Source organism: Spermophilus citellus (genome assembly GCF_964194105.1).
Source record: "Spermophilus citellus genome assembly, chromosome: 5".
Lineage (NCBI taxonomy): Eukaryota > Metazoa > Chordata > Mammalia > Rodentia > Sciuridae > Spermophilus > Spermophilus citellus.
In genome coordinates, this window is record NC_138186.1 from 145,655,732 (window position 1) to 145,944,089 (window position 288,358).

The 288,358-nt window shown below is 38.4% G+C and overlaps 2 protein-coding genes across 5 annotated transcripts in view; both read right to left on the bottom strand.

Annotated features, from left to right (window-relative positions):
- Positions 1-9,393: 9,393 nt before the first annotated feature.
- On the bottom strand, positions 9,394-173,568 carry MAP7 (microtubule associated protein 7). Of its 2 annotated transcripts, none has more exons than XM_081294620.1 (18): positions 173,469-173,568; positions 71,182-71,280; positions 64,002-64,079; positions 50,197-50,360; positions 49,018-49,135; positions 44,920-45,030; positions 38,940-39,053; positions 34,042-34,166; positions 28,616-28,731; positions 28,028-28,308; positions 26,689-26,905; positions 25,596-25,758; positions 25,276-25,377; positions 24,671-24,721; positions 24,491-24,548; positions 21,194-21,296; positions 17,327-17,550; positions 9,394-10,825 (listed from the first exon to the last, which is right to left on the bottom strand). In XM_081294620.1, exons 1-18 carry the CDS (start codon positions 173,533-173,535, stop codon positions 10,815-10,817), a joined length of 2,202 nt encoding a protein of 733 aa, XP_081150746.1. In that variant the 5' UTR covers positions 173,536-173,568; the 3' UTR covers positions 9,394-10,814. The 2 variants fall into 2 exon arrangements, with proteins under 2 accessions (XP_081150746.1, XP_081150745.1); XM_081294619.1 differs by having other exon boundaries at positions 26,689-26,935.
- Positions 173,569-179,618: 6,050 nt separating this feature from the next.
- MAP3K5 (mitogen-activated protein kinase kinase kinase 5) overlaps positions 179,619-288,358 on the bottom strand; it is a 204,624-nt gene continuing 95,884 nt past the window's right edge. For 2 of the 3 annotated variants that reach the window (XM_081293967.1, XM_081293969.1), the window contains exons 8-30: positions 277,859-277,971; positions 269,532-269,691; positions 267,261-267,414; positions 261,610-261,717; positions 253,279-253,328; positions 250,852-250,947; positions 247,139-247,220; positions 235,219-235,352; positions 228,152-228,279; positions 227,603-227,739; positions 226,499-226,604; positions 219,964-220,121; positions 217,531-217,708; positions 216,678-216,698; positions 208,488-208,668; positions 208,224-208,392; positions 203,098-203,283; positions 199,626-199,731; positions 189,962-190,205; positions 183,080-183,192; positions 181,999-182,111; positions 180,453-180,529; positions 179,619-179,827 (exon numbers count right to left, since the gene is read on the bottom strand). In XM_081293967.1, coding sequence (XP_081150093.1) covers positions 179,767-179,827; positions 180,453-180,529; positions 181,999-182,111; positions 183,080-183,192; positions 189,962-190,205; positions 199,626-199,731; positions 203,098-203,283; positions 208,224-208,392; positions 208,488-208,668; positions 216,678-216,698; positions 217,531-217,708; positions 219,964-220,121; positions 226,499-226,604; positions 227,603-227,739; positions 228,152-228,279; positions 235,219-235,352; positions 247,139-247,220; positions 250,852-250,947; positions 253,279-253,328; positions 261,610-261,717; positions 267,261-267,414; positions 269,532-269,691; positions 277,859-277,971 — 2,875 coding nt within the window. In that variant the 3' untranslated portion in view covers positions 179,619-179,766. The remainder of the gene's footprint in view (positions 179,828-180,452; positions 180,530-181,998; positions 182,112-183,079; positions 183,193-189,961; positions 190,206-199,625; positions 199,732-203,097; positions 203,284-208,223; positions 208,393-208,487; positions 208,669-216,677; positions 216,699-217,530; positions 217,709-219,963; positions 220,122-226,498; positions 226,605-227,602; positions 227,740-228,151; positions 228,280-235,218; positions 235,353-247,138; positions 247,221-250,851; positions 250,948-253,278; positions 253,329-261,609; positions 261,718-267,260; positions 267,415-269,531; positions 269,692-277,858; positions 277,972-288,358) is intronic. The other variant, XM_081293968.1, reaches the window with a different exon arrangement.

A 288,358-nucleotide genomic window follows, 5' to 3' on the forward strand; every position in this document is an offset into this window, starting at 1 on the left:
CCCTTTTACTTAAGAGACATAATTGTTTGTCCTTTTATGTTACAGTAAGTCTTCAGAAACAGAGCTTATGTCAACCAAGGTTGCTCAGATGGGAAAAATGCTTATAGATGACAGGGTGCAAGAACGCACATCACAGGGCCCAGAATCTGAGTATGACTCATGGGAGAAATATCTAAATGGCTGACAATCAATGAAAGGTGACTCAAGCTTGTCAGTTGGGAAACTGGAAAAGAATGGCAAAATGTGATTTGATTTGCTCCATGGACAAGAGATTAATAAAAAAAAAATTTTTAAATGCCAATACCAAGGGAACCCTGGCTGCAGAGAAGCAGCTACATTCAGAGATGTCTGGTGGCTTTGCAACTCAACAGGCCTTACTATATATATTTAAATATTACATGTGCATATCCCTTTGCTCAGTATTCTCTTTTCTGGGAGTCTGCCTTCAGCAGGAGACTAGTTTATGCTATGGGCTGGATGGTGACATCTCCCCAAAACTCACATGTTATAGTTCTGGATACCCAGTGCCTCAGACTGTGACTCTCTTGACTATATGGTTCTTAAGGTCATAATTAATGTTAATCCATTTTATTGGTATGAGGTCTAATCCAATTAATTTTTCTGCTTCGGAAGGAGAAGCAATTAAGACACAGAGTAACACAGGAAAATGTCATGAAAACAGAGAGACAGAAGATGGTATTCCACATGCCAAAGAGTGGGCCTCAAAGGAAATTATTCCAGCAAGCCCCTGGATATATAACCTCTGGAATCAGGACAAATAAATTTCTGTCCTTAAACCCCCATTTGTGGTATTATTCTATAAGAGCCCAATAAAACTGAAGCAACCTGTGAGGACACACGTACGTTGGCCCTGCAGATTGCCGGAATGAAGGTTCAATTGAATCACATCACCTTCCACCAGCACTGAAAGGCTGAACTGTGGCAGAAAATGACATTTTTTTTAAAAAAATATTTTTAGTTGTAGAGGTTTGCAATACCTTTATTTATTTTATTGGGGGGGGCAGTTACCAGGGATTGAATTTGGGGGCACTCAACCACTGAGCCACATCCCCAGTCCTATTTTGTATTTTATTTAGAGACAGGATCTCACTGAGTTGCTTAGCACCTCACTTTTGCCGAGGCTGGCTTTGAACTGTGATTCTTTATTTATTGATTTAAAAATAAATACCCAGGTAACTTTATTTATAAAATAAATAAATAAAATACCCAGGTACTTTATTTATTTTTATGTGGTGCTGAGATTCGAACACAGTGCCTCACACATGCTAAGCAAGTGTTCTTTCACTGAGCTACAACCCCAGCCCAAGAAATGGTATTTCTTACTGCAATATTATGAAGGTATGTGAAAATACAGCACATTACCTTTTGGGGTTATAATGATTTGTTTTGTCATATGGCACAGTTACAAGAAACATGTAGAAGAGTCTACCTTTCTTGTCTGTGTAACTTTCGTTACTTTGTGTAAATACTTTCCCAGTAAGGATGTTAGTATTTAATTCTTGTATAGGACTAAAAGTACACTGGAGTTGACTGGTACATGAGCTACCTGGGGCAGGTAGCTAAAACAAAAACAATAATAACAGTGAAGAAATATTCACTGATCAATATAAGTTAAAAACAATACAAAAGTGTATTTTCTGTTATTTCTACAAGTATGCAATCTAGAGCTTTTTACCTATAAGGTTGCCAGAGGGAGAAATATAGTGTAGATTCCTGTAGGAATGGAAATGTGGGTCATTCAAGAGAAAAAGTGATAGGACGGAGTGAAGGGGAGTTCCCAAAGTTATGTATCTGTGCTGGCCCTAACCTGATCATCTCGAGTTCCTGCCAGAGGAGACCTTCTCTATAAAGGTCATCTAACCTCAGACCAGAATATCATTATTGGTCATGTGGTACATTTACTCTTTCCCCAATGAGACATAGTTAATAAATAGCTTTCTGACGATCTGTATGGAACTCTGCAAAGAGATTATCAGATATTTGGGACTGTATTTAACACTGACTCTCCTGACTAACTCCATTAGGGACATTCTCAATGAAAATATTTATCCCCAGATCAGGTATACATGAATATGTACATAGACTTTCCTCCAGTTGTGACCCCAGATTACAGAATGAGGTCATTGGATAAATATTTAAGTAGAAAAACTATTATCCATTACTTAAATATCTATCCTAACAGCCATGTTTGGTGGTACAAACATGACAGTCCTGCCACAATTTCAACATGGAATAACCTCTTTCTGTCATTGCAGATTCTCTGTTTTTTTTTTTCCCACCCCATGCCCCATTTGTGAGTGCACTCATACATGCATGTGCACACACACTCAAAAGAGGAAAGGCAAAGAACTGGTCCCAGATGAAGGCTGATCACAGATGATCACAGATGAAGTCTTGCTTGGATTTTTCTCCTCTGACCTACATTCTTTTACCTGATAAGTGGCCATAAAGGTCTGGTATAGGGCTAAGTCAACACTTAAAATTCTTCCATTCTGGACCTTTTTTGTAGCTACAAACTTAGAAGGTTTAGACACATAAAGAAAATATCTTGCTCTCCTGAGCATCTCCCTTCATGTGAACTGGACCAGAGACTGTCTCTAAAATGTGTGTTCCAGTTCACCATGATATTTTAGTTCTGTTGGGTTCTAATGCCAATAAATAGATGTCCTTTCTTAAAATTTTAATTACCTGAGCCTCTTCCTTTATTAAGACCTCCACAAAATGCCCTTTGGGTTGCTGACGTTTTATCTCCTTAACTATGCAAAATTACGCAAACTGAAATGACCCTTTAGTCCCTTGGGAAGTCATCAGTGCAGCCAGGGACCTTGATTTAAAGAGAGAGATTTGGATTCAGAATTACTATTACTGTAGCCCTTGAGAAGTCACTGTGTCTTTCAGATTTTCCCAACACACACAATGAGTTTCACATTGGGGAAGTCATCAAGCATACAATCAGAGGAAATCCATATAATTCACATTTGGTGTCAAGCATAGAAAATGCAGAACTTGGAAGGGTGAGAATTACAATAAGTGGTGAGAGGCATCATGAAATAAGCACTAAAAGTCCTGTGTTTCAGCAGTATGATCTGGGAAAGTCATTTCTCTGGGACTAATTTTTCATTCTTGACCAGCAAGCTGCTGTTTAAAACAAAATGGACTCCATATATTATCATCCTATGACAATAAACCTTGCAATGTTAAGCCTTTATATTTAGAATTAGATGGATGTGTCCCATCTCAGCCTGAGTGTTGCACAGCCCATACAATGGATCACAACACTAAGCAATTTGTGACTCTCTTCTCTATAATATCATACATTAAAATTGAAGAAATGCTTCTTCTGTATCTGAAAATATAGTTCACTCCAACAAAGTTTCATAGGCTAGGTAGCTCATGGACAACATAAATTTATTTTTAACACTTCTGGATCATGGAAGAGGTCCAGCAACATTTCTGTTTCTAGAGGCTCACATTGCTCTGAAGGAACTCTATGGAATTAAATCTCCCCCCCCCCCCACATAAAATCAGAGTTCAGTGTGTTCTCAATAGAGAAACAAAGTTAACAATTTATGAACCAGAAGCCATCCAGGTAAAGCACCCCAATTTGTATGGGAAGAAACTAAAGCTCTCTCTCCTCTTGTCCTTTTTTTACACAAGGGCATGTAGACTAATCTTGGTTAGATTGTTAATAGAAAACACTACCCCTGTCTTCCCTAGAATCCTGGAAATCTTTTATATCCTCCTGTATTTTTCCTTGTCCTCTGGGCATATGAATAAAACAAAACATGTCACAGCCCTGTGGCTGACTTATCTCCAGCCTAAGAATTTTTAAAAATATTTTTAGTTGTACATGGACACAATACCTTTATTTTGTTTATTTAGTTTTATGTGGTGCTGGGGATCGAACCCAAGGCCTCACACATGCTAGGCAAGCACTCTATCACTGAGCTACAGCCCCAGACCCCTACGAATTTTTATAATACTTATTTCCTTAACAACTTCTGTTTCTCTGCCCCAACTTTATGGTCCCAAACTGAGAAGTCACTGTGTGTGTGTTTGTCTGTGTGTGTGCGCACATGCGCATGTATGTTTTTGTGCTCATATGTGGATACAAAGAGGAAAATGACCCAGGTGAAGAGAGAATGGGAAGTGTTCCCAGGATGACAGTGCTATCTTTTCAAATCAAGCATTATGGAAGGGGAAAGATTCCTACTGCACTCTGCTCAACTACTGAGGTCTGGAGAAGTCCCTTTCTATATCTGGACCTGAGTTTCCTGATAATACAACGAGGAGTTGGATTTAAGCTAGCCTATAAGTATACTCAAAGAGTACATGGATTTGGGCTTCATATATACATGTAGGGGCTTTTAAGTTTTAATGTAGTGTTAGGGATGAGAAAAGGTTTAGGGGCAGGGCTAGGGTTACGGTTAGGGAATGAACATGTATCATTGTATATATGGGAAAAAATGAAATTATATCAGAAAACCTATATAAATATTTATGTTGTCATAGCGAATAGGTTTCAATTTAGCTTTTTTAGATAATATGGTTCAAAACTGGGCTTTGGATACATACATGAAAGTATAGTAATATATGATGTATTTGATGAGTATATAAATATACCTCTCAAATATCTATAAATATCCATATAAATATACATATATATGTAGAGGCTTTTATATTTTGATGTAATGTCAGGGATGGGAGTAGGTTTAGGGGTAGAGCTATGGTAAGGGATAGAAGACAAACTTATAAATATCTTTGAATACGAAAATGAAAATATATGTGAAATTATGAAGGAAAACATAAAAAATATTTTTTCATGAATGGATATATTTCTATCTAGCTCTTACTGACATTTTTGTTTAAAACTGGCCATAGATTTATACATGAAAAATTTTAATACACATGATATTATAGGTGAATATATAAATGTACCTTGCAAAATTATGAATATTCATATAGATGTACATGATTAGACATGTAGGGGCTTTTTTGTTTTGATGATAAATTAGGTATCAAAGTAGGTTTAGGGGTAGAACTAGAGTTAGGATTAGTGAACAAACATGTATAAATGTATATTTGAAGAAAAAAATGAAAATGTCCATGAAATTATATAGGAAAACCTGTAAAAATGTGTGCATTTTCAAAATTGGAGAGGTTTTGGGCTAGCTTTATTCTGACAGTTTGAATTAAAATGAGGCCATGGATTCATACATGAAAATATATTAATATATGAAACTACAGGTGAGTATCTAAAGGTACTTGGCAAAATATGTATGAATATTCATGTAAATGTACATGATTATACACGTAGGGGATTCTAATTTTTTATATAGTGTTAGGAGTAGGTTTAGGGTAGGCCTAGGGTTAGGGAACAAACATGTATAACTATATTAGAATATAAAAATGAAAATATGTAGTAAAATCTGCATAAATGTATATAATCAAAAAATGGATAGGTTCTAATCTACCTCTCATTGACATTTGGTTTAAAACTGGGTTATGTATTCATACTGAAAATATTTTAATATATATGAGAATATAGGTCAGTATATGAGTATACCTGGGTAAATATCTATGAATATTCATATATATGTGCAAGATTACATATGTTGGGGCTTTTAGGTTTCATAGTGCTTTTAGTGTTATTGATAGGAGTAGGTTTGGGGTTAGAGTGAGGGATAGGGTTAGGGAAAATATATGTATAACAGTATAATTGAATAAAAAAATGAAAATATATGTGAAATGATATAGGAAAACTGATAAAAATGTATATATATAAAATTATGTCAGAATGCCTATATAAATGTTATGTTTTCTCAACTGGATAGGTTTCAGTCTAGCTTTGTATAGAGAATTTGGTTTAAAACTGGACCATGCATTGATACATCAAAATATATTAATATATGATATTACAGGTGAGTGTATATATGTACCTGGCAATATATCTATGAATATTCATATAAATTTACATGATTTCCATTGATGGGCTTTTGCATTTTGATGTAGTGTTAAGATAGGGGTAGTTTTAATAATAGCCTAGGTTTATGGTTAGAAAAAACAATTAGAACTGTATATTTTAATTAAAAAATGAAAGTATACTTGAAATTATCTAGCAAACCCTATATAAACGTATATGTCTTCACAATGGTTAGGTTTCAACTAGCTTTGTTCTGACCTTTAGGTTGAAAACTCTGACCTTGGTTCATACATGAAAATATATTCATATATATATTATAGGTGAGTAGAAGAAGGTACCTGGCAAAATAACTATGAATATTAATATAAATTAACAGGATTATACTTGTAGGGGCTTTTAGGTTTTGATGTAGTGTAAGCACTAGAGTAGGTTTATGATTAGGGTTAGGGAATGAAAAGGTATAACTGTATATTTGAATTAAAAAATACGTGAACATAGGTAGGAAAAAAATAAAAATGTTTAAGTTTTCACAAGTGGATAAATTTTGATCTGACTCCTGCTGATACTTTGAATTAAAACTGGGCCATGAATTCATAGTGTATTCATGAATTCGTTAATGTATTCAAAATACATTAATATTATATAATATAGGTGAGAATATAAATGTACTTGGCTAAATATCCATGAATATTAATATAAATGTGATATACATGATATACATGTAGAGGGTTTTAAGTTTTTAGGTAGTGTTAAAGATGGCAGAAGAAGGTTTAGAGGTAGGGCTAGGTAGGGTTAGGGTTAGGGAAAGAACAATTATAACTGTATAGTTGAATTGAAAAATGGACATACATGTGAAATTATGTAGAAAAACCTATATAAATATAAATGTTTTCATAAGTGGATTGGTTTTGTTCTAGCTCATGATGCTTTAGTTTTAAAACTGGACCATGAATTCAGACACGAAAATATATTAATATATATCATACTATAGGTGAGTATGTAAATGAACCTGGCAAAATATCTGTGAATATTTATATAAATGTATGTGACTATACATATAGGTGCTTTTATATTTTGATGTAATGTTAGAGATAGGAGTAGATTTAAGAATAATACTAGACTTCAGGTTAGGACATTAACATCTATAACTGTATCTTTGAATTACAAAATGAAAATATATGTAAAATTATGTATAAATGTGTATGTTTTCACAAGTGGATTGGTTTTGTTCTAGCTCCATGCTGCTTTAGTTTTAAAATTGAGCCATAAATTAATTTATGAAAATATATTAATATATGATATAAATGTACCTGATAAAATATCTATGAATATTCATATAAATGTACAAGATTATATATGTAGGGGTTTTTATGTTTTGATGTACTGTTAGGGATGGGAGTAGGTTTAGGTGTAGGGCAAAGGTTAGGGTTAAGAAAAGAACATGTTTAACTAATTACTTGAATAATAAAAATACACATGAAATTATGTAGAAAAACTTACATAAATATTTTCATAAGTGAATACATTTCCTTCTGGCATCGTTGATTATTTTGTTTTAAAACTTGGCCATGGATTCATACATGAAAATATATAATATTATAGTTGAGTTTATAAAATGTACCAGCAAAATAATCTATGAATATTCATATAAATGTACATGATTATACATATAGTGGCTTTAACATTTCATGTAGTGTTAGGGGTGGGAGTAGGACTAGGGTTAGTGTACAAATATCTACAACTATATAATTGAATAAAAAAATGAAAATATACATGAACTTATGTGGAAAACCTATACATATGTACGTTTTCACAAATGGAAAGCTTTCCTTCTAGGTCTGTGCTGCTTTAGCTTTAAAACTGGGCCTTGGATTCATAATGAAAATATATTTATATTAATGATATTATAGGTGATTATGTAAATATACCTGTCAAAATATCTCTGAATATTTATGTAAACGTATATGATTATACATGCAAGATGTTTTGGTTTTCATGTAGTGTTATGGGTGGGAGTACGTTTATGGGTAAGGCTAGTTTGGGGTTAGGAACGAACATGTGTAACTATATTTGAATAAAAAAATGAAAATATGTTGGAAAACCTATATAAATTATGTTGAAAAACCTATATAAAGGTCTATGTTTTCACAAATGGATAGCCTTTGTTGTAGCTTTGTTCTGACATTTTGCTTTAAAACTGGACTGTGGATTTATACATGAAAATATATTAACGTATATGATTTCTTAAGTGAGAATATACATGTACCTGGCAAAATTAGATCTAGAAATATTTATATAGGTTTATAAGATTATATGTTTAAGGGCTTTTGTGTTTTTATGTAGTCTTAGAGGTAGGGGTAGGTTTAGGAGTAGGGTTAGGGTTAAGGAATGAACATATGTAACAATATATTTAAATAAAAAATTAGAATATATGCAAAATTATGTAGAAAAAAACTGTGAATATATGTTTTCACAATAAAAATGCAAAGGATAGGTGAACTTATTGGTGACTATTAAAATTTAATTTGTTATCTTTTAAAACACTTTCAGTAAAAACTCTGTGACGTAGTTGTCCATATGTCCAATATTGCTGTTGCTTCTTTACTGTAAATCTTTCAGTCAAGGCACTGGTGGGATTACTCATGAGCAGAGAAGGAACTTCCCCAACCTTCCCAGAGGCCCTGCTTGCTGATAAATATTTATTCATGTGAAGGAGTTCTGTTTAGATTTGCTTTTATTTCAGGTAGTTGTGTTATGCAAGAGGAAACATAGACTTCCTGTAATAGCTGGAGTCTACCTACCATATAAACCAGTAATGGGTGAATGTCTTAATTGGCCTCGACAGTCCTGAAAAGGAAACTGAAAACCATTCAATTCTTATCCCATGGTTATAATCATATTTGAACATGGCCCTTAATCTAGTGGCCTACTGGAGAATTCCTTAAGGTCAGCAGGTGAACAGATTGCTAAGTGTTAAAAAGCAAGCAATTCAGCTATTGTGAAGATCAAACTCATTCTCTGGCTCTGTTGCTTTTAACAAAGTATAGTTCAGAAATTTATCACTTAAAAGACTTGATTACTCAGAAGGCATTCAGTGTGCTAATGACTACACAAGTTTAGAAATATAAATGAAAAAAGAAAACTTAGCTAAAAATGACTACTGCTCTAAACTGTAATTATTCTGAATACCTAACTATATGAAGCTAGAAAAACGTTATTAAGGTTAAATGAAATTGAAAACTCAGAGCATGTGCCTCTGTATACAAGCAAGGCTCCAAGTTTAATCCCCAGTACTAAAAAAATAAGATTAAATAAAAAAAAATAAAGTAGGCCACGTGGTTATAACATGAGAACCCTAATAGTAAACTATGTCAAACACCTCACTAGTATTTTATGGTAGGCCAATACAAACAAATAAAACAACTTTGTTGAACAGATTTTTTTTTTAATATAGTAACTATGTATACATGGACAACTGGAACGGGGAAAATCCCCAAATTAATATTTTAACAAATTACAAGCTATTGCTAAAAATCATATGCTTGGATTTAAAAGAAATCATCCAACAGATAACAGTCTCTTAAACAGATTAACTGATCTTTCCTATAAAACCAGCACATTGTAGTGGTATAAATTTATCTTAACACTCCACATTTAAAAAAAAAGTGTTTCTTCTCCTTCTACATTTAGTTATTAGTTGTCTGTTACAAGGGAAAATAACATTGAATTTATATCGGCAAACAAAGGTGCAAGTTTGCACAGCGAGGCTCAGCAGCAAAAGTCAACGACAATGAAGAGTGGAAAGCTGATGGAAGTGGTGCAGAACGAGGACCTCCACCGAGGTTCCTGTCCTGTGTGCCACGCACAGTCAACATGCCATCATTTTTTCATTGCTCTGAAACGAGCAAAACCAAATTCTTTTTTTTATTTAAAGACATATTAAATCTTTATTTCCCCCCGCTCTCCCCCACATAATTTGTGATCAGGTAAGGCAAAGATAAGTCCCCCCATCATCGGGGACAGCAGCAACATACAAACTTCAGAAAGAGCCCTGAATCATCAGTAACATTCTCTCACGGTGACATCAGAAGGAGTGCATCTAAGAAAGAAAATCTGCAATGTTTTCACATTGTTCTAATTTATTTGATTTATCTGGAAAACTTTATAAATACATTATTTAAGAGGAAAGTAAATATTTTCTTGCTCTGAAAAAATAATGTTTTTCACATTCTAAAACTTGTTAGGGTGCTTCTGTAAAAGGAGTTGTGAGAAGAATATGACAGCTGGGTTTGCAGAATGTCCATGTACAAGTTGCATTTATAAGAACCTGGTAATCTGCCTATAATTTGCCTCTACAAATAGAGCTCTTTGAAACATTTAAACAAACAGGTTTAATTTAAACTCCTTTCCTACTCACTCTACTTGTAGAGCAAAGGGCTACTTATTTTTCAAGTATTACATTGTAAAAGATAATTTTTTTTTGCCAATTTTATATGTTATTCTTTTAAGACCAAAATATCTATGTGAAAAATCATGCCTAATCATCCCATGTCTTTTACTGTCAAATGCTCTTGTCTTTTAGAGAATGCAGAAAAATATTGATTTGCTAATAAGAAGGAGCATACCGGGAAAAGCCACTTTAAAGTACTGAAGGATACGGAGCATTTCTTTCTTCCTATTGGCGAAAATTATTAGAAAAGCTATCCAGTCTGTTGTCTTTAGCTGGTTTTAATAAAGTCTTTTTCAAAATGATGGTCACGAAATCTTTAGAAAACTCGAGGAGGGGGATGCTCCTTCATGGCGTGAAAGGAATCCCATTAATTGTAGAAATTCTTACTAAATTTCTGCTTTGGTTCTTCAGAAGAAATGCTCATATAACTTCTATATGGAGAGAGAGAAAAAAAGAACAGATTCATAGCATTCGTCTAAAACATTAAAGAATACTATAGCAATGTCTTACATTTCTAAAGTTTTACCCTGCAATTAAATGCATTGTCTTATATAAGAACAGGCAAATACATTAGGACCACAGCCTTGTATTTAAATGAAATAGAAAAAACATACATCCTTTTCTTTAGTTCAACTTAGGCTATGTCATTTACATTTCTAAACTGCATATATTGATTGCACTTTTCTAGAAGGGATTTAAACTTTTTTTTTTTTTGGTCTTATATTCTTAGTACTTGATGCTTTAGGGCTCCAGACTTAAGTTGGAGGCTAAATAAATGTTGATAGTCATGATAAATAATCAGGAACATTTTATTAATCAAGATCATGGATACTGTGCTGTCTCCCCCAGAGAAGGAAGGTATGGAAAGATGAGAACAGTGAGAATGGATTTATTGATAACTCAAAAGGTGAGTCAAGGCCTAGCAAGTAAAGCAGAAAACATATGGAAATTCTGTCCTTCCCTACGAATATGTGACATGCCAAAGGAGGAAGCTGCATGGGGTTTGTTTCTACCATCACAACATTAATCAGACTGTTCCTTGAAACTTTGGAACCTGAAAGACTAGGGAGAGACTTTACAAACTCCTTTCAGAGCCTCTTAGAAGGTGGAGTCCAATGAAATTCTCTCCCCAAGGTCAGCATGCTGGAGGAGAAAAGGAGATGAGCTTCATGGGAACTGAACACTGGTCTTTGCACCTTATTAAAATTTTTTGTTACAAAGATTTTTTTTTCCTACTGGGGAATTAATTTAGGGGCACTCTACCACTAAACTTCATCCAGCCCTTTTTATTCAAATTTGAGAGAGGATTTGGCTAAGTTGCTCAGACCTCAAACCTGTAATCCTCCTGCCTCAGCCTCCTGAGCCTCTGGGATTACAGCCATGTGCTTCCACGCCAGGCTCCCAGAAGGAATCTAAAAGGCAAGCAATTTGATAAAAAATAAGTCTATACTGACCGACTCCATTAAAATATTCTATATTTTTGCTGGCACAATGGTGCATGCCTATAATTCTAAAGACTCTGGAGGCTGAGATGGAGGATTCCAAGACCAGCCTCAGCAACTGAATGAGACCTTGTTTCAAAGTCAAAGGGGCTAGGAATGTGACTCAGTGGTTAATTGCCCTTTGGGTTCAATGCCCAGTACAAAAAAATCTGCATTTTTAGCCAGTTCTATTCATAATAGTATAAAGAGATGCTGGTCAGCATGTGAAAGTGATCAGGGAAAAGAAGTCAACAAAATTCAGACAGGTTTGAAAAGAGAGGGAGGGGGATCATCCCACTAATTCCTGATACTGATGGGATTGTCTGGCTGTACTACAATGATCACTATTTGATGTTAACTCATTTTTTTTAATCCTATAAAACTATTTTTCTTTTGAATTAGTGGATATTGCCAGGCATGGTGGAGCACTTCTGTAGTCCCAGTGATTCAGAAGGCTGAGGCAGGAGGATTTTAAAATCAAGGCAGGCCTCAGCAATTTAATGAGAACTCATCTGAAAATAAATAAAAAGGGCTGGAGATGTGGCTCAGTGGTGATATGCCCCTGGGTTTAATCCTCAGTACAAAAACAGAACAAAACAAAACAAAAACCACCATAAATTAGTGCACATTAATTACACAAGATAATAGGTTTCCTTGTGGCATATTCATACATGCATATAACACATTTTGATCCCTTCCACCTGAGTCCAGCTATTGTTCTTTTTGTACAAAGACTCAGGTCAAGTGTGAATCCTAGGAATAGTGTATAAAGTGCATTTTAAGCAGTTTCAACAGCAACTACAGGGATGGAAGTTCCTTGGGCTCAATGTGATCTTAGTTTGGAATACTTTTCTTATTACCTAAGTCGTAATTGTCCATCACACTATTTTTAGAGACATTGATGTATGATCCAGGTTGCCAAACCCAAATAAGAAAAATGGAAAAGACATACACAGACTGAAATTGGGAAAAATCATACCATTCACATGGACTGAGGAAGCAAGCAGGGGTTTCCGTACTCAAATAAAATAAAGTAGACTTCAAGCCAAAGTTAATCAAAAGGGATAAATATGGACATTACATACTGCTCAAGGGAACCATACACCAACAAGACATAACAATCATAAATATATGTGCCCCAAACAATGGCGCAGCTATGTTCATCAAATAAACTCTTCTCAAGTTCAAGAGTCAAACTGACCACAACACAATAACTTTGGGTGACTTTAACACACCTCTTTCACCACTGGATAGATCTTCCAAACAAAAGTTGAATAAAGAAACTATAGAACTCAATAACACAATCAATAACTTAGACTTAACTGACATATACAGAATATTTCAACCTTCTCTAAATAGACCATATACTATGCCACAAAGCAACTCTTAGCAAATATAAAAAAGTAGAGATACTATCATGCATTTTATCAGATCATAATGAAATGAAATTGGAAATCAATGACAAAATAAAAAATAAAAATTTCTCCATCACCTGGAGACTAAACAATATGCTACTGAATGAACAATGAGTCACAGAAAACATCAAGGAGGATATTAAAAAATTCTTAGAGGTAAATGAGAACATAGACACAACATATCGAAATCTCTGGGACACTATGAAAGCAGTAATAAGAGGAAAATTCATTGCATGGAGTTCATTCCTTAAAAGAAGAAAAAGTCAACAAATAAATGGCCTAACACTACATCTCAAAGCCCTAGAAAAAGAACAGGGGCTGGGGATGTGGCTCAAGCGGTAGCGCGCTTGCCTGGCGTGCGTGCGACCCGGGTTCGATCCTCAGCACCACATACCAACAAAGATGTTGTGTCTGCCGAGAACTAAAAAATAAAAAAATTCTCTCTCTCTCTCTCTCCCCTCTCTCTTTAAAAAAAAGAAGAACAAATCAGCAGCAAAAGCAGCAAAACAAAAAGTTGGTTCTTTGAAAAAATAAATAAAATTGATAGAACCTTAGCCATGCTAATGAAGAGAAGGAGAGAGAGAACTCAAATTACCAGTATATGTGATGAAAAAGGTAATATCACAACAGACACTACAGAAATACAGAGGATAATTAGAAATTATTTTGAAATCTATACTCTAATAAAATAGAAGACATTGAAGGCATCAACAAATTTCTTAAGTCATATGATTCGCCCAGATTGAGTCAGGAAGTTATACACAATTTAAACAGACCAATATCAAGTGAGGAAATAGAAGAAGCCATCAAAAGCTTACCAACCAAGAAAAGCCCAGGACTGGATGGATATACAGCTGAGTTCTATAAGACCTTTAAAGAAGAACTAATACTAATACTCTTCAATTTATTTTAGGAAATAGAAAAAGAGGCAGTAATTCCAAACTCATTCTATGAGGCCAATATCACCCTGATCTCAAAAACCAAAGAAACATCAAAAAAAGAAAACTTCAGACCATAGATGCACAAATTCTCAATAAAATTCTGGAAAATCATATACAAAAACATATCAAAAGGATTGTGCACCATGATCAAGTGGGATTCATCCCAGGGATGCAAGGTTGGTTCAATATATGGAAATCAATAAATGTAATTCATCACGTCAATAGATTTAAAGATAAGAATCATATGATCATCTCAATAAGATGCAGAAAAAACATTTGACAAAATATAGCACCCCTTTATGTTCAAACACTAGAAAAACTAGGGATAACAGGAATATATTTCAACATTGTAAAGGCTATCTATGCTAATCACCAGGCCAACATCATTCTTAATGGAGAAAATTTGAAGGCATTCCCTCTAAAAACTGGAACAAGACAGGGATACCCTCTTTCACCACTTCTATTCAATATAGTTCTTGAAACACTGGCCAGAGTAATTATACAGATGAAAGAAATCAAAGGGATACAGATAGAAAAAAAAAAACACAAATTGGCACTATTTGCTGATGATATGATTCTATACCTAGAAGACTCTAAAAGTTCCACCAGAAAACTTCTAGAACTAGTAAATGAATTCAGCAAAATAGCAGGATATAAAATCAATACCTATAAATCAAAGGCATTTCTGTATATTAGTGACAAATTCTCTTAAAGGGAAATGAGGAAAACTACCCCACTCACAATAACCTCAAAAAAAAAAAAAATAAGATACTTGGGAATCAATATAATGAAAGAGGTGAAAGATCTATACAATGAAAACTACAGAACTCTAAAGAGAGAAATCAAAGAAGACCTTAGAAGATGGAAAGATCTACCTTGCTCTTGGATAGGCAGAATTAATATTATCAAAATGACCATACTACCAAAAGCACTATACAGATACAGAAATCATTGATTGTAATTCATCATATCAATAGACTTAAAGATAATACAATTTTGATCAAATTGGCATTCCTTATAGAAATAGAAAAAGCAATTATGAAATTCATCTGGAAAAATAAGAGACCCAGAACAGCTAAAGCAATCCTAAGCAGGAAGAGTGAAGCAGGTGGCATCATTATACCAGACCTAAAACTATACTACAGAGCAATAGTAACAAAAACAGCATGGTATTGGCACCAAAATACACTGGTAGACCAATGGTACAGAATAGAGGATACAGAGACTAACCCACAAAATTACAATTATCTTTTATTAGACAAACGTGCCAAAAACATGCACTGGAGAAAAGAGCATCTTCAACAAATGGTTCTGGAACAGGGGAAATCCATATGGAACAAAATGAAATTAAACCCCTCTCTCTCACCATGCACCAACTTAACTCAAAATGGATCAAGGACCTAGTAATTAGACCAGCGACTCTGCAACTAATAGAAGAAAAAGTAGGCCTTAATCTTCATCATGTGGGATGAAGACTTCTATAGCGTAAGAATTAAAACCAAGAATCAATAAATGGGATGGAATCTTCTCAGCAAAAGAAACAATCTGTGAGGTGAACAGAGAGCTCACATCTGGGAGCAAATTTTTACTCCTCACACATAAGATAGAGCAGTAATCTCTAGGATACATAAAGAACTCAAAAAGGTAAGCACCAAAAAAACCAAATAACCCAATCAACAAATGGACCAAGGACCTGAACAGACACTTCTCAGAAGAGGATATACAATCAATCAACAAGTATATAAAAAAATGCTCATCATCTCTAATAATCAAAGAAATTCAAATCAAAACTAAGATATCATCTCACTCCAGTCAGAATGGCAGCTATTATGAACACAAACAACAAAAAGTGTTGGAGAGGATGCGGGAAAAAGGTATACTCATAAACTGGTGCAGCCAATATGGAAAGCAGTTTGGAGATTCCTTGGAAATCTGGGAATGGAACCACCATTTGACCCAGCTATCCCTCTCCTCAGACTATACCTAAAGGACTTAGAAACAGCATACTACAGGGACACAGCCACATCAATGTTTATAGCAGCACAGTTCACAATAACTAAACTGTAGAGCCAACCTAGATGCCCTTCAGTGGATGAATGGATTAAAAAATGTGGCATATATACACAATGGAATATTACTCAGAAATAAAAGAAAATAAAATCATGGCATTTTCAGGTAAATGGATGGCATTGGAGAAGAAAATGCTAAGTGAAGTTAGCCAATCTCCCCAAAACAAATGCTGAATGTTTTCTCTGACATGAGGAGGCTGACTCATAGTGGGATAGGGAGGGGGAGGAGCATGGGAGGAATAGATAAATTCTAGATAGGGAAGAGGGGTGGGAGGGAAAGAGACGGGGCAGGGGATTAGCAAGGATGGTGGAATGTGATGGACGTCATTATCCAAAGCACATGTATGAAGGCTCAAATTGGGTGTCCACATACCCAATAGGAAAAATTGTGGTATATATGTGTAATAAGAATTGAATGCAAAAAAACCAAAGTACATGTATAAAAGCATGAATTGGCATGAACATACTCTATATACAAAGATAAGAAAAATTGTACTCTATATGTATAATAAGAATTGTAATGCATTCTGGTGTTGTATATTTAAAAAAATAAAATCAATAAAACTAAAAAAAGAAAAAGAAAAAAAGAAAAAAAGAAGAAAAATGGCAAGAGAATATAAGGGCAGTTTTCAAGTATCTGGAGACCTGAGAGAAAAGAAAAAAAAAAAAAACCCAACCTTTTCTCCAGAGGGCAGAACTAGGCTGTATGGCCTATAGGTCACGGGAAGCAGCCTTGTCTGAACAGACAGCTTGCTCTGATAGTGCGTGTTGCTGCCACTGAGCTGCGCTGTGATAAGGGGCTGGCCGAGGGACACCTGCTAGGTGCCACAGACTGGGTGGGAGGACCAGCGGAGCCCTGGAAGTGGCCCAGTTCAGCTCAAAACTCAACTTCTATGGTCCACACACAGTCTTTTCCATTGTGGCTAATGCTGTCCCTTAAAGAACAAAGTGTGAGACAGTGGCAGTTCATCCCTTCCTGGGTATACATTTCTGATGATTACAGACAGGAGTTGGCGGGAAGCTTACCTGCAGTCTGCTGTGTTTGAACACCATCTACCTGAGGCAGTGACCCAAGTGTCCCTTCATCATCAAAGGCCAAAATTGGATTCAAAGGAATTTCTGGGCTCTCACTGTTGGTGACATCTAATCTGGATGGTTTAGATCCAATGGGTAAGTTTATAATTTCTTCAAAATTTTCATTTTGAACAGATACTCCATTTTCATTTGGTTGTTTTTCCAAATTGGGAGTACTAGGGAATTTGAAAAGTCAAAATTCAAATGAGTTAGCATTAAAATTAGAAAATGCACATTGAAAACAAAGATTATTTTATACATATAATATTTTGATTTTACAACTATATAATAAAAAAAAACCAGATTGATGCCCATATCATTACTAATAAAATTGGTGAATAACGACATATTTGTATTTTAAATTATTTTTAGAAATCTAGGCTGGGAGTGTAACTTGTGGTAGAGCACTTCTCTAGCATGCAGGAGGACTTGATTTGATCCCTGGCCCTATACAACAAGCAATCCTGTTTTGTTATAAAATTTATCAAATAGGATGTTTTATCAATTAGAATGAACTATCATCAACAGAAATAGATCATCATCATCATCATCATCATCAGTTCTGAGTGGTCAACAATTCTGCTGAAGGCTGTTCATATTTACTTGCTCATATAGAGTAGCACCCATTCGGACCTTCACTTCAAAGATGAGAGGGTCCGAATGCCAAGAGGATGGGTCAATGATCTGCACAAAGTCATGCAACTGTGATCTTTCAGGCTGTTAACAAGTCAGAATAGCCACTGCCAGCCCCAGCCCCAGCCCCAGCCAGCCCCAGACCCAGCTGACTCATCAACTCCTATGCCCACCGATTCTTTCTTGTTATCAGTCAGAGGAATAACTGCTTTGAGTGACCAGCAATTAAATGTTCAGGGGACACTGTGCTCAGCAGAAACTATAAATTAAAACTGGATTTTATACTTTATAAATTTCATATTTTACATGTTAAGATCTACATATTTTATAAACTCCTCAATTCTATGGGAGAATGCTGTACCATCTCAAACATAGCTCTAGAGTAAGAACTTGTCTGCTCAAGGTCATATATTCATATTTCACACGTATATATTTCATCCTTTATAAATTTCATATTTTACATGTAAAGATCTACATATTTTACAAACTTATTTTGTGAAATTAATATATATTACATATTTATTTGTAACTACACCTATATACTTCATTGATATGTATTCATATATGACTTTATTCCTTTAAAAGCCAACCAGAATTCTGTCAATACTCTCCCTCTTCAGTTTTGTTAGTGGGAGCCTATCAAAGGGGAAAGGAGATGGGCAAGGAGAATGGCTTTGGGACTTGAAAAGAAAATGTGGCCCAAAGCCTGAGAGCCAAGAAGTCCCAGGGGCCAGAGGTCTCACTCAGGGGTGCAGTTGGGAGATGTTTCCAGGGTAGATTTCACCGTAACAAGGGGTCTTGGTCCTAGCTGCCAATAAACTAACATTAGGAGGACACTAGGATGTTAGGAAAAGTAATACTTCAGCCAGGTGCGGCGGCTCATGCCTGTAATTCTAGCAATTCGGGAAGCTGAGGCAGGAGGACCCTGAGTTCAAAGCCAGCCTTAGCAAAAGTGAGGCACCAAGCAACTCAATGAGAACCTTGTCTCTAAATAAAATACAAAATAGGTCTGGGGATGTGGCTTAGTGGTCAAACCCTGAGTTCAACCTCCAGTACCAAAAAAAAAAAAAAAAAAAAAAAAAGTAACAGTTCTCCCAGCCTGAGCTAGAAACATTCATTCTGAGGCATGGATTTTTCCAATGAAAACAAACCCTGTCTCCATGCTTGGACATCTGTCACGTTGGATTTTTCAGAGTATCACCCACATCAGGTTCAGGTTGTAGGATATTTAGTCAAGATGCGGATTAATCACAGGATCATAGGATATTTTGCTAAAGGAAATTCGTTGACTCTGGCAAGTGATTTCAAGGCTGATTTGAAACTGTGATTGAAAGGGAATATTAGCGGATATGCTTTATTTGTACTTTAAAGTCTTTAAGAGGGTTTTGCTATTTTTTTTTTTTATACTGGGGATTGAACCCAGGGCAATTTAAGCTGAGCTACAAACCCAGAATTTTGAAATAGGGTCTAAGTTGCTGAGGCTGGCTTTGTACTTGTGATCCTCCTGTCTCAGCCCTCGAATTGCTAGGATTACAAGTGTATAGAACAAGTTCCCAGCTTTAATAGGATTTTTGATATAACTATCTAAAAATTTGAGTCCCTACAGAATCAAAGAGAATGCTTATTCAGTTTTTTTTTAATTTTTTGGGTTTTATTTTTGAGACTGGGTCTTATGTGTTGCCCAGGCTAAACTGGAATTCCTATACTCAAGTGATCCTCCTGCCTCAGCCTTCCATGGAACAATAGGAGCCTGGCCAGATGACTTTTTAGTTGTTGTTAATTATATTATAAAAAATTATATAGTATGTATTTTTTAGATTAAGAAAACAATTTGAGAACCTTCAGTTCTCCATTGGTGGCAAACACTGGTATTACAAATGGAAATGTGCATAAAAGTTCAAAAACTCATAAACAAGTAGATTCCAAAATTTTCAAATTTACTTTTTAAAAGTCATTGAGATAGATTTTCACCATGTTGCTGAAGCTGTCCTTGAACTTGCTATTTCTGCTTCAGTCTCCCAGGTAGATGGGATAATAGGTGAGATTCCAAAAATTTTAGTCAGAATTAAAAGTTTTGAATATCATTTAAAATATTTCTATTAGTTCTCTATGATTGGATATTATGGTTTGGATATGCGGTGACCCTCCAAAACTCCTGAGTTAAAATACAGGAGTATTCAGAGGTGAAATGATCAGATTATGAGAGTTATAACATAATCAGTTAATCCAAGTTTGAATGGATTGACTTGGTGGTAACCACAGGCAGGTGGGGTGTGGAAGAGGTGTGTCATTGAGGATGCCCTGGAAAGGAGCATCTTCCCTGTGGCCTCTTTCCCCTCTCACCCCTCACCCTTGCTTCTGTTTTCCTGACCCTGCCATGAGCTGAGAAGCTTTCCTCTGATGAGCCCTTCCACCATGATGTGCTTGCTGCCTCGTCTTGGGCCCTAAGCAATGGAGCCAAGCTATCTGTGGACTGAGACCTCTAAAACCATGAAGCTCAAATAAACTTTTCCTTCTATGTTGTTCTTGTTGGATATTTTGGTCACAGTGACGAAAAGCTGACTAACACACTAGATTTTTAGGTGCAGGGTATGATTACTTTTATTTTTCATTTTGAAACTGCTCTTATGAGCAGGTACAGTGAACTGTACCTACTTGTGCCACCTCATCAATACTCAATATATGTTGGTATAAATGCAAGAGAAAAGTAATTTTTCTTCAATCCAACCCTTCTCCTGATTCTTGTTAGTAACTGTTTAATTCATCAATAAGAAGCTCTGCTACTAATATTATAAGAAATACTGACCTCTAAATTACTTCTATTATGGACCTAACTTGTGACTCATTAGAATATTATATCTGTCTAAAATACAATTGTCATACACTTGAAGAATGTGAATATGGTCCAGATCAGGTTAACTGTATACAAAGAAAACAAATTATTTCCTGTAATTTTCTATAATAATCACTAAAACCTCACTATTAAGACTCAAGAAACAAGATTTTGCCCTATCTCAGAGTTCAGAGTTACAAGCCCAACCAAAAATGAATGAGCCCAAATTAAAAGAAATTTTAGTGTTAAAACCTTGAAATTATACTGGACCCAGGAAATTCTGGTGGGGTAAGAACAGTAGTGCTTTGCTTTAATATGCTGCAATGAAAAAGGCCCCAAGTTGTTTAACTCACCTCTGCAAGGTCACCTCTAACTGATGTGAAGTGACCAAATGTGGGCTGGCTGCAGATTCTCCATTTCCTGGAGAGTTTGTCATACTTGGAAGTACAGATACCTCTGTAGGTAGCAAAGGAGATAAAGGATTACTAACAATCTAAAAATCAAACCCAGTCCTCCCAAGCCAGTCTACTTGGATTTATGTCCTGACCCTGCAATTTACCAGCTGTGGAAGTTTGAGTAAGTCACTTGAACTCTCTGTGCCTCAGTTTCCTCATAGATATAGTACCTAACTCATAGGCTACTGTGAGAATTAAATTTATTAATACTTGCAAAGTACTTATAATGGTGCTTAACACACTGTAAGGGCTGAAATAAATGTTACTATTATTTTTGTTTGCACCAAGTTGGCTCTGAAGAAAAAGTCTATATTGAAACCACAGCACCTGATGAAGATAGCAGTATGGTGACTTGATGGGGCTGACAGGGAACATCTTTACTGAAGGACACAGAGCAAATCACCATGGAAATATCATAAGTACCACTTGTACAAACTCAGCTCTAGTCACACTTAGAATGATGGGGATTTCATAAATGGAAGCTCTGGTGAACTGTACCTACTTGTGCCACCTCATCAATACTCAATGTTGGGGTCCAGCTTTATATGCCTGACTTGAAAATCTGGGACAGGGTTACTTAGTCTTATATACATTCTCACAGGTCAGAGTTTCAGAGAAATCTATAGCAGTTTATGTTTCAGCTTGATGTGAAAGAGTAACTAAAATGATTCCAAGAGAGTTATTTCACAACCTGCTACAAACTCAGTAAACTGTGAGAGGAACAAGGAGTCTGATAACTAAAGCATAGAAGTGACTGATAATTTTAAAAATGCCAAGATTTGTAAAGCTGATGACAGGAGCCTCTGAGAGACTTCTGGTAGTCTGTGAACCCACTTGCCTATCCTAGAATTCTCTTTGTAGCACTAACACCACCTTTCAGCCCCAAGTCACATGTCAGACAGAGATATGGAAATACTTAATCCGCAAGCCTATTTTTAGCAGTTCTAACTCAAATCCAATTTATGTGAGTATTGATAAACATAGTACGTCATCGACAGGTTTCACCTCTCCTCTTGCCTTAATTCAGTCCTGGATCGAGTACAAAGAATATTGAAGGAACTGATGGAGCATCAGGAAGGTGGAAAATGAAAACAAAACCAAGGAACCTGGCCAGGTACCAACTATAGCATCAGCCCCTTAAATGATCCTGAATGTTGTCATGTGCAGACTAAATGGATCACTCTGAAGACTCCCTGGTTGCTATGCTTGCTCATAGCCTGGATCTATTGTAACCTGCGTGGAGACAGTATGCTAACATGCAATGGGGTTAATATGCAACCACTCGAACTGTTCTCCAAACAAATATAATCAGTGCACCTACAAAAGAGCATGAAAACCCCACTACAAAACAATAATGACACACAAAAACTGGAAGAGCTTCTCCAGAACTAAAACCAAACACCAGTAATAGTTTACATTTGAAAACCCTTAGAGTTTACAGGGAATGTTCTTTCCCATACATCGTCTCATTTGATCTGTAATTCAGCCCTCTGAGGTACTTCTAGTCCTTTCTAATTTTTGAACAGAAAAAGAAACTGAAGTACACCTCTAGTCCTTTCTTTTCATATAAACTTGGTAGATGAGAAAACAGGCAGACTGAGCCACAAGCTATCCACCAAGCATCTTTTTGGACAATCATGAAAAACCACCTGGAGCAGAATTGGGAGCTGGTGACCTGGGCCCAAGCTGGTCTGAGTGGGGCCTGTCACTGGAGCTTAGCATCTACAGGAACAGAAACTGCCTATCTTGCTCATACTGAATCTCAGCACCCACAACAGGTCCTGACACACAGAAGGGCTCCAAAAATGCTTGTTGCCTCTAAGGGAAGGCCCTTTGTCTCATAAGAATAATGTGGTGGTGAAACAAGGAAGCATGTGAAAGATGTGTGCCACACAAGGCTGACTAGATCACAGCATTAAAACTAAGGCTGAGCTCATCTTCATCTAATCCATGTCTGGTTGAAAATCACCAAGAAATCAGTAAATCCAAAAATTATAGTGTGTGTGTGTGTGTACATATATATTTTATATATATATATATATATATATATATATATATATATATATATATATATATATAAAACTTCCAAAGAACTTTCAATTAATTTAAAATTTTTACCTCATTCTGAAGTTAGAATTAAAAGAAATAACATTTAAATCCTTTCTCTGAGAACTGACATAAATATAACTTGTCAAAATGTGTAAATTTAAAGCCCTTGCTGGGGATGGAGCTCCGTGGTAGAGTGCTTGCCTAATATGCTCAAGGCCCTGGGTTCAACCCCCAACACTGTGAAGGACAAACAAAAAACAAAACAAAAAACCCTTAAAAGGAAATGTTAGAGAGACTTTTACATAAGGGGAAAAATGTATGAACTAGAGAACAGATAGACACCTAAGCTTATGTAAGTCTACTGAGTATCTCCCTCCAATTTCCCATCAACAACCCAGGAGCTGGGTGCCATGGCATACACCTGTAATCTCAGCAGCTCAGGAGGCTGAGGCAGGAGGATCTTGAGTTCAAAGCCAGACTCAGCAACTTAGTGAGGCCTGCAACTCAGTGAGACCTAAATAAAATCTCTAAATAAAATATAAAAAAGGGCTCAGGATATGGCTCAGTTGTTAAGTGCCCCTGGGTTCAATCCCCAGTACAAAAAAAAAAAAAAAAAAAAAGCCTTTGCCATGTGTGGTGGTGCACACCTGTAATTCCAGCGACCAAGGAGGCTGAAGCAGGATTGAATATTCAAGGCCAGCCTCTACAATTTAGTGAGACCCTGTCTCAAAATATAATAATAATAATAGTAGTAGTAGCAGTAGTAATGAAAAGGTCTATGGATGTAGCTCAGTGGTAAAGTTTCCCTGGGTTCAATCCTCAGTACCAAAAAAAGGAAAGAAAAAGCTATTGAGACAATTTCTTAGCTTTTTAATTACTGTTTCTTTCAGGTGGTCTTTGTAAGGGTGTAGAAGCTTTCCTTCTTTGAAAGTGTTATATCTAAGTTTCAGATTACATGTGAAAACTTTTTAAAGACATTTCTCAAAGTTTTGAAAAGCCGTTAGCCAGGAGCATGGTCTAATAAGACATAACAATATAAATTTAAATGCATGTGCAGAGTTAAGAAGCTTTTGTATATTTATGATTTAATAAAATAATTCTAAATTTTTCCCCCTTCAGCTGATTTGAATTCAATCATAGAAATACCTGTTCCTCCAGTGAGAACTCCCTTGGCTATGTCACCATTTGTCTGATCAATGGTTTTCTACCAAAAAAGAAAAATTAAAAAAAAAAAGATTTTTAAGAATTAAAGTTACAATTAAAGGTTAAAAAAAAGAAAAAGAAAAAGAGCCATCACGAATGATGAGAAAGTAGCCATCTCAATACCTTATCTGTAGCTTCTGTCCTCCTGGTTCTTTTCATAATCTCTTCAAGTCGCTGCAAGAAAGAACAATGAGAAAGAGGATAAGATGTAGAACACAAGCCAAGCCAGCCTGGTGCACTGCAGTAATCAAACAGCAGCATATAAAAACATGTCTGTCGCCTGTCATTTGGGGAAAATAATAATTCATACTGCTTTTTTCTTAATTGGGAGTCATGCAGAAAGATTGTACTGCAGTGGTACCTGCCTGTAATCCCAGCCACTACTACGGAGGCTGATGTAGGAGGATCCTAAACTCCAGGCCAGTCTGGGCTACTTTGCCAGATCCTGCCTCAAAAAAAAAAAAAAAAAAAAAAAGAAAAAAGAAAAAGAAAAAAAATAATAATAGATGTAGCAAATAAGCTGGACTGGCTTAACTACTAGAAGTGGAAATTAACTGCTTTGGAGGAGAACTCAAACTTTGAGAGTGGCTTCTTTGTGGAGATTATTAGCACTGAGGGCTATTTATCTGGAAGGGGTAAAGACAGCAGCCAGTCTCCTGGAGGTTAGCGGCCTTCCCATCCAGGCGAGGCTCAGAGGCTCCGTCCCAGCTTGGGCCTGACACTGCTACCTTCTTCCTTTCCAGGCGCTCCTGCTCCTCTCTCTGGAAGTGCTTCTCTCGTTCCTGCCGGACCCTCTCAGCTTCTTCGCGCATCCGAGCTTCTTCTTCTTTCTGAAGACACAAGGTGGGTGTGTGCTTCTTACAGAGGGGCCAGCACCTCGTCCCAGGGGGCCCCCCCGGATGCAGAAGCAGGTGGAGACCATGCAGAAATCAGAACCCACACCAGCAACGCGCGACCTTTCTAACAGTGACCCGTGCCCACTGTGCTCTCATGGGGGGAATCACCCCCGCCCCGGGCAGGTGGCCGCGAGGGCGGCGCCCGGGCGCACCTGTTTCTGGGCGCGCTCCATCTCCTCGCGCTCGCGCTCCTCTGCTTGCCGCCGCAGGTGCTCTTCCTTCTCCCGGGCCTGCTCCGCTTCCAGACGACGCCACTCCTCTTCTCGGCGAGTTCGCTCCTCAGCCACCCTTTGAGCCAATTCCTCTCTCTTCTGTCTGGGAAAAGGCAAAGCAAAGACACATGAGGAGTCGTCCTTGAAGGGAGGCCGCCCCCGCCCTCCCCAAGTGTGGGCATTGCAAGGACAGTTTGTTCAAAGAGCTCCCCAAAACTTCAACTGGATACAGTCAACACGTTACAGGACAAAATTGAAGACAGCCTTTGTCCTTCCTCTTCCCTTCCCAGCGTCTTTGTTGCCCGTGATCAACAGCAGCAAACTGCAACCATGAGTATTTTAAGGAGAGCTCTCTTTTTCCAAAGATTTACAATTTAACAATCTTTAACGGCTTAGACTTTATAAATTCAAATTGTGTGACTTTTTAGTAACAAATATGAATCTACTCTCCTCATTTATAAATTAAAATAAACCAAACAAACATAATGTTCTGTACTGGAACTGAAGAGGGAAGCTCCTGATGGGATCAAGGGCTGGGCACCTCCAAGATGGTAGCCTGAGGTCCAGCCTCAGAGTGCCGTTCTGTTTGTGTGAGGAACAATTATATTGGCATCAGCCTTATTAGACCCAGAAGGTGAACAGTTAAGCAATCTGCCCTTAGCATACTATCTGGCAGGCAATCATGCAACATTTAAATATTTTACCCAGCCACAATCTGGAAGAAAACATGAACCCTTACTAAAGCAGCTTTAAAATGATAATTACAAAGATACTGAGGAAATATAGAGATTGGACATGTGTTAAGTGAAAAAGCAGACTGTACCGTTGTACCCTTATTGTGACTACAATTATGTAAATGTGTGTATATGTATATACAATTTCCAGACTGTGCAGAGACCACCTAAAAAGAACCACCCCAAATGTACACATTCAGCTTTGGCACTTAACTACCACTTCCTCCCTCTCAGAGGGAGGACTTAATGCAAGGCCTAACTGTGGTACCGCTGACATCACTTCACTATTACTGCTTTACCTTTCTATTTCTTCCTTCTCTCGCCTCTCCCTCTCCTCCTTCTCTCTCTGCTCTCGGGCCAGCCGCCTCTTCTCAGCCAGCAGCCTAGTGGCCTCCTCTGGGTCAGTGGTGCCTGCAGAAATCTTAGGAGCAGCACTAGCAGTCACAGTGAATGATGGGGCTGGGGCCGGGGCTGGGACTGGAGCTGTATCAGAGGCTGGGGCCGCGCCTGGAGCAGCTGTACAAACAGGTTCAAGGAGAAAACCAACTGGAAACAAAACCCAAAGAACAAAACAAAAACTAGCATTCCCCACACCCCAGACCTAGAATTCATCATTATCAGAGAAAAGGGAATGTTTGTTACTATGTGTTCTCACAATTTCACTGTATTCTCTGTAACAAGCAACAGATAACCAAAAAAAAAAAAAAAAAAAAGGACCCGCTGCATGTGTAAATGAGACATTCAAAGCTCAAGCTTGTCACCAAGTCTTACTTTTACAGCAGTTAAATGAGCTAACAGTACCTATCAAATATGTACTGAGTAGAGAAACTCATGTTAGATTTCTGTGGGAAGTTATACCCTGAGCAAAACCCAGATGAGCTCTTTTGTTTGTCCTTTGTTTAAAAAATTCCTACTCTCTGGTGACTATTCATTACTACAGCACCCTGCCACAGGTCGAGGCTCAGGCTGGAAGCATGACAACACCAAATGAAGAGGCTGCTTTTAGACAAAAGTCCAGCTAGTGCCGTCTCCAGGTGGAGGTGTGAAGAGGCCTCGCCTTGTCTGGCAGGCACGGCGTGCAGCTCACACGGCCTGCTTCTGCTGCAGTCCTGGCTCCAATGTGCGAGATGAAGCAGAATTCTGTGATGTAAGGCCGCACTCTGCATTTTGGAAAATCCTGGAGGTGCTGGTTTAAATGTATATCAATAGATTATTTGAAAATTCTCCCTTGAAAAGGTAGAGACTTGCAAGTGCACTAGTGGGCCTCTGTAATCCCACTTCTGGAGGCTGAGGCAGGAGGATTGCAAATTCAAGGCTAGCCTCAAAATTAAAGTGAAACCCTATCTCAAAATTAAAAAATCATGCAGGGCTGGGGACATAGCTTAGTTGTAAAGTGCTTGTATAGCCTCTATGAAGCCCTGGGTTTCAAATGCCAGTCCCCCTGCAAAAAATGAAATAGAGAAGAAAAAAAAAAGAAAATCATACTTAGGAAGAGGTTCTGAAATAAGCCTCAGAGTAAAAATTCAAAGTCTCCGGTAAGAATAAAAAAAGAAAAGTTACATAAAATGAAGCTGAAGAAAAAGAGCAAGCAGAGAGAACGGCCGACCAAGGTCCTTGCCCAGGTCAGTTCCTTCTCACCAGGGTCAGCTTCTGGTTCAACAGGGGTCCCGTCTTCAACTGCGGCCTCGTCTACCTTCACTAAAGGTGTCCTGCCTTTCAGCAAGGGCTCGCTGGCAGCACTCTCAGGTTCCTTCTCGGGCTCTTTTTTTTCAGGTTCCACTCTGACTTCCCTCTTGACTGGGCGGATGTTGCCAGGGGACGGGGGCCGAGCCTGGGTGGGAGCAGCTTTGACTGAGCCAGGAGGCAAGGATGCTGGTCGGGGTGTGCCGGGCAAATGCGGAAGGGACTTGGATGGGAGCCTGGGCAGCACACAATGGGAAGAGAGGAACACATCAGAACAGGCTTCCCAGAACCCAGGACAACAATTTGTGGAAAAGTAATGCAGACATTTAGCTATGTGTGTTTGTCTTTTATGTGGTAAATGCAGAAATGAAGTCCTTTAGAAACCAAGTCCAATGTGTCATGTTCCTTTTTTCTTTGCTTTGAGAAAGACTATCATTCTCTAATTCAGAGCCACGCAGTGTGAGAAGAATGGTTCTCTATGAATCAGAAGCTATTCATTCTCCCACACAGAACATCCCTGCCAGCCTTGAGCACCTCACTTACCAAAGTCGGGAGCATGCTGGTGACCTTGCCTTGGGATTAGATGGAGACAGAGCCCTTCGGATGCCAGATGTAAGATGGAAGGGTACATTTTCTCTTTCTCTCTCTCTTTTCTGGCCCTAAGTTCAGAGAAACTCAGTGATTAGATTTCTCAGTGAGTCAGACAACCACTTTCACAGTATTCAACAGTGGAGCTACAAACCATGTAACATTTTCTTAGAAATTCTTAAGCTATATCACCTATATCCATTCCAGCCTTAACACAAAGCCTTTGTTAATCTGAACAGTATATCTGAATTAATATAGGTAACACTAATAAGGTGGGTCTGGATGTGAGATTGAGATTTTACTTATTTAAGAAAGAAACAAGAGCAAAAACATCTAGACTTTCAGAAAGCACTTTGACTTTTCATCTAAACTTACCTGGAACAAAATTTATCATAATATGGTTTACTTCCCACAAACGTTGAAATAAAGGTCACTTCTATTTTTATGCTTTCAGTTAAAGCACATCTTTTCTTTTTTACTTCTTTAGCAGCACTTTTTTTTTTCCACCACAGAGAATACCATAGCTTATTTATTTATTTTTTATTACTAGGGATTGAACCCAGGGTTGCTCTACCACTGAGTATGTTCCCACCTCTTTTTCTTTCTTATTTTGACATTGGGTCTTACTAAGTTGCCCAAGCCTAGAATTTCTGGTCCTTCTTCCTCACTCTTGTGAGGTGCTAGGATCACAGGCATGCAGTAGCAGGCCCAGCAGCCTAGTCATTAAAAAAAAAAAAATACATACCTGCTATTTCAACATTAATTCACTTTTCCTCTTGTATTAATGTTATAGGAAAAAGTCCTTCCTCATCTAATGTCCTCTTATTCTCCAAGGAAAGTCAGGTCCAAGATGAGGAATTTTAGGTATTTGTATTCTTTATCGGGGGAGGAATCTGAGATCCGAGGGTGGGCTAAAACATCAGCCTTCCCCTGACTGTCATGGAGCAGTTCAGTCAGGCAGATGGCACATTTCCAGAGTTGAAATGGTCAAACAGAAGCCCAGAAGTGTTCTGAGATTCTAAAATTCACCAAGACCTGCCCCCACTGCCCATTGCAAAACAGAAAGCTTCCAACTATCTAAAACTTTCTACCATGTTCTGAGATGGAAATGAAGACCAGCTGGGGGATCCTGGGACCTGGGTGAAATGGCTGTCAGGAAAGCAAACTGCCAAGGACACAAAGGAAGGGACAGAATGTTATCTAGTCTAAGGACAGAAAAGCTGGCAGTGTGCTTCTCTCACTGGCTTAAGCATCAGTTCTTCCTGCTCTTCTTTATGCTTCTCATAGCTTTTCTTCATCTTCGTGAGCAGCATCCTGACTGACTGGGCTACGGATGGGAGGGGGGTGTGGGGGTGGAGGAGTGTCAGTAATACTGTCTTCCAGGAAATCTACGTAGAAAAAAAATGCACAGGGCAGGAAAGAGCTCTGCAGGTGTGTGTTAACTTGGTGCCACTCCAGTTGCATGCCTACCCTCTGCCCCATCTCTGATCCCAAAGGGCAGGAGGAGGGACCTCGCACAGCAGAGCGGTCATTGATGGCAAAAGCTGCAGCCACCATATGGGACCCTTCTGGCTGATGCATGGGTGGCATTTATGCCTTGGGTAAATCAGTCCCTAGGATGAAAGGCCCAAGTTTCTTCCAAGGGAAGCTGGGGTTAAGTACCAGGTATAGTCTCTTTTTTTTTTTCCTCAAAATATTTTAATTTGGCTGAAATCATATCAAGGAGAGCTCTGAGTAGTCAGGTAAGTTGTGATGTGGAGAGTCTGGAGATGACCTTTCTCATCGGGGCTTTGATGAAAAAGGGACCAGGGATGAACCTACATAAAAGAGACTATCTGAGGATAGTCTTGTTTTCATCAAAGTGCCACTGAGCCTAGTACATTTTTCTCTCCCAAAAGAAACTAATCACCCTGAATCACCCAGAGCTGGGAGAACAGGGGAAGAGTGATTTAGAAAACCACCCACACTTCAGATAATACCCATCCAAGCAGGTAGTTTTTATTTTTACTTTTTTTTATCCTCTTAGTTGTTTCATTGCTCTACATACAGCCACCTTTCTGGGCGTCACACACATAAAGGCACTCCTGATTCTCATCCGGATGTGAGTTAATGCCCAGCAGTCTACACAATCATCTTGCCTGCAACACTTTCCACAATGCTGAGGGGAACACACACAGAAAGCTGTCCCTACCAATTGACTGGACAGCTTACTCACAGGAGAGACTTGACAATCTTGAAAAAGGACAAAAAAACTGGAGGTCTTACTCTTCCTGATTTAAAAATACTACAAAGCTATAGTAATCAAACCAGTTATAAAGGTAGGCATATAGATCCATGGAATAAAAAGCCCAGAAATAAACACTTGTAAAGCTGGTTAAATCTCAAGACTACCCGATGAGGAGAGAATGCTCTCCTTGATAAATGGTGCTGGGAAAATTGGATATCCACGTGAAAAAGAAATCTGACCCTTCCCTTACACAATATACAAACATGAACTCAAAACGGACTAAAGACCTAAATGTGAAACTTAAAACTATAAAACTTCTGTGAGAAATCATAGGTGAACACTTCATGTCATTCAAATGATACTGATTTGCTGGATAACACCAAAAGTACAGACAATAATGCAAAACCAGACAAACAGAACATTCAATTTAAAATGTTCTATGCATCAATCAAAGGATACAATAGTAAAAAAGCAACCTATAAAATAGGAGAAAATATTTACAAATCCTATCTAAGAAGAGGTTAATGATATATAAATAACTGCTAAAATTCAACAACCAGTAATCTGAATAAAAAATGGGCAGGGGTTGGGGATTTAGTTCAGTGGAAGAAAACTTCTTTAACATATAAGGCCCTGGGTTTGATCCCCAGTATCCCCCCACCCCAAAGGCTTAAAGATTTTAATAAACATTTCTCCAAATATGATGTACAAATAGCCAACATGCCTATGAAGAGATGTGCAATGACACTGATCACTAGAGATGCAAATCAAAACCACAATGAGTTATCACCTCACATCCATGAGGAGAGCTGTCACACAAAAACAAAAGAGTAAGTTGTTAAGGATGCCAAGAAACTGCAACCCTTGTGTGCTACCAGCAGGAATGTCAAACAGTGCAGCTACTATGCGAAACAGCATGGTGGTTTCCAAAAGACTAAAATATGGTTATCATATGATTCCGTGATCCCACTTCTGGTATGTATGCAAAACTCCAAGAGAGATGTGCACATCAAAGATCAAAGCAGCACTATTGGTAATAACTAAGAGGTGAAATCAACCCACATGTCCATCAATGGATGAATGGATAACAAAATGTAAGGACATATTATTCAGCCTTAAGAAGGAGGGAAATCTGTCATGAGCTACAAGGATGAACCTTGAGGACATTATGCTAAGTAAAATAAGCTAGTTGCAAAAATTCAAATACATCATGATTCCCCTTATGAGGTACTTACAATAATCACATTCAGAGAAAAAGGAAACAGAAGGATAGTTGCCAGGGATAGGGGAAGAAGGGAAAATGGGACGTTCAATATGCATAATGGGTCCGGATGCACAGGATTTAAATAGTTCTGGAAATTAGTTGCACTATACTGTGAATATACTTGACACCATCTTAAAAATGATTATGTTAAGTGGGGTTTTTAACCATAATTAAACATTCTGTAAAAATTAAAAATACAGCCTGTCAGTGTCATTGCCACTTTTCAAGGGCTCAAGGTGGTAGTCACCACCCAATTCCACAGTTTGGCTCCACCAGTCATTTTCTGGCAACACATATTTGTCTAAATATTTGGTTGTAAGGAGGTGAAAAGAAGGTTCATTACATAGAGGAAGGCATTAAAAAGAAAAACCCACCAAAGCTCTGGATCAGGCTATGATGAACCACCTCATTCATTTTGGTAGCCAAGGCTCAACCTTCCACCTCCCCTCAAAGATGGTTAATTTCAGTTTTTACCTATAACCAGATACTTTTCCTTTGGTAAATGCCCTTTTCCCCTGTCTGATAAGCATCCAAAGCTGTCGCTTTGATATTGCTTTTTATCCACAGCCAGGATCTCTGTGTACCAAAACGCTAATAAACTAAAACTCCACAAACATCAAAGGTAGTTTCACCTTTGACTCTAAGGGCTTCCAGTCTGACTTCATCATGAATTAACACTGATGCCTGAAGGGGCTTGAAAGAAAATTGCCACCAGAAAAGCCATCAAGGCTCTTACAACCCTCAAATTACCCTCTGAGCAAAATCCTTTTAAGTATCCATCAGCTTTATTCATCTGAATTGCTCTGGAAGTTGAGATTATAAATAAATTCTTCCAGCCATTCATTACAAGGATCGTACTATGATCACAGGACAGAGGCAATGAGAGCTGGTGGATTAGTGTCTAGTGACACTAAAGTACAATCTAGTGCCTTGTATACTAAAGTACAGTATCTTAAGGCCATAGACCAATGATCTTTGAGTGGTATCAAATAAGTACAGTTTAAAACAAAGATGAAGAAAGACTCCTGAAGACATAAATTACCTCAGTGCTGTTTATAGCATGATGAAAATTACATTAGCTTAGTCACTTTGCCAGTAATAACAAGCACAAATTATATTCCTCACTTGCAAAATCTGAGTTTATAGTACAGGCCAACAGCCTTGCAAGAATTGGTTACTTAGCAAATAAGTAGTGTTTTCAAAATATTCTTCACTGTATTTAAAGATGTGGGCATTGACAGGGGTTAGTTAAGCAGGATAAAAATTCCTTATCTCAATGCTTACTGAACCACACTTGGAGTTCTGTAGGTTTCTGGGTGTGACTAGGATTAAAGGGGCAGCAGTTCAGGCCCATTTTCCTTGCAAAGGCCATTTGGTTTGCCTACTTTAAAAAATGAAGGAATTCTGGCATTACATTTGTTTACTTTTTGGTTTGAGGGATTGAAACCAGGGGCTTTACCCCAGTACTTTTTAGTTTTTATTTTGAGACAAGGTCTTGCTAAGTTCCTGAGAGTCTCCCTAAGTTGCCAAGGCTGGCCTCAAATTTGAGATCCTCTTGCCTCAGGTGTGTGCCACCATGCCTGGCCATTGCACTTATTTGTAGAGAGTCCCCAGCAGGATAGGTCAGGCACTTATATGCTTGAACAAAGATCCATTTTCATCTTCATGTTCAAATTTTAGGGAAAGCAATATTTCAAGTGGGAAAGAAGTGGGGCCATGTGGGGAGAAGGGTGTGTGCAGTACCAACTGCCAGCCAGATTTGTGATGAATGGGATGCTGAGTGTCATGGCCACCCTGTCTTATAACCATACCACACCTTGGGCAGTATCCACTCTGCACAGAAAAGAACTGGCTCCCAGACTCGCCAGTCCACTCCCAACTGCTACTCACCAATGTGCCATGAATGGTCCTCCTGCGCGCAGAGCCCTCGGGTGGTGTTACAAAGAGTTTTGGTCGGTCCACCGGATTTCTAGAGTGTGCAGCTTTGTAGGGCATGATGATGGGGCTGCAAGATGCTGAACGAGGACAAATGGGGATAACTAGGGTGCAGGTGATTGGTTTTACACACAAGAGTGCCAGAAGAACAGGTGAAGAAAGCCAAAAGCAGGTTCAGGAAAAGGAGCCAAGCAGAGACAGAGAGAAAAGTAGGAAGAAGATGTTATTACCTAAAGGTGCCCTCGAACCATCACACTCAACTCTCCTTACTTCCTGTGAGTTTATTATGGCCCCCAAAGAAAGGCATGTCCAAGTGAAAAATCTGAACTGTATTTCTAGCTATGTGCCTATTTAAATGCTGGTTAAAGATGTAGATATAATCTAGTTGTTATAGAGAGCCAAGATCTGACATTCCTTTGAACAAATGGTTCTGGTAAAATGTTGCATTAATGATACGAGGTGATTTTTATATGACTAGCTTGCAATCAGATTTTTTCTAATCATCCTTAAGACGGAAAAAAAAAAGATAGAAAGAGAAGAAGCATGCAATCAGGCAAGCAAGATAAACTACAACTATTTCATGGGTCAAGTTCAACAGCAGGGGGAAAGAATCTGAATTTTAAGCATGTTAAATGACCAAGTCTTACCAGGTGCTAAGACTTGTTATAGGAATAAGTAATCATTTCCAGAAAAGAATTCTGTAAATGTATTAACTATTTAAAGGCAAACCAACACATGCTTCTGGGTTTTTCCAAAAGCAAAGGCATTCAATATTTCATAGGCAGCAGCAGCAGCAGAACTTATGGGAAGATGGGCTGTAACTACTTAAAATGGCGAAAAGAACATAAATATATTAAGATGGCCAAAAATAACATTGAGTCATGAGTAGCTTTTACATTTTTTTACTCAAGATAGAAAGTTTTTTGAAAATCTACATAGTTTCTGACCATTCACCTTCAAAGGAACACTGTCATTCATCAAGTTATTCTGAGAAATAATGATTTAAAGAAATTTATGTAACACCACATACATATCAAAAGTGGGGGCACTAAAGTTCAAGGTCCATTTTCAGATCTCATTCAGAAATGCTGCTTTCCAGAAAAAAAAATGCATTTGGACCAGGTTATAAAATTACTTTACCTAACTCTAGCCTGATAGTAGCAACCCTTTATAAAAAAGACTAGCATGAGGCTGGGGAGGTGGCTCAGTGGTAGAGCACTTGCCTAGCACACATGAAGCCCTGGGTTCAAACTTGGCATGAGAGAAGGGGAGAGGTGGGAAGGGGGAGAGGGGAAGAGATGGGGAGGGAGTGAGTGGGGAGAGAGAGATGGAGAGGTGCTGACTGAGATTACTGTGTCAGGCCAACCAAATGTTAACTGTATTAGTAAGTTAAACACTCAAAAGTACACCCACCACAGTGGTGCACACCTACCATCCCAGCTGCTGAGGAGGCTGAGGCAGGAGGATTGAAAGCTAAAGGTCATTGGGCCATTTAGTGTGAGGCTGTCTTGAAATAAAATAACCTGAGTTCAATCCCCAAAACAAACAACAAAAGCAAAATAGCCCAAAGTTCAAAAGGCAAATCTGAGGTACTTACTTTCTCTCTCCATATATATATATATATATATATATTTTTTTTTTTTTTTTTTTTCATGAGAGAGAGAGTGTATGGTATTGGAGATTGAACATAGGAGCTCTCTACCACTGAGGTACATTCTAGGCCTTTTTAATACCTGTCTAAGTGGCCCAGGCTGGCCTGAAGGTCATGATCCTCCTGCCTCAGCCTCTTAGGTCACTGGGATTACCATGCCCAATTATGTGCTACCATGCCCAGTTAAAATGATTAATTTTAGAATTAGAGTTTAAAAATGTTTGTTATTTTGATTTAATCTAGAGTCAGAAAGTTGATCAGATTGCCTCCCCACTGGCAGTATTGGGATCAGATCCAGGACCTCATGCTTGCTAGGCAAGCACTCTACCACTAAGCTACATCCACAGCCTTAGACTGCATCTTTATTAATGTGTTCTTTTATTTAATGCCTTGTAGTATCTTCTAGTTATCAGTGAATTGTAATAGACTAGAAACTGTACTCTCTTTTTTCATCATCTGAAAAAAGAATTCTATTTCTTCAGGATAAACTAAAATGTTTTGCATTCCCTTGGTTCTTAAAGGAATATGTGCATATCACATGGGAAACAACACAAAACTTTACTTATGACCTTAATTTACTGTGAAGGATGGATTTGTGTTGTGAGGAAGGGGAGGAAAACCTCTTATCATTTTGTGCTTTTTTTTTTCTTTATTTAAATCACAGGGGAAACTGTATGGAAATAATTTTTCTTTTTTTGCAGTATGGGGTGTTGAATCCAAGGGTGTTCTACCACTGAGCTACATCACACAGCCCCTCCTCTTTTTTCTGTTTTGAACAGGGTCTCATTAAGTTGCTAAGGCTGGTAATAAGTGTGTATTAATTTAACCCATTCAAGATCTTCTATATGAAATAGTGGGTGCCAAGCAATGATAATATAGTTCAAGTGATTGGAGAGCAGCACAGAGAACAGAAAATTTGCATAATATAATATTAACACGGAAGGCCTACTGTATCTTCTAACCATTTTACATGTACCAGTTTATTTAATTCTGAGTTCACTAATTAGTCACATATATTTTAAATGTTCTCCACCGTCCCCCACCCAAACACACAGACACTCATGGAGAAGTCAACCTACAGTAATGGCTGCAAAGGAGAGGCTTGAGACCTGGATTTTAATTCTCAATGGCTCTATTCCCTGTTTAGAGAGTCTGCAATAACCAAACACCCTAGAGGTAAGAACAGCGGTTTTCATCTACTAGTGTAACCCCTATTATGGATGTAGCTCATCCTTTTGCCAAAGGCAATTGAGAATAAGAGGAAGTTAAGAGACAAACTAAGATGGAAAGGCAGAAAAGAATAACCAACAAGATACATGGAAAAATAAGCGTAACAAAAAAAGTGTCTTTGAAAAGACAACTGGAAGACATATGTACATATAATTACATATAATTACAAATGGAAATTTTTGTAAAAATCAAGAGTTTTGATTCATTAAACATAAGCCACATCAATGCAAAAAGTGACAAAGATCTAGGGAATAGACTAACAAAACAGGTAACTCAGTAAGGCTATGCGCTATTACACACTTTAAAAAAAAAGTATTTTTTGTTGAAAAGGAAAACAGAACAGCAGCAAAGTAAAGAGCCAATCTGCAGATAGAAAGCACCCTGACTGAGAGTAACAATGAAGAACAAGGTGGGAAGACAGGCTGGTGAGTAAATTGGGTGGAAAATGAAGAGATGGTGTTGGAAGACTAGAGGAAGAGTTAAAGAATTGGCAAAAGTTAGTGATGACAGAAACAGCAAAGATAATTTTCTAGCTTTGAGGCAGTCTTTAAGCAGAGCATGGCATACAATGTGGAGGTTCGGATGCATGATGGATGGTCATAAACTACGGAGATCCCGTGAAGCAGGATAGAGAAGCAGTCTGACATGTTCTTCAACATGAAGAAAAGCTTTCATGACTTGTGAATCATAGGTATATACTATCTTGAGATCTACTATACTTTTCCTTCCAAAAAGTCTTAAATGTAGAATGACAGCTCCAAAAAAATTTATTTTACAGAAAAAGAACAACAACAACAACAAAAAAACCCACCGTGGTCCAGCTGGTTGATTGCATAGCCGGACACAAAACACCATATGGTTTTGAAGAGGGAGAGGTGAGCACATTTAAGATCTAGTCCACCCACTTTCTAAGCGGCTCTGATAAAAGTCTTTTATTGCAAGTACACTTGCTTTCCATGGGAGTTGGGAATGTCCACACCTGCTCCCTAGACTGACTCCAGGGGTGCTATGAGAAGCAGAGTCGATGCTCATTAGCTCATTGGGCACTGTAGATGAAAGACCCCATAAAGCACCAAGGATTATTACTGGTAAAGTTAGTTAATGCACATGAGTAGGCTGCAGAGATAAAGAATTTTTAAAGGTAATTTTTGAAAGAGGGTATACAATTTCCTGAGTGTCAAAGATGAGGGCTAGATGGGTTACACAGATGCACCAACTATACCCAAAGAGATTTGGGAAAAATCTAAATCAACTCACCATGGGAGTAGTGATACCAAAAGCCTAATGTAGAATTTTCTTACCAACTACATGGAAGCTGTATACTAATTTCTCATTAAGCGATTGAGCCAACTGGCTCATTCAGCATGTTTTATATTTAAAAAAGTAGAGAATTATAATAGCCTGTAGTAGGTATATTCTACATATTTTCAATGAATATGACTCCACAATTATATTCTATACATGCTAATTATCCTTCTCCACAACTCTTTAGAGTTTGTAAGGGTTCTGTTCCTAGATTACACACAAGAGACTGGCAGGAAGGATAAGCAGTAACCACAGCCACATTACAAAACTCTGTGCTTAAATAACAGGTCTGTGCTTTGATTTTATTCCTGAGTCCACATATTGGTATTAAATATTAAATCATGTCTATCTCTGATCACATGCTGAGATACAGGGGTAGAAAGAATGGTAGGTAAGGGATACTTTTATTCTGGTAGCCTGAAGAGCAGAGCAAGCTGAAGCCGTTTGATCAGAGGGGCTTCCTCTGTCTGCCTGGTGACTGGTGTCCACATAAGATGCTAAGGTGGACAGTAAGAGGAAACAATGCCAGGGGCATGAAACCAACCTAACTAACAATTCCACCGGAGCAGAGGGAAGCACACATCAGGAAAAATAGAGGTAAGCAGTGCGATAGGCTCTGCAAGGAGGACTTTACCTCACCAGGAGAGTTCCACCTGGACGGCTTTACCTGTGTCTCCAGACAAGGCTGCTGTGCTTTTACTTCTGGCCAGGAACGAGTGTGTGGGCGTCAGGAGTCTGTTAACAACGCTGCTTTCCCAGGGGCTGAGTTGCAGGCGGCGAGCTAAACGTCACCACATAAGTAAGATGTTAGAAACATTCTTTCCAGGGTCAAGGGGGCGCACCACATCATACCTATCAGCTCCATAGGCCTGGTCTTTGTGAGACACCAGGCTCTCCAGGGAGGACAGCTGGCCATAAGTCAGAGAAACAGAAACAATTTCCAAGAGTAGCAGCTGCTCCACAAAGCTGTTCCACTAAGGTTAATTTTACAGTAGCCTCTTAAGAAGTTTAGTTGCAGATTTTGCCAATCACTCTCCTTTAGTAGTCAATAGGTCTCAAAACAGAAATATCATCCAACTACATTTGTTTTGACATGTATGAACAATTCCAGGGAAGACCTATCAGATGGACATCTGGATGGGCAATGGACTGATGGTACACACCTCAGCCACAGGGCTTCCTAAGTACCTTGAATAATAAATCCCAACAGAGCTGTTGGCAGGAATGAAAAACCAGATTTATACAAAATATAGAGAACATTCCCGTTAGACTATGCTAGATCTCCATGAATCACTATGTGAGCAATTGGAGGATGGGGTTAGATAAAATAAAATGAAGACTCATGCAAATTTCTGCATGGGACTCCTTCTGACCTTTCCATTCAGCAAGCCAGGTTTTTTCACATCCCTGTTTGGCAACAATATAAAAATCTTGGCTGAGGATTAAGGCTAAGGCTGAAGCAAGATAAAATGAAACAGAAAAGCCAAAATTCAACATAAGCATAATCTTGACAATTAGTAGTGGGTGCCTGAAGAATCTTCGAAAACAAAGTTAAAATAATGCAACAATATATGGCTTCACATTATACTGGGGCCCAGCAAGGCCATGGTTAGGAAATGCATTCTAATTATAAGTTATTTACTTTGCTTTTATGTTAGCTTCCAATGATAGCACATGAAAATATAGAAGGTATTTTCCAAAAATACTAGTAAAGAAGTTTGCAAACTTCTACAAATACCATTACATTCTAATCTATTTTAGAATGCACCCTTAAGTCACTTGAAAGTCTTTGCCTGACAAGGTCACTTCTATTCATAAACCTCAGATGTAAGACTCCTTTGCCTTTGGAGCAGGTGTTTGGAAGGGCACTTAAATTCTAGGAAATCATTTTTAGATAACAAAGCCACATACTGCTAAGTACTGTTACTTTAAAATATTTGCTTCTATTTGGAAGGAAGAATCAACTTCCAGTCAGTTCCCTAATTACCTGATTTTATTTTAAAAAGAATGACTATTTTGATGAAAGCTCTAGTGAATTTAAGAATTAGTGAATTATTCATTGGATTTTCTGGTTTTTTTTAGAAGTCTTTTTGGTAAAATTAATTATTATCTGGCATTAAGACGTTAATGAAAACGATCTGCTATAGAAATTGCAATCGTTAAAGTTAGTAGAAAGCACCATGGGGAAGTACTATCATCAACTAGTAGGGTAGTGAGAGTGTATGTAACAACAAAATAGGATAATGCAACCTAAAATTAGAACACACTCTCAGAATAAAAGCAATGGAAGAAAAGGGATTAGGATTAACTAAAAATCTTCGACAGAAGTATATGTTCAATGGATGGGAAAGGAAAGAAAGATGAACACTTCCTTTTCTTAGAAAAACTATTGAATGCCTGTAGCTTAAAACTGCAGAGATGAAGGATCATGGAAAAGATGTCTTTTTCTCTTTTCTCTATTAAGAAGTTCAACTACTCTACTTCTTTGAGTCTCTAGCTTCAATGACAGAATTTGCTTCAAATTAAGATCATTATGAGCCCACTTTAACTTTGATATAAAGCAAATCTTAACACTTTGAATAAAAGATGGTGCTAGAGGAATCAGGCTTCAACACGTACCACACTCACACCTACTGCCTTCCAGAGGAGAGATAACCTTGTAGTAGGTGCTCACAAAGGACAGTTAGTTCATTGTTCTTTTCCACCTACAGAGTCCTGATTTTAAGATTAAAAAGCTGAAGAGGCATTGACACTCATGGAACTCTATGGTATTGGCCCTATTTAAACACTTAAATTTTGATATATATATTTATTTTATATATTAGGAGGAAAACTAAATGTTATATGAAGTCTTTTATATTTTAAATATTAGCAATCAATTTTAATTAAAGCAAGAAAAAGCACTGCTCAGGTTAAAGATAACAATGTTCTGGGCAGAATGTGTCCTCTGATGTTTATTCTAGGGGGAAAGTATATTGACTAATTTTAAGCAAAGAGTAGGCAATTTCATTCTTATTCTGTTCAAACTTTCCATTGTTCTTTTTTGAACTGGTTAAGTGGGTAGCTTAAAAGTGATATATAGAGGCTGGGGGTGTGGCTCAGTGGCAGAGTGCCTGCCTAGCTTGGGTGAGGCATTGGGTTTGATCTTCAGCACCACATAAAAAATAAATAAACAAAAATAAAGGCATTGTGTCCACCTACAACAACAACAACAAAATTAAATAAAAAAATCAAAAAAGTGACATACACTGGCTTTGGGGGTTTGTTTTGTACTGGGATTGAACCCAAGGGTGCTTTACCATCTTGCTACATCCTCATTTTTGTTTTTTGATGCAGGGTCTTGCTAAATTTCTGAGGCTGTCCCTGAACTTGCGATTCTCCTATCTCAGCCTCCTGAGTGGCTGGGATTACAGCTGTGCCCCACCATGACTGGCTCCAGGTGATATGTACTTTTAATGGAAATATATCAACATTCTGTAGCAATTATAGAAATCTTTAATAATCAGTTTTCCTTAAAGCCAGGTAGTCTTCTCAGTCCATGTAACGCTATATTCAGATAATCAAAGTATTTCAAAAATCTATAGGACATAGGTACAGACCTGTGACTGGCCTCCACTAGCTTTGGAGTGCCTGTGAAAATACATTTGGGGAAATGTCTATTTATTAAATGATATGACAATGTTTCAATATATTTAATAACCAATAGAACTGTTAGGATGCTTTTCAGTTGACAATCAGTCTTGATGGCTTCAGATCCTCATTTTAAATCAGTTTTAAGACTGAGAAGCATATAACCTCTTGACATATTTGTCTACAAAGGTTTCTAATTTATTAATTCAGTATGTGTGTGTTTGGGTGTGTGTGTGTGTGTGTGTGTGTGTGTGTGTGTGTGTGTGTGTATATATATATATATTCTTTCTTCCTTCTTTCCTTCCTTCCTTCCTTCCTTCCTTTCTTTTTATGGTATGCGGGAATTGAACTCAGTAGCATTTTACCACTGAGCTACATCCCAGCCTTTTATTTTGAGGCAGGGTCTTACTAAGTTGCTGAGGCTGCCCTTGAACTTGTAGTCCTCCTGCCTCAGCCTCCTGAGTCATTGGGACTATAGGCATGTGTCACTGTGCCCAGCAATAAGCATACTTTTTAATGAGATGATAAGGCATAACTTCAAAAAAAGGGTAACAGATAAGAAATATTTATAAATTAGAGAAATTCAAACTCAAAATAACTTCTATTCTTACTGAAAACCCTAAGCCTCTCACTGTCCAAATGTGGGTTTTGTCTAACTTAAACAAAACAAAAAATTTTCTATACCCTAGAGAGTCCTTCTGGGCATCTCTGATCAGGTAGGCCAGGAACTCATTTAAAGTTGTTTTTTTTTTTTTTTTTTTTGAAAAGCAGGCAGAGAAGCAAAACTCTCAAATTCAGTGCTCTCCCTCCGCTTCTCCTAACACAGCTTAGTGTTCAGCTTTCTTGTCCTGCACCAGGATTCAAGGAGCAGTTTCCTGGCCCCAGATGTAAACTGGTTATTGAACGTTCCTTTACCCTGGTGTCTTAATTCCAATTCTTTTTTTCTTTGTACTGGGGATTGAACCCGAAACACTTTGCCGCTGAGCTACATCCCCAGCTCTTTTTAGTTTTAATTTTGAGACAGGGGCTTACTAGATAATTTCTAACATATCTAAACAAAAAAAGCACAGAAGTAACCTCAGGAAGGACACCCAGGAAGGGGGAGAACTGCAGACACAGCATAGCAGCTGCACAGTAAGGAGCTGGGGACTTCATTCTAATCACTCTTCTACAGTAATTAGCCTGTGGGACATTAAGTCAGGCTCTCAACCCCTGAGAGAATATTACCCCAACTGCTACAGATGATCTAGGTAATATGACTTCTAAGATATTATCTTAAGACTATCCAATTAGTTACTATCATACAGAATCCATAAGATATCATCTTATTTCTAATCAAGAAAGATAATTCAATATTGTTATTCCACAGAGATGTGGACAGGACACTGACCAGTTTACTACCTGTCTCAATCCTCACCTTAATTTTGCAAGTAAGTCAGGCTTAAGATAAAAGTACTATAAAATCCTGATTGTGGGACTGGGGATGTGACTCAGTGATTAAGCACTCCTGGGTTCAATCCCTGGCACCAAAAAAGTATGAAGTTAAACAGCTCATAATGTGACCCATTCCAAAGATGAATAGACAAGTATAAGAATAGCATTCAGTGTTCTATTTTACATTACATTAAGGGAGCAAGTTTGAAAATAAAGGATATTTGTGAAAGACATTTTATTTATTTAGTTAGTTAGTTAGTTGGTTAGCAGTACTGGGGACTGAACCCAGGGGCTTTTTACCACTGAACTACATCCTCAGTCCTTTCTATTTTTTATTTTGAGATAGGATGTTGCCAAGTTGCTGATGCTGGCCTTGCTCTCCTGCCTCAGCTTCCCAAATTACTGGGATTACAGGCATGTGCCACCATGCCCATCTAAGAAAATTTAATTAACACTTTAACACAAAAGGCCTCTAATTTGACTGTATGTCTAATATTGGTTTATACAAATTGTTGTTTTTTTTTAAAGGAAAGGTTTTGGTTAGAAAGGAAAGAATAGGAAGTTGTTCCAACATTTATCACTTTATGAGATTAATTATGAAATAACATCAACACTCATAATATTGTACATTACAATAATACCATAACAACTTTTATACAATACAAAATATATGAATACACATACACACATACAGAACATGCACACATTACATTTTTTAAAGATTATAAACACTGAAACTTTCCCAGTTTCTTCATAAAGTACTTGAGGTAACCATAATTTGTAATTTTTAACAATTATGTGCTTTTATACTGCACAGTAATTCTTTGGTTTTATTTAAAATCATTTTAGCCACGTAAAACAAGTAGCTTATCTTAAAAGCTTATTGTTCCTTCCATGATATATGAAAAATAAAACTTTTACTTTATAAATAATTCAACATTCATGTACTGTAAATCCATAGGATAAATAAAACTTAAAACCAAGATATGAACTGAAGGATTATATGATTACTGAACTTTTCAGGAGGCTGTAATGATGATGATATTGTTGAATTTGGGTCAAAGCCCCAGGAGTAAATGAATGAGTACCAAAAACCAATCACACACATAAGAAAGGCATGCTTGGTTAAGTGGGAAATAAATAGCAAAATGAAATCTACCAACGTGAATCATTTAAAGTTTCCTTTGGAAAGTCAGAGCCTGGAATTCCCAAGGTACAGATGAAAAGCCATAGACAATATGATTGAAGTAAAAGAAATGTTCATAACAAAGACCATTTGCATTTTGGTGGATAAGTGGGTGATTTCTGGAGCTGTAAACTCATCTACTAAAAAGTTGAGAGCAGCACCGATTTCATCACTGCTAAATGCAATCATTCAGCCACGTTCTAAAATGAGAAAGTTCTTGTCGCAAGGAAAATTCTGTTCAGCCGTTTATTGCTTTTTTACTCTGAAGTTTTTTTCTTCCTATTTAAGAAACGTAGGGAAAGCAACTTCAGATGCTTATTTTCATCTGTAAACATCCAGAAAAAAAAAGCATTAAGTAAATAACATAACACTTTTTTTGTGTTCCTTTTGACTGTACCTCTATCTGGAGAATTTAGTAAAGTTGCAGATGAGGAGGAGAGCCGCTTGCTAATGACGGGATCAACATGTTTCGAAAGATTCATGGTGGAAACTGACCGCCTGTCTGGATCTAAAACAAATGGAGATAATGCTAATTGACAGCCAGCATGCAGGATTGCAATTTTCCTAGCTCACTGAAGGAAGGAGAAACTAGCATTGGATGCTTTCAGCTCTATCTCTAGATCTTTCATAATAGCACAGTTTTCTAAGTGGACAAGCTAAAGGTAACTTAAAGGCTAGAAATAAAATTCATTTTTTTTTTTCTTACAGAATAAATATTCAGTGCACCAGTTTGAAACTCAAGGATACTGTTATAACAAGTGAATGAAGACAAAAGGAGGGCCAATAAAGGGCTATGAAAATAACAGACTATGAAGCAAAGAGAGGACCATAAAGTGAATGGCTTCATCATTTCTGAAGGTAGGAACGATAGGGTGGTGATGGTGCTGGTAAAATATACTGCAAACACTAGGAAAAAAACGCAGCAGATTCTGTTTAGCTGTTGATGCTTTTTTAAAGAAAAAACAGCCAGGCCTTTCAGTTCATTAAAGAAGAATGGTTTTAAGAACAAGAAAGACAAAGAAATGCTCTTGGTGTGGAAAGGATGGCCATACATCCTTTCTTTCATAAAAGTCTACGAATAACCACACTTTAGTGCCCCATGAGCTTAGTGTGGCCTACAAATGGATAATCAGGGCAAAAACTTGCCCAACAAAATCAACAGCAATGTAATTAAAATAAGAATTCTTTGTAAGCTGATGAGTATTATTGTTCATCCTGGAAATAACTTAAAAATAATTCTTACAGTTCAAGTCAAAAGGGAAGTAGCCACATAAAAGACAAAAATCAGCTCTGTTAAACTGCTGCTGGTACAGTGGAACCAAGTTGTAATCATGCTTGTCAGCACAAGTTATATTCCCCAAATAATATTACCTATAATAAAAGTCTAAAAATCTCATCATAAATGTGTCCAGGAGGAAAGTGGATGTTCTGATCTAAAATAATATAAGTTAAAGAAGTTTTGTTGTGTTTTATTTTCTATTGTTGGAAACTAAAACAAAAGCAAAGACATTCCTTGTGGGAGACCCTTCAAAACTCAGTTCCCATTGGTCTAATGAACTGCAGCAGTAAACACTGTGCAAAAAAATTCCCCCAAGGAATAAGTTTTTGACTTTTATGGATGATGTACTGGTGATAAGCAAGTCTTCCATTAGCATCACATATTTCTTTTCTTGGTAAAGGAAATTGAACCTAGAGGTGTTCTACGACTGAGCCACATCCTTAACCCTTTATTAATTCTGAGACAGGGTCTAAGTTGCATAGACCTTGCTAAGTTGCTGAGGCTGGCCTGGAACTTGTGATCCTCCTGCCTCAATCTCCTGAGCTGCTGGGATTATAGGCATGTGCCACCACACCTGGCTATGGATTTCTATTTTCAACTATGATTTACTCATATGGTTGAAATGATTTTATTAAAAAAAAAAAAAGACATCACACATCATTTCCGTGTCTTACATTTACACTTAACTATAAATGTAAGTGAGGTTCTTGGGGTTGTGCCAACGATGACAACATTTAGGGAAAACATTAAAAGGAACATCCTCATGATGGGCACAAGGAAGGAGAATGAAAGTCACTTCCAGGTGATTCGATAGCAACATATTTTCTGGTACTGCTCTTTATACGATAAGCTTCAGTTGGAGGGAAATTATGTCATATGCATGCCTATCTTCAGGCAGATTCTCTATAGCGCATTAAAAAATTCACTTCTGTTTCAGAGTAAAAGGAAAAAATTAGCTAGACTAGGTCTTCCTATCCCTCCAAAATGCTGTGAGTGGTAAAACATCTAATGGTTAAAATTACTGAACTATGCCATGAATGTATTTTCTGACTTGATATGTAAGACAACTTTTATTAATTTCTTTTTCTCACTGAACAAAACAAAAAATTCACAAAAGGATTTATAATGAATCAGTTTTCAAAAGTATAAAATTTTTAGACTGGTGCTAATAGATGTGCTAGCAGTTGTATAAGACACTAATTTTCATGCAGACAGGCTCTAGGATCTGTCTGTTGGTCAGTAAATATCGAAGAGGCATCCTGCCTCAGGCATTGCCGTAAAAGTGAAGTGTATTTGGAATGAGACCCAGCTGTTGCTCTCCAGATCAAGCTCTAGTCTCTAAGAACTTCAGCAAATTCCAATTATTTTTAGACAAACGTCTGTGTTCAAACAGAGCAGTAATTTGCTCTAATTCACAGCTCTTATAAAAATAGATTTTATCTAACAGTTCACAAATGCAGCACCAGTTTATTTTGTTCTGAGTGGCAGAAAAAAAGGTTATATTTTAACTTCTGAGTGTGGAAGCAAGAATTAAGGCTAAGAAGCTTTATTTTACCTCAAAAATGTTGGACAATCTATTAACAGGGTGGATTTCTGTCAAACATGTGTAAAGCATGAAGCCAAGTTAAAAAACAAATAAGATTCTAAAAAATATGCCATGACAATTTTTTTCTGCATGGAATATATATGCAAAACTCTCCCTAGAATGAAACATCACATGTAAATTATCTCTATGGTCACAAATTTGATATGTGCTCCACCAAATACCACAGGTTGGTGAAGAACAAAGGGGGAGAAGTGCTTTTGAATTTGTTTCACTGTTATGGGACAGTAAAATATGGTGATGTTCATCAAAGGATTACAGAAGATACACAGAACATTTGGAATGAAACAGAAGAGAACAAACAAATAAAACTTCATAGTTACTTAGATAAAACTGCAAGTGGTTACAGCAGTAAGGAAAGAGGGTGTGGAGAGCTAAACTGGATGTACTTTGGTCCCAGATAATTTTTTGGCTAAATTCAATTTTTTTTTCTTTTTTTAAAATTTTGGATGGTGCTGGGAATTTAATCCAGGACTTCGAGCATGCTAGTCAAGCCCACTACCACTGAGCTATATCTCCAGCCTTGAAAAAAACATTTTTAAAAGATTTTATCCAAAATGGTCATTTGAGGAGAAAGCAAACATGCCACATGTAATTATTTCAACACCTTTAAGTCACCTGAGTCATATTACCACACTTAAGAAATGCTGTGCCAATCCCAGATGAGATCTATGCAGGAGGACAGCAAGCATGCATTATGACTACATAGTGATGGCTCAGCTATCAATGGACCGGCCCTAGGGCTGCGGTGCCAGCTACAGTCAGGCAGTTAGCAATCACAGGGATGTTTGTACCAGATTTTCTAGTACCACCCAAAGCTGTGAAGTGGTGGTCCAGGCCTGCTAAATCGAGAAAGGTGAATGATGACTCAACAAAACCACCTGGGGACAGAACGTTAAGACATGATTTTCAAAGTAAAATAAATAAATAAATAAATAAATAAATAAATAGACACAAATGAACAAGAACTGAAATACTATGTAAAATTCAAGGTGTGTTGAATTTACAGTACAAGCATAAAGCCTTTCACTAAGTCTAATTTCGGTATGATCTCATGTTCATTGAAGGAAGAAATAGCTTAGACATCTACTACTATTTCTAGCTTTTCTTAAACAGCTGCATACTTTCTGTCAAAGAATTAGTGTGGTGTACACTTTAGGGTCAGAATGCACAAACTCAGTGTCAATTTTGATCTGTATTACTATGATTCTTCTAGAGAAAAAGATAAAATGGGTTAACTTACTCCATAAAAAATATGGTTTAACTTACTCCATAAAAGATATGGGTTAACTTGCTCCATAATCCTTCTAACACGTATGCAAATAAATGACTAAAACAGAGTCAAGACTAGTTAGTTTTAGTAACGTTGAACAGATTCTTCTTTAAGGAATTTTGTAACACATGAGAAAAGTAGTTCATGTTAAGGGACAAGACCTTATCTTCTTACCTCCATCACCCTCTTATCCTCAAAGAGAGGAAGATTTAATGACAGTTTAATGATTTCAGAAGGATTTTTTGTTTTGCAAACAGATTTAGAAAAAAGAAGCATATGCACTTTTACCATCCAGAGAAAGAACAAAAAGGATGCTTTAAAGTGGCCTCTGGGTGTTTACCTGCACTGTGGATGCCAGAGCTCCCTTGGAGGGAGCCTCCCCACGACCACCTGTTAGGCTTCTGCCTTGGCTTTTGGCTCCTTTCCATTGTACGTCGCACAACTGCTTCATGGCGTTCCTGAAATGGAACAGAGGAGCCAGCGGTTAGATTCAACCAGATTGTTTGAAATTTTTACAACTTAAGCAGAGTGGAGTGAGGGGTACTACCTAACCCTCCATGCCACCACTCCTAAGCTACTTGCTGATGTCTACACCTTGCCTGAAGGTAGGAATATCATAAAGCCCTTGGTATACAGCAGGAACTCAAATATCCTTGCTTCTGGGTGTGATGCTGTTCTCTACACACTCAGTCCTGGCAGTGTATGTCTGGGCTTTAAATGGATGCTTAAAAGATACACTACCACTTTTTTTTTCCCCCAGTGCAAGAGATCAAACCTAGGGCCTTGAACATGTTGAATAAGCACTGTATGACTGCGCTTTATCCCCAGCCCCCTATGTTATCTCATTTTAAATTTTTGTACTAAACTGAACCCAGGGCCACTTTACTACTGAGCTACATCCCCGGCCCTTTAAAAAATCTTGTTTTGAGACAATTTCTCCTTAATTTGCCCAGGCAGGCCTTGAACTTGTGATCCTCCTGTCTTAGCTTCCCCAGTATCTGGAATTATAGGTGTACACCACGGTGCCTGGCTGGTACCATATTTTAAAAAAGGAGTTCCGAATCTAAGGATGTACATAATCCTGAGTCCACAAATCAGTGAGCTATATAATCTGTGCGACTTCACCATTCTGAATCTCAATTTCCATTTGTGCAAAAACAGATATTAAGGTAAGGTTAAGTAATGAGACGTCTATATGAAGATGGTTATAAATGGTTAGGCCCTACTGAAACCCAATTATTTGGAGTATTCTTAACACTTCAGGACAGATGAGATGAACTGAACATTAATAAATCAGAGGTGGAGACCAGAGAAACGGGGCTTTTCAAGTTCCCATGGCAATAATAACCGCCCATTCTCCACCTGCTTCCCACACCCCACCCTTCCCAGCACCTTGGCCACAGGTACCGCTGATTACTCGGAAACCACTGCATCCCAGCACCTGACTGCAAAGCTCCACAGAAGTGCATGGCATCTTGCAAACAGGAACCTCCCATGTCCTTCCTGGAGGGGCGCTCACCTTGTCCTCCTCCAGCCTCTGCCTCCGCTTCTCCTCCACCGCAGCCCTCCTGCGCTCCTCCTTCAGCCGCTGCTCCTCCAGCTTCTTCTTCCGCTCTTCCAAGTGCTTTTCATAGTGCTGTCTGGCTCGCTCTTCTTTTTCTAACCAGATGATTTCTCGTGCGGCTACATGGGGCAAAACGGAGATCCAACACAGGCAGGTTTAAACTGCGAATTGTAAGGCTGAGTGGTCTACATTTAACAAACATGGGTCTGTGGTCTTGCACTGACCAAGTCTAGCCTTTGCTTTCCTCAGATTCCCAAGAAGAGCACACTACAAGTGCCCTTAGTTTTCAGGATAATTTAATATGCCAACAAGGAGGTCAGAGAAGATGCATTGAATTCAACCCTGTGGGAACCCACATGCTCTGGGTTTAATCTTTAAATTGACAGAATGCCCTCAAAATCAATAGTACAATCTGTCCCTTTTTTAAAAATGTGATATCCTCTAGTCTAGGACTACATTCCTTTCAACATAGCTTTGGTATTCTGGAAGAATTAAAAGGATGTGGGAGAAAATACTTAAATAAAAAGGATATATTAAGTGCCTCAAAGGTTTATCACACTGTCAGCAGTGCCACCTGAGGCACCAGGTAGGCAGCTGACCTGGTGTCTGAGGAGCTCATGATATACTTAGATAACACCTAAGCCTATCGACAGCCAGGTGAAAAGTACTATTCAAAAAACACTGTTCAGGTATGGAGTGGCAGCACAACCCTGTAATCCCTGCCACTTTGGAGGCTGAGGCAGGAGGATCACAAGTTCAAGGTGAGCCTCAGCAACACAAGCAAGACCCTGTCTTACAATCAAACAAATGAAAAGGCTTGGGATGGTAGCTTAGTGGCATAGCACTTGCCTAGCTTGCTCAAGGCCTTGGGTTTCATTCCAGATACCTCGAACAAAACAAAAACGCTGTTCAACAATGGGGCCATGCATGGTGACACATGCCTGTAATCCCAGTGAGTTGGAAGGCTGAGGCAGGAGGATCACAGATTCAAGGTCAACCTCAGAAATTTAGTGAGACCCTGGCTCAAAATAAAATATAAATAAAAAGGGCTGGGGATAGAGCTCAGCAGTAAAAGCATCCCTGGAGTAAATCCCTGGAAGGAAGGAAGGCAGGAAGAAGAAAGAAAGGAAGGAAGAAAGGAAGGAAGGAAGGAAGAGTGTAGGCAAAAGTGTCCATACAAAATTTAGAGCATAAATCTTATGGCATATAAATAAAAAATGTTGCTTTTTAAAAGACAAAATAGAAATTCAGAATATTTCTGATAGCACATTTCTGATAGCATTAACTCCTTCCAAAGTTAATCATTTGAGGACACAAATCTACTAAAAAAGATCTGAAGTAACTTCAGCAGAAAGAAAAGGCAACAAATCTGAGGTGAATTGTCCTTCTAACATTCTGCTGGTACATGGGGAGAGCTGGGACTGGCACATGAGAGGCCTGGTTTTCCAAACAGCCAAGTGATGGACAGATGTGTCCATTTAGATTTCAGTCTTCTCTTGCTTTGGATGAGGTAACTCATCTTCTAAGTTCCTCCCAATTTATTTTGTGTGTTGGGGGGCAGTTACTGGGGATTGAATTCAGGGGTACTCAACCACTGAGCCACATCCCCAGCCCTATTTTTGTATTTTATTTAGAGACAGGGTCTCACTGAGTTGCTTAGCACCTTGCTTCTGCTGAGGCTGGCTTTGAACTAGTGATCCTCCTGCCTCAGCCTTCCAAGCCACTGGTATTACAGGTTTGTGCCTCCTCGCCTGGCTGTTCCTCCCAATTTTAAAGTCCATTGTTCTGAAGAAATTCCCAGGCTCAAGTTTAAAATTTACTTCAAGAAAAAAACATAGTTAAGTGTTGAGTGCAATATTTACTAAATGCCTGAATAAACAAAAGACACTGAGAACACACCTTAAAAGTTGACCGACAAGGAACATAATTCTGAGACTTCCTCTAGATGCACTTACTTTGATCACACATACTCATGCACAAAATACCTTCTGGATTTTCTACATGGGATTACCTTAACAGCAGGCTTTTAATGATGCTACACATTTAAATTCATGTAAAATGGTAGATGTGCAGTAATAGATCTTGTTAAAGCTTAAACGGTACAGAATAGTAAAAGATAAAACGATTGTCTTCCTCCCACCCCAGACTCTCTTATATTCCATTTCCATCTTTTGAGAAATGTACCCCACACATATTGAACCACAGTATACCTACTATCTGCTCTTGCTGTCTTCACTTAACAGCTCTTAGAGATCTTTTTTCGTAGCAACACATGAAAACACGAATCTAACAATACCTTTTAATGGCTACATACTGTTTCACTGTTTGTGCACCTAATTTTATATAAACGGTTAACTGTTGATTGATAGTAAAATGCTAAAAACAATTTATAATCTAATTCAAATTTTGAATGACACATTATCCTAAATCTCTGTGTAAATATGTGGGTGTGTCCATGAACAAGTAGAACTCCTGAGTCAGAGGGAATATACAGTAAAAATTTTGATAGATATAGGGCTGGGATAGAGCACTAGCCTAGCTAAGTTGCTCAGTTGCTGAGGTAGTCCTTGAATTTGCAATTCTCTAGATTTAGCATCCCAAGTCAATAAGGATTATGAATGTGCGTCACCATGCCTGTCTCAGAGTATAAATCTTTTTTTTTATGCTTATGGTGGGAATATAAATTGGTATGACCTCCACAGAGACAGAATGGTAATAATTATCATAGTTTTATTTTGTGCAGTGCTGGGGGTTGAATCCTCATACATGCTAGGCAAGCACTCTACCACTGAGCTACTTTCCCAGCCAGTATGGTCACAGGTAAGTTACTTAACCTCCCTGGGATCAGTTCTGTCAGGGTAAGTTATGGATAAAAACAGGACCTTCCTCAGATTCACTGTGAGGATTAATAGAATAATTACACTTAAAGTATTAGAATAGTTCTCTACTTACTAGTCATTTAGTGAATTTTAACATAACTATCATCATTATAATCATTATTTTGACTCAGAAAATTAAAGATAGTTTTTAAGGCTGTACTATAAAATCACAACAGAACTAGACATCATTATAGCAATAACTGGTTTTCCCCCAAATAATCTTTCAAGGAAGAATATTTCCATAGACAAACTTTTGTTCCACTCTGTTTTCTATCAGGAAGTGAAGATCCTATTAACACTTTCTTTAAACAATTATCTGTATGTAAATAGTCATACAGAGAATAGGCAAACAATATTGAAATAGCAAATAGCACTTTCTTGTTATTTCCGAGCATGCTGGTAAGTGCTAGGATGAGTTGTTAAAGTATAGATTATGTGATCTTTTAAAATGAAGGCTAACACATAAAAGGTTTCAATATTTTAATAAGAATTGAAAGTTAATTTATTCTATGAGTTGTAGTACTTTAAAATATTCTCTATAGATGATAGATTGTTCTAAAGTTGTGTTTTTTCTTGCACATACCTTTTTTTTTTTTTTTTTTTTGGTGGTACTTGCAATGTTCTACTATTAAGCTACACTCCCAGCTCCTCCCTCCCCTTTTTTTGAGACAGGCTCTTGTTAAATTGCTGAGGTCACTTTGAACTTGTGATGCTCCTGCCTCAACCTCAAAAAGTACTGGGATTACTGAAGAACACCACTAGCCCAGCAAGTTTGTATGTTTTCTCACTAAGAAATGAGAATTCCAGCTGGATGGTAGGGGTGGAAGTTTAAAAAAAAAAAAAAGCCAGAAGAAATAAAACCAAGACTAGCAAGACTGAGTTTTTTGATTGGACTAAAACCAAAAGTACCCAGCTATGCTGTTGAAAAGAAACGAAGCTAAGACCTGGGGAGGCAGCTCAATGGTAGAGCTCTTGCCTAGTATCCAGAGGCCCTGATTTGATCCCCAGTACTGGAGGGAAGGGGGAAAAAAACCAAGGTGTCAAATAAAGCATAAAAATAAAGATGGCACAAATAGCTATTAGACAAACAAAAATATAATAAATGTTAATATATTACTACCAGACAAAATGGAATTGAAATGCAAATGAGGAAAAAGATATAAAGAAATTAAATAATGGTCCAAAAGAATCAGAGTTGGGATTTTAATTCAGCTCCAATTCCAAAGCTTATACTCGGTTACTACGCAATACTGCTTCTATATTTATTTCTGCTTGTCTCCAATTTCCACCTGAATATTCAGTTAGATCCATCGCATAACCTTTAGTCATTATCTGCACATTCCTCCCTACCCCAAATTGGCAAATGAGGTGTGTTCTGGTAATAGATTTCACAGACAAAATAGCCTATGAAATTAGAAATGCCAAGGTCTTCCTCCCCTCCTCCCTCATGGATGCTCCACCCTAACTCAACACAAACAACAAAACTATCTTGTTATATCAGAACAATCTTTCACATGCAGTACAACCTCTCCAGGCTTCTTGCTATGACTTCAAGCTCCCATTCTCTTCTTGCTTCTGATGTCTAACCCTTACCTCTTCAAATCTATCATATTCACTATTTCCAGAGACAGCTTCCCCCAAAACAAACCAGGACAGCTTGTTAGTTTCCCTGCCCAACTCTTTGGTTTGGCTTTAAAATCACTCTGAACCTTGACACGGGCTACCTCTGTCCAGAATACTTCCTTCCACCCGTAAACTTTATGGTCCTCCAAATCCTTGGTCAAACACCAGTTTCTCTGAACAGCTGAAGTGCTCCAACTGAACTGCTCTGTTCAGTTTTCCATCACTGTCCTTACATGGCAGAAGGTAACACCCTGTGTTTAACCACTGGAGCTCTTCCCCACATTCACAATGTCTAGTTAAGCAGACAGTTAAAGTACATTTCAATAAATGAACTAAAGAGTTAAAGGACTCAAGGGCTTCCAAGCAAGGTGACTTCTATTGGCTTTAGTGATAATTCAAAGCCTTCTCAATTTGTCATTTAAATTGTTCTTTCATTCAACTCGCATTTGGATATTACACGAGGAAGAACTGTCTGGTAGGAAGCGCGACCTTGCTGGGTGTGGAAGGTACACACTGTAGTCCCAGCAGGAAGATGGCAAGTTTGAGGCCTGACTCAGCAACTTAGTGAGGCTGTCTCAAAGAATAAAAAGGGCTGCAGATGTAGCTCAGTGGAAAAGGACTCCTGAGTTCAATTCCCAGTCCCACAAGAGGGAAAAAAAGTTAGGAGGAAAGGAAAGGAGGAAGGAAGGGAGCAAAGGAGGGAGGAAGGGAGGGGAAGGAAAAGGACGCATGACCTTGTAGGATACCTATGCGACCATCCTCTGCCCTTACTGGCCTTCCTACTTTGCTGGCCTCCATGAGACTGAAGTGCTAGGACAGCAGTTCTCCTTGATACCTGGGCTGAATGACTATTGAGATAAGGAAGCAAAACAAAGAGATCAAAGTTTCCAGGATCCAAATACCTCTTAAGTGGGAGGAATATGGACATTAGCACATAAAATCTTTTTATTTTTGCCCTAAAAGGCAAGGTACACTTGGAAGAGAAAGGCCTTCCAGGCATTCTCATCCTCAGGACCAGGCTTAACAGAGTTTCACCTCCGATCAAGCAAGGAGTTTTGCTGGACACACCAACGGCTGTCACTGGAACTCTTCTGCTACAGCCTCAAGCTAATCCATTCACCCTCCTCATAGGAGGTGGTGGTTCCCTTCATCTGGCTGTCTCGCTGAGCCCCTCCCAGGAGGCAAGAACATCCCTCCACCTGCCACTCCTGGGATCTAAAACAGAAGGCTTCCCGGTTCCATGTTTCTGAGTCAGGGCCAGGGAATCCTGTGACCTGCCATCCTCATCTCTGTCACCATCATCATGTTATCAGCTCTGACTGCATGCCGACACCAAGTGATTCACAGGTTTGTCTTTACGACCACTCCGTGAGCAGACACTGCTATTAAACTTACATCATGATGAGAAGTCTGAGAAACAGAGAAGTGAAGTAACCTGCCCGCTGTCTCACAACAAGTAAAGTGGTGGAGCTGGAATTCAAACCCCGCACTGCCTGACTCAAGAAGCAAACAATGAGCCATTGTGCTAAGGGGCCTGGGCTGGCATCTCCTGACCACTAACCTCCTCCTCCATCCCAGGAGAAGTCAGCCATCCACATGTGAAGGTTCTGATCTTCCAAGATCACTCAGCCTCTCTTAATATCTGCTTATACTATCCCTCGCTTTTCAGGTTTTAAAAACTTTTTATTTTTACCCTAAAAGGCAAGGTACATTTGGAAGAAAAAAATAATGGCTAAGTCACATGATTCATTTTACGTTATGGCCTCATTTTCTGCTTACCCAATCCACTGAACAACAAGCTATTCTTTCCGGGCCCCAGCCTGACTCATGATACAGCTGCTCTGGTATGTGCTAATGTCCATATTCCTCCCACTTAAGGGGTATTTGGATCCTTAAGTTGTCTGTTACCTGCAGTCTAGCCTTGTGAGGTTTTGTACACAAATTCAGTAAGTGCCAACTATAGAAGGTTTAGATGCCAAGACTGACCATGGTCGTGCCAAAGTTTATCCATTTAACATTTGGATGAGAAAGACTGCTTCCTTGATGCCCGTATATTTTTGTCTTCAGTTTCTAAAGAGGAAAATCCCTTCTCAAAATAATGTGAAGCATGCAATCAGGGGGAGTTTCAGGCACAACTCTATTCTTTTATAGGTGTGTATTGCTGGGGATGGAACCCAGGGCTTGGTGCATGCCAGACAAGCACTCTAGCACTGAGCTGTACCCCAAGTCAGGTAAAAACCCAGTCAGGACTACATACAGTATTATTTATTATTTGTTCATTAACACCAACTTGCCTATCAGCATTGTTGAGATGAATATTCTAAACCAGACTGAAATGATGGTTTATCTCTTGGCCATACTTATTAATAGCACTGTCCCGAGTTGACATAAAATTGAGATTAGGGAGAAAAAACATTACAAACAAAGCAACCATAGTGTAAAAACTATCACTGGATGGACAAAGAAAATTGAGATTAGGGAGAAAAAACATTACAAACAAAGCAACCATAGTGTAAAAACTATCACTGGATGGACAAAGGAAGTCTGAAGAAATTTCCTAGGAAAAAACACCTTGACTTTAATCTAATTGAAGTTTGTTCAAGGTTAAGATCCTTCTTACAGTTATCTTATTTGTTCAAAAATACTACAGTATGATAGATCTTGTATACAGGTTTGCACTTGGCTATGAAAGCCAAAATATAAATTAAAGATTCATAAGCTCAATTTTCTTCAAGAACTATATTAATCAATCATTTATTCTGTGATTATTTTTCATGATTTTATAGAATACAGAAAATCCCCAAAAGCCCTAGTTGGGAATACAAGTCTAGTCACATAAAGACTTTGGTTTCAGAGGACTAGGGATATAGCTCCATTATAAAACACTCGCTGAGTCCTTGAGTTTGATTCCCAGCACTGAAAAAAACCGGGGAAAAAATTTCAGTCTCAGAAAAAGACAAAATAATTAAATATTTACTGAGTGCCAAAAGTGTGTCAAGGCACTTAAACACAAATTAAACATAATATTTCAAACACACTGAAAAGGAAGGGACTCTGTGGATGGGAGATGAGGGAGGCAATGGAGGCTGCAGCAACACCCAGGTGACAGGCTGGTGGCTGGGGTGCAGCGCTAGCAGCGCTGGTTGTGGCAGGGGTTATATTCTGGATCTATTTTAAGGACAGTTGATGATAGATTAGTTATGGGATGCATAAGAAATAAATTTCAGCTAAAATGTTATGCAATCTATGTTATTATCTTCCTCCCTCATTTAGAATATGATTTCCAGGAGGTTAAGAAATTTATCTTCTTCACTTAATATCCCCAGCATCCAGGCTCAATACTACCCACATGTTAGGTACTAGTTGAAGGTGCAGATGAATTTAAAATAACACAAAGCAACTTCAGAAGGTGGGGGTTAGTCATGCTTTAAGCTAGCTATAGTAAAACACAACATTCTGCTGCATAAATGCTACACACTCTGATTCCTGTAACGGTTTCTGAAGAGAAATTAGCAAAAGGATCTATTACTCCTAATGGACTTGAAGGCAACCGGAAATAAATGCTGTTTAAGTTTCTCAAAAATGTTGTCAGAAGCCACTTCAACACTCAGGTTTTGCCCTCTTTCTGAGTCAAATGAGAATCCACAGGCAGCTGCCCATCTCCCTTCTAGAGGATAAGAGTTGCCCTTCCTCCGAAGTGAATAGGATGCAGTTCCAATCCTGAGCCTTCTGAAAGTCCACCGTTCATGCTAAAGCAGAAAGATCTCTCCCTACTCGACAGCATCATGGCTTATTGAGGAATTTTCAGGTGGATCTTGATCCTATATATACTAAAAACATGCTTAAATAGCTAATGTGGTAGAAAGAAGAAAGGGTCTATCAACTACTCTATCTTCCTTAAGCTAAATCAGATTGTATTTTAAATTTAAAGGGCAATCTAATAAATACTTTATATTAGGACCTATGGCAGGCCCACACAACAAAAAGTATAAATACAAGCTGGGCACAGTGGCACTTTCCTGAAATCCCAGGTACTCAGGAGGCTAAGGCAGGAGAGATCTCAAGTTTGAGGTTAGTCTTGCTAAATTTAGCAAAACCCTGTCTCAAAAATAAGAAGTGAAAAGGGTTGGTGATGTGGCTCAGTGATAGAGTGTGCTTGGGGTTCAATTCCCAGTACCACACACAAAAATACAATCTCTGTACTAATTTTCTACTAAAGGTGATAATGCATACTGAAGTGTTTAAGACATTACCTGGCCCGTAGGTAGTACTCAAACATTATTATTATTTCATCAAATTCTGTAGAGTAAGGAAAGTCAGAACATATTTATTACATGTGCTTTATACTTAGCACTGTGCTATATACAGGGGTACAGAGAATTAGAAACCATGGAAAGACTTTTTTCTTTTTTAATGTGGTGCTCAGGATCAAATCCAGTGCCTTACCACAGAGCTATACCCATAGTCCTTTTTTAATTTTCCTCCCTTCCTTCCTTCTTTCTTTTACTCACTCTCTCTCTCTTACTGGGTATTTAACCCAGGCATGCTCTACCACTGTGCTACACACTCAGCCCATTTTTAACTTTGAGACAGGGTCTGTTGCCCAGGCTGTTCTTGAACTTGCCATCTTCCTGACTTAGCCTCTCAAGTATGTAGGGTTGTAGGGGTGCACCACTTTGTGTGGCCCATGGTTGTACCCTTTATAAGCTTAAAACATGTATAACCAGGAAGTTGCATAAAATTTAAATCTAAAAAAAGTGAGTAAAGTGTAAAATAAAAAATAGAATGTGCATGAAAATACAATAGTTATGTAAGATAGAGCATTTAGCAAAAAACTGATAGGATTTTCTAAAGGGGGTAGATGATGAAGTTTTCCTGGGAAGGCTTTGAAAAGAAGGACTAGCACTAACTACAGCTGGAGGAATAAAGAAACTGTAGGGCAATTTCAGTGACTAAGAAATAAATTGATTAAGGCCAGGACTAGGATGATGGCACCGGTAGTAAATATACAAGCATGGATATAAAATTTGTTCTGAAGACAGAAGCACCTATACTTGTGACTTAAAGAATGTGGGGATAGAGTATATGTCAACTTGTACACACATACTGGGATAAGGTAGATGAAGCCCTAGTTATAAGATGAGGCTGAGTCCAAACTGACAACTGGTTGTTACAAGTGGCCCAATAAGCCAGAATGGAGTCTAGTCAGTGGGCAGTCGTGGTCCAGCCATGAAAGAGAGAATGTTTCAGTTTATAAAAGACCCAATAGCAGTCAGAAAGAACCCAGTGCCTCTAGCAGCAACAATATTTAAAAAATGGCTAAAAAAAGAAATACTCTGCCACCAAGCTACATCCTTAGCACCTCACCCCCTCCCATCTATTTAAAAAATTTTTGAGACAAGGTATTGCTCAGTTGTCCAGGCTGGCCTTGAATTTGTAATTCTCCTGCCTCAGATTCCCAAATCACCACGAAATAATTTCTTGAAACCAGAAAAGAACTAGTGCAAATGATTAGGACACAGATATTATCATGACAATTCAGTTTGAGAGTGCGAGATAAATGCACAATTAAGTTGTACAGAAGTTGAGATTCAGGCAATAGGGCACCAGCTGCTGCCTTATGAGTAGCTGGGAATGTGGAACCCACAACATCAAAAAGGGAGAGTTGAACCAATCAGAACAAATGATACCCTCACCACTCCTAGGAAATATAAAACTAAAGCTTAGAGGAGAGAAAGCCAAAGAGAAACAGCACTCAAGATCGGGCAGTTTGAAAGAATGGCCTGAACAGAATTAGATGGTGTGATTGAGGAGACCACTTATAAAGCTTTTAAGGCAGAAAAATAAAGCTTTCAGAGGACATATGCCTAAACAACGGAGAGGACAGTCTCAGACATGAAGAATTATACATGATTTTATGTGAAAAATTAAAGGATAATGTAGAAAGAGCAGGCCATGTGCTTTAATCCTACCATAAAAAGCATTAAAGCATGATTCAGATCTACCCACAGAAAATCACCAATAGAGTTTTCCTGCGTGCAAATAGGCCACCAGGAACAAGACACCAGACCTTCACTCCCCCTCCACTACTTTGCTTTTTAAAATATGTGAACCCCAAACCTTAATGATTTCAATATTAATTTCAACCTATATCCAACAGTAAAAATCAGTCTAACTGGTCATTCATTTTTAACTCTGCTTCTCAAAATTTATGGACTCCTCTCCACCAGCCCCTTTTGTTTTTTTTTACTTGAAGAGTTTCAGTTGGAAAGCTCAATAACAGCTGATAGTATGAACTAGTTTTTGTTTTCAAAATAAGCACACTCCATATATTTTTTATTCAGCAATAGGTTTTTTTTTTCCTTTTTGGTACTGGGAATTGAACCCAGGGGCGCTTTACCATTGAGTCACATCCCCAGCTCTTCTTGAGACAGGGTCTCATTAAATTGCTGAGAGTCCTTCTAAATTGCTGAGACTGGCCTCTAACTTGGGATTCTCTTGACTCATTCTCCTAAATAGCTGGGATTATAGGCATGCACCACCACACCCTACATTTTTCTTTCTTTTTTAAATATTCCAGTGCTGTCACAGCTTCTGGAAAGCACAATTTTAGTTTCTGAGTAGTCAGGTGTACCTTGTGATATTTGTTTAGTATTATAGTTTTTTTTAGAAACAATTCTCATGTTCTCTTAAGGCACAGCTTAGATTAGGTGCTGGATTTCTCATGACACCTATACAAATATACAAATTTTGCATATGTTTATTCACATATTTATGAAGATTGATGGAAGCCTCACAAGACTTGGCAATTATAATAGATCAAACTAAAAACAGTAGGTAAAAGGCACTGCTTTAAAATTCAAAAAGAAAATGAAAATAATGCAAAGAAAAATAAAAATTAGAACTGACATATTAAAATGATGACTCTAGTAACAAAAAAAGAGATGAAGTCAGAATTAATAAAAATATGATATTTAATGTGGCAGGACTAGGAATAAGGAGATGTATATTATATACTGAGTCACATAATGAGAAAAGTTGTGATAATAAAATCATATAATTATCTGAAAGTTACTTTGATCCATATAATAATCTGAAGAACAAACTGGGTTTCTTAGTGAATGCCTTTTTTCCACCTGCTTTTTTCCCACTCTGTTCTATAATCCCTGCCCATCTGTCCCTCTGGTTGACTCCATGCTGGGAGCTCAGTGGGACCAGACACAAGGCAGGCTGGGTTAGGCACTTCTATGGACTCCCAATACCCTTGTGCACACCTGCTGTCAGCACACAGATCACATACTATACCTACTGCTGGCTTCTCTAGCCTCACTAGTAGACTCCCTTTACCCATCTTTTCATCACAATGTCTGGACAATGAAGTTTTTGAACATATAAATTAATGAGTCATGTTTGGTATTATTGCTATGAATTGAAATATGGTGCTACAACTTCAAAATTCTTGCCACTCGGCATACAAAGCTAGGTACTTTTAGGGAGAATTTGCAGACTCAGAGGTAAAGGTCTCTCTTTTTTTTTTTGTAGTGCTAAGGATTCAACCCAGGGCCTTAAGCATGCTAGGCAAGTGCTCTACCACTGAATTATAACCCCAGCTCTCAGAACTGAGAGTCTTACACCTTTACAGCATGAGAAGTGAAATTATTTTTGTTTGACCGGCATATTCCTGTTTTCCACAGAAAACTACTAATGCTTGGCTTAGAATATTAAAGAAACCACGATGAAAAGATCTGAGTTAAATATGTAAAAGCTAACTCATAGTGGGATTTAAACCATAAAGGAGTGGCCTCCTGACACTATGGAATGCTTTCCTTCTAGGAATGCTGTACCTCTGAGGCAACACAGGTGATGGAAAGGGACAAAAGTGCTAACTGGGATGGATCTGAAACAGTGCAAACAATTAACCACCCCAGCATAGTATTCAGTTTCTTATGCTTGGTCATCAGGAGCTTCTTCTGGCTTCCACAGCTCTGCCTTCTCCCCTGCTCCCTCACTTCTGGCCATCATCCTACCAATCTTTCTTACTGGGGAACAATGGACATGGTGCCCAGGAGAAAGGAAGCCATGGCCCGGCTGCTTCCCCGGAACCTGCCTGCCTGCCTGTCTGCTGGAAACCCATTAGGGACAGGGAACATTAGGCCTGGGAGGAAACACCAGCCTCAGAAAAACAGTAGAGCCTTTTCATTTCCACCAACTTATTGAAATCTGTGTCTAAAAAATTCGGCAACAGAAGAGATGGCCTCACCTGGCCATTACAGCAAGGGAGAGGAGTAGGCCTGTGTGGAAAGCTGCGAGCCGTGCCAACAGACTTGAAAACCAGCGCCCACACAATTCTAAAAGTCTAGGTTCTCAAAAAGGAATGATAAAGGGATGAGACATCGGGGCTGGTCTCCTCTGTGTAACAGTAGGAATGTTACCTCTCTTAGGCTGCAGGACTTCAAAAAAGTTATGGGCCATACTCTGGAAAGATTTTGGCAACCTTAGTGAGTCTTTGTTTTAAATGCCTACACATTCTGGACACACTGACCTGGCATTTTATCTTTTCAAGGTACATAAACAGAGTATCCTGTTCCAGCAACCGTATAAATGGACATCAAGTGAAGGGGAGCTGGTGCCAGCTTCCTTGCCCAAGGTTCTAGAGAGAGTGACTGTTCTGCCCCAGTGTTCAGGTCTCCATTTTCTGGTAAGCTAGTCCTGATTCAGTTTGCCAGGAGACTGCAGTCAAATATCAGAGCCACTGAGCCCAATTCACAAGGGCCTCTGGTAATAGGAGAAAATCCCTCTCATGCTTCTGTCTATAAATTCAACAGCAGCATTGCTTTAACATGGAAGCCACTAAGTGCCCCAGCAGTGCATAGTCTCAAACTTGTCAGAAAACAGAACCAACTGTTTACTGTCCTTGTTTATTCTCAGCTTTAAAATGTAAGTAACACCATCACCCCTCTCCTAAGTGCACGCCCTGTGGGGCCCCATGATACACTGTGATTACAATGTACTAAGAAATGAATGAGCTCCCTAATTCCGGGGCTGGAGCCTGCTGTTATTTAACACTACCCTGTGTTTTTATCACATGCTAAACTCAGCTTCACAATTTTCATAAAGGTGTGCAAGACAGCATGGTTGTTACAGCGACTTCCATTTGCCCAGTGTCAAGTGTCCCTTGTCCTGGAGAAGAAAGTGTGACATGTCAATAAGAGTGTCCCTCAATGACGACATGAGGCTGGGGATGGGGGCCTGGGGTACCTAGCTGCTTTTCCCGTTCCTCGCGTCGCTCCCGGGCCAGCCGCTGCCGGTCATCAACCCGTAGCACAAGTGGAAGGTCTGAAAGTAAGACAAAAAATATATATATGAGAGAAAGAATGGTTTTTTTAAAAAATATATATTAAAATATTCTTTGGTCTCATTAATGTGATGAATGAAATATCACTTTATGTTTTAGAACAGTCAGTACATGTGTCCTTAGTTACAGTGATACCTTGAATATTATAACTCTTCTGAGAATTCCAAAGCATTTTTCTTCTATTTAAAAGCATTATGTAGGAGTGGGGGTATGGCTCAGTGGCAGGGCACCTGCTTAGCACGCACAAGGTCCTGGGTTTGATACTCAGCAACACCAAAATATAAAATAAAAACAATGTAAGGTCATAATTTATTTGTGGCTTTTTTGCTATCTCATCAAAAAATATAAATGATGTTTTGTGTTTCTATGAAACTTCTATTATTTTTATGCTTTCAATATCAAAAAATTTGTTTCTTAATAACAAACAGGATCCAAACTGAGTTGATACTGAGCAGGTGTTTACTAGTTAGAAGTGACTAGAATCAGCCTGACAGGAACTCAGTTTCTATTCTGTCACTTGGTATATAAATACAGTCACACTACTTACCCTCCTCAAGCTATGACATAGTTTTTATTTATTACCTGTAAAAATGAGGACAAAAACAGAACCAATCTCACATCATCATAAAGATAGTGAGCATCGGTATAATGCTTATCAGCATGTAACGCCCAGGAAATCAACTTATTCATTCAGCTCACATGAAATATTTACTAAGTTCCAGACACTGTTCTGTATACTGAGAAATATAGCAGCCAACATAAAGATGAAAACCTCAGTCCTCATGGGCTTTACCATCCTACTCAGGAAAAATCTAATAAACAAGATAAATAAAAAATAATAACTAGAATGAAAAAGACATAGAATGTCAGATTGAGTTAAATGCTAAGGCGACAACAAAGCAATAAAGAGCATTATGAAGAGGATGCTTAAATTTTTAGATGAGGTCTAAGGAAGGTCTTGATGTGATGATAATTTTTTTGGGTGTATATACTTGGTGGAAATGAGGGAGTCGGCTGTGCAGATATTCCACAAAAACCCTGCAAAAGCCCTGAGGTCACAAGTGCCTCATGTGATCAAGAAACAGGGAGATGTGAATGACTCAAGCAGAGTGAGATCAACAGGCTCTGGGCCTGGAGACACAGGGCCAAGTCACTGGACTCACTGGGCACAGTGAGGATTTTGGATTATACAGAGATGCCCTGTGTGTCTGCGCATGTGTGTCCCCATTTGTCCAGCAGAGGGCTACCTTTACAGGCTCATATAGAAACAAATAATAACAATAATCACACTAAAAATCAGGTTGTTCTATCTACTAAATTGATATCATACTTTTAGGGTCTCATGTTCAAAACAGGAAGCTGCCTCACACATAGGAGTGCTTCATTAACAAATTTAAAAGCCTTGCACCCAAAAGCCTCTGACTTCATAGAATTTGTAAATTTAAAGGAAAGAAAAACTGTATAAAAGCCCATCAGGAGCCTGCATAAACCAGGCAGTGGAACTCATGAGAAGGCAGGTGATGACCATGTTACACTTTGCTTTTGGTTTTAGGTATGCCTGTTTTGGTCTGTTTCTATTGAGATGGGGTCTTACTATGTTGCCCAGGCTAGTCTGGAACTCCTGGGCTCAAGTGAAACTCTGGAGTAACTGGGCCTTCAGGTGTGCACCACCAGGCTCAGTTTTAGGTTAACCTTTCTGTAGGAAAATAGGGCCCTGCCTCCAAAGGGTTTAATTGTGAAACAGGAAAGTGGTCATGTGGTCCCTTCTCAGGCAATTTGTTAAGGGTCAGTCAAGGGCTTTTTGGGGTATTTTTTGGTGGTGTTGGGAATTGAACCCAGGTCCTTGCCCATGCCAGGCAAGTGTTCTAATGCTGACCTATATCCCCAACCATTTATAAAACATTTTGAGACAGGGTCTCACTATGTTACGCAGGCTGGCCTTGAATTTGTGACCTTTCTATCTCAGCCTTCTAGGTACAGGCATGCACCACCATACTAGGTTATTGGGTTTTGGAGAAAGCAAAATGATATTTTGAAGAAAGAAAGAACTTGAAGATAAAGTTAGAAAGACAAATTTTAACTTGTCACCTAAAATATTCACTAACTAATATGAGGTTTACTTCTAAAACTCAACAGAAAAGTTGAAAATCAACTTTGTTTATAAAAATCATAAGCACATTGAAGTTTGTAATAGTTTACTTTTTAAATTGCACTGACAAATTCTGTCAATAGACAACAAATCAATAAAGAATGTGCCATTTCTAACTTTCTTTTAAGTACATGCTAAATATTATACAAAATTTTGTAAAGAATTAATAACAACATATGGTTCATAATCCCAGTTACTCAGGAGGTTGAGGCTGGAGGAACACAAGTTCAAGGCCAACTTCAGCAACTTAGTGAGGCCCTAAGTAACTCAGCAAGACTCTGTCTCAAAAAATACAAAGGAGCCTGCACAGTGGCACACTCCTGTAATCCCAGTAGCTTGGGAAGCTGAGATAGGAGTTCAAGGCCAGCCTCAGCAACTACAAGGTGCTAAGCAACTCAGAGAGACCCTGTCTCTAAATAAAATACAAAATAGGGCTGAGGATGTGGCTCAGTGGTTGAGTGCCCCTGAGTTTAATCCTAGTTCAATACCAACTCCCCCCCCCCCAAAAAAAAATACAAAGGCCTGGAGATGTAGCTGTGGCATACTGTGCCTTGGCTCAATCCTCAGTATCAAAAAATAAGAACTAATTAAGAAAAACATGCAAGTCCTCACCTACCCACACCAATACTGAGAGCCATAACAAGACCTGGGTCTCCTGCAGTAATGAGGCAGCTCCTGATTATGCAATGTAATGCTTCCCATTTAAGTGCCTTTGAAATGTATAATCAGTGATTAAGTAAGCACCTCTGGTTTTAATCCCTGGTCCAAAAGTACAACCAGCTTGTAACCCCAGAAATTTAGGAGGCTGAAGTAGGATTGCAAGTTCAACTGGCTAAACCCTGTCCCCAATAAAAAAGGCTGGGAATATCATTAACACCTGTGACAGATACAAATGGGAGGTGGAGGCAGGCAGAGGCTGGTCTCTTGTTCACTGCTGCATTCCCAATGCCTAGACCTGTGCCTGGCAAAAAGAAGAAACTCAATAAGCATTTATTGAGTGAATGACCGAATGACCACAGCCAGCCTTCACGGAGGATATTAAGCTTCCATTAACCTGGACTGATGAGGCAATGCAACTACAAAAAGACTTTTGAAACTCTAAACATTAGAGATTAAAATTTCAGTTTTAATAACTAAAAACTGACAAAAGTTGTCCTTAAAGATAGGTTTTCAAAAAGGAAAAATTACAATTGAAGAATTTCAAGTAAATAGTAAACTTTCTATAATACATTGCCTTTTTTCTTGTTTCCATTCCCACATCATTTTCCCTGAAAATGAAATCAAGGTACACAAAATAATTTACCATTATGTATATTCCACATGGAATCTCAATCGTTAGCATAAAATTAAGTTACTGATTCTCAGAAGAAAGAAGGGCTTAAAAGAAACAGGATTTTGGGCTGGGAACATAGCTCAGTTGGTAGAGTGCTTGCCTCTTATGCACAAGGCCCTGGGTTCAATCCCCAGCACCATAAAAATAAGTATATAAGTGAATAAATAAAATAAAGGTTTGCTGTCCATCTACAACTACAAAAGAATTTTTAAAAAAGAAAAAGAAACAGGATTTGGGTATAAGTAAAGTTGCAGTTGCAGTCTCCTCCTGTCTTTGATGATATGCAGAAACCCTGACTGTTCTGTACAAACCTAAAGTAAGGTCACTCTACTGAAGACTTACTCCCAAGTTCAGGGAAACCAGTTCATGCTGGCAGTCCTTTTCAGGATTCACTAGACCCTGACTCAGAACTGATGACTACTGTTTATATGATAAATAACTTGTTAGTGTTGCACATTTTACAAAGCACCTTCACATATATGTTATCATTTTATTAGTCCCAACAATCCTGTGACTTAGGTCTCACATCTATTTATTTAGTGAGGCCCTAAGTAACTCAGCAAGACCCTGTCTCAAAAAATACAAAGGAGCCCACACAGTGGCACACTCCTGTAATCCCAGTAGCTCGGGAAGCTGAGTCAGGAGTTCAAGGCCAGCCTCAGCAACTACAAGGTGCTAAGCAACTCAGAGAGATCCTGTCTCTAAATAAAATACAAAATAGGGCTGAGGCTATGACTCAAATGAGAGAGAGAAAACAGAGATGACTAGTGATATGGCTTAAACCAGACCCTAACTCAGTCCTACGCCTTCTACGCTGCACCACAGCTACAGTCCTGAGAAGGGCGTGACCGGGTAGTCACAGCAGGACTGGGAGATCCCAAGCACACCTTCCCCTGTGAAGGAAGCTATTTACAAATAAGGGAGAATGAAGTTTAAGTGGCTCTTTTAGAGACCTAAGGTAGAGGGATAGGGATTAAAAGAAACTTTTAATGAATCTGAATTTTATCTTTTCTCAGGTGTATAAAAAATGTAATTTTCTCTTCTAATTAGAGAAAATTGATAATTTGGAGGCAGCTGATGGAGTATGAAGAACCATCCCTACTTCAGGACTAGCAGAAATGGACAGATTTATACTCCTCAGACTGTCTCTTCCAGTCTGGGTTCAAGTACTCAGGACTAAGCGAAGCTGGGAGTAATAGTTCTTCCTGGATAACATGAGACAGCCTGTGCTCATACTTATAAAATGCCATGCAGGACTTCCATGACGTGTTTCAAATGGAACACATTCACAGTTTAAATGTGGATAGATGCTTTCTACATCAGAGATGCTCTAGAAGAGAGATCAACAGTAGAGGAATGGGTTCCAAGTATCAGTTAAAGGAGGGAAAGAAATTTAGCTGAAATTTACTGGGTTAAGAAAGAAATCATTTAGTTAGGATGTTTAAATCTAGTAGTTAGCGCAATATTCAAAATCTCCCAAAATATTATACTTTTTTTTTCATTTAAAAAATGCCCTAGAGAATGAAAACCAAAAAAAACTGATTTATTTATCTATCTTCCTATGTATTTGCAGTGCACACTCAAGGCTTTTTGCTTACTAGCTAAACACTCTACTACTGAGCTACATATCCAGTCCTTTTTATTTTTATTTTGAGATAGGGTTACAATAAGTTGCCCAGGCTTGCCTTGAACTTGTGATCTTCCTGTCTCAGCTCCCAAGTAACTGGGATTACAGGTGTGTGCCATTGTGCTTGACAACAAACTTCGATACTCTGACCTTTGTCCTTGCTAGTCTCTGTGCACACCTCTCATCACACTGGCAGTTCACATACTGGTTTACTCCCCCAGACTGTCAACTAGAGGGTAGGGATTGTGCCTTTTAACAAAATAACCCTGGTAAACTCATGATGTCAACACTAGATGAATAAATGAGTTAGCAGGATACATAGGTACTGACTACACAGTAAAGAATGGCAGAAGTTAGAAGCAGTGGTGGATGGGGAGAACCTGAGAGCTACAATTTAGCTGTGTTCAATTCTCATTGTTAAATAATGAGGTTTTTGTGCTAAAGAACTTCTTCTAGTAGGATTCTCACCTGGGTATAAGGAATAAAATCGGCTAGAATAAGTTCTACAGGGCCATGTTGTTTGTGCATACAGTACCTCTCAGACTCCCAGGCACAGAAGAATCTGCTCAGTAAAAATGAAATAGCCGCCAGGGGTTAAGTGAGTAGATGGATTAATAAGTGAATGAATGAGAGCCAAGCTGACTAAAGGGGGAAATCTCAGCCTGTGAATCAGAACTCTGCTGACAATGCACATCCTTTCCTGCTAATAACTGCTCAAGCAACCCTTGCAACAACAATTGTTACTGTCTTTCTTATAAATGACAGGCCAGCTGTCATTTATAATAGTAAATTCTAATTTACTATTCTTGGGTGATTTACTGATTTAGGTCTGGTTGTACACACGTGTAATTCTACCTATTCAGGAGTCTAAAGCCAGCCTGGGCAACTGAGAAAGGTCTTGTCTCAAAACAAAGAAAAGAAAAAAGGCTGGGGACTAGTTCAGTGGTAGAGTGCCCCTAGTTCCAATGCTGCCCTTCCCAAAAGCAAACAAACAAACAAAAAGACAAGCCTGGTTTATCTATTCTGTTCAAGATGATTTCCTCATTGGAGGGGGTAAAAAAAAAAATCCCAAAGTACAAAAGAGAATGTTTTCTGTGAGACTAGACCTAATTATAAATATCTTTATTCTAATTTACTATTCTTGGGTGATTTATTGTTCTTTGGCCTTGAATATAGCATAAAGTAGGATTCCAAAAACTTCAAGTGATCTTCAGTTTGCTGTACCGTCCTGTAATATCTGAGTGCCATACTGTATGTTCATCCCTACTAAGAATCTGCCATAAGCTGCTCTGTCTATTCAACTGTATTTGTTTACAGACTGCTTCTTTGTATCACCGAGTGGAACAGATCATGAATCACAGGCTATTAAAAATGAAATTACCATGTAGGTGTGCAAGCTTTGTAGGGAACAAAAACATAATTCTATGTGAGCTTTACTACATGTGAAGATTTCTTTAAGTGGTTCTTTTTTTTTTTTTAAGTCACAAAAGAGATATGCAATAATGCTGGGGGAAAAATTGTGTTGTATACACCATTTCAAACAGAACAGTGAAATTATTACCTCTTAACACTACTTGGCAGTAAACAAATGCATCCACATACATCATTTCAATGACTTGTCAAAATGATTTTGTGAGGAAAGCAGGCCGTGAAGCTGAATCTCCATTTTAAAGAGAGAAAACCTTTATATCCTGGTAACTCATTTATTCATTTAGTGTTGGCTTCATGAGTTTACTAGGGTTATTTTGTTAAAAGGCACAATGCCCACCCTCTAGCTGACAACGGGGGAGTAAACCAGCAAATAATCTGTGAGAGGCCCTCAGATTTCAACTCACAAATCCCCATGAGTGTGTTTGGGTGGCAGGACTGGAAACCAGCTCTCTTAAACTCTAGTTTAGTTTATAATTCCTCAGCATGCCTCTAAGACTTTTGAAATAACCTACATTTTCTCAAAGTAAATGCAATGCGTCGTACCTGGTTTATTTCCTGAGTGAATGCTATTTTGTCCTGAAGCTGTAGAGGAGGGGCGGTTGGGAGCATTCTTCTTATCTTGCGCTTTACTGCCATCAGGAGCTATAAAAGGAGACAAGAGAGACAAGATATATTTAGTTTCTTGAAATTTATTCAGAAATATTTACCCAGTCAACACTTTTGTATCAGGTAAGAGAATAGACTCAGGAAATGAAAAAAATGAAGCACTTACAACTCCCACCCTCACGTAGGGAAGGATATGTCCAAAAGTCAATGATCTCAGCTCATGTGTCACTTAGGGGTTCCACAAAGAGCTCTTATTCTGGCTGTCCAATTCACACATCAAGCAGCCATGAGGAAGCACCACTGGACACTAAGGTCTTTGATCTCAGGTCTTATAAAGTCCATACATTAGAGTTTTAAAATTCCAACCAGTAGAGATAATTTAATAGGATTTTGGAAAAGTTTCCAATCAAGTACAACAACAAGGATTATTATTATTTATGTATTTATTTGTGGTGCTGGGGATTGAACCCAGGGCCTTGGGCATGCTGCTAGGCAAGCCCTCTACTACTGAGCTACACCCCCAGCTCAACAAGATTATTTAAAAGGGGAAGTTTAAAGTTGTCCCCACGTGTATCATTTAATATACTTTCAAAGGATGCTTGCTTCTGCCTCAAAAATCATGTCAACACCAAGCCCTTGATTTTTCCTGCCTCCACAAACTGCTCCAAGTGCAGCATCCCCCTCAACTAAGGCTTCTTCATTCTTCCACCTGATCAGGCTCAAAGCCTTGGGGTCATCTTTGGTTTATCTTTTTACTTCCTACATTCAATCCACTAGTAGATTCTTTAAACTCTACCTTAAAAAGCATCTGACCACCCACCTTTTGCATCATCTCTTCTCAAATGTCTGCAGTATTCTTTTTGGGTGCCGGGGAAGTCAGGGAGCTGGTACTAGGGATTGAACCCAGGGTTATTTTACCAGTGAGCTGCATCCCTAGCCCTTTTTATTTTATTTTATTTTTTTTTTTTTGAGGGAAGGTCTCTCTAAATTGCTAGGACTGGCCTTGAATTTGCAATCCTCCTGCCTCAGCCTCCTGAGTTGCTAAGGCATGCACCACCTGGCACAGATGCAATATCCTCTTATCAGGTGTATCTGATCCTGCCCTGAACCCCTTCAGTTAAAGATCCCATTTAAAATATGCCATGCTGTTCCTTTGCTCCAAACTCTCCAATATCTCCCAGAATAAAATCCAAGGTCTCTACCTGGCATGAAAGGTACTGTATGGCTTGACCTTTACCTTTAATCACTTTTCCTATTACTCTGCTAGACTTGAATTTGCAGTCTATCTCAAGACTTAGCACATACCCCAAAGGCTCTTCTTCCAGGTAACAACACAAATCTCTCCTTCACTTTCTTTGCATCTCTGCTCAATTGGGATAATAGAGTTCTATTTAAAAACGGCACCCCATCACCCATCTCTCCTCACCTGTAGCCCTTTCCCACTGACATATTACATATTTCTGACTTCCTCACTCAGCTAACAGCAGCACTGGATATATTACCTGGAAAACTAGGATCCAAATTTTTGAAGTTGAAAGTGTATCATAATAATTATGTTTCAGAAAGACTAATGATAAAAATGGATCCCAAGATGTACTTTAAAAATCTACAGGTGAACTATAGAGACCCACTCTTTGCCCTCTAAACAAAGTAAATACTGAATTTTTATGGCTGTATTTCTATTACATATAGTATTTATGGCATGGAAAACCACAGACTAAATCGTATCTTACAAAACTGTTCTAACTGCCAGTTTCAAACAACTTCTTTGTTTCAAATAACAGCTTTCACCACAATGTTGATTACTGGCTTAAGTTTCATATGCTTGAGCTCTTTTACCTTATTTGCAGGGATGAGTAGGTAAAGATTCAGTAGAGAACAGGCAGACAGCAAATCAAAACTTCAACCACAAAAGGCCTCAGCCAGTGGTTTCTAATATGACTTTGCCATGCGTAAGGAAATTTTGCCTGGCAATTTACCCCAGGGAAAGGATCACTCACACTAGTGCTGAGGGAAGGGGACAAACAAGACAAGTATGAGTGGACACTGACCCAGGAGGGGAAGCAGAAGGCCGGACTGCTCTGAAATTCCTTAATGTACGCCCTCAGCCCACTCGCCAAAATCATTTGGTGAGCAGTCACCACGGAGAGGTCTGGAAGCAATGATCGGTTTGTCTTGACCTTCAGTCTCAACTTTAGAAGCACCCCAAAAGACCAAAACAGTATGGTGGAAACCTAGTTGCTTACTGGGATACAGCAAGTTCTCCTCTTATTTTATTTATTCGTTTTTAGTACTAGGGATTAAACTCAGGGGCACTTAACCCACTGAGCGAAATCCCCAGCCTTTTAAAAATATTTTATTTAGAGATAGGCTCTCACTAAGTTGTTTAGGACTTGCTAAATTGCTGAAGCTGGCTTTGAACTCTCAAACCTCCTGCCTCAGCCTCCAGAGAGCCACTAGGATTACAGGCGTGTGCCACTATGTCCAATCTTCCCTTATTTTAAAAGCTAATCTTTCAAACATTCATAAAGAAGTAAAAACTTAAACAGAAGGTAGAGTGCCACAGGGATTTGGAGGGAGTAGATTCTAATTTTGTTTTATCACCACTACCAGTTCACAGAAAGTAAAGCCTTAATTACCCAAGCTGTTCAGAAATATTCTATGTATTATTCTTAGGAAACTTAAAGATAATAGGCACCACTGGTTTAGAATACAGTTAAAATGTTTTCATGTCTGTCATGCCTGGATGAGTTAGACATTATTTCATCTTTATCTGGTGAATGGACTCTCTAGTTCCCCAAGTCCTGACAATAAACATCAACACTAACTGAATATCATACAACAATTGGACCATGAAGGACATGAGCAAGACCCCAAAACATGTTCCATATGAGTCACTTTTCTGAATAAGCCATGATAAAAAGCTTTCCTTTGACTGTAATTTGCTTTATTATGCTGCAATTCATGTCAAAAAGTAATTTAATTAAACTGGAGGCTTGGTTACTTGAATCTGTCTATCTCTGACTTTCATTGCATGAACTCTAGTTGTGCATAGAGATCTACCTGCATTCTTCATTACCATCTGGAAGTCGGGAATTCATTTCTATCCAGGAGACCCTTGGAGTCACACTCATCACAAAACAAATTTAAAATCCATCTGAAAAAATGTCTATGTTCATGTAAAACTGACATGTTAAATGTAGTAAAATACAAAAAAGTTTTAAAGATTCTCAACTTGTTTAGCTCAAGATTACATAGTACTAGTTTCTAATCATTCAGTTGGACACTGTGTCATGGTAAGAGCCCAAGACACAGGGAAACCTGGGTTCAGATCTTGCACCCTGGTTCTTACTTGATGAGTGACCAGAAAGTCTCTTCCCCCAACTTCCATGCTCTTCCAGAGTCCTGGGCATTCCACGCTCAATCGGTGCCCGTTGGCTGTTAATAAGGCTCTGTCCCTTGTGAACTGTGAATCCTCAGTACGTCACTAAATAAAGTAAGTCTTAATTTCCCTATCTGTAAAAGGGGAAACCAGTTTTTGAGTTCTGGAAATGAAATGAGATAATGTACAGAAGGGCAGCGCACCGTCTGGCCTACAGCAAGGTTCAGTAAAGCATAGAGAGTATCTTTGGCTCTTCCCTACTCCCTACACACGTAGGAAACTGGGTTTCTATTTCATCAGAGCTTTGTGGGAAAGCAAATCTAGGGTAACTTGGGGAGCAAGTGACCAACGTAGGATGAAGGTCTGGATGAGGCACTGGTTTCAGCTCAGCTACCACAAGAGGAGGAATGACTGTATCCCCTGGGGCCTCAGGTATGATTATTTTAGGGCTTGCCCTGGCTCAGGAAGGGGTAATAAGCACTCTTTCTGCAGTTTGGAGAGAAGATTGTTTTCTACGATGCAATGTCCTTTACTAAAAGTAAAACAAAAATGAGCCTTAAAGAAAAGGAAAAACCCTCAAACATGATGACAGGAAAATAAAATCTCCACAGAGTAATTTTTAAAGACAAAGTACAAAAAACTTCACTACTGAAGAACACAATGAATACAGGAATTTATTCGTTTTCAGATTCCCAAAATTAAAAAATTTGGAAATCTTAGGTAATTAGCAGATAGGACTAGCAGACAGCTATATCTATCACGTTTAGATTTAAAAACACTACTTCATGTAATTTGGGTGACTTTCCAATATTATTTAAATCTCTTCTTTCATTTAAAAAAAAAAAAGAAAACTATTTGAGCCGCATACTATTGTGTTCAGTAAGTCTTTGCTAGCCTTATGAAATCTTTATTGATCTTCCTCCTCGCTTGAAAGCTTTATTCCATTAGTGACACATCTGAGGTTGTGGGAATAAAGACAAGAGGAAGGATCCAGACGGGCGCCCTTGTGGTCTGGGACTCTGTCTCTCTGATGCACTCTATTAAAAAAAAAAAAAAAAAAAAACAAAAAAAAAACAGAGAGGCAGCAGGCACTGGGAGCGTCGTCTAGTAAGACTGCTGCATAGCTCCAGTAAATGCCTCTCCTTCCACATCCTCTACAATTTATTACATTCCTTACAATATCTTCCCAAAGATCCTGGAGTTCTCAGGATCTTTATCTTTTATTCCTACTTTTGAACATGTGATCCTATTGAAGAGTCTTCTCTGAACTGCTTCCAATCACTGAGCCAACAAATGATCTATGCCTTTAGTAAAATACCTGCTCTGAGACGTGACTACAGCATAGGACCATCCTGAGCTTATGCTTTACTGACAAGTAAACTTGACACCCATAAGGATAATGTATTTCAGTTACTATTTTTAATAAAACATGAAATGTAGACTGGGAAGCAACAAAAGTTTAGAACTGAATTCCCATATCTGTCTGAGCATTTCTCTGTTGCTCCTTGATTTGGATTTTGTGGACTTAATAGCTTTGTGAAGGCAGCTTTGGGAAGGTAACCTAGAACACTGGATCAGAGGTTGAACCGCATGAAATCACTTTTAGTAGTTAAAAAAAGGTTAAATATTAGCAATTTTGTATATTTAATTTAATAATTTCAGTTTGTACAGAAAAGGTTAACACAACAGGCCTGACATTGCCATCTTTACATTTATATATTCATATATATTCACTTCTTGTATTTATTCACTCAATGTTATTTGAATAAATATCCAATGTTATTTGTGAAATTTGTGCTAGAATAATAAGCAAACAGGTAATTTCATAACTCTTAATGAGTTTTGCTTTATTCCACACAATTGAAAGCTGCTTCTTAGCTAAATTTCTTATAATCAGGCATTGTAGCACATGCCTGTAATCCCAATGACCTGTGTGGCTGAGGCAGGAGAATGATAACTTTGAGGGCAGCCTAGGCCACTTAGTGAGAACTTGTCTCAAAATAAAAAGAACTGGGAGTGTAGCTCAGTTGGTAAAGGGCCCTTGGTTTAGTACCCTCCCCACATAGTCATTATTATCTTTATCATTATTATTTTTATTTTGGTAGGGGATTAAATCCGGGGGCCCTTTATTACTAAGCTACATCTCCAGCCTTTTAAAAATTTTTTTTCATTTTGAGATAGGATCTCGTTAAACTGCCAAGGCTGGCCTAGAATTTGTGATCCTCCTGCTTCAGCCTCTGTGGTCCCTGGGGTTACAGGCGATAGCTTCTCATAACTATTTATAAACTTGTGTAGGCATAATCAGAGCTTATGGGAGTTAGCATCAGACAAACCAGGATTTTATTTCCCATGTTTCCTCAGTTTTCCTCCTGCTCGCATTTATTCTGACCCTACTCAACAGGACACCACTGTTTGGTACTAGAAATTCTACTATAGGCTAGGTAGCAGTATCCGAAATGCTTGGGACCAGAAGCAATTCAGATTTTGGATAGTTTCAGGTTTGGGAACATGTGCATATACATAACAATATTTAGGGATGGTCCTTAAGTCTAAACATAAAATTCATTTGTTTCATATATACAACTTATACATCTAGCCTTGAAGTAATTTTATTTGATATTTTCAGTGTGCCTGCAATTTACACCCTACCACATGAGATCAGGTTTGGAATTTTCTACTTATTTCATTTATGTCAATGCTTAAAAAGTTTAGGATTTTGGAGCATTATGGATTTTTAGACTAAGGATGCCAAACCTGTATTGAATGAATAATGTATCTATCTCCTTCTCTTACATCTGTTCCTTTGTCCTGTAATTCTAGGTAACACTGTGTTTTGGAGCTTGATTCACCTGGTGATCTCTCTTCTCTTTGAATGGTTACCTCCTATCATGAGGCAAAGTACTATCTCTGGGTCAGTCACTTTTAAGTCTGTGTTTATACATATGTTTTTCCAACATAGGTCCAACCTAACCTCTAGGGAATATATGCTGGTGTATCTCTGTTATGGTTTAAAACTCTTTCAAAATCTGAACTGTCTCTACAACATCAGCCAACCCCTGATGCTGGTCTCTTTGCTGCTATCAATGGAACTATCTTTTTTTTCCAACAGACATTTCCAATAACCCACCACAAGCCAGCTACTGGGCTGTGTGCACTGAAAACACAGGAACACAGCATTCACTTTCAAGACGGAGAAGTTAATGTAAAAGCAACAGCCCACCAATCAATTTTTGAAAAATCAGTAAGTCAGTGTGGTTTAATAACCAAATAAATGCTGCCCATAGTGCTTTAGGGACTCTGAGGTGGGAAAAGGTGTGTTGGGGGCACTTTACCTAGTGATAGGAAGCATCACTGTGTAAAGATTTTGAAGACTGGAGAGAATCTGGAAAAGTAAAGAGGAAAGTGGAAAACTCTCTGTGCTGGGGCATGTGTGAGCAAAATTACCAAGGCCAAAAAATATAAGAGGTAATTAGGGAACTAGTCAGAATAGCAGGTTTAGGAAGAAAGGTAGTTGAAAATATGATGAAAGAAGCAGGCTAAGGTCAATGCTTCCCAAAATTGCAAGACTTTGGGATTTATCATGAGGCACTGCATAGCACTGATCAGTTGTCACATGGAAGGAACTTCCAGTTGTGAACTGCTTTAGCTTCAGTGGATTCTGCATAAGTGAACCTAGAAGGCTAACAAGCCTGGCAATGCATTTAAAAAGGTTATCATCTACTGGGCAGCACAGTAGGCCTGTAATCCAACTACTTAGGATGCTGGAGCAGGAGGAGGATAAGTTCCAAGCCAGCCTGGGCAACTGAGGAGGACTCTGTCTCAAAATAAAAATAGAAAGGACTGGGGATGTGGCTCAATGGTAAAGTACCCAGGGTTCAAACCCCAGTACCAAAAAGGAAGGGAGGAAGAGGGAGGAGGGAGGAGGAGGAAGAGGAGGAGGAAGAGGAGGAGGAAGAGGAGGAGGAAGAGGAGGAAAAAGATGAGAAGGAGTGGAAGGAAGAAAATGAGAGGAGGAGACATATCCACTCCATGTCCAAAAAGAGAAAATATTTCATGTTGTTCTAGGATGGTTTTAACATTGTGCAAGGCTCAAAGTTAAATGGCTATATTTACAACTACAAAATATAGAAAGGTCTGCTCAATATCACTGTCCAAATGCAGAGAATATTGCCTGCATTGTGTGGCGAGAAACAGGTAGACAACACAGCCCTGCCGACAGCATCTGAAAGGCCATGAGGAGGCACTTCAGCGGGAAAGGGTTGTAAGCCCAACCTTTGCTGAAGCAATTAATTAAAACTGTTTTGATGATTTGTCCAAGAAACATCCAATTTAGCTGAATATGAGGAAAAGCACATTTCAGAAAAGCACATGTTCTATACATTTTGTGGGAACTGTGGAAAATCACCTACTAAGCCTGTATACTACTGAAAGCAGCTTCTGGATTCACACTACAAACTCCTTCAGACACATTTAGCTAATAGGAATAAACATTACACATTTAAAATTCAATCAAAAAAGGCTTTCATCTAATAAATAAAGGAAAACCTTTCAGCCAGATGGCCACCCATAGAAATGCCGTATTTTCCACCTGTGTTGGTATAAAGCAGATTAAAAGGCAGCCTTTTCATCTCCATTAGATGGCTTCCTCTCCCAGGGCTCATCGTGAGTCACAACTAACTACTATACAAATTATCACTGCCCCACAGCAGGAGAAATGTTTATGACTGAGCCAAGTACAGGGCAAAGTACAAAAAGGGGTGGAAAGTCTAACCATATTAAAGTTTTCCAGTTGTCCTGAGAAATTCCAAATCACAGATTCTAGTTACCCCTCTAAATTTCAACAGCTGAATGCAGAGTGTGTAAAATTAGATCCAATTCAATTAAATGCAATGTGTAATTAGAAGAAACCATTAAAGTAACTTGGAAAAATAATTAAAACTCAATTATACTTTGCTTCTTAATTAAAGTAACCAAATGAAAGAGGTTGTCTTTAACAGGATAACAACTTATTTCAAGAAAACTAAAATGGCCAATGACTGCCTCACTCCCTCAACTACTGGGGATTGAATCCAGGAGCATTCTGCGTCTTAGCTACATCTCCACTCCCACACTTCTGTTTGAAACAGGGTCCTACTAAGTTGCTGAGGCCGGCCTTGAATTTGCCATCCTCCTGCCTCAAGTTTTTTGGGTCATTGTGATTACAGGCAGCAATATGACTGTATTTTACAAAATTATTAGCACTGGCCACAACATAGAAGAGCTTCCATACTTATGTGTAAAACAAAGTGACCAAAGTAGAAATTTCCAGTTCAAAGACACAATTCTAAATAGTGGATTCAGTTTACGATAACCACTTTACAAAGAAATGTGGATGTTATTTTAATCATAAGATCATTAATTGGCTAAGTTTAATCAGTGAAATAAATACACATATGCTCTGCTACAAAATATCAGTAATAAATCCTCTTCTATAGAAAATAGTAAAATATCTTAAATTTCTTATGTACACTTTGCATAATTCAGTAAGAATTAGTGGTACACGGGGATGTGGCCCAGCAGTAGAGTGCTTGCTTAGCATAGACAAAGTTCTGGGTTCGATCCCCAGCACCACCAAAAAATTAAAATAAAAATAGAAGGAAAAACAAAACCTGCAAAACATTCTTGAAAAAATTAGTGGTAAATACTGAAAGGTGAAGTTCATTCCAATTCATTTCAGGTAGCCACTGAACATTTAACTTAAAGGCTTAAAATTATGGGCCAACCATAGTGTCCTATACCACAGTCATTTCTACATTTGTGACCTTATTCTTTTTCTTCCTCATATGGATCACCAGCCTCTATATGTCTTCAACCATTTGCATATGATCTTATTTTCTTTTTTAGAGTGGTTTTAGGTTCACAGCCCAATTGGCCAGAAAGCACAGAAAGTGCATATACCTGGCATGCCTCCATACCCTTAGCCTTCCTGGCTATCATTTGTTAAAACTAATGAACTTATACATCATTATCAATCAAAGTCCTTAGAAGTTTTCACTAGGGTTCATTCTTGGTGGTCTATTTTGCATTAGTTTTTACAAATACATAATGACATGTATCTATTATTATAGTAATATTCAAATCCCATCCACCTACTATTTAGCTCAAGTCTCTCATGACATCTTTTCTAGCTATTCCTATCCTGTCACATTGCCTTCTGACTTTTACTACACTCCAGTCTGCTCCGTATTTGACTTTATTTCCTCATATACTTTTCAGCACCGTATCTCTAAAAGTTCTAAATACTGATAGGTCTCATGCAAGGCAAGACGCCCCCCCCCCAAAAAAAAAGAGTTCTAGAGAAAAAAAAATTGGGGAAATGCTTGATGCCATATTTTTTCCTAGAAATTCTCCCTGCAAGTCTATACAGGGAAGATTCTGTGTCACTGCATGATGATTAACCAATAAACCCCAACGCTCTGATGCTTCCTTTCTGACAGAAACCTGTTTGGTCATGGGACATAGTTCTGACCAACAAATAGAAAATGGAGGTTGGTAGGTGGGGTTTGTGGAACTGCTGACTCAGGTGGCATGAACCTGATGGTTCTTCCCTCTTCTTTTCTTCCTGCCCTGAACAAGGATGTGATACTACTTAAGGGGGAGGATCCATCTGGTAACCAGAAGGTTATCATGAAGCCAAAGGAAAAACAGAGAGGCCTGGTCCTGACACCTTTATCCTGCTGGACAAGTACCAGCCAATTGTTCACTTCTGTCTTGCCTACAGTTAATATAAAAGAAAACTTTTATTTAAATTGTTGTTTGGGGGACTTTGTATCCACAGTTAGGAATAATCCTGGATTGATTCAGAGTTCCCACTGACTACAGAATGAAGTCCAAGCACCTTGGCCTTCCAAATGTCTTCTAAAACGTGGCCCCAGTGCACCCATTTAGCTTTAGCTTTCTCTACTCCCCGGTAAAGAATTCTTTCCTCTCGGTCACTCATCACCAGTTGGGAAAGTAGGCTCCCACCATGCTTGGGAGGTGGTGACATTCAGAAAAATTGGAGCAGGTGGGACAATGTGTGAGGGACTGGGCTAGTACAGGCTATGGAGGAACACATATGAACTAGAAGGCAAAAACAAAGCATGCAAAACTAGGTGCTGGCTTGATAAAAACATTTCCCATGCTGAGTCTTGGACTACAGCCCTTTGTTCAAGGTCTTCACAAGCAGGCTTGAAATACTGTGGGGTTCTCTACATATTCGGCACCTCCTTCATCTGGTTTATCAAGACCCCTTCAGTCTTTATGGTAAAGAAAGAATTAAAACACAAGAATTATGATGAGCAGAGGACATAGGTCCAGAAACACAAAACTATTACATGTAGGAGAAAAACCCAGAATGGAGATAAACTTTTCTCTTTTTCTTTCTTTTTTTTGGCATGGGGTGGGGAGGTACTGGGGATTGAACCCAGAGGGGGGCTCTAACACTGAGTTACATCCCCATACCTTTTTGTTTTTTATTGAAAAAGGGCATAGGTGAGTTGCTAAGGCTGTCCTCAAACTTGCAATCCTCCTGCCTCAGTCTCCCAAGTCACTGGGACTTCAGAAGTTTATTTTATTAATTTTTTTTTAAAGAGCCAGGTGTGTGGCGCATATCTGTAATCCCAGTGACTTGGGAGGCTGAGGAAGGAGGATCCCAAGTTTGAGGACAGTCTGGGCAACTTAGTGAGACTCTCATAAAGTAAAATGAAATAAAATAAAATTTAAAAACCCTCAAATTATAAAGAATATTTTAAATAAAATTAAAAATTAAAAATAAATTAATATAAATAAAATAAAATAAAATAACTGGTTAGTTAGGGATGTAGCTCAGTGGTTCAGTACTTGCCTAGCATATGTGAGGTCCTGATTCAATCCCCAGGACTAAAACAAAACTTTTATTTTAAAAACCCAGCAAGGAATAGAAACTTATACACTCTTTTCGTAGGGAAGAAGGAGAGTGGGGAGGTAGGTGACTTAGGGAGAGTAAATGATCTCGAGGAAAGATGGTCCTCAGGCAGAACTGGTGACCATCTGTGACAGAATTTGTCCAGTAGTCTCATCAAAAGACTGCTGGTCTCCTGCACTGTGATAACCTTGTGGTTGATCTTCCCTAGGTGAAGAAACTCTCTGCAGGCCACCAGGACAGCTGAGTTCCTTTGGGAGGATCTGACCCCAGGTAGATGAGGGAAGTTCGGAGAAAGCTGTCCCCCAGGTGTCTGCTCTCAGTTTAAGTCATTAGTAAACCATGACATTAAACCAGTGACATGTTTTAGGGTAGCATTTCCTGAACTCTTCACCATCAAACCAGATTTTATGCCATCCTACTACAGTTTTGATAAATGTCCTTAGTAAGGCCTTGTGCTAAGGCCCTGTGACTCAGCCTGTAGTGTTGGTGGGAGGTACTGGAACCTCTGTGAGGTGGGACCTAGTAAGACAGAGTTAGGTCACTGAGGGCATGTCCTTCAAGGGGATATTAGGATTCTGGTCCCTTTGTCTTGTTTTTTCACTTCCTGGCTGCCATGAGGTGAGCAGTTTCGTCTGCCAGATCCCAAAGCAATTGGGTCAACTGACCAGAGGGTGAAACCTCATAAAGTATTAGCCAAAATAAACCTTTTCTCTTAGGCATTTTGTCACAGTAACAGAATGTTGAATAACACACATTCATTCTACCTTCAGTTCTATGCTTTGTTGCAAAAACCTAATATAGTATTTTTATTATAGGAATTGATATAAAGCAGGAAATACCGATGAAATAAAATAATTATAGAAATAGTTCAATACTTCTCTCTTTAGATTAATGAAGTTTTCATAATTGTTGAATTTTTCATAATTGCTTCCTTAGCATGTCTAATAGTTTTTGCATTTTTAAAAATTATTATTATTTTACCATTAAGTTTTTGCTATTCCAGCATATAGGTGGCTAGCCTTCCTTCCACACCTTTGCATTATGATTACCTTTAAAATGTCAGGAAAGCCATTAGTTCCTTAAGCTGAAGACCTGTGCATATAACTTCAGAAAGTGTTATAGTCCCCAGGGACTGATTGGCTGGTGATAGTTAAGAACTGTCAATGCAAAAGATACTTTGAGTGGTTCTAAGTTTCAAACTATAACCTTACTAATTTCTTGCCATAAATTTATGAATCAAACAAAGTTTTTTTAAAAAGTGAAACTTAAAATAGTTCTTATAGAACAATCTGTCAAAGCACTTCTATTTAAAGCAATGTTTCTCATTTGAAGCTTTTTAAGAAAATCACCCATGTAGGCTTTAATGCAGTGATGTCTAGGATCCACTGGGACCTGATGATCTGAAATCCCCAAGGATGGTTAGCTGTGTAATTTTAACTGGTTCCCTAGAGGATTCTGATGTACAAAAGAATTAGAACCACAGAATTTAAATCAGGATTCATCTCCCATGTGAGTAAGTGATTTTTTACTGCTTGGTGCAAAAATAAATAAATAAATAACAACAACAACAACAAAAAACAAGCTGTGTATCCTGGCTTAAGAGCAATGAGTGGGCATCAGCCTTGCCCAAGACCAGCAGCCTCTAAACTAGAGTACACATGCTCCTACATGTACCCAAAGGCTTTCCTCAAAAGGATTTCAACCTTTTGGTACTCTGGACTTCTCTGGCAATCAGGGAAAGCCAGGTTGGATTCCTTCTCAGGATACTTTTAGATGCATGAATCAAAACAGCATTTCACAGAAAATATAACTATACTTAAATTGTACTTAAAATGTAAACAAGATATTAAAACGTTTATATTAAATGATAAATTTTTGGGGTATGTTTAATAACTGCTACGATTTCAAAGTAGTGATCAGTTTAGCCCCCCTTGGGATAGGCGAAACAACTGCAGTGCAATAAAAGACACTTGACATCTGCTGGTGCAAACACTACCAGAGCTTCACTGCTCACATTTGTAATTAAAGGAATTGCTCAATTTGCAGGGGGAAGTTAGTGGGAAAAAGATATAATTTTTTCTACATTCAAATTAACAAACCCTAAATTAAGAACTTCTAAGGGAGGCTGTGCAGGGAGGGTTTTTAGGCAGTCCATTTCAGATTCTTTTCAGAACAAAAAACCTTCTACATTTCACTTTACATCTCTTTTCCTCCTTTCAAAAAATAAAGGCACATCTCTCACACATTCTGAATATTACCTGGTTTGTATAAAAACCTCTGAAGTGCCACCAAAGCAAGGGAAGAGGATGCACTTGAGAGGCAGTAGACAGTGCAGGAGCAAGACCTTGTATGCAACTGACCAAGTCCTGCTTTGCCTATCACACTGCATCATTGTCACAGGGTATAGTAATGCACTTATTCTGAATTTAAAAAAAAAAAAAAAAAAACAACTAAAGCCAAACTGTTTGTATTCTTAAATTGTAAGAATTGATTAGGATTTTACATTTTCCCCCAAAATGAATGGTTTAAATTTAGAGCTTCAAAGTTTCGGTGAAGGTACTTAAAAGCATGCACACACCATGCTATTTTCTGAAATTATACCCTTTGAAACTATTTTAAATAAATAACGTTGGATTTCACTTTCTTATTCTGTATTGGAGTACATGGTTTTTACTTTTTTCTAATTTTTTTATTTTGATAAAATACACATAAAATGGTTAAATGATAAATATGTTATGCACACAGTTCAGTCTAGAGGTATTAAATATATTTACAGTGTTCTGCAACCTTCATCTCCTTATATCTCCATAACTTTTCATCTTGTAAAAAACTGAAGGTCTATACCCATTAAGTAATAATGGCCCATTCCCTCACCCTAGAACCCTGCAATCACCATTCTACTTTCTATCCCTATGATTCTGACTTCTCTAAGTGTTAGTCAGCTTCTCTTAACTACAACAAAATACCCGAGATAATTAACTCATAGGGGAAGAGGATTTTTTGTCTAATGACTCTAGAATTTCTAGTCCAGGATCAGGAGGGCTCAGTGTCATGGTTGCAGACAGAGCAAAATTGCTTACATCTTGAGCTAGAAAGCAAGAAGAAGGAAAACTGGGGGTCCCATAGTCCCCTTCAGGGGCTTGCCCCAGTGACCTAAGGACCTCCCACTAGATCCCATCTGCTAAAGATTCTACCATTTCCCAGTTCTACCATCTCCCTTGGTACCCTAGGGACCAAGCCTTCAGCAATGTGGACCTTGAAGAACACTGCTTAGTTCAAATGACTAAGCATCTCACATAAGTGGCATTATATAGCATTTGTTTTTGCTTGTGAATGGATTATTTCATTTTGCATAATGTGCTCATAGTTCATCCATGTTGTAGCATGTCAGAATTTCCTTCCCTTTTAAGACTGAACAATAGTAAATTGTATGTATGTAGTTTTACAAATTCCCTCTAAGGATATGAAAGCAAAAAATAATATGAAAGCCCAACATTTCTATGAGCTTCTTTCATCAGACACACCTGCAGTATTTGTTAAAAATGTAGGTTCCTATGTCCCACCTTAGACCAATAGAATGTGACTCTTTAAGTGTGTGGGGCCTGGGAATTTTTATTTTTAAGCAAGTAGCACAGTTGAATCTCATATACACCAAAGTTTAGAACCACTGCACTATCTGCTACTTTAGGCCCTACTATTTTGTGGGAAAACTATCCAAAAATCAGTAGGACAGAGTTTTGAATCACTTTTTTTTTTTTTGAACTGAATTTATCCTTTGACCGACCCTTTATACAGCCATTTACACACTCAACACAGGCTGTGGATGCTTGTTCAGAATTTGTGTGATAACTGACTAGAATCGATGTCAATAGAAGCTATCTGTTTATGAATCACTTAATTTTCAGTATAATGATTTCTTTAACACGTTTCTTAAAATTCAGTAGCATTTTTCTAAACAAGCCCATCCCAGAACAGAAAAGCAAGTATTCTCTCTTAAAAGAAACCATGGCCCCTACTGCACAATCTCATAACATATTTAAACAACAGCCCTGCTACCTAATACTGCCAGACAGTAGGACTAAATCTCAAGGCATTTGGCATTTTGTAAGCACCTTACTAAGATTTTTTTTTTAATTCCAAGGCTAAAATTTTATTAATCTTACTACAGCTTCAATATGGAGCATTTCATGCATAAGAGTTCAGCAAATGGCTCATTTTAAAATCATTCGTGAGGAAGAAGTGTGGCCCTGCTCCTCTGTGGTAGTGAGGTATGCAGACTTGGGCTCGCCCGCCCTCCCTCCCTTCCTTCCTTCCTCTCCCCCCTCCCTCAGCCCCACCCCCCTCTCTTTCTTTTTTTTCTTTTAAATGAAGAGATAGAGTTCTGCTATGTTGCCCAGGCTGGTCTCAAAGGATCCTCAAGCTTCAGCCGCCTATCTCATCCAGCTTTCAATCCCGTTTTGGTGTTTTAATACTCATTTCTACACTGAATAACACTCAAGGATGAAAAACTACACACACACACACCCCTACTTTTCTGGGTATAAACATCTTCTCCCTTACATAATAAGCAATCTGTTAAGTTGTATATTTTACTTCTATGCAGAGTGACTGGACTGCATTGTGTGTGAAACTGGGGGCCATTCTGATCACTTTGTCATGATGTAACAGCAAGAATCTTGACCAAGGTTTCATCTAAACCATGAGATTCTCTCCCATAATATATGTGGCTGTCTCCTCTGGCGGATGCTGAGGTCATCATTTGAACAGTACATAGAAATCGCTTTCACAGTTAGTACTGGGAGTAATTGTATTTCTTCCAATTAACTGATTTTTTTCTTTTCAGCGAAGCAAGCTGGACATCTGGTAAGGTTCCCCATTTGCAACGACAATTTGAACAACTTTGAAACAGACTGTGGTCCACCCACAGGATGCACCTTTGGAAGGACCTCACTTCCTGTACCATTTTATCTTCCAGCTTTCTTTTATCTTTTTTAAATTTTTCAAATGCTTTTATATACATTATTACATTGCCCTTTACGAGCTCCTCTAAATATTTTTAGAAGAATAACAAATATTTTTTAATTTAAAACTAAAGATTTATGATCCTTTTCTTAGAGATTCTCTTCCTTTTATCCAATGAAGTAGATGCAGGGTAAAAACAATGGTTTAGTATTATTTGAATTAGATTTATGCTTTAAGATGAAACAATAAACTGTAATACTGAAGGCAAAATTGAAATCTTCCAATACTGACCAAATAGGTGTCATGTTTTTGAAAAAAAAATTCCTAAGTAATTGGTGCTTCAAGAAAATCTAAAGACCTGGGCGTGGTGGCACACGCCTGTAATCCCAATGACTTAGGAAGCTGAGGCAAGAGGATCACAGGTTTGAGGGCAGCCATGGCAATTTAGTGAGAGTCCCTGGAGGGCAGGCATTGGCCAAGGGACTACAACAATGGGATCAGAAAACAAACAAACAAAAAAATGAACCTGAATAGATAGTACTACTTAAAAATCTGTGTGGCTTCTGTTAAGTATTTTGTCCTTTATACCAAAAGAAAATTTGAAAAATGGTATAATTAAAACAACATACAATTCCATTTTATTTCCCAGGAGATTTCTTTAATTCACTTTTTAAAATAATAATTTCCCCTTAGATAATTAGATTTTTTTAACATTATAATTCCCTCCATGGAATACTTTTTATCTGATTATAATATTAAGAATCCTTCAGAATAAAATGAGTAGACTAAATATTAAATTATTAAGAGATAATTTGGAGGAAACAATCACTTTTTTGGAAGCGCAGTTATATTTTCCAGGAAGAGAGTATATTAAATAACAACCATGTCTTTTTTGGGGGGGGGGTCCTAAGGACTGATCCCAAGGCTTGGGATATGCCGTGCAAGTGCAAGTGCCCTACCACTGACCAGCACCACCAGCCCAGCTGTCTGTATTTTAAAGATTGCTGCTGATGGAGTTTAGGAGATGCTACCCCAAAATACAACATCAGGAGACCAGAATATGGCACCCAAATATGGCTCTTTGGCATAAAGATTATTTTGAACTGATTATTTTGGGAAACAGTAGATACTAGAGAAGCTCTAAAAATAGAGAAGCTACACTTTCATGAGAGAAACTTATATCCAAAAAGGAAATCTCTGCTTGTAAGGGTGGAGGAAGGGAATGATGACTGCAATTCACTATAGATCCTCCATGGAGAAAGGTCCCTCATCCATAAAGGGACCTCAGTCCCATTTCCCTCTCCTGTCACCTCCCCACATCTTCTTTGTTTCTGCAGATAAGGCATTCAAGTCACCTCTTAAGAGGTCTACTTTCAGTCCTCCCTGGGATCTCCCAGGGGTACAGGAGGTGGATATGTTAATAAACCTGATTTTCCCCTTGTTATCTGGCTTTTCTTGTAGGGGTTCATTCCAACTAAGAACTCAGGAGGGGCAGAGAAAAGTTATGTTTTTTCAACTAATGAGCAACTGAGAACGCAGTGGTAAAAATCCTTTCCATTTTTCTCAAGGGTATAATTTCGAAACATTCTGATGACAGCTACTAGCAGTAAAATCTGTGTAAAACATTCAGCATATTTCAACAAAGCTTAATAATTAATGAACATCCTATGTTATTAATTTATAATAAATCCAAGCTGTTTCAGGGTTTTCAAGTGCATTGCCTAAGATTCTATGGCAGTGGTAATTAGCTAAAGGTGAGAGCCCTTAAATTTCCTGATCTGCATTTGTCATAATGTGCCTTCTGGAAAATCTAGTGAATGTTCAAGAAGTATGTTTAAAAATTCTGGAAGCAGTCAGGCCATCTAATTAATTTAATAATTTGTGAAGAGCTTTTCTTGTCAGAGAATATATGCTTGAATACAGCAATGTCCATAAAGAAGTCAGAAATTTTATAATTATGATTGATTTAGGTATTAGAATTCCCAATAAATTCTGGTGAATTAATCTGATTTTTATCTTTATGTTGATATGGAGGTAATGGGCAGGTAAAATATTTTGACTAAATTTGGTAAAATAATGTGAACTTTTTAAATAAAAAAGTAACTGAGTGTTCACACACTGAGACAATAATTTCAAAGTACTCGGCTTATCTGTTTATCAGTACTACTTACATCAACCACAATTTTAAGAGGGTTTATTGAGAGAAACTGATCTTTCTTTTCTAATGTGTGGGGTGTTTTTAAAGTTATTAAATAACTTTGTAAATAAGTATATGTCTCTTTTGGTTAGATCTAAAATTCTGGGAAATATATACAGAACTGTTACATTTCAATGTTTCATCCCCATATTTACATGTCAGTCTCTAATGTGGTCCCTAGGTCTACCCAGGCATTTAGAGTCCTGAGGCTCTTCCAAACTTACCAGAGGCTGCAAAGATATATCACCAGTAGGGTCTACCCCATTCTAACTTTAAACCACAAGTGCATGGCCTTCCCCCATCCATCAGAATCCATCTTTCTTTTGAGCCATTAAGCTCACAGTCATGAAATGCCAATTTGGATTTATTTATTTATTTGTTTGTTTGCAGTGCTATGGATCAGAACCCAGAGCCTCACATGAGTGCCAGGCAGATGCTCTACTACTGAGCCATACCCCAGCCTGCTAATTTGAATTTAAATGTTCCTGAAAACAACTTCCCATAGATGATCTATCTACCTGTAGCTTAAAAGACCTTTTCTTTGGCTACTTTTCATTCAAAGGACTACTTGCAACTATTTGAGATGTTAAATTTGGGACAGATGCTATGGTTTGGATGGGATTCCTCCACCAAGGGTTCAAGAGATGGAGGCTAGGTCCACAGTGGGGGAATGGGACATATGGTAGGCCCTTTAAGAGGTGGAGCCATGGGAAGTGACTGGGTCACTTTGGGTGTTGCCCTTGTAAGGACCTGATATAGTTCTCCTGAGAACCTGGCAATAGAGGTGTTATTAGAGAGCAAGCCAGGCCCCTTCTCACTCTGGCTTCCTGCCTCACCATGTGATCTCTCTTGGGGGTGCTCCCAACGTGATGACATGCACTATCCTGTAATAGAGCCAGAGGGACCTTCATTAGAGCTAACAAGTTTCTCTCAATGAACCCTTTTAAAATTGTGGTCTCTTATTTGTTGATGTAAGTAGTACTGATAAACAGATTAAGCTGAGTACTTTGAAATTACTGTTTTAGTGTGTGAACATGTCAGTGCCATGCTTTTGGCCCTCCAAAACTGTGGGCTTAACAAGCTTCTTTATTAGTACCTAGCCTGGTGTATTTAGCTGTAGCACTGTGAAAATGGACTAATACAACAGATGTCTACTTAAATTTAAGCTACCCCTTACAGATGACAGCATGTAATCATGAGTACTACTGCAATAAGATTGATCTATAGTTAGAACTATCCTTTTACAGATCCTTGGTCACATGATCTCATATCTTTCATCTAAAGTGTAACCTGAAGCAGAATATTAGACAGGTGCTTCCAAATGTAGCACTGAAATTCTGGAAGTAAGAGAATCAGCAAGCTATAAGCAGTGAAGTATCGCTATTAAAACAGTTACAAAGAATATTAAATAACGATAAAAGGCCAATTCACCAGTAAGATAAAACAGCAATAAATACATATGCATATAATATCTGAATACCTAAATATATATACAGCAAACAGTAACAGACCTGAGGGAGGAATAAAGAGTAAACAACAGGAGATCTGAATGCCCACTTTCAGTAATGGATAGACCACCCAGACAGAAAAATCAACAAGGAAACAGGAGTTAACAACATCATAGACCAAATGAACCTAACAGATAATATAGAACATGCCACCTAATGGTAGCAGAACATGCATTCTTCTCAAGCACACATGGAAGATTCTCTAGGACAGATGACAAAAAAAGTCTCAACAAATTTAAGAGACTGAAATCCTAACAAGCATCTGGTTTGACCACCACAGAATTAAAATAAAAATCAAGAGCAGAACAGATACTGGAAAACCAACAAATATGTGGAATTTAAACAACAAACTCTTAAAGAACTGTCAATGGGTTTGAAGAAGACCAGAATATGCCACCCCAAAATGTGCCTCTTTGGCATATGAATTTTGAGTTAAGGGACAGAATTTGCAGAAAAAGAATGAAGTTTCAAAAGAGCGCACAGGGCTGGGGATATAGCTCAGTTGGTTAGAGTGCTTGCCTTGAATTCACAAATCCCTGGGGTTCAATCCCCAGCATGGCAAAAAAAAAAAAAAAAAAAAAGAGGGCATATTTTCTTGTGGAAAAGAAACTTATATTTATAAAGGAAATCTTCATTTGGAGATATATTTCCCTCCAACTCACTAAGAGGAAGAGGAAGACCCAACTTATATCAATGAGGAAGGACCCAACTCAAATGTGCACGCTAAATCAAACCTTATTAAACAACCCTGGCTTATCATACTTTTCCTGGTCACCTTCCCATAGCCTGTCTTCCTGGCCCAGAATCCCAAAATCCCTATTCCTTTGTTTTAACCTAAAATAGCATTTAAAGGCCCAAGTTCTAACACCCAGATGGGTTACCCACAATCAGGTGCTCCTGTAACCAGAGTTTTAGGAGGTAAGAGACCTGGCTCTGGAAGATCCCAATGGGACAGGTCTGGTAACCTGCCTCAAAAGGCCAATCTGAGAAATAAATGGTGGTGATGGCAGGAAAGTAATTTATTCTTACCATGGGTACCTTGGGGAGAAAAACAACAGTCTAGTCACTGAAAGTCTGTCTCTAAGGGGTCAACAAGGTCTTAGGCTCATGCAGCAAGGGTCTGAGGTCTGAACAGCTGGTGACCTTGGTCAGGCCCAGGCCTGTGGATCACTATCACAGAAGTCAGGTAGGGCCTTGTCCAAGATAAGAAAGCTGTTGGTTCCGGGGGATACTTTCAATTGTTGTCACAAGATGTTTATTCATCAGACCTGTTGTTCCTGGATCCTGTCTTTAGTTATGCATTGGGAATTTGTAGGCCTACATGACCATGCTGTTCCCTCTCCTGTTTACATGTATAATGCACATGTTAATAAACTTTTTTCTCTCTTATTAATTTGTCATTGGTCAGTCTGATTTACAGAAGCCCAATTGGAAAACCTAAAATGAATAAAGGATATTCTCCTCCCCTACAGGTGAAAGCAAAAGTCAATAGGAAAATTAGAGATGAAAACAAAAACAACACACAGCCAAGTGTGACAGTGTATGCCTGCAATCCCAGAGGCTCAGGAAGCTGAAGCAGCTGGATCACAAGTTCAAAGCCAGCTTCAGCAACTTAACAAAGCCTTAAGTAACTCAGCAAGGCCCTGTCTCTAAATAAAATACAAAAAGAGGACTGGGATGTGGCTCAGTGGTTAAGTGCCCCTGGGTTTAATCCCCAGTGCCAAAAACAAAAAACAAAAAATCACTTAATTTACGGAATACAGCAAGAACAGTAGTAAGAGAGAAGTATATAGTGATAAATACTACATTAAAAAATAAAGATTTCGAATAAACAATCTATTTTAAACCTCAAGGAAATAGAAACTAAGAACAAATTAAGTTCAAAGTTGGGGGAAGGAAGTAATAAAGATCGGAGCAGAAACAAACAAAATGGAGAATAGAAAAAGAAAAAAAAACTGAAAGATATGGGGCATGAAGTGCAATTTTGATGAGGAATCAGAAGAGATGACTAGGAATAGGCTGGAACTTCTCAGATTATTTATATCTTTGTAATCAGAGCACTGACAGAAAAATAGACAATAAAGGCTATTCTGATAAGGTTTTATAGGGAAATTAATGAGGTATTGGAAACCATAATCAAGGACATCCTCTGTACAACCATGCCCTAGGGCCTTACAGAAGACAGAACCTAAGAGCAATGAACCAGGATATCTGGCAGGAGAAATGCCTGCGCAGCACAGTATTCAGGTTACTACTCAACTACTTTTAACTGTATAGAGTGAGATGGAAGAACAAAGAAGTGACTTATCACTAAGAATTTATCATTAAAGGAGAAGCAAAGCAGAAACACTTGGAAAACCCAGCCTGGCCATATAAGTCAAAGGCCTGTTTGGGAGAGAATATCAAGGGTGTGGCCAAGAAAAAGAGACTCTGGAGGCTAGAAAGGAGCCAGGTGCCATTCATCAAAACAACGGACGAGGAGACAGAACTTGACTTAGTGGTATAGCACATGTCCAGCATGCTTGAGACCCTGTGTTCCATCCCCAGCACACATATAAGGAAGGAAAGACCACCCCCTTGTCCATTGAGAGTTTATAGAAATCTTCCAGGCTGCCTGTCACAATTTCAGAACGAGGAGGCCTCCAAGGCTCCCTGCCGGCTAGGTGCCTTAAGTGTAGGTCTGCTGTTCAAATGGGCCCAGGTGAGACTCAGCCTACCACTGCAGAGGGGGCAAGCTGCAACCTTGGCAGTATCCATGTGGTGCTTCCTGTGATCCTGCAGAGTGCAAGACCTGTGGAGGCATAGATCCTTCCACTGAGATTTCAATAGATATTGAAGATACATTGGTGGCCCAGGAAGGGACTTGTAACAGAGATGAAGTCACTGCCAAGAGTTCCTACAGCAGGATATAAATGCTATCATACACAATGATAGAAGTCCCTCAGGATCTATGAGCAATTGGCTCTAGAACCCCCTTAGACACCAAAATCCACAGATGTTTAAGTTCTTCATATGAAATGGCTTCATTTTTGCATCTAATTTAAGTAACACTTCCATATACTTTAAGTCATCTTTAGATGACTTACATTACCTAATACAATGTAAATGCTATTTAAGTAACTGTTTCACTATATTGATTAGGGAATAATGAGAAGAAAAAACTCTCTGTATATGTTCAGTACAAAAAAAAAATTAATGGTTCATGGTGATTGAATCCAGGTGTGCTCTACCATCCCCAACCCCCCCCCCTTTTATTTTCTTCAATCTTTATTTTGAGACAGAGTCTCACTAAGTTGCCTAGGCTGTCATTGAACTTGCGATCCTCCTGCCTCAGAATCCCAAGTCACTGGGATTACAGGCATGCATCAACACACTCAGCTCAGATATAGGTTGGCTGAATTCTCAGATGTGAAACCTTGCAAATATGAAGGGCCAACTATATACGAAAAGATGCTCAATACCACTAGTCACTGGGAAGTACAATTAAAACTACCATGAGATATGACCTCATAGCCACAGGATGACTTGTCAAAAGAAGAAGAGATGAGCATTGGCAAAGAAAAATGTGGAGAAACTGGGACCCTTGAACACTATTAGTGCAAATGTAAAATAGTGCAGTTGTCACAGAAAACAGTAGGGAAGCTCCTAAAAATTTTTAAAAAACAGAACTACTAGAAATAGAATTATGATCCAGCACTACTATGTTGGGGATATTTGTCCAAAAGAACTGAAAATAGGAACTCCCACAGTCACTGAAGTATAACTCAAAACACCAAGATGTGATACAACTTAAGTGTCCATTTATGGATGGATGATGTTTTAGTCAGTTTTTTGTTGCTGTGACAAAAATCTGAGAAAACCAATTTGGAAAAGATTTATTTTGGCTCATGATTTCAGAGATTTCAGCCCATGGTTATTTGTGGCTTGTTGACTATGGGCCCATGGTGAGGCAGAACATCATGGCAGTGATGGCATGGTGGAGCAAAGCTGCCTACTTCATAGCAGCCAGGAAACAAAGAGCACAAGGAAGGGGCTGGACATGACAAACCTTCCAGGGCATTCCAGTGACTTGCTCCCTCTAACTAGGCCCAGCTCCTACAGTTTCCACTACCTTCCAACAGTCTACTCAATTATGAGCACATTAGAGATTAATCCATTGATGAGATGAGAGCCTTCAGGATCTAACCACTTTCCAAAATGCTCACCTCTGAACGATGCTGCATTGGAGACTGGGCTTTCAACATAGGAGCCTTTGGGACACATTTCAGATCCAAACTACAACAGATAGATAAAGAAAAGGTAGCATGCCAGGTGCAGTGGCGTTCATCTGCAATCCCAGCAACCCAGAAGGATGAGGCAATTTAGCAAGGCTGTCTCAAAAGGGTACGATGGTGCTGAGAATGTGGCTTAATGATTATGCACCCCTGGTACAATCCAAAAATAAAATAAAATAAAATAAATGCTTCAGGTCTGCTGCACAATAAATTTAATAATTCATGAAGAACATAGCCCTTCTCTAGATCCAAAGAGAATGTTTCACTTCCATTTCAAATTTTCTAAGGGGAATGCAACTGCTAGGTTCCTATAACTGGATTTCAATCAGGTGCTACTGATTACAGAGAGCATAATTTATACACAAAGCCTAAAACTCTATACAAAGTTGATTTAACTGCTGGGCATGGTACTACAGACTGTAATCCCAGAAACTTTGGAGGCAAGTTTGAGGCCAGTCTCAGCAATTTAGTGAGACCCTATTTCAAAATAAAAAATGAAAAGGGATATGGCATATAGCTCAATGATCCAGTGCCCTGGATTTAATAACCAGTATGGCAAATAAATATATAAATAATAAATAAACACAAAACCAAAGTTGACATAAATAAGAGCTATGCACAAGAGCCCCATTTCAACACTCATTGCATATCTTTAAAGAGTTAAAATACACAATGTTTATGAATCTACTTAAGAATATATAAAAAAAAATTTAAGAAAACCCAAAACTCCATATTTGATCACCAAAAGACTCTCATGTATAGATAGATACAATTTGTATATATAAATAGCTTTTGCTTAGTTCTTGGTGATTTTACTTAATTTAAATCCAAGTAAAATTTCTCATGATACATTTTTGTTAATTTTTATCTTGACCATGACCAAAATATATTGAAATGTTTACAAAGTTAAGTTGTGTTTTTTTAATTATCAGTAAAATAAACTTTTATACTCAAAGAAAGACTTCTTTTTTTGTGGGAGGACAGTGCTAGGGATTGAACTCAGGGTTTCCCACAATCTAATGGGGAGCTCTACCACTGAGCTGTGCCCCTCCCCCACAAGTCTTAAAATGTTAGTCTTTGACTCAGTGCTTTGTAAATGTTGTTACAGAAAGACATGAAAACTTTGCATTGTTAATATTAGATCAAGTAAGTGGAAAGCTTAAATATTAACTTTTACCTTCTTGGCCCTTCAAAACATGATACTTGCTTTTTAGATGATGTTATTTTGTCCTGTCTCTGATAAGATACTTTGCATTACCCAACAGATTATAATACAGAACTGGTTTTACAGCATTATCTGTTAAAATACAATAGGCCTTGAAGGAAAGTAACTTCTAATTAAAAACACTGACGCCTTTCAGAAGTGTATTTGAAAATTATACTAAATATGTGTATGTTTATGCATATATTGACTTAGGTGTATATGGTGCTAGGGTTAGAACCCAGTGCCTCATACAAGATAGGTAAGTGCTCTGCCACTGAGCTATGTCGACGGCCCTTTTTATGTCTTTAACTTTGAGATAGGCTCTCAGGAAGTCACCCAGTCTGGCTTTGAACTTGCCATCCTCCAATCCTCCTGCCCCAGCCTCCTGAGTAGCTGGGATTATAGGTGCATACCACTTACCCAACTTGAAAATTTCATGCACATTTTTTTATAAATTATTTTTAAATTTTTCTTTTAGTTGTAGATGGACACAATACCATTTCTTTATTTATTTTTATGTGGTGCTGAGGATTGAATCCAGTGCCTCACATGTGCAAGGAAAGGCTCTACCACTGAGCTACTACCCCAGCTGAAAATTGTATTTTGAAGTAAGCTATAGATCATCACATCTAACTATAACTCTTATGGAATTACTTATACTCTTTTAGGGTTCTAGTCTCCTCTCTAATCAGTACTGGAGTTTTTAGATTACAGTAAACAAATGACTTTGGGGATTAAAAACGCATAAAAGATGGTATTTATGCTAAATAGTCATATACTGGTCATTCACATCTGTATTTTTACCCAAGTCCTGGGGATGAAGCTCATGGCCTCATGTGTGCCAGGAGAGTGCTCTACCACTGAGCTGTGTCCCCAGAGTGCCTCTGTTCTTATATATTAAAGATCCTAATCTAAGTTTTAAAAAATCATTCAGCTCATGGCTCAATTAAATTTTATTTATTCATATTACCTTCAGGTTTTGATAAAAAAATTATATTGTCAAGATGACATACAAATGTTGGCAATTTGGTATTAAACTACAGGTCGGAGAACATTCACTAAACAGTGACTCAGCAAAGTGCTATGAAAGAGGACTGGTGGCTTCTACTATGTGATTTGCACCTTAGACTTTAGGTTCTAACTCTCAGACCTTAAACATCATTAGGCTGTTTGACAATATGTTTTACTATCTTCATACCCTTCTTTTAAGTCTCCCCCTTTTCTGGTTCTGTATCTCATTTCTACAATGAAGCAGATTTTGATCTTTAAGCTCTTTGGCTATTCAGAAGACCCATGAGCAACACGCCAATTCCTAAATGAGAATTTCAACTCCTATCCTTCATACGGTGCTCAGTCCTTCTTCCCTAGGAATATCTCTGGGATCTGTTATGTAAGTTCAACTCCCTTTCACCAGAGGTAGTTTGAAATCTTGGGAGGTTTAGATGATTGAATGATGGCATCTGAAAACTTTGATTTTATTGATGTTTGCTTCAAAGACCACCATCTAATGTACACACCATTAGGCTCAGTAAAGTACAGGGTGCAGTGGCATATGCCTGTAATGTCATTGGCTCAGGAGGCTGAGATAGGAGGATTACAAGTTCAAAGCCAACCTCAGCAACTTAGTGAGGCCCTAAGCAACTCAAGTGAGATCCTGTTTCTAAATAAAATACCAAATTGGCTGTGGCTGTGGCTCAGTGGTTAAACACCCCTAGGTTCAATCCTTGGTACCAAAAAAAATAAAATAAAAAAAGAGTAAGTTATAGAAAATCATTGAGAAAATTTCCACCAGATTTTCAGAGTAATAGTGGACAATTAATATACTTAACTGAAAAAGCATATCACATACCTAATGGTAAATAATCATAAATACAATTACCACCTGTTGAATACCTACTATGCAACAGACGGTACTAGATGCCCTAAACCCCCTGTGTCAATTTATTCCCGATAGCTAGACTGCATGCTAGGGAATACTCTCCTCACTGAGCAGAAATGGAAACGAAGGCTCACAGAAGTAATCTGTCCAATGTAAATGGCTAAATTGTGAATAAAATTCATACCAGTTTGACTTAAAATCTATTAACAACCATGGTACAGTGTTTTCCAAATAAATAAATGGCAGGAATTATTGTGCTATTTCACAGAGGGGTCTGTGGCTCAGAGAGGTTAAGAGGGCTTGCCTGTGGAAATCTAGCCTTCAGACTTTCAAGCATAATCTCTGTCTCTTGACCAAAGTGAAGACTCAAGTTTCAGAAAGGCTCGTATTTTGTGAGTGCTTCTTTAACATGACTTTTAGTTTCTAAAACATATGCCAACATAAAGTTTCTGGTAAAGGAACTTGAGTTTGCCAGCAAGGTGACCTTCACTGTAGGGAAGAGGCTGCCCCTCTTGAAGGACTCTGAGGAGGAAGGTGAAGGATATTAATCAGCCCACCACCTGGCTTGTTCGCCTTCTCAGGCCCTGGATCCAACCCAGAGCCTTGTGCTCACAAAGCAAGCACTCTACTACTGAGCCACACCTCCAGCCTACCACCTGGCATTTTATTGCAAAATTATCTTTCTAGAGTACTTAGTTCAGCTGTTTGTCATGTAGGAAGTAAATTTTTTTGTTTTTTTTTTTTCTCCTTGAAACATTGCTGTCCTGTAGATATCAAGATATTAACATTTCTAAAAGTCAGAAAATAACAGTAGAGGTTTGTTAGCTACAGAAATAATTAGCATATTCTCCTGCAGTGAGGCTCTTAATTTTATATAAAACTGCAACTGGTGTTGTCATTTGTTGGGTTTTATAAAAGGTTTAGGTATGGCTTCTCCTACTTCTCTGCCCTACTTTAGTCTAGGGATGGGCTCATAAATTTGATAAACTACTGGCTTTTCTGGCATTACCTCCCATTCTAGGTACTTCTTGTACAACAGTGCACAAAACAGACAAAATCCCCCAGCCTTGCATACATTTAATGGACTGCACACATTAAAGCTGTGGGAAAGGGTAGTGCTATGGAGAGCCAAATCATTAGAGGACAGTTGTCCCCAACCCCCTCTTACTCAGTACAGCTCAATGGTGAGAACAGATTCTGCTCCCACGACTGTGTGGACTTGGACAAATGAGCAGGGGGCTGCTGTGTGGGTAGAGGCCGGCTCCCCTTTAACCTTGAAATCCAAATCAATGGAAACATGAGGCATCTGGTTTTTACTGTTGTGGGGACTATACAACATCAGATAAAAAGATGGCAATTGGAAAAGTAGGACCAAAATCTAGCATCTATAATCATTTAGTGTTTTTGAGCTACTTATCCAGGATTTTACGACCAGTCATATGGATTAAAAAAAAAAAAATTCCTTCTCAATTCTAAACTTATCTGGTGGACATTTATCCGATTTCCTTACAGAATAACCTGTATTTCATTGGATGTCAGTAATCTCATTTTTTATCCTACATAAAAAGCAAACAAAAAACAAAATAAAACAAAATCTAGTGCTTATCCATCAAGTATACTTTATTCTAATACTCAAATATTATATATAAATATACTTTCTAAATAGAAAGATATGTCTCCATAAATTGCCTCACTTAAGGGCAAAAAGAATTTAAAATCCACTTTAATGAACAAATTTTAGTTGAGGCATTTTGTCTTTTATGTATAACAGCCCTGAAAATTTGAGTTTATTCCACTGTATAACAATATCAACAGAGATGTAATATGTGTTAAAAGCCACAGAACAAGTAACTGTCAAAATAAACAACAAACTCAGATATACACCAAAGATATTTCTAAGTGCTGCTCTTACTCTAGTCATAAAACATAAAAACAAACCACTTATTCACATCATAACCCATCTCCTAATGGCTTCTGGATACTGGCAACTATATAAAATTTGTATTTCTTTTCTAGAGGTATTTTATCATAGAAAATTGCAAATATTATGAAAATTAAGATGAATTTTACAAATAAAACATCTTTATATGCTTAAAAATTGAACTTCACAAAACACCTATATATAGAAACTTCTTTTTTTTTTTTTTTAAAAAGAGAGAGTGAGAGGGGGGGGGAGAGAGAGAGAGAGAGAGAATCTTTAATATTTTTATTTTTTAGTTCTCGGCGGACACAACATCTTTGTTGGTATGTGGTGCTGAGGATCGAACCCGGGCCGCACGCATGCCAGGCGAGCGCGCTACCACTTGAGCCACATCCCCAGCCCTAGAAACTTCTTTAAATAAGGTGATAAAAATAATTATCTAAAGTATAGTACATAAGATTCAGTATGGAATTTTTCTCTGTAAAGCCCAAATTTTTACATGCCATGGAAATGAAAGCATCCTGTTAAGGAAACTCAAGTGGAAAATGCAAATGATTCTGATAAAAGCAAAAGTAAATAAAAACAAGAGGGAGGCAAGAGAAATACCTTTCTTTTAGTAAGCAAATAACAGTACTCTTCCATCCATGTGAACCACAAATATCGAGAACAGACAAATCACAAATAAATTATATACCAAAGTTTTCTTTGGACAGTAGCATGATTGTACATGTGCAGTTTGCTCTGTCCAGATTCAGCAGTTTCTTTAAGGCGATCTTAGATGTTATTTGGGTTTTCATTTTGGTTTTTGCCGAAAGAAAAAAAGTAGGAATATGAAAAATGGAGAATGACCGTTTACCTTCAGTTCTCACAGAAGCTATCACACAGCTCCAGGAAATAAAGAGTGAAGTAAATGCCCATTATTTATGTAACACAACAGAGATCATTTTATTTAGTTAAAATCCCCACTCCTTTTTTAAGAATATCAAAAACAATTTTTTTTTAAATAGGCTCTATTAAAAGACTTCCTACTCTATTTCACCTGTTGTGTTACATTTGTCAAAACTGGTTTTACAACTGCCTGACAGACCCTTATTAAGGTATTCAAAATACATTTTGAGCTGGAGAACTTACAGTCCATGTTAGCATCTTCCATTCTAAAATCCTTCTTTCTTGAATATGCTGCAACATGTCTGCATGTCTCCCTCTTCTTGTTTTGAGTCCCTCAGGCAGCCAAGACCAAATAACCAGTGATGGGCTTTTTGATCACGCTAGTCTCTCCCCTCTGTCAGAGCTTAAGGTACACTTGGGAGCAAAGCAAAAGGGTGGCGAGACCTGGCTCTGCAGCCGCTGTTCTGAGCAGTGACCCTGTTCACTGAACCAAGCAAAAGCTGGGAATGGCTCCTGCTCAAAACAGCCAGCAAAGCTCTAGTGGGTGTGAGCTGCAGCAGAGGAGGCCTCTCCTGGTTAAGAAAGGTTGCTAAACATCAGCCCAATCTCAGGACTCAAACTCCACTGGAGCCCCAAACGGGATGTGCATGGAACACACATTAAAAACAAAATTCTTTTACCAAAATCATTATTGCATTATTTACTATTTCTCCAAACTCTTCTGTCTTTTGGCTTCCAGATACATTAAAATTGACATTTAAAACCCTAAAGATTAGGGCTGATTTTGTTCCCACACCAGGAGCATTTGAAAAAGGCGGTCATTTAGAATCAGTCAGGCAGAGAGACCTCTGTTCTTTCTCTCCCTTCCTTGTTGAGGACAGACATGGAGCCATTGTGAAACCGCGTGAAGTTTTGTTGCTTTGTTCAGAAGGCCCAAAGACTGACTTGCTTTATCAAATACTGAAAAACATTATAGGTCTTCAAGGAGGAGAAGAAAAAACCAATTAATACAAATACTAAAGATTTTAAAAATTATTTCTCAATGAAATGCATATAGGCCCCCAGAATTTCAGTCAGTGATAAGTTATACTGTGAACTTTGAATTCTATATTTCTACCACAGTTTTGCCTTAGGCTTATCTTCAAAAGGGTTTTATTTTATTTTTTAAATTTTGTTAAATATAGTCATGAAGGGAGGACTAAGGGAAAAGGATCCTGATAAAAATCCTTATCCTGGCCTGTCCTTGTAGAATTTAAATGTATGTGGCATAGGAGCCAGAATACTATGATTAAAATAAATTAAGCTAATGAGTTTGGGTGAGCCCAATTTGGAAAAGAGGATATAATTTATTATAAGAAATTAAAATCCCCCTCTGTTGAGCCCCTTTGAGCAGCTGAAGCTGGCACAGTAGAGATCAGACAACCAGAGCTTCTAAGATGAAGGAGGCTCAAGCACTTACAGGACTGGGCAGTGAAAATTTCTTTCTTTTATTTTTTTAAAATTTTTTTTTAAGAGAGAGTGAGAGAGGAGAGAGAGTGAGAGAGAGAGAGAGAATTTTTAATCTTTATTTTTTAGTTCTCGGCGGACACAACATCTTTGTTGGTATGTGGTGCTGAGGATCGAACTCGGGCCGCACGCATGCCAGGCGAGCGCACTACCGCTTGAGCCACATCCCCAGCCCCAGTGAAAATTTCTAATGCCCTTGAAACTACAAATACTTAACAGGGGTCCGTGGAGTGCCAGTTCAGTCCAGCATGTTGCTTACATTGTTGAAAGTACCCTGTATGGATTCAAATGATCTCTCTAGTGCAGGGCTTCTCAACCTGGTACTACGGACCTTAAAGACTGAATAATTCTTCATTGTGAATGGTAGTTTAATTATGTGTGATGCTGCCTCACACATTTTTATTTCTTCTTAGTTTATGTATTTTTGAAAAAATATCTATTTAAATCTATTTAAATAGAAATCATCTGTGTTAAACATCATTCTGAGGGCTTATAGCCATGCAAACTGGTCTAATTTCACAATAACCCTATTATGCTAATCCTACGGATGAGATAGCTCAGAGATACAGAACAGAAGAGCTTGCTGGGGCCCAGTCCTGTTAGTCTTCTGAATCTGCAAGTTCCCCTTCCATCAACTCAGCACACTCAGATTGAAAATATTTGGGGGAGAAGTTCATTGGCTTAGACAGAGGGGAATGAAGGAAAGGGAGGGAGAAGGGAATGGGAAAGACAGTAGAATGAATTGGACATAACTTTCCTATATTCATATATGAATATATGACCAGTGTAACTCCACATCATATACAATCACATCAATAAGATCCTAATTAGAATAAGTTATACTCCATATATGTATAATATGTCAAAATATACTCTACTGTCATGTAAATCTAAAAAGAAAAGAAATTCAGATTTTGTAGAATTTGGATTTTCTACATTCTCAATCTTTTTCTTTCCTTTTTTCCTTCTTTTTTGATATAAAAAAGAAGGAAAAAAGGAAAAGAAGAAAGAAAATAAAATATTTAGGGGAGAAAAGTTTTTGTCTGCACTGAAAATATAGACTTTTTTCCTTTTCATTCCCTAAATAATATAGTATAACAACTATTTATATAGCATTTACATTGTGTTAGGCATTATAAGTAATCTCGAGATGATTTAGAGTATGTGGAAGGATGTAGGTAGGTTATAGGCAAATAGCTTCTTTATAGAAAGGACTTGAGCATCTGTGAATTTAGGTATCCATGGCGGGCTGGTCCTGGAACCACTCCCTGTGGAGTGGCTGGTACCAAGGGACAGGAATACCTGTAAATAGCAGGCTCTATAATCCCTACACTATACTATGTTCTACTGCAGCATCTGCCCTGTAAATAACATCTCACTTCCAGCACCCAGGAAGCACTCAGGCCACTGTGGCCTGCGGATGGGAAATGACTGGTACCACAAGGAGAGAAGACAGGCAGGGAAGGAGAACAGGAGAGGACATTGTGTGGAGACAGTGCACTACTCTTCCTCTAGGAACAATAGTTTTTTACTAAATGATGGTGCATTCATCCAGAAAAACAGCTGAACGCTAACAAGAGAGGAAAGAGAATAAAGAGTTTTATGTATGACAAATGGCTCAAGATTTCTATGACCCAGTGCATGGAGCAGTGGGTACTATCAAATATGCATCATCTTGAACTGCACAGTAAATATCTTATGAGGCACAATTTTAACTACACACATCATTCTTGTTATTTTCTTAAGACTAAAGCATTAGCTTATCACTTCACTTGTGGTTTCTTTTGATATATAGCAAAACTCTATCAATGCTGGATTGCAGCTGATGGATAAAGATTAAACTGATAACTTACTATTTAAAGTAATGGGAATCACTTTTAAAAAAGATTTTTAAAAATACATAAATCCTAATGAACTAAGAAGAGAAGATTTGTTTATAAAGTCAACATCACATGATAATCCATAACAAAAATATTACCATACTCAATAACAATAGTTGATGAACTGGGAACTTGATTACAGAGCAGTTTTGGGAGAACTCTGAGAACTCCATGAGCTTCAGTTCCATATGCTTATTTATTTCCTGCCCACTCAATGCCTGCTGTCTCCAGAGTCAAGTTACAGCAGCTCCATGGTTAAGACCACAATTCAGCTAGGCATAGTATTGCAGCTACTCAGAAGGCTGAGGCAAGAGGATTGCTGGGTTCGAGGCCAGCCTGGGCAACTTGGCAAAAGGCTGCTTCAAAATAAAATAATTAAAAGGGCTGGGGATGATGTAGCTCAATGGCAGAACACTTGCCTATCAGGTGTGAGGCCCTGGATTTGATTCCCAATACCATACACACACACAAAAAGAAATCAATCCCTCAGCTCTCCTTCAGTCTGAGTCTATGCTGCTATCCTCAAAATAGAAGAGAATGGTATCTTGACATGGGACAATGTGGAAGCAGCTCATGTGCTTTGGTACTCGCTCTCTCACCAAATCTGTAATTTGTCACCTTGTTCTTTTTCCTTTTTTTCCCTCTTAGCTTGTGGCTATTAACAAATTGGTTTCTATAAAACAGGAAGTTTTAAGCAGCAGCAAGAACGCTGAGATTGGGCTGGGGATGTGGCTCAAGTGGTAGCGTGCTCGCCTGGCATGCGTGTGGCCCAGGTTCGATCCTCAGCACCACATACAAACAAAGATGTTGTATCCGCCGAGAACTGAAAAATAAACATTAAAATTCTCTCTCTCTCTCTCTCTCTCTTAAAAAAAAAAAAAGAAGAACGCTGAGATTAAGAAATAAATACCTAGTAGTACTTCTGCTTGTTTTCATACCCCCAACCTTATTGACATATAATTAACAAAAATTATATATACTTAAGGTACAACATAATGATTTGCTCTATGTATATACATTGTGAGACAGTCACCACAATCAATTAACACTTCCATCACCTCACATAGCTTGTTTGTGTGTGTGTATGTGTGTGTGTGTGCGTGTATGTGTGTGTTGAGAATGATTAAGGTCTAGTAGATTTCAATGATTACTGTCTTAGTAGATTTCAAGCATACAACACAATATTAACTATGGTCACCTTGCTGTATGTTGGTTCCCAAGAAGTTGTTCATCTGCTGACTCAAAGGTTTGTACCCCATGACAAACATGTCTCAATTTCCCTATTTCCTCTGCTTGTTCTTAACAAAACCTTATTATATAGAAATGTGTGATCCTGAATTCTTTTGTATTTCTAAGAAAACACCAGAAATGGGAGAGGTAAGAGTGTGTGCATGTGTAGTTAGGAATATATAAAAAAAAGATGATCTAGTTGTTCTGAAGACAACTGAAAAAGATACTGCATTTACAATGTATTTATGAGAATTAAATTTTTTTGTAGACTTTCAAATATTTTATACAAGGAATATGTAAAAGCTAGATTTGATCTTCAAAATTATCAAAATGATTTGGCATTTGGCAGAACTTAGTATTTACCTAACAAAATGCTAGAAGCTTGGGTATTGCTATCTTAGGAAGCAAGTAGTAAGATGTTTTATTTATAGTTATAGAAAAGTAAAAGTAGAAATGCATTTTATAGAGGACTTATACTTTTTTCTGAAAAATTTAAAAGCTAAAAGCACACATATATAGTATTTCTAATTAAAAGACCCTATTCATGAATCTATTAGCTGTTGCAAATTGGTTTTGATCACTGTGGTCTTATCTGAACACATCTAAACTGCTTCAAATCACATGTAACCCTAGGAATACTGCAACATATCACTTTCTTTGGATCCCCTCCTTAATCTGAATTCTCCACTTACCGTTTCCTTTGTGTTCAAAAAGTAGCCAGGCTTGGTGGCTCACACCTGTGATCCCAGTTACTCAGGAAGCTAAGACAAGAGGATTACAAGTTGGAAGCCTACCTGAGCAAATCAGAGAGACCTATCTCAAAATAAAAAAAAAAAAAACTTTAAAAAGGGCTCAGGATATAGTGCAGAGGTAGAAAACTTCTGGGTTCAAAGCCCAGCACGCCCCCCCCACCCCACCCCCCAACACATACACATACAAGAAAGTAAGCAGTAAATAGTTCTGGGAGGGCATTTGTTTTCCACATTTAGTGTAACCCAGCACTCAATTTTATTTTCCTTCTCAATAGTTATCTTATTCTCTTTCACTTTAGACAGGTCCCCAGAGGATACAGTTCTTAAGACAAAGCTGCTGCCTCTTTATTCCCCGTTTTATAGTACCTCGGACAGTGACAAAAACTGTGTACAAAATGCTGTGTATTTAGGAGAAACTCGGGGCTGGGGTTGTGGCTCAGCGGTTAGAGTGCTCACCTAGCACCTGTGAGGCCCTGGGTTCGATCCTCAGCACCACATAAAAATAAATAAACAAAATAAAGGTATTGTGTACAACTAAAATATAAAATATTAAAAAAAATCAGTGATAAAATGTTCTTGCATCAAATGAAAATTAAAATGTCAGCCAAGATAGAGAAGGAGTGAAAAAGAACTAAATGGAAATTTTGAAATTGAAAAAACACAATAAAAGGAAGAAAAAATTTCACTGGATGGATGAAGTAATAGGGTGAAGACAATGGAGGACAGAATCCGCAAACTAAGAATCAAACAATAGAAGTCACCTAATCTGTGCAACAGAGAGAAAATACTCACCGTCTGAGGAATCTATAGAAGAATAACAAAAATACTATACTCATCTCATCAGAAGGAGCGAAGAAAGAGAGAGCACTGAAAAAAGTCTGGAAAAAAGGAAATTACTGAAAATTTAAAAAACAAACAAACAAACAAACAAAAATTAGGATAGGCATATGGATATACATTTGTTCACTGTTCCTGAGAAATCAGTGTGAACTCTGACTTTATAAACCATGGAGAAAACTTGGGGAGGGTGAAAATCCCCTATTCCAGATCCAAATTAGAGACCAACAAGATCTAATTGCTTCATTGCTTTTGGCTCCCTTGGGGTAAGAGGTACTTACTTTTGGAAGCAGACATAAGAGAGCTCATCCCTAGAAGAATAATGACAATAACCCCAAGCCAGCCATTAGGAACCTGGTGATTCACAATGCTTTTTGTCATCTCAACTGACCTTGGGAAAAGTGTGATGAAGAGTCTATAGCAAGCCAGGCTGGAGGTTGAGAGTGATAATCAACATTTCTTGCCTTTGACCCCATACTATTTCAACAACACAAAAGAAGTCAAATGCTATCACTCTCAATAAAAGACCTTGGAATGTTAAATCTCATCATTATTAATAGACCTGGGGAATGAAATATCATTTCAATAACTTTCAGTCTCTTGCTTAAAAGCATTCTATTGGTGCACATTTCCCATGATATTATAAAATAATCTTTGAATGCTTGCTTTTCACTCACCCTTACAAAACTGATCCCAAATCCATTTCATACTTCCCAGCATTTATTCAATGCTGGTAGAAAATGAATTTCATATGCTCATTGTTCAGGTGAAGATGTTTGAATATTTGTGAATATTGTTATTTTTTTCTATTTATGTTAAATTCAAGTTGTACTGGGAACTGCTGTTCACGTGAAGAAGTCCAGTAAGACATTTGAACTTCCAGAATGGTTTCTGGGTCTGTCAGTCATGGTTTCCCTAATGATAAGACTCCAATTGATTTTTCTGTTTTGTAGAAGTCAGGGGTTGACAAAACTTCCATCTCAAACACAACAGTGTCTTAGGAGAAACTCAATTCAGTTGAAAAGGGACTCTACAGCCAGCTACAGCAAGACACACCTGCAATCTCAGCTACACCATAGGCTAAGGTAGGAGGGTCACAAGTTTGAGGTCATCCTGGGCAACTCAGCAAAACTCTAAATAAAATAAAAAATAACAAGTGCCGGGGATGTACCTCTGTGATAGAGTGCTTGCCCAGCATATGTGAGACCCTGGGTTTGATTGCAGAACTCTATATACCTCCTGTTTTCTTTAGGGCAGGAAGTATAACTACTTGGGCTGTTTTTCAAAGCCCACACTTACATACCCAGAACTCTTTAAAGTTGCAGAAAGCAATTTTCTTCATGTTTAAATTTCATAGTAGCGGCTAAAACTAATAAATAACCAAATGAATAAGAGTGATTTTTTTTCTACATTGATAGTTTTATAACATGTCTTAATCAGCCCTTCCCAGTCTTCTTCAGACCCTCACTCCAGGCATACCATCAGCTATAACCAGCTTTCCTGTGGCACTAGTGAGACCCACACTGGTTTAAGGATAATTACACTGAAGTTCTTAAAAATGTTTATGTTGAAATCAAAAGTTCCTTCTGAAATTTCAGCAAAATCAAGTTGCCTAGTCTGAATTATTGAGGCCAAAACTGTTAGAAATTCTAGAGTCAATTTCAGGATCAGTGCAGCTCCATACACTGGCTGGGGCAGGAAGATCAAAAGTTCAAGGCCAGCCAGGGCAACTTACCAACTTCCCATCTTAAAATTAATTTAAAGGGGGCAGGAGGCACCTGGGGATGTAGCTCAGTAGTATAGCATCACCCTGGGTTCCATCCCCAGTACTGAAGTTGGGGGAGCTTACAATGGAAAGAATTCCCACTAAAATACTATCTCTCCAAGCATTTTAAATGACTTCTAAAAGGTTTATATAGCCATATCCACAAGAGACACTTATAACCACATATGATCCGAATTCTACCTTTGCTGTCCATTCCTGCAAGTTAATTACAATGTATTTTAAAGGGGATTTCACTGATAGAGGATTAATGGAAGAGCCTGACAGCTGGAGTCTTGTATTAGATCAGAAATTAAAATAAGGAATTGACCTAGTTTCAAAAGGGACATTTGTTAATTTCCTCAAACCAAATCAATATAACTTTTCAGGCATTTACCTTCAGAATTTGGGGCTAATATGTTGAGGCAACTGCAAGGAATCAAAATATTTTTCTTTTTTATTATTATTTTTATTTTTTTAGTGGAAGGTGGCATAATACCTTTATTTTTTATTTATTCATATGTGGTGCTGAGGATTGAACCCAGCACTCCACACGCACTAGGCGGGTGTTCTACCACTGAGCCACAATCCCAGCCCCCAAAATATTTCTTCTAAATGTGTAAGAAATTTGTACTAAACATCTTACCTCTTTGACCAAAACAAACAAACAAACAAACAAACAAAATCCTGTTTTATACATCCTGCCTGTGGACATTCCCTCTTTTGTCTCTAGCTCTAAACATTACCATGCCATTCTTAGCAACTAGCAGCTAGTAATGCCATAACAAAATTGGGGAACATAGGGAAGTAAAAACCTCAAGTCGAATACACGCCAAAGCATGAATCTTCACCTTAAAACCTGAGTGACATGCCTCCTACTTGACAAATAGGCAAACACCAGCATCCTCAGTTTGTTTCCAGCTTCGATCTAGAAACTAATTTTGACATTGTCAGACTTTGGTCTTCAATTGTATAACCCGTCAGGTTCATGACTCTAAAAAAGTAGCTAAGTAGCTCACCATTCCCCAGCTCAAACATGTCTCCTGGCTGCCTGCCAAATAAAGGCCCTGTGATGTGTTCCTGTATAGTATTGGAGAATTATTTCTATGCACTCTCCCTATGTTTCTATGCAATGGATGCACTTGCTATTTCTTTAACATTGTTCATGATGTGTGTGTGTGGTGCTGCTGGGGATGTTATCCAGGGCCTCACACACACTAGGCAAGTACTGTACCACTGAGCAACACCCCTACTCTCTCTTTCCTTCTTTACTGCCACCATTCATTCTATTGGAAATGTTTTTCCAATTATCTGTTTAAAGCTTTCAAATATTTTTAGGAGCCAAGGCATCTCCATGAAGTCTATCTTAATTCTCTCAAGCAAAAGAATCTGTTTCTTGTCCTCTTTCTATGAAATCAACACCATGTTGGTTAGCCTTCCCTAACAGCATCATACAGAGGGGACTATCAGACTCAGTGTCTAGCCCCTGAGGCTCCGTGTATAACTAAGCTCAAGAAACAGTCTAAATTCCAACAGCTTACCTTCCACTATATGGGTCAATTTCCACTAGCATTAGGGTGTTTATTCCAAAAGATTATAAACTAGACAAGTAATACATATTAAATGGAGAAAATAGAGAATATGAAGAAGCACAAAACATTTAAGCTTCAATCTCAAAATTCAGACATAACTGCTATAAATATTTTACTACCTGTCCTTTTTGTCGTTTTGTTTTTCAGTACTGGGAACTGAACCCAGAGGCGCTTTACCACTGAGCTACATCCCCAGCCCTTTTCTAAATTGCTGAGGCTGGTCTCAAATTTATGATCCTCCAGCCTCAACCTCACAAGTCCTGATTATAAACAGGTGCCACCACTCCAAGCTAGTATCTGTTCTTGTAAACTTTTTTCAAACAGTATGGGTGTGTGTGTCTGCATCAGTATTTTCACATAAGAAGCATTTTGGAATCTATTTGATACCAGACATCTATGTAACAAGTATGTTTCTAAAACACTTTTACTAATGGCTGCTTAATATTGAATTGTAGAAAAACCCTATAATTTATGTAGGAGATACCCAAACTTCAGGTTGTTTCTAATTTATTGATGTTATAAACAAGGCTGCCTATTGAATTGAACAAACCAATGTCTGAAGGATAAATTCCTTAAGAGGAATTGCTAAATCTTTGGTTAGGAACATTTTAAAAGATTTTTACCCACTCTCCCAGATAGCCTATGTTTTTGTCAAAGAGAGATCTTTTGTTGCACCCTGACTGACAATGGCAATTTATTCCACTAGTTCCTCGTATTTACCAAATTCCTGTTGTGTTCCAGGAACTGCCCTTCAAGACTCTTAGATCCATGCAATACATGATCAAGGTTATGAAGAAAACTATGCAACACTATTGGGGTGGGGTGGGAGTGGGAAAAGACCTCTCCAAGCAAGTAGCAGTGCAGGTGGGGGAGGATGCAATCATCCCAGAAACCAAGGAAAATAGTGCTTGAGACAGGGATTAGAAGAGCAAAGACCCTGAGTCAGAACAAACAACTAGTATTAAGATGAAATGACAGTAAGTGTAGTTCAGGATAAGGATGTTACACCAAAACCTGTGACAAAACATTTGGCACTGAAAAAGCTTTATTTAAACGGGAAGGCCAGGATCTGACCTATAACTTTAAAAAGTCATGCTGGCCACTGTGTAAACTGGTTGGAGGTCAGGGTGGATGGGGAAGGGGCAAGTACAGAGTGATGAGACAAAATTCATTAAAATCACCTTCATTTATTTTCTAATTTTTAACATGGAAAAGGTTGAAGTAGAGAACACAAGAGATTCGGCCAAGTTCTTGTAAATAATGAACAGATGAAGCAGGGCATGCTGGTGCATACCTGAACCCCAACTACTTGGGAAGCTGAGGCAGAAAGATCACAAGTCAAGGCCAGCCTGGGCAACTTAGTGACACCCTATCTCAAAATAAAAAAGAGCTGGCGGTGTAGAGCATTTACCTAGCACATGTGAGACCCTGGCTTTGGTTCCCAGGGCAAAAACAAAAGAAAAACAAAAAGATGAGAGGAACTAAAATTTACAATTCCTGATCTATAATTCTTACTCCACTTACTCCAGGATTTCACTATGTAGAAGAGCAATCAGTTACATTAAAAACAAAGAACACTGAGAGTATACATACATATTTTCAGGATATGTTGTTTTTTCCCTCCCCATGAGCCTATTTCTTAGCTGTATCTGCAAAGAGGAGCTGGAGGAAAGGATTCTCCTGTCACAAAGCACCCAGATCTTATATTTAAAATATCAACCTCCACTAAAAGGAATCAGAGCTACCAGACTAAAGACTGATTTCAAGGTTGAATCAAGGGAAATACAAGTCTGGAAGAGCTTAGGCCAGATAGTAAGGAGACACCTGAAGAATGATGGGTACATGTCAAAATGACATAGGTGACAATTTGAAACTAATCAAATCAGAGAATTATAATTAGCAAAAAATAATTAAAACCCACAAAATGACTATTCATGAGTCTATGCTGATATAAACAAATAAGATAAGGGAAAGCTCTTCCTCATGGTAGATAGCCAACTATAAATGTAGCAAGAGATTGAATTTGAAGGTCACTCTTTGGCAACCAGCACAATACTAATGGATTCAGTGATGCTAAAACTAGTGAGTGAATACATGAGGAAGAATGGAACATTTAAATAGTTTTAAAATATCTTCCTACAAAGATACTCTTTACAAAGCAAAAATTAGTCATTTGACAGTGGAGAATGTCAGGTGACGGAGGTCACTGTCATCAGGCTAGGGACAAGTCAACACGTGCCTCCTGATATGACACATGGAGGACCAAGTGCCACTCTTGTGGCATTCCTGAGAAGTATAAAACCTGAACTAATAGTCAGAAACATAAAATAAATCCAACTGAGGGACACCCTATAGGGTAACCAGAGGAAATAACTTCAAAAATGATAGTATCACGAACTACACAGACAGACGCAGAGGAAGAGCTGAAGATTACAGACACAATAACACAGTGCATAATCCTGGATTTTCTTTTCCTATAAAAGAGACCACTGGGCAAATGGTGAGTAAAGTCTGTAGATTAGAGAATTCTTAATTTGATAAATATAATATAGTCCTATAAGACTGTTCTTGTTTTTTAAGGAGAGAATTAAAATACTCTAAAATGTTAATATTTGAAGAATCTGAAAGGTACACAATTTTTTTGAAACATCTCGCAAATTTTCAGTTTTTCCGTGGGTTTGACATTATGAGTACAATTTTTTTTGTTTGTTTTTTAGTAGATGGACACAATACCTTTATTTATTTATTTATTTTTATGTGGTGAAGATCAAACCCAGTGCCTCACATGTGCTAGGCAAGTGCTCTACTGCTAAGCTATAGCCCCAGCCTTATGTGTACAATTTTTAAAATGACTTAAAACAAGACTTGAGCACAAAAATAAATGGAGTTCCTATTCTTAATTGTCTAAAAAAAATGCAACTTTTGACTTTATGTTCATTGGACCATTAATTAAAATGGAAAAATTACTGTAAAACAAATTAGATTTTTTTTTCCTAAAAGCAGACTAGAACATTTTCTCCAAAGCAAGAAGTGGAAGAGGAAAACAAGCTGTTTATCTGCTCCTTCTTCATCCCAATTACCACCATCTTGCTATGAACCTCAGAAGAAATAAGAAAATCTATGCCTTCACATAGTGGCCCTCATTCAGATATATTTTTTTTTTTGAGAGAGAGAGAGAGAGAGAGAAGAGAGAGAGAGAGAGAGAGAGAGAGAGAGAGAGAGAGAGAGAGAGAGAGAATTTTAATATTTATTTTTTTTAGTTTTCAGTGGACACAACATCTTTATTTTATTTTTATGTGGTGTTGAGGATCGAACCCAGCGCCCCACACATGCCAGCCAAGCGTGCTGCTGCTTGAGCCACATCCCTAGCCCCAGATATTTTTTAATCTTTTTCTTTTTCAGAAAAGAAATCAATTTTATTGGCCCAGATGAAAATAAGCAATTAATCAGCTGTCTAATTTTAAACTGGCCAAAAATAAGCATAAAAATCGAGCAAAGAACAATGTGAGAGCAAAACCCATTGACCTTGGAGCAAAGGGATCAGCATATTGGGGAGTAGTGACAGAGGAGCAAGGAGGATTTTAGGTGCCAGCTTCCCCACACCAGGCATCAGAAACTTTAGATTTTTTTTTTTCTTGAGAGAGAGAGAGAGAGAATTTTTTTTAATATTTATTTTTCAGTTTTCGGTGGACACAACATCTTTTATTTTTATTTTATATGTGGTGCTGAGGATTGAACCCAGCACCCTGCGCATGCCAGGCGAGCGTGTTACCGCTTGAGCCACATCCCCAGCCTGAGATTCTTAACTCTTATCTCAAAATAAGCCCCAAAAGATCCACCTCTAGAAAGGCCAGCAGTCCTCTCCAGGGTGGGCCTCACATTGAAAGCTCCAGTCAGGTTCAAAGCTGGTATTGCTCTCACATATAAAACCCTAAAGGATATACTTACTCTATTCTTCTCCCCCAGAGTAAAATAAATGGTCTCATATCAAAGAGTAATCTTGAATTATCAATAGAAGCTACTTTAGTTGGACCCTAGCATGATTCACATGTTAGTGTCATTTGTTTAAAAAACAAAACAAAAAAAAACCTCATTTATTTCTCTCCATTTCCTCCTCTTCCCCAAAACAGTCATTCCAGAATGTATCTATATAATGCTTTCTTTGCCACCTAAATTATTAAACACTAAGACAATGGGTTGACTTCCTCAGCTTTCTTTACCAATATCATGAGCACAAAAATACAAGTTTAAGAAGACATTTTCCTCATTTATTAGGTTGTTTTGTGTATACGTGTGCTTGAATAGAGGTATTTATATATCTATGAAGATTGCAAAATAAATCTAAACATGTTCAGTCATTCTTGAACTGTGAATCATAATAATGACATTCTCAATCACTTATCCAAAAGGATTTATGGAGAGTATGCCGAGTCATGCTTTCCAAAAAGTGGTGTTGTGATAGTCAATGCATTTGGAAAATGGTGTGAGCCATTTCCTCTTTGGGGAGTTACAATATAAATAATTATACTACATGTTTTGAGGAATCCTCATTAATTTGTGGTGCTGGGTATCACACCCAAGACCTTATGCATGTTAGGCAAGTACTCTACCCCTGAGCTATATCCCCAGCCCTTGAAGAATCCTTAAAACAAGCAATTTAATAAGTCTCCCAAACTTTAGTCAAGTCTCCCAAACTTTTTCTTTTTTTCCAGTAATTTCTAATATGGGACACACCTTGCAAATGTCATTTCAGCATGTTTATGTGTTTGTTACATTATTTCAGGATTCTCTTTAAAAGAGGTATGATTATTTATATGATTATTCTAACAGGATTATTTCCCATAAAATGAACACAATGTAGCAGTGCATTCTCTGTGTAAGTCAAATGTACCAGGATAAGCAGCACATTGTCTGGAAATGTAGAGGAAATCAAATTTAGAGGGTCACTGGATTGCCTTAGCAGAAGGTAACTAAAGTTGATGACTTAACGATCAATTCCACTTAGGTTTTTTTTTTAAATGCCTTAAATATAAATCCATAATGCATTTGCACAGATGGCAAAAATAGATATTAAACTCCATTAGTAGGCTCCATAAGTCTGATGTGGACGAAATTTTTCCCCCACTTCCTAGAACCTAGTGAAATGTCAAGTACATCTAATGGACCAATTAGAGTGGTGAACCATCACAGCCTGCTCACAGTTGTATGTAAACAAACCCTTGTAACAACAAGTGCAATGGGCTGCAAATGCTAATGCTCTCTAAATCCTGGGTGTAGGAAAACTAGAGCAGTTATTTCTTCAGTTCATTAAACCCAATGGAAAAAAATCACCATAAGTATGCAAAAATCCGAAACATTTATTTGAAAAGAAGTGGTGTGGGATGGGGAAGAAAGGCGGAAAGATTCTGTTTGAATCCTCATCAGGTACAATATTGTGAGACAGGCATAACCATGAACACCAGGATGAAGGTGTCCCCATCCCATCAATGGCGACAACAGAACAGAGGGCTGCCAGGAACAGGCTGCAGTGTGGTGGCATCCCTGGAGGCAGGAGGCTGCTGCTCTAATAGCTGGAGCTCTTCTCCACAGCTTTGAGTCCCTAAATAATTTAAGCACATCTATTCTTTTTTCAAATTAAATCCTCTGTATATAATTTTACTAATAGCAGCCATATGGGAAGCATCTGTAGCTTTCCTCAATTCTAATTTTCATAGACAGAAAAGACATTGACAAAAATAGCTCCACAGCCTGGGAGAGCCACTGCAGACTGACCTAGTTAGATCCAGCATGCAGAGGCATCCGAGCTGGCTTAATCCTGCCCCGGCTGCCAGGCGGTGGTGGTGCCCAGAGTCTAGGCTTTAGGGTTCACCAGGTCTTAAGAGTTTACATTTTATAGGTCACTTGAGTATTTGAAATCATTTTAGTGTGGATCTTACCACTGAATGTCATTCCCAAATCAATGTAAACAACAATGTAAATAAACAATAAAACTCTTCATAACAATATTAAATAGCTAATGATAAAAGGTATTTATTATACATGTGATCAGAAAAAGATAAGTATTCTTTACTTATAAAAAGAAAAAAAAAAAAGGATAATCATCACAACAGAAAATGTCAGAAAAAGGGGCTGGGCCTGAAGCTCCGTGGCAGAGCTCTTGCCTAGAATGCTTGAGGTCCTGGGTTCCACCTCCAGCAACATGTCCCCCAGAAACAAACAAACAAACATGTAATTCCTGCAAAAAAGGAACTTGCTAACAAGCATATAAAAATGTTCAATACTACCAGTAATCAAAGAAATGAGAATTAAAACAACAAGCCACCGTATCTTTGCCCATAAATGTAACAAAAATTTCAAAGAGGCTACCCTTCTGTTTCAGAAGAATATTTCAAAAATGCCTCTGATACTAAGTGAAAAGAAAATGTGTCATAAGATCACAGATGTACTGATATGCCAACTTTGCAAACACATACATATGTACACAAAATCTGTAAAAGCCAGAATGATATACATCAAAATGCTAATGTAGCTAGATATAGATGGTGGGATTTAGATAATTTTTAAATCAATTTATAATCATTTTCTGTGTAGGTAAATGATACTTTGTTTTCTTGTTAGGAAAATACTTTCTGTGTAGGTAAATGATACTTTGTTTTCTTGTTAGGAAAATACATGTTACACATAAAAATATTTAGGTAGTAAGAAAGGAAAGATGCCTGGAGACTACTTTTGTTCACAATCTTCTATTCTTCAGTTGTAAGTGGTGGTGGAAAAGGTGCCTGAAGGCAGATCATGATTGTGGATGCTCACCTCCTGGGCTGTGTATAGCTGGGAGTTGGGGGCAAGCTGCATTCCTTCCAGGAAAAAAGGCCTCCCCAGTAGTTCTCAGGAAGACAAGCCTGCATCATGTTCATATCACATTCACACCCAGTCAATTCTAAGAGTTTACAAAACGCAAATTTCTGTGACTGTGATTTGGTTCTCAAAGTCACTTTTTGAAATTTTAAGTAGCTTCTAGATAACATTCTTGTACAAGTTTTTCCAGTTTTGGGGAAAAACATATGCTAAGTATTAACTGCTCATACATTTTTGTTCACTTTTTATAGTTTGAAGGAGGTGTTGACACTATTTTGGCAGTCTTTTAGCAGAGATTTCTTTCTTTCTTTCCTTTTTTTTTTTTTTTTTTTTGGTATCACCAAATACAGCAGAAGCAAACAATGTGTTTCAATGTTTAAATTATTTTGTGAAAACAATGGGCTCCATGAAAAAAAATGATTATTGACACAAAATTTTACTTTTATTACTAAAATATAAAATAAATCTTCCAGTGAAGAAGCAACAAACATTCACTGATTCTGCTATCTCTTAGTGGCTCATATATGAGAATTATGAATCACAGGAAACCTGCAAAATGTAGGTAGGAACTTTAAAGTTTTATGCATGATCTGCTTGGATCCCCACAGACCATGCTTACCTTTACCATCTCTTTTTGCAATGTTTTTTCCAATTTCTGATTTTAATAGGAACAGACAGACTGTAGTAGTTCCAAATTAAGGCCTTATCTTCCAAGGATAGACTATTTGTATGTATACATTGTACTGGCATTGAACCCAGGAATGCTGTACCACTGAGCTACACCCCCAATCCTTTTTTGTTTTTGAGATAGGGTCTCATTAAATTGCTGAAATTAGCCTCAAACTTCCAATCCTCCTGCCTCAGCTTTCCAAGTACCTACAGTTATAGGTGTGTACAACTTTGCCCAGCTCAATTTTAAAAATAAAATTTAAGAATTCATCCCACCACCTGTGGAGAGGAAGAGAGAAAACCAATGCTTGTTGTAATGGCAGGTAAAGAATTGCATAAATTCATTTATAACCTGAAAAGCAACTCATGAATCTTCAACTAGAAAAAGGTATGTTTAAGTTGCTATTAGGGAATACCTGATATAATATATACAAATTGGGATTTTGTCGTTGTTCTAATTAGTTATATATGATAGAATATCTTTTATTATTGAATACATACATGGAGTATAACTTCTCATTCTTCTGGTGGTACATGTTGTAGAACTGAATTGGCTGAGGAGCTGAGGCTGTAAGCTCAGTGGTAAAGTGCTTGCCTCACATGTGTGAGGCACTAGGTTCAATCCTCAGCACCACATAAAAATAAAGTTACTGTGTTTTCATCTACAACTAAATATTTTAAAAAATTATATTGGTTGAATAATCATACATGGACATAGAATAGTAAAGTCCGATTCAGTCTATCTTTCCTATTCCCATTCTCCCTCCCTTCCCTTCATTCCCCTTTTTCTAATTCAAAGTACTTAAATTCTTCCCTAACCCCCTACCTTATTGTGAAATTAGCATCTGCATATCAGAGAAAACATTCAGCCTTTGATTTTTCTGGGATTTGCTTATTTCACTTAGCATGATAGTCTCCGGTTCCATCCATTTACGGGGAAATGCCATAATTTCAGTGTGTGTGTGTGTGTGTGTGTGTGTGTGTGTGTGTGTGTGTGTGTGTTGCTGAGTAGTATTCCATTATGTATATATATCACACTTTCTTTATCCAGAGAATACCTGAATTACCTGAATTACTCTGCCCTTTTATCCCTAATATTAACCTCAGGCAAGAATGGCAAAGGAAGAGTTATTACTTCATTTTACCTCTTCATGCTGTTTATTAAATCTGGCTACTGTATACTCTAGAGAATTCCTGTGTCATCACAATACTCTTATACTGAGGATCTGGATGGTCGGTCAGACAGACCCTCATGGCAATATCCTGTCTTCCATGTGAATGGGAGCAAATGTTTCAGAGTGACCAACTTAAAAGTTGCCAGCACTGTGGAAATACACAGGTAGATCAGCATTGGGGAGGAATTCCAGTAGAACTCTTGGGCACTTTATGGTTTTAAGATTATGAGAATAAGGGGTGAGTAGTTGTGAACACAGGAAAGGAAGAATTCACCTGGAGAGGTAAAATATTAAACACACTACAGAACTGAAGAGAGAAAACTATGGATCTGAAGAGAAAGAAAAGCTGATCTCTGATTAAATAAATGACAACATTGAACCAAAATTAGGAGTTTCACATTTGTTTCAAAAATACATGACTTAAAACAAAATGAGACCCTTAACTAAGACCAAATACAACATGGTTCCCTCTGCCAGTTTTCTAAGACTTTAAATTTCCCATATCATAGTTGTGAAATCCATTCATGGTTGCCAAGACAACAACAAAGCCCTTTGTAAGAACAAGAGCAGCAAGCTCATGACAGTGAACTTGGGGAAGCATCAATTATACTCAGAGATTCACACGACACTTCTGACTTGGAGATAGCCAGACAGACACACAAACCTGTTTCCAACATGTTCTTCCCTCATAAACTGGAACAAGATCTTTAGCCTTGTCAGCTAGTAAACAATAAAAATCCTTCTATGTCTACACAGAAAGTCACAAAGAGAAATACACTAGCCATTAAGCCTTTAACAATCACATGCTGTAACTATTAATCCTGTATTTATTAGGATCTGCTTTCAAAATAGAAGTGGCACAAGCTACCTAAAGGCCAGGAATAGAAAAATCATTGTAAGATGCCCGAACAACCTGCTTGAAAGTTATCAGAAAGATTTTAAGGAGCTAGATAAAGTTATAATAATGTAATTTAATCATGTGAAGTAAGAAATCCAAAGAAAAGCTACTTTATTCTTGTATCGGTCAACCATCTCTTATCTGAAATACTTGAAATCAGAAGTGTTTTGTGTTATGGATGTTTTTTCTTTTTTTGGAATATCTGCATATACACAAGATATCTTCATGATGGGGAGGGGGTCTTAAGTCTAGACATGCAACACAATTCACGTTTCCTGTAACAGTTACACACACTGCCTGAAGGTAATTTTACATAACACTTCTAGCACACCTGCGTTTTAAAAAAATTTTTAGTTGTCAATGGACCTTTATTTTATTTATTAATATATGGTGCTGAGAATGAAACCCAGTGCCTCACACATGCTAGGCAAGAACTCTGCCACTGAGCCACAACCCCCCACCCTCACCCCCGACCAACACCTGCATTTTGACTGTGCTCTATCCCATGAGGTCACTTGTGGCATCATATTGATGCTCAACAAGTTTCAGACTATGGATCATTTTGAATTTTCAGATTAAGGATGCTCCTGATAAATGATGTAAGACACAGTCTGACCTCATTAATTAAACATAACCTCTGTACGTTGTAAAAGGCAAACTCAGCAGCTCCAAGAAAAACAGAGAGTGGGCTGTGGTACTCTCAGATTACTCTCATATCTTGTCACCCAGTTCTGGACATTTAGTACCCTCCTTCCTCAAGAATTCTTTTTTCACCCTTAATAACAGATGACAACTCAATATTATCAACTATGGCGTGGGGCATTTATTTCAGATATTTGTTTTTACCTAATAGCAGAGCAAATGCATTCCCTTAGGTACCTTACTTTAGACTTTATCAAATAGCATGGTCTTTCAAGATGAGTCTGATTCATCCTTTTGAAATAAGTGGGAAGCAGAAATGTGTATGTGTTCCTTATTCTCTGCATAGACACATAACTATGCTACTTGAAATTGTGAAGGCATATTCCATCACTGCTGCTCCATGGGACTGTGGCCCCACCCTAGCCTTCTAGAGACCTGCCTATCATGTCTTTGCCTGAAGACCTTCCTCCTATTCCCCTCTGGAGCAGCTGTCTTATCTGCTAGGCATCCCCTTCACCTTCTCTCTACAACTACTCCTCTCTCAGATGCACATTTTATGCTATTGAAAATATGCTGCTATGGCATTAATGCAATTAGGTCTTTGTGACATTTTCTGAAGTCCTAGAATCCATCTCTACCTTTCTATGCCATTTTGCCTTTAATAATGATGTTTCTGAAAGTGAGAGATGATAACCATACAAACTCTCACACTATTAAGCTTGTTTTCAACAGGTAGAATTGTTAAATAAAAAAGCGTTAAAATTATACTGTAAGAGTCTAAAATAGATTTCCTTCATTGTGCTTTGTGTTAGATCAAAAATAGTTAAATAGGGCAATTTCATATAGACCAAGCTAATACCTGACCCAATTTATGCCAGTGATTTCAAGTGCCAGGATGAGCTGTTTGTGCAAAGACATGACAACCAGCAAGCCTCTTGTTCCTGGGACAAAGCTGTTTATGACTAGTGACCTAGATTTCTCACCCTGTGGTGCCTGAACCCAGTCTATTAAATGGCATCACCCAGTTTATCATAACAACTACTTAGACAGTGGCAGCCATTACTCACACACAGCACAGAAGGAGGAAAACAATCCGGTGAGAAAGCTGTGCTCTGTGCACTAGGTTAACATTATTGGCAAGCAAGGAACAAAGCCAAAAAATAAAACAAAGAGTAAAAGTAGAGCTTTAATCTCTCTCCCTGTTCCTTATTTCTTTTCCAAAATCATTTTTATAATGTGAGTACAACATTTATTTCATGGGCTAACCTGATTGAATGGAAATCCTAGATTTAAATATGGAAATAAACCCCAAAGCAAATACATTAAAATGATGCTCCTATAATCTTCTCCACATGATTGGCTGAAAGATGGGCATTCATGGGAAAATAACAGATTATGATATAAATATGATCTTTCTACACAATAAATTCTCATCCAAAGTTTTTACATAATCAATACTCTGTATTCCCAATATTCAACTAAGTTGCTAGGGAAATTGAGAGAGTAGATATTTTTTCTGTCCTGCTCTCCTATTCAGGGGCTTGTGTTCCAATATGAGACAGCTAGGACAAGTTAAAAAAAAATAGCTATAATGCAAGCCATTATGGGTTACGTATACTAAAGCAGTAAATAATGCAATCACTTCCAATAAAGTCTTTGGATCCAGTAATATAAAAATAGTATCTCTATGCCAGGCACTGTATCTAGTGTCTTTAAATAGACAGATAAGCATTCTTGAACCTGAAGCTTATATTCATCTTTCTCTCTCTCTCTCCCCACCCCCCTCCTTTTTTTTTTTTTTTTTTTTTGGAGGTACTAGGGATCAAACCCAGGGCCTTATGTATGTTAAGCACATGCTCTACCACTGAGCTTCATCCTAGTTCTGATCTTTGACTCCTGGAATCATGCACTGCCCCATCTGATCTTCTAACCAATGAAGAACAAAGAGAAATTTTCTCTCAAATAATTGCTATTTGTTACAAAAGTACATAAGATGTAAAAATACATATAAATATAATCCATGGGGAATGAATACATATATATACCTTTTTCTTTGGGAATTTGGGAAAAGGCATTTACATTTCCCTGGTCTGAGTTTTTTCATTTGAAAAATAAAATGAAGGTTTCATTCTAATTACTCAGCTATGGCAGTACAGTTGAAAAAAAAATCACAAGATGAATAATGAATTTAACTCATTTTGAAATTACAGTTTAAAAATAAAATTTAAAAGACAAAAGTTGTAAATGTAAACTTATGTATCTTAACCTTTCTAGATGATCCAAAGAAATTTTCCTGAGAGCCAAAGAGATAAAGCAATGGGAAAGGATATGTTCATTCAATATATTCTCAGGTAGAAACAAAGCCAGTGGCTATGTCAGAACCCTTTCCAGCATTATCAAATTACTTACTGGCCATCTACCTAGAAGAAACAAACATCACTGGACAGAAAATAATGTTCATACATTTATGTAATTTTATGTAAAATTCATGGATTGTTTTATGTTCTAAAACCAAAATTCTGGTTTTTTAAAAAAAAAGGTTGAAAGAAGCTTTTTGAATAAAATCATACAAAGCTTAAAGCTGCTATATTTATTAGCTCTAAAAAGAAACTTTAATGTAGTTTCTGCCTTCAACTTTTCTAAAATACACATTTGACTATGGGAGATGAAGAAACCTTCTGTCAGTAAAACCCTCACCACCCTTTAAAAAAAACTCTTAAAAAATCACAGTCCTATAATAATTATCTCAAAAAAGTTTTCCAAATAATTCCCATGAAACAGTGAACATCCAGCTGAGAGCACCATCATTCTCATAGAGATTCAATTACTTTTAAGTCTGAAATGTGAGGAGGAGGCTTTCCTGCAGAAGCATGCTGGTCCCCATCCTCTCATCTGTGGCTTTATCTCCCCATAAGTCTAAGGACAGCATTAGATTCTTTCTACCATCCCACAGCATTCTATAGTGAGGTACACAAGTTGAAACCCAGCAACACAACTGTGGGGTTATTATTAAACCTTTGAGCTTCGGATTATACATCTACACAATAGGGGCGGCACAACCCACCTACCTCTCAGGTTATAAGTAATTAAAATATATACAGAGTTCTGAGTACCTTACCATTTTTATTTGTAAGATATAAACACATATCTCTTTTTCTCAGAGGTTGAATTCCAAAGCAGTGATAACAACTGGCGCCTATATATACATATATAAATATTTATTATTTAACAGAAAATAAATATTCCCTGAGCTGAGTTTGTAGACTCAAAGCAGCTGAGGCAGGTGCCTTCCATCTTGTGGCCTCTAGAATAGACTGTAACTTGGGAAACAGAAAAGGGAAATACAAGGATCTACCATCACAAAGGCTATAGTCACAGGGTGAGATATTCAATAGCTAAATTAGAATCCTGACAGATTTAGTAACAGATTTGGTGGCAATTATAATATTGAGGCTTTCACTCATTGTGAAAAATGATCGGATGTGCTCAGTTATTTTAGTTACATACATTTTACTTATATTATCCTTAGGAAAAGATCTATAGTTTTTTGGAAAGAAATCTCTCACCGTAGAAATATTTGCTCAGAAAATCCATTGCTAATCCTATGGTTGCATAACAGTGTGAATGAACTTAATGCCACACTGTTATGTTACACCTAAAATAAGATGGTAAGTTGTATATGTATATAAATATCTCATATTTGTAGAGTATATAGCGCTACAATTTTAAAGAAATTCTTACATAATCCCTGTCCTTCCTTTAGTAATTTTATTGAACACTGAGGCTACAACTAATCCACAGGATTCCTCCATTCCTGGGTCATGTTTAAATGGAAGTGACAGCAATAGGAGACAGACAACAAAGAAGAGAGTGTTCAAGATATAAGATGTGTCCCTCTGAGCGGGCCCATGAAGCAAAACTTGAGAATACGGCAACTTCATACCACCTCAAATCCCATGCATCAAATCAATGGGCAGAATATTTCCTTGAGAGCCTCTGGATCCAATATCGTGAGCAGAACTGGTCCTCATAGCCAGATGGAAGGTCACCACACATGCAAAAAGGGACAGAAAGTACCTCATCTTATAAAGCTGAAGCCCTCATAAAACTTCACATAAAGTAGCATCAACCTTCTCAAAACACCAAGTCCATGGCCCAGAGAAGCCCTGTCCTCCCCTCTTAACATTTATCATTGTTGCTGACTTTCTACTCAGGACAACTCCTTCTATGCTCCTTGAATCTCTAAGACCCTGAAAAATTTGAAGTTCATGTTCTTCCACAGAGAGGAGAAGGGTATTATCACCATCTGACTTACTCAGAGAAGTGGTTTCTAAACTACCAGAAGTCCAAGAGCTCTGAATCCTCTCAGAAAAAAATGTGCACCCATCGACTGTGTGCAGAACATCCTGGTGTAGTCGTGGCCACCCCAACCTTGCACTCCTGCACTCAGAATACGGGGTTTACAGGCATAGGTTTATCTTCCTGACAAGGATATGTGAGAATACACACACACCTGGTGTTTTTGATTTTGTTTTGTTTTGTTTTGAATGTAGTCCTGATGGGTGGCTTAAGGTTTTTCTTGGAAAGTATTTTCTACTGGGATTTAGATAGGCCCACAGGCTCCCGATGTGGGAAAGGATAGGTATTTGGATATAATCTAGAGATATCTACAAAATTTTTATATTTTTCTGGAAAAATGACATATTCAAGTTTACATGATAGTTGTCATTAGGGATCACAAGTCTTATACTTCCCTCTTGCATTTTATTTAAAAAGATCAAAACAAGGAAGAACTAAATAGTTGAAAAGAAAACATTGACATGAAAGCTGAAATCAGTTACTAATTTCTCCTTAAAAATGAAGGTGGAAGGAGGGCTAAATATGTAAGGACTGTTTCAGTCTGAGGAAAATATTTCTATGCTACAAATTCTAAAAAGCGTAACTTCCATCCCCAAACCACATATTATTGACAGACTTCTTTTGTCATTTGAACATACTGGGCATCTCTCCCCATCCAAGGGACTGGGCAAAGGCAAACTAATGACTTATAAAAAAATATTGGCTCTTTTCTCCTCAGGGGAAGAAAAGAAGTACACGTTGGGTCTCATGACTCTGGTCTTGGCAGGGTGGGACAGTGTGTGACAGTGTGTAAGCAGACAGTACTAGTTCACAACTATCTATGTTTGGAAGCGAAGCTTAATGTTTCCCAATATTTCCTTTTCTTGGGGATTGATGTGATTCACTCTCTATTGGGACCGGTGGTTTCTTCCAAACAGAAGCTTCTCCTCTTCCTGTCCTCATACTTCCCAACCCTTGTGCCCTGTACTAAGTATCTGGCAGGGAGAAACACTGCCAGCTAATACAGTAAAACAGGTTGTAATGATTTTTTTCTCCTATACCTTCCTACACACCTCTCACCTTTTTTCTTTTTTTCCCTCATTGAGATCCTATAGGAGGAGGGATTTTATCCTTTTCCATGGTCACTTTTTTTTTTTTTGGCACTACTGGGGACTGAATCCAGGGGTGCTCTACCACTGGGATATATCTCCAGCCCTTTTTTACTTTAAGACAAAATATTGTTAAGTTGCCCAGGCTGGCTTAGCCTTCTAAGTAGCTGGAATGATAGGCATATGCCAGCATGCCACATTCTCTGGAGAGTATGATAAAAGTTACACCCCTCCCCATAAAATGTATACAGAGACATATAAATTTCCCATAATTACTATAGAATTTCATGGATGCATGAATCTTTTGAACTCCAATAGTTTTAGGTAATTCCTCTTAAGATACTTTGACATAAGAAAAGAAACCTATATTTACTTTTAAAAAATTATCATCATCATCATCATCATCATTATTTTACAGTGCTTGGATTGAACCTGGGGCCTTATGATTGGTACAGACAAGCTTTCTACCACTGAGCCACACCACCAGCCCAAATCCACCTGCTTCTTAGAGGAATACCTAAGAACTATGGTGTATATCATCAGGATGGTAATCAGATGGAGGTAGCAAAAACAAGGCCCAGCCATACATAGGATAGCAGATGCAACGATATCGGGAATTCTGGGACCTATCTGATGCAGGGATAGTGAGGAAGATGGGATGGAGAAACGGTTACAGAATTTATGTGCTTTGCTTTCCCTCTGATGTCAGCCAAGACAGTACAGTTATTGGTTATAGAATGAGATGAAAGCCAAAAGACTGTCTCTCTCTCAGGGTGCTCATGTGCACCTATAACTATATGAGCATGCTTGTCTGAGCAGAGAAAATAGATTGAGAATGTCTGGTGATAAGAGGGAGAAGAGTGAACACCAGGGCTCAGTTAAAATGGAACAGATCAGTGAGGGAGAAGATGCAAGATTGTGTGATCAAAGAGAGCTCACAAACCATTGGTCACCCTTGGATTGGGTGGTTGCACCTATAGAGCAATACATATATAAAGGGCAGAAAATACAGATACATGTATATATGTGTGTAAGTATACACAAACACATATATACACCTACATATATGTGTGTATATACATATATATGGCTTGTGAAATACAGGGCTGTTTATGTACACATGCACATGTGTACTCTGCATCTAAATATATGAATGTCCTAGAGTTTGACTTCTTTTTGGATCCCAGACCCCCATTTATTGCATTTATTAATGAAAATGCACCCAAATAAAAAGATTTAAGAGATGTTAGGAATTATGTAGAAATCAAAGGTAACACACTAATCAGTCAAGAAAGATTTATTTTTCAACTCCTAAGAAATGCAAATGTGAAACTCTTTTGTCATTTACTTGACTAGCCCAAATGACGGGAGGCTAAGTTGGCTGAAGGGGTATAGGATGGAATTGCTGAATTACTTCCTCCCAGGAACAAAGTGCAAAAGAAAAACCTACCATTTAGTGCATGTTTTAAAGTACAGAGTATAAATAAGCACATTCAAATATATCCTGAGAAAAAAGATATTATACTTACAAGCCAAAAATGACTTCCCAATGGTGTCCCACACAAATCATAACTGTAGCAATACATCAGCTAACATCAGCGACAATGACAGATAGTTTCAGTCATAGCTCTCTTGTGCTATTTGACTTTGCCTCTCCTCACACCAGCAGGTAGGAGCTCTTTCTCTACTCCTTAAATCTGAGCTTTGAGCATGTGGAAGGAAACTCGTGCAGCTTCCAAAGATGGACATGAAGAGGCCTCAAAATTTCTGTGTTTGCTTTCCTGGAAGGCTTCCAAGATCAAAGAGTACATCTCACCTGAACATAGCTACTGACAGCCACCAAGAATCAACAGGCAAGTGAGTGAGGCCATTGTAGATCCCTGCCTCTAGACCTTTAGCTGAATGAAGCCCTACGAGCATCCAGGCAAAACCAGCTAAAGAATCATTCAAACAATAAACTGCACTGCTTTAAGCCCTTGGTTTTTGAGTGGTTTGTTATGCAGCAATAGTTAATGGATGTGGTCATACTTAGCAGAATTTGAATGCCACTGTTAGTCTGAGAACATGCGCTGCCTTTAGGCCTCGTCTAATTTTTTCAGTACCTTTGTCCCTTCCCTTGGACATGAAATGCTGGCTTGATGAATGGAGCCAGTCTACTAGTAAGGGACAGACTCTCAAGTATGGTAAATAACCTTCTGGGCTGGCTCAGATGTCATACCTACTGGAGGCTCAGATAAATGACATATGAGGGTCTTCCTGAATTTGCAATTCTAAAAGTAGACTCATTAAAAAATGATGTAACAAATTAAAAAAAAACAAACCTTAAAAACATACTGCTCATTACTCAGAAACCTGACAATGCAAATAAAGCCCAAACATATCTCCTTAAAATAGCTTATACATCTCGGCATTAAAAACAGCTAGCAAACTAACAGAAAAGGATCACTTATCTGGTATGAGGAATTGTGCTAAGGGCCTGTTGCGCCAACACTCACGCAAACCCTCCCTTGCCACATGGGACTCTCTCATCCAGCCCATGAGAGGGTTCCGATTGGCCTAAATCAATTTACTCCAATTCTCCTTGCAGGAGGCGTTGCTACATAGAGGACACTGTAAAAATTCATTAGAACATGTCATGGAAAATTCATAGGTTGAAGTCCTATCTCCCAGCACCTCAGAATGTGACTGTTTGAAGGTGGGGCCTTTAAAGAGTAATTAAGGTAAAATGAGGACACCTGGGTGCTAAATCAGCACAACTGGTGTCCTTGGAAGGAGATTAAGACAGACAGACAGACAGACACACACACACACACACACACACACACACACACACACAGGGGAGACCATATAAAGACAGAGGAAACAGCTATCCTCAAGTCAAGGAAAGAGACCCAGAAGAAACTAGCTCTGCCAACATGCTCATGTTGAACTTCCAGCCAGAACTGTGAAGAAAGAAATCTGTGTTGATAAGCCACTTAAGACTGTGGTGTGTTGTTACAGCAGCCCTGAAAATGAACATGGAATACATCTGGTATGTTAACTAACCCCAAAAAGCTAGCTGAAATAACAGGGAATTTATAAATATTCATAACTGACAGTCCCCCAAATAGAAAAGACCCAAATTAGATCATCAGGATGGTGGCTCCATTTTCCTGAGATCGTCTTAACCCTGTCCTCCTCTTTGGATCAGTAACCCTAAGAATCCAGAATCCCTCATCTCTAAGGAGAAAGAAGATCTACCTTTCCCGGACATACCGTTTACATGTGCCAATGAATCCCATTCATGGTTTACACGTCCTAATACGTGGTTTCACACGTATTCTCTTGTTTAACCATGTAATAGCTCTCAGGCAAGTACTATTATTATCGCCGCTTCTCAGGGTTTGAGGGAAGCAAGGCTCAGAGGTTATGTAACTTGCCTCAAGTCACACAGTTGATAATAGCAACAGCGCCATAAGGGAGCCCAGAGCTCCAATTCCATAGATGGTGTCCTTGCTAATTACACTCAACTATCTCCATGTACAAAGAATGACCTACAGCAAAGGTCCACAAGCTTTGGCTGCCAAGGGCCAGACAGTAATTATTTCAGGCTCTTGGATCACATGAGAACATGACATATTTTTTGCTAAGTTCTGATTTTACAACTGCTTTAAAATGTAAAAAGCCATGTTTGTCTGAATGCTGCTGAACTGTACATTTAAGAGTGACTTAAATGAATTTTGTTATACATATTTTGCCACACCAACACACAAAGACTCATCAAAAGCTATTCTAAGCTCTTGGACAATACAAAAACAGGCTAAGGTCAGATGTGGCTGCAGGTTGTAGCTTGTCCATATCTAATATATCACTGAAATTTCCTTCTTTGAACAGCCACAAATTTCCGAGATTTAGTAAACAGACTCTGCAGCTTTTACAAGAAAGTTCTGAAGCAGAATCAAAGGGTGCCACTACATCTGACAGGAAGAAAAGCATGAGGACCGGTGGGGGGGGGGGGTAGCTCAGTGGTAGAGCACTTGCCTAGTATGTGTGAGACCTTGGGTTCCATCCCCAGCACTACAAAAAAGAAAGAAAGAAAAAAAAAGTAGTAAGGCCCACTGTGGCCTTATGCTCTTCCTATCTGGAGAAGAACTTGCTCCTCTGTTCCTGGGACCCTACCTCCAAGGACTGCTGTCCGTAGGAAAGGGGAAGATAACCTTGACACCATTCTGTCCTGCACAAAAGATATGCCTGCCTCCTTTCAGGGCTTTGTTTTTGTTTTATAGAAGGGATGGGAGTGGCAGAAAAGAATTTCACTTACATTTAATGGACTTTTCAGGATCTACAGGTCTAGCAGGTGGCTAAAATGGGTTGGTGCCCAAAAGACAAGACATGAAAAAACTTAAAGAATGCTCCAAAGACAAACTCTGCTCTTTCTATTTTGCCTAAAGCCAACCTGCCAGTCTGGAGGCATAGTGTATTATATAGTTGCAGGTTACTATAACAAAACACTTGAGGTTTGATACTTTAAAAAAGTTATTTGGCCCATTTTTCTAGTGGCTGGAGGGTCTAAGCCATCTGGCATTGGCATACTGGTGGGGATACCCTGGTTGTGGTTCAACAAGGCAGAAAAGCAGAAAGAGATCCAGGTGTGTACAGAAGGGGGCACATATATAAGCAAGGAAGCAAGAGATCTGGAAAGGTCCACACTCACCCTTTTTATAACAACTTGCTTTCATGGAAACTACTTAAGACCAACATTAGTCCCATCTGAGGTGCTGCCCTATGACTTCACCACCTTGCACTGGGCCCCACCCCTTAAAGGTTTCACCACCTCAACATTGACACCCTGAGGACCAAGCTTCGGGCACGTGAATCTTTGAGGAACAAACCACATCCCATAGCAGATGGGTTCTGTATAAAGAATACATCCTTTCCAAAGTGACCAGGATATTGTTAGCCTAGAGCTTAACCAAAGTAAGTGCAAGACACATAGGTCAAAGACACGGAGATTCAAAGGGAAGTAAACAAGCAAACAGAACAGGACCAAAGTTGCTAAATACCAAGAGAAACATTTAAAAATGTGGACAGACCTAGATTCTAGGTCAAACTCTAGCACTTCCTGGCTGTGTGGTTCTGGGCAAGTTACTTAACATGAGTCTCAACTTAGTCATATTTGAAGAAGAGCTTACTTGTTTCCTCTAACCATTGCTCCGGGCAGAACATCATGGTGGAAAGGCATGGCAGAAGAAAGCAGCTCAGGATATCACAGGAAGCAAAGAAAGAGTAACTACTCTACTCACAGGGACAAAATATATACCCCCAGTGACCCACCTACCTGCCTTCAGTTACCAGCCGGTTAATCCCTATCAGGGGATTAATTCACTGATTAGGTTAAGGCTTTCATAACTCTTATCATTTCACCTCCAAGCTCCCTTGCATTGTCTAACACATGAGATTTTGGGGGCCCCTAATATCTAAACCATAACACTATGTGCCAGGTTCTCGCAAAGCACTCTGAGGCTTGGATAACTGACCTTGTGAGTCCATTCCTCACTGCAACCGTGAGGGCTGTGAATTATCTCATTTCCCTTCCAGTTCTTATGTTCCACAACAGCCAGTAGGACAAGTACGTGGCATGAAGACAACGAGAAGTCTGGATGCTGCCCCTATTTCCACGCTCTGCTAATTTGGACTGGGCACTTCATCTTGGAGCTTCAGAGTCTCATTGTGTAAAATGGGGCAAGATATCTTCAAAAAGCATTGTGAGAATTAAATGAGAACATATGGAAAAGTGCCCCTCAGGGGTGTCACATGGAAAATGCTCCATTCATAATTATGTTTGTTGTGATTATGCTAAGTGGAGCTCTCCTGCAAGGAATTCAGATTGTACCCATATGCCTTAACTTTCACTGCACTCATCCAGAATAAAGAAAGCTTCATGGACCAGCCCGGCATTCACTGAAGCAGTGTCTACCTCAGATTCCACAGCAATAACCAGAATACACTGAGCTACCTTCTTGTACATATTTCTTCAGCAGCCAGGTTAGATTTAGAGACTTCTGCTATGCAGCTGGGGTCCAGTTTTGACTTTAAGAGAAATTCAAACATGCCAGAGCTAGCCAAAGAATCTAGCAGCACCCACGTTTTTTGGCGAGGCTATACTGTAGCTTGAGCCCACGCTGCTTTACCCTGAGCTATACTCCACCTACAGGGACGTCCCCAGTCCTTCATATGTTTTGAGACAGGGACTCACTAAATTGCTGAGTCTGGCCTCACATTCGTAATCCTCTTGCCTCAGCCTCCCAAGTAACTGGAATTACAGGCATGCGCCACAACACCTAGACAGAACTCAACTTTTAAACCTAATTCATCCATTTGCAACAGACCAGCTCACAGTTCTAATACCATGCTGCCTCAAATGAATAGTTTCCTAAAGAACTGTATGCACATAAAGATATTTGCACACAATAGAATTTTCTATAGTGATATGCATACACACACACCCTAAAATTATTTCCTGGTCAAATAAGTATACTACATTCTACTTTTGGTGATTTATAAGAGCATATTAACTGCCCTTACAAATCCAATTATAAAGAAGTGTGTTTCCCAGCTGCCCTTAAAACTCCTATTATAAAGAAATTATATTATAATTGGGAGGTTAAGGCAGGAGGATCACAAGTTCGAGGTCAGCCTTGGAAATTTGGCAAAACCCTGTCTCAAGGGTTGGGGATAAAGCCCAGTGGTAGGGTGCCTCTGTTCCATCCCCAGTACCAAAAAAAAAAAAAAAAAAAAGTATTTACCAAACTGATCTGAATTAGAAAAGCTGCTTTGTTGGCACACCCCTTAGACATTAGGAAAATGTCCTAAGGAAGGAGTTACCTGTGAAACCCCCATTTGTGAAACACAACTTCACAGCTGAAGTGGGGAAACTCCAGTAGAAAGATGCCTTATGGGGCAGATGGGGGCACGTGTGCAGAGAACTTGTGAGCTTGTCAGAAACTCTGGAAAATGCCCAAAATTGAGTATTAACACTTTATACGGGCTGGTGGGTCCTGAATCAATGAATTGGAGCAAGAACCAAGGTAATTTTAAATCATAAGCACAATAATTATTCTTAGTTTGTTGTGATTATGCTAAATGAGTTCCCAAAGGAATTCAGATTGTACCCTTATAATTGGCATAGAAAGCCTAGAACACTGATGCCCCCCCCCCCACACACACACACAGCAAAGCAACTTTCTTTTTCCAGGAAATAAGGCATGTCTGAGTTTAGAGCATCAGTGAGGTCTGCAGGCCAGCACTCTACAAGTCTAAGCTTCCTCTTGTAACTAAAATAGTCTCCACAATAATAAAAGAAAACCCAGTATCATATCCGCTAACTCCCTACCTTTTAATTATTGATGTTAATGCTTTGCATCAGAAGAGTTTATACTTTACAAATGCTAATCATGCCCAAGGATTACATGAATAATGGAAACCCACAAATAATTACCAAATCTGATTTTAAGCAATGATTTCCACACATGCTCTGACCCCAGAAATCTCCAAGCCCTGCCTCTTTCCTCCCCAAACTTCTATCCTTGCTCCTAAAAGAACCTTAGTGTAATTCATTGCTGCACACTTTGCTTTATCTTGGCTCACTTAATAGTAGTTGGTGCTGAGGAGCAAAAGGTAGAAGGAAGAGGAAGAAAACAAAAGGCTCAGTTCCACCAAGAGACTCAAGGTCCTAATGGGAATCTGAAACCCTAAGGTTTCTGCCCAGGCCCAGATGAAAAGGGCCCTCCCTGCAGGGTGGTGGGTGGTGGTACCAGCTGTCTCCTCCCCGCAGTGACCAGGGGAATCTGACAAGAGCATCAGGGCTGAAAGCAGATCACTAATGCAGAGGCTGGTCTTGATCCTCTAAGGTAAAAAACACATAATCAGTGCGGTTATTTTCAATATTAAAAATAGCAACAACAACAACAACAAAAATACACTCGTCAATGTCTAATTTTGTTCATTAAAACCAATTCACAAAAATCAAAGTGGGTATTAAATCAAGCCTAAATGAGGATATGAGGAAATGCGGAGACTCACACTGCAGATGGGGAGTATGCAGATAAAACTGTTTCAGAAAGCAATTTGGCACATGAAAATGCACACAGCACTCACTTCCAGGAGTCCTGCACATATGCCCAAGGAAAAGTCTATGAAAGGTTATGGCACTAGGATTTATAGCAGTAGCAAGGCAAAAACAGAACAAAATTGTAATCAACTTCCCTAGTCCTCAACTGGGGAACAGGAGCAAGGTGGAGTAGTCATATTATTATAGAATTCTAGGGGACAGTTAAACTGTACGTATTTATTGCTTTGCAGGGTATTTTAAAACTTGAGAGTATGTGGGGGGGTATAATTAAGATAATTTATATCAATTTAGACAAATAAAGACATTTATAAATATATGCATTTATTAAAAGTACAGAAATGGACTGAAAAGGAAAATCTCTCCCTGGGATGAGGGGTGAAGAAAGGCAGAGGGAAATGGAAGACAACCCAGGGAAGGCTATATAGAGATTAACATTAATCATCATATATCTTCAACAAATATATCTTTTAATTAAAAATGTTTAAAATATATTTAAATGGTCTAGACCATGAATACATAGGTATTACGTTAGCGTTCTGCTTTTTTAATGTTTTGTCTTAATGACTCTCAATATTTTAAAGTTACAAACCTCTTTTTTAAAGCCAAAAGGAATGATAAGATATAGGTTGAGCATCCCTAATTCAAAAGCCTGAAGTCCAAAATACTCTGAAATGCCTGGCACTCAGAAGTTTTGGATTTTGGAGGATTTCTAATTTTGGATGTTCAGATTAGGTATGCTCAACTAGAGAACTCCAACTAGGCAAATATTCCAACATCCTTAAATTCCAAAATCTGAAACACTCTTGGTTTCAAGGATTTTGAGTAAGAAATACTCAACCACAGTGGACTGAGAAAGTTACATAATTTTACAAAAATGTATGAGGTGAAAACAAATTGCATCATCAAGCCACAAAGTACCTTCCTGAGTCATAAGAACTCATTCATGCATTTTAATTTTAAGCACTCTTTAGTTTTCTCATTTTTCTGTATCTGACATAAAAGTGCTGTTTGGCTATAGTGCCATTATAAAAGTAACTGTCAAGGATGATGCGTTCCAATGAACATATTTGCTATAGTTATACTAGGCATCTAAGATTGTTTTCAAGTCATAAAAAAGAAATATAATCCTTAATTTTTAAAATATAGAATGTAATAATTCACTTATAGGATCTATAACTGGCAGGGAGGAAAAATAAACAATTTAAACTGTGGTCCATATAATCACAATACCTTTTCCATTTCAGGAAAAATTATCATGAGAATGCTGCCTATGAATTGTATGTTAGTATTATTTTCACCCTTCAGAAAACTTTAACTGGTGAAAAGCATTTAACAGTATATTTAAACCTTGAGAAATTTCTGTTTTTCATGAAATCAGTACAAGGAAACAAAATAATTTTCTTGTCTTATTATTAATATTATATTAAAGAAAATTCCAGATGGACACCATGGCACACATCTGTAATCCCAGTGACTTGGGAGACTGAGGCAAGGAGGCCAGCCTCAGCAATTTAGCAAGGACCTAAGTAATTTGGTGAGACCTAGTCTCAAAAAAAAGGGATGGGGATGTGGCTCAGGATGTGGGATTAATTCCGGTACAAAAAAAAAAAAGAAAAGAAAAATTCTTAAAGCAAATCACCAATTTTGTTTTCCCATAAAACTTTTTTTTAAACAGAACCTTCATTTGACACTTCTTGCCACTAAACCACACATATGCATGTATTTTATATGTGTATAATTAAATATCGAATTGAGAGAATTAAATATATAAAAGATTGTTGTGGTAATCAAAGAACAACTTACAACAAGTTAATCTCTAAGAATATGCATAATCATTACTGTGCATGATATTAGGTATGCATGGTAGGAGTTCTCTAAGTGACTGGAATTAATAATACTTCGTACAAACCACATTTGAGCTACACTAGTAGGAGGCGAAGAGAAATATAAGGAGAAAAGGGCATGGATATTATTTTTTACAACTGTGGGGAATGCAGAACATTTTAATGTTTATAAACTTTGGAACATTTCTAGAATCAACAAAAGGTTCTTTAGCAACAAGTGTTTGCCCTTCCTAGCCCCAGTACTGAGAGTGGACCCAGGAAGGTTCTGGAACTGATTCAGCCTAATCTAGGCAGGTCAACTGGCTCTCATTTATTGAATAAGTTTCCTTCATGGAGATACAAGAAGGATCTCAGAAGAGAAGCGGTGTCTCTGAAGGCTAAGAGAAAAGTAGCCTCCTCTCCCCAAACACATACACATAAAAGGCAAGGGTAGGGGAGATAATGCTTGGAGTTAGAATACAATTCATTGTCAATCTAAATTTAAGGCCTTGAAGGATATTTCATTACCAGTCTGAGCATCAGAATCTGTCCTGGACCTCTGGAGGCCAAATAGAAGTTCCAGAAGACAGGAGGAAAGGAGTAATTATGTCTAAGGACATAATTACTTTTTTAAGTTTTCTCATAACCCAGATACAAAATTCATTTTTTCCAACTCTCCCAAAATTTAGAAGTCTGCAGAAATGCTGGTCTCTTAAAAGTACTAAGATAAAGCCATCAAACTAAGAAAACTTTCCAAATAACATTAACCACCATTCACAGGCTGGCTTATTAGGACACAGTGACAAGCACATTTAGCAAATGATTCTACCTAATCCCTAACAACCTATGACACAGGTGTCACTATCCTCCCTGGTTTATGGGTGAAGCAAGTGAGGCACAGAAATATTAAGCATTTGCCTGAAGCATGTAATTAGGAAGGAGGTGGCAAAACTGGCTGTGTAGTTCATGTTAAATCCCTACACTATACTGCCTACAGGAGCACATGACACCACTCAGATGCCAGCAGACTTGACTCATTTACTTTGACATATGCCAATTTTAAATTTCAGAGATATTCCTAGGACATTAAGATCTGATGAGCCCATTCCACCAGTCAGAAAGCTCGGTTTTCACTAGAAACCACGTTATCACAGCCTGTCACGTCATTAGGAGTCCTGAAGCACCACTGTTCTAGGAAGCTGGCATCAGACCCAGAAAAAGGAAATTCATTTTCTCAATCTACCAACGTATCAAAGATCAAGCTTCCTGGATTTTGACACCAATGCGTCTGCCACCCCAAGTGTCCTGAGCATTGCACTGCACACTCACTGTGACTCTTCATGAGGATGCCTGCTCACCCCAAGTGTCCTGAGCATTGTGCTGCACACTCACTGTGACTCTTCATGAGGACGCCTGTTCTTCTTCAGTTACCTTCTGAGTCTAAGGAACTTGGAGTCTCAGTTCCCCATGGAGAGGTACAGAAGATGCTCAGTGCTACAGACCCATCCAGCATGGACCATCCAGAAGTTTTTATTTAACTTTCACACTAAACATCACATTAAATTTTGAAGACAAAACATGCCAAAGGAAAACAAATACTTACATATTCAGCCAGGAAATTTTGTGATGCCTAGATCATTAAACTTTAGCTAATGTGAGAGAGTCAAATTTAGCCTCTTGGGAATAAATTAGTGTGTCAAAATCATGACAAAGGAGGCCCACTGTCAGAAGAAAGAATTTCAAAAACCCCAAACTCCTGAGTTGAAGCACTGCTTTCTAAACACATCACTTGCAATAGAACGGTCTTGTTCTTAAACCTTATTCCCTTGAAGTAAAAAGATATGGAACAGAATTACATTAACTTGCTGGTGAAGCCTCTGTAGTTGCAGTGATATACAGGTGACTAGGAAATCTTCAGATGGTGCCTAGAGCATTTGATCAGCTTCTCTTATCTATAATGCTTCACCAAAATAATAATAATAATAATAATAATAATAATAATAATAATAATAACAACAACAACAACATGTCACTAGCCACATTAACTGTAATTAATCCTTTAACACTCAGGATTTAAATCTAATGTCAGTGCCAAGAGTTCTTTCAAATATTACACCCTCCTTCAAAATTATATCAAACAGAAGTTCTTTATTTTTCTCTTTCATATAAATTAGAATAATACAGACTATGTCTTCCTACTTGCTTTCTCCCTCTTCTCAAGAAAGCAAATAGTGGCAGAAAATGTAGGATGCCAAGAGTGAGGCAAAATGAGTAAGCCAGGGTACATGAACCACTATGGGATTTGACTAAAACAACTGGCCAGCAGCAGCAGTGGCTCCCTGAGGGTGAGAGACAAAAAAGTGACACAGACTCCAAGCAGTTGGTTTCTAGGACTCTCATAAAAGGAGTCAGCAGCCCTTAAAAAGAAATGGGAGCCAGGAGCAGTTGCACACACCTGTAATCCCAGCGGCCTGTGAGGCTGAGACAGGAGGATCGAAAGTTTAAAGCCAGTCTCAGCAACTGAGCAAGGTCCTAAGCAACTTAGTGAGACCCTGTCTCAAAATTTAAGATTTTTTAAAAAGGTGGGGGGGTTGGGGTTATGGCTCAGTGATTAAGTACTCCTGGGTTAAACCCCCAATACCAAAAAAAAAAAGGAGATGGAAGAGGAGAAGAAGAAAGGAGGAGAGGAAGAGGAAGAGGGAGGAGGAAGAGAAAGAGGGAAAGAGGGAGAAGGAGAAGGAAGACAGGAGGAAGAAGAAGAGGGGGAAGAGGAAGAAGAGGAAGAAGGAGAAGGTGAAAGAGGAGGAGGAGGAGAAAAAAGGGAAGAAGAAGAAGAAAGAGAAATGAGAGGCTGTGCAGGGTTCCTCAAGAAGGCCCAGCATCACAAGGGCAGTTCTGACACGGTTCCCCACGAGTTCTAGCATGCAGAAAGAGTGAGCTGAAGAGGACCTAGAACTCAGAGCACAGAGGGACCGTGCAGAGGATGAAGGGTCTGGAAGGCCGGAGGCCTCAGTGCTGGCAGGCACATCTCCTCATGTACATGGACACCTCTAGCATGCTGCCTGGCATGGGGAGGCACCCAGTCAGTGCCTGTCTGAGCTGCAGTCTGTGGGTGCCTACGGGATAGCAGGTGGAGTAGAAGCAAGTCCCGACACAGACTAAATGAAGTAGAAGTGAAGGCCACACAGCTTCAAAGGAGACACACAGGACACTGAAAGCTGAGGCAATGAAAATGATTTTGAAATTACTTGGTTAGAAAACATGTAAGGTTGACTGATGACTGGAAGTGTTTGTATAAGTAGCCAGTTTGGAGTTCCTTTCATAATTCACGCTAATGTCATAATATTATAAACTAATAAGTAAGGGAAAGCTATAGGATAATGAACAATACCATGTACAAATCAGGAAACAGATTTAATATCACAGTGCCACAGAAGAATCTGCGGCAATAAATTCATAAAAAGAATGCTCAGGGTGAAAAGCAGAGCGCTGAGGTTTTGAATCCTAACATCTCAGTTGCCACCGTGCATCTTTACACTGCTGACTAAAAGGTCTACCCACAAAGAACCTGTTTTTCTGGGTCTCAAAAAAAAAAAAAAGCTGATATAGAGATGGGATTATAAAAGAGAATCATAAAGGAAATTTCCAAGGGTAGCTTAACGAGATGCACTGGAATGGGTGGGGGACCAGAAGGAATGTGACTAGGTACACAACGGATTTTGCTAAATTAGCAGCAGCTCCAGGCCTCTTTCCAAGACATCTCCTAAACCACAGAGGGGCAGGTGGAGTGGGAGAGATACTCTTAGTCAAAGAGCTCTAGGGGAATTTAAATCACTGAAGATTTCTTACATAATTTCCCCTAGCTTACAACTTAAGTTTTATAATCATGATAGTCAATTTCAATTGCACAAAAGGAAAATAAATGCTAACAATACTTCAAAAATTATAATCATAAGTATATACCACTAACTCAAAATGAACATTCATAATGAGCTCCAACATTCAAGGAAAATGAGGGTACACAATGATTCTGGAATGGTCTAGCACTGGAATTTGATACAAATAAGTCACTGCAGACTCTCCAGGCCCCAGGCCATCATGTCCTAATTAAGACTGACTGAAGGTCTGTGGGCAAAGGTCTTTAATATAAGTCACCATCATATCACTGGGCAAGGTGATGATTCATCTGTTATCTCCAGGACTTTGTCAGATTAGAACTAAGTCCTAGACCCTAGAATGCTCAAAGGCCTTGTCAGGCAACTTCCCCTGGCTGAACCTCCTTGTCCTCTATGGGCAACAGTGCCTGTGTATGCCTCTAACCCATTATCCTGAGAAGAAACCAGACCTGTGCTTCTGCATCTGATTAGCACCAGCAGCCAGAAGGTCTGGAAACACCGCCTAAAAACATTTCCCTCAACTTATATACAACAGGTCAATGGAAGAAGAGAATCTTTCAACTGGATAACTGAAGAGCAAAGTTTCTAGGACCATTAATTATAAATGTGAACACTTGTTGCGTGTACTCCTGTCAACTTTTTGTCTTTGCTGTAGTACCTGTTAATGTAGCCAATATTTAGGGATGTTCAATTATGAAACAGCCTTGTATTAGGCTCTGGGGGCACAGTGTGAATCTGACACACTCACTGCCCCCTAGAAGCTTGGTCTAGTTGAGAGAGACATTCACCACCACCCAGCAAACAAGCACCTAATCTACAATTTGACTAGTGCAAGAACGGACAAGTCCACGATTCTACAAGAGCCAGAACCTGGGACCTGGCCTGGGGACATCCTTACAGAAATGATATTCAAACTGAAGGCCAAGTAAGAGTTGATCAGGCACAGCAGGTAGCAGGAGGAGCAGCAGCAGCAAAGGTCCACACCAACCAGAGAGAAAAAGCTCAGAGACTAGGACAGTGCCAAGTACATCAGGATACCAATTGGCATGTGTGTTTGGTAACAGCAGCACAAGACATCTAATTTGGTGCTTTTGCTATCATGTGTGTTCATGACGAATGAAAAAACCAAGACTTCCACAGAGAAATGAGAAGTACTTAAATAAAGGCCACCAGCCATAATGAGAACAAGCATCCATAATTGAAATCACTGGTAAAAACCTGCCCAAAAGCTTTAGGATGTTTCCATTGTCTATTTACACACACACCACACAGGAGTAGTGGAGGGCCGCAAATTTTAAGGGAAAAAAATTCCTTTTGAACTGTATTTCAAGATGGCCGAGGATCACTGCTATTATTCCCTAAGGCAGATCAGAAGTTTTCCATTAATCCTAAGGAAAAAAAAGGTACACTCCCTTGATCATATGTAAAATAACAAGTGAGGTGTTCTGACATAATGGAAATTTATTTCCTTCATTAAACACAACAAAATTAAAGGGTATTGCATGAGTAACTTGTCTAATATATAGTACCTTTGATCCACGTGAACAAACTCAGAACTAGGGTCCAGTCACACATGCCTAGCATAGGTGAGTGATTAAAGAAGATTCAGAAAAGAGGCTGGTCTCCTAAAAATTTTCATTTACAAGCAAATTAAGGTAGAACAAATTAGGCTAGGAGCAGCTTTGTAATAAGCTATTGAAAGAGCTATAACAGGTAAGTATGGTGGTCCTCCTGCCAGGCCTTGCCCCCAACAGAACATGCTGGAAGGTAACAAAATATGGGACATTTGGTTACAAATTGCCATTATTATAACTATTATTTAATGAACTCCAGTTAATTTCCAGAGTGTGCACTAAATGCTTATATATTCTCCTCAGACCTCACCACCACTTTTGAGCATGATTGTATTAGTTTCACTTCAGATGAGAAACAGGCTTGAAAAGGTCAAATAAACCCACTCCCACGCAGTGAGTACATCTCCTATCATGCCACACGGGTCATTCACAAAAACCCAGTCTAAACAATAACCATGGCTAACCTGGGCTTATGGCGAGCGAATCACTACTAGTCAACCAGGTTGAATGTTTCCTAGTATCCTTTTCCCCACCATATAAATTGATATATTCCTTATAGTGGAGGGTCTTGAATTTTCATAGTTCTAAATAATGAATCAGAGGCAACTATTTGAAGGGGGAAACTTCTTTTGAAGATGCATTTTTACTTAGATTTTATGCTACACTGTTTGGGAAAGTCTTAAAAGGGGCTGACAAAGATCTCAACCATCCACCCCAAGCCATCACTTGAAGATGCACTTACTCCTGACCTTGAAAGTCATCCTGTTAGTATGCAGATGTGGCACTAGCCTCCATACTCTGTTCCCAATAATGGCTTTCAGATGGCAGGTTCTGCTGCTGAATCTTATATTTTAATATCTTTCTATTACTGAATTAGGTCTACATCTTTAAGATGAACCTAGTCTTAAAAATCATATGTGTTCAAGATCAAGATTGTGAAAATAATCATGTTTGGTCTACACTTGTAAACTCCATTTCCATCCACACTCTACATTGGACCTGGGATTATAAATCTGGAAAGAATCTGTTTTCTCATTAACAAACCATTGCTGGGCAGACACCCTAAAAAACAGGACTTGTATTTTACAATCAGCACAAATATGGAATGGTGCTCTGGTAAATACTTCAAACAAACTATCTGATGACCATCTGTGACATACTTTGGCTTCTGCATCTGGGTCTAGAGTATAAAAGGGTTATGATTGTCTTCTGAAGTTAGCAAATATATAATATAAACTTTTTTAACACCTATAGGCCCAAGATAAACTGGGTTCTTCCAACATACCTAGATCTGAGAAGATGGACTCTTTGAATAAAATCACCTTTGTTGTGGTTGAGGTATTAGTTTTAGCAGGTTATGGAGCCTACAAGTTACCAGAAAAAAATTCTGCGAACAACAAGTTAAAGTTGCTCGTGGAGATATGCTGATAATAATGGAAATGGATACTCAATTTAAACTCAGACTGTAACTTTTCAATAAATAATATTTAAGTATTATCACTTAGAGAATCTAAAGGCAATATTTGTTTGGTTCCTATGATTAGAATAGTCAGCTCTTTTAGTTCCATCAAATGTAGCTCTTGAAACAAGGCAATTTTTAAAGGCAGTTTAGTTTTCTTTAGCAATAAAATTTCATTTGGGTTATATAAAAGTTAAACCATGATCCTTTTATATAGTATACATATGGTCATTTCTTTTCTCTTGTTGTTGTTGCAGTGCTGGGCTTGAATTCAGGGCCTTCTGCATGCTAGGCAAGCACTCTTACCACTGAGCTACACCCCCAGCCCAGGTATGGTTAATTTCCATTTCTGTAACACAGAATGCCTGGAGACAGTCATATTCATTCTCTCAAAAAATATTTACAGAGACTCCGATGGCTATAAGTTATGCATCAGATGTTGGGATCATTGTCCCTGAGATCCCCTCTTCTTATTTTCATGTAGATATTTTAAACAAAGTATTATATTTAGGGTCCCTTTAGCAAATAAAAGTTGTGCCAACCAATTTGACAAAGATTTTCTCTTTCTAACAGGGATCTTTGATGTTATTCTTCTCATAAAGTATACTTCTGCCTACTAGCTATTAAATTTTACGGCTAAATTCTTTTGTCTGCTCCTAAAATGGCCCTGACAAGGAGACTGGCAATAAACAATGGAGAATGTCCCACAGAACAAAAGAGGAAAGAAACAGGGAACTATGTGGAATATGAGTCTCAAGTGGCAGTCACTTCCTGTACAAGCTCCTCTTTGAGGACAAAGACATCTGACTTACAAGCAGACATCAGAGGTGCTGGATCATCCCCCACCCAACAGGAATACAAAGGTAAACAACAGACTGCATGTCACCGTGAGACCTCAACTGGAAGAAATTCTACCTTTACAGTGGATAAGCCAAAAGAAAAACAGTTGCTGCAGGCTCCATAAATACACATTTCAACAACACAAGGTGGGAGGGAAGTACAGTTTCTTGGAACCACTGTGTCCCGATTTCAAGGATAAAGTGTATTTCATTACAATTTAATCTGTGAATAGCTAACAAAAGGGACAGAAAGCATTATTAACCTTGATATTGACAAAGTAACCAATTCCTACTACCTTCTACATATACACTTTCATTTTTCCACAAAGAATAATGATGAATAATATGATAGAAAACATCAAAATGGAGCCAGAGCCCAGACACACTATTAGATAAAGGCAGTCGGGTGGGGAGTATTATGGGGCACACCCAGACACAGATCCGGCTCTTTTAAAGTAGGTACCTTGGAACAACAATGCTAATACTATCAAAATTTCCTAGAATTTCTATGTTAGACCTCTAGAGCCTGTGAGAGTTATTTTTAAATGTTAAGTTTACCCTCCTTCACTAATGTACGCTGCACTGTACAGGCTCTGAGGAGGAAAAGCCCTGGCCCTTAAAGAGCTTATAGTCTGGAGAAGGGCCAGCCATACACACAGACAATCCCATCACAGAGATGAGCATCAGGATGCAAATTAAGTAAAGGACTCAGGGTGCTGAGGGCACAGTGAGGGGCCATTCTTCTGTGCCAGGAAGGGAGGCTGGGAGTGAGGGCAGGAGGTGACCTAGAATTGAAGCTCAAGGAAGTCTGGAGAGAGGACATTTGATTCTAAACCATGAGTCGGAGTTACATGGGTAAAGAACAGAGGGGAAGGTGATGAAGGGAAGACCACAGGAGGACAGAGGTAGGCGGGAGCACAGTAGAGCAGGGAAACCCAGGCATTCTGGTGCTACTAGAGCACAGAGTTCAAAGAGTATCAGGAAAGAGGATGGAAGAGGTGAAGGGACGAGACCATGGGCACTCTATATCCACATTAAGAAGCTCAGATTTACTCTTTAGGGCAGGGGTCACAGGAGCACATGACTATGGTAATATAGATAACTGAGGCAGGTCGGGTATCACATGTTCTACAGAGGGTTGCTGGAAAAGGCATGACCCCTCTGGGGTGGAAGCTGCTGCTTAGCTTCTGTTGATTACTGCCCTTTAAGACACATGGGCCAGGAGTAGGTATGGTTTCCAATTCTTTAAGGGAAGTTTAAAATCCAGATTGTTAAGAAAGCATCTCTCCATTTCTAAGTGTGGGCCCTTTTAAAAACAAAAAACTGCAGAGGACAAATAAACATACCTATCGACCAAATGTGTCTCAAGAACTCTTCTCAACAGAACTGTACTCCAGGTGAAGCAATACCATGAGAAGTTTCTGAAGGCAGGCAATGAGAACAGATCTGCACGTCAGAAAGGTCTCAAGGTCTCATCCAGGAGGATGACTGGAGAGACAAGACTGAAAGCAGGAAGAGAATCTGTCCAGTGAGGGATCAGTCTGCCATTTTGAGGGGTGAAGATAATTTTTATAAAATTTAGAGTCAAATCTCACAAGCAGATTTTGTATAGGAATTAGCTATCAACCAGATTTCATATAAAAAACAAAATAGGAATAATAATTTAAAAAAAGCAATGAAATGATTGCTTTACATCATTCACAAAATGGGCCATGGGGTCAAGCTGTATGTATTGTTATAATTCTCAGACTCTCTCCTGGACACGGAGCAGGTAGAAGCAATCATCCGTAGGAATGTCTAGTTTCAATGCACAATCATCACACCCTTCTCAATCCCAAAACTGGTTTACACCCTTTCATCGGGTAATCATCACATGGTATAATTCTATTCCTCAGGCCACTTAAAAGGTAAACACAGCAGCAATGTATTCACCAGCGGCAATGGATGTACATTTTGTCTCCTCACACACCACGAGCCTCATGTCTGCAATTCTTGGCCCCTCACACACTGTCTGCATACCTCCAAAAGTCAACCTGCATTGTTTGGAGTGCTGCAGTATTAACGGTGAGCACATCTTACATGAGTGGCACTGAGGATGGCATGCCAGATGATGAAACCAGTAACAGGGGTGCAGAAGCTTTGGATACAGAAGAGTAAATTTTGTAAGTTCATACTTTGCAACACAGTAGTAAATTGTCTCAAGTGTAATATTTTGACTCTAGTGAACAAATCAACAATAACTATTTTAACTTTTTTTTTCTCAGACTGGAAAAATGTTAAATGTTAACATTTTAAACATTTTAAAAAATTGTTTCTGTCCATTTTTAATCGATGTATTACAACTATACATAATAGATTTGTAGTTAAGTATCTGTATATGCCCATGCTAGCTCTCTGTATCATGCCAAAGAAAATTTGATATGTCAGTGACAGGATAATTTTAATGCAAGCTAAATCTTAACTATCACATGAAAACAATAAATAAAACCGATAAACCATCTGCTTAAGAGAACAGCTTATGTATTTGGGGGGGAAAGGGTTGCAAGAATTAGGATGCTGGAAAACTTAAAATGTAAACCTTAAAGCCCTTCTTCAAAAATGCATGAGGTTGCATCTCTGACTGATAATTATAGCCCTGGGAGAGTGGCCATGAGACAATGCTTCATATGGTGCGGTACACAGGACTCAGAAGCCCAGCCAGCTGAAGCTATATTTTGCCATTAGGAGAAATATAAAAACAACACAAGACTCAGACCTCTGTTTTCTGTACCCACCACGTTTCTACCACTGTACAACTGCTCAGCAGCAGAGTTATTATTAAAGGTCATAAAACTTCACCAGCTTTGCCCTCTGTAGTCACCCTTGATGTTTGCTTACCTTCCTTTCACCAGTATTTCAGAATAGAAAACCCAGCAACATCTGCACCCTCTGGCCATGGAAAGGCTGCACTCTTGTCACTTTAACCCATCTCTTATTAAGGAGAAACTTCATGAAACAAATTGCTTAATGCATCTAAAGCATGTGGGGAGATTCATTTAAACTTTAACTCATATTACCTGCTCCTGATGAGGAGAGAGTCATCGACCACTGTTTAAGTAGATGCATAAAAATTAAAGATGTTTAGTTCAAGAAAGCAGCTCTGGTTAAAAGGTAGCTGAACTTAAATCTACCAAATCTGCAAAATCTGTTTCCAAGTCATGCATACACAGCCCTGTGGGATGTGAAATAGCAGCAGCAAGCTGTGCTAGGAGGTCACAAGCGCTCCCCAGAGCAGACACTATGAATACAGTTTGTAAAATGTGCTATAAGCAGTGTGGAAACAGGGCTGGATCCAGCTCCGACCAAAGGGCAGGGCTAATGCATACCTTTCGGTCTTCTGGAATTTCCATTCTTTTGCTGTTCATCTTCCTCATTAATGGTGAATAAACCAAGGGGAATTGGCCTTGCATTGGTCTTCTTCAGCCTCTCTTGTCGGAGAGCTGTAGCTGATCCAGGCATACCGCTGCTACTTGTTTTTTAATTATTATATTAAAAATATATGCTCATGTAATTGCAGCTCCCAGGAAACTACTAGTTCCTAAGCTGCCGGTTCATTTGAGCACTTGTAATAGATCCCCTATGGGTAAACAGTGTGCAAACAGCTGACAGATACTACCAGCCCCTTGGCAACTGAGGCCCCGCAGTTCCCCTTCACCTAGCAGCAGCCCCCTCCCACTTACTCCCCCCACAGGCACACACAGTGGTGAATACACACACTCACACATGCACATACACACACATCCTTTCCAGAAAAGCCCTGACCAAGACATGCAGGCTCAGATGCCTCCCTCCACTGCCCAACCTGTTCAATCAGATCCCAGCTTCTTCCTGCTGCGGCACTTTCCCAATCTTCTTCCTGCTACTGCACAGTGAAATATCCAGCAGCACACAGCAAAGAGGGGAAAGATGACACACTGACTGCCGCAAGCAGTTGCCCTGACAACCCTGACATGCCCTAATCTAGGAAGGCCAGGAGCCGCCACATCTCCTGCTGCCTGAGGGATGTGATGTCCTAGGAACTCACCAGCAGAGGGTTCCAGTGGGAGGCCGTTGGGCAGCTCCCTCTTCCTCTCAGCCTGGGAGCTAAGCGGCAGGATGGGAGGAGAAAGTGTTTCGCTTGCACAAGCAGCAGCCAGCAGGACTCTTCAGAAAGGAGAGTGGGGCCTGAGGCAGGTCGGCTTTTTCTTCTGTTCTGGGCCAGGTGGCCTGTCATATGATGTACACAAATCCCTGGAAGCAGGAAGGCACGAACGGTACCCAGGCTGCTGGCTCACTTTCATAACACCCGGGAGCCTATACAAACACGGGTTTGGCAGCACCTGTCACAGAGACCATCAGAGCCACGCTCCTGAGACCCTCCATGAAGACAGCTGAGGGAGAATTGTGCCTATTCCCACAAAATAGAGTGCAGCACTGGAAACCACAGGACAGAGCACTCCAACTGCAAGCCAAGCTGCAAGGACAGGTGAGGAATGAGAATCCACCAAAGAAGGGAAAGCGGCCACTACGTCTCCCAGCACATTCCCACAATCCCACTGCCCTGGCAAGCACCCCCAGGTGCAGGGCAATTCCCAACACTTGACCCAATTTCTGCTCTTTTGAACTGTTTGCTCCAGAGCACACAATCATGTGATTATTGCTGTCTTTTGAAATAAGCTTTCTCACTTTAAGACTCCCCATTTCTAAGCTGTTTCAAATTCATGCTATATGTAAAACAAAAATAAATTTATGATAATTTGCCACTATCAATTTACAATAAGTATCAATTGCCAAATTGAGGGAAAAAAAGGTTTTTATTATTGCCTTAAAATTGAGTCTGCCTAGGGGCTGGGGTTATAGCTAAGCGGCAGAGCACTTGCCTTGCAATTGTGAAGTACTGGGTTTGATACTCAGCACCACATAAAAAATAAATAAATAAAGATATTTTAAAATATTGAGTCTGCCTAGAAAGTAGAAATTAATCCCCCCCCCACCCTCCGCAGAACTCTTCTCCTACTGTTTCTCAGTACTTGAACTCCCATATCTGAGGACCATCCCAGGGATTCTAAGTTAAACATTCTCTCTAAATCTTTTGTGGGGAACAGTAACTCTGGAGAATTCATTTCACTCCTCTCCATGCCTCAATTTTCTTTGTAAAACTGGGTGATGACATTTACCTTGTGGAGTCGGAGTGAGGATTAAATGAGTGGAATGCCAGCAGTAACAAGTGCTTAATAAATAATCAACTGCTATTCTGTTTTATAAAATACCTGCAACTAGTCCATTTGTTGCTTTGTAATTATTTTCAAGGTATTTCCAGGTCAACCATCAACATTTCCATGCTTTTCTATATGTTCTTCTACAGAAAATATACTTCTATGATTTTATCTACTCACGTTGCCCAGCCCAGTCCTGGGGATGTACTAAACATTTAACAAATCCATGCTTTAAAAAAATAAATCTTCAGAAACTTCCCCCAAAGGCTGGAGGAGTCAACTAGATTAATGTATGTTTATATCTGTGGAGAAATGTAGGAGATTTCAGATAGAAAATTTACTTAAAATCTTGTTAATCTGTGCAATAGATCTTCGTCATAAAATAGAATGGAATTTCAAAGCTGATTGGGTGTGAGAAAGCAAATGAATTAGCATTATTTTACATGCAAAGAGGCAGAGATCCATGAAGTGAAATTCCTTGCCCAGGTCAAATGCTAGCTGGCAGCAAGTCTGGAATTATAAATTTGAACCACCTTCTTCCTAGTCAGTACTGCTCCTTTAAGACAAATGTTTGGCCTACATATTAGAATCCTAGACCCCACACCAATTTCTGTGTAGATGTAAAGAAATGGAGGATGCATACATGAAATATTCAAGATCTTATTTATGAAATAAACAATAGATACACATTGTTAAGTTTAATGTAAGCCTATAATTTTTTTGTTATTGGTAAATTTTTCCTAAATTAGAGATTATTTGTTATTTCCTATTTATTTTTCTTTAATCAGATGATCAATAAACATAAGTATAATATATGACAATATCATGCACACATTTGTGAAATAAAAATATTTTCAAATCCACTTTTATTTTTTTCAGTCAGGTCAGTACATACACTAGCAAGAGAAAAACAAACCACCAAGCCCTCGCACACAAGGTAAGCATAACTTTAACTATGTATTGGTAGAAGAAATGAAGTCTATGTCTTAAGCAAATGACAAATTTCATTAAGAAGTACTGTTCACCCAAAATAACACTAACAGCTTCCAAATAACTCTAGAGCTGTTCTAACATCTAACAAAGACCGCCTCTACTGAAGTTTAACAAAAATATTAAAGAAGAAAAGCTGAAGAAATAGGAATCCTTCCCTCTACCTTCCAAATATAAAAATGAGATAACAATCTATGAGGCATTCTAGGAAGAAATTTAAAGCTCTTCCTAAGAGTGCCTTTAAAAAAGCAAAGTGAGTGGTGGCACATGCCTGTGACCTCAGTGACTGGGAAAGCTGAGACAGGAGGATCATAAGTTCAAGGCAAGCCTCAGCAACTGAAAATAAAAAGGGCTGGGAATGTAGCTCATGGTAAAGCATCTCTGGGTTCAATCTCCATTACTGAGAAAGAAAAGAAAGAAAGGAAAGAAAGGGAGGGAAGGAAGGAAGAAAGGAAGAAAGAAGGAAGGAAGGAAGGAAAAGTGAGAGAGGTTGGGGGTGTTAGCTCAGTGGAAGAGCACTTGTCTATTACACATGAGACCCTGAGTTTGCAAATGACTGTATGTATGTCTGTGTGTGTTTTGCTGGGGGGGGGGGGTTGTGAAGGAGGGGGATTATCAAGAATTGAACCCAGAAGGGTTCTGGCTTTGGCTATATCCCCAGCTCTTTTTAAAATTTTTATTTTGAGACAGAATTTCACTAGATTATACTTGGAATCCTCCTGCCTCCTGAGTAGCTGGGATAACAGGCCTGTGCCATCATTCCTGAATAAAATGACTTCTGCAGAAGATGTAAATCCCGTTAATTTCAAAAGGTGGGCCTAGATGGTCTCCAGTATTTTATGGGACATGAACAATGCCAAAGCAAAAGCCACCTGTAATATAGCTTGTCTACAGAAGACGACAAATTTCACCAAGGAGACCTCTATGCTGCAGACAGGGTTTCCAGTGGGACAAAGGTGTCCAGGAAACAAGATCACAGAACACAGAAGACCCCACAGAAGACCAGAAATGAGTCATCCCCTTCCAGAGGGGATTAATGCTTCACCTTCTCTATCTGGTTCAGTGGAGAGTCCTTCAGTCACAAAGCTGAAGCTGAATGCTCAAAGAGTGTGTGTGTGTGTGTGTGTGTGTGTGTGTGTGTGTGTGTGTGTTGATGGTATTGGGGATGGAACCCAGGACCTTGTGCCTGCTAGAAAAGTGTTCTACCAATAAGCAACATCCCCAGCACTTCAAGGACAAATTTGATTAGTATCAAAGTGTGAAGATCACCACGATGGCTGTTTCTTATTTTCTTTATAATACTACAAGTTATTTTAAAACCATTTACTGGAGAGCCAGACATCGTAGTGCATACCTGCAATCCTAGTGACTTGAGAGGCTAAGGCAAGAGGATCCCAAATTCAGGACCAGCTCCAGCAACTCAGTGAGACTCTGTCTCAAAAATTAAAAAGGACTGGGGATGTGGCTCAGTGGTGAAGTGCCCCTGGATTCAATTCTGAGTACCAAAAACAAATAACAAACTATTTACTGAGGAAAATGAAAGCCTGACAAAAAGAGGCCAAAAGTTATCACTAACCCACCAGGCAATGTGAGGCAAAGACAAAGAACACAGCAGCAACCCATCCACCAGGACACGCTCAGCCTGACATCAGATGACAGCTAGGTGCACTGGAAATATTACCTCTGATAGTCACAACAGGCCTGAGAGGAGTTATCACATGGCAGGCGGGAAACCTGGCTCAGAAAGGTTAAAGTCAATCGGCTGGGTCACCAGCATAATGACATCTAGGGCTGCTTACAGTCAACTCAAGACGCTTCTGTACTGCAGCCTTGTGAATCCCAACTCCAACAACTAGTTAGATCACAGCCACAGCTGTGGCCAGTCACAGGGAAGCAAACAGCTCGACTTCAAATAATAATGGTTTCTTTTCCTACTCATGAAGTGCAAATGTTTCTCTTCATTTGAGACAAAAATACCTTTGAGATTACCTTCCTAAATGTTCAAACTTATGGATATAGGACTTTGCTCTTATACAATTCCAGGAATACTGTGAGGTTTGATCCCTGCAGGGGCACAGCGCTACCATCTTTTTCCAACTTCCTTTTCCTTTTATACTTTGATCCAAATCAAGGCAAATATGGAAAGAGAAATAGCGAGATCTTTGAATTTCCCCCAAAGTAAAATAATTACTACTCTGAATCCTGACTCTTCCCCACACTGAAACATTTTCAATCATATCTGACATAACTGTCCTCGTATGTCACCTGCAGACACACAATTTTGATTCAGTCCCCATGGGGAAATAGGGCATATAGATCTCCAACAGGCAGTAAGTTTTGCAACTGTCCTGTTTGAATTGTCAAAATAATAAATGATGTATTAGTGAAGATTTTATATGAACTTGAGAGAAATGAGACTCTGCCTAGTGCAAAAGGTTGGATTTTACAATCAGACTAGCTTCATATTGAGAAAAAAAATGCTTGAAAAATAATCACAAACCATACTCACATCCAAAGATAAAAATGGTACCACTTAACTACTATGAGTAAGACAGTAGGCCCTTGAACAACTGCTCTCTCCACCCCCTCAGTCCATAATGAATTTAAGACTCTTTGTCTTCCTACTCTGGCTGATTGGCTGGCTCCTCTGGCCCAGCTCCAACCTGTGAGGCAAGTGAAGACAAAACAGAGTCAGACTTGCTGATATTTAGGAGAAGCAAGTCCATGACCTGAGCCTAGCTGTTGCAATGTTACATAAAAGACTAAACACGTGCAAGCACATGCATATACACACATGGTTGGGCTTCTGTACACATTTATGCTTCCTAGGCTTTTATGTTAAGACCATAAAATTCTAAAACAGCATAGCTTACAACTGAATCCAAGAAATCTGCCTAACCAGTGAGACACACACCTAAAATTTTTCTTTCTAAAAGTCTAGTGAGAGGCATGGAACCACCACATGACCCAGCTATACCACTCTTCGATGTTTGTCCTGAAGAATTAAAGTCATCTTACTACAGTGATGTATGCATGCACAATTCACAATGGCTAAACTACAGAACCAGTCTAGTTGTCCATCAGTGGATGAATGAATAAAGAAAATGTGGTATATATACACAATTGAGTTTTATTCAACCATAAAAAAGTAAATTATGTCATTTGCAGGAAAATGGATGGAACTTGAGACCATTATGTTTGGCAAAATATGCCAAACTCAGGTCAAGGGTCATGTTTTCTCTCATATATGGAAGCTAGAGAGGAAAAACAAGAAGAAAAGTGGGGCACAGAGATCTAATGAAAATCAAAGGAAGATCAGTAGAAGGGCTCAGAGGGAGGGTAAAGGAGAGCAAGGGGGTAAGTGTTGGGGAGTGAAATTGGCCAAATTATATTGTTATATTGTATAAATGTTCGAATATATAGCAACAAATCCCATCCTTATGTACGGCTAGAATGTACCAATTAAAAAAAAAAAAAAGCCTAGTGAGCTTTACAAAAACATAGTGAAAGGGGAGTGAACACGATTTGAACTATTCAAAGACTGTAGCTGAAAACAGAAATTATTACTATTGGATTGAGTGGCTGTCATTGATAAATTATAAGTTCTAGATATGTATAAATTAATTTAATTTACAGTAGCATCCATGAGTGTCAAATTCTTTTCTACATTTCTACATTACAGGAGGTGTCTTATTCTCCAAAACTACTGGACTCCACTCTTCTTTTAAATATTTGATGCATCTCCCCCAGGTAAGATGCAATTTACTTCTAACAGGAGTCTAGGAAACCACATGTTAATGGAACTGAAAAACCTTCTGTGGTTTGAAAATGACAAAACCAGGGCAGATTGACACAGAATCAAACCACCCCTGAAGAATACAGCGCCCCAGCTGGTTCTCAGTTAAAAAGAGCTTGCTCAGGGTCTGCTAGAGTGATGGCTTCTGTGGGGATAAAGGCACAACACTCCGCCACCTTACAGTGTTAGCACAACTCTAGAGGCACAAAGAAATGCTAAACGATAGGTTTGCTTTGATCTCCTTTATTTGAACACCTTTTGTTAACAGGCTTTTAAGAAAAACAGTAAATACTATACCAGTAGTGGCAAAGCTATCAGCCAAGTACAAGGTCCCTGCAGAGTCTTTTATAACATTTCTATAAATCTTCACTGCATATTAAGTACTTCACAGTGTCAACAGACTACATTTTCCCACGTTTGCTCTACCATAAACACTCTATGTTGTAAGGTGTGAATTCTAAGCTTTCTTTAAATCCTTTCCTAAACATTGTTATGAGGTAAGTTGGGAATATTAGGAAATGTCACACTAATTTAGCCAGCAGCACATGTCAGAACGCTCCTCGGCCCTGTTGTTCATTATTACTCTCATTGAAAATATCTTACTTATATTACATGGACTTCTGGATTCCTTGACAAAAGTTAAAATGTGCATAGAAGGCCTTCTCCTCTAATACTGACCAGTTTTAGGCTACAAACTCAATTTTACAGATTTCAACTGAGGCAAAGAAATCAATTGCAGTTCTCAAGAGATGATTTACACAGATGCTCCAACTGTATTTCTAAAAATTACTTGATTCATCAATGGTTTATGATTAAGATAAGTATTTAATTTAACTTTACTGTTGAGCTACAACATTAGAAAGAAAATAAGAAACAGCAGTTCCTTGTCTTGCTTTAGGGGTGGTTAAATCATGTCAAGGATGTCAGAGAAGATGCATATCAGGGAAAAGGCAGCAGGAAAGCTGTATAATGTTCTTCCACCAAACAAAGGCAGTGGTGGTGGGGGGGGGGGTCATTGAAGGGTGTTCATCCCAACAGGCCAAAATAGACTAGAAGAAAGAAGGAATACCTAAGACAGAGAAACCAGGCTGGGCATGGTGGCACATGCTTATAATCCCAGAGACTTTTAAGGTTGAGGCAGGAGGACAACAAGTTTGAGGACAGCCTCACCAATTTAGTGAGACCCTGTCTCAAAAAATAAAAAGGGCTGGGAATGTAGCTTAGTGGTAGATCACCCCTGGATTCAATCCCTAGAAGTTCCCCTCTAAAGGGAGAGGGGTGGGGAGAGAGAGGGAGAAACCAATTTCATAACTACTTTGTCCCAATGGGGAAAAGGATTGCAGGTGGTAGTTGTGGGACAAATGGCAAAATCAGCAGTGAGAATTACTCATTTGACTATTAACAGGCACCCTCACATAATACAACACATTTTTCGGAGCGTTGGATGTGGACACCAAATTCCAGCAATGGTCTGGTAAAAGCTGGAAAAGTGGGCAAAGGCAAGAGAAGATGATTAATGCTTTTATTAAAGATTCATACAAGGACTTTACCTCTGCAGATAAAAAAAAAAAGCTCAGATGGACAGAGTTACATTCAAAATGAACTCAAAATACCTAAATAATGGGCCACATCTAAATAAATTAATTGGGAATACATATGAACATCTCTTTACAACTAAAATTAAAAAGTTCAATTGTACAGGTACAAAACAAAGACCTACAAGCTACAGCAGAAAAAAAGGGAGGATGATGCTTGGACAATAAGCCCATCAGCATGATGAGGCAGTTAACATCCGTGTAGTATCATGGGTACAACAACAGACACCCAGCACAGAGGGCAACTTCCTGCTCCTTATATCACATGGTTTTGAACATATTACTTCAAATGGGATGAGAAATGGGGAGGGGGAGAGAAATGAGAACTTGCACAGAAAGGAGCAACCTAGGTCTTACCATAAATATTCTAAGCTACAGCAGAAGAGGATCATTTGAAAAGATGCATTTCCTCTGAAAAAATGACAACTGAATTAAAATGTTAACATATGGAAGAATTTCTATTTTTAATGCAGTTCTGGAAGACAGAACTAGACCCAGTGGCTGGAAGTCACTAGAATGTCACTGCAGACAGCCATGCACAAAGGCTGATCTGGGATACTGATGTGGGATGAGTACTCTGTGTATGGTTGGGTTTTTAGAGCTCCTGAGCCTCTTCTGATCCTGTGATTCTAGGACTTGATGGGAATGGAAACCTGAGTTATGGAACCATTTGGAAATGGACAAGAGCGATGGAGAACCAAACAAGCACTTTCGTTGTTGTCACTGAACTCTGTACCTACCTAAGAATTTTTGGAGGTGCTGGTGATCAAACCCAAGGCCTCATACATGCTAGGTAAGCACTCTACCTCTGAGCTACATCTCCAGCCTGCTGCACCTATATGTAAAAAAAATGAACCTCCCATGGCTTCATTTTGCAGACAACTTTGGAGTTGTACTGTTTTACTCATTCCATTGATGACTCCAGAGGTTTTGCCCTCAAATAACAAATATTGCGATGGACATTCACTATGTTCTAGTTAGGAGTGGTTCATATTTTCATATTACCAAAGTCAGTACCTGGAAGAACCCCTGCTCCCCATTCTCTGCTCACCCATACCTTATGAAAACCTGAAGAAATGAGCAATATATATAGTGTTTCCCTCAATGTGACAATTTACTATGGGTGGATCACTGTGGCTATGTGACTTGGGAGAGGAGGTCTAAAGGTTTAGGAGTGAAGAGCAAACCAATTCGGTTTATTAGTTTATGGGCATTTTAAGGATAGGGACAGCTGTAAGTCTTTGGTCAGAGGACTTGGACAAGTCAAGAACAATGTACTCAACATTCAATTCAGAAGTACTGAGATTTTTCCTCAACCTCAATCTTCGATACTTTATCACTCTTCCCAATTCTTTCCCCTAAAACTTCCTAAAATTAAAACAGACAACTGTTAAGGTCTTTTTTAACTGAAGAAGCTTTAGTATGCTGTTTTTACTTTAAAAATTAGATTTCTCTCCTAAGAAATAATTAAAATAATTTGCATAAATCTAGGGGGACACTGCTGATTTTTTGAGGGTATGTCAATCAGCCATCTTCAGAGAAACAGAATAGTGTAACTGTTTCAAAATAGAAATACACACACTACTTACTACTCATCAATCTTACTAATTACTCAGATAGTTTTCCAATACTGTAATGCTCTTAGAGTAATGTTCATACTACTGAGGTGAGGAAATCTCAGACCAGAAATATTAAGTCCCCTTTATGATTTTCCACTGAGAATTCAATATTGATAAGATTACATTATATATATATATATATATATATATATATATATATAGAGAGAGAGAGAGAGAGAGAGAGAGAGAGAGAGAGAGATCTGTTTTAAGGAATTACTGTGGCTGCAACTGTGGTGAAAGGCAAGCCTGAAATCTATGAAGGTAGGAGTCAGCAGACTGGAAACTCAGGCAGGGCTTCTATGCTGTAGCCCTGAGGCAGAATTCCTTTTCCTAGAAATCTCAGGTTTTGCTCTTAAGGCCTTCAACTGAGTGGATCAGGCCCACCAACATTATCCAGGGGAATCTCTTTTACTTAAAGTCAACTGATTGTAAATGTTCATTACATCCCACATTCAGGTCAACACAGAGTGAAAAGATCCCATTCAAAAGCCAAAGGTTTACATGTCAATGATCAAAATCTTCACTGAGTTGGACTGATACTATTTAGATATTTTTCCAATATGTAATGCTTTTAAATAATGTTCATAAACAGAGGTCAGGACATCTCAGACCAGACCTATTAAATCTCTCTTTATTTTCACTAATGATCTTCCATTTAGAATGCAATATTGGTGAGCTTAAAAGTGTTATCATGTAAATCCTTGTTATCATTATAGGAACTCAGTAGTCTGGTTATCTCAACATTAGACAATATAGAAAGTACAGATTGATTTTTTTAAAAAATATATATATATATACCCTACTCTGTTACTATGAAGTAACCCCACTGTATCAATTAAACAAGTATAGAATTTGGGGGATAGGGAGAGTGTTGGGTATAACATAGTTTTCATAAAAAGATAAAGAGCATATGAAGTTTTTAGGTACTAAACTCTGTGTGTGTGTGTGTGTGTGTGTGTGTGTGTGTGTGTTGGCTTATTTGTTGACTGGAACCAATTCTGAAAAAAGAAAAACATATCACAATTCTCCAGTATAGTTCTGAAATCAACCTAGAGGAAGAAAGGGTCTAATAGAAATGCCCAGTTATATAATCATGCCAAGTGAGTTTGAGGTTTGGTCTATTTTCATTCAGTGAAAACAACACTGAGAATTGTCAACAACTATAATTCTCAGCAACCTACCAGAACACCAAAAGCCATAAGTTAATTATGCAGATAAGATACAAGATATTAGGATTCAATAGCAAGCCTAGAGCTTTCTTAAAAAATTATAACTGTAAAACAAAAAAAGGCTCCTAATACATCAATAATTGCTTTTTAAAAAAGAAACATTAATTTCCAAGAAGTAGTTACCACTAACAACCCAGTAAGTGTTTTGTTTTGTTGATAAATACATATTCTCTTAGGCTTGACTGACCTAAAGTCATCAATATTTTAAAGGTTCTACTAGAAAAAAACAGTCCTAAAATCCACTTGGAAGAATAAAAGAGGCCCTGACTTCTTAACAAGGTTCCTAAAGGGCAAGAAACAAAATCAAGAATTAGTAAATGAGATGGATTCAAACTAAAAAGCTTCTTATCAACAAAGGAAAGGATCAATGAAGTGAAGAGAGAACCTACATTTGGGGAGCAAATTTTTGCCACATGCATGTCAGACTGAGCACTAATCTCCAGGATGTATAAAGAACTTAAAAAACTTAACACCAAAAAAAACAAAACAAAACAAAACAAAAAAACAACCCAACCAATAAATGGGCTAAGGAGCTAAACAAATACTTCTCAGAAGATACACAATTAGTCGACAAATATATGAAAAAATGTTCAACATGTCTAGTAACTAGAGAAATGCAAATCAAAATTACTCTAAGATTTGATCTTACTTCAGTCAGAATGGCAGCTGTCAAGAATACAGTAAGTGTTGGTAAGAATGGGAGGGGGCGGGGGAAGCACACTCATACATTGCCAGTGGGACTGCAAATTTGTACAACCAATCTGGAAAGCAGTATGGAGATTCCTTAGAAAACTTGGAATGGAACCACCATTTGACTCAGTTATCCCATTCTTCAGTCTATACCCAAAGGACTCAAAATCAGCATACTATAATATAGCAGCCACATCAATATTTATAGCAGCTCAATTCACAATAGCTAAATTGTGGAAGCAACCTAGATGCCCTTCAATAGACGAATGGATAAAGAAACTGATATATATACACAATGGAATATTATTCAGCACTAAAAGAGAATAAAATTATGGCATTTGCAGGTAAATGGATGGAACTTGAGAACATGATGTTAAGCAAAATAAGCCAAAATCAAAAGGTCAAGGGTCATATGTTCTCTCTCATATGTATAAGCTAGAGAGGAAAAAGGGAAAGAAAGGTGGGGAAGAGATCATGCTAAGTGAAGTAAGCCAATCCCAAAAAACCAAAGGCCGAATGTTCTCTCTGGTAAGTGGATGCTGATCCACAATGGGGCAGGAGGGCATGGGAAAAATGGAGGAACTTTGATTAAGCAAAGCGGGAGGAGGGAATTGGTATGGGGTCAGGAAAGATGGTGGAATGAGATGGACATTATTATCCTAGGTACATGTATGACTGCACATATGGTGTGATATTACATCATGTACAATCAGAGAGATGAAAAGTTGTGCTGTGATTGTGTACAATGAATCAAAATGCATTCTGCTGTCATAAATACCTAATTAAAATAAAAACCAAATAAAAAAAGAATAGCCAAAGAAATTCTAAGCCTAAAAAAGCAATGCTGCAGGCATCATGATAGCTGACTTCAAATTAAACTACAGAGCTATAACAACAAAATCTACATGATACTGGCATAAAAACAGATACACAGACCAATGATCTAGAATATAAGATAAACACAAATTCGAATAGATACAGTCTTTTGATCCTTGACGAAGGTGACAAAAGCACACACATTAGAGAAAAGACAGTTTTTTTGTTTTAAAAAAATGATATTGGGAAAACCGGACATCCATATGTAAAAGAGTGAGACTACATTCTTATCACCCTGCACAAAAATCAACTCAAAATGGATCAAAGATCTAGGAATTACTAGACCAGAAACTATGCAATTTCTAGAAGAAAACATAATTTCAATATTCCAACATCTAGGCACAGGCAATGACTTTCTCATTAGATTCCTAAAGCTCAGGAAATAAATGCCAAGAGTTAATATACAGGGTGGCATCAAATTAAAAAAACTTTTGCATAGCAAAGGAAACAATTAAGAATGTGAAGAGAGAATCTTCAGAATGGGAGAAAGTCTTTGCTACTCTTCTGACAGAGGATTAATATCTAGAACATATAAAGAACACACACACACACACACACACACAAAAACACACCAAAAAAAAACACCCAAATAACATCAAATAACAAATAGACAAATAAACTAAACACTTCTCAAAAGAAGGAGCAAATAGCCAATAAATATATGAAAAAATACTCAACATCATTAGCAATTAGGGAAATGTAAACCAAAACTACACTGAGATTTTATCTCATATGAGTCAGAATGGCAGTCATCAGGAAAACAAATAATAATACATGCTAGAGAGGATGTGGAGAAAAAGAAACACTCTTACACTGCTGGTAGGATTTGTAAATTAATACAACCATCATGGAAATCAGTATGGGGGTTCCTCAAAAGACTAAGCATGGAACTACCATATGATCCAGCTATACCACTCCTTTAGTATTTATTTTGAAGAATTAATGTCATCAAACTCTAGCGATACATGATTATAGCAGCACAATTCACAATAGCCAAAATATGGAAACAGCCTAGTGTCCATCATTGGATGAATGGATAAAGAAACTGTGGTATACATGCGCAATGTATTTTTATTCAGCCATAAAGAAAGAAATTATGTAATTTGCAGGAAAATGAATGGAACTTGAGAACATGATGTTAAGCAAAATAACCCAAAATCAAAAGGTCAAGGTCGTATGTTCTCTCTCATATGTATAAGCTAGAGAGGAAAAAGGAAAAGAAAGGTGGGGAAGACATTGTGAAAACTGAAGGGCTATTAGTAGAACAGAGGTAAGGGACCAGGGGAGGAAGGAGGGAAGCAAAAGGGAAAATACTGTGAAATGACATTAGTCAAATTATATTGTTAATGTTTTATACATGTATAAATATGTAACAAATCTCACCATTAGGTACAATTACAACAGACCAATAAAAATACAGAAAAAGGAGATTTTAGGAGGTTCTGTACAAAAAGAAATAACATTTCAGAAGGATGAACGGGTTGAGAGCCCTGAGGGGCACCTAAATCTCTAAAACCCCCTTCAATTTTCACATCTATGATCCAAGTACATTTCCAGGTGAATTTTACTTTTCCATAAATTTTTATTGGTTTATTATAATCCACGTGATCTTTAGATAGGTGAATAAGCATTAGAGTGACAAAGGAGCCTTTTGTCAGACTTCCTAAAACATCCTAAACAGATGATACCTTTTATCAAAAGCAAAATGGTATACACTCCCACTGTTAAATGTTAAAAAAAAAAAAAGTTGTTCCAGACATATGCAATATTGCAGTGAAGGAATCAAAATTAAAATAAAAATTTCTTTTCCCTTAAATTTTTGGTGGCCATAGTACTACTACCTTGTCCTCATTTCTACCAGGGCAGGGAGGAAGACACCCATCCACAAGTCCCTGAAAAAAGATGATTCAAGTCCCTTTAGCAGCCAGAGAGACTTTATCCAGATCACTGGGAAACAGCCTTGTTTACAAACAAAAAGTTTATACAATCCAAAGCTATTTGCTTTACAAAATAATAACATCACTGCAAACAGTTCCATGAACATGTTTCCATATAGGTACATCTATAAGAGAAAACAACAATGTATTTTATAAGCAAAAAGTCCTCTTTACCTACTTCACAACTCACAGCTCACAGGTGTCTGAACTCCACAATGCGTCCTATTTCTGAAACACTTGTGGGATTTACAATAGCCTTTTGCCCCTCCGTCTGGTATTTTGTACATACCCCTTCTCTCTTCCAAAACCTTTTTGAAGTCTGTATATTGTGGTTGCCACTAATAAATCCTGCAATGCTTTCACAATGATACGTGGCTCTAATCACATTAAAGGTTTAGATTCTATGTTGCACAAGTCAGTAGACGGTTGAGACTATTCCCTTTCCCCATGCTCTTCTCAGTGAGTAGCTGATAAATGTTGGACCTGGTTGATTTGTAAATATATTAAAATGACATCTTCAAATCTGACTTTAGGCACAGCTGGTCTATCATGGATTGAATCTGAAATGCTAAACGAGTTCTCCCTTGTGAGGCTTCACTGGATTATAAGATTATAGGGTTTTGCTGGCCAAAGGCATTTGAATCTCATAGGTCTCCTAGACTAAAAATAGCTCCATCTCCCACTTATTTGAATGTTTTCTTTCAATGGAAGAGCCATCTCTTCTACTTCTGTTCCTAATACTATTTGTGGCTTATACAGTCCAAAGTGTCTGCATCTACCTTTACATATATTCACAGAGCAAGCATCTTCACAAGAAGGTCACGAGGTGGGAAGTGCCACTATTACAAAAGAAGTTTCTGGATTTATTCTTAGTGTTAAGTGTATCAGTATATAACAAGTTATCAATTTATTTGCAATAATTTATTTTAATTTTACAGAATAATGATGATAGAAATTTTAATATTTCAGTAGTGGCACAAAGCCTATTTGCTTAGTCAATTACCACAGTGACTAGTGTGCACATAAAGACAATCTGAAGGCATTCTTCTTTTGAATCTAAATCCAGATGTCATCTGAAAAAGTGACACATTTGCAGTTAAGTTATTAAATTTAAAACATATATATGTGTGTGTGTGTGTGTGTGTGTGTGTGTGTGTGTGTGTATAGCCTAAATTATAAGTTGAAGACAGCAATCTTAGGGAGAAATGTCTCTCTCACACACATGCCCACACACCACACCCAGGATATGCTTGTGTGATTTAAGTTTCTTCAAAAATTGGTAGCTTTAATAAGTAAGACTTCTCATTGGTATTTTCCATTTCATATTAGTACTTTAAAGAAACCCAAATTGCCTCCTCAGGAAAGGCTTGCGGAAGGCAAGCTGTACATGCTTCCTGTTTTCCTTACAGAGAAACATTCAATGTGACTTTTAAGTCAAAATGTATTTTGGGCCTGGGAAGTCCAGCTTCACAGATTAAAGGGAATGGAAGGCTGTCTTTATGGAAAAATAACTTCTACAGCAACAATATTTTAGGAAAGAACTTAAAATTTAGAAGCAAGATAGAGTAATAAAATTTTGTATCCCATAAAATGAAATGAAAATAGCCCAAGAAAGGTTCATATGGATGCTTAATTCCATGACATAACATAATTTAGGCATCTCACAGGCCTGTACGCAGCAATCTTCTACTGAAGCATTTTGCACAACATGTTGACAGGTGAAAAGCACCATCCTGTGTGCTTTGATGACACATTTTATACCTGCACCCAGCCCGTGACAGTGAGATCACACAGCTATACAATTAGGTCTGAATCAGCATTACATTCTGATGCCCTCATTATGGAGAGCTTACCATTATGAATAAAAATTTGCTTAAGGGAGAAAAAAGCATGCTAGGGTATGCCCATCTTTGCCATGCTGCCGTACTAATCCTTGATAATCATAACAAACACTTTGTGCTTATGCTGTGTCATTGAGTGTTCTAAATACTTACAAAGTATTAACTCATTTAATCCCTCCGAGACTATTATCGATAACCTCATTTTAAAAAGGAAGACACGAAGAAGAGAATGGTTCAGTAGAATGCCCAAGATGACCACAAGTAGTAAGTGGCAGGGCTGAGACTGGAACCCAAGGAGTCAGGCCCTACCATTCTTGGGCAAAAGAGTAATTAGTAATATTCTCAATTGAGTAGTCTTAGTTTTAAGCACGAGGCCTTATGGCTTCACTCATATTGTTTCAGCATCATCACAAGGAGAAATGAAAGATACTCTCTTTCTGATGTCAGTCCCATCTAACACCCATACTGCCCTTTTCATTTTGGTCCTGGATTTTAAGATTATGCACACACTTGCTACAAGGAGGGGAAACAAAGAGGAAATCGTGCTACCGAAGGTTAGCCCTCACTGAAAAAGCTTCAAATCACAACAATGGCACCAAAAAAGCTCACATGCAGACACAAATGCAACTCAAAGGTGTATCTAGATACTTCTATGAATTGAATCAGATACTAATTAAAAGTGATATTTGAAGCTGTATGAATAATTCTGCTGAGACAAAAATGCAAAGTGAAAAGAGCAAGGTTACCCACTGAGCCTGGAGAAAGCAGAATCTCATGAAGAGATCGAGGGGGAAGGAAAGTTTAGCCTAAAGGGTACTAGTACTTAGTCACACAGTGGGAAGGACAGGATGGTAGCATTGAGGTCATATGATGTCAACTATGTATAGATGACAAATGAAACAAGGGCAGCACTCCAGAACCAGGGACCATGGAGGTCAGGGGTCACCAGGAAAATATCTGTGAAAGCATATAGTTTTCTGCAAAATATAATCTACCCCAAATCAACCTTTCCTTGTTTTGAGGGGTCAGAAGGTAAAGGCAGTGAAATCCTAAGCAAAGCAGAAAAGAAGTCGCTTTTATATTTTGTCTAACTTCCCATATTCATATATGAAGACATAAATATGTATGTGTGTGTGTGTGTGTGTGTGTGTGTGTGTGTGTGTGTGTGTATTTGGCTACTGAGTGGACTTAAGCCTATATTCATACCTACATTTCCTTAAAAATTTTTGCAGCAAAATAAGAAATTGAGTAAACTCACTTAGATGCAGGGCAATAGTTGTTAACGGTTTTCCACGTGATTTCCATGAGAAAGTATGCTTGACACCAGCCAAACCCACCAAGATGGTCAAATGGAACAGCACAAAATAGGATATGGATCAAAACCAGTTCTGAACACTGCCAGCATACAGGAATCACCTGGGGAGTTTTAAACCCACTGCCACCTGGCTCCTACCCTCAAGATTCTTGATAATTGCCTAGGGCACGCCTGGTCTTTTGCTAGATTTAAAAGGCTCCCAGGTGACTTTAACTTGCTGCCAAGACTGAGAACCAATGATCTGAACCAACAATGCTACAACACATGATCTCAATAATTGTTGCAACAAAGTAACCTATGGCCAAGGAGCAAGCTGTATTTAAATGAACTCACCAGGCCTGTAGTTAAGTGTGTCACTGTGCTAATTTAGAGCATCTACCATGAATACAAACCAATTCAGCAGGAGGCAGGAAGCAAGCAACCAGGTTTTGTCTTCCCTGTCTGCTACACAGAAGACTTGGCTCAGGAGCTTCAGAGAACCAGAGGCCTGAAGTCTTGGTAAGCTGCCAAGCTTTCTGCCACAAGGACACACTGTAGAGCCAATTATGCCTGCTACTGCCACTCAACAGGACAGGTATCGGGGTGTGGGGACACTAAAGGAAGGGCTTCTCCCTAGAATTTCATCTTGAAATTTAGACTTATCCTAGACTTATCCTAGCTTCTTTTCTATATTCAACAGAGTGTTGGGGGTCTACATTTATACTTTAGAGGCTCTACCATAGCCAAGGATGCTTCTCTTTACCAAAAAGCCAACTCCAGAAAGGAGGTTTTTGCAAATAAATAAAACTTAAAAAACAAACATTAAAAAAATGTGAGATACCAAATCTTAAATCTTGAACACAGAATTTACAAACAACTCTTGCAAAGAAGTTCACATGTGGCAAATGCACTTCTCCAAGTTAGTTTTAGTTCCTCAGCCCATCTGTGCTGTCTGTTCAACTCTCCTGGATGTTTTCTCACAATGCCTTCAATTATTTCTGTAGGAACATCAAGGAGGAACCACCCAATGTAGTTAATTCTCTCTTATGTAGTTAATTTCTGCTATCAAAATATATTACTCTCCAAATAAAAATTCAAAGTGGTGGGGTGGCAGTGTAGATCAGTGGTAGAGAGCTTGCATAGCATGAGGGAGGCAGCACTGATAAAAGGGGCATCCAATAAGAAAATTTTATATATACACACATATATTTTTTGTATCAGGGATTAAACCCATGGGTTTTTAACAAACTGAGCCACATCACCAGCCCTTTTTGAGATAGGGTCTTGTTAAATTAGCTAGGGCCTTCCTAAAATGCAGAGGCTGGCTTTGAACTTGTGATTCTCCTGCCTCAGCCTTCCAAATCTCAGGGATCACAGGTGTGCTCCAAATCATAAGGATCACAGGTGTGTGCCATCCAGCCTAGCTTATAGATTCTTTTTCAACTATTTTTCAGATACTAATGAAAACAACATTTAATGAATAAAGAAAAACCCAAATGCCACTTAAATGTGTAAACAATTATAACTAAGAGCATTCATTGCAAGAATTGAGTGAAGAGGTAGAAACCACTACCATTGGAGATTAAGATAAACTCTAAAACTGGAAAAAAGAATGAACTTCAACACCATACATACATATTCAGTACACAGAACCCAGCCCATCATGAGGAGTTAAAGGTCCAGAAACAGACTAGCAAAATTATTACAAAGTACTCTAAATAAACTTCAGTAACTGAGAACTTCAGTTTGACAATATACATTATTCCACAAGGAATTAATAACCAAGATCACAAAAGTTATATGACAAATATTTCCAGCTTTCTAACAACAAATATATACATATATATATTAAAATAAGTTATTTCCAGATCTTGGAGAGCCCCTCTACAAGGACTTGAAGGCTGACATATAATAAGGGAAGGGGAATGGGCATGGACATGCTTCATGATGGTACTTCTGTTCAGAATCCATTTCAGAACACAGACTCCACAGGAACTAAATAGTAGGAGGATCAAGAGACAGGGAGAATCAAGAACCAATACAGCCAAATAAAAACTCCAGGGCTGGGGATGTAGTTGGGTGGTAGAGTGCTTGCCTAGTGTGGGCGAGGCCCTGGATTCCTTCCCCAGCACCACAAAATACAAATAAAAACAAACAACTCCATATTATACCTGGGATCTGGGACAACACTACTTCCAGGTTCTCCCAATCATACCTGTTCTCACTCCAACAACAGCGAGGGTTGTTGAGTGCCAAACAGGTACTATTTCACTTTGAGATAATTACACTGCATAACTGAAAAAACTTGGTGGAATGGCTAAAGTGAAAAACAAAACCAACAATACACATGTGTTGGTAAGGATTTGGTGCAACTAGAACTCACATACACTGCTTAAAGAAATGTAAAACTGTACAGCCACTCTGGAAGTTTGGCAATTTCTTATTATACAGTTAAAGCCCACGTTGAGGTATTTACCTTATACAAAAGAAAACTATGTTCATACAAAAAAAAACCCTTTAAATATTTACAGCAGTACTATTCATAACACCAAAACCCAGAAATAACTCACTGTTCTTCAACAGGTGGGATAAACCATGGGACCTCCATACTGTGGTGAACTACTCATCGATAGAGAAACAGGAAACTATGGATACACCCAGTAGCATGTTTGAATCTCAAAAGCATTAGGCTAAATGGAAAAAAAAAAAAAAAAAAAAAAAAGAAAAGAAAAAAATCCAGGCTCGAAATGTAACAAAGCATAGGTTCCGCTTTTATGACATTCTGAAAAAACCAGAGTAGAAAGGCCATAAGCATCTTAGTGGCTGCCAGGTGTTAGGGGAAATAATGCAAAGGTGAGGGCAAGTGGGCGGTCCAGAGAGAAGGCTTCCAGGTCCTGATTATAGTAGTGGTTACTTTACAAAGTCAACAATGCTCTAAGAACTGTGCATCAATCGATCACTCAATCAATAAATAAATCCTGTATGCAAATTTTAAAGTTTCTGAAAATCTCCCCACCTGTTCAAGGATTTTTTCCTTTCACCAGCAAATTTTATGGAAAGGTCTATCAAACTCGGCTATCTTTACTTTCCCACCATTTATAATCTGTTTATAATCTTTCCCACTCATAATCTGGTGCACCAACTCTTACACCTGACAACCGAAATTCCTCTTGCGGGGTAGATCAGTGACTACCTGTAAACACACCAGCAGCTCATAGAAAATTCAATCTTTGAACCCTTGACCTCTTTGTCTTTCTCTCAGCAGGTACCCCGCATTGCTCACACCCCTCCATCCACCTCTACTGGCTCTTCCTCCTCCTATCCTTTAACTATGGTCTTACTCTTTAGCATTTTTTTTTCCAGAGCTCTCCCTACAAGGCCTCAATAATTACTCTCTCATGGAAGAAACCCCAGAGTCCTGACCTCCATTTTCTACTTCCGTCTTGGACATTTACAGGTTGTTCTCATACCACAAATTTTCATTTCTAAAACAGTTTTCTCTTTTCCATTTCTCCCACAAATACCAGATTCTCCTCATTATTATGTTAATGACAAGTTTAAATCAATGATCAAAACTCCAACTTGGAGCTTAATCTCATGTTACCTTTTTACCTGTGATCCTTTAGCACATGCCTCAGCAGAATCCTGAATTAATCTCTTCCCATGTCTCCTGCCATGCCAACGCCTGACTGGATTTCTCCAGTAACCTCAAAGTTGGCCTGTAGGTCACTGAATTCTTCTCTTCAGTCCATCCTCTAGTCTGCAGCGCACTCTTAAGGAGGAGGATCAGCTAAGTAGAAGACCTACACTTCTCTGATCTCCAGAGAAGATCTGGCTTATCTGTCTCCTGGGCAGATGTTCCTAAAGCATGCTCACCACCCGACTTACACCTCTCCCAAAGCAGCAGAAACCAATAGAAGAGAAGAACTTCCCCAGATGAAAGGACTTTGTTCTTGTTAAAAGCACAGCTGAGCTCTTTTGCCAGAATACTTAATCAAGATTTTGAGATTCATGAACAGTTACATGCTGAGCCAATCTTCAATCAAGACTTGTTATTCTCAAGGATCATTAATAGATTACCCTTCCCTTAGAATTATGTGTCAACCTCAGCTTGGCCTTTAGCCCTTCTACTATTTGGCTTCCATGTACCATCATTTCTAATTGATCTTCTGAGACTTTGGGTTTTAGACATTTGTTCATATACCAACATTTTATTGTTTTGCACATCTGCATTTTTATTTTTCTCCCTTTCCTCCATCAAACTTTATATATCACTTGCCCATGTTTAAAGTTTAAGTGCCATTCCCCCAAAGATGCTCCCTGATGATCGCCATAAGTGATTCTTGCTCCACTAAACTCTTCATAACCTGCAATTACTTTTTTGTAGACTTTGTCTTCTTTGCTAAATTCAAGGACCATCGACCTGCTAGCCCCCATCCTGCTTGACATATAGAAGATATACATATCTTGGTCAAATTATTCTAAGTCTCAATATTTTCAATTCTTACATCAACATAATGAAATTTGGGTTTTTAAAAAATAACTCCTCAAATGATTATTTTTTAGGTTCAAGACAAAGATGTCAGAATTTTTTTCAGAGAACAAGCCAATCAATGTAAATTAAGGTTTCACACACATGCCTAACTAATGATAGCACATAAATGCATGGTGAGCATGACTGTCTAATCTACTATTAATACTTCCTCCTACTTAGCAAATGGTAAAGCTGGTCATAGAACAGAAAAGCTATCCAGCCACCTGAATGAAGCATCTCAGCTTTTAGGTCCTGAATTTCAAAAGGAATGAGCTTAATATCAACTTGCAGTCTGAACTCCTATTTTATCATTTTTATTTGCAGATATTTAATTTAGACCCTTAGAGCTAAGTGTGAGACCTTGAAGATCACTTTTAATTTGGAAAAATTAAACAAAGGGATGTGATCAAGATCACAAAGGAAACATTTTCCCATCACACAGTTTTACTAAGGAGAATTAAACAAGCCCAATTCTAGGTTCTAAGTCATTTCTCCCAAAGGAATATTAATAGAATTCACAGATTAGAGGCATTAACTAATTCTCATGTACATCAAAGGATGGTATCATGAATTAATCAAAAGCAGCTTTAAGTTTTCATTTAATTCAGTAGAGTTTTAGGAGAAGTTATCAAATTGGGAAATTAGTTCAGCAAAATCACTTTATACAGTTCTTGAACATAAGTTAAATATAAAAAGTCAGGATCGTTTTGTGATCACCCATCTCATTGATGACTCAACATAATAGCCTGAAAAAGGACTTGACATCCTCTAGTGGTGAAAAAAAAAAAAAAAAACAAAAAAAACAAACTTGTTTTCAAGGCAATTTTATTTCAGTTCTTGCTTACCTTTGGTTATTGACAAGAAAAATATTATAGTACACTTAAAGAATTGTTCATCCTCAGAAAAATAAGTTTTCATCACAAAGAATGTTATCATTATATTTAAATAGAAAACAAATAATATAAACATGTTATTAAATGTTGGACTTATGTAATACCTTCAAATAGTACACAACCAATTTTTAATCTTTGATATACATATACATATGCATATTCACACACCTATACTTCTGAACACATTATAGACACTACTTTTGTAATAAGTTAAGATCCTAAAGTGCCCTAAAATTAGATTACAGTCTTTATCAGGGACACACAAACTAAAAGTGTAGAGTCTACCTCAAAATAATGCAACCTAAAAAGAAAATGAATCCTTCAGGAAATTTTACCATTTGAGGTGGCCATTTTCACCTCCTGATGTGATAAGAGGTTTCCTTCCCTGACACGTTTTCAAGATTTAAAAAAAAAGTGATCATTAAAAATATATACATACATACTTATAAAATATGACTTTGCAGTAACTGTATGTACATAACGTGAAATGTTAGTTCTAACATTCCATATTCAGATGTAGGTCATGTGACAGGTTGCAGTAGCACACACCTGTAAGCCCAGCCACTTGGGAGGCCAAGGCAAGAGAATCCTAAGTTCAAGGTCAGCCTCAGCAACTTAGTGAGACCCTGTCTCAAAATAAAAAATAAAAAGAGCTGGGGAGGTAGCTCAGTGGCAAAGCATTCTGGGTTTAATCCCCAGTACATGGGGGAAAAATAGATATAGGTCATGTATTTTAAATATATGGAAGAATTTAAGTTAAAATTCAAGCAAACCTCACTTGTTCTCTGAGAACACTGTTACCTAAATTCAAAAAGTACTTTTATATCTTCTATCTTTGGCACCAGTTAACACAGGTACTGCTGAGCACTCAAAACATTAATAGTAACCCAGGTCTGGGACAAATTTGGACCAGAAATGTGTTTTTCTGTTAAATTATAAAGTACAATTATCCAAAAGACTATATTTTTAAAAATGTATCCCTTCAAAACTGAAATTTCTAGGCAAAGGTGTGGAAGAATTGTTTTCTGTGATGCAGATAACAGCTAACTTAATTTCATTCTTAAGAAAATATTTCACTGGCACATGATTGATTTGTATATTTGTAAGAAACATGGCTAATTCATTCTTCAACATGCTCAGGCACTGAATATATTAGTTTGTAGTTTACTTAGGTCTGAACAAGTTCCAACGCAGATCCTAGAAAATTTATTTTTTTAGCATAAATCAAGGCATATTAAGTCACTAGAACAATTTTGTTGCAGTCGCAATTACCTGTCCACAACTGAGCATGAGGCTTCTCTGCTGCCCTCGCTTGGGGGAACCCAGTTTCAGCGCCCAGTACATCAAGTTCCCCAAAGCAATTACACAGGCATCTCTTCCCCACCCAAATCAAAATAATGATCTACCGATCTTTCAAAAAGATCAACACAAGATCAACCACCCCACAGGAAGTAGCATGACTTAAAAGTAAACAATTTCATGCCACCTTGTCAGTCTTAACCTCAGGTATTTTGGCTGAAGGTGTAAATCAAGAGCATGCAAACTCTTCCTACAATAGCAGACACATACTTTGCAAGCATTTTAAGCTTTCACGATCTGTTACGTTAAAATAAGTATACCTCTTAGGGGGTTGGTGGTGATTCTTACATTTAGACAATGATTGTTTCCAATTATAAGTGTATGGGAGTAGCTTGCAACTGGGGAGTGTACAGTTTGAATCTCTTTTTAAGAAACTACCTCATCACCCCCATCCTAAGTGTAAGAAGGTACAGAGAGAGCAGACTGGCCACGAATAGAAGAAAAGAGGAGCTAGGAGGGAGGACAGGCTTTTCAAGGTAGTCTTTTCAAGAGGAAAGAAAAAGAACACACACACACACACACACACACACACACACACACCACGAGGGGGAAAAGCCGTCTTCGTATTATGAAGAGTTGGTGGGAAGATTCGCTTCTTGTCCCAGGACTATGTGCCCCTCCCTGTCCCTATGGGTGACGGTGGCGGCTGCGGGAGGAGGAGATCCTCAATACCGAGGCCGCAGACCAAATCCGGAGCGGCCCGGCCAAAGCTCTTTCTTACTTTAGCTTCAAGCACCGGCTAAAAGCAGGAACTCTGAGGACTCTCGCATGTGGACTTATCCCAGAGCCGGCAAACCCGCCCCCACGGTCCCGCCGCGCGCCCTCTGTCTTCGCCCCGCGGGTGGGAACTGCGCTCTCGGGGCAGCGGGCGGCCGCTCACCGCGCGCTCCAGCTCTGCGGCCCCGCCAGGGGTCGAGACTCCCTCCGGCGCGCCCAGGAACAGCTCCTGCCCCGCCGCACCTGGCCGAGGACTTCCCCGCGCCCTCTTAGGTCAGGGGGTTTCGATCTCCCCGTCGGGGAGGGCGTCGAGCGGCCTTCCCGCGTCGGCTCCCCGCCCGCGGCCCGGCGGGCTTCCACCTGTTGTGGGGAAGTCGAGCGGGGCGTCAGGGCCGGCGGCCGCGGGCGAGGGCAGTGCGCTCGGCCGGACGGCCGTTCCGGGCCGCGGCCGCGCGGGTGGGGGTGCCACCGGCGCCCCGCACCAGCCCCCCGGTCCCGCTTGCCGCCCCCCCGGCCGTCCCTGCCGCTCAGTCACCTGTTTCGCTCTGCGCAGCGTCGTCGCCGCCCCGGTGACCGTCGCCGCCAGCTCCCAGCTCCGCCATGGTGCTCCGATGACGCGCTCAGAGAGCCGCTCCGCCCTCTTCCTCGGCTCCGCTCCCGCCGGCCCCCGCCTCCCGGCCCGTGGTCCAGCCAGGTGAGCGCCGAGTGGGGCGGGCGGAGCGCGGGGGCGGCGAGCTCCGGCGGCGGCGGCGGCGGCGGCCTGGGCCCGGCGCGCCCCCTCGCGGGCAGGTGCCGCGTGGCAGCCGCTCTGAGCGACCCGGCCGAGTAGACGCTGGAAGAACTGCGGTGCCACGCACCCTCGCCCGCAGCTTCCGGCCGCAGCTGTCCACCCTCTGCCGGCCACTGGAGGTCCGCGGGGGTGTCGGCGAGGCTTGACCGCGCTACCTAGAGCCTGGGCGAGTAAAGGACCGCGGTTCAGCCCAGGTGGGGCGAGGGCTTGGGGACGCCCTCTTCCCCTCTGAACTCAATGCCAGCTCACTCTCGGCCTTGCGGGGACTGGAGTTCAAGGTGACAGCCTCCCAAGAATCAGGTGCCACGTGGAGAGCCGAAGTACACAGTCCGGATTCCACGCTGGGGTCCGCTCTGGATCCGCAGTTTGGGAAGCCATTGCTGGCGACACTCTCTTTTCACCAGGCCTTCTATCTGATGAGCTCCAGGGCACACAAGGTAGTGAAGCTGGTGCAGACTGATGTGGCTTTTCTTATTCTTGGTTTCCAATTAGTAAACTGCCTTGTGACTGCTGGTTTAGTCAGGAAGACCAGGGGAAAAAAGCAATAGACAATGATGATTTTTTAATTTAATTCTTAGCCGAGGAGAACAAATTTCTGCCCTAAACGGATGATAAGCAATAAAACGCTGAGAGAGAGAAAAACCCTACATAAATGGAAACATAAGGAACAAAAATTGAGCAGCAACCTGTTCCGCCTGGTTACATAGAAATGCACTCCCACACCCTCCAATGGCTGAGCATAACCATCAAGTTCTCAGAAGTTTAAAACCCTTTCAGAGGTTTTTAAAGGGAGCACAGCAAAATGTATTAGATACTCAAGGGCGTCTGAAAACAATGTTGAATCTCCTGCTGAGTTGACAATTTTCAAAATCTTTACCTGTAAAACCTGACTTTTTGAGTCTTTCTGTTTGATTGACTGTTTTTCCCGCTGAATGTGTAGAAGTTTTGATGAAGGGACATTTCTGCTATGGTCTGTGGTTATGGGTTGTGGGTTTTCCTAGAGTACCATTTCTACAAAGGAAAGGCAAACTTATTATGCTAATGTAAATGTAAATGTAAATCAGTCTGAACAGATTTCTGTTCAATGGAAATAAAGTAGCAGGTGAGTGAAGGTAGTTTTAGAACTCAGCTTGAGCCTCAAGAAGATAATTTTACTACATATTAAGTCATTTTTGAGACACTTCTTTTTAAGACACTTTTCTCTAAATTCTAGAAAGACTCTTTTATTTGAATTTATAGTTGAAATATTTGACAGAATCATGGAAAAGGAAAACAGTTTGTTTTCAATCTTCTGATTACCAACTAAGTAAACCAGCAAGTTATTGATAAGTCAACTTATTGGTGTTTGTTTTGTATGTTTTGGTGTTTGCTTGGCCATTCTTCTATTTTTTAAAAAACTTATGTTTCAGTCTGCCCCAAGCTAAAAACAAACTAAAGGTAATTAGGGACACTCCCAAATCCTGCACTTGGACCCTGTGCAGACTCTGTGTTCTAAACCTAATGCAGTATCTCCAGCAGGGTAGGTGTTAATGACTGTGCAGAGAATGGATGACATCTGTTAAATGTCAAACACCATCACGTTGTACTTCAAGTTGTACTTTACTTGGAACATGGAAGCCATCTGCTTGGAACTCCCATATCCATTTTGAATCTGCAAATCTTCACAGTTCCCTGTCCAGGGGAGGAGCTGGACCTCCTGATACCGTCTGCATCTGCTCGCCTTCTGCCTCCTTTGAAATCATGTCCCTCATCTCTGTACTCCCTAGATGTTTCTCCACCAGGGGCCCTCTTTGATTCTGAAAATATCTTCCTTTGATATCCAACCCTCCCAAATATATTGTCATGTTTTGTTCATCAAAAGTAATGAAAGCATGAGCTCTTGGCATTCTTTTTTAAATAAATAATCCCACATCACAAAATTAGGTTACTCGTTGCATTTCAATCCATCATTTCCCTGAACTTTTGGCAGACTTGATCCCACATCATGTTCCTCTTGGTTGCCCACTGGCTTAGATTCATGCCTGTAGCCAGTTCTTTAGTGTCCTTTGTTGACTTAGATTCCCCTCCCACCTAAATTTTCAGCCACAGCCCTTCTCTCTCTGTCTCTTACAGCCCTCATTTACTATTAACTCCAGGCAACTCCCAAATCCAGAATATATATCCTTGACCTCAGCCCTAATTCCTCCTAATTCTCTGTTGGTCTCTGTGCAATTCCATCATGAAGCCCTGCCAATTGATTTGACAAATCCTAAGCCAGCTCTGCCTCCAAATTTCCCATATTTGAATTCTTCTCTTACTCACCTAGGCTCAACATCTATCCTTCCCTTTCATCACCAATCTTAGTCCCTAAATCTTTTCAATTAACTCATGCCCCGCAACTTCCTACTAGCCTGACTCCTGTCAGACACTCATTCATGAGTCCAGTGTAGTTCCCTTAACTTACCTTAACACAAATTCACTAGGTGAATCTTATAATACACAACCACTTTATATATTCCCCTCCCTTGCTCAAAGCCCTTTAAGAGATTCCCTATTTTTGCATAATAAAATATCAACCCCACTCCCTTCCCATCCCTACTGCCCCATCAGTCCCTGAACTTTCCTCTACACCATTTTCTATCTTTTATCTGTATTACTCACAGTTCCAGCCAACCAAGTTGTTCACTTCTCCACAACACCTTTCAAATTCTATCTAACCTTTGGCCTCTGCCCACAGTGATTCCCTGGTCCCAACTTATTTAATAACACCTTTCCTACAAGGCCCAGGTTAAGTTCTGCCTCCTTTATTAAGTCCACCCCTCACCCCGTGCTGGCTCTCAGCAGCCCTGTCCTCTGACCCTCACCAGGGGTTGCTGGGCTTGCCACTCATCCTCTGCCTTTAACATATGACTGGGTGGAACTTTATACAAATTTGTGTCTTCAACTTGATGTGTATTTTTGGTAGTAGGACTTTGTCTTCTGTTTCTCTACAGGGTTTCCATAAGGTCTGGAACCATCCATTATATTATTTGTTGACAGGTTGCCAATGACCTTGCCTGCCATCATGAGTACCTCTTTTGTACTGATACAGTGCCTCACACATAGTAGGCATTCAAATGGGTGAATGATAATTCCTCATTGCCAAACTCCTTTATGTGGTGGCCTAGCAATGAATGAAACAAAGTATATGATGATAGAGTTTGGAGAAAAAGACCTAAATGTAATAAAAGGAAACATTAGATCTGCTTTTCCCAGTATTTCCGTCAAGCACTCCCCCTGCATAACTGTTCTATTCCAAACCATCTTTCCAAAATCACTTCACTTCTCTGGGAAGATTTTCTTGATCCCTTCTGGCAGTTAGATGTAACTGGAGCACTTACTACACCACTGATGTTTCTGATGCGTCTTAATTCCACCTCTTACAGTGAACTTGAGTACTACCCAGTGTTTTTGAGTGAATGACAAGCCATCCCAATAGCAGGCAGCACCCGAGCCCTTACTATATGTGCCAAGGGTTGTGCTAAGCACCTCACTTGCCTTTTTTCTTTTTTTTTTATTTTATTTACTTTGGGCACTGGGGATTGAACCCAGGGGCACTTTACCACTGAGCCACATCTATAGTCCTTTTTTGAGATAAGGTCTCACTAAATTCCTGAAGTTCTCTCTAAATTGCTGAGACTGGCCTCAAACTTGATATCCTCCTGCTTTAGCTTACCGAGTCAGTGGGATTACAGCTAGGTGCCACAGCACTCAGCTCTTCTCTGAATCTTACAAAAACCATATGAGGAAGGGATGTTACACCCATTTCATAGATGAGGAAACAGACACAGGGAGGCTAATTAATTTGCCTGGGATCATAAGCTGAGTGATAAGTTTTTTCCCAGGCTATGTTTGTAGTGTCTGTAACAACCGATGAATATAACCATCTGACTACTACTTCTGTGGAAGTGGCTCTCCATTTCCCTCTTCAGGTGTCACCTGGAATTTCCTTCTTGGGATTGGATTGTGTTATGAAACTGGTATCTGCCCCATTCCAGACCAATAAAAAACAGTTAAAACAGTTTTTCTGAGGCGGTGGTGCACAATCTTTTTTTTTTTTTTTTTTTTGGTGGAGGTGGGGTGCTGGGGATGGAACTCGGGGCCTTGTCTGTATTAAATATGAGCTTTAGCACTAAGCTATACTGTAGCCCAGGTAGCATCACTATCTTTAATCAACATCAAGCTCATTTTAACAGGAAGCTAGACTGAAAATCCTGGCCTTGATTGATGTTGAAGGCCTTTATAGTGCAGACTTTTCCTGAACCGATTAGCAGAACTACCTACTTTTGTGCCCAAGACACAAAATGACAAAAGCCTAATGATGCTGAATTAGAAATGTATTATGAACCATGTAGGACATGTGCCCACAGAGAAAGGGTGGGAGAAAAGTCCCAAAGAAAGACTGTACCATTGAGGAGTTAGTTGAAAAAGGGTAGCTTGAGCCTATATACATATAGTCCAAGAGAAACACTTGAGCATTGGAATTAGTGAGGGTACCCTGCATTTCGTGTGAGTCTAATAAAACATCATCAAATTTAGACCTTACTTCCTTTGAAATTTCCAATACAAGGTGCAAGAGGCAACAATCTATCCTCCAAATTAGGATGTAAAATAAGATGTAGCTGTTTTATTGTTCCAGCTGTCAAATGAGAAAATATTTGTGATAATGTTTTGTATTCTCTAATGCAATGTAAGAAATACTGCATCTTAGTTTTCACTTAATGATGATTCCTATTATCAAAGACTTTTATGTGGGTCAAGTCATGATACACAAACAACTCTGTTACTTCTATCCTGTGTAATAGATTCCTGTGTATGTAAGAAATTTATTTCATTCACCCATCTATTAGGACTTTTAGAATTAATCCTATTAACAAGGTCAGGCTCATAAAAATATAGTATTTAAGGGGCTGGGAAATGTAACTCAGTTGTAGAAGGCTTACCTACCAGACTGGGAGGCTCTGGGTTCAATTCCTAGTACTGAGGGTAAAAAGAAAAAAAGCTTAAAAAAATCCCCAAATATGACATTTCAGGGTTATTAGGATGTTCTTTGCAGACCCCTTAAGATACATAATCATCATTCAAAATAACTTGGGGCTTTGAAAAAAACACATTAGCTTTCCTTTATTATCTTTCTTCTTCACTCTCTTTTTCATCCGCCTGTTGCCCCCTGAAAACAATTTGGACATCAGTTGTCCTTTGATTGTTTGAACAGAAGACAGATTCTACTTAAAGTTGAAGAAACAACTGGAAATTTAACACCATCATTTAGTTTGTGAACACAAAATAAGAACTCTTTGGAATTTATCAAAACAGTATGTTGGGAGTCTTTTTAATTTTAGAGTAAATATAACACAATGGGTTAACACAATGAATAGCTTTAGAACAAGCTAACATTACTATGATCCAGGCATGTGCAACTGGTACGTTCAGTAGTACATAAACAGACAAATGCGCTCCAGGCCAGAAACGTTAAGTTACAAAATACAGTCAATATTACAATTAATACAGATAGTAAAAACCATTGCTCTCTGATTCTGCACACTAAAAAAACATAAACTTTATACAATAATTGAAATTCTGCATTTCTACTTCAATTCTTGGGCATATTACAAAACACACACAATCCTAAAAAGTTGTGGTCACATTTTGGTTTTGTTCCAGTGGTACACGATCACATGAAATGTTGTATATCTGTTTCGTGTGAAATAAACATTTGGCTGAAGTGCAATAGCTGCTAAGTTAAAAATATCTCCATAAAAATGTTTAGACTAAAATAACCCTTGACATTAGAATTCTCATTAGGATTCTTTTGAGAGTCCTTATGAAGAGTCCTTAAGGATGTAGAAATAGAAGCAGTTAGGAAACTTCATAGTGTGTCTTGTCTATTTTTTTTTTAACGAAAGTAAACAAATACTGGATTTAAAGTGCAGCTTCTCTCTCTCCCTTCGATTCTCCCTCCCCTAAGAAGATCAGTTCTGTATTAATTTTCAGATTCTCCATCAAAGATCAAATTGCATGGCAGTCAAGTGTGTTTGTCTCTAAAATCGATGATCGCCTTCCACAGTGTGCACAGCATACCTCCCCTGCGTGAAGACACAAGAACATGGTGAAGAGAACATTTCACTTGAAACACTGCCCTTGAAATATACAAGTGACTTCTTAAAAGTGTTCAGTTGCTTTGATGAGAACATGAAGATCCCCACATCTTATCAGTATTCTTTTTGTACACATTTTCTCATCATCTCTCCATTCCTTTCCTTTCCACTCCCACAAACTGCCAGGCCTCAAACCATCAGTTTCTATTTCAGCATTTTTGAAATGTCTTCATAGAGGTGGGTGGAGTAGTAAAGGATATGCCTGACCTGCTAGAGAAAACTCACAAATTGTCTCAGATGGTTGCAGGTTTGGAGGTGGCAAACCATCCCCTCATCCTAGTGTTTATAAAAAGTATGAGACAATCATGAAACGTTATCATACCTGCATGGTCTTAGTCTGCATATTATTCAAGAAAAATTCTCCCTTCTACAGAAATACTGGTTTTGGAGTACTCAAAAAAGCCTGGCCCAGTTAAGTTTACCCAGGGTGGCTGAAAACAAGAGAGCTGTGCCTATGGTCACAGAGCTAGCTAGAGACCAGGAGGGCAGGAACATTCTTCGATTTCAGCACAGGGCTCATTCTGCCTTCACAACTGAGAAAGAAAAGTGGTACCTTAGTCTGAGGCATTTTAAATCATCTCGAGTAACGTAGTAGAGGACATCCACAAGTGTATAATCCTCAGCCAGAAACTGCAGAGAAAGTTGAGCATGCGCAGAAAATAAGTGTCTTATGTACTTTTAAAAAATTAACTCTGTCCATAACACAAACACTGGCAATGATTAAAAATGAATCTACAAGGAAATCCACTGAAAACACTATCTTCAGGAATGATCAGAAAAAAGGCTTCCCCACTACAAAGAATAACAAAGAGATGCATCCATGACTTCCAAATGCATGGACTAAAGGGACACAATTTCCGAATGGGTTTCTAAGGAAAGAGAAGGCTCACTTGCAGTTCCATCTGGGGCTCATAGACCCTTGTTTGTACTGCAGAGGCTTGGTGCTGTGTAGCTCTGTTTTTACTCAAATGGACAGAAATGTTCCTAGAGAGTTACTGCTTATGCTTAGTCTCCGAACTTACTTTTTCATGGCTATTGAAATTGACTTTCTTAGAATTCATTGCAAAATCCACAGTCCTGCTTTAAAAACTGAAGCTTTTCAATTTTAAGTCAAACAAAGGGGCAATGATTTAGTGGATCATTAATTATTACTCCTCAATTGTGATTTGATCGTAAGTTAGAGGGATACATATTTTGGAGAACTTGATTGGATGCATTATTTCCCACTGGCAAGAGCGTTGTTTCAGCTTAGTTAGCAGCAACTTGTGAATGCAGACTTCTAAGGAGACCCCAGATTTTATTTAGAGGTCCAACAGATTATCAAGGAAGAAGACATTTTTTAGCTTTTGAAAATTTAAATCTAAAACTGAAATCAATATAACATTAAAAGGTCCTTTCTATCAAGTAAAAATAAGATCACCTCTTAATGTGTATATGTGTTTACACATACATATAATTTTAACACACAAATGTCTACTCAGGCTCACCATAAAGTCTATAATGATCAAAGAGGAATTAAGTCATTACAGATATAATATAGTTAGTAGAGAAAACATTTCTGACATACATTCACTAAGTAGCTCTATTTTAACAAATTTCCACTGCCCAGAGAATTAAAAATCTAACAAACAAAAATATTAGCCAGAGAACAGCTTTTTTCTTTCAGCTCTCTTTTGACTGCCTCCCTTCCTTATTTTCAATTCAAAAACATTAAAATCCCTAATGGCTGTGACTAGCAATGCTTTTGCCTGCCTTCTTATTTTTATACATTCTGCACCCCAACCCCCAAAAGATCTTCCCCTATTTGTATACACCCTAAATATCTACCTACAGGTGGCCTACTTTATTCTCCATATTTCTTTGTGTTTATCCATAACCTTCCAGGAGAACCTTCCCTAACCTCCCCCTCACCCCAAAACTTTTCCTTCATAGAATTAACAGTGAATAATTATTTTTTTAATCTGTGGAATTATCTGCCAGCTGGATCTGATCTGTGCTCAGTATATCCTCTGTGCCTAGAACATGCCAGGCAGGCAGCAAGCCCTTGACATTATGACACAAAGTGAAAGAACACGGGTCCCACAGGTTGTTTTCTTTACCCGACTTATAGTGTCCTCATCAGCTCCATTTTCTCTCAGCCAGTCAGTAAGCTCAGAATCTTCAGTGGTTGTGCCAGGAGAGTTCAGGTGACACACAGCCAACCCAGGAATATCTAAAACCAGATTTGAGAGGGACATTCTTAGCTTCACCTACCAGAGGTCCTCTGATTCCCGCAAGGTACCCAGACATTTGTGGATACTTTAAAAGATTTCACTCTATCAAGAGAATAGTTAATGGGAACCATTGAGACTGGCAGTATAAACAATAATATAAACAGATGACTCTAGTTAGTCCACGAGTGAGTGGAGAGTCAGAAGCAATAATGTAAGATACTTCCGCATCAATTTCATAGTTTCTTAGAATAAACTTTGTGGCTTTGTGTTTTTCAAGCAACAAAGATGAAAACAACAGAGAACTGTATAATTATAATAATTGATTTTTTTTCACTATTTATAATAATATGGAAGAACCAAATATTTGAACCAATAACTAATTTTCTTTTAAACTGGCTAAGTAATATTTCCTAAAGATTAACTTTCACCATCAATTTCTCATGGAGTAGATTTCTTCAAAGTTTCGACCCATGACTTTTTATTGTTGTACCTTGTTCAATTTAAGCCTCTTCAAATTATAAGGGGAAAAAAAGAGCTAGAATACACCAAATACAAATGCAAAACAAAATAGTGTTATTTTATTCTATAATCTCATTGTGAAATTTTAAAAAGAAATAAAGATAAAAAATGTGGAAAGCCCTATTTACCTCAATAATATATAATCTTAGGAAAGGTAACTATGAATCATCCATTTTTACTACACTTGTAAGAAATGATAATTTCTAAGGCTCAGTGGTAGAATGCTTGCCTAGCATGCACAAGGGCCTGGTACATCATCCCTAGCACCTCAAAAAAAGTTTGTTACAGTTAAGAACTGGCTTTTTTTTTTTTCCTATGGCAAATTCCACTTGTCATTGTAGTAGAAGGGACAGATGAAAAGCCATGCAATAAAACTGCCTGTTGGCCTTATCAGCTTTTCATGGCAGCCTGGTTGAACAGTATTACTTCAAAATTTTCTGCTATTCACCTATTGGTTGGGACTTTAGCTTCAAGTGTTTGATTTCTTGATCTTTTTCTTCAATTGCTCGATGAAGGAGTGCTTGTAATTCTTTCTCTTTCCGAACCAATTCTTCCAGTAATCTGCAGAAGAAAATAACATTGGATGAGAGGATCATAAAGCTTGAGCTGAGAGAGTGATATTCTGGACACCAGCTTCTCAAGCTACAACAAGCACAGACACCCCTAGGATTTTATGGAAATAAAGATTCTGACGCGGTAGCTCTGGGGTGAGCTCAGAGATTGCATGTCTCAACAGCTCCTAGGCAACACTGATTTTGCAGGGCCTCAGTCTCCTCCCCTCAATCCAGCAGCAAAGTTCTGGCAGACTGAACTTCGAGGCAAGAATTCGAAAACATCCTCCCAGATGGTCCTCTACAATCTTCAGAGATACGGTTCTACTATTTCTTATTATGATAATAAGTGTCAAAAATATAAATATGGGGTGTTAATTTTACATGTAAGGCCCCTCATCAAAAACAGTTGCTAAGCCAGGTATGGTGGTGCTTGCCTAAAACCTCAGTGACTCCAGAGACTGAGGCAAAAGGATCATGAGTTCAAGGCCAGCCTCAGCAACTTAGTAAGACCTTGTCTTTAAAAAAAAAAAAAAAAAAAAAGTGTGTGTGTAGGGGGCTGGGAATGGAGCTCAGTGGTAGAGTACTACTGGGTTCAATCCAAATTGGTAAATACAAATAATATCATAATCAATGAAAAACAAAAAGGTAATCACTTTCCTTAAGTGATGAAAATTTGAGGAATATTTCTAGATAAGGTTGCCTAGACTATCTGGCACATGACAAGTGCTCAATAAATGTTAATGATTGTTGCTGCTCCTATTCTCACTTCCGGGAGGTAGGGTGGGGTTGGCAAAGTGGGTAAAAGGACAGCTGTGTTCCTGGTACTTTTAGCTTTTGGTTGACATTTGATGTAGCCTCCAACAAACAAGGAGAAATAATATTCATAACAGTTCTTACCATGGGAGGTTCACTGTGCAACAGAGAATCAACTAGAAACCTACTCACCATGTCCAATACTGTTTCTTGGAGAAAACATTGCAAGTTATGAAAAGAGATGCTCCATTTCTCTACTTCTTAGAAAAATATCTTTGTATAACTTGAACTCAGAATTATATTAGTTTAAAGTATATAATTATTAGTAAGATCACTAAGATAAATTATTGCATACACTTTTCTCTTAACGAGTTATCTTTGTTTCATTTTCTGACTATGGATAGATTTAACTCAGGACCATGTTCCATCCAAAAGTTTGTTTCTGCAGATGGGTCTGGGCTTGTGCCCAGTTCAGCCATGCACTTCCTGTGTTAATCTTAGACAAATTACCTAATGTCCCTAGATTTTAAGTTTTCTCATTTGTAAAACTAAGAAGGAAATATTGCAGAGAGGATTACTGTAAGCATTGAATGGGAAAGCACAGGTAAAGTGCCTGGCTTCTAGTAAGGGTTGTTCTGTGCCCTGGTGCAGCCTCAGGCCCTAGAAAACAGTCCTGCAAGGGCTGAGCAGGGGCTCCTGTCTGGTCTCCCAAGCTCCACCCCATTCCCACAGGACTTAAGGATGGAAGAAGGACTATAACCAAGTAGATAGTAGAGTGGGTCAAAAATAAAGCACAATGAGAGGCAGAGAGGGTGGCTGAGGAAGAAAGGTAAACAAAGTCACCTGCAGAGTAAACATGCTGAACCAGTGGGTGGCTTAAGCAGCATGAATGGAAAGCAAGAGGAGAAAGCAGAGGGCATGGGGGAGACTTTCTATATTCTTCAGTATAAATGATACTTGAACAATGGACAGCATGCTCGGAATGATTTTTTAAGCTAGCCATTTTTTGGTCTGGTACATATATTTGTCTATCTTGATGATCTCCATGTATGGAATAATAATGGTATTGTCTTACTGTTTTCTCAAACACAAGGACATTTTCTAGAATTTTATGCATGTTTGCCTAGGCTACATTCTTTTTTATATTTAAAAGCCAGAACTTAGCTGGGTGTGGTGGTGCATGCCTGTAATCCCAGCAGCTCTCAGGAGGCTGAGACAGGAGGATCAAGAGGTCAAAAACAGCCTCAGCAACAACGAGGCACTAAGTAACTCAGTGAGACCTTGTCTCTAAATAAAATACAAAACAGGGCTGGGGATGTGGCTTAGTGGTTGAGTACCCCTGAGTTCAATCCCTGGTACCCCCATCCCTCCCCCAAAATGCCAGAACTTAGCATTGGAATCACAGCATTGACAGGCCACCTAATTTGTCCCAAATCCAGCCCTTAAAATTATTTATCTTCAGTATATATCCAATCCACCAATTTTTAGTTTTACTTTGGGTTCAGTTAGTAGGGAAATATTTTGTAATGAAGGTAATTGTTTGCCTTTGTGTTCTAGAAAAGTATGGCAAGGATCTTCTATGAGGTCAAAAACTCAGATAAATTGATAGAATTGTATGATAGAGAAATCAGCTAACCAGTCAGATGCTTCCAAATTAGGGTTTAATAATGTTCTTCCATCTACTTATGTGTAAATTTATAGAACATTTTCTGAAAGCATATTCTTAAATAGAAATATAATATACATTTTGTTTTTGCCATTTAGAATTATTGATGTTCTAATAATGAAGAGCTAGATAAGTCTGACTTACCTTCATTAGTGATCATCCTAAAATCTTTTTTTTCTTTTTTTTTTTTTTGATACTGGGGATTGAACCCATAAAGTACTTAACCATTGAGCCACATCCCCAGTCCTTTTTATTTTTTATTTTGAGACAGGGCCTTGCTAAATTGCTGAGGCTGGCTTTGAACTTGCAATCCTTCTGCCTCAGCCTCCACAGCCACTGGAATATAGACATGGGCCACCATACCCAGCTGATCATCCTAAATATTATAAACTTAAATTTTTAAAAAATTTATTTATTTACTCTAATTTGTTCTACATGACAGTAGAATGCATTTCAATTCATATTACACATATAGAGCACAATTTTTCATGTCTCTGGTTGTATACAAAGTAGAGTCACAACATTCATGTCTTCATATATGTATTTAGAGTAATGACTGCCATCTGATTCTACCACCTTTCCTACCCGTATGCCCCCTCCCTTCTGTTCCTTCCCCTTTGCCCTATCTAGAGTTTGTCTATTCCTTCCATGCTCCCCCACCATCCCCATTATGAATCAGCATCCTTATATCAGAGAAAACATTCGGCTTTTGGTTTTTGGGGATTGGCTTACTTCACTTAGCATTATAATCTCCAACTCTATCCATTTACCTACAAATGCTGAGTAATATTCCATTATGTATATATATCACATTTTCTTTATCCATTCATCTACTAAAGGGCATCAAAGGACTTAAAAACAGCATACTACAGGTACGCAGCCACATTAATGTTTATAGCAACACAATTCATAAGCTTAAGATTTTTTAACATGAGAACTACAACCTTTCCTGAAAGCGACCACACATCTTCTAGATTCCTTTCATAATATACATACATTTATATGTGAAGTAATTTTCAAATGAAAATTAAAAGGACCAATACACACACAACGGGTCCCTGCTTTCAGTTACTCAATGCCTGTACTAGATAACCATCCTTTCTACAAATCATGCATGAAGCAAACGCTGTCACCCATCTTACTTTCTGAGGGCAACAGAGAAACTATGGAAGATACTACTGAAAAAAGACAAAGGAGCCAATGATCCTATAGATTTCACAGATTCAACTGTAACTATAGAGAAAACACACCAATGTGTGGGGCATTACAAAAAAATGCAGAAAAGTGATTATCTTAAGTGTTTTTCGTCAATTATGATATTATCTATATTTACCTTGTGTGTGTGTGTGTTTGTGTGTGTGGTACTGGGGGTTGAACCCAGGAGCACTTTACCAGTGAGCTCCATCCCCAGCCCCTTTTGATTATTTTATTTTGAGATGGTCTCACAGTTGCTGAGGCTGATCTTGAATTTAGTAAGGGCATATGGCAAATCCTACTCTTTTAAGAGGGATGGGCAGACTTGAGAAGCAGGATTTCAGCTGGGGCCAAGAAAACAATTACTATTAGTGCATTATGTAAAATTGTGGATGTGTAACTGACGTGATTCTGCAATCTGCATTTGGGGTAAAATTGGGAGTTCATAACCCACTTCAATCTAATGTATGAAATATAATATGTCAAGAGCTTTGTAATGTTGTGAACAACCAATAAAAAAAAAAAAAAAAAAAAAAAAAGAAATGTGAAGATGTGAAGAAAGCAGCTGGAGAAGAGCAGCCTTTGGGGACAGCTGATGGCACAAGCATGACAGGCAGAAGGCAGTGCCAGGTGGTGAACAAGAGGTCAACGAAACGGGCCAGGGAGAGAGGGGAAGGAGTGTGTATCCAGCTGTACCCAGGGAGGCAGGTCCTGTTGACATGGCCAGGGCGTGTCGAGGAGAGGCCTCAGAGCCAGAGGAGCAGATCTACCAGCTCTTTGGTAAACAAAGTAGCTTTGCTATCTGTATAATTCTGACCAGAAGCCAGGGGCGGGAGGGCTGGACTAAAGCAGTAACATGGGACCTCTCCTCCTCCAGAGACCAGAGCAGGGGTCCAAAAAACAGCCCCACTCGGGCTGGTGACAGTAAACTAAAGAGAAGTGACTAAAGTTAGCATTTATTATAATGGACGGGGTGTTAGAACTGGACTAATGCTTGAGAAGAGGAGTGAGGGACACCAAGATTTAAATGAAGTCTCAGAAAAGACCCACATTCTTTAAGAGTTGGGTTTCTGAGCGTGAGATTGGAATATGAAGTCAGAGAGCCAATTTCCCTTCATTAAAAAAAAAAAAAAGTTTCACCAGGAGCAGGAGCAGTGGCACATGCCTGTAATCCCAGTGGCTTGGGAGGCTCAGACAAGAGGATCACCAGTTGAAAGCCAGTCTCAGAAACTTAGTGAGGACCTAAGCAACTCAGTGAGACCCTGTCTTTAAATAAAATTTAATAAAGGGCTGGGGATGTGGCTCAGTGGTTAAATGCCCCTGGGTTCAATCCCCAGAACCAAAAAATAAGGTCACTATGTAAATCATTGAAGATGAGTCTATATGGATTTACTAAATCATGCAACCAAAATTTGTGTTTCTGAATGTCAGATGAATTTTGCACTAAGTTTAGAATCCAAGCTTTACTTTAAAAATCTCACTGAGCATGGTGGCATATGCCTGCCACCTACTATTGCCAGCTACTCAGGAGGCTAAGGCAGGAGGATCCCAAGTTCAACACCAGCCTCAACAATTTAGCAGGACCCTATCTCAAAATTTAAAAATTAAATTTTTTTTTAAAAAACCCAGGACTTATGACTAGAAATAAGATTTTTTAATATCCTTGTGAACTAGAATTTTTAACTAAGTTTTCTAAATATTGAACACCTTTTCCTGATTCACTAAAAAAAAAAAAAAAAAAAGAAAAGAAAACTTTTTTCATTGTTAACCCAGAGCCATAAAGTCAGTTCCCACGTGTCAATGGTAGCCAGTACAGGAAGCTATAAATCATAAAGATTCAGACCTTGAACTGTACCAACATCTGTGAAGAACAGGAAGTATTTACTCTTCACTTAAAAACCTGATCGTGTGGAACAGCATTCTATACTACAGGGATACAGCCACATCAATGTTTATTGCAGCACAATTCACAATAGCTAAACTGTGGAACCAACCTATATGCCCGTAAGTAGATGAATGGATAGGGAAACTTTGGTATATATACAAAATTGAACATTACTCAGCATTTAAAGAGAATAAAATCATGGCATTTGCAAGTAAATGGATGAAGGTGGAGAATATAATGCTAAGTGAAGTTAGCCAATCCCAAAAAACCAAATGCCGAATATTTTCTCGGATATAAGGAGGCTGATTCATAGTGGGGTTGGGATGGGAAGCATGTGAAGATGAGATGAAATCTAGATAAAACAGAGGGGCAAGGGGTGGGTAAAAAAGGAAGGGAGGGGCAAGAGGTGGGTAAAAAAGATGGTGGAATGAGATGGACATCATTTCCCTAAGTAGATGTATGAAGACACGAATGGTGTGAACATACTTTTTATACAACCAGAAATATGAAAAAAATGTGCTCTATATGTGTAATATGAATTATAATGCGATCTGCTGTCATGTATAACAAATTTTAAAAAAACCTGATTGTGTGGTTTCTATGCTACCAAATTCTCAAAGACAAATTACAGTCTAGGCATGTCACAGCATATTAAAAACAGAATGGAATCATAAGTGCGTTCATCTATCATCTTTTCAATGTTCTAAAGTGCAAAGTTTGTTTTGCCCCCTCAAGCAGAAATCTTCTCCTAAAAGAACTCGATATTCCAAATCCTGGGCTTTCAAGAATGTGGGCTCTCTGTTGTATCTTTCAGCTATCTATGGGAAGGAACATGCTGCTCTCTAAGTCTTTGGGTGGCAAGACAGTCTAGGAGGGTGCAACTTCGTTACTCTGAAATTTTCAGTGCACTTGGAGATAAAGCACCAGCTGAAGAAATGGTATCAGTCTGGGTGTAGCCCAGTGTTAGACTCGCCCCCCTCTGCATGAGGCTCTGGGTTTGATCCCCAGCACTATCAAAAAATAAATAAACAACAACAAAAGGTGCTGAAGAAGACTTGAAATGGGAGGGGCAGAAAGTGGTATCCGGCAAAAGAGACTACTTTTATAAAGAAAGGCATTTAATCAAGTGTACATACATGAATGAGATAAAGGAATCATATTTTGTATGTCCTGTGGATCAGGCTTTTTTTAAAAAAAATTACCAATAACTTTTATTTTATTTTTTAGATCAGGCTTTTAAAGTTGATCAAAAACATACTCAGCTTCCAGGGGACCTACCTGTTAGTTTCTATCTTCATCCTTCCAAGCTGCACGTTCAGTGATCGGTGAGCGCTCTGGGAATCGTGGGACACAGTGGAGCTGAGTGTGCTCACCCCTGAGGTAGCCACAGCGTCTTCAATGACAGCCTGGGCTCTTCGGACAGTTTGATTTGAAGGTGGTTCCTCATGGTCATCTTCTACATCCAGGTCTTCTGGATCGGCAGTATCACTCTCAGATGCCAGGCTAAAATGTGGCCTCAGTTCTGTTTGGCACAATAATCAACAAATAGAGTTAATAAAGCAGGACTCATTGCCTTCCTGTCTTAAGATATGAATATCAATCATCCCACAAGCTATAAGATATGCATTCCAAACGGCTCCTCTAAAAGTAAGGATTTCTGTGCATTAATTCAGATTTGTTCTGCCAATGAGTATATAAAATTTACAGGCTGTAGAAACTCAGAATGACTTAATTCAAACAAAAGAATGTTCACATCGTAGATAAAGGCTAAAATCTGAAAAACAGAAAATGACATAAAAACCTACTAAGAAACAAATTTTTAAATGCTTATGCAAGTGAAATTCATTTTTACTACCTGGCAACCCACCCCCCACCCCCGTTTTTTTTTTTTTTTTTTTTTTGGAGACAAGAATCCCTTTATTACCCAGGTTGGCCTTGAACTTGTGATCCTCCTGCCTGAGTCTCCTGAGAAGTTGGGATTATAGGCTTGTGATCCTCCTGCCTGAGTCTCCTGAGAAGTTGGGATTATAGGCGTGTGCCATCACACCTGGCAATATCCGGAAACCATTAACTTGCTTACAAATAAGGAAAGTGAAATGTACAGAGATTACAGAGACAAAAGCAAATACCATGTTTTTTCCTATAACATTTAAAATACAAGGGAACTAGTTCCTCCTAATGGTCCATTAGAAGGAATAATTTAAATGAAATCTGGGTGGCAGAAATGCCCTGATTTTAACTCCAATATGGTCTGTCACATGGAACTTTTTACTGGATCATAGAAACCACTGAGAACCTGGTGAAAGTCAGAGAAACTCTCCCCAAAGAAAAATACATCCATAAAACATTTTACCTAGAATTCTTAGCTATACACAGACTTCCTAAAGCCTTCCCAAGAGTCCATGAACCACAGGTTAAGAAACTGTGTGAGGGCTGGGGATACAGCTCAGTTGGTAAAGTGCTTGCCTCACAAACAAGGTCAAGGTCCTGGGTTCAATCCCCAGCACCACCAAAAAAAAAAAAACAAAAAACAAAACAAAACAAAAAAAAAAAAACAAAGAAAAGAAAAGAAAAAAAAAAGAAACTGTGTGAATATTTAAAGTCATCTGATCCTTGATAAAGGTGCCAAAAACATTGGGGAAAAGATAGCCTTTTTAACAAATGGTGCTGAGAAAATTGGTTATCCATCCATATGTAGAAGAATGAAATTAGACCCTTATCCCTCACCCTGCACAAAATCAACTCAAAATGGATGGGACTTAAGAATTAGACCAGAAACTATGCAACTCCTAGAAGGATCACAGGGCCAACACTCTAGCATATAGGTACAGGCAAAGACTTTCTTAATAAAATCCCTTAGGCTCAGGAAATAAAATGCCCAGATTTAATAAATGGGATGACATCAAATTTAAAAGCTTCTGCACAAAAGGAAATAAGAATGTGAAAAGAGAACCTACAGAATGGGAGAAAAACTTTGCTATCTATTCTTCTGACAGAGGAATAATATCTAGAATATATAAAGATCACAGAAAAGTTAACAAAAACCTCCCAAATAACCTAACCAATATATTGGCAAGTGAATTAAACAGACACTTCTCAAATGAACAAATACAAATGGCCAACAAATATATGAAAAATATCCAACATCATTAGAAATTACTACACTGAGATTTCATCTCATACCAGTCAGAATGGCAGTCATCAGGAATACAAATAATAATAAATGCTGGAGAGGATGTAGAGAAAAAGGAACACTTTTACACTGCTGGTGGAATTGTAAATTAGCATAACCACTATGGAAATCATCATGGAAGTTCCTCAAAACAGTAGGCATGGAACCACCAGGTGACCTAGCAATACCACTCCTCAGTATATATCTTAAAGAATTACAGTCATCATACTACAGTGATACATGTATATCTACATTTACAGCAGAACAACCCACAATAGCCAAACTATGAAACCAGTCTAGGTGTCCATCATTGGATGAATGGATAAAGAAACTGTGGTATACATGCACAATGGAGTTTTATTCAGCCATAAAGAAGAAAGAAATTATGTTATTTGTAGGAAAATGAATGAAACTAGAGATCATTATGTTAAGCAAAATAAGCCCAAATCAGAAGGCCAAGGGTCAAATGTTTTCTGTCAGATGTATAAGCTAGAGAGGAAAAAGAAAAAAGGAGAGTGGGGAGGCAGGGATCTCATGAAAATCAAAGGGAAATTTAAAAAAAAATTAATTAAAAAAAAAGACAAAGAAAATCAAAGGGAGACCAGCATAGAAAAGGGACCAAGGGGTGAGAGTGGGGAGAGAGGCAGGAAGTGCTGGGGAATTATATTGGCTTAAATGTATTATTACTTTATGTGCATGTGTGAATATGTAACAGCTAACCATTATGTACAACTATGATAAAAAACAGGGAAAGAGAAAAAAAAATGGTCAAAAAAAGAACCTGTGTGGAGGAGGGAAGTGCAACAGGAGTAGTGGAAAACCCCATCCCACCACTCCAGTCCGGCTACGACAGCAGGGTCACTAAAGGCCTGCAGGCAGGTCCTCTAGGTAACTGTTCTGTCTTCACCTACTTGACCCGTGTACAGGTGTACAGCGCTAGCCCTTTAAATCTTCACCTGCTGCTTTTCTTCTCATAGCCATTTTGTTTACTGCTGTCCCCAGACAAGCCAAACCTGGGATTCTGTCCTTCACATTTTTTCTTACTCTCATTCATCTAGAAAGTACTAGGCTGGGGATATAGCTCAGTTGGTAGAGCGCTTGCCTCTCATGCACAAGGCCCCAGGTTCAATCTCCAACACCACCAAAAAAAAAAAAAAAAAAAGTTGAGTACCTGTAAGGTGTATTGACAAACTCCACCATTCTGGCCCCAATCCTGTTATATTCAGAAAGTCCTGGATATGCCTGTTGGGCAGGAACTGAAACTCTAACAATCTAACTCCTCAGCTTTTGCTCATAACAAAAACTAGAGTGTCCCCAGAGCCAGGTTTATCTCTTTCACTAAATTAAAAAAGAAGTGCTTTACTGTAGCTTTTAAAAATGTATAACATACACTGGGCACGGCGACACACATCTATAATCCCAGTGGCTTGGGAGGCTGAGGCAGGAAGATTGCAAATTCAAAGCCAGCCTCAGTGAGACCGTAAGCAACTTAATGAGACTCTGTCTCAAAATAAAAAAATAAAGGACTGGGAATGTGGCTCAGGGGTTAAGCACTTCTAAGTTCAACCCCCAGCACCAAAAATCAATAAATAACATAACATAAAATTTACCATCTTGACCATTCCTAAGCACACATTTCTGTAGTATTAAGTATATTCACATGGTTGGACAACCTTTCTCATTTTGCATAACAGAAACTCAACACCCATCATACAATAACTCCCTATTTCCTCCTCCCCCCAGTCCTGGGAACTACCATTCTACTTTCTGTTTCTATGAATTTGACTACTCCAGGTGCATCCTATGAGTGGAATCACACAGTATCTGTCTTTCTATGACTGGCTTATTTCACTTCACATGTCTTCAGTGGTCATCCATGTTGCAACCTGTGTCAGAATTTCCTCCCTTTTTAAGGCTCCATAATATTCCACTTAATTTATTTACCACCTTTTGTTTATCCATTCATTTGGTGACAGATACTTGGGTTGCTTCCACCTTTTGGCTGTTATAAATATGCTGCTATGAACATGGGTATGCAGTAACTGAGATCCTGTTTTTAGTTCTTTTGAATACATACCCAGAAAAAGAATTACTGGACCACAACTGGTTGTCTTCCACAGGGGCTGCACATTTACCCCCTGATTTACAGTGCACAATATTTCCAGTTTCTCTACATTCTTACTCCTTAGCTCTTAGACTAACCACGCTTTACCTTTACTCTGCTTTCCACTTTATCTCCTCTTTTCCCCAAATCCCATTTCCTTTATTTTCTAATCTTTATGCCCTTTATTCCATTTCCTAATTTATCTATATAGCAGAAGGTTTTTAGTTTTGTAAACCAAGAACTTAACATGTTAAGCATTCAAAAAAAATCTTGGTAGAATGAAAGAGTTACCCTATTAGGATTGTATTTCCTCAAAAATTTAAAATAATACAATTCTAGGTTAAGTTAGAAGATTAGGACTTTGAAAATTTTCTAAAATTATTCTTAAGTTTCATTCACAGTTTCTAAACTGTTTTGTTTTTTTTGTAATTATTCAAAAGTTTTAGAGTTCTGTTGATTATAATCTCACTTTTTAGGAGGAAATTTTTTTGATGTTTATTTATATTAAATATCCCTTAACTCCATATCCTTTAAATTATCATTTCATATATATACAAATGACTACAAAAATTCTTTCAAATAATTTGAAAAGTAGAAAATTATAAGCTAATGCAATGTCTGCCTGTTTTGGTCTTTTGGGGGTGGCTCCCTAAGTACATATCATCAGTGTAGACACTGTAAAATATGCCTGTGAAACAGAGCATCAGGTCCTGGTCCTCAAGGAAGTAACACTAAAATAGAAATAAGACTAATGAACAATGGGCTGAGGGTGTGGCTCAGTGGTAGAGTGCTTGCCTAGCATGTGTGAGGCACTGGGATCAGTTCTCAGCACCACATATAAGTAAATGAAAGAATAAAATAAAAGTCCATCCACGAATGGTGTGAAAAACTTTGTGTAAAATCAGTGAATTGAAAAATTGTGCTCTATATATAATATGCATTCTGCCATCGTTTATAACAAATTAGAATAAATAAGTAATTTAATAAAAAATAAAAGTCCAGCGGGTTGGGAATGTGGCTCAAGCGGTAACGCGCTCGCCTGGCATGCACAGGGGTGGTGGGTTCGATCCTCATCACCACATAAAAAATAAAATAAAGATGTGTCCACCAAAAACTAGAAAATAAATATTAAAAAACTCTCTCTCTCTCTTTTTTAAAAAATAAAAAATAAAAGTCCATCAACATCTAAAAAAAGATTTAAAAAAAGTGGATAAATGTACAGAAGAGTCCTAGGAGCATGCACAAAGATAACATGGAATGACAAGTGCCATTTAATACAGCTAAAAGTATCTTACAAGACCTCAGGCACAGATCTAGTTCCATGTGTGATTTACATGTGCACTGAATAGATGAAGTAGAGGAAGTGTTAATTCTCTCTTTTCTTGACCCAGAACATCTGTCTCTCCTGCTCTCAGGCATCAGTGCTCCTGGGTCTCAGGCCTTCAACCTCTGACAGGGAGTTCCAGCAATAGCTTCCTTGGTTTTTCAGGCATTTAGACTTGGAGTGAACTATACCCTGGCTTTATTTCTTCTCCACTCTACAGACAACAAATCATGGGGCCTCTTGGCTTCCATAATCATATGAGCCAATTCCCATAATAAGCCCTCTTCCCCCATCCTGGCTGGCTTTGAACTTGCGATCCTCCTGCTTCAACCTCCCAAGATGCTGGGATGAAAGGTGTGCACCACCACACCGGGCTGAAGACACTCATTTTATAATAGTTTCTTTGCACTTAAATTGTGAAACAAAATCTTTAGGCCATTTGGAAAATTGATTGAAATCACTTCGTCTTGTCCACATATTCCACCACTTTCATACTGGGGTAGATAATGTATATTGGCTTGCCCTACCCTGAGAGAAATTTTTTAAAAGTACCTTTTCCATGTAATTCTCCACTAAAATTTTCCACTTTAAAAGAAAAAAAGCTGTCAAACAGTACCTCCAATCAAAATCAGAAATTCTTAGTAGCCTCAAGAAAACCAATTTCCTGGTGGAAAGACAACTTTCTTTAGCTGGCACGTCCCACAGAGAATGTGCCCTGTTCCGCGCAGGCTTGTTTGTACAGCAGTGTGCAGCCTAGGACGCCCACGAGGAGAGCTCCCCACCACATTCTCCCTGGGGCCCTCCGTAGCTTCACAGCTTCCCCCACAGTGTGATCACCAGTTCCTTTTACTTTTTAATTGTTTTGTTTTGGAAGAATTTTAGATTTACAGAAATACTGCAAAGAAAGCACACACACACACACACACACACACACACAAAAAAAAAACCTGGTATATAATCTCTAGCTCTATCTAATACATCTGGCATAACTATGGTATATTCCTCAAAACCAAGAAATTAAACTTGGCACAATGCCTTCACTAAGCTGCAGACTTTGCTCTGATTTTTCCAGTTTTTTACTAATATTCTTTTTCTATTCCAGGATACCACACAGCATTTAGGTAATCAGCACTAAGTTGTTTTTTTAAATCACCAAATCATTCATGTGCTACTCAGATATTTCAAAATATAATCCCTCTCTCTTTTAGACATCCTTAATGCTTCACTCACAGCCTCTACCTGCCACTTTCAGGGATCTACACCTATTCCCTTTTATCTGGAGTCTTTCAAGACACACCCCTCTATAGTACATTCCCTATGTCAAGGCTAAATGGAATGATAAATCATCTAAATGTAAGTACAGTTGACTTCCTTAAGCATGAATTTCTTAGGTGTATACCTAACTGCTAAGCATGTGTTTCAAAGCCTCTCTTGAATTTTTTCCTAAGTTACTCATACTTTCCATCCTAATTTGTTATAAGCAGGCGAAAAGCAGTTATTGTTTCAATCAAATATTTATCAGAGGACCTACTGTTTTCTATGTATCATGCTGGATAGAATACTAGCCACAGAATAACATAAAACAGACATGATTACTTTCTAGTGAGGATAACAGTCATGTAAACTAGAAATAAAAAGTAGTTTCAGATGGCAGTTAAGTGTCACAACTGGGTGAAAACCATTTTCAAGGAAAGGGAATGACTTTAGATTTGGCTGCAGGTCAGGATGCTCTAAGGAGGTGCCTTTTGAACTGAGAACTTAAGCCAGGGATGGTGGCATATGCCTGTAATCACCACAACTCAGGAAGCTGAGGCAGGAGGATCACAAGTTGGAGGTCAGTTTCAGCCACTTAAAAGTTAAAAACGCATAGGTATGTAGCTCAGTGGTGAAGTGCCCTTGGGTTCAATCCCCAGTACCACCAATCAATCAATCATAAGCAGAACACTGAACTATGCAAAGCACAAGCCCCAGGACAGGAAGGAAGCAGGGTGAAGGTCTGTTCTAGGGAGAGGGGAAAGATTCAGGGTAATGAGAACTTCTACTTATGTGTCTTTCTAACATTACTAATGTTATCACTCTTTACTAATATTTAATATAAAAACTGAGCCTGGTTGGTATCTTCACTCTCAAGTCAAACAAGGTATTCTGAGAAAAAAGGACATTCTATAATTTGAAGGGACTGATATGGACTGGTGTACCATTTATAAATACTTTGAATTAAATACAACTATTATGTATAACTATTATGTATAACACTCATTCTTTTAAATTTCTATTTTAGAATACTTTATAGTATAGGCACAAATTAGGACAATAAAATGTTTCATATATTTGTATATATGTCATCTATAAATAGATTTATATATCTAGAAATCCATAATGTACTTCTCTATCTACTCTCCCACCATACATATATAAGGTAGAAGAGCTTTACTTAAAGCTTTTTATTAATGGACAGACTAACTCCTCACTCCATAAAGTTTCATTCCATCAATGCTACCCATTTTGTATCTCACTGCAGATATAGCTGGGGCTATGTCTAGGCCAGTGATTTCCATTTGGCTGTACATCAAAATGACCTGAGATCAATGCTTATAGCAGCACAATTCACAATAGTTAGGTTATGGAATCAGCCCAAGTGTCTGTCGATAGATAAAGGGATTAAGAAAATGTGGTAAATATATAAAATAGAGTTTTACTCAGTCATAAAGAATGAAATGATGGCATTTGTTGGTAAATGGATGGAACTGTAGACTATCATGCTAAGTAAAATAAGCCAAACTCAGGAAATCAAGGGCCAAATGTCCCCTCTCCCTAAAACAGACCTTTGCTCAACATCCCTCCTGTCCTGGGGCCTGCACTTTTGTATACTTCTCTCCTATGTGGAAGTGAGTACAAATAAGGGAAAAAAGAAGAAAAGGGGGTTGTATATCATAAAGATACAGGGAAGATCAGTGGAGGAGGAGAATAAGAGGGAGGAAGGAGGGACGGGAAAGGGGAGGAAATGTGGAATGAACTTGAAAAAAATATATGAGGTATATATACACACACACACACACACACACAAACACACACACACACACACACACACACACACACACACACACACCACAGCAAATTCCACCTTTATGTGTATCTACAAAACACCAATTAAAAGTAAATAAGTAATTAAAAGGAAAACCAATAGAGTAGAGGAAGAATAGGTGGAGAGAAGAGGGGAGGAAAAAAGGGGTCACTGGGAACTAAAAGGGAGTCAGTTAAATTCCACACAATGTATGATTTTGTCAAAATGAACCCAACTACTATGTATAACAATAATGCACTGATTTAAAAAATTTGTATAGAAGAAAAAAAAAAAAAGACCTGAGAGCTGTAATAAAATCAGATTCCTCTAGGTGGAGCACACAGGATTTTTAAGGCTATGGCAATGTTCTGTATGATACTATAATGCTGGATACATGTCATTATACATTTGTCCAAACTCTGAGAATGTACACCACTAAGGGTGAACCCTAATGCAAACTATGGACTCCGGGTGATAATATAGGTTCATCAGTTGTAATAAATGTGCTACTCTGGTGGGGAAGGTTGATTTTGGGGGAGACTATGCATGTGTGGAAGAAGATGGTATATGGGAAATCTTTGTACCTTCCTCTCAATTTTGCTATGAACCAAAAACTGCTCTAAAAGAATAAAACTTTAAAAAAAATCCAGTTCCTGGGTCTTATCTCCAGCAGATTCTCATTTAGTCTGACATGTTCTGAGAACTGTAATACCAGGGGTGAACCCAGGGATGCTTAACCACGGAGCCACATTCCTAGGCCATTTTATTATTTTGAGACACGGTCTCAGTAAGTTGCTTAGGTCCTTGCTAAATTGCTGAGGCTGGCTTTCAACCTGCGATCCTCCTGCCTCAGCCTCTCAGAGCTATGATTTTAAAGAGCTCTTTGCATTGTTCAAGCATTGGTCAATTTGGGAAACACTGGTAAAAAATGGTATTGGGATGTGTTTGTGGACACAGGTACATTAAAATGCATATTTATTTAGGTTACTTTATATTTTTTTATCTTTCTTTCTTCCCCTGCCCCACAAAAACCCAAACATGTTTTTTAAAGACAAGAGAACAAAACTTCCTCATTCACACTTAACTCTCTCCTTGGTGCAACATTGCTCAGGTTGCATGCACTGGATGAAAGTTATTTAGTGGTTCTGAAATGACATTTTTAAAACAAAAGGCAACCATGGTTTTAAAAGCACCAAGGAGATATCAGAAATGACAGATAAATGGTAGTCTAAAATACCCAAGCAGACAACATTCACAGGGTAATTAAACACTTCTGACCTGGAACCAATGTGGTAATCGCTGTCTGTACGGCTTTGCGGATAATGCTGTCCAAGGCGAACATCCAGTGTGGCTTGATGTTATGATTCCGAAGAACCTTATTGACCTGGAAAAGAGAGGGACATCTAATATTTAACTACAAATAACCCGGAAGATCCAATCACTTGGATGAAATTCTACCTATAAAAATAACGAAAAGTTTTCTTCACTTCGAATTATAAATTTCTACATGCTAATAGAAGACAAATTAAAAATTGCCACTTCAAATTAAAGTTGATTAAGCCCCATGTAAGCAAATAAGTTATTTAAATAGAAGGAAGACTGGCCAAATGGCAATGTGGCTTCTTTGGGACTTAGAATATGCAGCTGCAGAATGGGTGGTGGAGGAGGTAAAAGAGGAAAAGAGAGCCCTGGGATAGTAAATAAAAATAAATGCCATCCCTAAATCTTAGAATTACTGCTTAACATAGTCAAGCACTTCCCCATACTATGGTGATTTGGAAAAATAAGCAAAGGGGAGAAATTAGCATTTTATGTGCTACCTATAGGTTTGCTACAGTGCATATCTTGTTTCCTTTCCACTGTTGTTTATGCCTGTGTAAACATAAACAAGGAGAATAATCTGGCAGACTATTCCAGAAAGCCAATTCACATAAAAAATCTTTATTGTAGGAATATCTTTTCATGATGACTGGTAATGCTATACACATTTAGACACTGAAATAAACATGTGTGTTACCTTTCTGTCCCTTAAAAAAACTGTAATAAAATACACATAAAATTTACCATCATAACTGTTTTTTAAGTGTATCATCAGTGCATTAAGTACTTTCACATTGTTTTGCTACCATCACCACCATCTACCCTCAGAACTTTTCTCAACTTGCAAAACTATACTCTAAACCCACTAAACAGTAAGTTCCCAAACCCCTAATACTTCCTGCAAACCACCATTCTACTTTCTATTCCCAAGAGTTTGAAATTGGAAGCACCTCCTACAAGAGGAATCATACAGTATTTGGCCTTTTGTGACTAGCTCCTTTCACTTGGCATCATATCCTCAAGGTGCACCCAAAGTAGTAGCAGTGTGTCAGAATTTCCTTATTTTAAAGGCTGTACAGTATTCCATTGTATGTATATACTATGTGCATAATCTTTTTTAAAACATCCTTTTCCCATAAGTCTTAGGCCTAACTCAAGTTTGGATTAAGTTCACTATTTGCTGGTTGACAAAGGCCTCTAAGGAAAGAGGCTATTTCCCCAACAGGCTCTGGTTAGATAGAACCTCAGCAGAAACTAGGAGATGGTAACTGAATACAAATGCATGCCAACAGCTTCCCTTGGTCCATCTTCATCAGAATCCCCCAGTTTTCAAGGAAGTCAGTTTGAGAACTTCCTCATAGTAGCTATTCCCAAGGAAATGAACCATTGCCAGGATCCCACTTATTATGGGAAATTCTTTCAGACTGAGTTTGTCCTGGTACCTTCATTTCTTTAAAGCACTTAACCTGCTTATTTGATTAATTAGAATAACACTAACTGCTATGGCTTGGGTTTTGACTGTCCCCCACAGGACCATATATTAAAGGCTTAGTCACCAGCCTATGGCACTACTGGGAGATGGTAAAACTTTTAGCAAGTGGGACATAGTAGAAGGAAGTTAGGTCACTGAGGTTGTGCCCTTGAAGGGGATTTAGGGAGTCCCACCCCTTCCTCTCTTTACTCCCTGGCTGCCATAAGATCAACAGGCCTCCTCTATCATGCGCTCCCACTGTGATGTACTGTTGCTGCCACAGGCCCAAAGTATCAGGGCCAAGTTACCATGGACTGAAATATCTGAAACTGAGCCAAAATAAACTTTCCTTCTTATAAGTTGACTTATTTATTATAGTGACAGAAAGCTGATTAATATACTAATCCATAATATTTCCCTCAGGAGTCATACACATGGTGGACAAGGGATGCTTTATAAACATGACCTGCTTCTCATAGGGTCCTCATTATGCAGCATATTACAAAGGGTCCATTCTTCGGATTCATTCTAATGCTAAACAGTAAGTTAGTGAAAGTGGGGGTGAGTATGTGTTTATCTGGGAGTCCCCTGGGCTTGAGGCTCAGGATTACAACTACAGAATTCTCAGTCTGAATTCTACAGCCAATTTGATTTCCAACCTCTAGGCTAGCAGCCAAATATGTGGGCAAGTGCAAATTAGCTAAATGATTTCACTCTATTTACAGATGGCAGTGTTTCCCCAGTTGCAGTGTAAGCATGCCTTCAACATCTAGTATTAGTGGTAGGCTTTGCCAATGGTTTTCATTTTCTGTGACTCTTTTCCCTGCTCCCCATTTAGCACAAGGACCCAGTGGCTTATACAGTGTTTCAGAGAACACTCGTGGCCACTGACAGATCATCATTTAGTTTCAAATGAGGCATCATTTAATGCTCCAAATGCAACTATCAAGGCACCTTCTACATAGAAGCAACAAATACATTCGAGTGAATTAATTTCTAGAATTTAAATAATATTCTACAGCCTGCTTCTAAATTTATATTACAGGTACTATGAAGAACTCTCTTATTTCTTTCTCCTACACCAAGTAAGGGTCTTTTGGGAGTGGCTTATGCTGATTTGGGCGTAAAGTTCCATATGTAAGTGTTACCCAAGAATACACAGAGGGTTTTGAATCAGTCTTCTAGTTTATGTTGCATAGCAACTCAATTTTAGAATAATCAGCAATCTCTCACTAGATTATGTAGATTAATCTTCACTCAGTGATAGTCTATACTCTAAATTAGGTTTCTGGCTAGGACATACTAGATACTTATGAAATAAGCATGTACAAAATGCTCTGTATAGAAACCAGAGAAAAACTGGGAGGAAAAAGTGACTTTGTTCAGTGACCATTCCAATGCATACTGCTAAATTGCTCTTAGTGGCCACTAGATGGCAATTCTTGTATTGCATTACAAATTGCATGACTACAGTGTGCTATGTTGCTAAAGTCACCAAAGTAAATAGTGACCCACTACATGATTTCCTAAGAAGAAAGTCCAATCAGGGGAAACGTTTCTAAGTTTTGCTATTTTCCATGGTGATTCAGTTTTATGTGTGTTTATCTTTGAGAAATACTAATGCACAAAATAACAAATCCAATACTTACAGACAAGCAGATAGGCAAATATCTCATATCTCTCATCCAAAGAGAACAGAGTTCATTGAAATTATTGAAAAAATACTAAAACCTGTATTTTATCCTATTTTTATGACTGATGTTAACAGAGTTTGTGGCAAACCACTGACAAAAAGTTACACTTTAGGCTAGGGTTGTAGCTCAGTAGTAGAGTACTTGCCTAGCACATGTGAGGCATTGGGTTCAATCCTTAGCAACACATACAAATAACTAAATAAAAATAAAAAGGTCTTGTGTCCTTCTCCACTGATTAAAAAACAAAATTTAAAGTTACACTTACCGCATCTTGGAATCCAAAGAGGACCACCTGCACTTGGCTGATGCCGTGGCTGTCAAAATCCAGCTCTAATTTCAGCTTTGACAGCGTGGTGGCTATGATTTTTCGGTCAGTGGACCTCACAAACTCTCTGAGGCTTGTGACGAGGGTTGTGATGTGTTCCCATTTTAGTTTAGGTTCTTCAGGCCCCTGTGAATAAAAAATATTTCAGTCACACTGTGCTAGACACATCAGCCACAGACACACCACTTCTACAGTCCTTTCTGAGAAGAACTGGGCTCCAAAGGGCTACCCATTAAAGGAAAAGATCACATTTTGAGCTCTACAGCCCTTCTCAGCCACCATTACCACCTTGCTCCTGCCATCAAGAAGAAATCAGACTTTGGGGGAATGGGCACTTACTCCTCACACTCACCAGTATCTAGGATACAGTCAGATGTACAAAGCTTTAACCAAATAGAGGCAGGCTGAGTCAATGAGAGCCTTGTTATCAGAAATTATAATTGAGAACTTAAGGGAAATTCAGGCAACGGGCTACAGGATCTTAAAGTCAACCCATAGAGAGGTCATAAAATAGGGTCATGAATGCATCCAATTATAAGAAAGGAAGAGAAAGCAATAATGTTGGGAATGACAACAGGGTGGAAGAAGAGATGCACACAGAAACAGAAATGCCCACAAGAGGACCAACAGCAGCCGAGTCAAAGAAAAGATGTGCAGACTCCTGGACCTTGAAGTCCCTCTGGTTGGAATTCAGCTCAGTCAGAGACTGTGGTTGGAACTCCTTGAGAGTCTAAGTGTCTTGTTGCTTTGTGTACCTACTACAATGTGCTCCTGGTACTTTAACCTCCCTAAAGCAAGTCAATTTCACGTTGGGGGGTGGGGTGGGGGGAGTGGGCATGTTTGTCTTACACTCCCTTCTTTAAACCATTCATTACCCATCAATGAGGCATTCTGTTAGAAGAATGGGCCAATGGACTATTTTACATATTAAAAATAGAATACAATATTTCTACAAATCCCCTCTCTCAATTTTTTTTTCTTTTTTTTTTATTGGTTGTTCACAACATTACAAAGCTCTTGACATATCATATTTCATACATTAGAATCAAGTGGGTTATGAACTCCCATTTTTACCCCAAATACAGATTGCAGAATCACATCGGTTACACATCACATTTTTACATACTGCCATATTGGTGACTGTTGTATTCTGCTACCTTTCCTATCCTCTACTATCCCCCCTCCCCTCTCTCAAATTTAATTTTTTTTTTTAACTCAGAGCAAAGCACATTGCTTTTGTAAAGAAAATACAGAATTTATCCTTATTTAACTTTAAGAAACAACAAGATTTTTATTATATTCATTTCTATCTCATATTGTACATTTTCTTACTGCATCATTAAATTCCTCAACTGAGTGATGAAAATTACAATCCCTAGGAATCTATTAAAATAAAGAGAAATGCACCATCAAGTTCCTTCTCTCAATATATTTTCATGTGAGAGCTGTCTCATGTTTATGTTTTCATGAGAAAAGATGATATTGAAAAGCTTAAAAGCTGTCATCAAGGAGACATTTTTAAATCAGGCTAGGAACAATTATAAACCTTGTCTTATTTTTTTTTTAAATTCACAGGCAAAATAATAACACCAAGAAAATATCTTTAAGAAGAAAAATGTTATTCAGAAATGGGAAGCTTACCTTAGTGAAAAATCAGTTACATGTTTGCCAACAGTCAAAATAGTAAACATTTATATTTGACATGAGCCCTGTTTTCACAATAGAAAACGTTGTTTCTGGTTTTGGGATGTGTATGTCATAGTCCTACAAAGGAACACTCTCTACTCTGGGAAATACTTTTTGTCCACTTAAGTAATCGTTTTTTCTGCCCCAATTCTCATCTTTCCATGTTAACTCATAAACATGCCTTCATTAAGGAGCATCTTATGTTGGAGGAGCCTGACTCCCTATCCGCAGGCAATATGTGACAGTGTGTGAGCTCCAGAGTTTTCTGCAAAGATCCTCTCTGCCTTTTATCCTTTGAACTTTGAGTGGACCTCTCAAAATGTGGTACAGATAAAAGGCTTTTCATGGTTTAGTATTATGAGGGGCAGATCAATATCCACCTTTTAAGGTAGACTGAGATATAAAGCCTGCCTGAGATAGAAAGATATATCTAGAAATACTTAATGCTCTGAAAAAAAAAATTCCTTCTGATTGTAGGAAAAAAAAAAACAAAGATTGATCATAACTGTAATAAGAGCTATGATCATTTGTTCAATATATTCTGTTATTCTCCTAAATCACGCATAATCTCAAGAGACTCTGGTTCGCAACCTCATGGGTAGACAGATACCTTGTGTTTGGGAGGAGAAGGCTCAGGCTCTGAGAGGGTAAATAAGTGGCCCAAATTGTAGAGCTTTGAAATGATGGACCCTGCCTCTAACAGAGGCCAGTCCAAGCTGGGCTCCAGGTCCCGGCCATTCTATACCTCTGCCCCAATTAGCTGGAGTAGCCAGCCATAAACCTGAGTCAAGACCTGCTTTGCCACTGAATCACCAGGCAGTGTCACAGGATGAAATCCACACAGTGCCCTTGACAGTACACTCAGGACCCTCACTATCACTGGACCATTCTGGATAGGGCATGTGATTCTGACCAGCAGTTCCTGGCACCAAGGTATGCCCTCTTGAAGTTGCTTTCATGTTTCCTTTTATAGAGAACATTCAAGTGTACTTTAAAACTAGCAGGCACCAAACCATTGAATATGATTAACCAACTTCAAAATTTAAGAATTTCAGGTTAGGGGTGTAGCTAACCCAGTGGTATAGCACGTGATTCGCAGGTGGGTGTCCCTGGGCTCAATCCCTAGCACCACCCGTAACCCCCAAAATTCCAAAATTCAGTCATCACAGAAATGACTTCTTTTGCCAGGTTTTGAGCTGGTGGCTGGGACAGGACATTCTCTGCCCAAATGGAGTCACAGTCCAATAGGGGGCAGAGAAAAAGCCCCACACAAATGACATTCTCTGTATTGGAAAAGCATACCTTTGGCGATGAGTACAAGATTTAGGCAATCCCTGGGCTCTGCATGTTTCTGACCTAAAAATAAACTAGGTGACCATAGGAGAAGGCTGCACTCCTCAGCGGCTGGCAGTGACTTCCCTTCCTGCCTCTCTCCCCCTACACTGGTCCCCTCTCCTGCTTTATGTTTCTCTCAGCACCTGTCTCCATCTGGCATAGCAGACAGGCAGAGAAGGGTGGTAGTTAAGACCATATACCATGCAACCAGACTGTCTTCATCCAACCCAGACTCCTCTGCTTAGGCCTGCATGACCTTGGCAAGCGACTCAAGTCCTCTGTGCCTCAGTTTTCTCATCCATAAAATGAGGACACTGACAGAGCTATTATTTTAGTACCACTGTCCTGAGGATTAAATGAGTAAATACTCATGAAATACTAAAAGTAATACCTGGCTCAAAGAAAAGCAATGTTCCAGTAGGACCAAGTGTAGATGGTGCTCATTTCAAGTTCTCCCTGTACCCAGAGACCCTACAGTCACACATATGGCCTTTGGGCTCCTCCTCAGGGATCCAAAGAGGTAGATCTTAGGGAATTCCTAAAGGGACAAAATGTTCAGGCTCAAGAGATAGCAGAGAGGCCTAGTGGAGTCCTCAAGATAAAGACAAGATGGGGTCGTACAAATGGAGCCAAAAAAGGGACAGCCTCGCTCCATTTCCATCTCAGTGAAAAAACAGAAAAACTGTTGGACTGAGACTAGCAACTTAGCCTGATCCCTTCAGCTGTGTCCTTTCTGTAGCTGTTATCCCAAGATGGAGGGAAGAAGCTGCATGGAGTCCGCCGTGATCACACAGGACAGGTGTGGCCATGTAGATAGGTGATGCAGAAGCAGCAGGTAAAGGAGCCCTGATGCCAGCAGAACGGAGGATGACAAGTGTGATGTCCGGGCCAAGCATGTCTGTGGAAGGCTTGTATCCATAAGGGGCCTGAGCTTCCACCCCAGTGGCTTGGAACTGAAGGAAAACCTGTTTCCCCTGGTGCAGATTTGGGGGAGTGGATTCTTCCTCAGCCTATAAGCATAATCCTAGGGAACATATTTTCCCAGATACTACAGACTGAATTGTGTCCCCCACAATTCATATGTTGAAGCCCTACTCCCAATGAATTTGGAAACAAGGCCTTTTACAAGCTAATTAAAGTAAGTGAGGTCGTGGGGTGGAGCCCTAACCCGACTGGACTCGTGTCCCTATAAGAAGCAGAAGAGACACAGGTGCGCACACACAGAGAAAAGCGCATCTGAAAACCTAATGAGAAGGTGGCCACCCGCAATTAAGGAAAGAGGCTACAGAAGAAGCCAAACCTGCCAACACTTGATCTTGGCATTCCAGCCTCCAGAACTAAATGATATTTCTGTGGTATAAGCCTGTGGTCTTTTGTCATGGCAACCTTAGAAAACACATACATCAGGGAACTACAGTTTCACTGACAAGACTTTGCTTTTTTATAGCACATCTTGCCTCTTAACATATTATATAATTATTTATTGTTGCCCATTGCCCTCCATTGAACGCAGTGGCCTCATGAGCACTCAGGTTTGTTGTACTTGCTGAGACTTACAAATGCTCTGAGGAGTGACTGACAGGTGGCCTTGTGCTAATGCCAGGATTAGAATTTCCCAAGATTCAAGGCTTATTTATTGGGCTCCTAGAGACTAGGTAGAACCTCACCACCATGAAAAATTTGTCTTCGACTTAAAAATAATTTATGTTTAAAAATACAGTGTGTACCTTAGGAATTGTTGTTCCCTCTGGGGTAGGCTGGTTTTATTTATGAAGATAGTTTCATATCTCCATGAACTATCACCTGTCATGGCTCCAGGTGGTTAGGACACAGTTAAAAATACATGAACTCTGGGTGTGACTTAACAGCAGGTGCCTGCAGTTCCAGCCTTGCAGGAGGCTGAGGCAGGAGGATGGCTTGAATCGGGAGGTGCAGACCAGCCTGGGCAACATAGGGAGAGCCTGCCTCAAGAAATAAAATAATACACACACATGCACACACATACACACAATTTGGGAAATGAAGTACTTGGGAGAGATTTTTACCTGAGCTAAAGATTCCATTAAGTTCCTCACAACTTTGTCCTGGTCTTCTGTCAGGATCCTGTGAAGGGTGGCCCGCCTTTCACTGTCCTTCCTCAGCATAAAGAACCCAGAATCTTTTTCTTCAGGGGAAGGTGGGGCACTGTGATCCTCAAAATTTTCATCTGGAATGCTATAATAATTGAGGCAGCATAAATCACAGCATGCTCCATAAAGTGACATACCTCACAACATAATTCTTTTACCCCAAGTAAGTCCCATCTTTACCCCAAAAAGAGTGTCCGTATTCCTTTCACATCTTTTTCTCCACAGGACTTGGCTCTGGTTTTGAAAGAGAAGGGGTCCACCTTTAGCTCTGTATCAGGGGACACGGAGCCGTACTCACTGCTGCTGCTGGTGTCTTCTACCAGGACAGGCACTGGCAAGGATATACTCCTGAGATATTCTGCTGGTGACAGGAGGGAAAATAGGCAGTTAATGCTTTTAGAAATTTACACATCCTAGAACACCTGTGGAAAGACCAGTATCCTTTGCCATAGACCTCAGTGCAGAGAGCAGCATGATTATGCTACAAAGGGGACTGGCCATGTGAGTATGATCTGTCCCTGCTCTGTATGACCCAGGCAGGGGAGAGCCAGGAAAGGGCCTCCCAGGCCTGAAAAGGAATATGCCAAGGGTGTGAAACCGTGCAAGAAGACCAGGTTTGGTGGGTCCTGGGTTCTGATCTCATTCTTATAGATGACTTATTATTTTTATCTACAGGTCTCAGTTTTCACATCTGTAAAATATAAGACCAGGTTCATAAAATTTTAAGCCTTGCTGATTCCTGGTTATCATGCCCTGAGCTGCCTTCCTCTGCCACACCCTTCTGTGTGATGATCTGCTTCATCTCAGTCCCACAGCAATGGAGTCGGCCAATCAGGAACTGAACCTCTAAAATCAGTACAGAAACCAAATAGAAAATAATACCCTAAAAAGCATTTTGAAAAAAGGATTCCTAAGATGCAGTTATATCTGGCCTGATGAAGCAACTCTCCCCCAGCAAAAACTTTTGACTGGACGCATAAAGTTCCTCAAATTTACTTGAAATAAGGACCTGGCCTCTTGAGCAGGAGAATACCATTGGTTATCACCACGACTCTCTGCCAGAATGATTGCTTGCCTGTCCCAGGAAGGAGACTTGGGGGGAAAGAACAGCCAGTAAACACTTTCAGGTGTTCCAATGAGAGTGTGATTTTAAAACTGTTTGGTAATTCTGCACTATTCTTGGTACTAAAATGGTTCAGAAATATTTAAGAGAAATAAAATCGATATTTTTCTTTCAAAAAAATAAATTTTAAGTCCTCTTCCTCAGAGGTTCAAAGGTCCACCTTAGCCTCTTGAGACTGCCTTGAAAGGCATAAAGAATGAGAGGCTGTGGGTCTACCCCAGAAGCTCCAACTCGGATTCACCTAGAACAAATGTACTGTCACACGTTACAACTCTGCTCTGGGATACAGATAGAAAAGTATTCTTTGCTAATAGGATTTTGGAAACCAAGAGACCAGACCTCTTATGCCTTTTCAGATTCTCAGATACTATGATTCTATGGTAAACATGGGCTTCTACTTTTTTGGGGTGGGGAATAAGGTTGCATAATAGGAGCTGTCCACAGTTAATCAAACACTTGATTTTAAAAAATTATTTTAATTTATGAGAAACATCTTTAATATCCCAATGCTACCAAAGTCTCTTACTAATGAAAACAGATGTCAATTTGCAGAAAACGTCCACTGTTGCCTGGAAGCCCCCTTTTTACTCATTTCTCCTTTAAGCTAGATGGAGTCAAAAACTTGCCAAGTCTCAAAAGACAGAAGGTGGTTGGTCAGGAGTGGACTTCTGACTCTGTTCACTGTGACTAGAAACCAGTGACCATTAGCCAGGAGGGGTGGGGGCTGTTAGTACTTGGATCAGACAAATGGACATATTTGTGATTATTCATCGCTTATCTCTGACTTACAAATACCTGAAAGCTAGACCAGCCTTCTCTCACCTACACTCCTTCCCTCTCTCCTTCCTTCCTTCTCTCCCCATCCCAAGTCTCCCTCCCATCTTTCTTCCTTTCTTCCCTTCCTTCCTTATTCTCCTCTCCCTCTTCCCCTCCATTCCTTTCTCTTCAAGTGTTTTTAGGTTCAGTGTATGCTGTATTATTATGTGTTGTGTATATAACAGAAGAAAATACACAAAATATGTCATAATATTTATGGTAATTATTCTAGAAGATGTGATTGAAGACCTGGCCTCTTGAGCAGGAGAATACCAAATTTTCTTTTATTTTCCCAAACTTCAGCAATAACAAGTATTATTTTTATAATCAGAAAGATATGCTATTAATAATATTTTTTAACAAGCAAATATTCAATAGGTAGCAACACCACTTTACTAAAAACTTCATTTACCTAATAATGTAATTGGTTATTACATCTTCCCAAAGATGAAAAAAATCCCATTATATAGCAGGAATGGATATTTCTCTGAAAACATTTTATCCCTGACACTCGGAAGCTCTTCCATAGAAATCAGTCTTGGAAAGGGTCTAACCATGTCCAGGAGCATCCTAAGTGATACAATCTTGAGGTAGGACACATTCCACCCACTGGTTATATCATAGATCCCATGAGGCCAGTTCCACTAGCCTATCCCATATGTAGGCCTAGTAAAGAAAGCAGGTGTCATAGTAGTGCCAACCTTTGGTTTTACCGATAGGGAGGAGAAGCTTCTAGAGAGAGTAGACCTCAGGGACAAACAATCTTACTGGTTAGAACTGGAAAGTCTCCCAGGGATGAACTGATTGACTTAAACTGTTCTGTAGCTAAGTCACTAGAAGGTAGGAAGCAAGAGGAAGCCAAGAAATGTTGAGTTTACCAATTTAACCCACAGTATCTTATTTAATTTTAGAGAGAAGCCCAAATGGGTACAGTAAAGACACATGGTAGGCCAAGTGTCCAACAGACAGCAACTTCCAAAATTCACTTGCTTGTGGAATTCCTTCTTTCTGGGCAGCTCATGGGTCTAATATTTCATGGGCCATATTTTATCCAGTGCCGCTATACCTGAAAGCAGACAAGTAGCCTCTTGCTGTTAATGAACAGTAGGGTTACAGGAGAACAGAAAAGTTTGTTGGGGAGACTGCTTGGGAGAGGACATTTCTGGGGTTGCCTAGGTCTGTGGTGTGCTCTGTTTCACTCCAGAAACAACATCAGTTGCATCTGAGGATACAGATTACAGAATGGACAAAAGAGCTGCCCGGGAATAAGATTTCCATTGCTATGAGATGTCAAGGCCCTACACTAAATGCTGTGAATGGAAAAAGATAGCTGAAGGATTCTCTCCTCAGTCTCTTGGTCTAATGGAATGGCCAATCCCTTTTCTAAGGAGTGGGGCTCACTGATAGTGGGGGAATTCCTGCAGAAGCCTATAATGGGTGATCCACTTTACAATGCACATGACAATCAGAAATGCAGGCAAGCATCATTTACATTTCAAAACAAAATCAATGCTTCTTGGAGATAAATAGATTAACTCTATTTAGAATACTTCTAGATGGGGAAGGGGGTCCTACCATGTTTTTGTAAGTATATGTGCGAATCTAAAGAAGAAAGAGAGTGAAGCCTTGAATTATCCTGCTTTTTACCCTTTTTAGTCACTGTATGTGGTGTGACTGCCCAGTAATAAGACAGCCTGGGTCATAACTGTGAATTTTAAGGTTGCTATGGAAACTGATTGCCTAAAAGGAGACCCAATGAGGTAAAACTGCATTTGCTAAGGTTGAAACTCAGCGTGGCTCATCTAGGACATAAAGGAACTTACAGATGTTCTGCATGTCCTATGTGTACAGCCCGGATTCCTCCTCTGCCTGAACTGCTTCTAGACTGATTCCTCTTCACTTTTTGGCCATGCATTCATTCATCCAACACAGGATCTGATAACAGACTACTTGTTGGGAGTCAATAGGACCTGCTCATGGATTGGAGACAGTCTAAAAATGAGAAATCAAAAATGATCCCAAGGTTTCTGGCTTAAGAAAATGGAGACCTGTACTATTCATATATCACCATGGAAGAGAATACAGGCTAAAGAGAATATTATTTTCTTTGGGAAGGGGTGTTATTTGACAGATCTGTTTGAGAAACAAAGATGACAACTAGATATGAGTCTGGGAATCAGAAAAACTGGTCTAGAGAAATTACCTTCATAGCCCACACTGTAGGTGGCATTTAAAGCAAAGGATGATAAAATTTTAGGGAAAAGATGGGAAGAGAACAGATAACCCACCTGGTGCTTCAGAATAGCAACATTTAGAGGAAAAAGGAAGAAAGGGAGGCAGAAAAGGGAAATGACAAGGAGCAGCCATGAGCATGGAGGATATAGGGATGGACCAGGTGTTGAGGAAGCCCTCAAAGGACAGGGCTAAAGAGAGGACAGTCATCTGGGCCAGAAACTGAGGACTAACTTTGAGAAAAGCACTTGCTGCTTTTGGCTATGTACATCTCATTGGCAAACTTGGCTAGAGCAGGTTCAGCCATCATGTGAAAGGGAAAACTCTAGGGGCTGAGGCTGGGGCTCAGTGGGAGCGCAGCTGCCGGGCATGTGTGAGGCACTAGGTTCGAGTCTCGTAAACAACTATCAACAACTAAAAAAAAAAAAAAAAAAAAATTTAAAAAAGGGAAAATTCTAGACTTTCAGGAACAAAGTGGAGAAGATGAGAAGACAGTGTACTTCAAGACAGGAAGCTATCATGGGGAGCAAAGTGGGAGCAAAGTGGGTGTCCAGGGAAGACTGGTTCAGGACAGAAGATGCTGGATATGAAACTTATCTGGAAAGGCAGAAGCAGAGAGTAGGCAGGTGTGGGATCCAGGACCCACCTGGAGAAAGATAAACGCTTTCTCTATTGTAAGGATTAGGAAGGGATCTTTGAGCAGGTAGTGATGAACCCAGCCTAATTCCATTTTAAGATTGGGAGTCATCTCATCACAAAGTCATGAAAAGTTAATTTCTGTTTTACTATAAATTACAGAGATTTCTAAACTTGTTTGGAATTCCTGCCTGTGCCTTGAACTTACCCATGCCTGGCTTTCCCTGACCAGATAACAACCCTCTCTGAAACCTCCGTGGCGCCCCATAAATCCTGATGTTGGGATCTGAATTTATCCCCAACCTTGAAATGTTAAGCCATGTAGATCATCAACCTACTATCTGCTTTTGTATTATGCTTGTCAAAATCCTGTTAGCTGTAAGTTTCTCAAGACACCCCCCTTTGCAACTTTTTGTGCTAGTAAACCTTTTTCATGGATTGTTGGGGTGCTGATTTCTAGCCCAGCTTAGGGAGAGACAGCCGCTGGCCAGTTTTCTTTGTGTAAACAATATTAGCTTGCTTTAATTTGATTTAAAATTGGAGTCGGTGGTCTTTTCTTTGCGTTATGGTTCAACAGTAGCTCTATAAGTTTGTGTTGAAAATAAGATCAAATCCACTGCTGGGCTTCCTAGTTTCTCAAGTTCTAGAGATTTTTAGGTATATGGAAAACTGTAGGGCATTCTGTGGTAGCTGTCATTGTCAACTGGAAGAAGTTCATGTATAACTATTTCCAGAAAGGCAAGAGACAAGTCCTGGAGAGCACAGTCACAAATCCCTAGGTATCAGTCCATAGGTGCTGACTGGGTTCTCAGACTGTAAGAGAGGAGGCTGACAAGATTTCCACTCACAGATGGCCTTACTGCCAATGTCTTGCCAACAACTAAGAAGCCCTCTGCTATGAAACTGGCTGTGAAAGATCTGTGAAGAGTCTGGATGATGAACCTCTCTGAGGATAGTTCATGTCACAAGTGTCTCTCTGAAGGGTGATTCTTATTGCTCCATGTTAGGGGTCAACGGGAAAGAGTGTTGAGTCCAAGATTCCCTAAGAGATGGCTTTATAAGAAGCCAGGGGTAGGTTGGGGTGTGGAGGGGTAAGTGGCCTGTCTATGAACCCAAAGTGCTGGGAGCTCCTGACTAGGGGAAGGAGATGACTTTAAGGGACTGCATATGTTCCTGCTTTGAGAAAGTGGGACTGTTTCATTGCTATGAAGGTAGCCTCAGATGCTAAAAGCTTTACATGAGCAACAGGGACTTGCACAGGTTCTTCCTCCCAAGGACACTCTAGGGACAAAGCCCTGCCCCAACACAAAGTCTCCTCCCTGGTCAGCCTAACTCCATCTCCAGTTGCTCAAACATTGAATAATTGTTCTCATATTTGAGTGACTTTAAGTCAGCTGGGTTTAATGAGCATACAGAATTCCAGATTGCACTTCCAGTTTCTGCAAAGGGCCAGCCATCTGCATTTTTTAACCAACACCCCAAGTGATCCATGCCGACAGGACCTGGGCCGGAGTCACTGCTGCTCTCCTAGCGCTAACTGTACAGTAGAGGTATAAAGTGTACTGAACAAAGGTTATTAAATAAACCATCTTCCACACAGCTATCAGAATGATCCATCAGTGGCTTCTCTGGCCAATATGGTTAACCTAACGGGGAAGGAGGGCCTCATCACCACCACCCTCCTGCTCCTTTCTGAAGGGGAACAAGTGTAGTTACTGAAGCCAGGGGTCCCAGAGGCAGGGCCGTAGTCTGTTCTCTACACAGAAACAGGCATATGACCTACACAAGATACCCGGGGAAGGAAAAGGCCTGTCATTTATACTCATCTGGAAGGAGAGGAAGGCCATCATGGTCACGGTTGTAATTAATAGGAAGCCTGAAGATGCTCAGTAACACCCAAGAACAATCAAATGGGACTTCACTCCTAATTAGCAGGCGTGTCTTGCCCTTCTGAGGAGGAGAGGAATGTGCTCATGAGCCCCATCACCCCTGGAATAATACTCCTTCAACTGAGTCTGAACAAGCTAATTATGCAGGGAGTTGGGGGCTGCCCATTTTTTCTAGTTCCAAGTCCCTGTCTCAGGTAAAGGGGTCAGACCAATGAGGATGGGGGATGAGGGATAAAAGGAATTCATGAGGCTGAAGGAAGTTCTGATTCAGGAGAATCTGGAGGGCCCTGAGAAATGGCAGGGGACCTTCAGGCTGTGGGCCACAATTCTCAACAAGCCACTGAGCATGAACCAGATCAAGAAAAGGAGAGCAGCAATACGAGTTAGGACAACCACCTGGTGAAGTGCTTGCTGGGCTATGCATGTGACACAAGTGTCTCATTTAATCCTCACAACAACCCCATGAGTGGTAATCTCAGTAGATGTCTGCCTTCCACCGCACACTCACTCCAAGCACAAGCTCGCTGAGAAGCCCCTGGGCAGAAATGCCAGCTCACTGGGAGTGCACAGCTGAGTTCACAGAAGCTACCATTCCTATTATGTGCAACAGGAATCTGTTTCCTGTGAATGAAAACCTTGTCACATGGAAGGGGTAAAACAATCATGGAGGGAGTTTCTGGGCAAAGCTCCAAAGCTCTCCTAGGATTTATTTTATTTTATGTTCAGAACCAACTTGGTGAAGTAGACGTTGCTACCAGCACAAAATGACAGCCAAAAGAAGTATATTATTGTGTGTCGTCTACCTAGAAAGTGGTTCAGTTGGATTAGAACTGACTTCTGGGACAATGCTAAAGGCAGATGGTGCAAAAGGCTGGAGGCCCTGCTGGGGTACCCTGGGAAAGTGCAGTGACTGTCTCACAGGGGCCTTGAGGCCTATGGAGAAACAAACAGAGGGTGTGGAGAATGTCTCTTCTCTTCTCAGAGGTCCCTCCACCCTACTCTTGGAATTCCAGAAAGAAGACAGGAAGATTTCTCAGGAACCCCAATTAATGGGTCTCAACATTGGGTAACTGGCTTTGAGGCATCCAAAGCACCTGCTAAAACCTTCCCCATTTGGCCCACAAAACCCAGGCACAATGGATCTTAAGACCCCTGCTTCCATCAACCCCTCATCCAACATAAAAGAATCTCAAATATGTTCCTCTCTTTATAATTCTTTGAAATGCTTCAGTTGATCTTCCTAGAGCAAATCTAGCTTCCTGGTTATGATATGCAAAAGCCAAATTGCGAAAACAAAAATATCACCTCTGACCCATTAAAACAGAATGTATTACCCCAAAGGCAAAAGAGGGGGGTATCTGGAACTGAAATTTCCCACAAGAAAGCCATTAGGTGGCCAACTGGCTCCTACATAAGAAAACATGGACTTCACTCAAATTGAAGACCTCAAAACACAGTCACCATCTTGCATTCAGGGAATAACAATTCAGGCCTCCCTTATGAAAGAGAAAGAGAACAGGTTTCTGAAGCAATAAGCCCAGCCAGGGTTGCAGTAGCCCAACTCCTTAGTACTCAGAAGTCCCCATGTATGAGCAAGGAGTGCAGTTGTGGCTACTTATGGAGAGATGGGACGTGAAATGACAGCCCTCTGCTCAATAGGTAAAACAAACTCACCATTTGATCCAGCGGAAAGCGCTGTGGGAAGAAAAGCAAACAGCAGCATAAGCACATGTTGGCCTTGTTATTAAACTGAGAAATCAACAAAAAGTGTCTTGAAATGGGATCAATGCCCTTCCCAAACATTGAATCTGCCCATCCTCATCCAGTACTAACATTAAAGATGCCATGAATAAATGGATCCTTTGTTTTCTTACTGAAATGAGTTTTGGAAATTATTGCAAAAAGACAATTTACTTATGTTTTTATACTGCTGTTTTATTTATAGTTGTCAATCTTCTTTTTCTTGTTCTATGGGATAGCATGTATTTTCTACTAACTAATGTTAAAAGAACATATTACCTAGATGGCTTGGAAGTTTAACAGCTCTCAAATAGTCCTGTAGCCCATTAGTGGTTATTTGGGATTTCAGTTCTAGAAGGCTACATTTCACCTCTTTTAGACTTTAACCTTAGGATCTCAATGCTAGAATACTTATAAATGCTAACTGGATGCAGTGGTGCACACCTGTAATCCCAGTGACTCAGGAGGCTGAGGCAGGTGGATCACATGCTCAGCAACTTAGTGAGGCCCTATCTCAAAAAAACAAATAAATAAATAAATTTTAAAAATGCTGATATACTAACCATCTACTGTGTGATGGAAGATCACTGATGTATGAGGCCTCAGCATTTGTAAAATTGATGGAGACATGGCTCCCTGATATTGAAAACAAATGCCTGAGAACATCGTTTATAACAATTTCCAGGAATCTCTGTAAACAGAGAATTTTATTTCTGGAAAAATCTTCCATCTTAAAAGCTTAGGATGTACTAACTCTACTGAGATCCTCTTCAATGCAAATACATACCTGAAAACTTGGGTTGTGACTTTTTCTTTTTGCTGGAAACTTTTAAGAACTCATCAACAAGCAAGTCATTAGCACAGGCTCTCTTGTCTGGGTCTGGTTCAAAACATTTCAATATGAATGCTTTAGCCTCTGCAGACATGGACTCTGGGATCTCAGGGTGGACTTTAAACATCCCAACCTATGGCATGAACAGAAAAAAGAAAAAGCACAATGAAACTCCTGAGTGAGCATCTTGTCCATGTCCCACCACTTGTCCCCTCATCATGTTACAAGCTCATGCTTTTTTCCAAGCCCGCCGATGAACTTTCTATAGGTTATAAAGAGCTTACAGACAGCTTCTGGAACTTTACCAATGACACATCCAGAGTAATTAGCTAAGACAGAAGATGCATTATGAAGTACCTTAACATTAGTACCTTAACATTCAAAAAGTTTTTTTTTTAATTGATATAACTGATTTGCTCACAATAGCTATATGCCATGTATTGTGCTTAATCTTCAAGGAGATTCATAAAGGGAAAAACTGACAATCCAGTTGATTATCCCTCTTATACCAGTGAGGAAAATAAGGCTTAGATGGGCTGAGGTTACATGATTACGGAAAGGCAGAATTGGGATTTGAACCTTGCTTGCTTGAAATATAGCCTATATTCTTTCCCGTGTTAAATAATTTGTGAATGAATACTGCCCCTCTCTCAAATAACCTACATCATGAAATACTTAAAAGTATTTTGAAATTAAACAAATAGTACTTTCTATCACAATTAGAATTTACTTCTCATTGCTGCTATTTCTAAAATGTTTTGGACTAGGCTCAGTGGCACATGCCTGTAATCCCAGCAACTTGAGAGGCTGAGGCAGGAGGATCACAAGTTCTGGGCAACTCAATGAGACCTTTCTCAAAAATAAAAAATAAAAAGGGGTGAAGATGTAGCTCAGTGGTAGAGTGCTCCTGGGTTTACTTCCTAGTACTACATACCCCCCCCCAAAAAAATTTTAATGATGTTTTCATGTATTTAGTACAGAGAAAATCTTCTAAGGACATATTTTTGGTATGATGAAGCTCATATAAATTTACTTTTATAAAAATAATAATATATAATTACTTATAATTACATAGCATTTAGTATGTGTCAAAAACTATTCTCAGAGTTTTATATATATTAACTCAGACACTCCTCAAAAAAACTCCTGTTAGATATACTATTTTTATCCCCATTTTGTAGATGAGGAAACTGACATACAAAGAGATTAAGTAATTTGCTTGAAATCTTAAATATCTTGACCCATGCTGAGGCTTGGCTCTGAACACTATCAATCAGGGCAGAGTCCACCTGATGGCTTCTTTTTAAGACAGTGTCACTTCCCATGCACAGAGGAGGCTAGCCCAATGGAGACAAAGGCATGTTTTCCAATGATCACTGCACTAAGGGGTAATTCAGCAGCACGTTAGAGGGAAGCCTTAAAGATGGGCTGAGAAGAGAAAGACATCCTTCCTCTCAAAAAAGGCAGCTGACTGTTCTCCTACTCTTTTGGACTGGATTACAGCCCTCCTTTTTCTACCAGCAGCATCCCAGCAGATTGCCTTCAAGTTTAAGCCATACTTGGCAAAAAAGAAATGAGAGATGTGTACACCATGGCCCCTCATGGGAGGCCACATGCAAATGAGCAAAGGCTAGAAATGCAGCCAGGGGAGGTAGAGGGTAACAGTGATCCTCAGAAGTCCTCTGCATTGGAGAAAAACACTTTTCCATTTTAAATTTCCCACTCATCTAGTCTAGCAAGGGAAGGCTACAGGGACTCAGGTTTCGGCCACACCTAGTCCTTAGATCCCCAAACTGTGGCCATGGCTCTCTCAGGCCTCTTTCCATCAGTGCCTCCTACTTTGGGAACTGGGGCTGCTTCCCATATTCCAAAGAATTACTTTTCAGCCAGTTACCAGGCTAGCCAACCAGATTTCAAAGAATAAGACTGACTGACTTAAAATGGTAATTATGCCCTTTTTAAAAATGGACTTCCAAACTATTAGGATCGAGAAATAAAGGAAAATATTGTTTTGATTGAATCCTTAATTGGATAAAAAAAATGTTCCTAGATCTCCCTCCATGGAAAACACTCAGACTGTTTCCCAAACAGCCCAAGTCACTTTCCACACAGTGGGGTGTGATTTACACTGTGCTGCTGGAAGGGGGTCCAAGGGAGTTCCACTGACTTTCCTTCTAGAGCTGAGAAAACCAAAGCAGAGAGATGCCTTGTGAAAGGCCGTGGCCCTGCCTCCAGGGAGAGGGAATCTTCTTGGACTTGAATGTGCTCTCAGCTCCTGCTTACTTAGGCTCCTTGCCCCAAACAAAATACAATATATACACATAGAACACAAAGCCTATCCAGTAGCTATGAGGAACTTGATCCCTTTAAGATAATACGAAATGTGACCTTGAACATGGCTGCTTGTGGCTCTCCTAGTTCATAAAATGGTGGTTTTCCTGTAGCCATTTCAATGATTGTGCAGCCCAAAGACCAAATGTCTGCTGCTTTTCCATAGCCTCGTGGTCCTTTATCAATTATTTCTGGTGCCATATACTGAAGGGTACCTGAAAGCACGTCAAACACATTTCCACTTTAAAAAGAGAAAACATAGTTATCTAATGACAGCTTCAATTTTTCTAAGTAAGACAAATTTCAAATCATGATTCTGGTCCTAATACCAGTTCCAGTTTCTTATGCTATTTACAAAAGTAGAAATAGGAATTTTTTATGATGGATTTTATCAGGGACACAGAAATAGTTTGATATCATCATCTGGTCATAAATAGGTCCACCCTCACTCCCTAGATGGGGGAGTATTACCGAGGCATCGTTCCCCTGGACGTTCTCAAGAGAATTCTAACCATGAGTCTTTTGAAAATGACAGAGAATACATCAATACATTTTCTGTGTTCAGTTCTTCAAATATCTGAAGACTGCTATGATGTATGCTTCTAATCTTTTCTAGGAAAAAAAAATCTAGTCATTCATCCAGTTCCTTAGATCTGTATTTCTCAGTTCCTAGACTGAATGCTTAGTTCTGTTTTCATTCTGGAGGTCATTATGTTAAATAAAAGGCATAGAAAGACAAATCCCATGTGATCTTACTTTGTGGAATCTACAAAGGCTGACCTCCTAGATGTTGAGACAGAACAGTGGTTACCAGAGACTGGGGAAAGGAGAGTGGAGAGAAGAACATGGAAAGGTTGGTAATGGGTATGAAGACCTAGTTAGATAGGAGAAAGAAGTTCTGCATAGTAGGGCAACTACAGAGAATGATAATGTTAAAAAAAGAAAAAGAAAAAGAAACCCTAGAAGAGGGGATTTCAAATGCTTTCACCACAAAGAAATAATAAATGTTTGAGGAGATAAATAGGCTTACCCTGATTTGAACATTATACAAACTATACAGGTATCAAAACACCATGTGGCACACTACAAATATGTATAGGTTTTCATGTGCTAATTTCCCTTCCTCCCTCCCTCCCTTCCTTCCTTCCTTCCCTCCCTCCCTCCCTCCTTCTGAACCTGGGGGTATTTTTATCAATGAGCTATGCTCAACCCTTTTTATTTTTTGAGACAGGATCTCACTAAGTTGCTGAGACTGACTTCAAACTTGAGACTCTCCTGTTTCAGTCTCCTGAGTCTCTGGGACAATAGTTGTGCCATCTCTGGCTTCAAGGATTTTTAAAATTAAAAAAAAAAAAAGTCATTTCTGTTTCTTAAACATGGTAGCATTAAGATTCTGAAAATCATGGTGAAAAACAATGCAAATAATTTCTGATATACTCTACTCTGTAAATCAAATATACCTGACTCCTGCTGTGTATCTGACATCCATGAAAAAACAAATTAGACAAATCACAAAAGATCATAAGCCATTAACAGAGACAGACCCCCACACAGCACCCATAAGAATATATGAAAAAGAGAGATAGAAAAGGCTGCATGGAATCAGATAAGAGTGCTCTATGAGGGGAAGAGCACAAAATAAGAAGCTGAGAGTCCCTGGTTCTAGCCCTGCCCTGGTACCTTCCAGGGAAACACTCAAGATGACAGGCAAGACTTGGACTTCTATTGCCCTCTAGAATGGGGATGGGCCAGGAGTGTGAACAGGAACATAATGCCACTGTTATGGTTCACATCTTAAATGTCCCTCAAAGGCCCATGTGTTAAAGGCTTCGACCCCAGCTGATGATATTCCTGGGTGGTGGTGGGGACTGGTGGAGGGAAGTTAGGTCATCAAGGGCCCACCCTAGAAGGGGATATTGGAGCCTGACCCCTCTTCTCTCATTGCTTCCTGGCTGCCCTGAGTTGAGCCGCTGTTGCTCTGTCCCCTGCCATGATGTTCTACCTCACCACAGCCCCAAAGTGATGGGACCAATTGACTACAGACTGAAACTTCCAAAACTGTGAGCCAAAATAAATCCTTCCTCCTTTGAAGTTGTTTTTCTCAGGTATTTTGTCACAATGACAGAAAGCTAAGACAGTCACCATATTCCCCATTTCTGATACACTCACATGAATAACACAATCAGCAAACAGGAACTCATCCAAGGGGCAGTGCTGAATTACTTCAAATTCTGAGGTGTTTGCCAAAGACTTACATCAGTATTTCTGATTCATAATCAAACTGACATTTTGATAAATACAGATGACAGCTTAAATGAATACTTCATGTGTGATTTATAGGAAAACTGTGATGTAAAATTCCTCCAAATTGATCCCATGAAGCCCACTGTCCAAAGCTAGAAACTGACTGTTGTTCATAAAAATAAAGTATGAAATTTTTTTCAGGTATTGACACCTTGTGAATTTTATTCTCCATATGACAGCAGCTCAAATTCATGTTCACATACAACAGTACACATCTACACTCTCAGCTTAAACTAGCAAAATCACCAGAGGAAAGCCTTTCTCCTTGCCATGGATAAGGCAACCGTGCTCCCCCCAAGACTCAACTACCCTTAGTACAAAATTATTATGATTTCTCTTCATTCATAGTTTTTCCCAAAGTGATAATTTTTTTAATTTAAATAAATCAAGAGGGCCTTTAGAAAACCTGTGCTGAAACCTATACTCTATTGATAATAATAGATAATACACTGTTTTGCTGTTACTTCTGGTTCTATAAAAGAATTGGTGAAGAGAATTTATGTTGCCCAAATATCTGAGTGGGAGTTACAACTAATCAAAAAATATAGTAAATTTTAAAAACTGGTATAATTCAAGCAATGCCAATAATAAATGATACAATATTTTTATCAATCAGGCATTATTTATAGGAGCTCTATCTGATCAGTAGAGGAAAGGGACCAGAAGGAGAAATACTGGGGAAGGATACTGACCCAATCATATTGTTATAACTGTGTCCATGTGCAAATACATAACAACAAGTCACCATTGTGTACAACTATAGGGCACCAAAAAAATATGACGAAATACAAAATAGCTCCCTCTGCCAAGTGTGTCATCCAGCCTTCACTGAACAAGTTACAAAAAACAGGTTGTTGGGGCTGGGGATGTGGCTCAAGCAGTAGCGCACTAGCCTGGCATGCGCAGGGCGCTGGGTTCGATCCTCAGCACCACGTAAAAATAAAATAAAAAAGATATTGTGTCCACCGAAAACTAAAAAATAAATATTTAAAAAATTCTCTTTCTTTAAAAAAAACAGGTTGTTATGTATTCAAATCTGTTCCTCTATTTACTCCACAAATACATGACACATAAGTTTTTTGGAGGAGTGCTGAGGGTTGAATCGGCCCATCATGAATGCTAGGCAAGCACCCGACCCCTAAGGTATATCCCCTAGACCCAATATTGCAACATAAATAGACTTCCAGGACTAGACTATAAAAATACAAGCAAATGCAAACATCAGGCTAAGGAAAATAAGTCAGGGTGTCAACTCCAAGACCTATACCTCACATATCTGTATTCTAAATTTTTAAAAAATTACTGTTAAATATCTATTTTAAAATTTCTTTGCCATTGCAACTATCTTAGGAGGTGGTACAGCTTAATGGTTAACAGCGTAATCTTTGATGTCACAATTTGTTCATTCATTCCTTCATTCAGCAGATGTATGCTAAAGGCCCACCACCAGCCAAGCCCTGTTCTAGGCACTTAGAATACCACAGTGGACGGCCAGGTGCAGGGCACACACCTGTAATCCCAGCAACTTGGGAAGCTGAGGTAGGAGGATAGCGAGTTTGAGGCTAGCCTAGGCAATTTAGTGAGACCCTGTCACCCTGTTTCAAAATAAAAAATCTGCTGGAGATGTAGCTCAGTGGTAAAGACCCCTGGGCTTAATCCTTCGTACAATTAAAAAACAACAACAACAACAAAAACACTATAACAGTGTAACAGTAGAATAAAGGAAAATCCTGGGCTTACAGAACTTACATTTTTGTCATACAAGAAAAATAATAGATAATACACTGTTGATAAATTATACAGTATGGTAAAAATTGATATGCTATGACCAAAACAAACAAACAAATAACAAAAACAGAGTCAGCAGTGCCCAGGAAGACTACCATTATTAATGGGGTGTATGCAGGTGACATCTGAGTTAAGGCTGGAAGGAGGTAAAGTTATGCAAAGACCCTGCAGCAGGACCCAACCTGATTTCACAAAGGAAATGCAGGAAGTGTGGGGCTTTGTGGTGCAGAATAAACAAGAGGAGAAAACTAGGAGTGAGGTCTGAGAGGGAATGGGCTCCAAATCAGGTCAGAGTCTTGTCCACCACGGTGAGGATGTGGGTCCTTGTGTATTCTGGGAGAAAATAGTCATGGAGGGCTCTGAGTGATGGGATTTGCTGTATATTTTGAAAGGATCACTCTGGGTGCTATACTGAGAACAGACAGCAGGGGGCAGGTAAGTTAGGAGGCTGTGGAAGGACTGTGGGTGAGAGAGGAGGGTGGCAGCATGGGGAGGTGAGAATTGGTCCAGTTTTGGCCACACTGTGAAGGTACAGCCAACAGGCTTCCTCCACAGACTGGGCTGGAGAGTATGAGAAACCGAACAGGGGGTGATAATGCAGTTGTAGAGTGGCCATTAACTGAGACAGGGAAGAGTGTAGGTGGAACAGGTTTGGGGAGAAGACAGTAATTCCATTTGGCATGTTAAGTCTCGTTTAAACCTCAAGCTTTATTAACTACCTAGTTTTGTGACCTTGGGCAAGTTATTTAACCTCTTTGAACCTTACTTTTCTCACCATAAACCGGGATAATGATAGCTAATGATTAGGGCTTGATGGATGAATTTCAATGTGCGTAAAGCACTTGGCATGGCGCCAGGTGAGTACTTCATAAATGATGGTTACTGCTGCCTTTCCCCTCATCAAAATTACCAAGAGGTAAAACAAATCATGGTCATTACACTAAATTCATTAGAGGTGACTAAGCACCTGGGACTCAGTGAGCACTGAATTAGGGCTTTGAGGCCTTTGGTGGTGAGAGATCCACATGCCGTGGCACTCTGACCAGTGCTGGGAGAGCTCTAAGCTACTTTGTCATGAGGACAGTGGGGGAGGTACAAGCACAGGGCCCTGTGAGGACTGCTTTCTTACAGCTCCTTGGGGAATTAAAAAAAAAATGTTTTCGAGATTAGCAGATGATATTACATTAACATCCTGCTCAAAAAAAGTGTATGAAAGTAGGGATTTTCCTCTCAGAAGTTACTGAGTCTTGGCAGCATCTAAAATGTCTCTTGCCAAGTTGAGAGAGGATGAGGAAAGAAATGTAAAGCCACTGAAAGCTACTAACAGGTTGGAATGTATTTTATTCAAAAAAATGCATTCTAACTATGTGTAATTCTATGCCTAAAATAACCACTGCCTTGAGGGAAGGGCCTGGGCTGGAGATGTTGCTGACTGAAGTCCTGAGGAAAGAACTTTGGGAATTCCTCTCTCTCCTCTCTGCCTCCCAGGCTATCAGGACACCAGAAAGGTAGAGAGGAAGTTGGAAACAGGTGAGCACAAAGAGCCCAGGGCAGGCTGAAAACCCAAGTTCCATCATGTACAAGTTGCTGTGACCCTGCCGCGATGTCCCTTGACTCCCAGTCAACACCTCATCTACAAAAGAGGCACTTCTGCCTCCCTCATGGGAATCAGAAACAGGGCCATCGGGCCATTTTTCTTTGCATTAGACCACAGGTTAGTCTTGACCTTTTTTATTCTGCTCAATTTCTCTCCCCACCCCCTCAACAATAACAACATGGAGGTTGGGGCAGAGACCAGGTCTGAAGTCCCAGGTGACTTTCCTGCCTCCCGGTGACTGAGGAGCAGTCTTTCATCTCTTGAGCTCCACTTTCCCCTTGGCCACCTCTGCCTTTCTCTAAGTCACTTGGTCTCCACCCTTCCAGGACTTTGCACTAGAACCAGATCAACTGTTGTATTGCCTAATTTTTCAGGAAAGCTCTCTCCTCTCTCCTTTTCTGAGAGAGTGAGTCACTTCCTCTTTCTGAATTGAAATCCTACGGGGTTATTTATACTGTGGAGTAGAGATAGATCCCAGGAAGAAAGCAGGGTAGGGAAGAGGGAATTCAGATCCCAGATGGCAAGAGATTCGGGTATGAGTAAGAATCACAGAGAAGCTGGACTAGGAAAATGTTTTAAAAAAGTAATCTTGTCAGAGTTAGAGTGGCTGTAGGCCAACCAGGAGAGAGACGCAGTGACGGGAAAAGAAGAACAAATAACAAACTGAGAATTAAAAATAATCTTTGGTGGCATTAAGCAGGAGACTGAGCAAGACATATAAACACACACAAAAAAACAAGAGGGACGGACCAAATCCTGGGTAACACTTTTCAATGAGCATCAAACGACACCAATGTTAATGTGCGTGAGAACACTGACTCAGTTTATCTCACACCTTAAGCTCAAACTCAGCAATTATTTCTTTAATTATGTAAGATCTGTATCATTATCATAAAAACATACCAGTAAAAGTTTCAGTGCATGGGTTTATGCCAGCAAGCCTCTTTGATGTCCCAAAGTCAGAGATCTTGAGAACACCACTATAGGTATTAATCAATACGTTGTCACCCTGGGGAAAGAGGACTGCCATCAAAAATGTTATCTTTCTTCAGATACGGTTTATTGTTGACTTTTTAAATATATATATATATATATATATATATATATATATATATATATATTTTTTTTTTTTTAAAGAAGTACTTAGAACAATCAAGGATGCTCATTCTTTGTCCTTCATTAACAGTTGATCCCAACAGAAAATTCTGGTCAATATTTTTGGTTTACATATTATCAGTTGTTCACAATCTGCTACTCAGGTCATAGGTCAGGCGAAAAGCTCACTACAGTTTACACACAACAGAAGTTAGCTGTGTATAATCCATGGATAAGATACAATATGAATTTCATAGTTTCCCAGTCACTCTTTCTTTTCTATGTTGCTCGATTTCTTTCCCTGGAATATTTAGGAACATTAAAGGTAAATGGGCATTCGAATTGATTTTAGGGTAGTGATATTAACTTACTTTAAGAGTCAAGCCTTTGTCAACAATTTATTCTTTTTTAAAGAAAATCTTAATGTTATTATTTCAGTTTGTTGTTTTAGAGAATCTATAATTGTAGTTCCCTCATTGTAGTTCCATGCATGAATATATAAGAAAGGGTCTTTTAATTATTTTTTTCCTCTAACCATGAATCCACTGATTCAAGACATATTTATAGGTAGTGATTATGGGCAGGGACAAAGGCTGTTAGTAACTCAGGAATGGCCACATGTCCTGTCTGACTTTATACTGTGCGCCCCACCCCACAGAGCTCCTACAAAACATCACACACAGTGAGAGCACAGGCTACTGGTTGAGCATGGCTAAGGAGTTTATTCCGTGTGCAGAAGAAGAAAACAGGAATGTAAATAACATTAAGAGTAGTGTGAAATATTTTATTTCTACTGTTTGACTGACTTAATATTCACTGTTCCTAATTAATAGTCATAATACAGTGAGAATTTTGAAAATAAAACAATTATCCAGCAAGGACCTCATGAAAATGAATCATGGTGTCTCCTACCTTTATATCCCGGTGAACTATCTGATTGTCGTGGAGGTATTTTAATCCTTCCAATATTTGCTTTGTATAAAAGCCAATTGTTTGCTCATTGTCTTTTAATGGGCCCCATTTGGAACGAAGGAGAGCAGAAAGACTTCCTGTAAAGAAAGAGAAAAAGTAGATAATCTCATCCAAGAGAGCTCTTTGAAGCATATTAATAACGTGACACAGATTTAAGTCAACATAAGCCAACATTCATTGGTCCTCACAGAAGCCCAGGAACTGGGCTCAAACATGAGTTCAAAAATGTCCCTACTTTGGAGATGGTCACTATCAATACAGTCTAAGTAAAAACCCAATCAATTGCTAAAATTAATCCAATTCATTATGATGGATACTAAAATGGTTCTAATATTTATTTACTATCTCCAAACTTCATGGTAATGTCACATACCTTTTTTTGTGTGTGTGTGAGATAAATTAAAACCTGTACTCTAGTAAATTTCATTCAATTTTGCTCCTCTTCCAGTTCTTTTACTTTTAAAAGAAAAAAAAAAAAGCAACTCTTACCTCCTGGGACCTGCTCCATGAAGATTTTAATAAAGCCATTCTCACTAAAAGAGCCCAGATACTGGACAATATTTTTGTGCTTCAAATGCTTATGCAAGGCTATTTCTTCATGCAGGGGCTGAGAGTATCTGAAAGACACGAAAATGGCAATGGGCTAGTTATGCAGCCAGATTTTAGTTATAAACTGAAACAATGCAAATTGAAAATTTCAACTAAACATATGACCATAGGTAAAATAAAAATGACCATCATAAGTCCTTTATTTTTTGTAAGGTCAATTCTGTGAGGCTGCAGCTATGGTTGGGTTAAGGGGAAGGTGTCTCTGTTCTAAACTCCTTGTATATAATAACTCATTTCTCACAACTCAATAAGGAGGGACTATTAAGATGCCCATTTTACAAATAAGGAATATTAATTCACAGAGATTGACTAACTTGTCCAAGACCACAAAGCTAGTGACAGACATAAGATTTAAACCTAGGAAGACAGAAATCATCTACACAGTTTACTGTCTATACCAACATGACCTGTTATGCCATGGGCCTTACTTATCTATTTTACTATTCCAAGAGACTCCTGCCCCGGAAGACAAAAATTCCTTTGAGATTCATTCTAGAACATCCTGAAAAACCCACCAATTCTTCAATAAAAAACATAAAAACATCTTGATTTCAAGTATCTGAGCCCATTTCTTCAAATCCTAACATTACCGTGTCCGCCAAGACTATTATATCATGATTTTTACCTAATTCCAAATAAGCCTCCACATAAAAAGACAAACTTCAGAGTTCAAAATCACATGATTGGTGTTATGTTGCTCTACCAAATATGAAAGTATTTTATACTTCTGAAACAGAACAACACTCTAAATGATTACTTGAAATACTACAAAGTTTATAGACAACAATCTTGTGCTCAATGTAGCTCCAAGGTAATTACTGTGTAGTTTGTCATAGAAAAAAATTTTTAACAAATCAAGTTTTAAAGATTTAATGCACTTTTATCAGTGATACATGAACTAGGCAGCAACCAGTCCAAACAGACAGGAACTAACTGGACATGTCAGGAGAGTCAGTTCTTTTTTGACAGCTTAAGGAGGAACATGGAAATAGCACACTGCAAAAAGCAATTGGTTAGCATCAGGTTAAAGCAGAGGGAATTTCCTTATCCTGGCCCATGCTGACTGAGCTCCTTTTGGTTAATTACTGTGAAAATTTTGTTATTGTTGTTGTTGTTTTTAAATTACCTGTTTGGTAATTTATCTACCAACTCCCTCCAGATCTCTCAGAAGGTCAGATCTTACAAAGAAATAGGTTATGTTTTGGTTTGGTGACATAAAACCTGAGCGTAAATGGCTCCATTTTGAATTAATCTGCTGGGACCTAGTTCAGGAGCTAAGACCAAATCAATGACCTTCTACGAATTTTATTTAATAAGCTAAATAGGATAGGATATCAGCAATGATAAACAGAGACTCAAAGCTATCCCTTACACACACATGTGCCTATGCATACACATACATACATACTCAGTAATGGAACCTACAGTGTGAAAGGCACTAACTATAAGACAACTTAAATGCAAACTTGATGCTCATACTTGCTCTACTCATACATAGGAAATGCTAATATCACACAAACTCAAGAAAGCAGAATGGATCATTTGTGAATGCTGATAATGAACACTAGTATTGGTTAGTATTGAATAATACTAGTTTCATAAAGCTTTTCAGGTAAGCAAGCAATTAGCAGTTAACGAAATCCATATTCATTTATTCAAATAAACTTTTATAATCTGTATTGTATAATATTACTCAGAAAGTACCTAGCAACAATAACAAATACTTTGTTTTAGACACATTACTCATTTTTTTAGAATTGCTTTCAGAACTAAAAAGTGCAGTTTTTTTAAAAAGTATTTTTTTAGTTGTAGATGAACACACAGTATCTTTATTTATTTTTATGTGGTGCTAAGGATCGAATCCAGTGCCTCACACATGCAAGGCAAGCACTTTACCACTGAGCTACAGCCCCAGCCCAAAAGGATAGTTATTAATAACTATCATTTTAATAACTATCCAGCCAAAAGGATAATTATTAAAATGATTACCAGTGTATTAGAGACAGCAACAACATTTTTTTAAAAGATACCTTTATTTTATTTTTTTATTTTTATGTGGTGCTGAGGATCAAACCCAGGGCCTTGCACGTGATAGGTGAGTGTTCTACCCTTGAGCCACAACTCCAGCCCCAGCAACAACATTTTGATAATTTGTTTGAATGAGGTAACAAGAAGAATCAATATATAATGTTACCAATAAGATACTTAGGTAATGACTCTCAACTATGAAGACATTTACAAGTTACCTCTTCATGACGGCAAAAAACACTTTGACACTAGTTTATATCATGAATGCTTACATTTGAGATCTGGGAGAAGCAAATATTCCTGCCTCAATATTTAAAGAAAAGATAGCTCAAAATTTGCAATACTAGTCAAGAGTCCAACCAAGCTAAGAATAAGTACTCTTCTCCAATATAGAAAGCAGTTTTCATGAAGTGTGAAACACTAAAGAAGGATGAAGTGATAATTTTTACAGGTCAATAAATTATGCTTGTCTATGGGAATTACAAGAAGACCACATTTCTTTTCAATCAACTATGACAATGGAAAGAAAAAACAGTAGAGATAATAGGAGATATCTATATCTATATCTATATCTATATATCTATATATACAGCTTGAAAAACCTATTTACCCATAGTTTTCTCTAGACTATGCCCTTTGAGTCAGATTTCCATCGAAACCATATAGACAGGTTGTTTCCAACCTTGACTAGGCATTTACCTCTCCTGAATGCAAAGAACATCAATGTTCAGGACAACCTAGAATATCTGAGGTGGAGCTTGAGCATCCACATTTTTAAAAGCTCCCCAGCTGATTGCAGTATCTGGGTGAATACTGATAGAACAGGTGTGTAGAATGTTAGAGGAGAAAGCCAATCTAAGATTAACCACTAGCTAGGGATACATTATGAGAGTGTACTTAAATGCACCATCTCTCACAACCACTGGTTCACTAACAAAATGTTTTTAGAATGTGATGAAAACACAGGGAAAACTGGGCTTTGGGATTTGTTTGTGTGTTACTGAGAATCAAACCCAGGAACTTAGGCACACTAAGCATGTGCTCTACCACTGGGCCACACCCCAGCCACCACAAGAAACTGTTGTTGTTGCCATAATCCTTCTTTGTAGGTGGTAGTTTAATCATACGTTATTCACATACCTCAAACTACCTTAGCAATTATCCTTTGTGACACTATCCAAACTCTCCAGGGCATAATGACAGAAATACTTGTTTGCTAGTATTACAGGGTTCTCTAATCTCTTCACAAGGTGAATAAGATGTCATGGACCACCTGTTCAATGTAAGAGCTTGTCATCCAGGTATTTCTGAACAACCCACTCATACCAACTGCATGGCAAGGGGCAGGGCAGAGGGCATATTTTTGGTGTTGGTGTGCTTTGTATATGTAAAGTGACATTTGAATAAATTTAAGCTACAAGGTGATTTTAAAAGTGTTTTCTTCTACCAGACAGGTTGGTACATGCCTGTAATCCCAGCAACTTGGGAGGCTGAAGCAGGAGAATCATAAGTTCAAGGCTAGACTCAGCAACTTAACAAGATCCTCTCTCAAAAATAAAAGAAAAAAGGCTGGGGATAGGGTGAAGTGATTAAGCACTCCACTCCTAGGTTCACTCCTTGGTACTAAAAAAAAAAAAAAAGGTTTTCTGGAGGGGGAAAAGGAAGGGATGTGGCTAACATTTAGTTCCACAATTTGACAGTGATGGCATCTTTAAATTTTATATTATTTCAAGGCTACAATACGTATATATTACTTTAAAACCTCTAGGAATGATTAACAAAAGGTTTAATGTGACAACTTCTTATACAATCACTCAAGGAATTTATTGAATAATTTCTATTACTATTTCATAAGAATTCATAAGCATGCCTCATGAATTAACCAAGAAGAAACTCTAGAATAGAATCATAAAAATATATATACATAAAGTTAGACTATACATGTGGTATGTAGCAGTAGCTGTTTGCTTATTTGCTGTTCTTCCCCCTTCCTATGTCATTTGGGAAACAAATGGCTGACGAGGGCGGAGTGAGCACTTTTGGCCAATGAAATAGAAGCGCAAGGATGCTGTATATTCCAGGGAGCTCCGTTTTCCCTTTCTTCTGGAATGTAGATACAGAGGCTGGAGGCAGAAAGTTAAGACTACGGGGACCTTGGGACAGTGCCTGCATTGGAAGGATGTCTTCTTCAGCTTGGGCCAGTAGAGAAAGGCTCTGTGAGGGCTTGGCACCTGCATTGAGGCTTCAATGATGACAATAAGGCAATCCCGCCAAGATCTCATTTGATTTTAGTGTGACCAGCAGACAGAGACACCAGCAGAGGGGAGGCTCCAAAGGGGGTGGTGGCCTCCTCCTTTGTGGTTCACTCTAAGAGTTCTGGGTTTCAGGCTCACAACAATAAGAATCCACTGAAGGGTTTTAGGCAATAGTGACATGGTGTGGTTTTTCTTTTTTTTTAATAAATTTTATTTTTTAGAGCAGTTTTAGGTTTAAGCAAAGCTGGGCTCAAGGTTCACAGATTTCCCATATAAAGCCCTGCCCTGTCACACGCTCATCCTCCGACTTATCAGCTTCTCAATGTTGAGCTTGCATTGACACATCGTTCTCACCAATGATGTGATTTTAACTTCAGAAAGATCTCTGTGGCTACCCTGAGGAAGGATGGATTAAGGGCAGAGGAAAGAGGAAAAGAAGAGACTACTAAAAGCAGAGATAGTTGCAGAGACTTAGTAAGGAGTTAAGTGAGAGGCCCAAAGACTTAGACTAGAGTTGAAATCATGCTGATGGCAAAGAGTAGCAAGACTCAGAATATAGTGCAGAAGTTGAGACAACAAACAGTATGGCCTTGGAGTAGACTTGGAGTGAGAGAGAAACAAGAATACAAATGTACCCTGTTTAGCTGGAACAGCTGGCTGGATAGAGGGTACTGTTAACAGACACAGAGAATGCTTCAGGGAGAGTAGCTCTGGGGGTAAAAATCCACGGTTCACTTTGGCCACATCAACCTGGAGATGACTGCATACTTACAAGTTCAAGATGTTGGGTAGACAGATGACCCCCAGAGCCGGGGGGAGTGTCCCTTCTGAGGAAGGCTGATCATATGAACTTATCACCATGGCCACAGAAGAGAATGAGGGCAAACAAAGCAATAAACTCATGATAGAGACAGGCCAATAAAGACAATAGTCACAAATAATCTAATTCAAAGACTGAATACACAGTACATAGATAATATACACCATTGATAGTAGGAGTATGGTCTAACAGAGAAGAAACCTCAGAGAAGGCATGAGGCTTCAGAAATCATGAGGCTGAAAGAGGAGAGTGCAGAAACAAAACATAAGGCCAAGCCCTACAGCAGCGAGCAAGAGAGGCAGCGAGTGACAGAAAATACTGTTACCAGAGTTTTCGGGTCCCTGAATGGCTTTTTTCCCCCCTAAAAATGATTCCATTTTCTGCAAGTCCCTATTGAGTGTGGCTCAAACCACACGTTTTTTCTTGTAGTAGTCCTATTAAGCATGGGTTATATCTTTTGTAGTTGTTCCATAGTTCTTAGATATCCCATCCGTGTCCCCCACTTTTTTTTCCAGTTTTTTCCTCTTGGCTATTCAGTTCTGGAAGTCTCTCTAGACACATCCTCCAGCTCAGAGGCTCTTTCCTCAACTGTGCCCAGTCCACTAATGAAGCCATCACATTCTTCACTTCTGTTACAGTGTTTGTTTTTTAACCTCTATTTCTTTTTTATGAATTTCCTTTTCTCACTTGACCTTACCATCTATTCTTGCACATTGTCTCTTTTTCCCACTAGAAACTTTAGCATATTAATCTTAGTTGTTTTAAATTCCAAGTCTGCTGACTCCAAACACCTCTCATATCTGATTTTGCTTAGGATACCTGCTAAGTTTCTTCAAATTGAGTTTTTTCAGCCTTTTAGTATGCCTTGTAATTTTTTCTTGAAAGGTGAACATGATGTACTGAGTAAAATAATTGGCTTCATTAATGTGGTGACAAAGGATTGGAGAGGGGAAGAATTCTATAGTTCTATGATTAAGGCTCAGTCTTTAAGTAAGCTTGTGTCCTTGGTCTGTGAACTTCATAAATATGTCATCTTTTACCCCCTTTAGGTGGAACAGGATGGCTAGACTGGGCTACAGTTTGGCAAGGTTCTGATAAAACAATTTCTCCTGAGGGCAGGCCTTGTTAAAGAAGAATAAAATGCTCTGGTGTATTTTAAAAGAATTTTTTTTCCTCTTTCCCTGCCAGAAGCACATCAGAATTTTCCTCCAATATTCACTTGGAGAACCTGATAGAACTTCAAAAGATAAGACTTAGAAAGGCATGGGGGCAGTTCTTAACACTCAAACTTGTTCATGTGGGGCCTTTGGCAATATGTCAACTGGAGCTCAAGTTTTCTGGTTCCCATGTATGGATTTCTGCTGTGGAAGCTGGTGGATTTCTGTATTCACCTATCTGGGGGTAGGGTGGGGGGTCTCCTGCCCTTCATCTATGGGTCCTCAGAGCTATTGATTCATCAGTTTGTTCAGCTTTCCACTTGTTGGGACAGAATGACAACTTCCAGGCTCCTCACATGCTGCACTGGAAACTATCGTGACATGCTTATTCTCCATTTACCCATGTACCAACCATCTTTATCCAATATAACCCCAGCCCAACACACACACACATTCTCTCTTTCAATCTTTGAAAGCTGTGTCCTTCCCTACCAGAGTCTTTTTTTCCCCATCAGAGTTTTGCACTTAAACTGCTGAACAATGCAGTAGATAAAGCTGAGATTGAGTTAATTAACATAATGGAGTTTTCAGTCTTAATATTCAGAATATCAGCAAGTACTTTCTAAAATGCTATGAACTAATTGAAGTACTTTCGAAAATGGATTTTATTAGCCACAAGTACAGTACCTGCTGTCTCTTTCTGGGATTTCCTTAATAGCGATTCTGACTTGGTTGCTCAGGTCTCTACCTGCGTAGACTATCCCATAAGTGCCTTTTCCTAAAACAACTCTGTCTCCATTTTCATCATATTCATAGTCATACTACAAAAGAAAAAAAGAGAAAGAGAAGATTGAAACATTAGCTGCATTTGACATTTTCAAATACTGATTTTTTTTATTGCCCAAGAACATGTTTTCTTATTTTATCAGATGGTCTTAACAAGTGAAATAATAAGATAAAGTGGTAGCTTCAAGAACCAAAAAACAGCATAAAGCAGATAGCAAATTTATGTTTGTGACAGTATACATGTTATGAATACAGTGGGAACTTACAGTTAAATGCATAAAAGTGCTTTTCCAAAAGCCTACTTGGATTCTTTACCCATTTGGTCCTGGTTTTTCATTGATCCAGGAGATATATACAATTGACATCACATCTATCAATATCACATCTAATTATTCTTCTTGTTATTCAGCTTTTAGTACTATTAAAACATTTCATTTTCTGCCAAGAGAATAAAACCACTGAAAGGGTTTGAGTAAGGAGAAAATTGTGCAGACTTGCTAGTTGATGATAAGTAAGGATTGCTTTATTTTATCTTCAGTTTCTTAAGACCCAAACATATTTTAAAAACTAAAAATAGAGGGAAAATTTTATCTTTGATGTAAAAAGGAACATCTATGTTCCTGAACTTCAAAATGCCAAGCATGTCAGACAAATATGGAAAATTGGATCAAAGGGAAAAGGGCACAGAGAACATTTCATAGGGACCATCTCAGACCTGGGGGCATCATCCAGAAAGGCTTGTCCTCCATATTGGACTGGACTACAGTACTTAGGACCATGAAATGGTCAGGCCACATCTCTGAGAAACCCTGTGAAAAACGACAGGCCAGCAGGAGCTGTCAGAAGAGCAAGGTTCTGCTACTGTCTTCAATTTCCTAGAGTATGAAACTGGCAGCCCACAGTCAGCTCTGACTCACAGAAGGGTTGGCCGTTAAAAAGAAACTGAGTTTAACATTTATAAACCAACAAATTAACATTAATACTGATAAGTAATCCATGAAGAGGACAATGGTCATGGATTTTTATGTTCATTAAAAACACAGCCTTGAAAAATTTAAAGCAGAGCTGAAAAACTTACAATGAAAAATAAACAAATATAAACAACAAGTTTTTAACAGAACTCTTAAGAACAGATACATCTAGCAGACAAACTCAAAATGCGGACTTTAGTGACATAATTGACAAGTTTGATATAACTTACACAGAAAGAGATCTGAATATATGAAAAACATAACTGTTCATATATTAGGCCACAAAGCAATTTTCAACAAATTCTAAAGAAGAGATATCCTAAAGACCATAGTCTTTGAATACAGGATATTAATGTAAGATAGCAAAATGTACACTTTAAGAAAATTAATGGGTTTAAAAGTAAATGGTCATAAGAATTATAAAACAATTTCAAGGAATGATTAAAAAAAAGCATTATATATCAAATACTGAAGATATTGAAATGAAAATTTTCATGGCCTTAAATAATTCCATAAAAAAATAAAGAAATACTTAAATAAGTTAAATATTCAAGTCAATGAAATATAAAAAGGACAATCTAGTCCAAAGAAAGGAGAAGAGAAGCTCTGTTTTGGCAGTATGGTAGAGTAAGAACTTAAGAAACTTCCTGCTAACACCACTTGGAAAAACAAAAAATTAAATGCATTTCCAATCTTATAAAAATAGAACTACAAATGCAGAGGGACAGGAATCCTAAAGAATAATCAAAAAAACGGAGGCTCCTGCAGCCCAGATGTAAGGGAGGGGATGAAAGTAGGGTTTTTAAATTTTATTATCTAGGGCAGGAGTTTCCAAATACTTTCTGTAAAGGACCAGATAGTGAATATTTTCAGCTTTGGGAACATATGGTCTTTGTAGCAACTCAATTCTGCCACTGTAGGGAGAAAACCACTCAGTAGATATGTACACAAATGGGCATGGTTGTGTTCCAATAAATAACTGTATTTACCATGGTAAGTCATTGGGCTGGATGTGGCTCTTAAGCCATAGCTAACCTCTCGCCAGTGACTTGGGTCTTATTGTCCCAGAGGCGACAGGAAATATAGTCTAGTGTCTACATCAGGCAAAGAGCTGGAACACACAAGATCACGCCCTTAAAGGACTAAAATTAGTGAGGACAGATTAGAAAATTGAATCCACTGAACTAGGATAAAAAGAAAAAGTTGATCTCAGACTAAGCTCTGGATGAGCAAAACCTCGTCTGCCCTGAATACTTTCAAGCACACCCGATCTTCAAATTTGCACTTATTATAATATTCATAATTGCTCTTGGTGGGAGACACAAAGCAAAAACGCTTTAAAGGGAGATTGCCTTCATACTAGCTACTCAGAATTCTCACCAATAGCAAACCACTGAAATTGAGCTCATAATCCAAAAATTTTAAATATAAAAGAACACAATTCACCATTTGTGAAAAGATATGACAAATATCGATCCTCAAAACTTCATAAATTGGAAAGTGTACAATATTTATTTAACATAAAGATATAAAATAAGAGATTTTTAAAATGAGAAAGGGTAAGATAATCTAAAAAAGACCAGAGAGATTTGAGACAGAATTGAATATAACTTTCAGGAACTGAGCCCTAAATAGGAAAGATTAAAAATAAATTCACACTCAGATATGACACAGGGAACCTACAAAATACCAAAGATAGATTATAAATGGAAGCAGAGCTAAAAGGGACACACATTCCCTGACTCCCCATCATGGACCATTCTCTGGCTCGGGATGGAGGCCAAGCTCTGGGAAGGAGATGTCTACTTCCTTTGTGGCAACATTAAGCATCCATTGCAAGGTGCTCAGGGGGACCCTAGAGAATGCTCCTATGCTGACCACCTAATGTTAAGGGTGAAGACAGTCCTGTTCAGAGCAGATGACCAGGGAGGTTTTCAGGGGCAGGAAATAAGCATCAGGGTCATTCAGCAATTTGCCCAGACTTAGAGATAAAACTAGGCTCCCGAAAAGAGACAATAAGAAGAATTCAAACCATACCGTCCAAAAGAACCCAAGTCTCCACACCCAAATACTGTGGTACTGTACTCTGCAATGCTCTGCACGCTAGAAGGATCCCAGCAGGGGCCATCAATAAAGACGGTCAGTTTTGTCAATGTGCTCTTTCAAAAAAACAGAATCCTAAACTCTGAACCTAGAATCACCATCACCTTATATTAGTACAATTTTATAAAAGAAAAAAATCCCCAACTTTTAATGACCTGTTTTATTTGGCTGTCATAAGCCTGTGTCATAGTGAGAAAAGCCTGATTACTCTCAACTTACAAATGATCAAAAATATCTTTTTCAGTGAAAATGTTGAAATTATGGTTTAAGACCAGATCCTAACATTGAAGATCTTGTGTTCTTTCTATGACCAATGCTATAGGGGAACCCTATTACTGCATAAGGGCTTATAAACTGAATATTAGTTCAATTACCCAAACACCAGTATTAAAAGATATTCCAGGATATTGTCAATATCCACTGAACATCTGCTTGCTTTTTCAAGCCACATCTGGTAACTACTACCCTCTCAGATTCCATTCTTTACCTTCCTTTACTCCCTATAACAAATTGATTGACAAATGCCTTCTTAAAATCTCACAAATTCGTGTTATATTTCTTATCCTCAGTGCTAATGCCTCAGATTAGGCTTTTCTTCTGTACTAATTCAACAGAGCCTTAACAGGCCTCTCAGTCCCCTCCACTCTTGTTGCTCCGTTCCACAATGTTTTCTCTATTCAGACGACAGTGAACTTTGCAATGTCTAAGATTCCAAAGTAAGCCTTCCATGTCAGTAACACTGTCTCTGCTTCATTGGTTCCTTATTGCTTTGGGAATAAAATCCCACCTCCTTAGCAGAGTATAAATGCCCTTCAGGATCTGAAGGCTGCCTCTGTTTCCAGTCTTCTCTCTTATCCACCTCTTCCTTCTAGGAAGTTCTCAGGAGGTTCTCCAGACTTTGCCCTTACCCAGGCTGCTGCTCCTATCTACATAATTCCATTCCAGGCTGCAAAACCAAGCTCCAGGAAGCTTACCTGAACTGTCCACCTGGCCTCCCAGAGCAGAGCTGGGCTCTGGTCAGCTGGGCTTCCAAGGTCCTTTGCTTGCCATGATCAGGCATCTACCACTCTGCCTTCTCTTTCCACTTGTCTGTATCTCCTCCTGGACTCTGGGTTCCCTGATAACTAGGACTCCATCTTTAATTGCTCTATTCCTTATCTTGGCAATATTTGGGTTGCAGTACATGATCAGTAGTAATTTGTTTAGTTAATCAATAAGTTTATAAAAATGTGATCAGAACATTTTTTTGACCAGGTGCCAAAATAACACATTTAAAGTTAGTATGAAGTTTATGTTTGGTTGGAAGTAGTTTTGCCAACAGGAATATTTATGTAGCACAGTAAAGAATACATAAAACCTTAATGGGGATGCTCAAGTTTCAGGTTCCCTCAGGAATCTAAAGAATCCAAAGAGTATTTTATTTATTTATTTATTTGTTTGTTTAGTTTTAGTTGTTGATGGACCTTTATTTTTTATTATTTATATATGGTGCTGAGAATCGAACCTAGTGCCTCATATATGCTAAACAAGTGCTTTGCCACTAAGCCACAACCCTAGCCCACCAAAGACTATTTTTTAAAAAAAAACAATTATGTATTAGGTACAGAAGTTGATTCCTGTACAAGAAAGTGGTCATAAGCAAAATCAAAAGAACATTTAATAAGACCAATGTGAAGCCGGGCATGGTGGCTCATGCCTGTAATCCCAGTAGCTCAGGTGGCTGAGGCAGGAGGATATCTAATTCAAAGCCAACCTCAACAATTTAGTGAGGCCCTAAGCAACTCAGTGAGACCCTGTCTCTGAACAAAATATTAAAAAGGGCTGAGGATGTGGCTCAGTGGTTAAGTGCCCCTGGGTTCAATCCCTAGTATTAAAAAAAAAAAAAATAGACCAATGTGATTTAAATAAAATCATCCCAATGGGTAGATACTGCTTTATTTCTTTTTTTTTTTTATCTCCTCTTTCTATTCTTACAAGATAAAGACAGAAATTGAAAATATAGCTTTAAAGGACGTTAAAAGACATAGGAGGTGGGTCTGAAGTTAAAAGAGATACAAGGTGGGTCACAGAAGTTTATGTATGTGATGGCCAGAAAATCTAAAGCAGAGCTATGGTCAGGCACTCAGAAAGAGAGAGTCTGTCAAATGACAAATATGGAGGGGAAAAGGAACGTTTTAAAAAAAATAAAGAGTGCTATTACAATGCTTATATATTTTGCATTTTATTTCTATGGCAATAGGTTAGCAAATCAGGTTGTTGCTAAGGGAGACACAATTGCACTTCAAAGTAATGATGGGAATACTTCTAGAATCCTCCCTTTTTTATTGCCAACACAGAACAATCTAAACTGGTGCTGGGAAGATAATTGGCTTAGGAATATAATACTGACAAGGCCATATGACAAGGTAGTGATTCATTCAGTCCTTGCACTGCCAAGGGACCTACAGTGAAAGAACCACCTTTAAAACCCAGACACATCCCTCAGGGACTTAATTAACTACATTAGGTGATTAATCACCTCAAGGACCCAAAGGGCTGTTTTGCTAACTTTCAGTCTCTATTGCCTCCTTAATATGATAATGCCCAAAACATAAATAAATGCCAACTACAGCAAGTACAAATACCTATATTACTTTTTTTTTTCTTTCTTGCAGTGCTGGGTACCAAACCCAGGGGTCCATCCATGCTAGGCAGGCACTCTACAACTGAGCTACATCACTGGACCAAAAGATCACCATCTTCTCTTCTTCTTTTTGTTGAAGCCATAACTTTATTAATGATAGAAACAATACAAATTTCAAACTAAGCTGCAGTTATCCTTTTGAAACATCAGAAAAAGGTCTTGGCTGTCACATGGTTACATTGCTAATTCCATTATGGCATTTACAATGTCTTTGCTATTGTTCTTTGGGGTTTAGACTGCCTTTGCCTTTATAGGCATAAGTGATCACCTTCTTTATTTTTTAACTTTTTAAATGCCTTTATTTTATTTATTTATTTTTATGTGGTGCTGAGGATCAAACCCAGGGCCTTGCACGTGCTAGGTGAGCGCTCTGCCACTGAGCCTTCTTAATGAGCCTCTCTATCTAAAACTGCATGTCCCTGCTACACTGCAACTTCCTAAATCCTCTGCTTTATTTTTCTTGCTAACATCAATCACTAACATATTAAGTATTTCACATGTTCATGTTTATTATCTCTCATTAGGATGAAGGTGGGGATTTTTCTTTATTTTGTTCTATGCTGAATTCCCAGCATCTAGAGTAATGCCAACTACCTACAGTTATCCAATAAACGTTGAGTGAATTAATGGGATCCATTAATGAATTAATACACCCACCCATTGTGAACAATGATTATCGTAGGCTGAAAATATCTGAACAGCAGCCACAGGAAAGAGAAACAAAAACAGAAACAAAAATTGTTCAAAACTTCTTTTTGCTGACTTAAGCAAAACCTCCTGAAAATACAGTCACCATGAATCCCCCTTTCAGAACTTCACAGTTAAAAAGGAGATGGACCCCTCAAATCGAAATTACACAAATGAAACTATCAAAACTTTCTGTACTTTCCACTTGTTTCTGATTACTGTGCTGCCATTTGCTTTCCTTTAAAGTCCTAAGCCCCCTTCTTACTAAGATGATATACAAATCCTGAACTCAAGCTCTTTGGGGACCCACTTTTTCACATGCTAAGTTTCTTTCATTCATTTCCATTGACTAAATGAATAAACTTTGTCTCTTCCCCTGTTAACCTGCCTTTTGTTGATTAATTTGCAAGCCAACCAACTACAGAATATTAGTTGGAAGAGGTAAAGGCGGATTTTATTTTCTCCTCCCAAAAGAATGAATGAAGACAAAATTGATACTCATATCATACAACACTTTAAGTGATGTATTTTCTCAGTGAGGTAACTGTGGGTGTTCAGTTTTAGATCTTTACAAAAATAGAAATAGGATGTTAAAGAAAAATAAACCCATTTGCTACGTGATGATTCCAACCGATTTAAATGAATTCGAAGCCAAAATCTGCTGTTTGCTAACGTTTGTGAGGCCAATCATCAGAAAAGGAAATGGTGAGGTCTTTTCATCATGCTGCAGATGTGTGAGTCAAAGGAAAAATGTCCCTTTCATCCTGCTTGTCCCCACTCCACCCCACAAGCAGCCAACATTCTCTCCATGCTCACTGGAAGCCACGCAGAAACAGGTTCACAGGGCACACTGTTCTGATTACCTCAGGTTTGTGTCAGTCACATATAAATTTGATTTTTTTAAAAAATGTGAGGTACAGGGCTGGGGTTGTAGCTCAGTGGTACAGCGCTTGCCTAGCATGTGTGAGGCACTGGGTTCAATTCTTTGTCTCTTCCCCTTCTTACTTATTTACATATAAATAAATAAAATAAGGGTAACTAAAAATATATATTTAAAACTAAAAATATATATTTAAAAAAAAACTAAAAATATATATTTAAAAAAGTGAGGTATGAATGCACATGAGAAAGAGGAAAGGAGGAAGGGGGAAGGAAAAAAGAGAGGGTGAAGTGGGTAAAGAGGCAATATTAACGAATGGGTATATGTTCGGGAGAAGGTAGAAGGCAGAAACAATGTATTTTGTATTAAGCACCCAAGGCCCTCAGTAATTTGCATCTTAATTTTCTTTTCATGGAAATAAAGAGAGATGAGAAGAAGATGTGTCAGTAATAGCTATGTTTTGGTGTTAAGCTTGATTATATTTATTCTTTCACTGACTGAACACTGATTAAACAACCTTCAAGCCAGTCCCCAGAACCTACACCATCCCCTGCAATCCATATCCCTTTCTTCCCAATTTGAGGCATTGAACAACTAGATTGTGTCACTCATGGACTTCAAAACTCCTCAGTCTTCTAACTGAACTGCCTTTGTTTGGACTCCAGGCACCAAGTATGGCTAGGTGATTAAAAGGGAAACAGAGCCATGGTCCTGTGTTGAGATGTCACACAGGACAGGCTATTAAATTATGATACAGTATGTAGGGCTGGGGAGAGGAGCTGGCACAAATGGCACGAGGACACAGAAAAGTGGGAAGTGGGGGTTGAAAACTGATTTCAGGAGAAAAAGTTGGATTTCAAAAAATAAGGGTGTGGTCACCAGAAGGGGCAGAACAGCAGCCCATAAGAGGGACTTGTGGATTTGGGGGTCTGTCTGACAAGCTTGGAAGCAGGAAGTGGAGAGGAGTATGACATTGCTGGGACACACGGTGGAGAGGAAAGGGTAAGTCTGAGCCAGAGAGTTAAGGACATTCTACAAAGAGCGGCAAGAAAGGCTGTAAATTTGGGAAGCCACAGGATTAAATCCACATGAGAGATCTCTCTGATGATGACTGTCAGGACACATAAGAGATAAAGACTTGGGATTAGGGAAGTGACAAGATGCCACAAAGAGGCTGGAGGAAAAATTGGGCATGAGGAATGAGAGGTAGAGGGTTCTATGGGAAATCTGGCTAAGGTTACTGGGTAGATGCCCTTGCTCTTCATGAATGCATGAAAAGCAGAGAACAATAAGGACCACAGCTAAGTGCCCAAACCCTAGAGGTCAGCTATAATTCACAGACACAGGGCAGGCTATTAACAGCTCAACAACCCAATATAAATTTACTAACACTAAATTATTTGGAATATAGATTCATAATCCTTCTACAACAACATACAGCCTTGAGTCAAAATACAAGGCCTTGAATCAAAAGGACTGTCTCTGAATAAAAGCAGAAAAGTCCTTCTTGGAAATGTGGTTTTGATCTATCTTTGAAACAACCTTGTACAGTTTGTACTAATCTTGAAAAATATTTTAAATAACAAAGCTGGAAAGGACCTTAAAAGTCTTGTTCAACTCTAATCTAAGGAATGAAAACATCTTAGCTCAGCAAAACTTTGTACAAATCTGATTACTTCCAATGTGAGAAGCAGAACCTAGGCTCCTGCCCTCTGCCTGGAGATCTCTAGAAGAGCCAGATGTGACCTGCTGGAGGAAGGTCAGGACCAGAGGAGGCTGAATCCACCCTGCAATTCACTACTTCAAAGAAAGAAAAGCAGGTCCTAGCTAACCTGGGCTTCTAAGAAGTTTTTCAAATGCCAAGAAACCTAAGAATTAACTTCAGATTCATAATTTATATAATCACATTAATGGTTAATGTTTTCTGAATGCTAATATCACCTTAAGTGAAGAGAGAAACAGTAAAGAGCATTTCTCTATGGTCTATCCCTTCTACTATTTTTATTTTATTATAGACTCAAAGGCTTCAAGAACAAATGGTGTGGGTATTGAAATGACTTAGGTTCCATCTCCAGTTGAGGTAAGGATCAGAAAATACTTATTCTGCACACAAATTTTACTCATGGTGTAAAGATGATAACTAAAATAATTTTTCTTGTTTGCAGTAAAAAGAATGGGAAGTAGAGGAACTATATCATTCACAGGGTGAAGTTGGAGTTCAATTGGAGGTAATGAAATTAAGAATCCATTTAAGTCAACTATTTAGCAAACTGATAAAATAATTTAAATAGAAAATATTTAAATATCTAAGAAATATAATGGATAATTATCATAACTTATGCAAAAATGTAAGCTAAGTCTTAATAACTTGTATCTATGGCTGAGAAGGACACTGAGAGGAAGAGCCAAGAGGATTTCACCTCCTTCTGCCCAGAGTATCACTGTAATTGTTCAGTAATGTTATACTAACAGAAGACCATGAAAGAAACAGCAGCAGTATCACCAGCTGTGACATAATGGCCAACTAAGCCCAAACACTAAACACAAGGATGCCTGGATTCTTAGTACAGGCTATAAAACCCATTGAGAATACTGTAGAAGTCATTCTGCCAGAGATTTTAATTTATTCTAATGAAATATAAGGAGAGAAATATATGTATGTTGTCTAACATTAAAATAATAATACTATCCTTGTATATACTAAAGAAGGCAAGTTAGGAGTGTTTTGATGAGTCAGAACAATATTATATCAACTGGTTATATAAAGTGAGATAAGTAATCTACTAAAACACTCTGGCTATTCCTGGGAAGAAATCTGAACATTTCTCTCTTTATTTAATTGGTTACAGTGTTTGCTATTGGCTGAGAAGGACCTTTTACAAAGCCCACTGATTATACTTTTTAGTATGTATGTATGTATAGATAGACAGACAGACAGACAGACAGACAGATAGGTAGATAGATAGATAGATATAGATATATAGAGATCAGAGGATCTTGATCCTGGATCCTCTTGATAACTCTTTGAAAAGTAATCTTCCTCCCCCTCTTTATATTGCAGGAGGCTGAAGTTTGGAAAAATCAGCCAAATTCATCAGAAATTCTAAGGCAATTAATACTTCAGTTCCTAGAATGGGGTTCCCAAACTGTTGATCTGATCAATTGTGCAAACAAATATTGTCTAGTATAGTTACCACAGCCTGAGTTAGCAATTGGTTATTATATTTACATTTTGCTCAATGATTAATTACCCTACTGATTCAGTATTTTTACAAAAATTTAGTGTATGGGTGACATTATCAAAGTGACCTAATAAGTTTACCAATCAGCTGGTGATCTATATATAGTTTTTTCCATTTTACTTTAACATTAAAAATGTAATTTTCAATATGGACAGACTGTGTCCTCCTAAAATTCCCATGTTGAAGTCATAATCCCAAGGTGATGGTTTTAGGAGATGGGAGGTCTTTGGTGAGGTGATTAGCTCATAAGGACAGAGCTGTCATTTGTGGCCTTGTAAAAAAGACCACAGAGAGCCACCTTGTCCCCTTTACTATGAGAGAATATAGCAATAAGGCTGTGACTGTGGGAAATAGACCCTCACTTAACACTGAATCTGTTGGCACATTGATCTTGGATTTCCTAGCCTCTAGAAGAGTGAGAAACAAATTTTTATTGTTTATAAGCATTTATAATAGTTTATAGTATTTTATTATAGTAGCCCAAATGGACTAAGACACCTAAATTCAGAGTGTTGTCCCAAGTCAAACATTGGGGAGGACTTGGGGGAGAATGGTGATCTAGAGTCATAGCCTGACTCTTTCAGACATTGAAGATGCTGGAGTGCTGGGGGTCAGTACTCTCCAAACCCTTTAGCATCAATCCTTGCAAAATTGGAAGGTTCTCCTTCACATAGCAGACAGGACAGTAAAAATGGACATGAACTAAAAAATAGGTACTGGCAACATGCTATATCTATAAGGCATAAACAAAGAATTCTGGTTGAAGTGAATAACAGTTGGGGTGACTGTTCTTATCTCCTCCTTTTATTCCATTCTCTTCCATGGCTTCAGGTTCTCTGTACACTAATCAGGACACAGAGGGTTCTCTCATCCAGAATCTTCACTAAGTTTTGTGTATCTGAACTGCAAGTATCTCAGAGGAGAAAGGAAATGTGTGTGGGCACTGTGGCCAGGGGTACTGAGGGTACTGACACCCTCTTGGATAAGGCACAGTTACTATCGGGCAAGTAAAATCCTCAAGACTCAGTACTGCCAAGTGAGCACTTGCCAGTGTTTAAACCAAAGGAATTCCAGATGTTGCTTTTAACATTAAAGGAAAATTTAAACTCTGACTGAGTCCCTCCATGTCTTACTACCACTCTCACATCCACAAACAACCCCATCCTCTCCCTCGGTAGGGCTTTAAATAGTTTGTTTTAAAAAAGTCATACACAGAGAAACTTTGTCAAACTAGGACCCAAACCAAAGTCATTACCTCCAGGGAGTCACTTTCACAGTCTCCTTCCTCTGCGCCTCTCCCCTTCTCTTCGGTAATGGTGTTCACCATTTCAAAAAACCTGCAAAGAAAGTTGGCATCTTTAACACATATAATAATAAACACACCTGCTCCTTCATGTATGAGAGGGCAACATCCTGAAAAAAACCATCCTTCAGTTGAAAATGCATTTAATGTACCTAACCTGCCAAAAATGCTCGCTTAGCCCAGCCTACCTTCAGTGTGCTCAGGACCCTTAACATTAGCCAAAAGTCAGGCATCACCTAACGCAAAGCCAATTTTATAACAGTATTTAATATCTCACATAATTTATAGACTAACTGTATCCAAAAAAGTCTAGCAACACTGTGCACAGCACAGTACCATTTGGTCACCCTGGAGACTGGGATTGACTAGGAGCTGGGGCTCATGGCTGCTGCCCAGAATCGCAAGACCACCATATGGCACATTGCTGGCCCAGGAAAGGGTCGAAATTCAAAGTATGGTTTCTCTGGATGTGTATACTCTCTTATAATCACAAAAAGTTCAAAATTTTAAGTCAAAATGGTGTATAAATATATGTCCCAAAGTGACTTTGGAGCCAAAATTTAGAACTAAGAGAGTCTCTATGAATTAAGTAATTTTTTTAAAAAAAATCAGAATTTTTCAAAAAGAAAACATGTTGGTAGGATTTTCTAGAAATGTCTGCCTGAATGCCTCAACTTCAAACAATAGTAATGGAGTATATAATAGAACAACAATGGGGTGAGACAGGTTCATAGAAATGACAAGAATGAGAACTTGGATATCAGAATGAGATTATTAGTGTCTCTACAATTTCAGAAAAACACATGCACCTCTCGAGTCTTTAATTATAAAACAATAAATATACAAGTACCTATTTCATAGGCTGCTGTGAAGATGATCTTGGGTAATACTTGTAAAGTGTTTAGCATAGTTAACTCATAAAAATATTAGCTAGTGTCTATAATCCCAGTGGCTTGGGAGGCTGAGGCAGGAGTATCACAAGTTCAAAGCCAACCTGAGCAATTTAGCAAGCCCTAATCGACTTAGCAAGACCCTGTCTCAAAACAAAAAATAAATAGAGCTGCGGATGTGACTCAGTGGTTATGTCCCTGGGTTCAATCCATGGTACCAAAAAAACCCCAAAATTAACTAGTGTTATTTTAGCTGCTGCTAATATTATTGTTTAAAAACCATAAGAAAACCCCTATTTTCTGAATATTCCGGAAGATCTAGTATCTCTAAATTTGGAAGTGTCTACTTGGCTACTGTAATATTTGATCACAAGTAGTAAATCTTCTGCTTGAACAGGGTCTCATAAATACAGTCTGTGAAATACTGATGTGAACTAGGAAAAACTGGCATATATATATGATATATAAAAAAACTGGCATATATATATATATCATATATATATATATATATATATATATATATGATAGAACCATCTCTTTTGATAGATGACCAACATTTAAAAATATGTTTTTTGTAGTTGTAGATGGATAGCATGCCTTTGTTTATTTTTATGTGGTGCTGAGGACTGAACTCAGTACCTCACACATGCTAAGCAAGCACTCTGCCACTGAACTACAGCCCCAGTCCCCAAACATTTTTCTTTCAGAATTCTTGTAAAGTTTTATTTCTAGAGACCATTTTAAAGCCAAGGAATATAACCAGAGAGAGAAACAAATTTGCCTACTGTCCCCTGAGTCTAGTCCATTCACAATGGATGTCGATGGTTCACACACATAAAGTTAGGGGAGCGCCACATACACTCAAGGGCTATGACCTCTCAGAGAAGTCATGCCAGGATAGGCCAAGAACAGAGCAGAGTATAGTGTGACAAGAAATTGGCCTAACACAACTCAGAACCTATTTCTTTATTTTATCCATCCATTAATTCATCCATCTATTCAAATATTCACTGAGTATCTACTTTGATCAAGAATTGTTGTGGCCGCTAAGAACATGCCAGTGAACAAAATCTATACTGGAGTTTGAAGCCTGTTTATGGAGTCCACATATGGTGCCTACTTCCTCACTTTTCCTTTTCCTCTAACATGTTTCTTGGCCAATGATAAGAAAAAAATCCCCAAATTATGAGAACAACAGTATGCTCTGATGAAGATTAAATATCAAGATGAGTTAGACACAAAAGCAAGTTCAACCAAGAAGAACAAGAAAGTGAACAAACTTTAAAAAAAATATATGGCTTTAAAGATTAATTTTAAGTTCCGAGGTAAAACATGCATGAAACATTAATGCAAAATTTTCAATATGATCATCTCTAAGCAGAATATAAGAAAGTGAGGTGGGAGTCCAGTGTAAATTTTAGAAGCTTGTACTTTAGAGTCACGTGTGCCTGGTTCAAATATCCAATTTTATACTTTTTGGTTATATGATTTTAGGCTAAAGTCTCCATGATCCTATTTACATTAATCTTATCAATGAAAATATTAACTCTATTAGATTAATAGAGTTTGAAGACTAAAATAGATATTAGGCCTGGGATAAGCACTCCAGAAATCTTAGTTATTATTATCATAGAAACCAATCAATTGCCTTGAGAATTTATGTGTAAGTAGAAAATAAGACCATACATGAGCTAGGAATTCTTATTCCCAAGTCTATTTGCCACACATTTTGCAATAATGATGATAAAAATCTCGTCAAGAATTGTAGCCTAAGCAACCTTTTTTTTTTTTTTTTTGGCACAAAGACAAAACAAATAACTGTATACTGTAGCTAGCATATCAGTCATTTAAAATGCAGTCAAATAGCAATTGTTTTAATAAGAATCCCCAATAAAATAGAAGTCCAAACTGGCTTCACTTACACTTTGGCTACTAAGTTGTTACTCACTTCTCTATTTCCTCACAGTCAGTCACTGTGTTCTAAAGGAACATGAAGTATTTAACTAGTCCAAGAGAAACGTACCAAAGCAGATTAACAAGAACATACAAGGCAGTTCATGGCTTTTTGGATTATCTTTTTTATTGGTATAGATCAAATCATTGGCTCTTATCCCAAGCTATGCCCCCATCAGAAAACCCATTATAATTACTCTGGGGTTGGGCCAGGTACTTTTTCAGTACTCACCAGGTGATTCTAATATGAGCTAGGGTTAAAAACCACATGCCAGTGAACAACAGTGAGATTATTCAACAGACAACAGGGAGATTATTCAAAATAATGTAAGAACAAAAATCTTGGTAATTACATGTAATAAGTGAGCACTTTAAAAATAAGACACAGTATTTAACAATTAACCAGTAAGTCTTGGGCAGTGTTTTATCTGTGGAGGGAGACCAGTAGAGAAAGGAGACCAGAGAGGGAAAGGGGAGGTACTAGTGAATGAATTTGAACAAATTATATTATGTGCATGTATAGATGTGTCACAATAAATCCCAGAATTATGTTTATTATAATATAACAATACATTTTTAAATTTTTTTAATCTATGGGGAAACAAATTACAACTAAGAAAAAGCTGAATTTATTAAAGAGAAAATATTAAATTTTTCTAACTGCATACCATACCATATAATTATAAAATATTAGCCCAAATAAAGTATTTATATAACTATACAGCCATGAATTCTCTACAGGGGCTACATGTTCAATTGTGACTTAAAATAATGATCAAGTTTAAACAGTCTTTTTTTTAACACATAATGATAAATACGTACTTTTTACAATGAAGTTCTGTACAGAAATAGATTTGGAAATCGTCAGAATTGTGAAGCACATAAAGAAAACAGCATCGTTCTTCAAATTTAGAAATACTGAAACAACAACAGAATAGCATTATTCAGGGAATCAGTAATACTTTCATGGAACTGTAATGAAAACTAAATACTTTTTATATCCAATCCCAATTATGACAACAATGTTGTTTATAACCAAAAGTCATAAATAGCATCTTACAAAGTGATATTCACCGTACCATAACACAAAAACTGTTTCCTATTCTGAGAATTGTCCTCTGACTCATTTCTGCTGCTTTGGGGGATGATAAGCCCATATAAACTACATGTCCCTTCCATTTAGCATGCAAAGATGGCCTATTCAATGTAGCAATAATCTGTGTGCTGGGAGGAAACGTACAAATACCAACTGATTGGCTGACCTTGGTGATTCTGTAGAACAATGAAATGAGAATAAGATGTGCCTAAGAAGGCACTTTGTGGAGATAGCAAATCACCTTCATAGCTTCAGAGATTTTAGAGAAGTGAAAAAATGCAGAATAGCACTTGTTTTGAACTTCTGTTTTATGCCAGGAGCTGGCAAACGTTTTCTGTAATGGGCAGATAGTTATCTTATGTTTTGTGAACCAGACTCTCAATTCTACTATTGGAGCATGGAAGCAGATTTTGAAAACGAATGATTGCAGTTGTGTTCCAATAAAACTTTATAAGAACAAGCAGTGCACCGTATTTGATCCTAATGTTATGCCTTTGCTTTGCTATTTCTTCAATTTGGAATGCACATCTTTTTTTGTTTTTTCTTTAAAGTAAAATTCTAATCATCATTTAAGGTCCTATTGAGACCTTACCCCTTCTTCTTGCCCTACTTCTACCCTAAACAGAAGGGTTTGCACTTCTATTCTAAGAGTGCTTCTATCATTGATCATCACATACCATATTGCCAATAGTTGTGAAGTGTCTGCTCCCCTCTCTGCTAGACTGTGAGCTCAAGAGAGGAGCTCATGCCTCAGGCATTTTTGTGTCCTCTGCAGACTAGGACTCAACATTTGGCACATAGCTAGTTTTCAATGCTCATTGACTTGATCTGGGCAAGTTCTGGGGTGACGCAAGATAAACCGCTGACCTAGTTGGACTTTGTCCATAGTTTGTCATCTCTTCTTTATAGAGAAGGAAGCCAGGAAAAGTTAGTTCTCTCTGAAGCCATACACAGACTAGAATTCAAGTGTCCCAGCATCTAAGCCAGCAACAGCAGATGGAGGCATGCTACGCACATATTATAAATCATAATCATAAAGCTGCCATACTTAATTACAAAAATTAATTAATTGGAAAACAGATCTGATAAAGTGGAATTTGCATCTACTATACCAGATGGATTGCTTAAAAATACAGCAATAAATAATGAGTGCCTTGCTAATGACTAGGTTTTAAATTAAATATTAAGAGAGGAAAGCTTAATTTGAGAAGGAATTGATTGGAAAGACATATAATGAATCAGTCCATAATCTTGCTTGTTTCTGTTCAGATCACTCATGAGGTAACAGGTAATTCTACCAGCCAAACTAAAATTATTGGTGACTCAGACTGCTCTACCAGTTCATGCTCTAACAAAGCCGATTTCTATTGTTCCAAAGGCAACAGGATGTTGCATAACTGGCCTGCAGAAATCTGTTGCCTTCCATTTCTATTACATGGGGATAAATTGTAGAAAACACAATTAAATTTGTTTTGGAATTTTTAAGAATTGGTTTAGTATGAGCATCTGTCTAACAAATACTTAGCCATGTAATCTGTGACTCTTGATTTGAAAAAATAATCCTATTTCTAATTCCCAAGAAATGATATTTTCTGAGCCACTGGCATTATAACAGCCATATTGTGGCAGCTATGTTAGAACCGAAGTTTGTCACTCTAACACTGCCTCAACAGTGACCTTAGGAAGAGTTTTAAAAAGTGGATTCCCTATGATCTCCTGTTACCTACAGGACACAAGCTGGTAGATGTACTGTGTGCTTTGGATCTACGTGGGGGCAGAGGGGGGGTAGGTCACCAAAAGGAACAGAAAACCATCCTATAACATAAGCCAAAAACTCAATCGGCTCAAGAGGACCTCCACATAGCTCCCTTTTATCTACAACTTGATTCTGGTCCACAGTTCACATTTACCCCAAAGTCACCATATTTTAAGCAGGCAACAAACTCAAGAGTCAATTCCACAAACAGTGAACATCTTGTTGAAAATCCTTTCACAATGGAAACAGTGAGATTTAAGAAGGTTGGGCATTTCCATCATTTGAAGGGATTCCTGAAATGCTTTGGACTTTAAACTCATAATAAAAGTCCTAGTCAGGCTATAAATAGTCCAGAAAAATATCTTTTAAGTGAATAAAATGTACCAAGGAAACTTACCTCACTCCTCTGACAGAGGATGCACTAAAATTCCACTCATGTATACCTTTCTAGAACATAGGAAAACAACAACAAAAAATACTGAGTCATCCAAAGTGAACTTAACATAATGAAAATAATTTTGTTTTATTATTTTTAACAATACACAGAGTCATTTTTCCTGGTGCTCAATTCTTCATGAACAAATTATCATATGGAAGTTGCAATTCATTCTTAAGTCACAAGGGTGAGGTTTACTTAATAACTCCTGTACTTCAATAAAATCGCTTCCAAAAGAGCCTGGGAGAATTATTCTCATTAAATTCTGAAGCCTGATTTTTAATGTATTGTTGTACATTAATTTTTCAAGTAAAAAACCAAGGGATCAGGTAATTCAATGATTATAGTTCAGCAATATTTCTTTTCTGAAAAAGAAAGACATTAATTTGAATAAAATAACTGCAAGGTTTTAAAGATAATTACATCTAAATTATCTATAAGTAAAATTTCTAAGTAAACCAATGGGTCTATTGCTTCAGATATCAATAGAGCAATGTGTGCACATGGACATAATGTCATTATAACTATGCTGTGTTATTACCAAATTTATGCAAAATTCAACACATTAATAAAGTTTGAACACAAAAACTTTAATATCATGATAGATATGGGTGATTCATTGAGTCCAGACCTAAAAAAAGTGAGAATTTATTTCTTGAGTTTACTACTAAGTTACAATTATTATCAAATTCATTTATCCTTAAATTAAATAAATTCCAAGATAAATCATATTGTCTATAAAAACTGTCCAACAACAAAATGAATTGATACCATAATAAATATTTTGATAACAATAAAGCAGCTGATATGGGCCTATATTTAGCAAGTATTTATATGATAAGAAATTCACACTGAAATTCAACTATGGAAATGTCAAACAATCAGGAAAACAAGCTCCTACCCACACACTGCCTGGAGGTTGAGGTCTTGGCTGGGCTTGTGAAATGGGTTAAAGTCTTGGGGGGCTCTGAGATGGCCCAGAACTCTCTTTGGCAAAGCAACTCAAAAAAGTCACAATTTCTATCCACAGACCCTAGTTCTTTGCTATGGCTATTGGAACTTAAAAAGTAAAAAAACAAAACAAAACAAAACAGTTTCTCTCAAGCCTGATACAGATTTACTAGTTTCAAGCACATCAGACAAGTAAAAGCAATGTGACCTGAATTAGTTTAGAGCAGATTTTATTGTCCATGAAGTCCAGGAAGGAAAGACTCTACAGAAGAGTGCTCACAGAATGTGGCTCTCTTAACCAGAGTGCACAGGGAGGCAAACTAAAATAGCAGCCTTGCAGCCTGACTGGTAATTCGGAAAGTTGCTTCTAAATCCTGCTGGCCTCAGGTGAACTTATAAATCTCCCTGTGCTCCAGGAACTGTAGCTGTAACCCGTACACTACTTGCATACAATGCAGCTTTATCCTCAGAGCCTACAACTGAGCTGCTTTCCAAGGCCACGTTCAGGATGAGGAGGTGGGGGATAAGGGCAGAACTGGATGGGCAGTGCGCAAAATAACCACCAAACACAGGAACCAGCAAACACTGACCGACAGCACCAGTAATTCAATCTCCTGTCAGCCCTGCTCTGAAGAGCAACCAAAAGAGATTTCCAAGGTTGACTGGGTTGGGCCTGTAGGAAAGGAGAACATTTCCAGAATAGTAGGTTCCTGAAAGACAGCCTATGCTGCTAGGAAACTGTTCCATTTCAGTGGTATCAAGTCCAGGGCCCAACCTAGAATGATTAACAAGGCCGCCCTTCCCACCTACCCTACTAGAAGGACTCACCACACAGAGGCACTGGTGAGCTACAAAGCCAACCCATGAGACCTCTCTGAGAATCTGGGTTTAAAAAGGCAGGGCCAGAGGCAGAACAATAATTAGCCCCTGTAAGCCCCAACAAGGCACCATTTTCTAGAAAATGTTCAGCCTCAGATCCCATGCCCCAGTTAGATTAATACTGAGTTAGGGTGACAGAAATCACACAGGGGCAGACACAGTGGTTCCTTAGGCAATGGCCATTCCCTCCTTCTCCTGAACTTTGTTCAGGTGGTACGGTGAAGCGGAATAGACTCCATCAACCATGGTGAGCCCATTTCCCTTGCTGGTGACTGATACAACTTTTGGCATGAAGAAGAGCCAGCCCTTTCTCACTACGACCCTGTCTGTGAGGCACTGCTTGAGGGAGAGGACAGACAAGAGTACAGAAATCAACTCAGAATTCTGACATTTACATCCCCTTCAGAATGACCCCATCTCGGAATTTCCTGTAATATAAAACAGCATCTCCTTATTATTAAAGCTGTTTCAGTTGAGAGTTTTGTAGTTGTAAGCAAGCCTACAATTATCGTAACATGGAAGCTCCCTTCACACATTTCCTGAGTGGCCACTGGCTGAACCTGGGAGGTAGGAGGGTCAACATTATTACTCTCCTGGGCCCCTGCTACCTGCTACCTACTACCTGTACTCAAGAAGCCACAGAACAGGCCAAGATAGTCCAATCCTAAAAGGAGGGAATTCTAGATAACCATCATATAAAGTATCTTGCAAATAACTTGTCATCCTTCAATCTAGGTTTTTCTTTCATAGTACCCAGGGTAGGCATTCCTCAAGTACTGATTGACTAAGAGGAAAGCACCTATGGGAGAACTGGTAAAAGAATTGCATTCAATTAATTTTGCCCTTGAATGTACAGGGGACTTCTAAGACTTCCTGGAAACTGGTATATAACATGCTTAGAGTTTTGAAAAAATTTCATTTTAAAGTATGTGCTAATTCATGGAACTGTTCATTCCCCACTTTGGAGTGAAAATATTGAGATAAGGTATAAAGAAATAAATATGATAAATAAAAATCAACATTCTGGTTTTGCTTTTAGAAAAAAAAATTTAAGACATTCTATATCAAAAACAATCCATTTCCTGTTTAGTATAAGATCTATTAAGCTGGTAGCTTATCTGTTATTTAATTACAGTTTTATATTTGTTTTAAACTAACATAGTAATAAAGTTTTCTTACTTTTATTTCTTATCTTCCTTCCAATTTTACTACTTCTACATAAAAACAAATTAGAGAAAAATGACAGTAGTAATGAATACATTATGGATAGACCAAGGGTTTGTAAAGAAATCATCATAAAATCCAAATGAAAAGTGATTCACAAAAACTTAAATTTATGAACAAGGAGAATTTTTAGAACTGAAGGTATAGGGAATAGAAATAATGGAACTATGTTTCTTCTTGATCAAAAATGGGGAAAACAGATAATTGCTTCAGCAGCACATAAACTAAAATTGAAATGACCATTTTCTCTCATATGCAGAAGACAAAGTAATATAAGGAGGGGGAAAGGTGGGAAACCCATGGAAATAGAAGAGAGATGATCAGTGGAGTAGAGAAAGGAGATTGAGGGAGAGGGAGGAGGGATGGGGAAGGAGGGAAACTTCAGAATGAAATTAACTTTATGTTGTGAATGTAACACAGTGAATTCTACTTTTTTATATACATATTTATAAAGCACCAATTAAAAAAACAAATATTGAACTTTGTCTCAGGAAACCATGCCTCACTTTCTTCCTCCTCACTGAACTTCCTACACCAAGAGCTCATAGTCTTCCCTAGAAACCAGAACAGTTGCAAGGTCCACAGAACTCAAAAATAGAAGACTAGCAGAGTACAGAAAGGGGCTGGGGGAGGGAAAAAGAAAGTACTAGGGACTAAAATGGAGCCAATTTTATTCCATGCATGTATGATTATGTCAAAATGAAGCCTACTATTATGTATAACTATAATATACTAATAAAAACATTTTTTAAATGGTGAAAATGGAAACTGGACAATTCACAGCCTAAATCTATAACCCTCCTTAATATACTGGTTTTTATCCTAATCCATTTATTTATTAACACCTTAAAAATTCATCTCTATAACTGTTGCAAAGCATAAGAGAATCAACATAAGGCTCATTTTAATGAACCGAGAACCTCCAGGAAGGACACAGTAACAACTAGCTGGAAATAGTATTCACTTTCCAAAAACCTCTGGCTTAATCTCTAGCTTTTTTTTCCCCCTGTCTTCCAAATTTTTCTGGCTGTCCACTCATTCTCTGGGCCTTGCTAATCTCTAATTCCTTTAGCCCCATTCCATTTCCAAGTGTCCTTGGATAACCTTGCTCTTGAATAACCAATCAAGCAAGCTTTTGACAATCTCTCCCAGTTATTCTCATCCATAGTGTCAGGTCTCATAACTAGCCTTAGTTTTTGTAGTTTCAACTGGGTGATTACTAAACCTGAGCATGTCAGAACATGTCTACACATATTTTAAAACAATGTAAATAAAACATCATACTTGAAAGCTATATGAATAACATGCATATATAGATACATTGATTATTCTTGATTTCGTCTCTGGATGATTCTACCTAGAGTCATGCCATTGGTTCCAATTAAACAAGTCCAACGTGAAATTCCTAATGATTCCTCTACAACTCACGTTTTTCTTCTAAACCCCCTGCCAGTTTTATCAGTGAGATTGAAATCTGAGTTAACTTCACAGTTTTTCCTCTTTTAATTCTTCTTCTTCAATGAGTGATTAAGTCATATGCTTTTCTTTCCAAATTACCTGTCTATCCCTCTGTGGCCACAATCACATCATTCCAGTCCAAGTGTTCTACCTGCTTTGTTTCTAGCTAGTTCTTCTAACAGTCTTCCTGTGATCCTCTAGAGGCCAAGATTTCTGAACTCTATTGTGAAGTTCCAATAAATCTTACAGCTATAAGAGCAACCATTATTGAGCATTTGTTCCATGCCATTTAGCCCTGTGCTAATGATTTACAATAATGATCTCCCCTCATCTTTACAGCAATCCAACGAGGTACTGTTATTCTCCTTATAATATACAAGAAGTACACCATGAGGAGTTTAAATGGACTGCCCAAGTCCCAGAGAAAGCAAGGGATGGCACCAGGCTTCACACCTGTGTTCTTAATTCCTACCCCACTCTGACTTCATGCCAGCTCTCAGAAGCTTCATGGTGTGGTTTTCTACCTGCACGTGTCTACATTCTTAGCTCACATGGCACTGCATTGTTTTCTATCGTCCAGCACCCTTGACACCTTCCTCTTGTGGCCAGGCAGGCTCCTTCCATCCCGGAAGATCCCATGTTTGCTTTCAGCAGGGTGCCTTTGTTGGAATTCTCCCTTCTTAACTGGATTGTCTTCCCTCACCCCTTTACTTTTTCACCAGTTCATGGTCAAGTCCAGGTTCCTTTATGAAGCCTTGTCTCAGGAGGCCATGCCTCACTCTTCTTCCTCCTCACTGAACTTCCTAGGCCAAGAACATATCACCTTTCCCAAAAACCAGAACAGTTACAAGGTCCACAGAACTCAAAAAATGCTTGCAGACACGAGGCCCTAATGTTACCAGTATCTCAACAGTGCTTCCTCAGGCGAAACACAATGCTTCAGGTGGGGTCTCTTTACCTCATATATTGGAAACATAATTTGTTGGGCCAATTGCTTCTTTGAAAGGCTTTCCCCTGTCAGTTCACCAAGAAAATGTGAATTGTAGTGGGAAGCCATCTCTTACCTAAAAGTTTGTTATCAATGAAGTTGTCTGCTATGAGTAAGTATTGTGATTTTTTTTTTTTTTGCAATTTTTTTTTTGTGGTTATTGGTTTGTTTCTGATACTGGGGATTGAAGCTAGGGGTGCTTTACCACTGAGCTACAGCCAGAGCTCCTTTAAATTTTTATTTTGACACAGGTTCTCTCACTAAGTTGCTTAGAGTCTCATTAACTTGCTGAGGCTGGACTCAAATCTGCAATCCTTCTGCCTCCTTCTCCCATGTCACTGGGATTATAGGCATGCACCTCTATGCCTGGATTCAAGTGTTAGTATCTATGTCACTGGCACTCTTAATGATGAAACTGAAATTTACAACACCGCTTTTAGTGGCAATATTGAAATCTGTTATATGGGGCTTATTGGGTAAAGATCCTCAGTTACCTCAATCTGTTAATGGAGTATCTCTAAAATTTTGGTAGAACTGGGGCAGAATAGTCTTGTGGAAGTGCTAGAGAGAAGAATCTTCTACATACTGGATCTGAAAAAGACCACGATGCTGAAATATGCCACAGTGTATTTCTCAATGCTGCTACACAGGTTTGGTGTTGAAAATGGATGGTATTCTCCATGGTCATGTTATTACAAAACTTAACATGATCAATTTTATCCAAACATGACAACTTAAAATACAAATAAAAATGCTTTCTGGGTGCTGTTCAGTATCTGTCTGTTCATTTTAAACACAAAAACATCACTTTTTCTAAAAACTATAGCACTGTGACAGGTGACTTCTTGCTGCTCCGATAGAGGTCACAAGCCTGGCCCTCACTGACATCTGGGAAGGGTCTGTCCCAATTGAGATGGACAACTCAGAGCATATGACATTCTTCTTGATAGATTATAGATAAGCTGTGTTGACTTTCCTGTTCATTGTCCTGAGGTGATGGTTTCTACATGTGAGTCTAAGACTTTCTTCAGTAGGTTGTGACATGAAGACCAGGAATTTGCATCATCAATCAGCTCTATAGATGACTCAAATGCTGACGTTTCAGGGAACCACACTTTGAAAAATGCTGACGTTTCAGGGAACCACACTCTGAAAAACACTGTCCCTTGGAGCCAGCTTAGTCAGAATTACAATTGAGTAATTTGATATGCCTGCAACCCCTGTTAAAGTTGATCTCAACCACGGCTGCAAATCAGAATCACACAGAGATCTTCAGAAAAAGGTTATGTGCCCAAGTTTCACTCTTAAGTATAAAAAATTCCAATACAATATACCTCACTCATGATGGCCAGGGCTTGTGCACTGCTGGATTTGTGCCTGAATGGTACAAGAACAACCTCTCAAATATTACTCCCATGGTGTAACTTGTAGGTTTCAAAAAAGAGGGTTTAGTCCTAACACGTACAAAGCAGTTATTTTATCACTGTGATTGTTACTACTGTTCAAATATATCAGGTAATTTTTATAATGAGATGCACTCTTACCTACATGATTTTGTTTGATCTTCACAAAAATCTTTTGAGGTGGTGGTGATGATGATGATGATGATGGTCGTCATCTTCATCATCATCCCATTCTATAGATGAGGACACTGAAGCTTGGGGAAGCCATGGTGCCCAAGGGCCGTGACAGAATCTAAATCCAGGTCTAATGACTCAAAAACCATATTTTAAAAAAAAATTGTAACCTCATACTCCCAAACAGACCTCCTGCTTCCACATCCTGCTTTATTTTTTCCCTTATCACCATTAATCATACCTCTTTGTTTTACTGATTGGATTACTGCTGCCTTGAGTAGACAGAAAGTATCATGAGGGCAGGAATTTTACTTATTTTGTACACAAATGATTCCCTATCATTTAATGTAGTGGCTGGTAGTACCTGGCACAGAATAAGTGCTCAATAAACACCTGCTGAGTGACTATGTGCAAGAATGTAGTTTCAAGAAAATTATAAGGTATTTTGGAAAGCAATTACCAAAGAGTACTATTAAAAATGAACTATTTTCCCCAAGATTACTATTAAAAATGAACTACTTTTCCCCCAAGACTTCTCTCATATCTGTGGTTTATCTTGTGTGCTGGTTAGGTCCTGAAAAGATTCTATTAAAAAAAATAGTAGGATGATTTGTACATGCATCAAAACTGATGAAATCAAGTAGCAGAAAGGGTTGTCCATATTATTACTAAGAGCAGAAATGAGAGTGCTTAAGGTCCTTCTGATAACAAGTGAGCACAGTCCATTTCATTCTGTGCACACACACTGAGGCAGTGGCTAACCGGAGACTTGGCAGTTACTTAGATAACCAAACAGCTAGATGTAATGATAACTCTAATGTATCAGTGTAAAAACAAAAGTGGCATGATTCTAAAAGGTTCCCACGAATTAAGAGATGCACCATTTACAACATATATTTCAAGTATTAGTTCTTTGATACAGAATTTACAGCATGAATTTTAAAACCAGAGAAACAGTCCAGTTTTGAGTACACTCCAAATGGTTATGCCATCTACAATAAAAATCCAAATAGTTCAATTATTTTTTATTAGCTGAGCAAAATTCATAACCCAAATGTAACAAACTATATTATACAGAATATATTTATGGCAAGACAAATAGAGGCAAGCTGTTTCTTCTTAACTAACACAGACAATTGCTGGAATAGGTAAATACTAGAAGGAAGTAAAGTCTTTCATGACTAATGCTCTTATCTTAATAATTGCATAATTTACCTTGTCATCAGGAAGCACGTGCCAAATAGATATCGTCTTTTGCTCCACTTCATTGTTGATAGATAAGTACGAAGGCTGATAGATTTTGGTTGGTTCTAATATTAATACCTCGGGAAGATAAAGGAAAGAAACTCACATCAGTGACTGAAGATTTAAACCTCTGGGAGCTGCTACAACCACCCAGCACCAGCGTGGGAGATGATAGGCTGAGGCTATAGATCCTGGCTAGAGAAACCCATTTAACTTCTGATGAGTCCTATGACTCCTCTCAGCATTGAATGATATTATACAATTATCATAAGGTCAACAATATATCACCTCTTACTGCTAATGAACTTGGAAATAAAATTTTAAAATCCAAACATTAGTCCAAACTACTAATGATATATATTTAAAAGCTTATACTTGGTCGTGCAATACATAAGCTAGTTCTATAAATACAAATGTGTCAAAGAAAGGCAGAAACATGGTAAAGCAATTCTGTGCACAGATAAATTCCATACATAGAATGTCCCATACTTATTTTAGGTTTTCTGCTGTCACGTTTTATCATAAAGAGGTAGTAGTATGGTTTTCATGTCCACGTAAAAGGATCCAGGAATAATTTTGGTTATTGTTGAAAGTTTTATATATATAAACCCCCAAAACAGACATAACTGCCTAAAGTAATAAAAATGTGTTTGCACTGACTTCAAGATAAAACTGGCATCTCCAATAATGATATATTTAGCCTTGTGAGAGAAAAAGACAAAATTTGCTCCTGTTTTGGAGATTTACAAAGAGTATGTGATAAGTTGAGAATCTGTATCAAAGGTCTGCATGAAGTTATTACATTATTACTAATTTCTTACACCAGAAAAGAACATTAAAATACCATACATGCCCTGGCTTCAGAGCTACTATAATAATTCTTACCTATTCACACAGAAGCTTTAAAGACCCACATTTTTAATACAGACTTCAGTAAGAGTATTTAAAAAAAAAAAATGAAAAGCCAGTACTTCACTATAGAAAAACTGTGATTAGCTCTTTGTATTCCACTGCTTAAAACACAAGAAAATTACTTTTAGAATTACTCTTGAATCAAGCAAGTTTACCAAATAAAAGTGAAAGAGAAAGCTTATCTAGGGCTTCATCACAAAAAATTACAGACTCACGATACATTAAAACATAAAATGCAGCCTGGGCAAGAAAGCACAAAATCTGGGTCAGAAAACTGGTCCTCGGCACATAGCGTGAACCCAATGTACTCATTTTACTCTAAATTTATCACTCCCATACATTTAGGTAAGTTAATGTACAGAGAAGTAGAGAAAGGGCCCTAGAAAAAAACCAAAATTTTCTTTACTCTTTGAGTATAAAAAATTTTCAGAGCTCAAATTCTTGGTCAGGCTGTCGCTGTGAAAATAAGACAGGCCATACCACAAATAAACCCACACTGAGCGCCCAAGGCAGGACAAACTGACTCAGGAACACACTCACTCACTAGGTGAGTCAAGACCCTAATTCCAGTCAAGTGAGTTAAGAGAGCCATTGATTAATACTGAAAATCAATTTTCAATCTAAGCACTGCAGAAATGGTGTTTTCACATCTGAGGATCCAAGTGTTTATTAAATTACAACAAATAGTAGAGAATTAAGAAATGGATTTCCCAAAACATGATCCAAGTCTCCTTCCTGACAAATCAGAATAGATCTTATTTCCTAATTCTGTGAGCACACTATTTAGCCACAGAAAAGCACAGTCCCAGATTGACTCCTTTCTGGTTAAATTACGTCTTTATTGTCACCTCAAATATTCCTAATAGATGAACTATGTCTTCCTAACTTGGGACAGGGAATAAAAGTATGGCTACATTTATCACTGTCTAACATTTGTTGAGCCCTTGATCTGCCCTTGAAATGACAAAGTGTAAGGAATGTGTAGCATATATTACAGAGGTCACAGAAAGGCTGAGGAAAGATAAGGAAAAGGAGGCTACTCGACAAAGCCATAGAGCTAGACACAACTTGCTTACAGCATACATAATACTCTTGTATTCGGTTCGTTGTCTTCTATATGGGTCAACATTATAATTTACTGCTAACTTCACGTGCATCTCTGCAGCTGAAAAGAAGAGGGCACGGCTTATAAACTACAGAGAAGAGCATTAAATAGGGTTATATGTCAGAATTCCTGCGGTCTCACAAAGACCACTCCCCTCCTCTTCCTCTCTCCTGACATTAGGTTCAGGGTCTCCAAACTTTTCAATGTGAGAAGGAAAGAAAAAGATGGCTAAGGAAAAGGAATAGCTGAAACGGAATCCAAATAATAACAAAGGGTAGGGCCATTCAAATCATTTGCAAATAAACTGTCATTTTCTTATGCACAGGGTCACAGTTAACTTCTTGGAGGAATGAGAACAGATTATGATAAGGAGATAAATAAGAAATAGACTCAGTAAATGTTTTCTCATATAGGACAACCTAGGTTTTAATCAGATCCATTTCAAAAGAAGAATAAAGTTATCCTCCCATTCAAGTCTCAAGACTATGCAGCCTTGAGAGGTGTGAGCCACAGAGCAGGATGCTACTCACAAAACACACGGCCAATACAGAAACATAGTAGAGCCTCCTTTCTCTATGCAGTGAGCACAGATGGCAAATTCCAGACGTAGTCACAAATGACTACCCAAATATTGGTCCTATTTTTCTACTATATTATCAACTATATTGAGTTTTAAAAAAAAACCTCCATGCTTTCATTATTTTTTAAAAAATACCTTTGCAGTGATTAATCCTCCTGCAATTTCTATTGACTCAGGAACTTCTGGGGAAGACTTACATTTTCTGGAATTCACAAAACATGAACTATAAGAAAACTCAGCAACTTGTTTGGAAATATTCCTGTTATGATGCATATGAGGTTGCCCCATCTTCTGTATGAAGCAAATTTGATCTCTTTTAAAGTTCCTTTGCTTTATAGTTATGATGGCACTTTTAAAAGGATACTACATTATTCCATGTCTTTAAAAAACGCTTAAAATATGACCTACACAGAGAACATTACAAATGGTTAAAAACAAAGTCATATGAAAATATTATGCCCTAAAAGAATTCTTCATGTCACAAATGTTTTACTTTGATGATGTGCCTTTGATTTAATTTGGGATGCTTTTAGAAGGATACTTGGTGTTTGGTGTCTGTAATAATCTTTGAAGACCTTAGAAATAAATTCTACTTAATTTATAAAAAAGGAAAAAAAGAAGGCTCAACTTCACAAGAGCTAGAAGACAGTTTTGCACTCTGTATAACAACCAATTATAGGAAAGCAATTTTGAAAACATAAGTTATGATCTCAAATGTCATAGAAATGAGTAGAAAACACTGCATTTTAGAGTCTTTTCACTAAAATATAGCCCCCAAATAAACCACTAAGTTCCAAGAAGGAAATGGATTGCTGGAAAAAACCAAATGATATTTCATAAGTGAATACAAGATAAAATGACAAATACCTTTGTACCGCCCACCCACAGGTAACAAAATGTTAATGTGCTGCCATATTTGCTTCAAAACTTTTCTTAAAGAAATAAAATTCTACAGAAAGAGTTGAAGTCCCCATTGTCCTCTATATGATGCTATTATCCCCCTCACACAAGATTTCCAAAAGCACTTAATTCTTTCTGCCCACCAGCCATCTCTAAAAATGCTCATGCCCCACATCTTTCCAATTTTTAATTATATGAGTTCAATAGGGAAAAAATGATCTCATTTTTACTTTCTTGACTATCCTCTATGGTAAATTATTATTTTCATATAATTTGCCCATTTTTCTTCTTTCTTTCTTACCATTTGCAGTTTTTGTTTTACTTAGGCAAACTGACTATTTTACAGAATTTGTATTAAATATTTTCTCCCTATTGAGTAGTTTTCTATTTGATTTGTTCATGAGTTTTTTTGCTGAACAAAATTTTCCTTTTTTTTTTAACTTTTAATTTTTTGGCATTGTTGGGGATTGAACCTAGAACCTCAGTCAGGCTAGGCAAATGCTCTACCACAGAGCTACATCCTCAGGCCATCTAATTTTGGGGGGGGGGCAAGGAGGTGCCAAGAATTGAACTAGGGGGTACTCAACCACTGAGCCAAATCCCCAACCCTATTTTTTATTTTATTTAGAGACAAGGTCTCACTGAGTTGCTTAGTGCCTCACTGTTGCTGACGCTGGTTTTGAACTTGCAATCCTCCTGTCTCAGTTTTCCAAGCCGCTAGGATTCAAGGCATGGGCGCCATTTTTTAATAAAATTGAATTGGTGCATATTTTCCTTTGGGACTTTCTTACCTAATCCATTCATACTTACAATTTCCTAACTTCTCACTTAATATTTTCTGTGTTTTATTGTTTTTTTACATTCACTTATTTACATTACAACAGACTAATTCACACTGAACTAATTTTAGTTGGCAACAGCTAATATGAATGAGTTCCTTTCATGCCCAGTTTACTAGCTAATCAAGTCCACAGTCAATTAAAGGCTGAGTTGTGTGCTGTCTTCTTTCACCACCATTTTTATTGCCACTCAAAGCACCAGTGAAAGGCAAGCTGCCAGCTCACCCTAAGATAAGGATTTTCCTCGGTTGCACATTATCTAGACTAGAAAATGAGCTGAAGTGTTTTAGTTTAAAAGCCTTTTCAACGAAGGAGCCTGTTGAGCTCAAGGCTTTCTGTGGAAGACAGAGTAAAGAATGTTAATACCAGCAATGGATTTAATTAAATGAAGCAGATGATCCTATCAACAAAACCAAGGTTTTTACAGGAAGAATTGAGAACTGTCACTAGACTGAGATTAGAGAGCTCAAACATGAAAGATTTATGCCATCACTTTGACATGGGAAGAAATTGATACACATAGTGAGTTGCCATAATTCCCAAAATGATTGCCAAATCCAAATTGCTCTGGATGGTATTCTGCAAGCTATCAGGGTAGATAGGAATGGCACCAGCTGAAAAGATGACAAATACATCTAAAAATGTTACGTGTGTGTTTGTGTGCATATGTGCATAAAAGATATATTTATAATACATATATAAATGTATAACACACATTTATATATAAAGTCAGCTAGAGACCAGCCAAAATGAGTTGTAGATCCAAAAGAAGTCATCACTTCCCATGGCCAAAGCATTATAAACAGTGACTGGAGATCCTACCTGGGGTTTCTCTGACTCATGTGTAATTCTGACCCAATTGGGTAAAAAAAAAGTGGTAGAGATGATAATCTAAACAAGACAGTTGATCCTGATCATTTCCACCAGATAAAGCTGAAGACAATGTCAACAAAACTGGACTATTTAATAACAGCATCCACCCACTGGGCTGGAGCTGCCTTGCCTTGCTGAGCTAAGAGGCCATCTTTTCACTGTTTTGCAAGCACACTTAAGGGACCACCCAAATTCTATGATAAAAATACAAATGTATCTCATTTCTCTAATTTAGAGAAGTTATTTTAAAAAGTAAGGTAAAGCAAACCAGATTACAGAAAATATATATGTGAGCAAGGTGACAGCAGTCTTAGGGCATGAAAATCAGTATGCCATTACTATTATAATCATAATGCAAGATGATCAAGAAACAACACAGAATAAAACTTGGATTTAAATAAAGGGTACTCACTGGAAACCTAACTACAGTAACATCTGTTTTTGTGGCTTCAACCAGGAAATCCATCCAGAAGTCTACAAGTTCCTGCTTGGCTGCAGGCTGTTCCATGGTCAGCTTCACAAAATGTTTATATATCAAAATGGTCTCTACAATAGACTTGAGGTACCTGAGAGTTAAAATATATAAAGCATATCACTTGCAAATTTAGAATCACCTGTTTCCACATATCCTGGTTTTTACTCTGTAACCACAATATATATGACATTAATAATTATGCATTCAGACTCACCTAGCATTACTCTTTGTTACATATCATGTACTTTCACATATTGTCTCATTTAAATCTCAAAAAAATTCAATAACATGGGCTTTTATCTGCATTTCAGGGATGAGGAAACTGAGGCTTAGAAGGCTTAAATAAATTGAACTGGGGGCATACATTTACTTAAAACACAAATTTTTAAATACGTATATTCTATTCAAGGACAAGGTGAATGCACTTATTTTAAATATGCTTCTTTGAGGAACATTTCCAAAACAGACTACTCATAACAGATTATTTTGCTCCAAAGCAATTGAGCTTCTATATTGTACAAATATTCTCATCTAAGATAGATACTGCCTCAAAAGAAAAGGTTAGGAAAAATAAGAAACAAGATAATTATACGAGATAATGACTATTGTAGGCACTTTGTAGATGACAAACATAGGAGATAACATTCCATAAAAATTAAGTTAATGGAAACCTGAGGCACTGTTTTGTTGCTGTTATTACTATTACATAAAATGGTATCTGTTTTCCTGTTATCAGAAACCAGGGCTCCTAAAGCTACAGCTGTTTGTACCTGTGCTTCAGTCTCCTTCTCTGCCACCTGGATAGTCACAGAAAAGAAACAGCAAATTTGGCTGAATGTAATACATGCATTCACTGGTTCGTGTATTTCATATCATTTGTTAAATGCTTATTGTGGACATGATACTGGCTCAGGTTGCATTCTATACAGTGAAGGCAAACGTAAAAAAGTATCATAATGCCATGAATAAATACTAGTGGAGACATAACTGAACAGCCATCCAGATAAAGGGAACCATACAAGCAATATCAGCAGAAGCTTAACTAAAGGACGACAGGAACAAGAAAGCAAGAACTTGGGTGTGAGGCAGGGTTCAGGTATGCATCTGCTTTATGAGCAGATGTGATTTATGAGTGTCCCAGGGTAGATAAGAGGGCTGCAAGAGGCACCTAAGACACACAAACACTAAAAACTGCACTTTGGCATGTTTGCTATGAAGAGAACAGTGAGAACCCTGGGGCGTGACAAGAGCTGAGGTCCAGACGGCTAAGGGAAAACCCTGTTGGCCCAGCCAAGAGATGGACTTATCCCTCAGGCTGTGAGGAACCACTGAAGGATTTCCAGGGAGTGGAAGGGTCAGACGTGCATTTTAGAGAGATGGGTGTGGGAGTGATGTGGGGGAAGACTGGCCAAAGGAGACCTGGAGGTGAGGAAGTCCTGCAGGGAGCCATGAGGGCCTCGAGACAGGGTGGTCATCTTTTCTAATGGCTCCTCTGATGTGCTCAGTCAGTGGCTGAGCTCTGAGCAGCTCTAGAAAGAGTCTCTCTCTATATTGTTGTTAATCTTTTAAAGTCTTATGGTTAATACTCAATCATTAAATATGATGCATAATAAAATTAGAATTCTTTTTCAAAATGGTCCCAAATGTAGGTGAAATTTTGTTTTTATCATCTCAATGCCATATAGATAATGATAAGATTTGGTTTAATTCCAAGAACAAAAGTTTGGAATTAGAAAAACACATATACGTAGGAAACACTCAAATGTGCCCACCAAACTCTAAGTAAAAAGAAATAAAAACCAAGAATGAGAATTCCAAAATAGATCAGATCATAAAACAAAGGCATGTGTGTTTGGAACAGAGGCCAAAGAGGCTGAGATAGACATATGGTCTCCCGGGCCCTGAACATGTACCAGATTTACAGGTATAAAATGTGTGGCCTCTGCATGGTTTATGTAGGTGACACTGGCTGACCTGGCCAGTGGATTGGTCCATGTATAGGAAAGGTCAAGTGACTTGACATCGTCCATCCAAAGTATCAGAACTTACGTTCAACATACTTTCTCTATGAACATCAACTTTCCCCCTAAATTCTGTATATTATTCTAAAAATAATAAAGTAATCTAATTGACACTTTAATATATTGAGAACAATATAAAACTGCTTGTTAAAAATACTTGTACAAACACATAAGCATTTATTATTACCATGCTGGTGTCTTCAGTTTGAAAAGCTTTTCAGATGCTTGAATGACCCTCAGGTGGTCATTCGCCAGGACACTGGCTCCCAGAAAGAATCCAACTTCCCAGTAGCTCTGGAGTTTTTCCAAGTTCCCCTTTTTGCCAAGAAGGCTACTCAGCTTCACTCCTAGGAGATTAGCAGGAAGCAGAATGTTACATACATACCACAGATGGGCTCAGCCAACTCTCATTACAAAGCAAAATTTAGCTTTCATCCTCTTGTAAGATACAAGTAGTTTTAAATTTCTGATTATTAAGGTGGTTTAAGAAAATGTCTGACTAATCAGAAAAGTTACTTGGAAGAATGTGAAAATTATCCTTTAATTTGAAAATCCAAAGATAATTGCCACGGTCACTTTATGTACATCCATGTATGCATAAATTAAAAGGTAATAATACTAAAGACATTGCTGGATAACATCTTTCCTTCTCTTATTACACCATGGATTCTTAAGTAATTTGAAAGAGAAGTTTCCTTAGGTTTTATATACTGAAACTTTGTCAGTTGAAGAGTAAATGTATAGTTTATATATCTTGCAAGAACAAATAATGCCACAATAGTTAATGATTTATATATAAAAACACTAATTATACTCTTATAAAGTTATAGACTGACAGATAACTGTCTTGTTACTGTAACTTTCTATCATGGCTTGAAATCAGGTAATGTGAGTCCTCCAACTTTGTTCTTTATACAAAGAAATCGCTTCTTGAGAAGTTTGCACATGCATTTTAAAAGCATTTGTTGCTGAAAAAGAATATGTCCTTATAGACTTGTTCAATGCCACTAGTATACAATACATCAAAGATAAAAATTACTGCCTGAGATTTGGGACTAGGGCAAAAAAGTAGGGCATGTCATTTCAATCTCCATATGGGGGCACAGATCACTCACGTACAGTCGAGGCAAAGTGCAGCTAGTCACTTTACTACTTCCCAGACTTAAAGAACTTGTTAATTTGTAGATTTCTGTCCAGTACAGATGCAAATAATTTCTGTCTAGTGAAATAGATACTCCCTAAGATTTATGGCCTGTTGGACATAAACCAGCTTTTAAAAAAAATTAAACTCAGAAATCTTATCCTAACATTTCTTTGCTAATTTGTTTTTTAATACATCAACTTCTTTTTTGCCAATTTTTAATTGGTGCATTACAGTTTTACATAATAATGAAATCTGTTATATATTCATACATCTATACAATACATAATATAACAGAATAATTTGGCCAATTCCCTAGTACTTTCCCCCCTTTCCCCTGCCCCTCCCACCTCTGATCCCTTTCCTATACTGATCTCACTTCAATTTTCATGAGCTCAACCCATACCTTTTTTTTTCTTTTTCTTTTTTTTTTTTTTTTTGTGGTGCTGGGGATTTGAACTCAGGTCCTTGTGCATGTTAGGTAAGTACTCTACCAACTGAGCTATATCCCAGCCCCCTCCCACACCTTTCTTTTACTTTTTCCTCTCTAGGTTCTACATATGAGAGAAACATATGACCCTTGACCTTCTGAGTTTGGCTTATTTTTATTAACATAATGGTCTCTAGTTTCACCCATTTTCTGGCAAATGACATTTCATTTTTCTTTATGGCTGAATAAAACTCTCTTGTATATATATAGCACATCATCTTTATCCATTTATCCATTGATGGACACCTAGGCTGGTCCCAAACAATAGTTTGGCTATTGTTATTTGTGCTGCTATAAATATGGGTATACGTGTATTGCTGTAGTAAGAGGACTTTGATTCTTCAGGGTAAATGCCAAGGAGTGGTATAGCTGAGTCACATGGTGGTTTCATGCCTAGTTTTTTGAGAACCTCCATACTGATAATTTACAATCCCACCAACAGTGTAAAAATGTTTCTTTTTCTCCATATCCTCTCCAGCATTTATCATTATTGTATTCTTGATGACTACCATTCTGACTGGTTCGAGATGAAATCTCAGTGTAGTTTTGATTTACATTTCCCTAATTGCTAATGATGTTGAATATTTTTTTTCATATATTTGTTGGTCATTTGTGAATACCTTAATTTCTTAAAAGCTCTTTGAACTGGATATCTACTCTTATTGGTTTCCACATAAACTGGGTGTTATAGTGTAGATACGAGGCTCATGTTCAAAGGTGAGATGAGTAGATTAGGGGAGCTGTAACAAACAGTGGATTAATCCCTTTGGTGGGTTAACTGGATGCTAACTGTAGACAGGCAGGGTGTGGCTGGAGGAAGTAGGTAACCATGGGTATAACTTTGGGGTTTATATATTTTGTCCCTAGACAGTGGAGTTTCCTGACCCTGCCATGCTTTGAGCATCTTTCCTCCACTGGGTCTAGACCTACAGAATCGGCTGACCATGGTTAAACTTCTGAAATTGTGAGCCAAAATGTCTTTTCTTGCTCATCAGGTCTTTTGGTCACAATGACACAAAGCTGACTAAAACACTGGGTTAAATAAAATCTTTCACATGTGTCTATTTTATATTTCCTGAGAGTCATAATTTTACCTCCTAGAAAAACATACTTAAGACAAAATAACTGTTATGGTTTGGTTCTGGAATATCCCCAGTCTCATGTGGAAAGCGTGGTCCCCAATGCAGCAAGGTTCAAAGGTGGGGTTTTTGAGAAGTGATGGATCATGAGGGGTCTGACCTCATGAGGGGATTAATCAGTGATGGCTGGATGGACTGTTGGGAGATGGGACCTGGTTGGAGGAAGAGGGTCACTGTGGCATGCCATGGAAGAGTTAGTCTTCTCCCGACCCCTCCATTTCTCTTTCTCTGTCTCTCTTTTGCTGCTCCCTAGATACCATGAGCTGAGCACCTTTCCTCTGCCATGCTCTTCCACCATATTTCTGCCTTGGAGACAGGTGACCATGGATTGAATCCTTTGAAACCAGAAGCCAAACAAAACCTTCATCCTCTAAGTTGTTCTTCTCAGGTATTTTGATCACAGCAACAAAAAGTTCACTAGCACAATAATCTTTAATTTTTTTTTCAAGTCGAAGATGTTAATTCTTCCCATCCACAACACAATGAGGCCAGAGCATATCTCCCTTTTGCAACAAGGAAAACCAAGCCCAGAGAGGTTTTGCAACTTATCTAAGGTCACACAACTCATAAAAAGAAGGATTAGAATCTTTTCATTTTAACTTTCCATTACAAAGAAGTTTAATCATACATTAAAGTAGAAAATATGCTACTGTGAGGAACTGGGAGTGTATATCAGCGGTAGAGCACTTGCTTAGCATGCTCAAGGCTGTGGGTTCACTATCTAGCATATCAAAAAGAGAACAAAATATATATATACAGATTATAACGAATATTTTTAATTGTTCACATTTGCTATTGTTTTACCTCCCTGAATATTTTTGCTGAACCACTACAAATTAAATAGAAGACATCTTGACATTTCATTTATAAACATCACAAGATACCTAACAATTGCTCCTATCTTATTCCATTACTGCCTCTAATAAAAATAATAATTCCCTAATAGTATCTATTACTTAATCCTGACAAGTTCCCTAATTGCTCCCCAAATGCCTCCTGCAGTTGGTTTTTTTTTTTTTCCCTAAACCACAACCCAATAAAAGATCATTTAACTGTATTTGGGTTTTAGTGTCTCTAACTATCTTTTTAGATAATTAATCAGTCCATTTTTTTCATGACACTGACTTTTTGAAAATAGCAGGGGTACTGTCCGGTCGAATACTCTCATATTCTAGATCTGTCTGGTAGCACTTCATGGTGTGTGTAACTTCTTTGGATCTTGCAATTTCTACTAAGTGGATTTAGATCTTAAGATTCCTGTTAAACTTTTTTTTTTTTTTTTTAGCCATTAAACATTTTTGTTGAGAATATTTCACAACCCCAGTGGCTCAGGAGGCTGAGGTGGTAGGATTGCAAGTTCAAAGCCAGCCTCAGCAATTTAGTAAGGCCCTAAGCAACTTAAGGAGACCCTTTTCTGAATAAAAAATTTTAAAAAGGGCTAGGGATGTGGCTCAGTGGTTAAGTGTCCATGGGTTCAATCCCTGGTACCAAAAGAGAGGGAGAAGGGGACAGGAAGAGGGAATATTTCACAAGAGATTTTGTGTAGCTTATATCAGCAGGCACATGTCTGGCTGCCCCACAAGTAATAATAATCATTTCAAGTAGTGCTATGAGTTTGGGTCACTATCAAGCTTGATCCCTCCATTGTACGGACACATTTGGTATCAGTAAATATTTCTTTTTAAATAAACACTTTCACTTAAGGGTTATAGTTCTAATTGACCATCCTTGCCAGAATCAATTATTGTAACATCACTTTCTTTATCAACTTTATCCCTCTTTCAAATTCTTTTGTTTATTTGAAGAATGCATTCTCCTGAAGAATACATTTGTTATGCAGCATGCTTTAAGAAGAGATGTGTGGCATTGAGTGCATAAACTATAGTATCTCCTAAAAAGGAAGGGAAAGTAGTTAATTCTTCCCTTACAATTTCCAGTTTTCTGAGAAGGTGGCTCCCCTCTACTTTGTGGTTGGTGACAGTTTTTGGTTTTGTTTTGATTATTTTTTTCTGGGTTATCTTACAGACTCATTTTTATATTTGGTAATATAAATTTTATATTCAATGATTTTTTAATGCTCATGAAAATGAGATTCAAATGATGGTTTGTCTCAATTCCAAACCGTGTTCTTTTACCACAGCATATTGCTGCTGGGGACCCAAACCTATAATTCTGACCCTCTCCCATAAAATGTCTCATAGTTGAAAAATTCCACAGAAGATGAGAGAGAATCATCTTTTATTTAGCTAAAAGTTTGAATATTAATTTTAAGGCTTATAAAGCCCCCAAAGAAAAAAAGATGCAAGATGTGGTTCTGCACTTTTAAATCCTAGTTTTCAATAGTCTAAACATCCATGACTCTTCCAAAACTGGAAAAGTAAAATAGACCCAGAGGCAGTTAGTCATAACCTTAAGCAAACACAACTAGAATGAAGAGTCTGCTATGGTCTGGACACATTTTGAGGGCGTCTTCCAAAGGTGCATGAGCTGGCAGCTTAGTCTGCAGTGCAGGGATGCTGGGAGGTGGTGGAAACTTGAAGAGGTAGAGCCTAGAGGGAGGGAGTAGGTCATGGGAGATGCCGTCCTCACTGTCCTCAGAAAAGGTCAAGGTAGTCCGCGTAGGATGTTCATTAGATCTCATGAGAATGAGTTGCTAAATAAGAATAAGCCTGATCCTGGAATCACACTCTGGCTTCCTGTCTCTCTTGCTTTCCTGTGATCCCTCCCTCTTACAGGTGCTCCTACCATAATGACATCCACCATGAAGTATTATAACCAAGGGGTCCTACAATAAAAATGAAATCATTGACACCACCCAGTCTTGGACTTTCAGCCTCCAAAACTGTGAGCTAAACAGACATAATTTCTTTACAAAATACCCAGCCTCAAGTATTTTGTTATAGTAACAGAAAATGGACCAATAGAGATATTAGGCAACATATCATAACACTTGAGAATAATTTCTTACATTTGAGATTTTAAACTTAAGATATATGTTTAGAAAGCTTCAGATTCAGTGCTCATCTTATGACATTTTAATTTTTAATAGTTTTCCCTTTGTAAATACAACAAAATTTCAAAAAGCTGTTAAAGAAGGGATTTCATAAAGGAAAATCTGACTAATTTTTCAGTAATTTGAACTAATTTGTTTGGTGGTGTTGGGGATTGAACCCAGGGAGCTGTATCACGGAGCTACAATCCCTAGGTCTTTCTTATTTTTTTATTTTGAGGCAGGGTCTATCTAAGTTGCTGAGGCTGGCCTTGAACTTGTGACCCTTCTGCCTCACACTCCAGAGCTGCTAGGATTACAGGTGTATACCACCCCACCCAGCTAACTCAGACTAATTTGAGTATCTGGAGTGACCAACAGAAAGAATGGAAGAAGACCATAAATTACTGAAAAATTTGATTAGAGTGTTTAATGAAAAAATGCAACCATATATCTTTAAAATATACTAAATATGTCATTAGTTTTATTTTCATTATATTATTAATATCATTATAATATTGTCCCACTAACTTATTCAACCCACCACCTTGAAAACCCATTTAATCTTAATATATATAAAAATCAACCTATTTTAATTGGCATTAATTTACGATTGAAAAGAACTATGCTAATGAACTACTTTTTTTCATTATTGAATGGCATACCCCATTTAGGTGTATAGCACAGTACTATAGAAGGCTAAAACATAGTTTTTATTAAGCTAAGTTCTTACAGTAGCTAAAAATTCATCATAAAGTCATATCTTAAATCTGTGCATGCTGTAAAATTTCAAAAATTTTAAATCCAACTTCATATATTTTCAAATACTTATTCAACATGTGTTATGAGTTTTAAAAAGTTATGTTTACTTTGCAATGTTATGTTACAATTCCTCAAACCTTGGATTGCTGACTGTCTTATTTTTTACTCCAATTCAAAATGAGACTTAGAATGTATATTTTTTCAAGCAAGTATTAACTGCTTTACCTACAAATGTAAAACCAATGTCAAATCCTATGAGAATTTACTCTTTGACCAAACTTCACTTTGAGTGCTAAGAACAGAGCAATAAAAATTATTAACATAAAAGGGTTTTTGGCTAGAGATCTAAAATAAATCTTAAATACAATATTTTACTCTAATTTCTGAAAAGCACAAGTTGTAATATATTTTCTCTGATTTCATTTACCAATGAAAAAAATATTTAAAATAGAGCTTTCTGCCTTTAATACCACTGCAGTCTAGTAGTAATAATTTATTTTTTCATTCTTTTAGACTGAGACTTAAAAAAATTATTACTTGGGCTGGGATTATGGCTCAGCGGTAGGGTGCTCGCCTAGCACGGGTGCAACCCGGGTTCGATTCTCAGCACCACATAAAAATAAAGGCACTGTGTTGTGTATATCTACCAAAAAAAAAAAGATTCTCTCTCTCTCTCACTCTTTCTCTAAAAAAAATTACTACCATACTCAAACTTTATCTTCCTGCAAAAGTTTCCCAGAACATTACATAAGAATATCTTATAAATGCTTCCCAAATAATATTTAAAAGCCCAGGACTCATTTTTCTTTAAAGAAAATTAGAACATTCCCCAGTTTAAAACTTTAAAGGAAAATTTTCTTCTACAATGCATAGCTTTATTAAGATCAATTTTTTCCCTTCTGAAAACTAAAGCCAAAGACTTCTATGTCTGTAATAATAACTCCTCCAAGAGTTATTATGGAAAGAGGGCAGTCAGACACGCAAGAGAACAAAATCTGATTACCACAGATGGTATTCTAGCATCCAAAAATCTTTTTAAAAAAAGTCAAGTCAAAAACGAAGAAAAATCACTCAAAATTTATCTACAAAGACAACCTAATTTTTTGTTTTGTTTTTGTTTTTTGATACTAGAAATTGAACCCAGGGTGCCTAACCACTGAGCTACATCCCCAGCCTGATGTGGGGTTTTTTTTGTTGTTGCTTTGTTATCCTTTTTATTTTAAGACAGGGTCTCACTAAGTTGCCTGGGACCTTGCTAAGATGCTGAGGCTGGCTTTGAACTTGTGATCTCCTGCCTCAACCTCCGGAGCTGCTGGAATTAAAGGCATGTGCCACCACGCCCAGCAAAACACCCTTTTTCAGATTCCAAAAACAGGTCAGCAGATGGGACACTGTCTACAGATAAGAGACAAAGGCACACTTTATCATGATGACAATTCAGAGACAGACTCTAAGACCAGTCACTGCCAAGACTGCCATCTACTTGACCTGTTCCAGGAACTTTGGAGGTTCCACTACCAACATCCATGAAGCCATAGGGATGGGTGTGTTTAAAAAAAAAAAAAAAAAAAAAAACAAAAAACAGAAAAAGGAAATAGAGGTATGATTTTCATTTTTATTTTAAAAAGCTCTGGGAAAACACAATCTTAAAAAGGAAACTGATGTTCCACAAAACATTTACCTTATTTGGGAGTCGGTGGCTGAATGCAGGGCCCCCAACTAAAATCATCAATATTGGTTTAAGCGAGAACAATAAACAGGGGCTTTTGGAAACAAGTAAAATAAACTAAAACCTGAACTATATTCTAATATCAGAATTCATCAGAATTCATACCATAGTATGAAATTTGAAGCAAAGAGATATAATAAACCTTTTTCCCCCAGGAAGTCAGATGAGATAGCAAAAGAATTTATCCACTCATGATTCTGTTTCCTTGTACCAAGTTTAGGCCTAGTTTCTTGATTTCCACGTAAAATATCAAGCTGTAATTACCAACTTTCCGAAGCTCAAAGGAAGATTCAAACTGGTGCCCAGCTGCTAGGAGAAGGACCGCGTAATTAATTCCTGACTGTAGTGTTGGCTCAGATTCAAATGCCTTTTTGAACCTAAAAGAAAAAAAAAAAGACCAAATGTACAAGTTTACTTTCTCAATCATGAAACCGTGGGTGAGCAATGACTTCTGTTTGCATAACTCCAGTGCCTGGGCAAAAAATATTCCACTGGCCTTCACCCCAGAGTCCAGTGTGCTATTAGGATTAAATGCTTAAGTAACTGCATATCCTTGTCCCCATCCCTGTTTCATTCCCCTACTTAATGTACCCTCAACCTAGTGACCCCAGGCTTTTAAAAAAAAAATCATCTCAACTGTCTACTAGAAATGCACAAATATACAAAAAATAAGGTTTAAAAAAATGAAACCCCTAAATATACTTTAAGAAGACACAGCATGGAAGTGGGTCATCTGGAGAACATACTGAAAGGACAAGAGTGACATTGAAGTAACAAAAAATGTCAATTACAGGAAGAAACTAAGAAAATCAGAGATTGTGCCTCTGCATACTAATTTTGGCTCAAAGAGTATCAGAACCCATTTCTGAATATGCATGAAACAGAATATCAACCTTTGAAAACACTTCAGCATCTGAAAGGACTTCAGTGTTTGAATATGCACTGTATTTTCAAGGTAACACTTCCTAGGAGCCATTCAAGGACTTCCACACATAAATCATTAAACAGGCAATGATATTCAATATTATTTCAAATGGGCCCGCGGAGAAGAAAATGAAAATAAATATCCCAGTGACTACTAGAGTCCATCTGAGACAAACACATAAAAAAAATGAAATCTTTATTTAAAGAAAAATCATGGTGAGGAAAATACAAAGACTAAATTTCTAATAAGTGACCATTTGAAGATCCAAAAACAGATTATGTAAGAGAAATACATTATAATTCCAACAGAGAGGCTATCCCGACTCAAAGCATCCCTGTGTAAATGAAAGATGAAAGGCAGAAATAGCAAAAATGATGGTAGGCACAATAGTATGTATAATATTATTGGCTTTTTAAAATATACTTAACACTTCCCATATTTTAAAATAAGTTAAACATCAACAAAAAGATGATGAAATATATTTTTCTGAATATTGAGGATGCAGGGCCTCTTTTAAGGGTCTCAATTTTCATGCCAATAAACATGTGAATATTTATTATGTTAACAGAATTGAAAACTTGGGGCTTAATGGGTTAAGTTGAACAAACATCTCTAAATGGAAACCAAAGTCAAACAAATATTCATCTTAACTAGTTGGCTCTGATAGTTTTGTACCTGTGGAATATGAAAAAAAAATTTCCAACTGCATCACTACAGGTGATGAAAAAGTATGTTTATCTTTTTAGAAGTATAACTGTTTCCATCTTAAAATGGAAAAAGTATGTGCCAGACTGCTGACATTCAAAGTCATATCAAGGAGAGATATGACTTAAAAATCTTTGATTTTTTTAAATCTTAACTTGGTCTCTGTTCAGAGGTTGAGTTCCAACAAAAATGGATTTAGGAGAAGACAGAAGTTATATTTTTTTTGTCTAATTCATATGAAGATACACAATATTTAACAAATTTTTGCTTTCCTTGAAACCAAAGAATATAAAATATTACTCTTAAAGATATAGAAAGGAAGATTCAAAAAGCAAAATATGCACATCAACAAATATTAACTGAGATGGAATCTCAGTGTAGTTTTGATCTGCATTTCTAGAGATATTGCTAGAGATTTCATCTGTGAAGTATCTGGTTCCTTAGCTTATTTATTGATTAGGTATTTGTTTTTTGGTGTTAAGTTTTCTGAGTTCCTTGTGTATCCTAGAGATTAATGCTCTGTCTGAGGTGCTGGTGGTAAAGATTTCCTCCCATTCTGTAGGGTCTCTGTTCATCATCTTGATTGTTTTCTTTCTGTGAAGAACCTTTTCAGTTTGATACCGTCCCATTTATTGACTCCTGATTTTACTTCTTGTGCTTTAGGAGTTTTATTGAAGAAGTTGCTTCTCAAGCTGACATGGTGGAGAGTTGGGCCTACATTTTCATCTAGCAGGTGCAGAGTCTCTGGTCTAATGCCTAAGCCCTTGATCCATTTTAAGTTGAGTTTTGTGCAGGGGGAGAGACAGAGGTTCAATTTCATTATTCTAGATATGGATTTCCAGTTCTCCCAGCACCATTTGCTGAAGAGGCTATCTTTTCTCCAATGTATGTTTATGGTGCCTTTGTCTAGGATGAGTTAACTGTATTTATGTGGGTGTGACTCTGTGTCTTCTAATCTGTTCCACTGGTCTTCATGTCTGTTTTGGGGCCAATACCATGCCATTTTTATTACTCTTGCTCTGAATATAATTTAAGTTCTAATATTGTGATGCCTCCTGCATCATTTTTCTTGCTAAGTATTGCTTTGGCTATTCTGGGCCTCTTGTTTTTCCAAATGAATTTTGTGACTGACTGCTTTTTCTATTTCTATGAAGAATGTTATTGAAATTTTAATAGGAATTGCATTAAGTCTGTATAGCACATAAAATGATAATATGACCATTTTAACAATATTAATTCTTCCTATCCAAGAGCATGGGAGATCAAAACTACACTGAGATTCCATCTCACACCAGTCAGAACAGAAATTACCAGGAATATATGCAACAATAAATGTTGGCGAGAATGTGAGGGTAAAGGTACACTTATACATTGCTGGTTGGACTGCAAATTGGTGCAATCATTTTGGAAAGCAGTATGGAAATTCCTGAGAAAACCTGGAATGGAACCAACATTGGATCCTGTATCCCACTCCTTGGTTAAAATCCAAAGGATTTAAAATCAGCATACTACAGTGATGCAGCCACTTCAATGTTTAAAGCAGCTCAACACAATAGCCAATTTATTGAACCAACCTAGGTTCTCTTCAACAGATGAATGGATAAAGAAAATGTGGTATGTATACACAATGGAATATTGCTCAGCTATAAGGAAGAATGACATTATGGCATTTGCTAATAAATGGATGGAACTGGAGAATACCATGCTAAGTGAAATAAGCCAGTCCCAAAACAACAAAGACAGAATGTTCTCTGTGATATGCAGATGCTAACCCACAACAAGGGAGAGGAAGATTATAAGTTCATTGGACTAGACAAAGGGGAATGAAGTAAAGGGAGTGGGGATTGGAACAGGAAAGACAGTAAAATGAATTGCCCATATCTGTCCTATCCTCATACATGAATGTAAGACCAATGTAACTCCACGTCATGTACAACCACAGTAATGGGATCCTAATTGGAAAAAGCTATACCTATTCTATGTATGTAAGATATTTCAAAATATGCTCTACTGTCATGTAAAAAAATCAAAAATATATTTTAAAAAAACAAATATTAACTGAGTATTTCCTTTGTATCCAAACAAACAAAATGAATATTTGAGGTTATGTCTATTTTTCTGCTACTATAGACAATGTATATTTTCATCTAAGTAAAAATGCAAATACCAATAACATTATTATTTTTCTAGGGCTTACATCATCTCATGACAGCAACCTGAATACTGAGGAAAAAAATCTTAGCATTTCCTACATTTTCCAGAGATTAAAGTAGCATGTAGGCTTATTACTGAAGAAGTAAAATCTCATCGTATATCACTAATATGTCACAAAGGAAAAGTGGGAGTTCTCATAAACTGTGAAAGTACAGTATTTCTTAACAGATATTTGCCAATATCAAAATCTAGAATTTTAACTATGAGATTTCCAAATTACTTCTCTGACATCTCTTCCACTGTGAGATCAAAAGAGTCAATGGTTGAAATGTTTTGGGCTGTTTGAAGTGATTTGTTCTCTTGCTTGATAAAGAAAATGTGGTAAATATGCACAATGGAGACATAAAGAAGAACTCAGCCATAAAGAAGAATGACTTGATGGCATTTGCTGGTAAATGGAGACCATCAGGCCAAATGAAATAAGCCAGACTCAGCTGAAAGTCAAATGTTTTCTCTTGTTTGCAGAAATAAGTCCAAAATAAGGGTGGGGGCATGGGGGAGACAAAGAAGAATGTAGAAAGGGAAAAGATACGTGTTGGGGGGGGGTTCCATCAAAATAGAAGAAAGATCAGTGGAGTAGATGAAGGGAAATGAGGGATAGGAAGAAGAGACAGGATAAGGAAGAACAGCAGAATGAATGTAACCTTCCTTCCCTGTGCACATATATGAATATACCAGAATAAATCTCACTATCATGTATATTCACAAGACACTGACTATTAAAAAAAAAAACTAAAAGTAAATGGCGGAAAGATCAGCAGAGTAGAAGGAAGGGAACAGTGAGAGGGAGGAGGGGAGGAAAACAGGAAGCACTGGGGATTGAATTAGAGCAAACTATATTCCATGCTTTTATAATTATGTCAGCATGAATCCTAATGCTACGTATAACTAAAAAGACCCAATGGAAGAAAAAAAAAAACTAAAGTTAAAAAAAAAACAACTATGTATATCTCTTGGCACAGCAATTATACATTTATTTACCAATTTGTACCAAGAAAAAGCACTAACTACATAATCATAAATTTAATTACAGGAATATCTGTTACAAGACAAAAAAAAGTCTTAAGTTTCCAATAATAAAATACAGGGTAATATGGAGTAGAGTATATTCTAAATGTTGGAAAGCTAAGTAGACTTCTGTACTGTAGAAGAACAGTGAACATGGAGAGGAAAACTTGTTGTTCCTGGTATGAGGTAGTATTGGCTTCTACACGGAAGCCGTCATTCCTACCAGAACAACTGGGTAGAGGGATACATAACAAAAACATATTTTTATAGACTTTGAAGATCTATGGAAACAATAACAAAATCATCGAAATAAAACTCCAGAGGGGGACATGCCCTTCCACGATGAGAAGCCTTGCTGCTGGCCATGCTGCATTAGCTGGTTCTGACTAAAGATTAGACTCAGCCCTGGCAGAGGCAGAGTAACTCTGCCTATCAGGAAAATGAGGGACTAGTGGATTTCTTGACAAATGCAGGGGTTTTTAACTGGAAGAGCCTCTGCCCTGTGGTTCCGGTACTCTCCAGGAGACACATGTTGAATGCTGGATTGAATAAGAGGCTGGTGGTGGAGTAAGGCTGGGATGGCAAGGTGAAATCTCCCCATGTCTAACAGTGCTCAAGAGTGAAGTCCATTAGGTAAAGGAGGCTGGAAAATGCCTATAAAAGTTCTCCCTTTTAGGGAATTTACCAAAATTTGGATCTAAGGGATATGTGAGAATAAAGAGCAAAACCCCAAAAGGCAGGCATGAAATCTCCCATGGTATTTCAGAGATCAGAAGATAACAGATCCACTGAACTCTCAGCCAAAAGCCAAAGAGGGTCACAACCAAGAAATAGGTACAAAACTGAGATAGACTGAGTCAACTAAAATTGAAACCCAGACTCAAACCAAACTGCGTGTGTTGAGGTAAACCACTTCTTAGCCTATCTGGTTATCAGAGGAAAGGATGGCCGCTGTGCGAGAAAATAAAATCATCTTCAGTCTCAATAATTCTGAAATACAAAATGTCTGGTACACAACAAAGAATTAGGAGATGTGCAAAGAGCCGGGGAAATGTGACCCATGAACAAGAGCAATACAGGTGGGAAAAGGTGACTGTTTGATAATTTAGATGTCGGTTTTGGAGAGAAGAACTTTAAAAGAATGATTAGAAATATGGTGAGGAAAGTGGGGTGTGGTGGCGCACACCTGTAATCTCAGTCACTTGGGAGGCTGAGGCAAGAAAACGGCAAGTTTGAGGCCAGCCGCAGCAAATAAGCAAGACCCTGTCTCAAAATAAAAAGGGCTGGGATGTAACGCAGAGGTAATGCATTGTTGGGTTCGATCCCCAGTAACCCCCTTCCCCAAAAAAGAAATATGGTAAAAAAAAAAAATGGAAAAAGAGATAAACAAAATGGATGAAAAAAGAAGTAACTTAAATGAAGTTGGAATTGTTAAAAAAAAAATTCAAATAATCTAGAACTAAAATATATTATACCTGTTGTGGTTTGGATGTGAGGTGTCCCCCAAAAGCTTATGTGTGAAACAATGTTTGAAGGCTTAGAGGAGAAATGATTAGGTTATGAGAGCCTTAACCCAATCAGTGTGTTAATCCTCTGGTAGGGGTTGGTAACTGAAGGCAGGTAGGGTATGGCTACAAGAGGTGGGTCACTGGATATATATATACACATTTTTTTTTCCCCTAGATGAGCAGAGCTCTCTCTGCTTACTGGTTTCTCTGCTTCTTGACCTGCTCTCCTCCACCATACTCTTCCACCATGATGTTCTGTCACACCTCAAGCCCCAAGGAATGGAGCTGGCTCTCTATGGACTGAGACCTCTGAAACCATGAGCCCCCAAATAAACTTTTCCTCCTCCAAAATTGTTCTTATTGTGTCTTTTAGTCATAGCAGAGGAAAAGCTGACTAAAATAATACCTGAAAATAAAACTTACTGTATGGGTTTAACAGCAGACTAAACAGAAGAGAAGATACTTTGGGTAAAACTGAAAAACATGTTAATAGAAATATTAAAACTGAAGCAGAGGGAGAAACAACCCACAACAGAGCCGAGGGGACATATGGGACCTCATTAAATAATCTAACACATGTATTCCTGTATCCCCAGAAGAAAAGAAAAGAAAGAATCTGTGCCACAAGAAGTATTTGAAGATAGGGATAAAATATTCTCAAACTGATAAAAACATCAACCCCCAGATTCAAGAAGTTGAACAAAACTCAAGCAGGATAAAAGATAAAACATTCACATTCTAGTGCTGACACAGAAAACACAAGGAAAAAAATTTTTTTTTGAGACACAGGGTCTCACTATGTTGCCCGGGCCGTTCTGGATATTGTGTCCTCAAGTCATCCTGCCACCTCAGCCTGCTGAGTAGCTGGGATGACAGTGTGCCACCATACCGGACTTCAGAGAATAAACTAGAATTAACCAGGAAAAATATATTTTGCCTTCCAAGGAGCAATAAAATTACTAGTTGACTTGGCAATGCAAACTATGGAAGTTAGAAGGCAATGAAATAACATCTTTAGCAGAATAAAAGAAAATAAAGGTATAAGATGTTTACAGACAGGGCAAAACTAGGAGAATAAGCTGCCAGCATATTAAAAGTTCTGGTGCCTAAGTCTTTGATCCACTCTGAGTTGATTTTTGTGCAGGGTTATAGATACAGGTTTAATTTCATTTTGCTACATCTGGATTTCCAGTTTTCCCAGCACCATTTGTTGAACAGGCTATTTTTTCTCCAATATATGTTTTTGGCACCTTTGTCTAGTATGAGATAACTGTATTTATGTGGGTTTGTCTCTGTGTCTTCTATTTTATACCATAGATCTACATGTCTGTTTTGGTGCCAATACCATGCTGTTTTTGTTGCTGCAGCTCTTTAGTGTAGTTTAAGGTTTTGTAATGTGATGGCTCCTGCTTCACTCTTCTTGCTAAGGATTGCTTTGGCTATTCTGGGTGTCTTATTTTTCCAGATAAATTTCATGATTGATTTTTCTACTTCCATAAAGAATGTCGTTGGAATTTTAATAGAAATTGCATTAAATCTGAATTCTTTAACAAGACTCCTAAAGCACAAGAAGTAAAATTAAGAATCAATAATTTTTAATTTGATGGACTCAAACTAAAAAGTTTTTCAGCAAAGGAAATAATCAATAACGTAGAGACAGCCTAAAGAATGGGAGAAAATATTTACCACATGCACCAGAGATACAACATTAATCTCTAGGATATATAAAGAACTCAAAAAACTTAACAAAAAACAAATAACCCAAACAATAAATGGGTTAAGGAACTGAATAGACATTTCACAGAAGAACAAACACAATCGATCAACAAACATGAAAAAAATGTTCATCATTTCTAGCAATTAGAGTAATGCAAATCAAAGCTACTCTAAAAATATTTCATCTCATTCCAGTCAAAATGGCAATTATCAAGAATATAAGCAGGGCTGTGGATGTGGCTCAAGCGGCATGCGTGCGGCCCGGGTTCGATCCTCAGCACCACATACAAACAAAGATGTTGTGTCTGCCAAAAACTAAAAAATAAATATTAAAAAAAATTATTTCTCCCCTCCCTCCCTCCCCCCCCTCTTAAAAAACAAACAAACAAAAAAAAGAATATAAGCAATAAGTGCTGGCGAGGATGTGGGGGAAAAGGCACACCCATACATTACTGGTGGGACTGCAAGTTAGTGCAACAACCCTCGAAAGCAGTATGGAGATTCCTCAGAAAACCTGGAACCAACATTTGATCCAGCTATCCCACTCCTTGGTTTATACCCAAAAGACTTAGAATCAGTTTACTGCAGTGACACAGCCACATCAATGTTTATAGCAGATCAATTCACAATAGTTAAACTACAGAACAAATCTAGATACCCTTCAACAGATGAATGGATAAAGAAAATGTGGTACATATACACAATGGGATGTGATTCAGCCCAAAGCATGAAATTATGGCATTTGCAGGTAAATGGATGGAACTGGAGAATATCATGCTAAGTGAAATAAGCAAATCCAAAAAAAAAAAAAAAAAAACAAAGGCCAGATATTTTCTCTGATAAGCAGATTCTGATCCATATTGGGGAGGTGGGGAATGAAGGAACTTTGGATTGTGCAAAGGGGAGCGATGGAAGGGGAAGGACTGTGGGAAGGGGAAGGATGGTAGAAACAGACATTATTACATACATGTAGGATTACACTACTGGTGTGACTGGGCACCATGTACAGCCAGAGGAATGAGAAGTTATGTTCCATTTGTGTACAATGTGTCACAATGCATTCTACTGTCATGTACCACTAATTAGAGCAAATTTTAAAAAACATTTTTTAAAAATTTCCTAATTTAGATGGCTGTGGTGGCTCATGCCTGTAATTCCAGCTACTTGGGAGGCTGAGGTAGGGGACCACAAATTTAAGACCAGCCTTGGTAGCTTAGAAGCAGTTTCAAAATATAAATAAATAAGTAAATAAATAACGCTCCTCTGGGGTTAATCCCCAGTATGGTGGTGGTGGTGGGGATTTTTATAATATAACTAGCAAGAAGATAAATTAACATGAACAACATATAAGTCTATACATATGGAAATCTATAAATAGTTAATAGTATAAAACTATCTATAAATATAGAGAAATAAAAATATTAGACATGAATAATGTTAAATTAGAGAAAACTTCATTAAAGAAATAAATCTTAGGAAAGGAACCTGACATCCACATTTTAAGAGAATAGCTGAAGTTAAAGTTAATTCCACTCCTGATTTTTTTAGGGGAAGGGAGTCCTAGGGAATTTAACCCAGGGGCACTTAATCACTGAGATATACCTCCAGCCCTTTATAATTTTGAGACAGGATCTCACTAAGTTGCTTAGGGTTTTAAGTTGCTGAGGCTGGCTTTGAATTTGCAATTCTCCTGCCTTAGCTCAGCCTCTGGGCCACAGGTGGCATGTGCCACCATGACCAGCTTCATTCCTGATTTTTTTCTACTTCTGTACAAAATATTTGTTGAAAGGGAGAAAACATTTTTCATTCTTTGATTCATTATTACATTTGAAATGTAATACTTCTTGTATTAAATGTGATTTATTATTATATTTTAAATGAATGAAACTTTCGAGGTAATAGTTTTTTTTTCAAAAGCTACTGTATCATTGCACTTTCTCACCTGATTGTTGAGCATTAAAGGCAATAAGTTCTTGGTAGTGAAGTGAGTAAAGAAGTGTTCAGAATAAAGACTTAGCTCACTTTTTTGCATCTGTGCTCAGATATAAAAGAAATATTCTTGAATTGATTATTTCTAGCTAAAGACCATCTGAACTCAAGATACTGAACTCAAGTTCTTTCTTTTTAGCTGTCATTTTTGCTCATTTGTGATATAACAGCTGTGATTCTTTCAGTGGGAAACAAATAATTAAATTAGAATTTCATGATGCTTCACAGCTCTAGGGATAACTGGGAAATTATCACTCATAAAGTAACTAAGAGGCAAAGCAGGACAGCATGTGCAGAAAACGAGTACCAAATCACCTTGTTGACCTAATCTGGAGAAGGAGGATTATTATAATAGAAAATTCAGGAAGAAAATTTTAAAAACCCAAATTCTTCTTCCATTCCTTTTACAGTGCACATAAATTCTTCCTACAAAAAGAATTGTGCTAGTTTTGCAATGTTCTTTAATTTGTTACTTGAAACATTTTTCAAAGCCTTAAATTTCTTCTGGGAATATGCCATAAATAAATGAAAGCAGGATCTGAAAGAGATATTTGTACAAGGAATATTGACAGCAGTAGTACTTACAGTATAAAAGAGTTGGGAACAACCCACATTCCTGCAGATGAATGAATGGATACACAAAATGTGGTATGTGCATATAGATGAAATATTATTCAGCCTTTAAAAGGAATGAAATGC

Coding starts and splice junctions, on each gene's coding strand:
- MAP7 (XM_081294619.1), bottom strand. CDS start 173,535: ATGGCGGAGCTGGGAGCTGGCGGCGACGGTCACCGGGGCGGCGACGAC. Junction 28,309..28,615: donor CCAGCATGCTCCCGACTTTG/GTAAGTGAGGTG, acceptor TGTGCTGCCCAG/GCTCCCATCCAAGTCCCTTC. Junction 21,297..24,490: donor AGTTCTCACTGGAGGAACAG/GTATTTCTATGA, acceptor TGCTACCTACAG/AGGTATCTGTACTTCCAAGT.